The sequence below is a fragment of the Somniosus microcephalus genome, chromosome 4 (assembly GCF_052327205.1).
Source record: "Somniosus microcephalus isolate GS21.2 chromosome 4, FLI_Smic_1.0, whole genome shotgun sequence".
Taxonomy (NCBI): domain Eukaryota; kingdom Metazoa; phylum Chordata; class Chondrichthyes; order Squaliformes; family Somniosidae; genus Somniosus; species Somniosus microcephalus.
In genome coordinates this window covers 127,887,401-128,175,758 of record NC_140990.1, presented here as the reverse complement: position 1 = coordinate 128,175,758, position 288,358 = coordinate 127,887,401, and the positions used below count along the sequence as shown (strand labels likewise).

At 48.0% G+C, this 288,358-nt stretch overlaps 1 long non-coding RNA gene across 1 annotated transcript; it reads left to right on the top strand.

Moving 5' to 3' along the window:
* The first annotated feature begins 62,378 nt into the window (after nt 1-62,378).
* Nucleotides 62,379-80,599, top strand: LOC147119758 (uncharacterized). Its single transcript, XR_015078076.1, has 2 exons — nt 62,379-62,450; nt 80,373-80,599. It is a non-coding gene; the product is annotated as an uncharacterized LOC147119758 (long non-coding RNA).
* The last annotated feature ends 207,759 nt before the right edge of the window (nt 80,600-288,358 follow it).

Below are 288,358 nucleotides of genomic sequence, written 5' to 3'. Positions count from 1 at the left end.
ATCAGTGATCGGACCCCCCCCCGTGATCAGTGATCGGACCCCCCCGTGATCAGTGATCGGACCCCCCCGTGATCAGTGATCGGACTCCCCCGTGATCAGTGATCGGACCCCCACCCCGTGATCAGTGATCGGACCCTCCCCCGTGATCAGTGATCGGACCACCCTGTGATCATTGATCGGACCCCCCTGTGATCAGTGATCGGACCCCCCCGTGATCAGTGATCGGACCACCCTGTGATCAGTGATCGGACCCCCCGTGATCAGTGATCAGAACCCCCCGTGATCAGTGATCGGACCCCCCCATGATCAGTGATCGGACCCCACCGTGATCAGTGATCGGACCCCCCCGTGATCAGTGATCGGACCACCCTGTGATCAGTGATCGGACCCCCCCGTGATCAGTGATCGGACCACCCTGTGATCAGTGATCAGAACCCCCCGTGATCAGTGATCGGACCCCCCCATGATCAGTGATCAGACCCCTCCCCTGTGATCAGTGAACAGACCCCCCTGTGATCAGTGATCGGACCCCCCCGTGATCAGTGATCGGACCACCCTGTGATCAGTGATCAGAACCCCCCGTGATCAGTGATCGTACCCCCCCCGTGATCAGTGATCGGATCCCCCGTGATCAGTGATCGGACCCCCCCATGATCAGTGATCAGACCCCTCCCCTGTGATCAGTGAACAGACCCCCCCGTGATCAGTGATCGGACCCCCCCGTGATCAGTGATCGGACCCCCCCGTGATCAGTAATCGGACCCCACCGTGATCAGTGATCGGACCCCCCCGTGATCAGTGACCGGACCCCCCACCGTGATCAGTGATCGGACCCCCCCGTGATCAGTGATCGGACCCCCCCGTGATCAGTGATTGGACACCCCCTCGTGATCAGTGATCGGAACCCCCCCGTGATCAGTGATCGGACCCCACCGTGATCAGTGATTAGACCCCCCCCCGTGGTCAGTGAACGGACCCCCCCGTGATCAGTGATCGGACCCTCCCCCGTGATCAGTGATCGGACCCCCCCGTGATCAGTGATCGGACCCCCCCGTGATCAGTGATCGGACCCCCCCGTGATCAATGATCGGACCCTCCCCTGTGATCAGTGATCGGACCCCCCCGTGATCAGTGATCGGACCCCCCCCCGTGATCAGTAATCGGACCCCCCCCGTGATCAGTGATCGGACCCCACCGTGATCAGTGTTCGGACCCCACCGTGATCAGTGATCGGACCCCCTCCGATCAGTGGTCGGACGACCCGTGATCAGTGATCGGACCCCCCCCCCGTGATCAATGATCAGACCCCCCGTGATCAGTGATCGGACCCCACCCCATGTTCAGTGATCGGACCCCCCCGTGATCAGTGATCGGACCCCCCTGTGATCAGTGATCGGACCCCCCACCGTGATCAGTGATCGGACCCCACCGTGATCAGTGATCGGACCACCCCGTGATCAGTGATCGGACACCCCCCACACCGTGATCAGTGATCGGACCCCCCCGTGATCAGTGACCGGACCCCCCACCGTGATCAGTGATCGGACCTCCCCGTGATCAGTGATCGGATCCCACCGTGATCAGTGAACGGACCCCCACCCCGTGATCAGTGATGGGACCTCCTCCGTGATCGGACCCCCCCGTGATCAGTGATCGGACCCCCCCGTGATCAGTGATCGGACCCCCCCGTGATCAGTGATCGGACCCCCCCGTGATCAGTGACCGGACCCCCCACCCCGTGATCAGTGACGGACCCCCCCGTGATCAGTGATCGGACCCCCCCGTGATCAGTGATCGGACCCCCCCGTGATCAGTGATCGGACCCCCCCGTGATCAGTGAACGGACCCCCCCGTGATCAGTGATCGGACCCCCCCGTGATCAGTGATCGGACCCCCCCGTGATCAGTGATCGGACCCCCCCATGATCAGTGATCGGACCCCCCCCCGTGATCAGTGATCGGACCCCCCCCTGTGATCAGTGATCGGACCCCCCCCATGATCAGTGATCGGACCCCCCCATGATCAGTGATCGGACCCCCCCCGTGATCAGTGATCGGACCCCACCGTGATCAGTGATCGGACCCCCTCCGATCAGTGATCGGACCACCCGTGATCAGTGATCGGACCCCCCCCACCGTGGTCAATGATCAGACCCCCCCGGGATCAGTGATCGGATCCCACCCCATGTTCAGTGATCGGACCCCCCCGTGATCAGTGATCGGACCCCCCCGTGATCAGTGATCGGACCCCCCCGTGATCAGTGATCGGACCCTCCCCGTGATCAGTGATCGGACGCCCCCGTGATCAGTGTTCGGACCCCCCCGTGATCAGCGATCGGACCCCACCGTGATCAGTGATCGGACCCCCCCGTGATCAGTGATCGGACCCCCCCCGTGATCAGTGATCGGACCCCCCCCGTGATCAGTGATTGGAACCCCCCGTGATCAGTGATCGGACCCCCCCGTGATCAGTGATCGGACCCTCCCCCGTGATGAGTGATCGGACCCCCCCGTGATCAGTGATCGGACCCCCCCCCGTGAAGAGTGATCGGACCCCCCCGTGATCAGTGATCGGACCCTCCCCCGTGATGAGTGATCGGATCCCCCCGTGATCAGTGATCGGACCCCCCCGTGATGAGTGATCGGACCCCCCCGTGATCAGTGATCGGACCCCCCCGTGATGAGTGATCGGACCCCCCCGTGATCAGTGATCGGACCCCACCCCGTGATCAGTGATCGGACCCCCCCGTGATCAGTGATCGGACCCCCCGTGATCAGTGATCGGACCCCCCCCGTGATCAGTGATCGGACCCCCCCGTGATCAGTGATCGGACCCCCCCGTGATCAGTGATCGGACCCCCCCCGTGATTAGTGATCGGACCCCCTGTGATCAGTGATCGGACCTCCTCCGTGATCCATGATCGGACCCCCCCGTGATCAGTGATCGGACCCTCCCCCGTGATCAGTGATCGGACCCCCCCGTGATCAGTGATCGGACCCTCCCCCGTGATCAGTGATCGGACTCCCCCGTGATCAGTGATCGGACCCCACCATGATCAGTGATCGGACCCCCACCCCGTGATCAGTGATCGGACCCCCCCGTGATCAGTGATTGGACCCCCCGTGATCAGTGATCGGACCCCCCCGTGATCAGTGATCGGACCTCCTCCGTGATCAGTGATCGGACCCCACCATGATCAGTGATCGGACCCCCACCCCGTGATCAGTGATCGGACCCCCCCGTGATCAGTGATTGGACCCCCCGTGATCAGTGATCGGACCCCCCCGTGATCAGTGATCGGACCTCCTCCGTGATCAGTGATCGGACCCCCCCGTGATCAGTGATCGGACCCCCCCCGTGATTAGTGATCGGACCCCCTGTGATCAGTGATCGGACCTCCTCCGTGATCCGTGATCGGACCCCCCCCCGTGATCAGTGATCGGACCCTCCCCCGTGATCAGTGATCGGACCCTCCCCCGTGATCAGTGATCGGACCCCCCCGTGATCAGTGATCGGACCCTCCCCCGTGATCAGTGATCGGACTCCCCCGTGATCAGTGATCGGACCCCACCATGATCAGTGATCGGACCCCCACCCCGTGATCAGTGATCGGACCTCCTCCGTGATCAGTGATCGGACCCCCCCCCGTGATCAGTGATCGGACCCCCCCGTGATCAGTGATCGGACCCCACCGTGATCAGTGATCGGACCCCCCCGTGATCAGTGATCGGACCCACCCGTGATCAGTGATCGGACACCCCCGTGATCAGTGATCGGACCACCCCGTGATCAGTGATCGGACCCTCCCCCGTGATCAGTGATCGGACCCCCCCGTGATCAGTGATTGGACCCTCCCCGTGATCAGTGATCGGAACCCCCCCGGTATCAGTGATCGGACCCCACTGTGATCAGTGATCGGACCCCCCCATGATCATTGATTGGACACCGCCATGATCAGTGATCGGAACCTCCCCTGTGATCAGTGAACGGACCACCCCCGCGTGATCAGTGATCGGACCCCCCCAGTGATCAGTGATCGGACCCCCCCGTGATCAGTGATCGGACCCCCCCGTGATCAGTGATCGGACCCCCCCTCGTGATCAGTGATCGGACACCCCCCGTGATCAGTGATCGGACCCCACCGTGATCAGTGATCAGACCCCCCCCCGATCAGTGAACGGACCCCCCCGTGATCAGTGATCGGACCCCCCCGTGATCAGTGATCGGACCCCTCCGTGATCAGTGATCGGACCCCCCCGTGATCAGTGATCGGACCCCACCCGTAATCAGTGATCGGAACCCCCCCCCGTGATCAGTGATCGTACCCCCCGTGATCAGTGATCAGAACCCCCTGTGATCAGTGATCAGAACCCCCCCGTGATCAGTGATAGGACCCCCCCGTGATCAGAGATCGGACCCCCCCTGTGATCAGTGATCGGACCCCCCCGTGATCAGTGATCGGACACCACCGTGATCAGTGATCGGACCCCTCTCCGATCAGTGATCGGACCCACCCGTGATCAGTGAACGGACCCCCCCCATGATCAGTGATCGGACCCCCCCCGTGATCAGTGATCGGACCCCCCGTGATCAGTGATCGGACCCCCACCCCGTGATCAGTGATCGGACCCCCCCTGTGATCAGTGATCGGACCCCATCCGTGATCAGTGATCGGACCCCCCCGTGATCAGTGATCGGACCCCCCCCGTGATCAGTGATCGGACCCTCCCCCGTGATCAGTGACCGGACACCCCCCGTGATCAGTGATCGGACACCCCCGTGATCAGTGATCGGACCCCCCCGTGATCAGTGATCGAACCCCCCCGTGATCAGTGATCGGACCCCCCCGTGATCAGTGATCGGACCCTCCCCCGTGATCAGTGATCGGACTCCCCGTGATCAGTGATCGGACCCCACCATGATCAGTGATCGGACCCCCACCCCGTGATCAGTGATCGGACCTCCTCCGTGATCAGTGATCGGACCCCCCCCTGTGATCAGTGATCGGACCCCCCCGTGATCAGTGATCGGACCCCACCGTGATCAGTGATCGGACCCCCCCGTGATCAGTGATCGGACCCACCCGTGATCAGTGATCGGACCCCCCGTGATCAGTGATCGGACCCCACCGTGATCAGTGATCGGACCCCCCCCGTGATCAGTGATCGGACACCCCCGTGATCAGTGATCGGACCACCCCGTGATCAGTGATCGGACCCTCCCCCGTGATCAGTGATCGGACCCCCCCGTGATCAGTGATCGGACCCCACCGTGATCAGTGATCAGACCCCCCCCCCGATCAGTGAACGGACCCCCCCGTGATCAGTGATCGGACCCCCCCGTGATCAGTGATCGGACCCCCCCGTGATCAGTGATCGGACCCCTCCGTGATCAGTGATCGGACCCCCCCGTGATCAGTGATCGGACCCCACCCGTAATCAGTGATCGGAACCCCCCCCCGTGATCAGTGATCGTACCCCCCCGTGATCAGTGATCAGAACCCCCTGTGATCAGTGATCAGAACCCCCCCGTGATCAGTGATAGGACCCCCCCGTGATCAGAGATCGGACCCCCCCGTGATCAGTGATCGGACCCCCCCGTGATCAGTGATCGGACACCACCGTGATCAGTGATCGGACCCCCTCCGATCAGTGATCGGACCCACCCGTGATCAGTGAACGGACCCCCCCCGTGATCAGTGATCGGACCCCCCCCCGTGATCAGTGATCGGACCCCCATCCGTGATCAGTGATCGGACCCCCCCGTGATCAGTGATCGGACCCCCCCCCGTGATCAGTGATCGGACCCTCCCCCGTGATCAGTGATCGGACCCTCCCCCGTGATCAGTGATCGGACCCCCCCCGTGATCAGTGATCGGACACCCCCGTGATCAGTGACCGGACACCCCCCGTGATCAGTGATCGGACACCCCCGTGATCAGTGATCGGACCCCCCCGTGATCAGTGATCGGACCCCACCGTGATCAGTGATCGGACCCCCCGTGATCAGTGATCGGACTCCCAATTCACAATTCACAATTCAAATCGCTTTATTGGCATGATAAGTTACATCTTATGTTGCCAAAGCATCAAAATACATTTATGGTTTACCACATAAACGCAGTTCTATTCATACAGTGTATAAACAGGTATATCCCTGAGCGTATAAATATACATTCGCATTGTTTATATATATTCTTTTCTTAGTTTACTGGTTGGCTCTCTGTTCATGGCAAGCTGTAATATAGCGTGCCGCCAGTGTTATACAGCTTCTCTCCTCTCCCAGTAGGAATGGGAGTTTTTGGTTGTCATTCAGATTTCTGAAATCAGGGCATATTTGTGAGAATTTTTGGTAGAAATTCTCCCTGATGCCCTGATATTTTCCACAAGCTGTGAGGAAGTGCATCTCTGTCTCCACCACTCCCTGACTGCAGTGCGAGCATATCCTGTCCTCTCTTGGCAGCCTGGTCTGCCTGTGTCTGCCTTTTTCGATCGCTAGGCTATGTTCGCTAAGTCTGTACCTTGTCAAGGTTCTTCTCAGTTTGTTATCCTTTACCATGGTCAGGTAATCAGCTATGTTGTATTGTCTGTTTAGGGCCAAGTAGCAATTGAGTTTGCTTTGGGTTTTTGTTGTTTCTGCCCAATATGTCAGATATTTTTCCTTTTGCTTAGCGACGATTGTGTTGGGTCGAATTCTTTGTGTTACCCTGTCACTGTCCTGGGGCTGGTTATTGTTAGTATTGTTAGTAGTTACTTCACTGAGTCCCAGGACTAGTTGACTGAGGGTATTCTTCTTTATGGTCAGCTCTTGGCATTTCAGGGCGTCGTAGTGATAGCATTGGGGATTGCTCATTTGTAGGTGATTCCAAAATTTGGTGGCTCTTTTTTGGATAGTGATTATTAATGGATATTGGCCTAGTTCCGCCCTGCATGCATTGTTTACTGTTTTCCTTTGAGTCCGGAGGATACTTTTACAGAATTCTGCATGTAGGATCTCAATTGGGTGTTTGTCCCATTTTGCAAATTCTTGTTGAGTTAGCGGTCCCCATACCTCACTGCCATAGAGTGCAATTGGTTCAATTACTGATTTGAAAATTTTGAGCCAAATGCTAATTGGGATTTCTATTTGGATTGATTTTTTGATGGCATAGAAAGCCCTTCTTGCTTTCTCTTTCAGTTCATTCACAGCCAGTTTGAAGTTTCCCGTAGAACTGATTTTTAAGCCCAAGTATGTGTAGTTAGTGGTTTGTTCAATTTTGGTTGTTCCTACTGTGAAATTTATTTTGGGTCCCTGATGTTTGGATCTTTGCTGGAACACAAGGACTTTGGTTTTTTGGGGATTTATTGTCAGGGCCCAAGTCTGGCAGTACGACTCCAGCAGGTCCAGGTTTTGCTGTAGCCCCTCTTTAGTAGGTGACAGCAGAACCAGGTCGTCTGCATAGAGGAGGAATTTAACCTTGGATTCATATAGGGTGAGGCCGGGTGCTGTAGATTGTTCAAGTAGTTTTGCCAATCCATTTATGTAAATATTAAAGAGTGTCGGTGAGATTGGCGAGCCCTGCGTCACCCCCCGCCCCTGTGGGAAGTATTTTGTTTGTTTGTCTCCAATTTTAACTGCACATTTGTTGTTTGTATACATTGATTTAATTACATCATATGTTTTCCCTCCTACCCCACTTTCGATAAGTTTCAGGAATAAACCGTCATGCCAGATGGAGTCGAAAGCCTTCTGGAAATCTACAAAGCATGCGTAGATTTTGCTTTTGTTATGGTGAACGTGTTTGTCAATTAGGGTCTGTAGGGTGAAGATATGATCGGATGTTCTATAGTTTGGCAGGAATCCAATTTGGCTTTTACTCAAGACATTGTGCTCCTCAAGGAAGTTTATAAGTCTTTTGTTTATGATGCTACAGAATACCTTCCCCAGGTTACTGTTTACACAGATGCCTCGATAGTTGTTTGGGTCGATTTTGTCCCCACTTTTGTATATGGGCGTTATGAGTCCTTTGTTCCAGATATCAGGGAAATAACCGACACTCAGAACCAAGTTGAAGAGTTTTAGGATAGCCAGTTTCATTTTGTTGTCTGTGTGTTTAATCATCTCGTTTAGTATGCCGTCTGTCCCGCAGGCTTTTCCTGGTCACAGGTCCTTGAGTTTTTCAAGAAGTTCTTTTTCTGTTATTATGGCGTCCAGCGGGTTTTGGTTATCTTTTATGGCCATTTCTAGCTTTTCCAGTTTTTTGCATATTTGGTGTTGCTCTGGTCTTAGTGTGTTTTTCTGGTATAATTTTTCAAAGTGGTTTACCCATGTGTCCCCATTTTGAATGGCCAAATCGTCGTGTTGTTTTTTGTGTAGTGTTTTCAAGTTTTCCCAGAAACAATTGGAATCTATGGATTCCTCCATGGAGCTGAGTGTATTCTTAATATATTGCTCTTTTTTGGTTCTGAGTGTGTTTCTGTATTGTGTTAGTGTCTGACAATAAGTAAGGCGTAGTTCCTCGTTTTCTGGATGTCTGTGTTTTTGGTTTGATATTTTTCTAAGTTTTTTCCTCATGTTATGGCAATCTCGGTCAAACCATTTTTCATAGTTTTTTGTTTTGGGTTTGTTCTTGCGAGCTTTCAAGTTTGCATTTGTTGCCAAATTATCAAAAATATTGTTTAGTTTACTAACTGCCCGGTTTACGCCTTCTTTATTGTGAGTGTATATGTTATCCAGAAAGGTGTCTAAGAGAGCTTGAGTTGATGCATTGCTAATTGTTTTCTGGTATTTTTCCGTGTCGTTTTTGGCCCATCTGTACGATTTTTTGGTGTTGTACAGTTTACTGGGTTGTGTTTCTAAGTTTGTTTCTGTCTTTTTGAGGAACATAGTAATTTGACTGTGATCTGACAGTGTTGTTTGTGGTTTGACTGTGAATGCTCTGAAAGAGGATGGGTCTAAGTCTGTAATCATATAGTCTACTGTGCTGCAGCCAAGAGGTGAGCAATAGGTCGATCTTCCTAGGAGGTCTCCTATGAACCTACCATTGACAATGTACAGACCCAGGTTTCGACAGAGCTGTAGTAGCTGTTTTCCATTGGTATTTGACTGCTTGTCGCAGTTATGCCTGTATGGAAGGGAAGGGATGTCAAAGTGGTTATTCCCGAAAACGTAATTGTTTCCCTGATTATTGGTGAAGTCTGGTTCTTCGCCCGTTCTTGAATTGAGGTCCCCACAGATCAACACGTTCCCCTGGGCCTGGTATTGGATAATTTCCCCCTCCATGTTGGAGAAGGTGTCCTCTTTAAAGTACGGGGAATCGATTGGAGGGATATAAAGTGCGCAAATGTAAACATCTTGGGTGTTTGAGATAATCTCCCTCTCAAGTTTGAGCCACATATGGTTTTCGCCCTTTTTTATAAATTTGATGTAATTCTTAAGTTCTGTTTTAAACCAGATCAGTATGCCTCCGGAGTCTCTGCCTTGGGTTACACTTGGTAATTTATTGGAGGGGACCACCAGCTCAGTGTACCCTTGGGGACAGCCAGTGTGTCCTTTTCCTTTATACCAAGTTTCCTGTAAAATGATAATATCTAGGTCTTTAGTTTCATCTATGAACTCTGGGGTCCTACTTTTCACTTCTCGCAGTGAAGAGCGTAGACCTTGGATATTCCAGGTCGAAATATATAAGGATTTCATGTTAAGTTTGTTCTTTTACTATGATAGGTTAAAGAGTGGTACGTGTTTGTCGTGTCTAAGTGTGGGGAAAAAAAGATCACATCAGTTGTCTACAAAAGTTAATACAATTTGGTTACAGTTCTTTCTATTAATTAGTCCTTGATCCATAAGGCGGAAGTAGATGCTGCTGCACATCTGCTTATTGTCTCTTAATGGATTGTTTCTGTCTGAGGTATTGCGTACGTCCTGTGCATCTCTCCCTCTGTCTGGCTGGGAGCAGTCCTATTCCCCTGTGGGACAGGAGTGGTGCAGGTCTGATATTGTTGTTTTGCATGGGGATCCTCTCTGGTCTCGGTTGGTGTGTTGGTGGTCCTTGTAGTGTTCCTGATATGTACCCCGCTGATCTCTGGTGGTCGGGGGGGGGTCCTCTTGGAGTCTGGGTATGGACCCGGTTAAAAGCGACGTCCTTCAGGGCTTTAGCAAAGATCGATATTCTTTGCCTTTGGATGTGGACGTGGTCGTAAAGACATTCCTCATCGAGGGTGGGGTGTTGGGCCAGGTGTACGTTGTGGTTTGATTCGCAGTCTCTTGCTATGCTGGCATTTATCTCATGAATTGTGTTGTTGTTGAAGTCTGTTCTCGGCAATATTGTGGAAACAGTGATTCTAGTGTTTGGAAATGTACTGCTTGCCTTCCTAATCATTGCTCTGAGCGATGTTGCTACTTCTTTCTGTTGGGTCTTTAGGTCATTTGTGCCCGTGTGTATTATTATGTGTTGGGGGGAGCCTAATCTGGCTTTGGTCAGCCATCCCATGGCTCTGTTTGTTGTTGGGCACCAGATCTTTTCTACTTTACTTCTAGGGAATAGCTTTTTCTCCCATAGAAATTTCCCATTTGAGTCCATGAGTATTACGACGTCAGCCTTGTTTGTGTTTACTGTCTGGTGGCTTTCGCTTGGACTCATAGTGTGTGTGCTGGGCTGGGGTGTCTGGTGTGTGCGTACCTCTTGTGAGCGGCCCGCTTGTGGTTCCACGGTGGTGGGGGAAGATTGCGAATCAGTATGCTGGTCGGTCTGTGTGGCACCCCTTGTATTGTGTGTCTGTTGCTTTTGTTCCGTGTGGGAGTGCAGCCGTTCCGTCCGGCTCTGTCTTGTCTTATCTCTAGCCTCTGGTTGCTGGTCTAATGGTGTTATCTCTCCTCTATGGCTCTCTTCTTTTTCCTGCAGCTCTTTCACCTGATTCCTAAGTAGATTCACCTGGTTCTCAAGTAGCTTCAGCTCTCTCTTGTGTCTCTCCCTCTCCTGATTTTGATAGTCATTCATTTTGAGGAAGTCCTCTCTAAGTTTAACCACCTCTATCTCTAATTGATTAAATTTATCTTTTGGTTGTATCTGGCTGTGTGATCCCGGGGTATGTGCCTGGTCGGCCCTGGAAGGCTCACTCACTTCCTGGCTAGGCTGGTCGGCCCTGGAGGGCTCACTCACTTCCTGGCTATGCTGCTCTTCTCTTGGTGAGCTGGGAATGGTAGGGGGACTATGTGTGGCTTCCTCCCTGGTAGTTATGCTGGGGTTTGTCAGTTGTATCATGTGGCTGTGGTTCCCCGGGGTTGGTGTCTGGTTTGAACTGTGTGGCTCGTTCACCTCCTGACCAGGCAGATTTTCTCCTGGTAAGTTGTCAATGTTGGGGGGAGTGCGGGCCACTCTGGGGCTGTTCCTTCCCCCCTTAGTTAATTTTTTCAGTGTCCTGAAGGCTGTTGCAAATTTGTCGAGGTTGCCTTGCACTAATATTGTTCCGGTATTGTACGCGTTGACCGTCGTAGTTGAACTGTCTCCTGGTGTGTTAATTTTCATTATGGACCCATTTGCGGTATTTTCTAGCTTAACATTGGTATAGTGTGATTTTATTGCTGTGATCCAAGCCACTGGCTGATCTGAGTAGAAAATGAGGTTACTTTTTGTCCCATTGTTGTAACAGTCAGCAAAAAGTGTTTCTGGTTTTTCTCTCATCTGCTCATGCTTGATCGCTTTTATAGCTTTTTTTGCGGTGTTGGGGGGAATCTGGAAGCGGGGCTGTTGTGGATCTTCTGATTCGCTCATTTTTGGTAAAGTATTGTTGATCTTAGAATAAGCTTTTCTGGGGCCCCGGGTTTGGTGTTTCCCTCTCCCTGTTCGCGAACTTTCCCGGTCCCCCTCTCCGACCCCGTGGTCCCTGGGCCTCGGCTTCTGGGTTCACCCTTCTCAGGTCTGGGTCTGTGAGCCGCTGTTTCCCGGTGCCTTCGGGCTGTTCCCCTCCCCCTCAGAGGTCTCTGTGCCTCTGTCTCGGCCTGGCTCCTCGGGCCTTTCCCTGGCTTCAGTCTCCCTCCCTGGGCCCTGTACTCACAGTCTTGGTTTGCTTCTGGAAGCCTTCTGGTTGCTCCCCTTCGCCTCAGAGGTCTCTGGGCCTGGCTCCTCGGGCCTTTCCCGGGCTTTCTATCCCAGCCGCCGCTCGGGCTGTGCCTCGTTCGCCGTTCGGGTGCTGGACTGCGGTCGTCGCTCGGGTGCTGGACTGCGGCCGTCGCTCGGGTGCTGGACTGCGGTCGCCGCTCGGGTGCTGGACTGCGGCCGCCGATCGGGCCGTGTCTCGTTCGCCGCTCTGGCTCCCCGAGTCACCTCGTTCCGGCTGCCGCTGCGTCTCCGTGCGGCCTCCCCGATTCGCCTCGTTTCCCGAAGCGGCCTCCCCGAGTCTCCTTGCTCCGGCTGCCGCTGCGTTTCCGTGCGGCCTTCGCGCCTCGGTTCCCGATGCGGCCGAGTCACCTCTCTTCTGCTGCTGCTGTGGCCCCGTGCGGCCGCTGTTCTTTGGTTTGTATATTTTTTTTTTTTTTTTTCCCTTATTTCTTTTTTTTTTCTAATTTCCTCTGGTTTTTTTTTTTCTTTGGTGGTCTTTTCCTTCCTTACTTAATCTAGACTAAACTAAACTTAAACTTAACTAAACTAACTTAACCAGAACTAAATTTAACTTTAAAACCTTTTTAAACTTGAAATGAACCTTTTTTTCCCCCACTTTAAACACTAAAAACACTAAAAATTCAGCAGCCCATCTTCAGCGTGTGTATTCACTCTGTCTGGCTGCTTCTCTCTCTCTCGCTCTCTCCCTCTTCCCCCCAGTCGCTCTCTTTCTCTCTTCCCCCCAGTCACGCTCTCTTCCCCCCAGTCGCTCTCTCTCTCTCTTCCCCCCAGTCGCTCTCTCTCTCTCTTCCCACCAGTCAATCTCTCTCTCTCTTCCCCCCAGTCGCTCTCTCTCTCTCTTCCCCCAGTCGCTCTCACTCTCTCTCTTCCACACAGTCGCTCTCTCTCTCTCTTCTGCCCAGTCGCTCTCTCTCTCTTCCCCCCAGTCGCTCTCTCTCTCTCTTCCCCTGAGTCGCTCTCTCTCTCTCTTCCCCCCAGTCGCTCTCTCTCTCTCTTCCCCCAGTTGCTCTCTCTTTCTCTTCCCCCCCAGTCGCTCTCTCTCATCCCCCCATCGCTCATTCTCTCTCTTCCCCCCAGTCGCTCTCTCTCTCTTTTCCCCCCAGTCGTGCTCTCTCTCTCTTCCCTCCAGTCGCTCTCTCTCTCTTACCCCCAGTCGCTTTATCTCTCTCTTCCCCACAGTAGCTTTCTCTCTCTCTTCCAGCAGTCGCTCTCTCTCTCATCCCCCCAGTCGCTCTCTCTCTCTCTTCCCCGCCGTCGCTTTCTCTCTCTTCCCCCAGTCACTCTCTCTTTCCCCCATCGCTCTCTCTCTCTCTTCACCCCAGTCGCTCTTTCTCTCTCTTACCCCCAGTCGCTCATTCTCTCTTCCCCACAGTCGCTCTCTCTCTTTTCCCCAGTCACTCTCTCTCTCTCTTCCCCCAGTTGCTCTCTCTTTCTCTTCACCCCCAGTCGCTCTCTCTCTTCCCCCCCCAGTCGCTCATTCTCTCTCTTACCCCCAGTCGCTCTCTCTCTCTTTTCCCCCCAGTCGCTCTCTCTATCTTCCCCCCAGTCGCTCTCTCCCTCTTCCCCCCAGTCGCTCTCTTTCTCTCTTCCCCCCAGTCACTCTCTCTCTCTCTTCCCCCCCAGTCGCTCTCTCTCTTCCCCCCCAGTCACCCTCTCTTCCCCCCAGTCGCTCTCTCTCACTCTTCCCCCCAGTCGCTCGCTCTCTCTCTTTCCCCCAGTCACTCTCTCTCTCTCCTCCACCCAGTCGCTCTCTCTCTCTCTTCCCACCAGTCAATCTCTCTCTCTCTTCCCCCCAGTCGCTCTCTCTCTCTTCCCCCAGTCGCTCTCACTCTCTCTCTTCCACCCAGTCGCTCTCTCTCTCTCTTCTGCCCAGTCGTTCTCTCTCTCTTCCTCCCAGTCGCTCTCTCTCTCTCTTCCCCCCAGTCGCTCGCTCTCTCTCTTCCCCCCGGTCGCTCTCTCTCTCTCCTCCAGCCAGTCGCTCTCTCTCTCTCTTCCCACCAGTCGCTCTCCCTCTCTCTTCCCCCCAGTCGTTCTCTCTCTCTCTTCCCCTCAGTCACTCTCTCGCTCTTCCCCCCGTCGCTCTCTCCCTCTTCCCCCCAGTCGCTCTCTCTCTCTCTTCCCCCAGTCGCTCTCTCTCTCTCTTCCCCCCAGCCACTCTCTCTCTCTTCCCCCAGTAGCTCTCTCTCTCTCTTCCCCCCAGTCGCTCTCTAACTCTTCCCCCCAGTCGCTCTCTCTCTCTCTTCCCCCAGTCGCTCTCTCGCTCTCTTCCCCCGAGTCGATCGCTCTCTCTCTTCCCCCCAGTCGCTCTCTCTCTCTCCTCCACCCAGTCGCTCTCTTTATCTCTTCCCACCAGTCGCTCTCTCTCTCTCTTCCCCCCCAGTCACTCTCTATCTCTTCCCACCAGTCGCTCTCTCTCTCTCATCCCCCCAGTCGCTCTCTCTCTCTTCCCCCAGTCGCTCTCTCTCTCTCTTCCCCCCAGTCGCTCTCTCGCTCTTCCCCCCAGTCGCTCTCACCCTCTTCCCCCCAGTCGCTCTCTCTCTCTCTTCCCCCCAGTCGCTCTCTCTCTCTTCCCCCCAGTCGCTCTCTCTCTCTTCCCCACAGTCGCTCTCTCTCTCTCTTCCCCCCAGTCGCTCTCTCTCCCTCTTCCCCCCAGTCGCTCTCTCTCTCCTCCCCCCAGTCGCTCTCTCTCTCTTCCCCCCAGTCGCTCTCTCTCTCTCTTCCCCCCAGTCGCTGTCTCTCTCTCTTCACCTCAGTGGCTCTCACTCTCTCTTCCCCCCCAGTCGCTCTCTCTCTCTCTGTTCCCCCAGTCGCTCTCTCTCTCTCTTCCCCCCAGTCGCTCTCTCTCTCTCTTCCCCCCAGTCGCTCTCTCTCTCTCTTCCCCCCCAGTCGCTCTCTCTCTCTTCCCCCCAGTCGCTCTCTCTCTCTTCCCCCCAGTCGCTCTCTCCCTCTTCCCCCCAGTCGCTCTCTCTCTATCATCCCCCCAGTCGCTCGCTCGCTCTCTTCCCAACAGCCGCTCTCTCTCTCTTCCTCCCAGTCGCTCTCTCTCTCTCTTCCCCCAGTCGCTCTCTCTCTCTTCCCCCCAGTCGCTCTCTCTCTCCCCCCCGTCGCTCTCTCTCTCTCTTCCCCCCAGTCACTCTCTCTCTCTCTTCCCCCCAGTCGCTCTCTCTCTCTCCTGCCCCCAGTCGCTCTCTCTCTCATATCCCCCCAGTCGTGCTCTCTCTCTCTTCCCTTCAGTCGCTCTCTCTCTCTCTTCCCCCCAGTCGCTTTCTCTCTCTCTTCACCACAGTAGCTTTCTCTCTCTCTTCCCCCCAGTCACTCTCTCTCTCTTTCCCCCAGTCGCTCTCTCTCTCTTCCCCCCCAGTCGCTCTCTCGCTCTTCCCCCCCAGTCGCTCTCTCTTCCCCCAGTCGCTCTCTCTCTCTTTTCACCCCAGTCGCTCTCTCTCTCTCTTCCCCCCCACTCGCTCATTCTCTCTTCCCCCAGTCACTCTCTCTCTCTTTTCCCCCCAGTCGCTCTCTCTCTTCCCCCTAGTCGCTCTCTCTCTCTCTTCCCTCCAGTCGCTCTCAATCTCTCTTCCCCTCAGTCGCTTTCTCTCTCTCTTCCCCCCAGCCGCTTTCTCTCTCTCTTCCCCCAGACGCTCGCTCTCTCTCCCTTCCCCCAGTCACTCTCTCTCTTCCCCGCAGTCGCTCTCTCTCTCTTCCCCCAGTCGCTCTCTCTCTCTCTTCCCCCCAGTCGCTCGCTCTCTCTGTTCCCCCCAGTTGCTCTCTCTCTCTCCTCCACCCAGTCGCTCTCTCTCTCTCTTCCCACCAGTCGCTCTCTCTCTCTCTTCCCCCCAGTCGCTCTCTCTCTCTTCCCCCAGTCGCGCTCTCTCTCTTCCCCCCAGTCGCTCTCTCTCTCTTCCCCCCAGTTGCGCTCTCTCTCTCTTCCCCCCAGTCGCTCTCTCTCTCTCTTCCCCAAGTCGCTCTCTCTCTCTCTTCGCCCCAGTCGCTCTCTCTCTCTTCCCCCCAGTCGCTCTCTCCCTCTTCCCCCAGTCGCTCACTCTCTCTCTTCCCCCGTCGCTCTCTCTCTCTTGCCCCCAGCTGCTCTCTCTCTCTCTTCCCCCAGTCGTTCTCTCTCTCTCTTCCCCCAGTCGCTCTCTCTCTCTTCACCCCAGTCGCTCTCTGTCTCTTTTCCCCCCAGTCGCTCTCTCTCTCTTCCCCCCAGTCGCTCTCTCTCTCTTCTCCCCCCAGTCGCTCTCTCTCTCTTCCCCCCAGTCGCTCTCCTCTCTCTTCCCCCCAGTCGCTGTCTCTCTCTCTTCACCTCAGTGGCTCTCACTCTCTCTTCCCCCCCAGGCGCCCTCTCTCTCTGTGCCCCCAGTCGCTCTCTCTCTCTCTTCCCCCCAGTCGCTCTCTCTCTCTCTTCCCCCCCAGTCGCTATCTCTCTCTCTTCCCCCCAGTCGCTCTCTCTCTCTTCCCCCCCCAGTCGCTCTCTCTCTCTCTTCCCCCCAGTCACTGTCTCTCCCTCTTCACCTCAGTCGCTCTCACTCTCTCTTCTCCCCCCAGTCGCTCTCTCTCTCTCTTCCCCCCAGTCGCTCTCTCTCTCTCTACCCCCCAGTCGCTCTCTCTATCTCTTCTCCCCAGTCGCTCTCTCTCTCTCTTCCCCCCAGTCGCTCTCTCTCTCTCTTCCCCCCCAGTCGCTCTCTCTCTCTCTTCCTCCCAGTCGCTCTCTCTCTCTCTTCCCCCAGTTGCTGTCTCTTTCTCTTCCCCCCGTCGCACTCTCTATTCCCCCCCAGTCGCTCATTCTCTCTCTTCCCCTCAGTCGCTCTCTCTCTCTTTTCCCCCCAGTCGTGCTCTCTCTCTCTTCCCTCCAGTCCCTCTCTCTCTCTCTACCCCACAGTAGCTTTCTCTCTCTCTTCCCCCCAGTCGCTCTCTCTCTCTTTCCCCCAGTCGCTCTCTCTTCCCCCCAGTCACTCTTTCTCTCTTCCCCCCCAGTCGCTCTCTCTTTCCCCCGTCACTCTCTCTCTCTCTTCACCCCAGTCGCTCTCTCTTTCTCTTCCCCCCCAGTCGCTCATTCTCTCTTCCCCCCCAGTCACTCTCTCACTCTTTTCCCCCCAGTCGCTCTCTCTCTTCCCCCTAGTCGCTCTCTCTCTCTCTTCCCTCCCGTCGCTCTCTCTCTCTCTTCCCCCCGTCGCTTTCTCTATCTCTCCCCCCCAGTTGCTTTCTCTCTCTCTTCCCCCAGTCGCTCACTCTCTCTCTCTCTTCTCCCCAGTCACTCACTCTCTTCCCCGCAGTCGATCTCTCTCTCTTCCCCCCAGTCGCTCTGTCTCTCTCTTCCCCCCAGTCGCTCGTTCTCTCTCTTCCCCCCAGTCGCTCTCTCTGTCTTCCACCCAGTCGCTCTCTCTCTCTCTTCCCACCTGTCGCTCTCTCGCGCTCTTCCCCCCAGTCGCTCTCGGTCTCTCTTCCCTCAGTCGCTCTCTCTCTCTCTTCCCCAGTCACTCACTCTCTCTTCCCCCCCAGTCGCTCTGTCTCTCTCTTCCCCCCAGTCGCTCCCTCTCTCAATTCAATTCAATTCAATTCAAATCGCTTTATTGGCATGACAAGTTACATCTTATGTTACCAAAGCATCGAGAAACATTCATGTTTGTACACAAAAATACAGATTTATCCATACATTGTATAAACAGACATATCCCTGCATGTATAAATATACTTTCATATAATTTATATATACTCTTTTCTTATATTTAGTGGTTGTCCCTCTATTTATGGCAAGCTGTAACATAGTGTGCCGCTAGTGTTACACAATTTCTCTCTTCCCCTAGTAGGTATGGGAGTTTTTGGTCGTCATTCAAATTTCTGAATTCCGGGCATATTTTTGTGAATTTTGAGGTAGAAATTCTCCCTTATGCCCTGATATTTTCTTCAATCTGTGAGGAAGTGCATCTCTCTCTCCACCACTCCCTGACTGCAGTGAGAGCATATCCTGTCCTCTCTTGGTAGCTGGGTCTGCCTGTGTCTACCTTTTTCAATCGCCAGGCTATGTTCACTGAGTCTGTACATTTTCAAGGTTTTTCTCAGTTTGCTGTCCTTTACCATGGTCAGGTAATCAGCCATGTTGTATTGTCTGTTTAGGGCCAAGTAGCAATTGAGTTTGCTTTGGGTTTTTGTTGTTTCTGCCCAATATGACAGATATTTTTCCTTTTGCTTATCGACGATTGTGTTGGGTCGAATTCTTTGTGTTACACTGTCACTGTCCTGGGGCTGGTTATTGTTAGTAGTGTTAGTAATTACTTCACTGAGTCCCAGGACTAGTTGACTGAGGGTATTCTTTTTTATGGTCCTCTCTTGGCATTTCAGGGCTTCATAATGATAGCATTGGGGGTTGCTCATTTCAAGGTGTTTCCAAAATTTGGTGGCTCTTTTTTGGATAGTGATTATTAATGGATATTGGCCTAGTTCTGCCCTGCATGCATTGTTTACGGTTTTCCTTTGAGTCTGGAGGATACTTTTACAGAATTCTGCATGTAGAATTTCAATTGGGTGTTTGTCCCATTTTGCAAATTCTTGTTGTGTTAGCAGTCCCCACACCTCACTGCCATAGAGTGCAATTGGTTCAATTACTGATTTGAAAATTTTGAGCCAAATGCTAATTGGGATTTCTATTTGGATTGATTTTTTAATGGCATGGAAAGCCCTTCTTGCTTTCTGTTTCAGTTCATTCACAGCCAGTTTGAAATTTCCCGTAGAACTGATTTTTAAGCCCAAGTATGTGTAGTTAGTGGTTTGTTCAATTTTGGTTGTTCCTAGTGTGAAATTTATTTTTGGTCCCTGATGTCTGGATCTTTGCTGGAACACAAGGACTTTGGTTTTTTGGGGATTTATTGTCAGGGCCCAAGTCTGGCAGTACGACTCCAGCAGATCCAGGTTCTGCTGTAGACCCTCCTTAGTTGGTGACAGCAGAACCAGGTCGTCTGCATAGAGGAGGAATTTAACCTTGGATTCATATAGGGTGAGGCCCGGTGCTGTAGATTGTTCAAGTAGTTTTGCCAATTCATTTATGTAAATATTAAAGAGTGTCGGTGAGATTGGCGAGCCCTGCGTCACCCCTGCCCCTGTGGGAAGTATTTTGTTTGTTTGTCTCCAATTTTAACTGCACATTTGTTGTTTGTATACATTGATTTAATTACATCATATGCTTTTCCCCCTACCCCGCTTTCGATAAGTTTCAGGAATAAACCGTCGTGCCAGATGGAGTCGAAAGCCTTCTGGAAATCTATAAAGCATGTGTAGATTTTGCTTTTGTTTTGATGAACGTGTTTGTCAATTAGGGTCTGTAGGGTGAAGATATGATCTGATGTTCTATAGTTTGGCAGGAATCCAATTTGGCTTTTACACAAGACATTGTGCTCCTCAAGGAAGTTTATAAGTCTTTTGTTTATGATACTACAGAATACGTTCCCCAGGTTACTGTTTACACAGATGCCTCGATAGTTATTTGGGTCGGCATTGTCCCCACTTTTGTATATGGGCGTTATGAGTCCTTTGTTCCAGATATGAGGGAAGTAACCGGCACTCAGAACCAAGTTGAAGAGTTTTAGGATAGCCAGTCTCATTTATCGTCTGTGTGTTTTATCATCTCGCTTAGTATGCCATCTGCCCCGCAAGCTTTTCCTGGTCGCAGGTCCTTGAGTTTGTCAGAAAGTTATTTTTCTGTTATTATGGAGTCTAGCTGGTTTTGGTTATCATTTATGGCCATTTCCAGCTTTTCCAGTTTTTTGCATATTTGGTGTTGCTCTGGCCTTAGTGTGTTTTTCTGGTATAATTTTTCAAAGTGGTTTTCCCATGTGTCTCCATTTTGAATGGCCAATTCGTCATGTTGTTTTTTGTGTAATGTATTCCAGTTGTCCCAGAAACAATTGGAATCAATGGATTCCTCAATGGAGCTGAGTGTATTCTTAATATATTGCTCTTTTTTGGTTCTGAGTGTGTTTCTGTATTGTGTTAGTGTCTGACAATAAGTAAGGCGCAATTCCTCATTTTCTGGGTGTCTGTGTTTTTGGTTTGATATTTTTCTAAGTTTTTTCCTCATGTTATGGCAATCTGGGTCAAACCATTTTTCATAGTTTTTTGTTTTCAGTTTGTTCTTGCGAGCTTTCAAGTTTGACCTTGTTGCCAAATTATCAAAAATATTGTTCAGGTTATTCACTGCCTGGTTTACGCCTTCTTTATTGTGAGTGTATATGTTATCCAGAAAGGTGTCCAAGAGAGCTTGAGTTGATTCATTGCTAAATGCTTTCTGGTATTTTTCCGTGTCGTTTTTGGCCCATCTGTACGATTTTTTGGTGTTGTACAGTTTACTGGGTTGTGTTTCTGTTACATTCAGTGTGGACAGGTCCAGTTCAGCTGTTAACTTCAGAGAGGAGTGGACCAGCTCAGCAGAGTTACATTCAGTGTGGACAGGTCCAGTTCAGTAGAGTTACATTCAGTGTGGATATGTCCAGTTTAGCAGAGTTACATTCGGTGTGTATAGGTCTAATTCATCAGAGTTACATTCAGTGTGGACAGGTCCAGTTCAGCAGAGTTACAATCAGTGTGGACAGGTTCTGTTCAGCAGAGTTACATTCAGTGTGGAGTGGTACATTTCAGCCGATTTACATTCAGTGTGGACAGCTCCAGTTCAGCAGAGTTACATTCAGTGCAGAAAAGTACAGTTCAGCACAGTTACATTCATTGTGCAGAGGACCAGTTCGGCACAGGTACATACATTGTGGACAGGTCCAGCTCAGTACAGCTAAATTCAGTGTGGACAAGTCCAGCTCAGCAGAGTTACATTCAGTGTGGATAGACCCAGTTCAGCACAGTTACATTCAGTGTGGACAGGTCCTGTTCAGCAGAGTTACATTCAGTGTGGACAGGTCCAGTTTAGCAGAGTTACATTCAGTGTGGATAGGTCTAGTTCAGCAGAGTTATATTCAGTGTGGACAGGCCCAGTTCAGCCCAGTTTCATTTAATGTGTACATGTCCAGTTCAGCAGAGTAACATTCAGTGCGGTCTGGTCCAGTTCAGCAGAGTTAAATTCAGTGCAGAAACGTCCAGTTCAGCACTGTTACATTCAGTGTCGACAAGTCGAGCACAGCAGAGTTACCTTCATTGTGCTCAGATCCAGTTCTGCCTAGTTACATTCAGTGTGGACAGTTCCAGTTCAGCTCTGTTACATTCAGTTTGGACAGGTCCAGTTCAGCACGGTTACATTCAGTGTGGACAGGTCTAGTTCAGCACAGTTACATTCAGCGTGAACAGGTCCAGTTCAGCACGGTTAAGTTCAGTATTGGCAGTTCCGGTTCAAAAAGTTTACATTTAGGAGAGATACATTCGGTGTGGTCAGGGCCAGTTCAGCAGAGTTACATTCAGTGTGGAAAGGTCCAGTTCAGCACTTACCGTCAGAGTGGTGAGGACCAGTTCAACACAGTTACATTCAGTGAGGGCGGGTCTAGTTCAGCACAGTTACATTCAGTGTGGACAGGTCCAATTCAGCACAGTTACATTCAGTGTGGACAGTTCCAGTTCAGCTCTGTTACATTCAGTTTGGACAGGTCCAGTTCAGCACGGTTACATTCAGTGTGGACAGGTCTAGTTCAGCACAGTTACATTCAGCGTGAACAGGTCCAGTCCAGCACGGTTAAGTTCAGTATTGGCAGTTCCAGTTCAAAAAGTTTACATTTAGGAGAGATACATTCGGTGTGGTCAGGGCCAGTTCAGCAGAGTTACATTCATTATGGAAAGGTCCAGTTCAGCAGTTACCGTCAGAGTGGTGAGGACCAGTTCAACACAGTTACATTCAGTGAGGGCAGGTCTAGTTCAGCCCCGTTACATTCAGTGTGAACAGGTCCAGTTCAGCACGGTTAAGTTCAGTATTGGCAGTTCCAGTTCAAAAAGTTTATATTTAGGAGAGTTACATTCGGTGTGGTCAGGGCCAGTTCAGCAGTTGCCTTCGGAGAGGAGAGGACCAGTTCTGCACAGTTACATTCATTGTGGACAGGTCCAGTTCAGCAGAGTTACATTCAATGTGGACATGTCCAGTTTAGCAGAGTTACATTCGGTGTGGAAAGGTCCAATTCATCAGATTTACATTCAGTGTGGACATGTCCAGTTCAGCAGAGTTACATTCAGTGTGGACAGGTCCAGTTCAGCAGAGTTACATTCAGTGTGGAGAGGTCCAATTCAGCAGAGTTACATTCATGTGGAAAGGTCCAATTCAGTGCAGATACATTTAGTGTGGACAGGTCCCGTTAATCAGTTAGATTCAAAGTGGAGAGGACCGGTTCAGCACAGTTACATTCAGTGAATACAGGAACTGTTCAGCACAGTTGCATTCAATGTGGACAGGTACAGCTCAGTACAGCTATATTCCGTGAGTACAGGTCCAGTTCAACACAGTTACATTCATTTTGGACAGGTCCAGTACAGCACAGTTACATTCAATGAGGACAGGTGCAGTTCAGCACAGTTACTTTCATTTTGGACAGGTCTAGTTCAGCACAGTTACATTCATTGTGCACAGGCCCAGTTCAGCAGAGTTATATTCAGTGTGGAAAAGTCCAGTTCAGCACAGTGACATTCAGTGTGTACAGGTCCAAATAGCAAGGTTACATTCAGTGTGGACAGGTCCAGTTCAAAAAGGTTACATTCAGTGGGGACAGTTCCCGTTTAGCACAGGTACATTCAGTCTGGATAGGTCCAATTCAGCACAGTTACATTCAGTGAGGACAGGTCCCGTTTAGCACATTTACTTTTAGTGTGGTTAGTTCCAGTTCAGCACAAATACATTCAATGCGGACAGGTCCAGTTCAACACGGCTACATTCAGCGTGATCAGGTCCCATTCATCACAGTTACATTCAGTTTGGAGTTGACCAATTCAGCACAGTTACATTCAGTGTGGACAGGTATAGTTCAGCACAGTTACATTCAGTGTGGACAGATGCAGTTCAGCAGAGGTACATTCTGTGTTGACAGGACCAGATCAGCACAGTTGCATACAGTGTGGACAGGTCCAGTTCAGTATTCCTACATTCAGTGTGGACAGGTCCAGTACAGCACAGTTACATTCAATGAGGACAGATCCAGTTCAGCACAGTTACATTCAGTGTGGACATGTCCAGTTTAGCAGAGTTACATTCGGTGTGGACAGTTCCATTCCATCATACTTACATTCAGTGTGGACAGGTCCAGTTCAGCAGAGTTACATTCGGTGTGGACAGGTCCAGTTCATCAGAGTTACATTCAGGGTGGACAGCTCCAGTTTAGCAGAGTTACATTCAGTGTGGACAGGTCCATTTAGCACGGTTAAATTCAGTGTGGACTGGTCCCGTTTAGCAGTTACCTTCAGAGTGGAGAGGACCAGTTCAGCACGGATACATTCAGTGTGGACATGTTAATTCAGCACAGTTACATTCAGTGAGGACAGGTCCAGTTCAGAACAGTTACATTCAGTGTGGGCAGGTCCATTCTGCACATTTACTTTCATTTTGGTCGGGTCCAGTTCAGCAGAGTTACATTTATTGTGCACAGGCCCAGTTCAGCAGAGTTAAATTCAGTGTGGAAAAGTCCAGTTCAGCAGAGTGACATTCAGTGCTGAGTGGGACATTTCAGCACAGTTACATTCAGTGTCGACAAGTCCAGTTCAGCAGAGTTACATTCAGTGCGGAAAAGTACAGTTGAGCACAGTTACATTCATTGCACACAGAACCAGTTCAGCACAGGTCCATACAATGTGGACAGGTCCAGCTCAGTACAGCTACATTCAGTGTGGACAAGTCCAGCTCAGCAGAATTATTCAGTGTGGACAGGTCCAGTTCAGCACATTTACATTTAGTGTGGACAGGTCCTGTTCAGCAGAGTTGCATTCATTGTGGATAGGTCCAGTTCAGCACAGTTACCTTCAATGTGGACAGGTCCCGTTTAGCACATTCACTTTCATTGCGGATAGGTCCAGTTCAGCACAGATACATTCAGTGTGGACATGTCCAGCTCAGTACAGCTACATTCAGTTTGTACACGTCCAGTTCAGCACAGATATATTCAGTGTGGACAGGTCCAGCTCAGTACAGCTACATTCAATGTGGACAGGTCCAGTTCTGCACAGATACATTCAGTGTCAGCAGGTCCAGCTCAGTACAGCTACATACAGTTTGGACAGGTCGAGTTCAGCACAGTTAAATTCATTGTGGATAGGTCCACTTCAGCAGAGATACTTTCAGTGAGGACAGGCCCATTTCAGCAGAGTTACATTCAGTGTGTAGAGGTCCAGTTCATCACAGTTACATTCAGTGTGGACAGGTCCACTTCAGCACAGTTTCATTCAGTGTGGACAGGTCCATTTCAGCAGAGTTACACTCAGTGTGGACAGGACCATTTCAGCAGAGTTACATTCAGTTTGGACAGGTCCAGTTCAGCACAGTTACATTGAATGAGGACAGGTCCAGTTCAGCACAGTTACATTCAGTGTGGACAGGTCCATTTCAGCAGAGTTACATTCAGTGTGGGCAGGACCAGTTCAGCACAGTTACAATCAGTGTGGACAGGTCCTGCTCAGTACAGCTGCATTCAATGTGGACAGGTCCAGTTCAGCACAGATACATTCAGTGTGGACAGGTCCAGTTCAGCACAGTTACATATAGTGTGGACATGTCCAGTTCAGCAGAATTACATTCAGTGTGGACAGGTCCAGTTCAGCACAGTTACATATAGTGTGGACATGTCCAGTTCAGCAGAATTACATTCAGTGTGGACAGGTCCAGTTCAGCACAGTTACATTCAGTGTGGACATGCCCAGTTCAGCAGAGTTACATTCATCGTGGACTGGTCCATTTCAGCAGAGTTACATTCATAAAAACATAGAAGATAGGAGCAGGAGTAGGCCATTCGACCCTTCGAGCCTGCTCCACCATTCAATGAGAACATGGCTGATCATCCAAGTTCAGTACCCTGTCCTTGCCTTCTCCCCATATCCCTTGATCCCTTTCGCCTTAATAAATATATCCAACTCTTTCTTGAATATATTTAATGAACTGGCCTCCACTGCCCTCTGTGGCAGAGAATTCCACAGTTTCACCACTCTCTGGGTGAAGAAATTCCTCCTCATTTCAGTCCTAAATGGCTTACTCGTTATCCTTAGGCTATGACCGCTGGTTCTGGACTCCCCGGCCATCAGAAACATCCTTCCTGCATCTAGACTGTCCAGGCCTGACAGAATTTTAGCGGTTTTGATGAGATCCCCTCTCAATCTTCTAAACTCCAGTGACTATAAGCTCAATCAACACAATCTCTCCTCATACGTCATTCCTGCCATCCCAGTTATCAGCCTGGTGAATTTTTGCTGCACTCCTTCCATGGCAAGAACGTCCTTCTTCAGGTAAGGAGATCAAAACTGCACGCAATACTCAAGTTGCAGTCTCCCCAAGGCCTTGTACAAATTTAGCAAGACATCCTTGTTCCTGTACTCGAACCCTCTTGCTACGAAGGTCAACATACCATTTGCCGTCTTAACCGCCTGCTGCACCTGCATGCTTACCTTCAGCGACTGGTGCACAAGAACACCCAGGTGTCTTTGCACTTCCCCTTCTCCAAATCTATTGCCATTCAAATAATAATCTGCCTTCCTGTTTTTGCCACCAAAGTGGATAACCTCACATTTATCCACATTATAGTGCATTTGCCATGTTTTTGCCGAGTATCCCAACCTGTCCAAATAGTAGTGGAGTTTCACGACATCCTCCTCACAGCATACCCTCCCACACAGCTTTGTGTCATCTGCAAATTTGGAGATATTACATCCAATTCCCTCGTCCAGATCATTAATATATATTGTGAACAGCTGGGGTCCTAGGACGGATCCTTGCGGTACCCCACTAGTCAGTGCCTGCCACTCGGAAAATGACCCATTTATTCCAACTCTTTGCTTTCTGTCCGCCAACCTGTTCTCTATCCAAGTCAATACCTTGCCCCCAATCCCATGTGCCTTACTTTTGCATGCTAATCTCTTATGCGGGACCTTATCAAAAGCCTTCTGAAAGTCCAAATACGCCACATCCACTGATTCTCCCTTATCTATTTTACCAGTTACATCCTCAAAAAATTCCAGTAGATTAGTCAAGCATGATTTACCTTTTGTAAATCCATGTTGACTTTGTCCGATCCAGTCACTGCTTTCCAAGTGCTCTGCTATTACATCTTTTATAATGCACTCTAGCATTTACTCCACTACCGATGTCAGGCTTACCGGTCTATAATTCCCCGCTTTTTCTCTACCACCTTTTTTGAATCGTGGGATAACATTAGCTACCCTGCAATCCATGGATACTGGTCCAGAGTCTATCGAGTTCTGGAAGATGACCAGCAATGCATCTACTATTTCTAGGGCCACTTTCTTAAGTACCCTGGAATGTAGATTATCAGGCCCTGGGGATTTATCGGCTTTCAGTCCCATCAATTTTCTTAACACCATTTCCCTACAAATACTGATTTCATTCAGTTCCACCTTTTCATCAGACCCTATGTTCCTTGGCATCTCTGGGAGGTTATTTGTGTCTTCCTTTGTGAAGACAGAACCAATAAATGTATTTAGTTGGTCTACCATTTCTTTGTTCCCCATTATAAATTCCCCTGATTCTGACTGCAAGGGACCTACGCTTGACTTCACCAATCCTTTTCTCTTCACATATCTGTAAAAGCTTTTACAGTCAGTTTTTATGTTCCCTGCAAGCTTACTCTCATTCTATTTTCCCTTTCTTAATTACTCCCATTGTCCTCCTTTGTTGAATCCTAAACTGCTCCCAATCCTCAGGATTATTGCTTTTTCTGGCCAATTTATATGCCCTCTCCTTGGATATTATACAATCCCTAATTCGCTTGTTTGACACGTTTGAGTCACCTTTTTTGTTTTATTTTTATGCCAAACTGGGATGAACAAATTCTGTAGCTCATCCATTCGGTCTTTGAATGTTTGCCATTGCCTATCCACCATCAACCCTTTGAGTGCCATTCCCCAATCAATCCTACCCAACTCGCTCCTCAGACCATCATAGTTTCCTTTATTTAAATTGAGGACCCTAGTCTCTGAGTCAACTACTTCATTCTCGATCTTAATGAAGAATTCTCTCTTCTGCCCAGTCGCTCTCTCTCTCTTCCCCCCAGTCGCTCTCTCTCTCTCTTCCCCCCAGTCGCTCTCTCTCTCTTCCCCCCCAGTAACTCTCTCTTTCCCCCATCGCTCTCTCTCTCTCTTCACCCCAGTCGCTCTCTCTCTCTCTTACCCCCAGCCGCTCATTCTCTCTTCCCCCCAGTCACTCTCTCTCTCTCTTCCCCCAGTTGCTCTCTCTTTCTCTTCACCCCCAGTCGCTCTCTCTCTCTTTTCCCCCCAGTCGTGCTCTCTCTCTCTTCCCTCCAGTCGCTCTCTCTCTCTTCCCCCCAGTTGATCTCTCTCTCTCTTCACCCCCAGTCGCTCTCTCTCTCTTCCCCCCCAGTCACCCTCACTTCCCCCCAGTCGCTCTCTCTCTCTCTTCCCCCCAGTCGCTCGCTCTCTCTCTTTCCCCCAGTCACTCTCTCTCTCTCCTCCACCCAGTCGCTCTCTCTCTCTCTTCCCACCAGTCAATCTCTCTCTCTCTTCCCCCCAGTCGCTCTCTCTCTCTTCTCCCAGTCGCTCTCTCTCTCTCTCTTCCACCCACTCGCTCTCTCTCTCTCTTCTGCCCAGTCGCTCTCTCTCTCTTCCTCCCAGTCGCTCTCTCTCTCTCTTCCCCCCCAGTCGCTCGCTCTCTCTCTTCCCCCCGGTCGCTCTTTCTCTCTCCTCCACCCAGTCGCTCTCTCTCTCTCTTCCCACCAGTCGCTCTCCCTCTCTCTTCCCCCCAGTCGTTCTCTCTCTCTCTTCCCCTCAGTCGCTCTCTCGCTCTTCCCCCCGTCGCTCTCTCCCTCTTCCCCCCAGTCGCTCTCTCTCTCTCTTCCCCCCAGTCGCTCTCTCTCTCTCTTCCCCCAAGCCACTCTCTCTCTCTTCCCCTCAGTCGCTCTCTCTCTCTCTTCCCCCAAGCCACTCTCTCTCTCTTCCCCCAGTCGCTCTCTCTCTCTTCCCCCCAGTCGCTCTCTAACTCTTCCCCCCAGTCGCTCTCTCTCTCTCTTCCCCCAGTCGCTCTCTCTCTCTCTTCCCCCCAGTCACTCTCTCTCTCTCTTCCCCAACGTCGCTGTCTCTCCCTCTTCACCCCAGTCGCTCTCACTCTCTCTTCTCCCCCCAGTCGCTCTCCCTCTCTTCCCCCCAGTCGCTCTCTCTCTCTCTACCCCCCATTCGCTCTCTCTCTCTCTTCCCCCCAGTCGCTCTCTCTCTCTCTTCCCCCAGTCGCTCTCTCTCTCTCTTCCCCCCCCAGTCGCTCTATCTCTCTCTTCCTCCCAGCCGCTCTCTCTCCCTCTTCCCCCAGTTGCTCTCTCTTTCTCTTCCCCCCAGACGCTCTCTCTCTTCCCCCCCGCAGTTGCTCTCTCTCTCTTCCCCCCAGTCGCGCTCTCTCTCTTTTCCCCCAGTCGCTCTCTCTCTCTTCCCCCCAGTCGCTTTCTCTCTCTCTTCCCCACAGTAGCTTTCTCTCGCTCTTCCCCCCAGTCGCTCTCTCTCTCTTTCCCCCAGTCGCTCTCTCTCTCTCTTCCCCCCGTCGCTCTCTCTCTTCCCCCCCAGTCACTCTCTCTTCCCCCCAGTCGCTCTCTCTCTCTCTTCACCCCAGTCGCTCTCTCTCTCTCTTCCCCCCCAGTCACTCATTCTCTCTTCCCCCCAGTCACTCTCTCTCTCTTCCCCCCAGTCGCTCTCTCTCTCTTCCCCCCAGTCGCTCTCTCTCTCTCGACCCCTCATTCGCTCTCTCTCTCTCTTCTCCCCAGTCGCTCTCTCTCTCTCTTCCCCCCAGTCGCTCTCTCTCTCTTCCCCCCCCAGTCGCTCTATCTCTCTCTTCCTCCCAGTCGCTCTCTCTCCCTCTTCCCCCAGTTGCTCTCTCTTTCTCTTCCCCCCAGTCGTTCTCTCTCTTCCCCCCCCAGTCGCTCTCTCTCGCTTCCCCCCAGTCGTTCTCTCGCTCTCTTCCCCCGAGTCGCTCGCTCTCTCTCTTCCCCCCAGTCGCTTTCACTCTCTCCTCCACCCAGTCGCTCTGTCTATCTCTTCCCACCAGTCGCTCTCTCTCTCTCTTCCCCCCAGTCGCTCTCTCTCTCTTCCCCCAGTCGCTCTCTCTCTCTCTTCCCCCCAGTCGCTCTCTCTCTCTCTTCCCCCCAGTCGCTTTCTCTCTCTCTTCCCCCCAGTTGTTCTCTCTCTCTCTTCCCCCCAGTCGCTCTCTCGCTCTTCCCCCCAGTCGCTCTCACCCTCTTCCCCCCAGTCGCTCTCTTTCTCTCTTACCCCCAGTCGCTCTCTCTCTCCTCCCCCCAGCCGCTCTCTCTCTTCCCCCCAGCCGCTCTCTCTCTTCCCCCCAGTCGCTCTCTCTCTCTCTTCCCCCAGTCGTTCTCTCTCTCTCTTCCCCCCAGTCGCTCTCTCTCTCTCTTCCCCGCAGTCGCTCTCTCTCTCTCTTCCCCCCAGTCGCTCTCTCTCTCTTCCCCGCATCGCTCTTCCTCTCTTCCCCCCAGTCGCTCTCTCTCTCTCTTCCCCCCAGTCGCTCTCTCTCTCTCTTCTCCCCAGTCGCTCGCTCTCTCTCTTCCCCCCAGTCGCTCTATCTCTCTCGCCTCCCCAGTCGCTCGCTCTCTCTCTTCCCCCCAGTCGCTCAATCTCTCTCTTCCCCCCAGTCGCTCTCTCTCTCTCTTCCCCCAGTCGCTCTCTCTCTCTCTTCCCCAGTCGCTCAATCTCTCTCTTCCCCTCAGTCACTCTCTCTCTCTCTTCCCCCAGTCACTCTCTCGCTCTTCCCCCCAGTCGCTCTCTCTCTCTTCCCTCCAGTCGCTCTCTCTCTCTTCCCCCCAGTTGCTCTCTCTCTTCCCCCAGTCACTCTCTCTCTCTCTCTTCCCCCAGTCGCTCTCTCTCTCTTCCCCCCAGTCGCTCTCTCTCTCTCTTCAACCCAGTCGCTCTCTCTCTCTCTTCCCCCAGTTGCTCTCTCTCTCTCTGCCCCAGTCGCTCTCTCTCTCTCTTCCCCGCAGTCGCTCCCTCTCTCTCTTCCCCCCAGTCGCTCTCTCTCTCTCTTCCCCCCAGTCGCTCTCTCTCTCTCTTCCCCCCAGTCGCTCACTATCTCTCTTCCCCCCAGTCGCTCGCTCTGTCTCTTCCCCCCTGCCGCTCTCTCTCTATTCCCCCCAGTCGCTCTCTCTCTCTCTTCCCCCCAGCCGCTCTCTCTCTCTTCCCCCCAGTAGCTCTCTCTCTCACTTCCCCCCAGTCGCTCTCTCTCTCTCTTCACCCAGTCACTCTCTCTCTCTCTTCCCCCCAGTCGCTCTCTCTCTCTCCTCCCCCAAGTCGCTCACACTCTCTTCCCCCCAGTCGCTCTCTCGCTCTCTTCACCCCAGTCGCTCTCTCTCTCTCTTCCCCCCAGTCGCTCTCTCTCTCTCTTCCCCCCAGTCGCTCTCTCTCTCTCTTCCCCCCAGTCGCTCTCTCTCTCTCTTCCCCCAGTTGCTCTCTCTTTCTCTTCCCCCAGTCGCTCTCTCTCTGCCCCCCCATCGCTCATTCTCTCTCTTCCCCCCAGTCGCTCTCTCTCTCTTTTCCCCCAGTCGTGCTCTCTCTCTTCCCTCCAGTCGCTCTCTCTCTCTTCCCCCGTCTCTTTCTCTCTCTCTTCCCCACAGTAGCTTTCTCTCTCTCTTCCCCCAGTCGCTCTCTCTCTCTTCCCCCCAGTCGCTCTCTCTCTCTCTTCACCCCCAGTCCCTCTCTCTCTCTTCCCCCCCAGTCTCTCTGTCTTTCCCCCCATCGCTCTCTCTCTCTCTTCACCCCAGTCGCTCTCTCTCTCTCTTACCCCCAGTCGCTCATTCTCTCTTCCCCCCAGTCGCTCTCTCTCTTTCCCCCAGTCGCTCTCTCTCTCTCTTCCCCCCAGTCGTGCTCTCTCTCTCTTCCCTCCAGTCGCTCTCTCTCTCTTCCCCCAGTCGCTCACTCTCTCTCGTCCCCCCCAGTCGCTCTCTCTCTCTCTCCCCCCAGTCTCTCTCTCTTCCCCCCAGTCGCTCTCTCTCTCTTCCCCCCAGTCTCTCTCTCTTCCCCCCAGTCGCTCTCTCTCTCTCTTCCCCCAGTCGCTCGCTCTCTCTCTTCCCCCCAGTCGCTCTCTCTCTCTCCTCCACCCAGTCGCTCTCTCTCTCTCTTCCCACCAGTCATTCTCTCTCTCTCTTCCCCCAAGTCGCTCTCTCTCTCTTCCCCCAGTCGCTCTCACTCTCTCTCTCCACCCAGTCGCTCTCTCTCTCTCTTCTGCCCAGTCGCTCTCTCTCTCTTCCCCCCAGTCGCTCGCTCTCTCTCTTCCCCCCAGTCGCTCTCTCTCTCTCCTCCACCCAGTCGCTCTCTCTCTCTCTTCCCACCAGTCGCTCTCAGTTCAAATGCTTTATTGGCATGAAAGTTTACAGAGAACCATATTGCCAAAGCTTACATAGCAAAAAGGTACAGTTTTCCAACATTCTGTAGGTGTCAATCGATTTGACATTTGTTGGGTATATACAATATTACTTTTAAACAATATTAATTTTAAACAGTCTTTCTACTTCATTTGGTACGTTCAATATTAATTTTAAACAGTCTTACTTTTAAACAGTCCTCAGGTTGTGACATGTTGTTACATATTTAGCCCCAAGGTATGGTCTGTCTCCTTCTCCAAGGACTAATCTCAATTTTGACAGATCATCCAATTCCTTGAAATCTGGGGTTGTTTGGCTTAGCTTGTTGAATAATATGTTTCTTGATGTGTTGAATTTTTCGCATTTTAGGAGGAAATGCATTTCTGTTTCAACCTCGCCAGCCAGACATTGATCGCATATTCTATTCTCTCTAGGCTGCCAGGATTTCTTGTATCTGCCTTTTTCAATTTCCAGTTGGTGGTCGCTTAGTCTGTACCTGGTGAGGGTCTGTCTCTGTTTTGTGTCTCTGATGGTCTTGAGGTAGTCTGCCAGTTTATATTCTCTTTTTAGGGCCCGGTAACATTCTAATCTGCTTTGGCTTTCGGTTATTTTGTTCCAATGTTCCAGGTAGGTTTCTTTGCATTTTTTAATGATTTGGTTCACTCGGATTGGTGTTTGGACGGCTGTGTTGGTCTGGGGCTGGTCAGGGTCCGGCTGAGTACTTAGTTTCAGTAGCAGCTGACTCAGGGGACTCTTTTCTGGGTTTAGCTCTTGGGTCTGAAAGGCTTTGAAATGAAGGGTGTCTGGGGAGCTAGATTTGAGGTGATTTAGGAAGTTTAGTGCTCGTTTTTGGATGTTTATTATCAGTGGGTATCTGCCTAGTTCGGCTCTGCATGCATTTGTTGGCGTTTTTCTTTGGGTGCGAAGGATGCTTCGGCAGAATTCTGCATGTAGGGCTTCTATTGTGTGTTTTTCCCATTTAGTGTAGCTTTGGTGATTTAGCGGGCCCCATACTTCACTACCGTACAGTGCAATGGGCAGGATTATGCTGTCAAAAATTTTGAGCCAGATTTTGATTGGGATTTGGATGTTGTAGAATTTTCTTTTTATTGCATATAGGGCTCTTCGGGCTTTTTCTTTTAGTGCATTCACTGCTATGCTGAAGCTCCCTGATGCTGTAATAGTTAGACCAAGGTAGGTGTAGCTCATAGTGTGTCCTATAGTGGTATCACTGAGGGTAAACTGGTATTTGTTTTCCTGACATCTGGGTCTTTTCTGAAAAATCATGATGTTGGTTTTCTTTAGATTTACAGTTAGAGCCCAATTTTGGCTCTCTCTCTCTTCCCACCAGTCGCTCTCTCTCTCTCTTCCCTCTAGTCGCTCTCTCTCTCTCTTCCCCCCAGTCGCTCTCTCTCTCTCTTCCCCCAGTCACTCTCTCTCTCTTCCCCACAATTGCTCTCTCTCTCTCTTCCCCCCAGTCGCTCTCTCGCACTTCCCCCCAGTCGCTCTCTCCCTCTTCCCCCCAGTCACTCTCTCTCTCTCTTCCCCCCAGTCGCTCTCTCCCTCTTCCCCCCAGCCGCTTTCTCTCTTCCCCCCAGTCGCTCTCTCTCTCTCTTCCCCCAGTCGCTCTCTCTCTCTCTTCCCCCCAGTCGCTCTATCTCTCTCGTCTCCCCAGTCACTCGCTCTCTCTCCTCCCCCCAGTCGCTCTCACTCTCTTCCCCCCAGTCGCTCTCTCTCTCTCTTCCCCCCAGTCGCTGTCTCTCCCTCTTCACCCCAGTCGCTCTCTCTCTCTCTTCTCCCCAGTCGCTCGCTCTCTCTCTTCCCCCCAGTCGCTCTCTCTCTCTCTTCCCCCCAGTCGCTCTCTCTCTCTCTTCCCCCCAGTCGCTCTCTCTCTCTCTTCCCCCCAGTCGCTCTCTCTCTCTCTTTCCCCAGTTGCTCTCTCTTTCTCTTCCCCCCCAGTCGCTCTCTCTCATCCCCCCCATCGCTCATTCTCTCTCTTCCCCCCAGTCGCTCTCTCTCTCTTTTCCCCCCAGTCGTGCTCTCTCTCTCTTCCCCGCCGTCCCTCTCTCTCTCTTCCCCCCCAGTCACTCTCTCTTCCCCCCCAGTCGCCCTCTCTCTCTCCTCCCCCCAGCCGCTCTCACTCTCTTCCCCCAATCGCTCTCTCTGTCTCTTCCCCCCAGCCGCTCCCTCTCTCTCTTCCCTCCAGTCACTCTCTCTCTCTTCCCCCCCAGTCGCTCTCTCTCTCTCTTCCCCCCCAGTCGCTCTCTCTTCCCCCAGTCGCTCTCTCTCTCTCTTCCCCCCAGTCGCTCTCACTCTCTCTTCCCCCCAGTCGCTCACTATCTCTCTTTCCCCCAGTCGCTCGCTCTGTCTCTTCCCCCCTGCCGCTCTCTCTCTCTTCCCCCCAGTCGCTCTCTCTCTCTCTTCCCCCCAGTCGCTCTCTCTCTCTTACCCCCAGTCGCTCTCTCTCTCTCTTCCCCCCAGTCGCTCTCTCTCTCTCTTCCCCCCAGCCACTCTCTCTCTCTCGTCCCCCCAGTCACTCTCTCTCTCTCCTCCCCCAAGTCGCTCACACTCTCTTCCCCCCAGTCGCTCTCTCGCTCTCTTCACCCCAGTCGCTGTCTCTCCCTCTTCACCCCAGTCACTCTCACTCTCTCTTCCCCCCCCAGTTGCTCACTCTCTCTCTTCCCCCCAGTCGCTCTCTCTCTCTACCCCCCCAGTCGCTCTCTCTCTCTCTCTTCTCCCCAGTCGCTCTCGCTCTCTCTTCCCCCCAGTCGCTCTCTCTCTCTCTTCCCCCCAGCCGCTCTCTCTCTCTCTTCCCCCCAGTCGCTCTCTCTCTCTCTTCCCCCAGTTGCTCTCTCTTCCTCTTCCCCCAGTCGCTCTCTCTCTTCCCCCCGTCGCTCATTCTCTCTCTTCCCCCCAGTCGCTCTCTCTCTCTTTTCCCCCAGTCGTGCTCTCTCTCTTCCCTCCAGTCGCTCTCTCTCTCTTCCCCCAGTCTAAATTAACCAAAGCCTCTGACATCGCACTAACGCTGGACGCAGCCTTCCGGGGCATGGATGCCTACTCCTCTGCACCGTGGACGCCGCGGGGAACGACAACCTGGGACACGGTAGGACAGCCCCATAGCACCGTGCCACCCCAGCCACAGCCCAACGGCCCAACTACCGCAGCAGTGTCCCAAAGCCAGACAGCAGTATCCCAAGGCCAGAAATGCTACTTCTGTGGCCAGGCCAAACACCCCAGAGCGCGCTGCCCGGCGAAGAATGCAACCTGCTCGGGCTGCGGGAAAAAGGGACACTACGCCAGCGTCTGCAAGGCCAAAGCCACCCCGAACGCCAGCAGCGCCGCGTGTGGGCCGTGCGAGCCGCCATCTTGGGCCTCCCCAGCCATGTGCGAACCACCGCAGCAGCAGCCATCTTGGACGACTCCAGCCACATGGGAATCATGGGCGCCGCCATCTTGGACACCAGCCGGGACGCAGCAGACCGCCAACCCCCCCCCATCTGATACTCGCAGCGACACACCGACCCCTACGCTGGCCTCTGTGACGCTGGACCAAACGAGACCGCACCAGCTAGCTCGGTCCAAAATGGACGTTAAGGTAAACGGCCATGCAATAAACTGCCTTTTTGACTCCGGGAGCACAGAGAGCTTCATCCACCCCGACACGGTGCGGCGTTGCTCTCTCCCAGTCCTGCCTGCGCACCAGCGGATTTCTATGGCCTCCGAGTCCCAGTCAGCGGACATTGGCGGCTACTGCGTGGTGACACTAGTAGTAGACGGGACTGTGTTCAATAATTTTAAACTCCTGGTCCTGCCCGACCTCTGCGCTGCCGTTCTACTGGGGTTGGATTTCCAGTGCCACCTCAAAAGCGTTACGATGGCGTACGGTGGCCCCCTCCCCCCACTCACAGTCCGCAGCCAGCAGCCTCCAAATTGCCCGCCGCGCACTAGATGCAACCTCTCCACACTCAGAGTCCCACCCCCCCCACTGTTTGCTAACCTCACCCCCGACTGTAAGCCCATCGCCACAAAGAGCAGGCGATACAGTGCCGGGGACAGGGTTTTCATCAAAACCGAAGTGGAACGGCTCCTGAAGGAGGGGATTATTGAGGGCAGCTCCAGCCCCTGGCGAGCCCAGGTTGTGGTCGTTAAGACCGGCGAGAAACAACGCCTGGTCATCGACTACAGCCAAACAATAAACCGCTACACCCTGCTGGACGCCTACCCACTCCCCCGCATAGCTGACATGGTCAACCAGATCGCGCAGTACCGCGTCTTTTCGACCATTGACCTGAAATCAGCGTACCACCAGCTCCCCATCAGCCCTGAAGACCGCCAGTATACTGCTTTTGAGGCAAACGGCCGCCTCTATCACTTCCTTAGGGTTCCCTTCGGCGTTACCAACGGGGTCTCCGTCTTCCAAAGGGAGATGGACCGGATGGTCGATCAAAACGAGCTGCAGGCCACTTTCCCTTACCTAGATAATGTGACCATCTGCGGCCATGACTTGCAGGACCATGACGCAAACCTCGAGAAATTCCTCCGCACCGCCCAACTCCTGAACCTGACATATAACAAGGAGAAGTGCATATTCCGCACAGACCGCCTCGCCATCCTTGGCTGTGTTGTAGAACACGGGGTCATCGGTCCCGACCCGGACCGGATGCGTCCCCTTATGGAACTCCCACTGCCCCACTGCCTAAAAGCTCTGAAGAGGTGCCTAGGGTTTTTTTCCTACTACGCTCAGTGGGTCCCCTACTATGCAGACAAAGCCCGTCCGCTGATCAAGTCCACCTCTTTTCCCGTGACGGCAGAGGCCCGCTTAGCCTTCCACCGTATCAAGGAAGACATTGCCAAAGCCACCATGCACGCAGTGGACGAATCCATCCCCTTCCAGGTGGAAAGCGATGCGTCCGACTTCGCTCTGGCCGCCACCCTTAATCAGGCGGGGAGACCTGTGGCATTCTTCTCACGAACCCTCCAGGGCCCGGAGACCAGACACTCCGCGGTCGAGAAGGAGGCCCAGGCTATCGTGGAGGCTGTGCGTCATTGGAGGCACTACCTGGCCGGAAAACGATTTACCCTGCTCACTGACCAGCGTTCAGTTGCTTTTATGTTCAACAACAAGCAGAGGGGCAAAATCAAAAATGACAAGATCTTGAGGTGGAGAATCGAACTTTCCACCTACAATTACGAGATCTTGTACCGGCCTGGGAAGCTCAATGAACCCCCAGATGCCCTATCGCGTGGCACCTGCGCCAGCGCGCAGATCGATAGGCTGAGGGCCCTCCACAATGACCTCTGCCACCCGGGGGTCACCAGGTTCTTCCACTTCATCAAGGCCCGCAACCTGCCTTACTCCATTGAGGAGGTCAGGACCATGACCAAGAACTGCCAAGTCTGCGCTGAGTGCAAACCGCACTTTTATAGACCAGACAGAGCCCACCTGATAAAAGCCACTCGCCCTTTCGAACGCCTGAGCGTCGATTTTAAAGGGCCTCTCCCCTCCTCCGACCGCAATGTGTACTTCCTCAACATCATTGACGAGTACTCCCGGTTCCCGTTCGCTATCCCCTGCCCGGACATGACCAGTGCCACGGTCATTAAATGTCTGAACAGCCTCTTCACCCTGTTCGGTTTCCCCAGCTATATCCATAGCGACCGGGGCTCATCGTTTATGAGCGACGAACTCCGCCAGTACCTGCTCGCTAGGGGTATAGCCACAAGCAGGACCACCAGTTACAACCCCCGGGGGAACGGACAGGTGGAAAGAGAGAATGCAACTGTTTGGAAGGCTGCCCTACTAGCCTTAAAGTCTAGGGGCCTTCCGACCTCCCGCTGGCAGGAGGTGCTCCCCGATGCGCTCCACTCGATTCGGTCACTTCTCTGCACTGCCACCAATGCCACCCCTCACGAGAAAATGTTTGTCTTCCCAAGGAAGTCCACATCGGGGACATCGTTACCCGCCATGGCTGACGTCCCCAGGGCCGGTACTACTGAGAAGACACGTGAGGGCCAATAAAACGGACCCCCTGGTCGAGAGGGTCGACCTCCTCCACGCCAACCCCCAGTACGCTTACATTGCGTACCCGGACGGGCGGGAGGACACAGTCTCCATACGAGACCTCGCACCCTCGGGGACCGCTGTAACCCACTACCCATTACCACCCCCCCCCACGACCCGATATCCAACCCCAGCAGCCGGCTCGCCTTGGACCGTCACCCATGAGGACTACACTCCAGGGCCCCAGCCTACACGGGACGCGACGCCGGAAGCTCCACCACCCCTGCCGTCGCCACGTCGATCACAGCGGCAGACAAGACCTCCGGAGAGACTCCAATACACGAACTTTTAAATACACTTCAGCCCGCCGGACTCATTTTTAAACAAGGGGTGAATGTGGTAAACCACTGTCATACCTGTCTGTGTCTGTATGTGTATTCCACTAGGTACAGGTCTGGACATGCCTCGGCTGACTCCTCCCACTATTCCAGGTATATAAGTGACTACCTCCCAGTCCCTTAGTATTCTGGACGGGTCGACCACTCGAGACAAGACCTTCATTCTTTAGTTAATAAAAGCCTGATTGTTACTCGCTCAACTTCAGTCTTTTGAGTAATTGATGGCGCATCAATTTTATTAACTAAATTGGAATTAAATTAATTGGAATTGGAATTGGAAAATTGGAAAGCTTTCTCTCTCTCTTCCCCCAGTCGCTCTCTCTCTCTTCCCCCCAGTCGCTCTCTCTCTCTCTTCCCCCCCAGTCACTCTCTCTTTCCCCCATCGCTCTCTCTCTCTCTTCACCCCAGTCGCTCTCTCTCTCTCTTACCCCCAGTCGCTCATTCTCTCTTCCCCCCAGTCGCTCTCTCTGTTCCCCCCAGTCGCTCTCTCTCTCTCTTCCCCCAGTTGCTCTCTCTTTCTCTTCCCCCCAGTCGCTCTCTCTCTTCCCCCCCCGTCGCTCATTCTCTCTCTTATCCCCAGTCGCTCTCTCTCTCTTCCCTCCAGTCGCTCTCTCTCTCTTCCCCCCCAGTCGCTCACTCTCTCTCTTCCCCCCCAGTCGCTCTCTCTCTCTTCCCCCCCAGTCTCTCTCTCTTCCCCCCAGTCGCTCTCTCTCTCTCTTCCCCCCAGTCGCTCGCTCTCTCTCTTCCCCCCAGTCGCTCTCTCTCTCTCCTCCACCCAGTCGCTCTCTCTCTCTCTTCCCACCAGTCGTTCTCTCTCTCTCTTCCCCCAAGTCGCTCTCTCTCTCTTCCCCCAGTCGCTCTCACTCTCTCTCTTCCACCCAGTCGCTCTCTCTCTCTCTTCTGCCCAGTCGCTCTCTCTCTCTTCCCCCCAGTCGCTCTCTCTCTCTTCCCCCCAGTCGCTCGCTCTCTCTCTTCCCCCCAGTCGCTCTCTCTCTCTCCTCCACCCTGTCGCTCTCTCTCTCTCTTCCCACCAGTCACTCTCTCTCTCTTCCCCCCAGTCGCTCTCTCTCTCTCTTCCCTCCAGTCGCTCTCTCTCTCTCTTCCCCCCAGTCGCTCTCTCTCTCTCTTCCCCCCAGTCACTCTCTCTCTCTTCCCCCAGTCATTCTCTCTCTCTTCCTCCCAGTCGCTCTCTCTCTCTTCCCCCCAGTCGCTCTCACTCTCTTCCCCCCAGTCGCTCACTCTCTCTCTTCCCCCCAGTCGCTGTCTCTCCCTCTTCACCCCAGCCGCTTTCACTCTCTGTTCCCCCCCAGTCGCTCACTCTCTCTCTTCCCCCCAGTCGCTTTCTCTCTCTCTACCCCCCCAGTAGCTCTCTCTCTCTCTTCTCCCCAGTCGCTCTCTCTCTCTCTTCCCCCCAGTCGCTCTCTTTCTCTCTTCCCCCCAGTCGCTCTCTCTCTCTCTTCCCCCCAGTCGCTCTCTCTCTCCCCCCAATTGCTCTCTCTTTCTCTTCCCCCCCAGTCGCTCTCTCTCATCCCCCCCATCGCTCATTCTCTCTCTTCCCCCCAGTCGCTCTCTCTCTCTTTTCCCCCCAGTCGTGCTCTCTCTCTCTTCCCTCCAGTCGCTCTCTCTCTCTTACCCCCAGTCGCTTTATCTCTTTCTTCCCCACAGTAGCTTTCTCTCTCTCTTCCACCAGTCGCTCTGTCTCTCTTCCCCCCAGTCGCTCTCTCTCTCTCTTCCCCGCCATCGCTCTCTCTCTCTTACCCCCCAGTCACTCTCTCTTTCCCCCATCGCTCTCTCTCTCTCTTCACCCCAGTCGCTCTCTCTCTCTTACCCCCAGTCGCTCATTCTCTCTTCCCCCAGGTCGCTCTCTCTCTTCCCCCCAGTCACTCTCTCTCTCTCTTCCCCCAGTTGCTCTCTCTTTCTCTTCACCCCCAGTCGCTCTCTCTCTTCCCCCCCCAGTCGCTCACTCTCTCTCTTCCCCCCAGTCGCTCTCTCTCTCTTCCCCCCAGTCACGCTCTCTTCCCCCCAGTCGCTCTCTCTCTCTCTTCCCCCCAGTCGCTCGCTCTCTCTCTTTCCCCCATCACTCTCTCTCTCTCCTCCACCCAGTCGCTCTCTCTCTCTCTTCCCACCAGTCAATCTCTCTCTCTCTTCCCCCCAGTCGCTCTCTCTCTCTTCCCCCAGTCGCTCTCACCCTCTCTCTTCCACACAGTCGCTCTCTCTCTCTCTTCTGCCCAGTCGCTCTCTCTCTCTTCCCCCTAGTCGCTCTCTCTCTCTCTTCCCCCCAGTCGCTCTCTCTCTCTCTTCCCCCCAGTCGCTCTCTCTCTCTCTTCCCCCAGTTTATCTCTCTTTCTCTTCCCCCCCAGTCGCTCTCTCTCATCCCCCCATCGCTCATTCTCTCTCTTCCCCCCAGTCGCTCTCTCTCTCTTTTCCCCCCAGTCGTGCTCTCTCTCTCTTCCCCCCAGTCGCTCTCTCTGTTCCCCCCAGTCGCTCTCTCTCTCTCTTCCCCCAGTTGCTCTCTCTTTCTCTTCCCCCCAGTCGCTCTCTCTCTTCCCCCACGTCGCTCATTCTCTCTCTTATCCCCAGTCGCTCTCTCTCTCTTTTCCCCCCAGTCGTGCTCTCTCTCTCTTCCCTCCAGTCGCTCTCTCTCTCTTCCCCCCAGTCGCTCACTCTCTCTCTTCCCCCCCAGTCGCTCTCTCTCTCTTCCCCCCCAGTCTCTCTCTCTTCCCCCCCAGTCGCTCTCTCTCTCTCTTCCCCCCAGTCGCTCACTCTCTCTCTTCCCCCCAGTCGCTCTCTCTCTCTCCTCCACCCAGTCGCTCTCTCTCTCTCTTCCCACCAGTCGTTCTCTCTCTCTCTTCCCCCAAGTCGCTCTCTCTCTCTTCCCCCAGTCGCTCTCACTCTCTCTCTTCCACCCAGTCGCTCTCTCTCTCACTTCTGCCCAGTCGCTCTCTCTCTCTTCCCCCCAGTCGCTCTCTCTCTCTTCCCCCCAGTCGCTCGCTCTCTCTCTTCCCCCCAGTCGCTCTCTCTCTCTCCTCCACCCTGTCACTCTCTCTCTCTCTTCCCACCAGTCACTCTCTCTCTCTTCCCCCCAGTCGCTCTCTCTCTCTCTTCCCTCCAGTCGCTCTCTCTCTCTCTTCCCCCCAGTCGCTCTCTCTCTCTTCCCCCCAGTCACTCTCTCTCTCTTCCCCCCAGTCACTCTCTCTCTCTTCCCCCCAGTCGCTCTCTCTCTCTTCCCCCCAGTCGCTCTCTCTCTCTTCCCCCCAGTCGCTCTCACTCTCTTCTCCCCAGTCGCTCTCTCTCTCTCTTCCCCCCAGTCGCTCTCTTTCTCTCTTCCCCCCAGTCGCTCTCTCTCTCTCTTCCCCCCAGTCGCTCTCTCTCTCTCTTCCCCCAATTGCTCTCTCTTTCTCTTCCCCCCCAGTCGCTCTCTCTCATCCCCCCCATCGCTCATTCTCTCTCTTCCCCCCAGTCGCTCTCTCTCTCTTTTCCCCCCAGTCGTGCTCTCTCTCTCTTCCCTCCAGTCGCTCTCTCTCTCTTACCCCCAGTCGCTTTATCTCTTTCTTCCCCACAGTAGCTTTCTCTCTCTCTTCCATCAGTCGCTCTCTCTCTCTTCCCCCCAGTCGCTCTCTCTCTCTCTTCCCCGCCGTCGCTCTCTCTCTCTTCCCCCCCAGTCACTCTCTCTTTCCCCCATCGCTCTCTCTCTCTCTTCACCCCAGTCGCTCTCTCTCTCTCTTACCCCCAGTCGCTCATTCTCTCTTCCCCCAGTCGCTCTCTCTCTTCCCCCCAGTCACTCTCTCTCTCTCTTCCCCCAGTTGCTCTCTCTTTCTCTTCACCCCCAGTCGCTCTCTCTCTTCCCCCCCCAGTCGCTCATTCTCTCTCTTACCCCCAGTCGCTCTCTCTCTCTTTTCCCCCCAGTCGCTCTCTCTCTATTTTCCCCCCAGTCGCTCTCTCCCTCTTCCCCCCAGTCGCTCTCTTTCTCTCTTCCCCCAATTCACTCCCTCTCTCTCTTCCCCCCAGTCGCTCTCTCTCTCTTCCCCCCAGTCACGCTCTCTTCCCCCCAGTCGCTCTCTCTCTCTCTTCCCCCCAGTCGCTCGCTCTCTCTCTTTCCCCCGTCACTCTCTCTCTCTCCTCCACCCAGTCGCTCTCTCTCTCTCTTCCCACCAGTCAATCTCTCTCTCTCTTCCTCCCAGTCGCTCTCTCTCTCTTCCCCCAGTCGCTCTCACTCTCTCTCTTCCACACAGTCGCTCTCTCTCTCTCTTCTGCCCAGTCGCTCTCTCTCTCTTCCCCCCAGTCGCTCTCTCTCTCTCTTCCCCCCAGTCGCTCTCTCTCTCTCTTCCCCCCAGTCGCTCTCTCTCTCTCTTCCCCCAGTTGCTCTCTCTTTCTCTTCCCCCCCAGTCGCTCTCTCTCATCCCCCCATCGCTCATTCTCTCTCTTCCCCCCAGTCGCTCTCTCTCTTTTCCCCCCAGTCGTGCTCTCTCTCTCTTCCCTCCAGTCGCTCTCTCTCTCTTACCCCCAGTCGCTTTATCTCTCTCTTCCCCACAGTAGCTTTCTCTCTCTCTTCCAGCAGTCGCTCTCTCTCTCATCCCCCCAGTCGCTCTCTCTCTCTCTTCCCCGCCGTCGCTTTCTCTCTCTTCCCCCAGTCACTCTCTCTTTCCCCCATCGCTCTCTCTCTCTCTTCACCCCAGTCGCTCTTTCTCTCTCTTACCCCCAGTCGCTCATTCTCTCTTCCCCACAGTCGCTCTCTCTCTTTTCCCCAGTCACTCTCTCTCTCTCCTCCACCCAGTCGCTCTCTCTCTCTCTTCCCACCAGTCAATCTCTCTCTCTCTTCCCCCCAGTCGCTCTCTCTCTCTTCCCCCAGTCGCTCTCACTCTCTCTCTTCCACCCAGTCGCTCTCTCTCTCTCTTCTGCCCAGTCGTTCTCTCTCTCTTCCTCCCAGTCGCTCTCTCTCTCTTCCTCCCAGTCGCTCTCTCTCTCTCTTCCCCCCAGTCGCTCGCTCTCTCTCTTCTCCCCGGTCGCTCTCTCTCTCTCCTCCAGCCAGTCGCTCTCTCTCTCTCTTCCCACCAGTCGCTCTCCCTCTCTCTTCCCCCCAGTCGTTCTCTCTCTCTCTTCCCCTCAGTCACTCTCTCGCTCTTCCCCCCGTCGCTCTCTCCCTCTTCCCCCCAGTCGCTCTCTCTCTCTCTTCCCCCCAGTCGCTCTCTCTCTCTCTTCCCCCCAGCCACTCTCTCTCTCTTCCCCCAGTCGCTCTCTCTCTCTCCTCCCCCAGTCGCTCTCTCGCTCTCTTCCCCCGAGTCGCTCGCTCTCTCTCTTCCCCCCAGTCGCTCTCTCTCTCTCCTCCACCCAGTCGCTCTCTTTATCTCTTCCCACCAGTCGCTCTCTCTCTCTCTTCCCCCCAGTCACTCTCTATCTCTTCCCACCAGTCGCTCTCTCTCTCTCATCCCCCCAGTCGCTCTCTCTCTCTTCCCCCAGTCGCTCTCTCTCTCTCTTCCCCCCAGTCGCTCTCTCTCTCCCTTCCCCCCATTCGCACTCTCTCTCTCTTCCCCCAGTCGCTCTCTCTCTCTCTTCCCCCAGTCGCTCTCTCTCTCTCTTCCCCCCAGTCGCTCTCTCGCTCTTCCCCCCAGTCGCTCTCACCCTCTTCCCCCCAGTCGCTCTCTCTCTCTCTTCCCCCCAGTCGCTCTCTCTCTCTTCCCCCCAGTCGCTCTCTCTCTCTTCCCCACAGTCGCTCTCTCTCTCTCTTCCCCCCAGTCGCTCTCTCTCCCTCTTCCCCCCAGTCGCTCTCTCTCTCCTCCCCCCAGTCGCTCTCTCTCTCTTCCCCCCAGTCGCTCTCTCTCTCTCTTCCCCCCAGTCGCTGTCTCTCTCTCTTCACCTCAGTGGCTCTCACTCTCTCTTCCCCCCCAGTCGCTCTCTCTCTCTCTGTTCCCCCAGTCGCTCTCTCTCTCTCTTCCCCCCAGTCGCTCTCTCTCTCTCTTCCCCCCAGTCGCTCTCTCTCTCTTCCCCCCAGTCGCTCTCTCCCTCTTCCCCCCAGTCGCTCTCTCTCTATCATCCCCCCAGTCGCTCGCTCGCTCTCTTCCCAACAGCCGCTCTCTCTCTCTTCCTCCCAGTCGCTCTCTCTCTCTCTTCCCCCAGTCGCTCTCTCTCTCTTCCCCCCAGTCGCTCTCTCTCTCTCTTCCCCCCGTCGCTCTCTCTCTCTCTTCCCCCCAGTCACTCTCTCTCTCTCTTCCCTTCAGTCGCTCTCTCTCTCTCTTCCCCCCAGTCGCTTTCTCTCTCTCTTCACCACAGTAGCTTTCTCTCTCTCTTCCCCCCAGTCACTCTCTCTCTCTTTCCCCCAGTCACTCTCTCTCTCTTCCCCCCCAGTCGCTCTCTCGCTCTTCCTCCCCAGTCGCTCTCTCTTCCCCCAGTCGCTCTCTCTCTCTTTTCACCCCAGTCGCTCTCTCTCTCTCTTCCCCCCCACTCGCTCATTCTCTCTTCCCCCAGTCACTCTCTCTCTCTTTTCCCCCCAGTCGCTCTCTCTCTTCCCCCTAGTCGCTCTCTCTCTCTCTTCCCTCCAGTCGCTCTCAATCTCTCTTCCCCTCAGTCGCTTTCTCTCTCTCTTCCCCCCAGCCGCTTTCTCTCTCTCTTCCCCCAGACGCTCGCTCTCTCTCCCTTCCCCCAGTCACTCTCTCTCTTCCCCGCAGTCGCTCTCTCTCTCTTCCCCCAGTCGCTCTCTCTCTCTCTTCCCCCCAGTCGCTCACTCTCTCTGTTCCCCCCAGTTGCTCTCTCTCTCTCCTCCACCCAGTCGCTCTCTCTCTCTCTTCCCACCAGTCGCTCTCTCTCTCTCTTCCCCCCAGTCGCTCTCTCTCTCTTCCCCCCAGTCGCTCTCTCTCTCTTCCCCCCAGTTGCGCTCTCTCTCTCTTCCCCCCAGTCGCTCTCTCTCTCTCTTCCCCAAGTCGCTCTCTCTCTCTCTTCGGCGCAGTCGCTCTCTCGATCTTCCCCCCAGTCGCTCTCTCCCTCTTCCCCCAGTCGCTCACTCTCTCTCTTCCCCCGTCGCTCTCTCTCTCTTCCCCCCAGCTGCTCTCTCTCTCTCTTCCCCCAGTCGTTCTCTCTCTCTCTTCCCCCAGTCGCTCTCTCTCTCTTCACCCCAGTCGCTCTCTGTCTCTTTTCCCCCCAGTCGCTCTCTCTCTCTTCCCCCCAGTCGCTCTCTCTCTCTTCTCCCCCCAGTCGCTCTCTCTCTCTTCCCCCCAGTCGCTCTCCTCTCTCTTCCCCCCAGTCGCTGTCTCTCTCTCTTCACCTCAGTGGCTCTCACTCTCTCTTCCCCCCCAGGCGCCCTCTCTCTCTGTGCCCCCAGTCGCTCTCTCTCTCTCTTCCCCCCAGTCGCTCTCTCTCTCTCTTCCCCCCAGTCGCTATCTCTCTCTCTTCCCCCCAGTCGCTCTCTCTCTCTTCCCCCCCCAGTCGCTCTCTCTCTCTCTTCCCCCCAGTCACTGTCTCTCCCTCTTCACCTCAGTCGCTCTCACTCTCTCTTCTCCCCCCAGTCGCTCTCTCTCTCTCTTCCCCCAGTCGCTCTCTCTCTCTCTACCCCCCAGTCGCTCTCTCTATCTCTTCTCCCCAGTTGCTCTCTCTCTCTCTTCCCCCCAGTCGCTCTCTCTCTCTCTTCCCCCCCAGTCGCTCTCTCTCTCTCTTCCTCCCAGTCGCTCTCTCTCTCTCTTCCCCCAGTTGCTGTCTCTTTCTCTTCCCCCCGTCGCACTCTCTATTCCCCCCCAGTCGCTCATTCTCTCTCTTCCCCTCAGTCGCTCTCTCTCTCTTTTCCCCCCAGTCGTGCTCTCTCTCTCTTCCCTCCAGTCCCTCTCTCTCTCTCTACCCCACAGTAGCTTTCTCTCTCTCTTCCCCCCAGTCGCTCTCTCTCTCTTTCCCCCAGTCGCTCTCTCTTCCCCCCAGTCACTCTTTCTCTCTTCCCCCCCAGTCGCTCTCTCTTTCCCCCGTCACTCTCTCTCTCTCTTCACCCCAGTCGCTCTCTCTCTCTCTTCCCCCCCAGTCGCTCATTCTCTCTTCCCCCCAGTCACTCTCTCACTCTTTTCCCCCCAGTCGCTCTCTCTCTTCCCCCTAGTCGCTCTCTCTCTCTCTTCCCTCCCGTCGCTCTCTCTCTCTCTTCCCCCGTCGCTTTCTCTATCTCTCCCCCCCAGTTGCTTTCTCTCTCTCTTCCCCCAGTCGCTCACTCTCTCTCTCTTCTCCCCAGTCACTCACTCTCTTCCCCGCAGTCGCTCTCTCTCTCTTCCCCCCAGTCGCTCTGTCTCTCTCTTCCCCCCAGTCGCTCGTTCTCTCTCTTCCCCCCAGTCGCTCTCTCTGTCTTCCACCCAGTCGCTCTCTCTCTCTCTTCCCACCTGTCGCTCTCTCGCGCTCTTCCCCCCAGTCGCTTTTGGTCTCTCTTCCCCCAGTCGCTCTCTCTCTCTCTTCCCCAGTCACTCACTCTCTCTTCCCCCCAGTCGCGCTCTCTCTCTCTTCCCCCCAGTCGCTCTCTCTCTCTCTTCCCGCCCAGTCGCTCTGTCTCTCTCTTCCCCGCAGTCGCTCCCTCTCTCTCTTCCCCCCAGTCGCTCCCTCTCTCAATTCAATTCAATTCAATTCAAATCGCTTTATTGGCATGACAAGTTACATCTTATGTTACCAAAGCATCGAGAAACATTCATGTTTGTACACAAAAATACAGATTTATCCATACATTGTATAAACAGACATATCCCTGCATGTATAAATATACTTTCATATAATTTATATATACTCTTTTCTTATATTTAGTGGTTGTCCCTCTATTTATGGCAAGCTGTAACATAGTGTGCCGCTAGTGTTACACAATTTCTCTCTTCCCCTAGTAGGTATGGGAGTTTTTGGTCGTCATTCAAATTTCTGAATTCCGGGCATATTTTTGTGAATTTTGGGTAGAAATTCTCCCTTATGCCCTGATATTTTCTTCAATCTGTGAGGAAGTGCATCTCTCTCTCCACCACTCCCTGACTGCAGTGAGAGCATATCCTGTCCTCTCTTGGTAGCCGGGTCTGCCTGTGTCTACCTTTTTCAATCGCCAGGCTATGTTCACTGAGTCTGTACATTTTCAAGGTTTTTCTCAGTTTGCTGTCCTTTACCATGGTCAGGTAATCAGCCATGTTGTATTGTCTGTTTAGGGCCAAGTAGCAATTGAGTTTGCTTTGGGTTTTTGTTGTTTCTGCCCAATATGACAGATATTTTTCCTTTTGCTTATCGACGATTGTGTTGGGTCGAATTCTTTGTGTTACACTGTCACTGTCCTGGGGCTGGTTATTGTTAGTAGTGTTAGTAATTACTTCACTGAGTCCCAGGACTAGTTGACTGAGGGTATTCTTTTTTATGGTCCTCTCTTGGCATTTCAGGGCTTCATAATGATAGCATTGGGGGTTGCTCATTTCAAGGTGTTTCCAAAATTTGGTGGCTCTTTTTTGGATAGTGATTATTAATGGATATTGGCCTAGTTCTGCCCTGCATGCATTGTTTACGGTTTTCCTTTGAGTCTGGAGGATACTTTTACAGAATTCTGCATGTAGAATTTCAATTGGGTGTTTGTCCCATTTTGCAAATTCTTGTTGTGTTAGCGGTCCCCACACCTCACTGCCATAGAGTGCAATTGGTTCAATTACTGATTTGAAAATTTTGAGCCAAATGCTAATTGGGATTTCTATTTGGATTGATTTTTTAATGGCATGGAAAGCCCTTCTTGCTTTCTGTTTCAGTTCATTCACAGCCAGTTTGAAATTTCCCGTAGAACTGATTTTTAAGCCCAAGTATGTGTAGTTAGTGGTTTGTTCAATTTTGTTTGTTCCTAGTGTGAAATTTATTTTTGGTCCCTGATGTCTGGATCTTTGCTGGAACACAAGGACTTTGGTTTTTTGGGGATTTATTGTCAGGGCCCAAGTCTGGCAGTACGACTCCAGCAGATCCAGGTTCTGCTGTAGACCCTCCTTAGTTGGTGACAGCAGAACCAGGTCGTCTGCATAGAGGAGGAATTTAACCTTGGATTCATATAGGGTGAGGCCCGGTGCTGTAGATTGTTCAAGTAGTTTTGCCAATTCATTTATGTAAATATTAAAGAGTGTCGGTGAGATTGGCGAGCCCTGCGTCACCCCTGCCCCTGTGGGAAGTATTTTGTTTGTTTGTCTCCAATTTTAACTGCACATTTGTTGTTTGTATACATTGATTTAATTACATCATATGCTTTTCCCCCTACCCCGCTTTCGATAAGTTTCAGGAATAAACCGTCGTGCCAGATGGAGTCGAAAGCCTTCTGGAAATCTATAAAGCATGTGTAGATTTTGCTTTTGTTTTGATGAACGTGTTTGTCAATTAGGGTCTGTAGGGTGAAGATATGATCTGATGTTCTATAGTTTGGCAGGAATCCAATTTGGCTTTTACACAAGACATTGTGCTCCTCAAGGAAGTTTATAAGTCTTTTGTTTATGATACTACAGAATACGTTCCCCAGGTTACTGTTTACACAGATGCCTCGATAGTTATTTGGGTCGGCATTGTCCCCACTTTTGTATATGGGCGTTATGAGTCCTTTGTTCCAGATATGAGGGAAGTAACCGGCACTCAGAACCAAGTTGAAGAGTTTTAGGATAGCCAGTCTCATTTATCGTCTGTGTGTTTTATCATCTCGCTTAGTATGCCATCTGCCCCGCAAGCTTTTCCTGGTCGCAGGTCCTTGAGTTTGTCAGAAAGTTATTTTTCTGTTATTATGGAGTCTAGCTGGTTTTGGTTATCATTTATGGCCATTTCCAGCTTTTCCAGTTTTTTGCATATTTGGTGTTGCTCTGGCCTTAGTGTGTTTTTCTGGTATAATTTTTCAAAGTGGTTTTCCCATGTGTCTCCATTTTGAATGGCCAATTCGTCATGTTGTTTTTTGTGTAATGTATTCCAGTTGTCCCAGAAACAATTGGAATCAATGGATTCCTCAATGGAGCTGAGTGTATTCTTAATATATTGCTCTTTTTTGGTTCTGAGTGTGTTTCTGTATTGTGTTAGTGTCTGACAATAAGTAAGGCGCAATTCCTCATTTTCTGGGTGTCTGTGTTTTTGGTTTGATATTTTTCTAAGTTTTTTCCTCATGTTATGGCAATCTGGGTCAAACCATTTTTCATGGTTTTTGCTTTTCAGTTTGTTCTTGCGAGCTTTCAAGTTTGACCTTGTTGCCAAATTATCAAAAATATTGTTCAGGTTATTCACTGCCTGGTTTACGCCTTCTTTATTGTGAGTGTATATGTTATCCAGAAAGGTGTCCAAGAGAGCTTGAGTTGATTCATTGCTAAATGCTTTCTGGTATTTTTCCGTGTCGTTTTTGGCCCATCTGTACGATTTTTTGGTGTTGTACAGTTTACTGGGTTGTGTTTCTGTTACATTCAGTGTGGACAGGTCCAGTTCAGCTGTTAACTTCAGAGAGGAGTGGACCAGCTCAGCAGAGTTACATTCAGTGTGGACAGGTCCAGTTCAGCAGAGTTACATTCAGTGTGGATATGTCCAGTTTAGCAGAGTTACATTCGGTGTGTATAGGTCTAATTCATCAGAGTTACATTCAGTGTGGACAGGTCCAGTTCAGCAGAGTTACAATCAGTGTGGACAGGTTCTGTTCAGCAGAGTTACATTCAGTGTGGAGTGGTACATTTCAGCCGATTTACATTCAGTGTGGACAGCTCCAGTTCAGCAGAGTTACATTCAGTGCAGAAAAGTACAGTTCAGCACAGTTACATTCATTGTGCAGAGGACCAGTTCGGCACAGGTACATACATTGTGGACAGGTCCAGCTCAGTACAGCTAAATTCAGTGTGGACAAGTCCAGCTCAGCAGAGTTACATTCAGTGTGGATAGACCCAGTTCAGCACAGTTACATTCAGTGTGGACAGGTCCTGTTCAGCAGAGTTACATTCAGTGTGGACAGGTCCAGTTTAGCAGAGTTACATTCAGTGTGGATAGGTCTAGTTCAGCAGAGTTATATTCAGTGTGGACAGGCCCAGTTCAGCCCAGTTTCATTTAATGTGTACATGTCCAGTTCAGCAGAGTAACATTCAGTGCGGTCTGGTCCAGTTCAGCAGAGTTAAATTCAGTGCAGAAACGTCCAGTTCAGCACTGTTACATTCAGTGTCGACAAGTCGAGCACAGCAGAGTTACCTTCATTGTGCTCAGATCCAGTTCTGCCTAGTTACATTCAGTGTGGACAGTTCCAGTTCAGCTCTGTTACATTCAGTTTGGACAGGTCCAGTTCAGCACGGTTACATTCAGTGTGGACAGGTCTAGTTCAGCACAGTTACATTCAGCGTGAACAGGTCCAGTTCAGCACGGTTAAGTTCAGTATTGGCAGTTCCAGTTCAAAAAGTTTACATTTAGGAGAGATACATTCGGTGTGGTCAGGGCCAGTTCAGCAGAGTTACATTCAGTGTGGAAAGGTCCAGTTCAGCACTTACCGTCAGAGTGGTGAGGACCAGTTCAACACAGTTACATTCAGTGAGGGCAGGTCTAGTTCAGCACAGTTACATTCAGTGTGGACAGGTCCAATTCAGCACAGTTACATTCAGTGTGGACAGTTCCAGTTCAGCTCTGTTACATTCAGTTTGGACAGGTCCAGTTCAGCACGGTTACATTCAGTGTGGACAGGTCTAGTTCAGCACAGTTACATTCAGCGTGAACATGTCCAGTCCAGCACGGTTAAGTTCAGTATTGGCAGTTCCAGTTCAAAAAGTTTACATTTAGGAGAGTTACATTCGGTGTGGTCAGGGCCAGTTCAGCAGAGTTACATTCAGTGTGGACTGGTACAGTTCAGCAGTTGCCTTCGGAGAGGAGAGGACCAATTCTGCACAGTTACATTCATTGTGGACAGGTCCAGTTCAGCAGAGTTACATTCAATGTGGACATGTCCAGTTTAGCAGAGTTACATTCGGTGTGGAAAGGTCCAATTCATCAGATTTACATTCAGTGTGGACATGTCCAGTTCAGCAGAGTTACATTCAGTGTGGACAGGTCCAGTTCAGCAGAGTTACATTCAGTGTGGACATGTCCAGTTTAGCAGAGTTACATTCGGTGTGGAAAGGTCCAATTCATCAGATTTACATTCAGCGTGGACATGTCCAGTTCAGCAGAGTTACATTCAGTGTGGACAGGTCCAGTTCAGCAGAGTTACATTCAGTGTGGAGAGGTCCAATTCAGCAGAGTTACATTCATGTGGAAAGGTCCAATTCAGTGCAGATACATTTAGTGTGGACAGGTCCCGTTAATCAGTTAGATTCAAAGTGGAGAGGACCGGTTCAGCACAGTTACATTCAGTGAATACAGGAACTGTTCAGCACAGTTGCATTCAATGTGGACAGGTACAGCTCAGTACAGCTATATTCCGTGAGTACAGGTCCAGTTCAACACAGTTACATTCATTTTGGACAGGTCCAGTACAGCACAGTTACATTCAATGAGGACAGGTGCAGTTCAGCACAGTTACTTTCATTTTGGACAGGTCTAGTTCAGCACAGTTACATTCATTGTGCACAGGCCCAGTTCAGCAGAGTTATATTCAGTGTGGAAAAGTCCAGTTCAGCACAGTGACATTCAGTGTGTACAGGTCCAAATAGCAAGGTTACATTCAGTGTGGACAGGTCCAGTTCAAAAAGGTTACATTCAGTGGGGACAGTTCCCGTTTAGCACAGGTACATTCAGTCTGGATAGGTCCAATTCAGCACAGTTACATTCAGTGAGGACAGGTCCCGTTTAGCACATTTACTTTTAGTGTGGTTAGTTCCAGTTCAGCACAAATACATTCAATGCGGACAGGTCCAGTTCAGCACGGCTACATTCAGCGTGATCAGGTCCCGTTCATCACAGTTACATTCAGTTTGGAGTTGACCAGTTCAGCACAGTTACATTCAGTGTGGACAGGTATAGTTCAGCACAGTTACATTCAGTGTGGACAGATGCAGTTCAGCAGAGGTACATTCTGTGTTGACAGGACCAGATCAGCACAGTTGCATACAGTGTGGACAGGTCCAGTTCAGTATTCCTACATTCAGTGTGGACAGGTCCAGTACAGCACAGTTACATTCAATGAGGACAGATCCAGTTCAGCACAGTTACATTCAGTGTGGACATGTCCAGTTTAGCAGAGTTACATTCGGTGTGGACAGTTCCATTCCATCATACTTACATTCAGTGTGGACAGGTCCAGTTCAGCAGAGTTACATTCGGTGTGGACAGGTCCAGTTCATCAGAGTTACATTCAGGGTGGACAGCTCCAGTTTAGCAGAGTTACATTCAGTGTGGACAGGTCCATTTAGCACGGTTAAATTCAGTGTGGACTGGTCCCGTTTAGCAGTTACCTTCAGAGTGGAGAGGACCAGTTCAGCACGGATACATTCAGTGTGGACATGTTAATTCAGCACAGTTACATTCAGTGAGGACAGGTCCAGTTCAGAACAGTTACATTCAGTGTGGGCAGGTCCATTCTGCACATTTACTTTCATTTTGGTCGGGTCCAGTTCAGCAGAGTTACATTTATTGTGCACAGGCCCAGTTCAGCAGAGTTAAATTCAGTGTGGAAAAGTCCAGTTCAGCAGAGTGACATTCAGTGCTGAGTGGGACATTTCAGCACAGTTACATTCAGTGTCGACAAGTCCAGTTCAGCAGAGTTACATTCAGTGCGGAAAAGTACAGTTGAGCACAGTTACATTCATTGCACACAGAACCAGTTCAGCACAGGTCCATACAATGTGGACAGGTCCAGCTCAGTACAGCTACATTCAGTGTGGACAAGTCCAGCTCAGCAGAATTATTCAGTGTGGACAGGTCCAGTTCAGCACATTTACATTTAGTGTGGACAGGTCCTGTTCAGCAGAGTTGCATTCATTGTGGATAGGTCCAGTTCAGCACAGTTACCTTCAATGTGGACAGGTCCCGTTTAGCACATTCACTTTCATTGCGGATAGGTCCAGTTCAGCACAGATACATTCAGTGTGGACATGTCCAGCTCAGTACAGCTACATTCAGTTTGTACACGTCCAGTTCAGCACAGATATATTCAGTGTGGACAGGTCCAGCTCAGTACAGCTACATTCAATGTGGACAGGTCCAGTTCTGCACAGATACATTCAGTGTCAGCAGGTCCAGCTCAGTACAGCTACATACAGTTTGGACAGGTCGAGTTCAGCACAGTTAAATTCATTGTGTATAGGTCCACTTCAGCAGAGATACTTTCAGTGAGGACAGGCCCATTTCAGCAGAGTTACATTCAGTGTGTAGAGGTCCAGTTCATCACAGTTACATTCAGTGTGGACAGGTCCACTTCAGCACAGTTTCATTCAGTGTGGACAGGTCCATTTCAGCAGAGTTACACTCAGTGTGGACAGGACCATTTCAGCAGAGTTACATTCAGTTTGGACAGGTCCAGTTCAGCACAGTTACATTGAATGAGGACAGGTCCAGTTCAGCACAGTTACATTCAGTGTGGACAGGTCCATTTCAGCAGAGTTACATTCAGTGTGGGCAGGACCAGTTCAGCACAGTTACAATCAGTGTGGACAGGTCCTGCTCAGTACAGCTGCATTCAATGTGGACAGGTCCAGTTCAGCACAGATACATTCAGTGTGGACAGGTCCAGTTCAGCACAGTTACATATAGTGTGGACATGTCCAGTTCAGCAGAATTACATTCAGTGTGGACAGGTCCAGTTCAGCACAGTTACATTCAGTGTGGACATGCCCAGTTCAGCAGAGTTACATTCATCGTGGACTGGTCCATTTCAGCAGAGTTACATTCATAAAAACATAGAAGATAGGAGCAGGAGTAGGCCATTCGACCCTTCGAGCCTGCTCCACCATTCAATGAGAACATGGCTGATCATCCAAGTTCAGTACCCTGTCCTTGCCTTCTCCCCATATCCCTTGATCCCTTTCGCCTTAATAAATATATCCAACTCTTTCTTGAATATATTTAATGAACTGGCCTCCACTGCCCTCTGTGGCAGAGAATTCCACAGTTTCACCACTCTCTGGGTGAAGAAATTCCTCCTCATTTCAGTCCTAAATGGCTTACTCGTTATCCTTAGGCTATGACCGCTGGTTCTGGACTCCCCGGCCATCAGAAACATCCTTCCTGCATCTAGACTGTCCAGGCCTGACAGAATTTTAGCGGTTTTGATGAGATCCCCTCTCAATCTTCTAAACTCCAGTGACTATAAGCTCAAACAACACAATCTCTCCTCATACGTCATTCCTGCCATCCCAGTTATCAGCCTGGTGAATTTTCGCTGCACTCCTTCCATGGCAAGAACGTCCTTCTTCAGGTAAGGAGATCAAAACTGCACGCAATACTCAAGTTGCAGTCTCCCCAAGGCCTTGTCCAAATTTAGCAAGACATCCTTGTTCCTGTACTCGAACCCTCTTGCTACGAAGGTCAACATACCATTTGCCGTCTTAACCGCCTGCTGCACCTGCATGCTTACCTTCAGCGACTGGTGCACAAGAACACCCAGGTGTCTTTGCACTTCCCCTTCTCCAAATCTATTGCCATTCAAATAATAATCTGCCTTCCTGTTTTTGCCACCAAAGTGGATAACCTCACATTTATCCACATTATAGTGCATTTGCCATGTTTCTGCCGAGTATCCCAACCTGTCCAAATAGTAATGGAGTTTCACGACATCCTCCTCACAGCATACCCCCCCACACAGCTTTGTGTCATCTGCAAATTTGGAGATATTACATCCAATTCCCTCGTCCAGATCATTAATATATATTGTGAACAGCTGGGGTCCTAGGACGGATCCTTGCGGTACCCCACTAGTCAGTGCCTGCCACTCGGAAAATGACCCATTTATTCCAACTCTTTGCTTTCTGTCCGCCAACCTGTTCTCTATCCAAGTCAATACCTTGCCCCCAATCCCATGTGCCTTACTTTTGCACGCTAATCTCTTATGCGGGACCTTATCAAAAGCCTTCTGAAAGTCCAAATACGCCACATCCACTGATTCTCCCTTATCTATTTTACCAGTTACATCCTCAAAAAATTCCAGTAGATTAGTCAAGCATGATTTACCTTTTGTAAATCCATGTTGACTTTGTCCGATCCAGTCACTGCTTTCCAAGTGCTCTGCTATTACATCTTTTATAATGCACTCTAGCATTTTCTCCACTACCGATGTCAGGCTTACCGGTCTATAATTCCCCGCTTTTTCTCTACCACCTTTTTTGAATCGTGGGATAACATTAGCTACCCTGCAATCCATGGATACTGGTCCAGAGTCTATCGAGTTCTGGAAGATGACCAGCAATGCATCTACTATTTCTAGGGCCACTTTCTTAAGTACCCTGGAATGTAGATTATCAGGCCCTGGGGATTTATCGGCTTTCAGTCCCATCAATTTTCTTAACACCATTTCCCTACAAATACTGATTTCATTCAGTTCCACCTTTTCATCAGACCCTATGTTCCTTGGCATCTCTGGGAGGTTATTTGTGTCTTCCTTTGTGAAGACAGAACCAATAAATGTATTTAGTTGGTCTACCATTTCTTTGTTCCCCATTATAAATTCCCCTGATTCTGACTGCAAGGGACCTATGCTTGACTTCACCAATCCTTTTCTCTTCACATATCTGTAAAAGCTTTTACAGTCAGTTTTTATGTTCCCTGCAAGCTTACTCTCATTCTATTTTCCCTTTCTTAATTACTCCCATTGTCCTCCTTTGTTGAATCCTAAACTGCTCCCAATCCTCAGGATTATTGCTTTTTCTGGCCAATTTATATGCCCTCTCCTTGGATATTATACAATCCCTAATTCGCTTGTTTGTCACGTTTGAGTCACCTTTTTTGTTTTATTTTTATGCCAAACTGGGATGAACAAATTCTGTAGCTCATCCATTCGGTCTTTGAATGTTTGCCATTGCCTATCCACCATCAACCCTTTGAGTGCCATTCCCCAATCAATCCTACCCAACTCGCTCCTCAGACCATCATAGTTTCCTTTATTTAAATTGAGGACCCTAGTCTCTGAGTCAACTACTTCATTCTCGATCTTAATGAAGAATTCGATCATATTATGATCGCTCCGACCCAAGGGCCCTCATGCAACAAGATTGCTAATTAATCCTTTCTCGTTACATAATACCCAGTCTAAGATGGCCTGATCTCTGGGTGGTTCCTCGACATATTGGTCCAGGAAACCATCCTGTAAACACTCCAGGAATTCCTCCTCCGCAGTTTTGTTACTAATTTGGTTGGCCCAATCTATATGTAGATTAAAGTCACCCATGATGACTACTGTGCCCTTATTGCACGCTTCTTTAATTTCCCTTTTAATGCCATCCACAACCTCCGCCTTACTGTTTGGAGGTCTATATACCACTCCCACAAACGTTATTTCCCCTTAGCATTTCTCAGTTCTGCCCATACAGATTCCACATCATCAGAGCTAATATCCTTCATCACAATTGTGTTAATCCCTTCTTTAACCAGTAATGCTAACCCACCTCCCTTTCCTTTTCGCCTATATTTCCTGAATATCGAACACCCCTGCATATTGAGTTCCCAGTCTTGGCCATCCTTGAGCCACGTTTCTGTAATCCCAACCAAATCGTTTTTGTTTACCTCTATTTGCACAGCCAATTCATCCACCTTATTACAAATGCTCCTCGCATTAAGGCACAAAGCCTTCAGGCTTGTTTTTAACGCTCTTAGACCTATTAGAATTATTATTTACTGTGGCCACGTTTGATTCAAACCGTTGATTTCTTGGACTGCCACTTTTGTTTTTCTCCTTCCTACCTTTTGCTTTTATCCTTGTTTCCCTTTCCACTGTCTCCCTGCTCAGGTTCCCAACCCCCTGCCATTTTAGTTTAAACCCTCCTCCACAGCACAGTGTGGACATTTCCAGTTCATCAGAGTTACATTCAGTGTGGACAGTTGCAGTTCAGCAGAGTTACATTCAGTGTGGACAGGTCCAGTTCAGCAGAGTTACATTCAGTGTGTACTGGTCCAGTTCAGCATAGTTACATTCAGTGTGGACAGGTCCAGTTCAGCATAGTTACATTCAGTGTGGACAGGTCCAGTTCAGCACAGTTACATTCACTGTGGACAGGTCCAGTTCAGCAGTTACATTCTGTGTGGACAGGTCCATTTCAACACATTTACATTCATACAATCATAGAATCATAGAAATTTACAGCACGGAAGAAGTCCATTTCGGCCCGTTGTGTCCTTGCTGTCCGACGAAGAGCTATCCAGCCTAATCCCACTTTCGAGCTCTTGGCCCGTAGCCCTGTAATTTACCTCACTTCAAGTGCACATCCAAGCAATTTTTAAATGTGTTGAGGGTTTATGCCTCCACCACTCTTTCAGGCCGAGATGTCCAGATCACCACCATATTCTGATGAAGACATTTCCAGTCAAATCTCCACGAAATATCCTAACAATTACTTTAATTATATGCTTCCTGTTTGTTTACCCCTCTGCTAAGGGAAATAGGTCCTTCTTATCCACACTATCTTAGCTCCTCATTCATTTCTGTACCTCAATAAGGTCTCCCCTCAGCCTCCTCTGTTCTAAAGAAAACAAACCCAGCATATCCAGTCTTTCATCATAGCTAAAATTCTCCAGTCCAGGCTACAAACTCGTAAATCTCCTCTGTAACCTTTCCAGTGCTATCACATATTTCCTGTAATTTGCTGACCAGAACTGCAAACAGTATTTTAGCTTTGGCCAAACTATTCTTTTATACAGTTCAAGCATAACCTCCCTGCTCTTATATTCTATGCCTCGTCAAATAAAGTCAAGTATTCCATATGCCTTCTTGACCACCTTATCTACCTGGCTTGATACCGTCAGGGTTCTTTGGACCTGCACTACAAGGCCCTTTTGTTCCTCTTCATTCCTCAGTGTCCTACGATTCAGCGTGGACGAGGCTAATTCATCCCGCCTACCTTCAGTGTGGACAGGCCCAGTTCAGCACAGTTACATTCAGTGTGGACAGGACCAGTTTAGCAGAGTTAGATTCAGTGTGGACTTGTCTAATTCATCCCTGCTACATTTAGTGTGGATAGGTCCCGTTCAGAACAGTTAGACTCAGTGTGTAGAGGTCCAGTTCAGCACAGTTACACTCAGTGTGGACATGTCCAGTTCTGGAAGATTACATCGATTCTGGACAGGTCCATTACAGCACAGTTACATTCAGTGTGGACAGGTCCAGTTCTGCACATTTACACTCAGTGTGGGCAGGTCCAGTTTAGCACAGTTACATTCAGTGTGGACATGTCCAGTTCAGCACAGTTACATTCAGTGTGGACATATCCAGTTCTGGAAGGTTACATCGATTCTGGACAGGTACAGTTCAGCAAAGTTACATTCAGTGTGGACAGATCCAGTTCAGCACAGTTACATTCAGTCTGTACAGGTCCACTTCAGCACATTTACATTCAGTTTGGACAGGTCCAGTTCAGCACGGTTACAGCGAGTGTAGACTGGTCTAGTTCACCCCGGTTCCATTCAGTGTGGACAGGTCCAGTTCAGCGCAGTTACTTTCAGTGTGGACAGTTCCAGTTCAGCAGTTACATTCAATGTGGACAGGTTCAGTTTAGCGCAGTTACATTCAGTGTGGACAGGTCCAGTTCAGCACAGTTACATTCAGTGTGGACAGTTCCAGCTCAGCGCATTTACATTCAATGTGGAAAGCTCCAGTTCAAGACAGTTACACTCAGTGTGGCCAGGTCCAGTTCAGTACAGTTACATTCAGTGTTGACAGGTCCATTTCAGCATAGTTACATTCAGTGTGGACAGGTCCAGTTTACCACAATTACAATCAGTGTGGGCAGGTCCAATTCAACACACTGACATTCAGTTTGGACAGGTTCAGTTCAGCACAGTTATATTCAGTTTAGATAGATCCAGTTCTAAACGGTTACATCGAGTGTTGACTTGTCTAATTCATCCCGGCTACATTCAGTATTGTAGAGTTCTTTAGTGGATCGCTGTGGTAATAATGGCTGCGATAAAGCTACAGTTAAAATTGACAAAGTTTATCCGGGTTTAGCACGGTGTAGAAGGATGTCAGTACTGCCCAGGCAGCTGGCCTGACATGAGCAAGCAAGGGCACTCAAAGAAATGGCAATGTGCCCCGTGGGCTCCATGCTCACATAGTGGACAATTCGCTAGGCCTGGAATTATTCCGTGGACTGGTGAGAGGCCCATGTGTTTCCAAGACTTAATAAAGGAAATGTGAGTATCGGGAAATTACAGGCTCATTAGTTTCACTTCAGTTAAACGCATCATCAGTGAAACACTGTACGGTCACCTCGACAGAGAATGGGATATTGGAGAATCTCAAAAGGTTTCAGAAAAAGAAGGTTTGTTCTCACTAACTTGGTTGAACTTTTGAGGAAGTTACTAACTTCTTAGATGTTGTTTGCCTGGTTACCCTTCTGGATCTTGATTCCAAAATGTCCTTGACAAGGTGCCACATGGAAGGCAGCTGAATAAGGGTGAGTCCTGTTGGTTTAACAGGTAGATTTTGGGTTTACTGAGGAACCGGCTGTATTCTTGCAGAGAGAATATTGTTATTAATGGCAGTGGTTCCGTGTGTGGACCTGTGACTGATGGATTTAGTCAAGGAGCAGTGATGGGACTGTTGCTCTTCACCATCTTTATCAATAATCTGCATGAAGGCACCGGGGGAACTTCCCACAAACTCAGAGATGATACAAGGGATTGTTTGGGTGCTCGAACCTTAGATCAGAGAAACAAAATTACAGGCAGATCTAGCTGGAGTTGGGGAAAGGACGCACATTTGGTGGGTGTATGTAACTATCGATAAATGTAGCGTGAATCACGTGGGAAGGGCCAATGCCAGTTACATGTACACCAGGCAGGGTTGTGTGCTGAATGATAAGGTCCTGGGTATTACAGGGTCAGGGCTATTCACATGTACACTAGAGAGTATTGTTTACTGAAGGAGAACCCCCTGGGTATTATTGGTCCAGGGCTATTCACATGTACACTAGAAAGGATTGTTTACTGAAGGATAAGGCTCTTGGCCTTACAGGGCCAGGGATATTCATATGTCCACTAGAAAGGATTATGTACTGAAGGATAGGCCCTTGGTTTTACAGGGCCAGGGCTATTCACAAGTACACTAGAAAGGTTTGTGTGCTGAAGGATATGGCCCTGGGTATTATAGGGCCAGGGCTTTTTCTATTCATTTTTAGGTGATGTGGGAATCGATGGCAAGGCGAGCATTTATTGCCCATCCCTTGTTGCCCTTGAGAAGGTGGTGGTGAGCCGCCTTCTTGAACTGCTGCAGTCCATGTGGTGAAAGCACTCCCACAGTGCTGCTAGGGAGGGAGTTCCAGGATTTTGACCCAGTGACGATGAAGGATTGGTGATATACTTCTAAGTCAGGATGGTGTGTGACTCGGAGGGGAAATTGGAGGTGATGGTATTCCCATGCGCCTGTTGCCCTTGTCCTTCATGGTGGAAGAGGTTGCGGGTTTGGGAGGTGCTGCTGAAGAAGCCGTGGCGAGTTGCTGCAGGGCATCCAGTAGATGGTACACACTGCAGCCACGGTACACCGGTGGTGAATGCAGTGAACATTTAATTCTATTCACATGTCAATGAGAAAGGGTTGTGTTCTGAAGGATAAGGCCTTGGATATAATCGTCACGTGTACACCAGGCTGGGTTCTGCACTGAAGTACAAGTCCCCGGGTATTACAGGGCCAGTGCTATTCACATGTACACCAGGCAGGGTTCTGTGCTGAAGGACAAGGCCCTGGGTGCAACAGTGCCAGGGCTATTCACATGTATACCAGGCAGCGTTCTGTGGTGAACGATAAAGTCCTGGGTATTACAGGGCCAGTGGTATTCACATGTACATTAGGCAGGTTTCTGTGCTGAAAGCTAGGTCCCTGGGTAATACAGGGCCAGGGCTAATCACATGTGCACTAGGCTGGTTTGTGCACTCAAGGCTGCTGAACAGGACAATGGACAGTTTCCCCCACGTGTGCACCAAGCTTGGTTGTGTGTGCAAGGCTGTTGAATGGGACAAGGACCTGGGTAATGTAAGGGTAGTGCCAAGCACGTCTGTTGGATAATTATTTCCTCATCCTTTAAATAGGTTCGTTTAACTAGAGGTAGTGGCAGATGTTATAATTCACTTCATTGATTACTGACTAAGGATTTATCTTAAAGCTCGCTAACCAACCACACAGAACAGAGCAGGTCAGCCCTGTATCCCAAATTAATTTTGCATTGATTTAATAAACCATTGTGAAATGGCTTTGCCAAGCCTTTTCTCACCCCCGGGATTTCAAATGCAGCTCTATTTCCTTAATTCTTTCTTTCTAGCTAATAAAATCATGGCAACGGTCTTATATCCTTTAAGTTTATTGCCAAAGAGAGATGAGAAGGGGCATAAATGGAGTGCATTTTAAACAGAATTTAACGTGGGGAATTCAGTAAAAGTTGAAAAGTTAATTAATGGGTCTGAATCTGAAATTTCGTTTGGCTTTTTGAATTTAACTTAGAACTTTAAAACTGTTAGTCAAGCGTTAACAGAAACTGCCTGTAATGGCGGTTAACAGTTACCAGTCAGTCAGCTTTTATTGATTGCCTGAATAGGGGGTAATTACTGTGAGCAAGAAGCTGCATGAGCACTTGTAACTTGGGTGTGACTCGAAAACGTGTAGAAATGTATCATTTATCTGCTGAGGCAAAGAATGGACGTACAGAGTTGTCATAAACGGAGTGCATCACCAACAGAGTGTAAACGTGGGAATTTGGTGAGAGTGGGAGTTCGGAGCTGAGGAGGAAGGAGGGGCTGCTTTTCCCTCCAATACTTGTAGTGGTTGGTGTAACCGGTGACGATTAAATTTAAGTTACATATAACTTAAACTAGATCAAGTAATTAATGAAAATACTAAAAAGTATAAGTTAAGTTGATTAAATTCATAAAGTTGAATTAATTAAATAAATAAGACAAGGTTTGATAGGGATGGCAGTGCAGGAGGCGTGCCACAACTGCAGCATGTGGAAGCTTGTGGGAGCATCGTGATCACAGACAACCACACCTGCAATAAGTGTCTGCATCCCGAAGAACTCCAGCTCAGAGTTGTTGACCTGGACCTCGAGGTGCAGACATTGTGGGCCATCAGGGAGGGGGAGAGATACCAGGACACTTTGCGCCTCCTGTTTGCGCCTTGGGGCGGTAATGGGATGCTGAGTGGTTAGCAACTGGGCCCGGTGAATTCAGCAATGCCCACAAACTTCCCTGCCGGTATAGGTCTGGCACTAACACTTAGAACCTTGTCCTCCAGTGTCTTGCAGTTTGTGACGTCATAAAGTGCACAGTGCCCCGTTCCTGCTCCGGATGTGAAATTGCCTCCTGCCTACTCCTGTATTGCTGGGTGTCAGCAACGGCAGGAAGAGGAGGCGTTGTTACCTTGGCTGGCCGCTTGGGGAGCGTTAATTAAAGTCAGTGGTATTCTTTGCACCAGTCTGGTGCCTGCTGAAAGTTTTTGATAATTTATTGCTGCGAGATGTCCAAGCCCTCCACTCTCTGCGAGTATTTGGGGCTGTAATGGCAGTCGAGCAGGTCGCCTGGCAACACAGAACTGAGCAGAAGTATGTTGTGCAGCATCATTGGCCCTTCCCTTTAAGCGTGGGAAGCAGCCTCCGGTGCTGGTATCTTTGCACGCCACATTATTCAGTGGCCTGCCACTATCGCCCCGTACTCGCACTTTAGTGCCCGAAGAGATGTGGTTAGCGCTTTATTTAGCACTCCACTTCCCTCTTGCAGTGCTAAAGCTCAATATCCTGGGACCAGAACATGTTTATCGCCTGGCGATACTTTACCGAGATTTCAAATATTATCATCCCAAACATGGTGCTATGCAATTTCTAGCCCTTTGATCCAAGAGGCAGTCACACCCCTTAGGTAGGAAGGGGTACAGGTCCGGTCATAGAAAGGAGGGTGTGACTGTGACTCAGGCAGGTAAGGGGACCCCAGGTGCAGTGCTGAAGGAGCCTCGACCTTTGTCCCTTTCCAACAATTACGAGGGTCTTGCGACCAGAGTGGATGAAGGAAAATCGACAGAGTGTATGAGCAAACTGACCATGGCACCGTGGTACATAAGGGCGTTCAAATGGGGGTTTGGCATGAAAAAAACGTGGTGCTGGTAAGGGACAGTATAGGCAGGGGATAGATACAGTTCTCGGCAGCCGCGATGGGGACTTCCGAGGTTGTGTTGCCTGTCCGGTACCAGGGTTAAAGACTTCTCCACGTAGCTGTAGAAGTAGCTGAAGCGGGAGAGGGAGGATCCAGTTGTTGTCGTGGTCCACGTAGGATCCAATGACATAGGTAGAACTAGGAATGAGGTTCTGCTGAGGAAGTTTGAGGAGCTAGGATCCAAATTACAAAGTAGATTCTTGAAGGTAGTGATCTCTGGATTGTTACCTGAGTCACGTGCACATTGGCATAGGGTGAAACAGATTAGAGGTTTAAATGCGTGTCTCAAAGAGTGGTACGGGAGGAAGGGGTTTCCATTCATTGGGCACTCTCACCAGTACTGGGGAAAGAGGGCGCTGTTCCATTTGGACAGTCTCCACTTAAACGGCTGTGACCAATGTTCCAGTGAATTGAATAACTGAGGCTGTAGATAGGGCTTTACACTAAAAGGAGGAGGATTCAGATGAGGGGAAACGTACAAAATCTCAAAAGAAAATTCAAGTCCATAGAGCAGTGTAGCCATCTGGATAAAGATAAGCAGATTGTGACAGGGAGGGACTGAGAGTTTAACAGTAATAATGCATCAGTGAATACAGTCCAATCAGGGGAACAAGGTAAAAGCTTAACATTAAAAGTGCTTTATCTGAATGCACCCGGCATTCCTAACAAGATAGAGGAATTCGTGGCAAAAATATCGATAAATGGGTTTGATCCAATAGGCATTACAAAGACTTGATTGCAGGTTGACCAACGTTGTGAACTAAAGGGTACTTGATGTTCCGAAAAGACAGACAAAATGGAAAATGAAGGCGGGTAGCACTGATAATAAAGGATGACATAAGTACAGTAATGTGGAAGGATCTTGGCTCAGAAAACCAGGAAGTAGAATCAGTATGGGTGGAAATAAGAAGTAACAAGGGACAGAAAACATTGGAGGCTGTAGTTTGCAGGCTCCCCGAATAGCAGCTATAATTTTGGACAGAGTATTAATCAAGAAAGAAGAGAAACTTCTAACAAAGGTAATGCAATAACCGTGGGGTACATTAATCTTCATTTAGACTGGACAAATCAACTTAGCAAAAGTAGTTTCAAAGAAGAGTTCATGGAATGCACTCGAGACCCTTTCCTAGAACAAAACGACGTGGAACCAACCAGGGAAGAGGTTATTTTAGATCTTGTCCTGTGTAATGAGACGGGGCCTCACATACATGTTGCCCCTTGACGACATCATCCGAAAACACAGCATCAGATTCCACATGTAAGCTGATGACACCAGGCTCTACATCAGTACTTCTTCTCTCGACCTCTCCACTGTATCTAAATCGTCAGACTGCTTGTCTGACATACAGTACTGGATGAGCCAAAATGTTCTCCAATTAATTATTGGGAAGACCAAAGCCACCGTTTTCGGTCCCCACCACAAACTCTGTTCCCTAGCCACTGACTCCATCCCTCTCCCTAACATCTGTCTGAGGGTCAACCACACTGTTCACAACCTTGGTGTCATATTTGACCTGGAAATGGTCTTCCGACCACATTACCACAACATAACAAAGACCGCCTATTTGCACCTCCGTAACATCGCCGTCTCCGCCCTTGACTCAGCTCATCCACTGCTGAAGCACTCATCCAGGCCATTGTTACGTCTAGTCTTGGCTATCCCAACGCACCCCTGGCTGGTCTCCCACATTCTATCCTATCTAAACTTGAGGTCATCCAAAACTCAGCTGCCCATATCCTAACTCGCACCAGGTTCTGTTTGCCCATCTCCACTGTGCTTGCTGACCTACATTGTCTCCCTGTAAAGCAGCGCCTCGATTTCAAAATTCTCATCCTTGTTTTCAAATCCCCCATTGCCTCGTTCCTCCTTATCTCTGTAACCTCCTTCAGCCCCACAACCCGCTGAGCTATCTGCACACCTCTAATTTTGCCCTATTGAGCATCCCTGATTATAATCGCTCAACCATTGGTGGTCGTGCTTCTGGTGCCTAGGCCCTGAGCTCTGTAATTCCCCGTCTAAAGCTTTCTGAATCGCTACCTCTCTTTCTTTCTTTAAGACGCTCCTTAAAACCTACCTCTTTGACCAAACTTTTGGTCACCTGCCCTAATTTATATTTATGTGGCTCGGTTTAAATTTTCTTGTCTTATAATACTCCTGTGCAGCACCTTGGAACGTTTTGCTACGTTAAAGGCGCTATATAAATACAAGTTGTTGTTGTTGGTTAATTAATAATCTGATAGTAAGGGATCCTCTGCGGAAGAGTGATCATAATATAATATATTATCACATTGAGTTCAAGAGTGACATATTTAACTCGGAAACAATTGTCTTAAACTTAAATAAATTCAATTACAAAGGTATGACGGGCGAATTAACTAAGGTAGATTGTAACAATAGATTAAAAGGTAGAACAGTAGATAAGCAATGGTGAATATTTAAATAAACATTTCATAATTCTCAACGAATATACATTTCATTAAGATATATAAAAGATTACAGGAAAAGAGATTCATCCATGACTAACTAATGAGGATAAGGACAGTATTAGATTAAAAGAGGTTTATAATGTTGCCAAGAAGAGTAGTAAGCCTGAGGATTGTGCGAGTTTTAAAAACCAGCAAGGATGGTCATAAAATTGATAAAAGAGGGGGGAAATAGTAACAGATTGTAAGAGCTTCTACAAGTATATAAAAAGGAAGAGAGTAGCGAAAGTAAGCGTGGGTCCCTTAGAGGCTGAGACTGTAGAACTTATAATGGGGAATCAGGAAATGGCAGAGATTTTAAAAATATTTTTTATCTGTCTTCACCGTAACAGACACTAAAAATATACCAGAAATAGTGGGGAGCCAATTGTCTAATGAGAGTGAGGAACTTAAAGTAATTAATATTAGTAAAGAAAAAGTACTGGATAAATTATTGGGACTAAAATCCAACAAATCCCCTGTACTTGATGGCCCACATTCTAGAGTTTTATAACTGCAGAGATAGTGGATGCATTGGTAACAGTCTTCCAAAAGCCCCTAGATTCTGGAACGGTCCCAGTGAATTGCAAGATATAAAATATAACACTGCTACTCCAGAAAGGAGGGAGAGAGAATACAGGGAACTACCGGACATTTAGCCTGACCTCAGTCATCGAGAAAATGCTGGAATCCATTGTTAATGAAGAGGTATGAGGGCACATAGAAAATCATAACATGATTAGGTTGTTTCAACATTGCTTCAGGAAAGGCAAATCATGTTTGAAAAATGTATTAGATCCTTTTGAGGATATAATTAGCAGGGTAGATAATGCCTTCATCGATTCAATTCAATTCAATTCAACTTTGTTTGTCATATATGCAGCAGACATGTGTACTGCACAATGAAATGTTGATTTTTACGAGTCCTCCCATCATTGCAATAAATATGACATAACAATGATAATATACTAATAGAAATACAGTGATAATAAATAAACCAACAGCAATTAATAATAAATTATACGTTCATGAGTCTTATGGCCTGGGGGGTAGAAGCTGTTTTGAAACCTACTGGTATGAGACCGTATGCTTTGGTATCTCTTACCAGATGGGAGCAGGGCGAAGAGGTTGTGGCTGGGGTGGCTCACATCTTTAATGATTCTCAGGGCGTTCCCCCGGCACCTCTCGGGGTAGATATCCTGGACAGCAGGTAGTTTAATTCCTATAGTATCTTGTGCAGCTTTCACCACCATCTGTAGAGCCTTGTGGCCTGTGGTGGTGCAGTTGCCATACCAGGTAGTGATGCAGCCGCACAGGATACTCTCGATGGTGCACCGGAAGAAGTTAGTGAGAATCTGGGGGACCATTCCAAATTTCTTCAGTCTCCTGAGGAAGAACAGGCATTGGCATGCCTTCTTCATTACGACGTCGATGTGATGTGACCACGTTAAGTCCTGAGTAATAAACACACCCAGGAATTTGAAGCTGCTGACCCTCTCCACCTCAGCCCCTTCGATGTAGATTGGGGAGTGTCCCTCCCCCTGCCGCTTCCTTTAGACCACGATTTAATATCGGCGGCAGTGAGTGAGGAACGGCCCAACCAGAGCAGCCCTGTGTGGGAACACTGAGCATCGGCGGCAGTTTGAAATTGGCGGCAGTGAGTGAGGAGCGGATCAACCAGAGCGGACCTACGTAGGAACACTGAGCATCAGCGTCAATTTGAAATCGGCAGCAGTGAGTGAGGAGCGGCCCGACCAGAGTGGCCCTGCATGGGAACACTGAGCATCGGCGGCAGTTGAAATCGGCGGCAGTGAATGAGGAGCGGCCCGAACAGAGCGGACCTGTGTGGGAACACTGATCATCGGCGGCAGTTTGAAATCGGTGGCAGCGAGTGAGGAGCGGCCTGACAATTCAAGAGCCGGAGAGAGAAGTAAATAGTAATCCAAGTGTGACGTCACCAGGAAGCAGGTAAGTGATTGGTTGGTGAGTATTTCTTTTTCCTTTACATTACAAGCTTAAATTCTGCGGTTTATATTTTCTTGGGTCTCTGTGGTGTAGTGGGGACAGTTGGTAAATAAGCGCCCTAGTGTATATCTTTAACTGGTGGTATTGAATTAATTTAAATTAATTAAAGGGGTAAGTCATGCCAGGAGAGCCCAGCCCCGTGTTATGCTCCTCTTGCTCTATGTGGGAATTCAGGGACGCTGCCAGTGTCCCTGACGACCATGTGTGCCAGAAATGCATCCAGCTGCAGCTACTAACGGGCCGTATGGAGGCACTGGCGCTGCAGATGGATGGGTTGTGGAGCATTCACGATGCTGAGAGGGTCGTGGATTACAAGTTTGATGAGTTGGTCAATCCGCAGGGTAGGGCTGCACAAGCAGAAGGGAAATAGGTGACCACCAGGCGGAGCAATAGAAGCAGGCAGGTAGTGCAGGGGACCCCTATGGCCATCCCCCTTTCAAAAAGGTATACCATTTTGGATACTGTTGAGGGGGATGACTCACCAGAGGAAGGCAGCAGCAGCCAACTTCCTGGCACCAGGGGTGCTTCTGCTGCTCAGGAAGGGAGGAAAAACAGTGGGAGAGCATTAGTGGTAGGGGATTATAATGTAAGGGGAACAGATAGGCGTTTCTGTGGCCATAGGCATGAATCCAGGATGGTTTGTTGCTTCCCTGGTGCCAGGGTCAAGGATGTCACTGAACGGCTGCAGGGCATTCTGAAGGGGGAGGGTGAACAGGCAGAGGTCATGGTTCACATTGGGACCAACGACATAGGTAAGAAGAGGGATGAGGTCCTGCAGCAAGAATTTAGGGAGCTAGGTAGCAGATTAAAGAGTAGGACCTCAAAGGTTGTAATCTCTGGATTACTCCCAGTGCCACGTGCTAGTGAGTATAGGAATAGGAGGATAGAACAGATGAATGCGTGGCTAATGAGTTGGTGCAGGAGGGAGGGCTTTAGTTTCCTGGATCACTGGGCCTGCTTCTGGGGAAGGTGGGACTTGTACAATTCGGACAGATTGCACCGGAACCAGAGCGGGAGAAATATCCTTGCGGGGAGGTTTGCTAGCACTGTTCGGGGGGAGTTTAAACTAAAATGGCAGGGTGTTGGGAACCTGAGCAGGGCGACAGAGGATAGGAAAACAGGGGTAAAAGCAAAAGATAGGAAGGAGAAATACAAAAGTGGTAGTCAGAGAAATCAACGGTTTAAAGCAAACGTAGCCACAGTAAATAATAATTCTAATAGGTCTAAGAGCGTTAAAAAAACAAGCCTGAAGGCTTTGTGTCTTAATACGAGGAGCATTTGTAATAAGGTGGATGAATTGGCTGCGCAAATAGAGGTAAACGAATGTGATTTGGTTGGGAGTACGGAAACATGGCTCAGGGATGGCTAAGACTGGGAACTCAACATCCAGGGGTATTCGACATTCAGGAAAGATAGGCAAAAAGGAAAGGGAGGTGGTGTAGCATTACTGGTTAAAGAAGGGATTAATACAATTGCAATGAAGGATATTAGCTCTGATGATCTGGAATCTCTATGGGTAGAATTGAGAAATACTAAGGGGAAAAAAACATTAGTGGGAGTGGTATATAGACCTCCAAACAGTAAGGCAGAGGTTGGGGATGGCATTAAAAGGGACATTAAAGAAGCGTGCAATAAGGGCACAGTAGTCATCATGGGTGACTTTAATCTACATTTAGATTGGGCCAACCAAATTAGTAACAATACCGCGGAGGAGGAATTCCTGGAGTGTTTATGGGATGGTTTCCTGGACCAATATGTCGAGGAACCAACCAGAGATCAGGCCATGTTAGACTTGGTATTATGTAACGAGAAAGGATTAAATAGCAATCTTGTTGTACGAGGCCCCTTGGGTCGGAGCGATCATAATATGATCGAATTCTTCATTAAGATGGAGAATGAAATAGTTGACTCAGAGACAAGTGTCCTCAATTTAAATAAAGGAAACTACGATGGTCTGAGGAGCGAGTTGGGTAGGATTGATTGGGGAATGGCACTCAAAGGGTTGACGGTGGATAGGCAATGGCAAACTTTCAAAGACCGAAGGGATGAGCTGCAGAATTTGTTCATCCCAGTATGGCATAAGAATAAAACAAAAAAGGTGACTCAACCGTGGCTAAGAAGGGAAATTAGGGATAGCATAAGATCCAAGGAGAGGACATATAAATTGGCTAGAAAAAGCAATAATCCTGAGGATTGAGAGCAGCTTAGGATTCAACAAAGGAGGACAAAGGGATTAATTAAGAAAGGGAAAATAGAATATGAGAGTAAGCTAGCAAGTAACATAAAAACTGACTGTAAAAGCTTTTATAGATATGTGATGAGATAAAGATTGGTGAAGTCAATCATAGGTCCCTTACAGTCAGAATCAGAGGAATTTATAATGGGAAACAAGGAAATGGCAGGCCAACTAAATACATACTTTGGTTCTGTCTTCACAAAGGAGGACACAAATAACCTCCCAGAGATGCTGGGGAACATAGGTTCTGATGAGAGGGAGGAACTGAAGAAATCAGTATCTGTAGGGAAATGGTGTTAGGAAAATTGATGGGACTGAAGGCCGATAAAATGCCCAAGGCCTGATGTTCTACATCCCAGGGTACTTAAGGAAGTGGCCCTAGAGATAGTAGATGCATTGCAGTTCATGTTCCAGAACTCGATAGACTCTGGAACAGTACCCATGGATTGGAGTGTAGCTAATGTTACCCCCCTATTCAAAAAAGTTGGTCAAAAAAAAGCGGGGAGTTATAGACCAGTAAACCTGAAATCGGTAGTGGGAAAAATGCTAGAGTCTATCATAAAACATGTAATAGCAGAGCACTTGGAAAGCAGTGACAGGATCGGACAAAATCAACATGGATTTACAAAACGTAAATCATGCTTGACTAGTCTACTGGAATTTTTTGATGATGTAACTGGTAAAATAGATAAGGGAGAACCAGTGGATGTGGTGTATTTGGACTTTCAGAAGGCTTTCGATAAGGTCCCACATAAGAGATTATCGTGCAAAATTAAGGCACATGGGATTGGGGGCAAGGTATTGACTTGGATAGAGAACTGGTTGGTGGAAAGAAAGCAAAGAGTTGGAATAAACGGGTCATTTTCCGAGAGGCAGGCAGTGACTAGTGAGGTACCGCAAGGATCCGTCCTAGGACCCCAGCTGCTCACAATATATATTAATGATCTGGATGAGGGAATTGAATGTAATATCTCCAAATTTGCAGACGACACAAAGCTGGGTGGGAGGGTAAGCTGTGAGGAGGATGTCGTGAAGCTCCAGTACGGTTTGGACAGCTTTGTTGATTGGGCAGAAACATGGCAAGTGCACTATAATGTGGATAAATGTGAGGTTATCCACTTTGGTGGCAAAAACAGGAAGGCAGATAATTATTTTAATGGCAATAGATTGGGAGAAGGGGAAGTGCAAAGAGACCTGGGTGTTATTGTGCACCAGTCGCTGAAGGTAAGCATGCAGGTGCAGCAGGCGGTTTAGAAGCAAATGGTATGTTGGCCTTTGTAGCAAGAGGGTTTGAGTACAAGAACAAGGATGTCTTGCTGCAGTTGTACAGGGCCTTGTTGAGACCGCACCTTGAGTGTTTTGCGCAGTTTTGGTCACCTTACCAGAGGAAGGACTTTCTTGCCATGGAGGGAGTGCAGCGAAGATTCACCAGGCTGATACCTGGGATGGCAGGAATGACGTACGAGGAGAGATTGTGTCGATTGGGCTTATACTCACTGGTGTTTAGAAGTTTGAGAGGGGATCTCATCGAAACCTATAAAATTCTGTCAGGTCTGGACAGACCAGATGCAGAAAGGATGCTTCTGATGGACGGGGAGTCCAGAACCAGGGGTCATAGTCTAAGGATAAGGGGTAAGCCATTTAGGACTGAAATGAGGAGATATTTCTTCACCCAGAGAGTGGTGAACCTGTGGAATTCTCTGCCACAGAGGGCGGTGGAGGCCAATTCATTAAATATATTCAAGAAAGAGTTGGATATATTTCTTGAGGCTAAAGGGATCAAGGGTTTTGGGGAGAAGGCAGGCGCAGAGTACTGAATTTGGATGTTCAGCCATGATCTCATTGAATGGCAGAGTTTGCTCGAAGGACCGAATGGCCTACTCCTGCTCCTATCTTCTATGTTTCTATGTTTCTATCATCTCCTTTGTTTTAGCTGATGTTGAGGGAGAGTTTGTTGTACTTGCACCATTCTGCTAGAGTTCTTACCTCCTCCCTGTAGACTGTCTCATCTCCATCTGTGACCAGGCCTATAACGGTAGTGTCATCAGCAAACTTGATGATGGAGTTGGAATTGTGTGTGGCCACGCAATCGTGAGTCAACAGGGAGTACAGAAGGGGGCTGAGCACACAACCCTGGGGAGCTCGCTTGTTCAAGATCAGTGTTGAGGAGGTGTTACTGCCTATTTTCACCACCTGGGGTCTGCCTGTCAGGAAGTCCAGGATCCAGTTGCATCGGGAGGTGTTAATTCCTAGCTCACTGAGCTTGTTGACAAGCTTGGAGGAGATAATGGTGTTGAATACTGAACTATAATCAATGAACAACATTCTCACATAGGTGTTTCTCTTATCCAGGTGTGATAAGGCAGTGTGCAGTAGAGTGGCGATGGCATCATCCCTAGATCTTTTTGGGTGGTAACCAAATTAGATTGGGTCCAGTGTGTCAGTTAGAAAGGTGTTGATGCGGGTTTTGACCAGCCTCTCAAAGCACTTCATGATGACAGAAGTGAGTGCTATGGGGCGGTAGTCATTTAAACAGGTTACTTTTGTTTCTCTGGGGACTGGAATAACCGATGTCATCTTGAAGCAGGTGGGGACGACAGACTGGTACAGTGAATGGTTGAATATATCCGTAAACACAGCTGCCAGCTGGTCAGTGCATGCTCTAAGGACACGCCCAGGGATTCCATCTGGACCAGGTGCTTTGTGGGTGTTCACTCTCTTAAAGGTCTTGCTCACGTCAGCCACGGAGATTGAGAAGACCCGGTCGTCCTGAGTCGCAGGCGCCCTTGTAACACGCCAGTTGTTTTTGGCCTCAAACCGGACGTAAAAAGTGTTAAGCTCGTCTGGGAGAGAGGCATTGCTGGGCATGACACAGCTGGGTTTCCCTTTGTAGTCCATAATAGGTTGTAGTCCACTCCACATCCTCCGCGAATCTGAGCAATGATAGTGTGACTCCACTTGATCCATGTATTTTTTTTTTGCATTTTTGATGGTTTTTCTCAGCTCGTACTTTGATTTCTTGTACTCATCTATGTCCCAGAGTTGAATGCGATGGGCCATGCTTTTAGCATAGCACGGATATCGCCATTTACCCATGGTTTCTGGTTGGGAAATGTTCTTAAAGCAATCCTCGGAACAACATAATCTGTGCACTTGTTTATGAAACTAATGACTGAGTCTGTATATGTGTTGATATCATTGTCCGAGGCATTCCGGACCATATCCCAGTCAGTGGAATCAAAACAGTCTCATAACATAGCGTCTGATTGATCCGACCACCATTGTAGAGATCTCATCACAGGCTTTTCCTGTTTCAGTTTTTGCCTATAGGTGGGTAGCAGCAGGATGGAGTCGTGATCTGATTTGCCGAAGGGAGGGTGTGGGAGGGCCTTGTATCCATCCCGGAACGGAGTTTAAACATGATCTAGTGTGCTCTTGGCTCACGTTGGGCAGGTGATATGCTGATGGTATTTAGGCAGTACTTTTTTCAGATTGGCTTTGTTGAAATCGCCAGCCACGATGAATGCAGCCTCTGGATGGGAATTTCAAGCCTGCTAATGGTCCCATACAGCTCGTTTAGTGCCCTATTTGCGTCAGCCTGTGGTGGAATATACACCGCTGTAATGATCACGGATGAGAACTCTCTCAGGAGGTAGAAGGGTCGGCATTTGATCATTAGGTGTCAAGATCGGGTGAACAAGAAGATGTAAGTAGTTCCACGTCGGAACACCAAGAACTTTGAACATAAAGCATACTCCACCCCCTCTATTCTTCCCCGAGTCCCTTGCTCAGTCTAGCCAGTGAATGCTGAATTCCTCTGGTTGAATGGCCGAAGCCGGTATCGATGGATCAAACCAAGTCTCAGTGAAAATCAGAACGTTGCAGTTCTTAATGTCTCACTGGAAGGTGAGCCTCCCCCTGAGTTCGTCCAGCTTATTGTCCAGTGACTGCACATTCGCCAGGAGAATACTTGGAAGGGGGGGTGGTGGTATTCGCATCACCTCAGCTTCACTAATGCACCTGCTTGTCTGCCCCGCTTGCACCATCATTGCTTCCTGATCACAGGAATGAAGTCAGGTAAGCAGGTGGGAGGATAGATGGCAGTAGCAGCAGAATCCAAGTCCGAAAAATCGTGGGTAGGTCCTATATCTCCGGACGATCTTATGTCCAGATGTGATTGACGGTCGTAGCGGATAAGCGAAGAAACAGTACTTACAAAATTGTTTAATAATAACAATAAAATAATAAATGAAGTGGAAAGTTGTGGACGAGCTCGTAAAACAACGGCTACCCTCATGAGCCATACAGGTCAGTTAAACAGTAGATTATTTTTAAAAAAACAACTAAACTACTAATACTAAAACTAGAATGCTGAATACTAAACAGTATAATACTAAAAAACTAACAGTACAATATATTAAAATACAACATTAAATACATTAAATACAACGTTAAAATACCAGTTGGGGAGGAGATCGTACAACAGCAGCCATACAGGTCGGTTACAAAGTAGAATATTTTTTAAAAAACAACTAAATTACTAATACTAAAACAAGAGTGCTAAATACTCTACAGTAGAATACTAAAAACTAACAGTACGATATATTAAAATACTGTGGCAGAACCACTGAATGACTCTGGCTAACTGTATATAATTCTCTTTAACGATGTTCTAACACCAGCCTAAACCTGTGCCATTGTGTTAGGCATTACTGTGTTTTGTATATAGAGTTTGCATGTACAGGGCGTGGCCCCTTTAAGAGCGCGGGAAAACGTGGGCAAACACGATGACGTCACGCCGCAAACTACTGGGCTGCCCAGGCAGTCCTTGCAGCATCTCCATTGAGTAAAGACCTGTTTAATTGTTCTCTTGTGTCGATCTCCGTTATTCGTTGGAAGTTGTTAATTCCTACATTGGTAACCACGTTTTTGTGAACGTTTTCACAAAAGGAGAGCACAGCATGGAAGCAAACGCCGTTTCGCTAAGGCTACCGCCGTTCTGGGAGCAGCAAGCACCCTCCTGGTTTATTCAGGTCGAGGCCCAGTTCGCCCTGAGGAACATCGATGCAGATCAGACCAAGAACCTATATGTGGTCTCTGTACTCGACAGCTCTACCGCGTCTCAGATCGTCAGCCTCCTTGAAAACCCCCCAACGGAGCGCAAGTATGAAACCCTCAAAGCGCGGTTACTGCAGGTTTTCGGGCTCACGAAATCGGAGCGCGCCCATCAATTACTCGCTGTGCTCGGGCTCGGGGACACCAAGCCTTCAGAGTTGATAAGCCAAATGCTCACACTCCTGAACTCAGAACGGGAATGTTTCCTATTCTGCGAGATTTTCCTCAGCCAACTGCCTGAACATGTACAAGCTGCCCCGGCCAGATCTGAAATTGAAGACTGCACAACAGTCGCTGCAGAGACTGACAAACTTTTTGCTGTAACTCGGCAGTACTGCACCGCCACGAGGCACCCACCCCCACAGGCACCGCCCCAGCTCATCAGCCTGCTGGGCTGTGATTCTACCACGCGCAGTCCAGCGTGAAGGTGAAGCGTTGCCGCCCTCCCTGCAGTTTTCCCCAAAAAACCAGACAACTGACACTGCGATCACTGAGGAATGGGTCTAACGGGCACCGCGCGGCCGCGATGGCAATCGGTACCGCGGGAAAATTGCTGTTCATCACTGATACTCTCTCCAGTCATCGTTTTCTGTCCGACACCGGAGCGCAATGCAGCATTTCACCTGCGTCCGCCCTCAATGTGCAGACGGGGAATCACGGCCCCACACTTGAGGTGGCCAATGGCGGGACAATTCAGACCTTCGGCAAACGGCGAGTGGAGCTGTGCCTCGGGGGGCAATGTTTTCACTGGGAGTTTGTTACGGCCAAAGTTTCCCAGCCCCTCCTCCGCGGATTTCCTGTGCACCAACAGCCTCCTGGTCGAAGTTAGGAACCGATGGCTGATCAACGCAGCAACTTTTAATTATCTTCCGTGTTACTGCAGTAACACTACGTCACGCACCATCTCCTGTGCGTTTCCGACTCCTGATGACACCTGCTCGTCGAATTCCCCAACCTGACAGGACCCACGTTCTCCTCCACAGCCACGAAACATGGTGTGGAGCACCACATCACCACGAACAACCCCCCGGTCTATGCGCGGGCACGCTGCCTGGAACCAGGCAAGCTGGCGGTCGCAAAGGTGGAGTTCGCAACCATGGAATGGTTAGGGATTATTCGCCCGTCGAATGTTCCCTGGTCTTCACCTCTCCATATCATCCCGAAGCCTGGTGATGGATGGCGGCCATGTGGCAACTATCGATGCCTCAATGGTGCCACCACTCCTGATTGGTACCCGATCCCCCACATTCAGGATTTCTCTGCCCATTTTGCAGTGAACACCGTGTTCTCAAAAGTCGACCTCGTCCGGGGCTACCATCAGGTCCCAATTCATCCACATGACGACCAGAAGACCACAGTCATCTCCCCATTCGGCCTCTTCGAGTTCTTACGAATGCCATTTGGGTTATAGAACGCCGTCCAGGCTTTCCAACGCCTGATGGACTCCATGCTGTGGGACCTGAATTTCCTCTTCATCTACCTCGATGATATTCTAATTACCAGTCCAACTAAGGAAGAACATACCTGTCACCTACGCACCCTTTTTCGAAGCCCCAGCCAACACGGCCTGATTATCGACCCGGCCAAGTGTCGGTTTGGCCTGCACCAAATTGACTTCCAGGGGCATCGCATCACCCCAGAGGGAGCGGTTCCTTTACCTTCGAAAGTAGAGGCGGTGACATCCTTTCCATGCCCGCAGAACATAAAGGCCCTGCAGGAATTCCAAGGCATGGTAAACTTTTACCACCGTTTCGTGCCTAAGGCAGCACTACTGATTCAGCCCCTGTACGAGGCCCTCAAGTGCAAGACTGGCAAGAACCCGGTAGACTGGACAGATGAAATGGCCCGAGCATTCGCCGACACCAACGCGCCTTAGCCAACGTGACTCTGCTGGTGTACCCGCTGCCAGGAGCCACCATCGCCCTCACCACCGACGCGTCAGACTATGCAGTCGGTGCCATGCAACAGCAGTGGGTGAACGGGACATGGCAGCTGTTGGCATTCCTCAGCCGTCAACTACAGCAGAACGAGAGAGCATACAGCATGTTCGTCCGGGAGTTGCTCGCCCTTTTCCTGGCCATCCACCATTTTTGGTTCCTACTGGAAGGACGTCCTTTCACCGCCTTTGTGGACCATAAGCCACTAACCTTTTCAATGGCCAAGACCGCCGAACCGTGGTCAGCCCGACAGCAGCGTCAACTGACCTACATATCCGAATTCACCACGGATATACAGCACATGGCCGGTAACGACAACCTGGTGGCAGACTGCCTCTCCCACGCGATCATCAATACAGTTCATTTGGGCCTCGAATATGCCCTCATGGCAGCGGACCAAGCTTCAGACCCGGAAGTCCAAACTTACAGAATGGCCATCACTGGCCTCCAGTTGGCCGACGTCAAGTTCCATTCAGCAGGTACCATGCTGTTGTGTGACGTCTCCGTGCAGGATCCTCGCCCTGTCGTGCTGGTCATTTGGCATTGCAAATTCTTCGATGCCATACATGGGTTGTCACACCCAGGAATGAAGGCCTCTCGGAAACTAATGTCAGTGAAATTTGTATGGTATGGCATGCATAAAGATGTCCACGACTGGGCCAACACCTGCGTGGACTGCCAAAAGGCCAAGGTACAGTGCCACATCAAAGCTCCGTTGGCCACCTTCACAGTTCCGGAGCGATGTTTTGACCATGTCAACGTGGACCTGGTGGGACCACTCCCACCCTCCCATGGTTTTTCACACATCCTGGCCATGGTTGACCGCACCACCAGATGGCCGGAGGTGGTCCCCCCGTCATCCACGACTTTGGCGGACATGGCCAGTGCGTTCATTTACTCCTGGATCGCCCGTTTTGGAGTGCCCGCAGATATTTCATCAGACAGTGGACCGCAGTTTTTCTCTGAACTCTGGAATGCACTGGCCCAAGGACTCGGTGTCAAGTTACACTGCACCACAGCCTACTACCCACAAGGGAATGGACTCTGCAAATGCTTCCACCGGTCAATGAAAGCCGGCCTGAGGGCCAGCCTCCAGGATGCTGGATGGGCAGACAAGCTACCATGGGTCCTGTTGGGCCTTCGCACAGCCCCCAAAGTAGACTTTCACTCTTCATCAGCGGAGCTTGTGTATGGTCAGCCACTGCGAGTCCCAGGGGGCTTCCTACCAACATCGACGGAGCCATGGTCCGCGTCTGCCCAGCTTGCTAGTCACCAAGAGGCAGCCAGGTGTTTCGCACCGGTGCCCACTTCGCACCACGGGTTGCAGAGGACGCAAGTTCCCACGGATCTTGACAAGGCTGAATACGTTGTTATTCGCCATGACGCACATAGGGATCTGCTCAAGGCCCCATATACCGGTCCCTTCCACATGTTGGAAGCAGGGGACAAAACTTTCACGGTAGATGTCAGTGGTAAACCGGACCACATTTCGGTCGACCGCTTAAAGCCAGCACATTTAGACCTTGACCACCCCGTCGAGACAGCACAACCACCGAGATGGGGTCGGCCACCCATCGTCGTTACGGCAGACCAAATGCAACCACCCGCCAGACCACCAGCCACCCAGCAGCCTCCACCTCAAGATCACAGGATTCATTCTGACAGGCTCGTCAGGCCCCCTCACCGTTTGACTTTGTCTGTTAAAGCGAATTCTGGGGGGTGCATGTGGCAGAACCACTGAATGACTCTGGCTAACTGTATATAATTATCTTTAACGATGCTCTAACACCAGCCTAAAGCTGTACCATTGTGTTAGGCATTACTGTGTTTTGTATGTAGAGTTTGCATGTACGGGGCGTGGCCCCTTTAAAAGCGCGGGAAAATGCAGGCAAACACGATGACGTCACATCGCAAACCACGGGGCTGCCCAGGCAGTCGTCGTGGCATCTCCATTGAGTAAAGACCTGTTTAATTGTTCTCCTGTGTCGATCTCCATTATTCGTTGGAATTCGTTAATTCCTACAATACAATATTAAATACATTAAATACAACATTAAAATACCAGTTGGGGAGGAGCTCGTAAAACAGCAGCCATACAGGTCGGTGCTGATGTCACTGGAGGATGGTAGACACTGGTGTTCCCCAAGGCTCAGTGCTGGGGCCACTGCTTTTTTGATATATATAAATGACCTGGATATTGGAATACAAAGTAGAATTTCTAAATTTGCAGATGACACCAAACTTTGATTTGATAGAGGTGTACAAGATTATGACGGGTTAGGATAAGCTAGACAGGGAAAGTCTTTTCCCACTGGTTGATGATACAAGGACTAGGTGACACAAATTTAAGGTTTTGTGCAAGAGATACAGGGGGGATGTGAGCAAAAACTTTTTTATTCATCATGTGGTGAGGACCTGGAAATTGCTGCCGATGGAAGTGGTGGAAGCGAAGGCACTCAATGTTTTCAAGGGGAGATTGGATCGGCATTTGAGGGAAATAAACTTGCAGGGCTACGGGGATAGAGCAGGGGAATGGGACTCAATGGATTGCTCTATGGTGAGCTGGCACAGACTCTTTGGGCCGAATGGCCTCCTCTGTGCTGTGATTACTCTATAAAGGTGCTGACACTGGCTGGGTCCAGTTCTATACTCACTGGTTCCTCTCCCTCTCCTCCCCTGAAGGTGCGGACTCTGGCTGGGTTCAGTTCTACACTCACTGGTTCCCCTTCCTTGAAGGTTCTGACTCTGGCTGGGTTCAGTTCACTCACTGGTTCCCCTCCCTCTCCTCCCCTGAAGGTGCTGACTCTGGCTGGGTTCAGTTCACTCACTGGTTCACCTCTCTCTCCTCCCCTGAAGGTGCTCACTCTGGCTGGGTTCACTTGTACACTCACTGGTTCCCCTCCCTCTCCTCCCCTGAAGGTGTGGACTCTGGCTGGGTTCAGTTCTACACTCACTGGTTCCCCTTCCTTGAAGGTTCTGACTCTGGCTGGGTTCAGTTCACTCACTGGTTCCCCTCCCTCTCCTCCCCTGAAGGTGCTGACTCTGGCTGGGTTCAGTTCACTCACTGGTTCACCTCTCTCTCATCCCCTGAAGGTGCTCACTCTGGCTGGGTTCACTTGTACACTCACTGGTTCCCCTCCCTCTCCTCCCCTGAAGGTGCTGACTCTGTCTGGGTTCAGTTCACTCACTGGTTCACATCTCTCTCCTCCCATGAAGGTGCTGACTCTGGCTGGGTTCAGTTCACTCACTGGTTCTCCTCCCCTGAAGGTGCTGACACTGGCTGGGTTCAGCTCTACACTCAAGCACTCTGTCCCTAATAACAGATTCTAATAACTTCTCCACAACAGATCTTACAGTAATAGCCCTATAATTGCCGATTTTGTCTCCGCTAGCCTTCCTAACTAATGAAGTGACGTGGGCAATTTTCCAATCCATGGAGCACTTCGTGAGTCAAGAGAATTTTGGAAGAACATGGCTGGAACGTCTAAAATTTCCTGAAATACTTCTGTTAATATCCTATGGTGGCAACCATCAGGACCTGAAGATTTGTTTATCTTTATTCTCGTTATTTTCTCCATGACCAAATTTTGCACATATTAAATCTGCTAATCAATTCTAATTAATTAAAATTTTGACCTGGGCATTTATAACCTGTAAAAGGTGGCAGAAAAGTCTGACAAAAAACCTAACAACCCAGAGTAAGTTTTTATTGAAAGAATGTGTTTGCGTTTCTAAAAATGTTACCTGTCCATCTCCAATGACATGAAGCCAACATTGATTCACGAATTAAACCATTGCGCAGCAATGTTTGCAACTATTGTTAGCGGCCTGCATTTATCCACCTATTGAATTAATGGCATCCACACAGGGCAACGACCACAGATCCCAGCCTATTGTTAGTGGCCCGCATTGCTCCAACTATTCAACTAATGGAATTCACACAGGGCAAAGACCACTGATCTCAACATATTTTTTGCGGCCCGTATTGATCCACCTATTGAACTAATGGCATCCACACAGGGCAACGACCACGGATCCCAGCCTATTTTTAGCGGCCTGCATTGCTCATACTATTGAACTAATGACATCCACACAGGGCAATGACCACGGATCCCAGCCTATTGTTAGCGGCCTGCATTGATCCAACTATTGAACTAATGACATCCACACAGCGCAATGACCACGGATCTCAGCCTATTGTTAGCGGCCCACATTGCTCCACCTATTGAACCAATGGCATCCAGACAGGGCAACATCCATGGATCCCAGCCTATTGTTAGTGGCCCACATTGCTCCACCTATTGAACCAATGGCATCCAGACAGGGCAACAACCATGGATCCCAGCCTATTGTTAGCGGCCCACATTTCTCCACGTATTGAACTAATTAAAGCAAAGAGTTGGAATAAATGGGTCATTTTCCGAGTAGCAGGCAGTGACTAATAGAGTACCGCAAGGATCGGTCCTAGGACCCCAGCTGTTCACAATATATATTAATGATCTGGACGAAGGAATTGGATGTAATATCTCCAAATTTGCAGACGACACAAAGCTGGGTGTGAGGGTTTCCTGTGAGGAGGATGTTGTGAAACTCCAGTACGATTTGTACAGGTTGGGTGATTGGGCACAAACATGACAAATGCACTATAATGTGGATAAATGTGAGGTTATCCACTTTGGTGGCAAAAACAGGAAGGCAGATTATTATTTGAATGGCAGTAGACTGGGAGAAGGGGAAGTGCAAAGAGACCTGGGTGTTCTTGTGCATCAGTCGCTGAAGGTAAGCATGCAGGTGCAACAGGCGGTTAAGAAGCCAAATGGTATGTTGGCCTTCGTAGCAAGAGGGTCCGAGTACAGGAACAAGGATGTCTTGCTGCAGTTGTACAGGGCCTTGGTGAGACCGCACCTTGAGTATTGTGTGCAGTTTTGGTCGCCTTATCTGAGGAAGGGCGTTTTTGCCATAGAAGGAGTGCAGTGAAGATTCAACAGGCTAATTCCTGGGATGGCAGGAATGAAGTACGAGGAGAGATTGGGTCGATTGGGCTTGTACTCACTAGAGTTTAGAAGATTGAGAGGGGATCTCATCGAAACCTATAAGATTCTGTCAGGCTTGGACAGACTAGATGCAGGAACGATGTTCCCGATGGCCGGGGAGTCAAGAACTAGAGGTCATAGTCTAAGGATAAGGGGTAAGCCATTTAGGACTGAGATGAGGAAGAATTTCTTCACCCAGAGAGTGGTGAACCTGTGGAATTCTCTACTACAGAAGGCAGTGGAGGCCAATTCATTAAATATATTCAAGAAGGAGTTGGATATATTTCTTAAGGCTAAAGGGATCAAGGGATATGGGGAGAAGGCAGGAACGGGGTACTGAATTTGGATGATCAGCCATGATCTCATTGAATGGTGGAGCAGGCTTGAGGGGCCAAATGGCCTATCCTGCTCCTATCTTCTGTGTTTCTATGTTTCTATGTTAATGACATCCACACAGGACAAATACCTCGGATCCCAGCCTATTGTTAGCGGCCATATTTCTCCACCTATAGAACTAATGGCACCCACACAGGGCAACGAACACAGACCCCAGCCTATTGTTAGCGGCTCGCATTGCCCCATCTATTGAAATAATGACATCCACACAGGGCAACGACCACAGATCCCAGCAGATGGTAAATGGTCAACTGGGTGCTTCCTGTAAACGAGATCTTTCTCTGCGGCATTAATTGGCACAGTTCATGTAGATGGAGCACCATCAACATAAGAACGAAGAAAGCACAAGCAGATTGTCTTAACTATCAATGGGAAGGTTTTATGTTTGTCTTGTTTTATTAACATTTTAAAATGTTGGTAAACTTTATTAGTGCAATACCTGTGCAGCTGCTCATTTTATATCAAGTTTCTGCACTAAGTATAAAATGTTGCAAATACATTTAAATTAACACTGAATTAATAAGCGTTTCTGGGCTACGTTATAAATTAGGTTTAGTAATTCTGGCGGCAGGTGGACAGTTTTTATTTCTTCTCGTTGTTCTACATTAATTTAACAATTAAAGTGATGGGAAATTTCACCATAGTCTTCAACTCCTCTCTGAATTTAGTCCGGGTCACGGCATAAATACAGATATTTGTGCAAGAACTCAACATTTGAAACATGAATCCAATTTCTTGTAGGATATGCGAAGTGCTAATAGTCACGTTATTATACATTGCCATTATGCGCAAGTATATGGAGTTCACCAAAAACATCACCCATAACAGGATAAAATTCCAGGATATAGCAAACAGGAAAATAATGGATTTCTTTCGCTCCTCCATCTCTGGGTCACTGGGACTCTCCCCACTGCTGTGTGCCCGGAGTCTCCTGCGGGCTCTACTGGCCACTAAAATGTGTCTGACGGTTAAAGCATTGAGCAGCAGAATCAAAACAAATGGAATAAATGGGGTTAAAATGAATTGAAGTGTTTCTAATGCTCCCCATATGCCTGAAAGCAAAAAACTGTCCATTACATAACAATGGTATGGAGATGCCGGAGTTGGACTGGGGTGGACAAATGTAAGAAGTCACACAACACCAGGTTATAGTCCAAGAGCTTTATTTGAAATCACAAGCTTTCGGAGCGCTGCTCCTTCTTCAGGTGAAGTGGAGAAATGCATCTGACATGATTCTCTGACGATATAAGCTGTGTCTTTATGCATTTCTCCACTTCACCTGAAGAAGGAGCAGCGCTCCGAAAGCTTGTGATTTCAAATAAAGCTGTTGGACTATAACCTGGTGTTGTGTGACTTCTTACATTCAATTCATAACAAGACCAGGGAATGTTAAAAAGTAAATATTCACTTGTGTACATAAAGTACCAGAAAGTGTTCTTTACACAGAACAGCACACTCACTGTTACTAGAACCACAACCGCCGTTTTCTCAGTGCAGTATTTTATTTTTAGCTTCTGGCAACAAATGGCCACAAATCGATCAAAGGTGAAATTGACGATGAACCAGACAGTACAGTCTGTGACTGCGTAGAGCAGGATGGCATGGATATTACACACTTTAATATTACATACAAAAAGGAATTGTGCAGCTTGAGCAATGGGAATCTGCCTTAGTATCATGTCAATGATAATGACTAGAAGACCCTCCGCTGCCATGGATACCAGATAATGGGTGACACATTTGGAGAGGCTGCACCTTCCTCGAGACAGGATCACAATCGTCACTAAGTTCACTGTAATGAAGGTTACAAAACTAAAATTATACATCAGACTCCAACAGAAGCAGCAACCCTTGGAATTCGATCTCAAATTAGAAGCTTTGTAATTACATCCATTTATAGAGACTAATTTTTGATGGAGACTAACTTTCTGATGGAGACAGTGTTTACAGTAAAAGCAGCAACCAGTTGTCAAACAATTAACTGAACAGGATAAAACTAAACACAGTGGCCCAGAAATTTGGGTCGGAGGCTTCCCGTGGGTGCAAGCCTCCGACCTGCACTTACCTAGCGCGCCGGCCGTTGAGCTGTGGGCCCACATGGGATTCTGATCCTGGGCCTCCTCCAACTGCCTGCGTGCAGTGCTTGTGTATCCCAGGGGCGCAGTTAGTTCGAAGTGTCCCCTGGGATCACGTGGGCCATGGAGAGCCAATGGTAGCAGGGAATCTGTATTCATAGGTTTGACAGGAAAACATAACTAAAACTTCAAATAAATTACTAAAAAGTCACATTTTTAAAATAACTATAAATTACATAAAATAACTATTTTAAACAATAATTTATGTTTTTGAAAAAAGTAATTACAGTTTCTACCGGGGCTAAAAATAAACTTACCTTTCCTTAAAGTGTTTAAAAACAATAAACCTGTGGAAATTTTTTAAAATATTACTTAATTCACCATTTACCTTGTTGAAAGCAAGCCTTGCAGCTGCTTTTTAAAAGTGTAACTGCTGGGGACTTACCCTCCTGGAGAAAGCTGCAAAAAACAACGGAAGTTCCACTCAAACACGCTGCCTCTCCAGCGCACGCGTTCAACATGTCAACCCCTTCCTTTAACGTAACGGAAGTTCCAGTTTCCTGCGCATGCACAGTGCATGCACGAAACCGGCAGTTTCGTTGGGCCTACGCGTGAGTACACAGCATGTACTCACACGTGGGGACTCGAAGTTCTGGCCCAATAAATAACAGGATCTGCAGCAAACTATAAGGAAAATCATTCCTGTGATGGGAGATTACTGGTGGATCTTGTAGAAAGCAGCACCTTGTTGTAGCTGCAGGCAAACCTCACCCACAGTTCCCAGGTTTAGACGGAAGCCTGTATGGAATTGGCCATTCGCTACTTCAGGTGTCCCAGTGCTGTAGGATCGGGAGGAGCAGGGAGGTTCCTTCCTATCACTGGCCACCGACTCTTACTGTAAGGTGCACAGGTGTGGCAGTGAGATGAGAACAGCTTTCACTGGGTTCTGGTACCTACTATAGACTCTGTCTAGGTGCTCTCGGTGAAGGCGTTTGTACCCTCATAGCCCTGGGTCCAAAAGATCAGCGCTTTCAGAAAAGGGGAGAGAAAAGTGGGAGATAAAATATAAAAAACACACACACAGTAGGTGGGGAGACATTAAACTAACAGGGAGTTCCAGGGACACTAGAAGGTGGAGATGACCAAGGGCGAGATGAATGAGGCGGTCTCTTACAGCGGGACTGCGGGTGAGCAGCAGCAGAATGAAGCAGAGCAGAGGATGTGTAGGTCTGTGGTGACGATGTTAGACCTGCGCTTGGAACAGAGGAAGTGGAGGGAGAAGGAAGAAAAAATATTAAATATAAATCAGTATTACAAATAATTGTATTAAAAACTCAGTCATGGGATTCAGTCAGAGTCAGTTCGGCTCGTGTTGAGTGAGAAGCTCATGGGTTCAAACCCCAACTCCTGGCCTTGAACGGGTTAATACTCCTGTTAAATACTGATCAGAGGCGATCTCCTACCGGGGAGAGTGTGATCAGAGATCGCCTCGACCCGCTCTTCTCATTCATGGGATGTTAAAGTTGGGATTATTTCGAGAAGAACATGGAGCTCTCGGTGTCATTGCCAACATTCCCGCAACAGACAACATCAACCAAACTATTTACCAGCTGATGTGTGGAAAATTGCGGCTGATTTTGCTCCAAGTTCTCTCTACTTCATGTGTGTAAATGTGAAACACATATTACTTTTCGGACAGCTAAGATGATATAAAGGACATAGGCGATTATCCAAAGTTGCGCCTCACTGAGAGACTCCCTGAACTGTCCAAGACCCGCATGGCTTTACATTGCTGTGTCAGAGTAATGATTAATATTACGTTTGTGGAAATACGATTCATTGACTATATTACTGGAACCACATTTGCACTTGTAATCCTGTATTAAACATCTTCAACCATTGGGAGGAGGGTGGAGTGGGCGATGGTGGAAAGTCAAACAGTGAAGTGGAGCTGGTGGGTTTTCTCAAACGTTTCTGTGTATTTCTGGACTCTCTCTCAGATCGGTACTGCTCTACCTGTTGAACTGTACGCAGAATATGGAATATAAAATATTCCTGAAATCTTCTGATCTAATGGAAATGCACTATTCTGCCATCAGCCTGGGACAAAGAATAACATTGCTGCTGTTAAAGGATCAAAGTACAGTAAACTCTCAAACATTGTTAAACAGATGGTAGGAGTGAGGCCGCAATGTCAATTAAACTCAGGCCAGTGAACAGGCGACTGTGCAACCAACACTTCAAGACAGACACCTTCCAATACCGCACACCAAGAGGGATACACGGGACACAACCAACAGCGGGGAAATTCTCTAAATCACAACCACAGTAACAATGAATCAGACATGGTCTAGAGAATTACTACCTGCAGAGAAGAGTAGACATTACTGTTGGCGATGAAGTGGAAAACCCTTAACACTTCCATGTAGCATTTCTTGGCTCACTGTTTAAAAGGGGAGTTAACTGATTTCAGATCAGTGGGTGGGTACCTGCGTTAAAATATCTAACAGCGGCAGCTCTTTCAGGCGTGCTAAGCTTTTATGTCCCTTCATCATAAACAACAATACTGAAACTACAATAACATTCCAGAAACATGTAGGAATCGGGAACGCTCTAACTGAATAGGTGGTGGAAGCTATTCCAACAATAGTTTTAAGAGAGAGTTGGATAGGAACTTGAGGATGAGGAACTTACAGGATTACCGGTAAAAAGCAGGAATGTTGGACTAAGCAGGACTGCTCTTTCACAGAGCCAGGTACAGGTACGAGGGGTCAAATGGCCTCCTTCTGTACTGTAAGTTTCTATGATTCTTTGAACATCAGCGACCTGAGACTGTGGCAGGGAATGGGAGTCACAGAGGAACAATAACACATTTAAAATGTTGCACGGAGTTAATAGTTGGACTTCCCAGGAACATCAATGAGCTGAGACTGTGGAAGATAATGGGAAACACAGAACAACAGTTATACAGTTAAACATGGTTCATGAAGTTAATAGTTGGACTTACTGGGGAGACCAACGGCAGCGATGATGGGGTAGTAAATCTTCTGTACATCCCAGACTGCCCATAGCACCCAAAGAGTTAGTGGGAAATCCCGAAACATGGTTCCACTTTTGGCGGGAAAGGATGAAATTATCAGTGCTCGGTGCACCCCTCCCAGTGAAGCAATGGAATCGAGAATTCAATGGACCATCTTATTTATATGAGAGCCAAAATTCCAGAGTGACGAGCAGATTCCCTGGGAACTGACATTAGTTACAGTCGTTAAACAAACAGACCAAGTTAACCATTTCAGCCCAACAATACTAACATTACAAAATACAATTAAACAGGCATTGCACAAATGGAAAGTGACAACTTTCAACGATTAAAAATTTAGGAGAAAGATTGGATAGAAAATTAAGCATGAACCATGCAGTCTGAGGGCAGGGACATGAAGTGTGAGAGGATTAATTGGCAGAGTGCAGATTATGTATGCCTTTAAATTACACTAGACACTGTCTCTGTTTATATTACACTAGACCCAGTCTCTCTTTATATTACACTAGACCCTGCCTCTGTTTATATTACACTAGACCCTGTCTCTGTTTATATTACACTAGACCCTGTCTGTTTATATTACACTAGAGGCTGTTTCTGTTTATATTAAACTAGACACTGTCTCTGTTTTTATTACACTAGACCCTGTCTCTTTTTATATTACACTAGACCCTGTCTCTGTTTATATTACACTAGACCCTGTCTCTGTTTATATTACACTAGACCCTGTCTCTATTTATATTACACTAGACCCTGTCGCTGTTTACATTACATTAGATCCTCTCTCTGTTTATGTTACACAAGACCTTGTCTCTGTTTAAATTACACTAAACCCTGTTGCTCTATATTTTACACTAGACCCTGTCGCTGTTTATCTTACACTAGACCCTGTCTCTGTTTATATTACACTAGATATTGTCTTTGATTATATTACACTACACCCCGTCTCTGTTTATATTATACTAGACCTTGTCTCTGTTTATATTACACTAGAGCCTGTTGCTGTTTATATTACACTAGACACTGGCCTAGAAATTTGATTGGTATCGCCAGCGATTAGCACCTAAAGAGCCCAAGAATTGGGGCGTTTCCCAATGTTCGGGTGGGCGCAGTGAATATACCGCCACCTCCCATATTGAGTATCCTTTTAGCACCGGCGCTAACTCTTTGTACGCGCCCGCGGGCGCAGGCAGATCATGTCATCATTTCAGTGTGCAACACCTTTTTGGCGCACCGCACCGGATATTCGGTGGCGCCCGGAACCTTTGCGCCTAGCGCTGTTAGTGACAGTTCGATGGAACGTTACCAGGCCCTTCTCATAGTCGGGGGGCGCTATTTAAAACGGACAGCTCTAGTATAAAAGCTGCAGCCACTTGGCCTGTTCATTGTGATCGTTGCTGGAGAGAGTTGGTGAGCTACTGTGGAGCAGATTTTTTTGAATTTAGCCTTAGAATACTTGGGACCTTCAAACCTGTCCAGAGCTGTTGGAGCGCTACACCTAACAATGTTTTGACCGACTGGCATTGGAATGGGCGCTGTTTTGGATGGCAACGTCCTCATGGCCGGACACTGTGAAGGGGCAGAGAGCCGGTGGGAGAGAGGGCCGGGATTGGCCAGAAGGAGGAGTGGCAATGGAGGTCGGCCAATCCGAGTGTACGCTGCGAGGGTATTCAGGCAGCAAGTCTCATACCTTGCAATGTCGGAGTAGCAGTGTGTGCGAAGGCTCCGATTCAGGAAGGAGGTTGTAACTGAGCTGTGCCACATGCTTGCTCAGGATCTGCAGCCGCGTCTACGGTGCAGGACCTCTCTGTCGGTGTCTGTTAAAGTGACTATTGCCCTCACTTTCTATGCCACCAGATCCTTTCAGTCAGCCACTGGGGACATTGCTAATATCTCTCAGTTTGCAGTCCATTGCTGCATCCGGCAAATTACAGCTGCCCTTTATAGATGAAGGCATCAATTCATCACCTTCCCTCTGAGCCTGGAGAAGCAGGCGGAGCGCATGCAGGGCTTCGCTGCTATTGCAGACTTCCCCATGGTGCAGGGGGCGATTTATTGCACACACGTGGCTTTGCGGGCGCCATTACTCAATCCTGAGGACTTCCGCAACCGCAAGGGGTTCCACTCCCTCAATGTGCAGCTGGTCTGTGACCACCGCCAAATGATCATGGCAGTCAATGCCCAATTCCCAGGGAGCAGCCATGATGCCTTCATCCTGCGGCAGACCTCAGTTTGTGACCTTTTTGAGGGGCTGGCTCACCCACGAGGCTGGCTTCTTGGGGACAAGGGCTATCCTCTCTGCCCATGGCTCATGACACCACTCCGTTTGGCCACCACCCCAGCAGAAGAGCTGTACAACAGCAGCCATCAGGCGACCAGGAACATTGTAGAGCAAACTATTGGTGTGCTCAAACAGCGTTTCCGCTGTCTGGACCATTCGGGGGGAGCCCTGCAGTACTCGCCGGAGCAAGTGGGTCACATCGTCGTCGTCTGCTGCATGCTCCACAACTTGGCCATTCGACGCACCCAGCCAATGCCAGCTGTCCCTCAAGGTCCAGCAGAGCAGGCAGACGAGGAGGAGGAGGAGGAGGATGAGCAGGCGGACGAGGAGGAGGAGGAGGAGCATGCAGACGAGGTGGAGGAGGAGGAGCATGCGGACGAGGAGGAGGAGGAGGAGGAGGAAGATGGGAGGGCTCCTGAAATTGGAAGGGCCATCCGTCAGAGGCTCATCAGGACTCGGTTCCAGGCCCCTCTGGCAGAATGATGGGTGTCATTCGTCCTGCGCACTTCGGATCTTTGAAAGGCTCTGAAGGCCAGCATGACTGTAAATAGTTAAGTGTACCCTTGCAAATTAAAACTTTTCTTTATTGTCACAAAAGTCCTTCCTACCAGCATAACAACGTCATGTCAACAGAAACCATAACTAACAAAATAACAGTTAACTCTTCAGCAAAGCCGCTAAACTAAACAAACCATTTCCAACAATCACAACAGGTGAGGGAGTCCCTGAATTTGGCCAAAGAAACGTCTCTGCACCTCCCTCTACTGCTGGCCCCTTGATGGAGAACAACTTCTTTTTTGCGGTCGGCCCCTTCCCTCCCTGCTGGTCCTACGTAATTGAACCCCAGTGGTGGGGTCAAGGTTGTGGGACGCCTGCTGACTGTGTGGAAGCACAGAAGCCCCTGAGGGACGGCCTGGCCGACCTCTGGTCTTGGAGGGTGCGGACGCAGGCTGCTTGATCTGAGCATGGCTGGAAGCAGTGTGCCCTGCAGGTGGTGGCAGCTGCACTGCAGACGTACCAGCGGTGGCATGAGCAATGGTCACCTGCTGAGAGAGAACACCTGCACCATGGTCGGACGACACACTGGCTCTCTGAGGGGACTGGTTCGGCTCAACCACCACAATCGCCTGCTCCACTGATTCCTGGCCTTGTATGGTACTGGAAGGGCCCGGGGTGATCCTAGCTGATGCAGATAGGGTGGCTGCAGTGAGAGTTCGCGTTGCCTCAATCTGGGTGTGGCCGAGGCCAGCAAGTGACTGTGTGGTAGCAGGGAGGGCCTATGTGGCAGGTGCCAGTGCTTTGGAGAAGCCCTGGACAGTTCTTTCCATTGCTTCAGACAAGGCCGGAGCAGTCCATTCCACTGCCTCGGACAAGCCCTGGACAGACCTTTCCAGGGATTGCCGAAGCTCTGAACAGTCCTTTCCATAGCAGCCTCGAAGCCCTGGACAGTCCTCTCCATTGCTGCCCCGAAGCCCTGGACAGCCCTCTCCATTGCTGCTCCAAAGTCCAACACACTCTTTGCCAGTGTTTCTATCGACTGAGGCATCCTCCCCACTGCAGCCATCAGCTCAGTGTGCCTGAGCCGGGCCTGGGTGCCCATTTCAGCCAGGCTACGCACCTCCTCTGCACTCTGTGCAGCAGTCATCACTCCCTGCCTTGCCCTCCGGGGAGCCGGTGTCCGAACTTGCCTACCCCCCCCGCGTTGCTGCATTCCGCTTGTTCCGGCAACCGGCTCATCAGCAGAGCCCCCCACTCCCCTCCAGGGAACTACTATCCCCAGTCTGCAGATGTGTACGCTCCCCTGAAGTTGGAACAGATGCTTCGGCTTACTCCTGATTCTTGCCTACGGAGGCACTGACACTGGCAGCTTCAGGGCGCAGATCCCGAGTTGGTGATGCAGCATCTGAAAGCAGGGATGTGGAAGAGTGGCTTTAGCGAAAGGTTAGGTTGGCGGCAAGACATGCCAGTTTGCGGCAATGCTCTGACATGGCTGCACACTGAGAAAGCATGCTGGCGGGCGGACCAAGTGGAAGGAGACAGCTGAAAAAGGTGAGAGCCTTACCCTCGCTGTCGAGAATGGGGTCGGCAGCTGCAGTGGTAACAAGACCACTCAGATGTCCTCTAAGAATCTGGTGCACTCTCTCATCGAGATCAGTGAGAGTGACCACTTATGGAGGTCCATCACCGGTTCAACGCTGGTCCTTTCGGACCGTCGCCAGCTTGGACTGCAGGGGAAAGAAGGGGAAGTTCTGTTACATGATGCCTTGAGCGATCAGCTCATGCCCCCCATGGTGCAAGAGCCCTTACATGATGCCTTGAGAGATCACCTCATGCTCCCCATGGTGCAAGAGCCCTTACATGATGCCTTGAGAGATCATCTCATGCCCCGCATGGTGCAAGAGCCCTTACATGATGCCTTGAGAGAGCATCTCATGCCCCCCATGGTGCAAGAGCCCTTACATGATGCCTTGAGTCAAATGTACATGTGTGTGCCCAGAAAGGGCCATGGTTGCTTGCTAAACAGATGGCCATTGAGCCATCCATGGCAACAGGGTGCGCGAAGTCAAGTGCAGATGGAGGGAATCAGAAGGCTGCATAAACATAACTCACCCTAACGACCCGAGTGAGGTCGTTGAATTTCCTCCTGCACTGAACAGGGCTCCTGGTCGCCAAGCTGCTGGAGTTGACCCTCTGAGAATCATGCCTCCAAACTCGACGGTAATCCTTTTGATTCGGCCTCCTGCCATTGTCAGGATACAAAACATCTCGACGGCGCTCCACTGCGGACACCAACTCCTCCAGAGCCTCAGTGCTGAAGTGCTCTGCTCTCTGTCTCACCTTCTCCATCCTGACCAAGTTTTTTTGCGCCAGAGAAGGAAGAGCGCCGATTCTGAGGCCTACAGGGCATTGAGTGTGGAAGCTGAGGCTGACTGTCCCACCCCTTTAAGAGCCGGCCGGCGCCTGGAAGTCTCGTGGTTATCGGTAATTCAGATCACCTGCGCTGCGCCCGTCCGTGCCGATATTGGGTAGCGCCGGAAGTTTTGTGCCTGAGGAGGCCCATGCAACATATGAATTTGCGCCTCAATCCCCTTTGGGGGCGATGCAACCCAATATCGCGCCAGGCGGCGATAAGTTTTGTCTGGCAATAAACTTTGTGCAGCGCCAGTTCTAACGCCTCAAGCGGGGCGATACCCAATTTCTAGGCCATTGTCTCTGTTTATATTACACTAGGCCCTGTATCTGTTTATTATACACTAGACCCTGTGTCTGTTTATGTTACACTGGACCCAGTCCCTATTTATATTACACGAGACTCTGTTGCTCTTTATATTACACTAGACCCTGTCTTTGTTTATATTACACTAGTCCTTGTCTCTGTTTATATTACACTAGACACTGTCTCTGTTTATATTACACTAGACAGTGTCTCTGTTTATATTACACTAGGCTCTGTATCTGTTTATTTTACACTAGACCCTGTCTCTGTTTATAATACAGTAGACCCTGTCTCTGTTTATATTACACTAGACATTGTCTCACTTTATATTAGACTAGCTGGGGGGGCCCGGCGTTGCCAGGGCTTTTTTGGGCCGCGCGGTTTACGGCTGGGCGCTGCCGCTCCCGTGCTCTGTGTCACTCTTTCCCTCCCTGACCCTCTCTCTGTCCCTCCCCCTCTCTCTCCCTGCCCCTCTCTCTCCCTGCCCCCTCTGTCTCAACCCCCCCGTCTCTCCCTGCCCCTGTCTGTCCCCTCTCACTCTCTCTCCCTCTCCCCCTCTCCTTTCCCTCCCCCCCTCTTTTGGCACCCGAGGAAGGGCTTTGAAAATTGAGCCCGGCCGCGGTGGCCATGCGGGGCCTAGCGCTGAAGGCCCGGACGGGCTCTCGGGCCGAGACGGACCCCAGCTGAGCTCCCGGTGCGTGCGGCCGCCGCGCCGCGGGTGGCGCGGTTTACGGCCGGCCACTGACACTCCCCCGCCCACTCTGTGTCTTGGGCCGAGCGGTTGTGAGGCCCGGCCCGAGTGACTCCAACTCACCTCCCGCTCCCGGAGCTGCAATGTGGGGGTTTGTTTGGCTGGTGCTGTCGCTGTGGGGATGAAAAAAAAGGCGGCGAAGTTTCGGGAGGCTGCAGGATTAGGCCCGCCCACAGATAGAATGAAACGCCCCCCGTGACGCACCGATTGGTCAAGCATCAGGCCACTGAACTCTAGGATTGGTGAACCATCACATCAGTCAACGCTATCCCCTGTACGATTGGTCAACCATCACATCACTCAACGCTAATGAGCGGTAGGATTGGTCAACCGCTAATGAGCGGATTTTGTCCTTTTTTTTAAACGTTTTTTGTATAGTGTCCGAAAATTTTTTGTCTGACCAAAAAGTAAATACGCCTATGAGACTCCCCTAATGATAAGCTTTCTTTTGATATAACATGCGTGTAGGTACGCTCTATAACTTTTGAGTGTATAGCGGACAGACAGACAGACAAACCAACTGCTTTATTTATATAATAGCTGGGGAGCACCGCGTTGCGAGTGCAATTTTGGGACGCTTGGTCTCCCTGCCCCTGTGTGTCACCCCACTCCCTGTCATGTCCTCTCCCTGTCCTATCCCTCCCTCCCCTCCCCTCTCTCCCTCCCCTCCTCTCCCTCCCCTCCCCTCCTCTCCCTCCCTCCCCTCCCCTGTCTCCCTCCCTCCCTCCCCTCCCCACCCCCACAACTACCCACCCCCACCCCCTCCCCTCCTCTCGCCCACCCCCACCCCTCCCCTCCCCCACTCCCCCGCTTCCCCACTCCCCTCTGTCCCTCTCTCCGGCCCCTCCCCCTGCCTAGCGCCTGAGGTCCGGTGCCGTTGCGATAGCGGCCGTACGGGGCCTAGCGCTTAAGGCGCGGTTGGATTCTGAGGCCGGGACGGACCGGAGCTGAGGTCCCCCGCGTATCGCCTGGCTGATGGACAGCCGCTGCAGGCGGGCGGCGCATGCACGGTCAGTGCGGGCGGCGCATGTGCGGTCACTGCGGGCGGCGCATGCGCGGTCAGTGCGGGCGGCGCATGCGCGGTCAGTGCGGGCGGCGCGAGGCGGCCCGCGGGGAGCAGGCAAGGGCGGCTTGGCGGCCGTTAGCGAGCGGGAAACTTCGGGCGGCCCGCCCGCGCTCCGTCCGCGACACCGTGAAACCTGAGAGGGGGAAGTAAAGAGAGACAGAGAGGGAAGAGGAGAAGGAGAGTGAGGGAAGAGGAGAAGGAGAGAGAGGGAAGAGGAGAAGGACAGAGAGAGAGGAAAGAAAGAGAGAGAGAGAGAGAGAAATTTTTTGAGCTTCAGGCCCCGAGTCCCCTCTGCGCGAGGGTGAGGAGGAGGGGGGGGTTGCTAAACACAATATAAAACACAAATAAATTGTTAATTAATTCCCTAACACATAATTCAAATATTTACCTTACTTCCCTAACACACTGAAAGTGTGGGGAAAAAATCGTGAAAAATCAAGATGGCGGCCACTCACCTCGGTTCAGAAGGATAAGGCCCGCCCACACACGCACTGATTGGTCGACCGGTCAGGTCACCGAAGCACAGGATTGGTCAATCGTCGAGTCACTCGACACTCAACTGTAGGAAGAAACCCGCCGTCCGATTGGTCGACCTCGACGTCACACGGTCGCTAATGAGATGCTAATGAGTGGAAGGCTGAACGTTTTTCGGATACCGCGGGCGGGATTTTTGTGCGGCCGAAACGTAAATACGCCTATGACCAGTCCGGAATCGCAAGCTTTCTTTTGAGGTGACGCGCACGTCGGTACGCTCTGTAACTTTCAAACGTATAGAGAACGGACAGACAGACAGACAGAAGTGCCGCTTTATATATATAGACTAGACCATGTCTCTGTTTATCTTCCAATCGGGCCTGTCTCAGTTAATGATGCATTAGACCCTGTCTCTGTTCAGAGTACACTAGACCCTTTCCATGTTTTTAGTACACAAGTCCCTGTCTCTCTTATTACTGCACCAGACCCGGTCTCTGTTTATATTGCACTAGACCATGCTTCTGTTATTATTACTCTCGACCCTGCCTCTCTTTATATTACACTGGACCCTGTCTCAGTATATATTACACTAGATCCTGTCTCTGTATATATTATACTAGTCCGTAGCCTTGTATGCTAAGGCATTTCAAGTGCTCATCCAAATGCTTCTTGAATGTTGTGAGGGTTCCTGCCTCTACCATCCTTTCAGGCAGTGAGTTCCAGATTCCAACCACCCTCTGGGTGAAAAAGCTCTTCCTCAAATCCCCTCTAAACCTTCTGCCCCTTACCTTGAATCTATGCCCCCTTGTTATTGACCCCTCTACTAAGGGAAAATGTTCCTTTAGATCTACCCTATCTATGCCCCACATAATTATGTACACCTCAATCAGGTACCCCCTCAGCCTTCTCTGCTCCAAGGAAAACAACACCAGCTTGTCCAGTCTTTCTTCATAGCTGAAGCGCTCCAGCCCAGGTAACATCCTGGTGAATCTCCTTGATGCGCTATCAATTCCTCATAATAGACAGAGAGTTAATTAATAGGCTTTTATTAGCAAAGAACAGAGCATGCCTCTCGTGGTTGCCTGGTATCCAAAAGGGCAGGGGGCTGCAGAGCAGTCACCTTTATACCTGGGCATGTGGGTGGAGCCAGGGGCGGAGTCAGCTGAGGCTTGCATAGGCACAACAGTGTGCAACAACAACAACAACAACAATAACAAACAGTGGTTTACCACATTCACCCCTTGATTAAAATTCAGTCCGGCGGGGTGAAGTGTACTAAAAGTTCATGTAATTAAGTCTATCAGGTGGCCTTGTATGCTGTCCTGATCGTCGTAGCAGCGGCGGTGATGGTGCAGCATCCAACGCCGAACCTGACGTCTCGTTGAGAGGTTGTGTAGTCAATGGCGGGTCCTGGGGCTGCGGTATGCCTTCTACAGGGGTCGGGGTGTGGGTAGTGGTGGGTGGCGATGGTGGTGTCTCAGGGGCACCCAAAGGTGCGAGGTCTCGTGTGGAGACTGTGTCCTCCCGCCCGTCCGGGTACGCTACGTAAGCATACTGGGGGTAGGCGTGGGTAGTGCTGGGTGGTGAAGGGAGTGTTTCGGGAGCACCCGAAGGTGCGAGGTCTCGTATGGAGACTGTGTCCTCCCGCCCGTCCGGGTACACCACGTAAGCATACTGAGGGTTGGCATGGAGGAGGCTCACCCTCTCGACCAGGGGGTCCGTCTTATGGGACCTCACGTGCTTCCGCAGTAGGACGGGTCCTGGAGAAGTCAGCCAGGTCGGTAACGAGATCCCCGATGTGGACTTCCTGGGGAAGGAGAACATTCTCTCATGAGGGGTGGCATTGGTGGCTGTACAGAGCAGTGAACGAATGGAATGTAGCACCGCAGGGAGGACCTCCTGCCAGCGAGAGGTCGGAAGGCCCTTAGATTTCAAGTTTAAAAGGATTGCCTTCCAGACCGTCGCATTCTCTCTTTCCACCTGGCCATTCCCCCGGGGGTTGTAGCTGGTGGTCCTGCTTGTAGCAATACCTCTCACGAGCAGGTACTGATGAGGTTCGTCGCTCATAAAGGATGAGCCCCTGTCACTAGGGATATAGCTAGGGAAACCGTAGAAGGCGAAGAGGTCATTCAGACATTTAATGACCGTGGTACTGGTCATGTCTGAGCAAGTGATGGCAAACGGGAAATGGGAGTACTCGTCAATTATATTGAGGAAGTAAACATTGCGGTCAGAGGAGGGGAGGGGCCCTTTAAAATCGCCGCTCAGCCGCTCAAAGGGGCACGTGGCTTTGATCAGGCTCGCTCTGTCTGGCCTATAAAAATGCGGTTTGCACTCGGCACAGATTTGGCAGTTCCTGGTCAAGGTCCTGACCTCCTCGATGGAGTAGGGCAGGTTACGGGATTTGATGAAATGGAAGAACCTGGTGACCCCCGGGTGGCAGAGGTCAATGTGGAGGGTCTTCAGTCTATCAACCTGCGCGTTGGCGCATGTACCACGTGATAGGGCATCTGGGGGCTCATTGAGTTTCCCGGGCCAGTACAAGATATCGTAATTGTAGGTGGAGAGTTCGATTCTCCACCTCAAGATCTTGTCATTCTTGATTTTGCCCCTCTGCTTATTATTAAACATAAAAGCTACTGAACGCTGGTCAGTGAGCAGGGTAAATCGTTTTCCGGCCAGGTAATGCCTCCAATGTCGCACAGCTTCCACAATGGCTTGGGCCTCCTTTTCGACAGAGGAGTGTCGGATCTCGGGGCCCTGGAGGGTCCTCGAGAAAAAGGCCACGGGTCTCCCCGCCTGGTTAAGGGTTGCAGCCAAGGCAAAGTCGGATGCGTCGCTCTCCACTTGGAAAGGGATGGACTCATCCACTGCGTGCATTGTGGCCTTCGCAATATCTCTTTTTATGAGAGTGAAGGCTGCACATGCCTCTGCTGTCAGGGGGAAGGAGGCGGACTTGATGAGGGGTCTGGCTTTGTCCGCATAGTTGGGCACCCACTGAGCAAAGTAAGAGAAAAACCCTGGGCATTTCTTCAGTGCTTTTTGGCAGTGGGGGAGGGGGAGCTCCATAAGGGGGCGCATTCTGTCGGGGTCGGGGCCGATGACTCCATTCTCCACTATGCAGCCAAGAATGGCAAGGCGCGTGGTACGAAACATACATTTGTCCTTGTTGTATGTTAGATTTAGCCGCTGGGCCGTACGGAGGAATTTCTCTAGGTTAACATCATGGTCCTGCTGGTCGTGGCCGCAAATGGTGACGTTGTCTAGATAGGGGAAAGTGGCCTGGAGCGCGTTCTGGTCAACCATCCGGTCCATCTCCCATTGGAAGACTGAAACTCCGTTGGTGACGTCAAAGGGAACTCTGAGGAAGTGGTAGAGACGACCATCAGCTTCAAAAGCTGTGTACTGGCGGTCCTCAGCCCTGATGGGGAGCTGGTAGTATGCCGACTGCAGATCAATCGTCGAGAACACCCGGTATTGTGCTATCTGATTGACCATGTCAGATATGCGGGGGAGTGGGTATGCATCCAACTGGGTGTAGCGATTGATCGTCTGGCTGTAGTCAATAACTAGGCACTGTTTTCCACCAGTCTTCGCCACCAACACTTGTGCTCGCCATGGGCTGGTGCTACTCTCAATAATCCCTTCCTTCAGGAGTCTCGCTACCTCGGATTTAATGAAGCTCCTATCCCCGGCACTGTAACGCCTGCTTTTGGTAGCGATGGGCTTACAGTCACGGGTGAGGTTAGCGAACAAGGAGAGGGGGAGACTTTAAGGGTGGAGAGGCTGCAAATGGCGCGCGGCGGGCGATTTAAAAGCTGCTGGCTGCAGACTGTGAGTGGGGGGAGGGGTCCGTCGTACGCTAATGTGACACTTTTAAGGTGGCACTGAAAATCCAACCCCAGTAGAACGGCAGCGCAGAGATGGGGCAGGACCAGAAGTTTAAAATTTTTGTATTCTGTGCCCCGTACTGGAAGGATCACTACACAGTAGCCACCGACGTCTGCTGACTGGGCTTTGGAAGCCATAGAGATCCGATGGCGCGTCGGCAGGACTGGGAGAGAGTAACTGCGCACCGTGTCGGGGTGGATAAAGCTCTCCGTGCTCCCGCTGTCAAAAAGGCAGGTAGTGGCGTGGCCGTTTACCGTAATGTCCATCATGGACCTGGAGAGTTGATGAGGGAGAGATTGGTCCAGCGTCACGGAGGCCAGCGTATGGTCAAGCGAGTCAATGTAGTCGTCAGATGAGGCGGTGGTTGAGTCCGGGTCCCCCGTGATTGAAGTTGGAGGCGTCCAAGATGGCGGACAAAATGGTGGCGCCCATGATCCCGATCCCCACGCGGCTGGGGGAGCCCAAGATGGTGGACAAGATGGCTGCCCCCACGGTTCACACGCGGCGCTGCTGGCGTTAGCGGTTTTACCTTTGAAGGCGCTGACATAGTGTCCTTTCTTCCCGCAGCCGGAGCAGGTAGCATTTTTCGCCGGGCAGCGTGCTCTGGGGTGTTTTGCCTGGCCACAAAAATAACATTTCTGTGCCTTGGACATCGCTGCAGCAGTTGGAGGTGGCGGTCCCATGACCCAAGGTTGCGGCGTCCATGGTGCGGAGCAGTTAGGGGAGAAAGCGTCCATATTCCTGTGGGCCGCGTCGAGCGAAAGCGCGAGGGACACTGCCTTTTTCAGGTGTATTTCTCTCTTCTCCAACAGTCTCTGCCGGGAGTAGTCGGCCCTTAGACCCGCAACGAAAGCATCTCGGATCAGTCCCTCCGTGTGTGCTGCGGCTGATACTTCTTTGCAATCGCAGCCTCAGCCGAGTATCCGTAGTGCCCGTAGGAAAGCCTCCACCGATTCCCCGGGCTGCTGTCTGTGGGATCTTAAGAGGTGCCTGGCATAGACCGTATTTACCTGGCGTGCGTACTGCCCTTTAAGCAGATTGATAGCCGCCGCGTCGGTCATTGCGTCCTGGATTAGTGTATAAACTTGGTGGCTCACCTTTGAGGCCAGGATTTTCAGCTTGTTTTCGTCTAGTGTCACAGTTGAGGCTTCCAGGTAAGCCTCGAAGCAAGGCAGCCATTGTGCGAATTTGGTAGCCGAACCCGCTTCTTGGGGGTCTAGGTCCAGGCATGTTGGTCTGAGGGCTCGCAGCAGCGCCTGCTGCTCAGCGTTTGGCGCCGTCAGTTGATGCAGCTCCTGCTGTTCAGCATTTGGACTCGACATTTTGTTTTGCTAATAAAATTGATGCGCTATCAATTCCTCATAAAAGACAGAGAGTTAATTAATAGGCTTTCATTAGCAAAGAACAGAGCATGCCTCTCGTGGTTGCCTGGTATCCAAAAGGGCAGGGGGCTGCAGAGCAGTCACCTTTATACCCGGGCATGTGGGTGGAGCCAGGGGCGGAGTCAGCTGAGGCATGCATAGGCACAACAGTGTGCAACAACAACAACAACAATAACAAACAATGGTTTACCACACTCCTCTGCACCCTCTCCAAAGCAATCACATCCTTCCTATTGTGTCGCAACCAGAACTACACACAATATTCCAGCTGTGGCCTAACCAGCGTTTTGGACAGCTCCATCATAACCTCCCTGCTCTTATATTCTATGCCTCGGCTAATGAAGGCAAGTATCCCATATGCCTTTTTAACCACCTTATCCACCTGTTCTGCTGCCTTCAGGGATCGATGTACATGCACACCAAGATCCCTCTGATCCTCTGTCTTTCCTAGGGTCTTACCATTCATTGTGTATTCCCTTGCCTTGTTATTCCCTCCAAAATGCATCACCTCACACTTTTCAGGGTTAAATTATTTTTGCCACTGTTCCGCCCATCTGACCAACCCATCTATATCGTCCTGCAGACTGAGGCTACCCTCCTCGCTATTTACCACCCCACCAATTTTCGTGTCATCTGCGAAATTACTGATCATACCTTTTACATTCACATCCAAATCATTAATGTAGACCACAAACAGCAAGGACCCAGCACCGATCCCTGCGGTACCCCACTGGACACAGGCTTCCAGTCACAAAAACAACCTTCGACCATCATCCTCTGCGTTCTGCCTCTAAGACAGTTTTGGATCCTAATGTGCTACGGCACCCTGGATCCCATGGGCTCTTACCTACTTGACCAGTCTCCTGTGCGGGACTTTATCGAAAGCCTTACTGAAATCCATGTATATCACATCCACTGCACTACCCTCATCCACACACCTAGTCACACCCTCGAAATATTCAATCAAATTGGTCAGACACGATCTTCCCTTGACAAAGCCATGCTGACTATGCCTGATTAATCCTTGCCTCTCCAAGAGGAGACTAATTCTGTCCCTCAGAATTTTTCCAATAATTTCCCTACCACTGATGTTAGGCTCACTGGCCTGTAATTCCCTGGTTAATGCCTACTACCCTTCTTGAATAATGATACTACGTTAGCTGTTCTCCAGTCCTCTGGCACATCCCCTGTGGCCACAGAGGTTTTGAAAATTTGTGTCGGAGCCCCTGCAATCTCCTCCTTTGCCTCACACAGCAGCCTGGGATACACCTCGTCTGGGCCTGGGGATTTATCCACTTTTAAACCGCTAGTACCTCCTCCCTCTCGATGCTAATATGTTCAAGTATATCACAGTCCCCCTGCCCGATTTCAATGTCTACATCGTCCTTCTCCATAGTGAACAGAGATGCAAGAAATTCATTTAAAACCCCACCTACATCTTCTGGCACCACACACAGATTGCCATTTTGGTCCCTAATGCGCCCTACTCTTTCCCTAGTTATCCTCTTGCCCTTAATATACTTATAAATCACCTTAGGATTTCCTTTATTTTGCTCGCCAGTGTTATTTCATGGCCCTTCCTCGCTCTCCTAATTTCTTTTTTAAATATCCCCCTGCATTTTTTATACTCCCCTAGGGCTTCCTCTGTCTTTAGTCCTTTGTATCTGCCAAAAGCCCCCATTTTTTTTCCTAATCCATTCTCGTATATTCCTTGACATACAAGGTTCCCTGTGCTTGTTGGTCCCACCCTTGACCTTTACGGGAACATGTTGCCATTGTACTCTCTCAATTTCCTTTCCGAATGACTCCCATTGCTCCGATGTGGATTTTCCTATAAGTAGCTGATCCCACTCCACTTTGGCCAGATCCTGCCTTATCATGTTAAAATCGGCCTTCCCCCAATTTAGAAACTTTATTTCCAGTCCATCTCTGTCCTTTTCCATGACTACCTTAAATTTCACCGAATTATGGTCACTGTCACCAAAGTGCTCACCTACTAACACTTCTACCACGTGCCCGGCCACATTCCCTATAGTTAGGTCCAGTACCGCCCCCTCTTTTGGAGGACTTTCTACATGCTGGCTCAAAAGGCTCTCCTGGATGCACTTTAAGAATTCTGCACCCTCTTAGCATTTCACACTCTGACTATCCCAGTTAATATTGGGGAATTTGAAATCCCCCACTATTATTACCCTACTATTTGCACACTTCTCTGAGATTTGCCTACATATCTGTTCCTCTATCTCCCCCTGACTGTTTGGGGCTGATAGTACACTCCCAGCAAAGTGCTTGACCCCTTTTTGTAATTAAGTTCTACCCATATGGCCTCATTAGATGAACCTGTTAATATATCATCCCTCCTTACAGCAGTAATTGACTCCTTAATTAATATTGTGACACCCCTCCTCTTTTACCCCCCCTGTCTCGCCTGAAGATTTTATACCCCAGAATATTGAGCTGCCAGTCTTGCCCCTCTCTCAACCATGTCTCCGTAATAGCAACAATATCACACTCCCATGTGTTCATCAACAACTTCAGTTCATCCACCTTATTCGCAAGACTCCTTACATTAAAATAACTGCCATTCAGCCATGCCCTACTTCCTTGTGCCGTTACATATTTGCGCTGCCTTCCAAGTTGACTTGTTTCTTCCTCTATATTTGGCTGTACATCACACCCTATTATAGCTCCACTCTGTATCTCATCCCCCTGCCAAGTTAGTTTAACCCCCCCCCCCAACAGTGCTAGAAAACCTCCCCGCAAGGATATTTGTCTCGTTCTGGTTCAGGTGCAACCCATCCGACTTGTACAAGTCCCACCTTCCCCAGAAGCAGACCCAGTGATCCAGGAAACTAAAGCCCTTCCTCCTGCACCAACTCTTTAGCCACGCATTTATCTGCTCTATCCTCCTATTCCAATACTCACAAGCACGTGGCACCGGGAGTAATCCAGAGATTACAACCTTTGAGTTCCTGCTTTTTAATCTGCTACCTAGCTCGCTAAATTCTTTCTGCAGGATCTCATCCCTCTTCCTACCCATGTCGTTGGTCCCAATGTGAACCACGACCTCTGACTGTTCACCTTCCCCCTTCAGAATGCCCTGCAGCCGTTCAGTGTCAACCTTGACTCTGGCACCAGGGAGGCAACAAGCCATCCTGGAGTCATGTCTATGGCCACAGAAACGCCTATCTGTTCCCCTTATGATAGAATCCCCTACCACTATAGGTCTCCCACTCTTTTCCTCCCTTCCTGAGCAGCAGAAGCACCCTTGGTGCCAGGAAGTTGGCTGCTGCTGCCTTCCCCTGGTAAGTCATCCCCCTCAACAGTATCCAAATCGGTATATCTATTTGAGAGGGGGATGGCCACAGGGGTCCCCTGCACTACCTGCCTGCTTCTACTGCTCCACCTGATGGTCACCCATTTCCCTTCTGCCTGTGCAGCCCTTACCTGCGTTGTGACCAACTCACTAAACGTGTTATCCACGACCCTCTCGGCATCGTGAATGCTCCAAAACTCATCCGTCCACAGCTCCAGCGCCCCAATGCGGTCTGCTAGTAGCTGCAGCTGGATACATTTCTGGCACACATGGTCATCAGGGACACCGGCAGTGTCCCTGAATTCCCACATAGCGCAGGTGGAACATTACACGGGGTTGGGCTGTCCTGACATGACTTAACCTTTAATTAATTTAAATTAATTCAATACCACCAATTAAAGATATACTCTAGGGCAATTGTATGGCAGAAATCCCCGCTACACCAGAGAGACCCTAGAAAATATAAACCACAGAATTGAAATTACCTTACTGCTAAATGATATATTTAAGGGCTCTGGTTTACAAACAAAGTAGATGATGAATATCACACCTTAGAAACTATAAACCACAGAGTTTAAGTTGAAAAATTGAGAAATACTCATGAACCAATCACTTACCTGCTTTCTGGTGACGTCACACTTTGATTTCTTTTTACCTCTCCCCTTCCCTCTGAGTTCCGAGTTTGGCGCTTAGTACCTGGTCTCTGGAGCCTTTTATAGCCCCGCTGCTGCCGCTCGAGTTTCCCGCCGACGCTCTGAGGCCTTACCTGGTCTCTGGAGCCTGTTATAGCCCCGCTGCTGCCGCTGAAATTCCCGTCGACGCTCTGAGGCCTTGCCTGGTCTCTGGAGCCTTTTACAGCCCCGCTGCTGCTGCTGAATTCCCGCCCACGCTCTGAGGCCTTACCTGGTCTCTGGAGCATTTTATAGCCCCGCTGCCGCCGCTGACTTCCCGCCGACGCTCTGAGGCCTTACCTGGTCTCTCGAGCCTTTTATAGCCCCGCTGGCCGCTGAATTCCCGCCGTCGCTCTGAGGCCTTACCTCGTCTCTGCAGCCTTTTATTGCCCTGCTGCTGCCGCTGAATTCCCACCGACGCTCTGAGGCCTTACCTGGTCTCTGGAGCCTTTTATAGCCCCGCTGCTGCTGCTCGAGATTCCCGAGTTTGCACTAGATCCTGTCTCCGCTTATGTTACACTCAGCCTTTTCTCAGCTATCATTGCACTGCACCCTGTTTCTGTTTATATTATATTAGACCCTGACCCAGTTATTAGTACACTAAACGATGTTGTTGTGTACATTACATTAGACCGCATCTCTGTTTATAACATTATCTCCAGTCTCACTTATTATGCAGAAAACCTTGCAGCTGTTTATATTACGCTAGACCTCGACTCTCTTTATATGCACGGTGGCATAGTGGTTAGCACTGTTGCCTCACAGCGCCAGGGACCCGGGTTCGAATCCGGCCTCGGGCGACTGTCTGTGTGGAGTTTGCACATTCTCCCCGTGTTTGCGTGGGTTTCCTCCGGGTGCTCCGGTTTCCTCCCACAGTCCAAAGGTGTGCGGGTTAGGTTGATTGGCTATGATAAATTGACCCTTAGTGTTAGGGGGATTAAATGGGGATATGTGTTGGTGTAGGGGTTATGGGGATTGGGTGGGATGTGTGTCGGTGCAGGCTCGATGGGCCGAAATCGCCTCTATCTGCACTGTGGAGTTTCTGTGATTTCTGTGATTATACAAGATCATGTCTCATTCATTGCTGCAGTAGACACTATTTTTGTTTATATTGCACTGGACCCTGTCTCAGTTCTTACTGCACAAGATACTCTCTCTATTTATATTACACTGGTACCTGTTTCATTTAATATTGCACTGGTCCATATCTCTGTGCAAGCTTCACTCGGATCTGTCTTAATTATCACTGCACTTGATCATGGGTCAGTTTATATTCTACTATGCCCTGTCTCTTATTATTGCCCTGGACCATGCCTCTGTCATATCACTCCAGGCCCCTCTCAGTTATAACGGTATTGACCATGTTGCTGTGTATTTTATATTAGACGGCGTCTCTGTTTACTACACCAGCTCCAGTCTCACTTATTATGGCAGAGCACCCTGTCTCTATTTATTTTACTATCGAGTCTGTCTCAGCTATTACTGCACCAGACCTTTCTCTGTTTATATTACACCAGACCCTGTCTCAGTTATTACGGCACTAGACACAGTTTCTGCTTATATTACACTAGACCCTCTCCATGTTTATATTAAACTAGACCCTGTCACTGTTTATATTACACTTGACCCTGCCGCTGCTTATATTACACTAGAACCTGTCTCTCTTTATCTTACACTAGACCCTGCTTCTGGTTTTATTATATTCGACCCTGTCACTTTTTATATTACACTGGACCCTGTCGCTGTTTATTTTACACTATACCCTGTCTCTGTTTATATTATGCTAGACCCTGTCTCTGTTTATATTACACTAGACCCTGTCCATGTTTATATTGCACTAGGCCCTGTATCTGTTTATATTTCAATAGACCCATGTGCCCGTTTATACTACACCAGACTTTTTCTCACTTTATATTAGACTAGAACGTGTCAAAGTTTATCTTCCACTCGGGCCTGTTTCAGTTATTAATGCATTAGACCCTGTCTCTGTTTATAGTACACTAGACCCTTTCCCTGTTTGTTTACACTAGACCTTGTCTTTTTATTACTGCACTAGACCCTGTCTCTGTTTATATTGCACTATCCCTGCTCCTGTTTATATTACAGTCGACCCTGTCTATGTTCATATTTCACTGGATCCCGTCTCAGTATATATTACTCTAGATCCTGTCGCTGTATATATTACACTAGATCCTGTCTCTGTTTATATTACACTAGAAACTGTCTCTGTTTATATTTCACTAGACCCTGCTTCTCTTTATATTACACTCGACTCTGTCTCAATTTATTTTACACGAGACCCTGTCTCCATTTATATTACTCTAGCCAGTGTCTCTGTTTATAATACACTAGGCATGGTCTCTGTTTATATTACACTAGACCGTGTCTCAATTTATATTACACTAGACAGGGTCTCTGTTTATATTACACCAGACAGTCTCTCTGGTATATTACACACGTCCCTTTCTCAGGTTATATTACAGTGGACCCTCTCTCTGTTTATATTACACCAGACACGGTCTCTGTTTATATTACACTAGACCGTGTCTCAGTTTATATTACCTTAGACAGGGTCTCTGTTTATATTACACTAGACAATGTCTCTGTTTATATTACACACGTCCCTTTTCAGTTTACATTACACTGGACCCTCTCTCTGTGTATATTACACTAGACCTTGTCTCTGTTTATTTTGCACTAGTCCCTGTCTCTGTTTATTTTGCACTAGACGCTGTCTCTGTTCATATTACACTAGACCCTGTCTCTGTTTATATTACACAAGACCCTGTCTCCGTTTATATTACACTCGGCTTTTTTCCAGTTATTATTGCACTGCAGCCTGTCTCTGTTTATATTATGTTAGACACTGACCCAATTATTACTAGATGATGTTGTTGTGTACATTACATTAAACCACATCTCTGTTTCTCACATTATCTCCAGTCTCACTTATTATGGAGAAAACCTTGCTGCTGTTTATGTTACGCTAGACACAAACTCTCTTTATATTATACAAGATCATGTCTCATTCTGCGGCCGGCAGTTCCTCGTCGGGAGGCTCTGAGGTCGAACCGGTAGGAGGGAATACAGCCAGCATACCGAGGTTGGAAAAAGCTGGCCCTGGAAGGTTGGACACTGTGGGAGTCTCGGAGGTCAGACTGGGTGGAAGGAGAGCCAGGGAGAAGCAGGCCCCGGGACGTCGGTACCACGGCGGCTAAGATTGTTGGGCAGGAGTGCGGGAAATGCGGAGCAAGGCGAGAGCGGACCCTATTGTGATGGCACCGATGAAGATGGCTGCCGTCCTTGCGGGCTCCGTGCGTACCAGGCAGCTAAGTGTCCTTTGCTGATTGGTGCGCTCGGCTCGTTAAGAAAAAAGCATTTCACTGACTGGATTTCACTTGTTGTATTTGGTTATGTGACAAATATAATTGAATTGAAATTGAATTGAAAAATTCATTACTGCACTAGTCACTTTTTGTGTTTATATTGCACTGGACCCTGTCTCAGTTCTTACTGCACTAGATACTGTCTGTGTTTATATTACACTGGTACCTGTTTCATTTAATATTGCACTGGTCCATATCTCTGTGCAAGTTCCTCTCGGATCTGTCTTAATTATCACTGCACTTGGTCATGGGTCAGTTTATATTCTACTATGCCCTGTCTATTATTATTCCCCTGGACCATGCCTCTGTCATATCAATCGAGGCTCCCTCTCAGTTATAACGTTACTAGACCATCTCGCTGTGTATTTTATATTAGATGGCGTCTCTGTTAACTACACCAGGTCCAGTCTCACATATTATGGCAGAGCACCCTGTCTCTGTTTATCTTACACTAGAGTCTGTCTCAGCTATTACTGCACCAGACCTTTCTCTGTTTATATTACAGTAGAACCTGTCGATATTTATATTAAACTAGACCCTGTCACTGTTTATATTACACAAGACCCAGTTTCTGTTTATATTACAATTGACCCTGCCGCTGCTTATATTACACTAGGATCGGTCTCTCTTTATCTTACACTAGACCCTGCTTCTGTTGATATTACACTCGACACTGTCTCTTTTTATATTACACTGGATCCTGTCTCAGTTTATTTTACACTATTCCCTGTCTCTGTTTATATTACACTAGACCCTGTCTCTGTTTATATTACACAAGGCCCTGCGTCCGTTTATGTTACACTAGTCCCTTTCTCTGTTTATAATACACTAGACCCTGTCCCTGTTTATATTACACTTGGCACTGTATCTGTTTATATTGCACTAGACCCATGTCTCCGTTTATATTACACTAGACATTGTCTCAATTTATATTAGATTAGACCATGTCTCTGTTTATCTTCCACTCGGGCCTGTCTCAGTTATTAATGCATTAGATCCTGTCTCTGTTTATAGCAAAATAGACACTTTCCCTGTTTGTTTACACTAGACCTTGTCTTTTTTATTACTGCAATAGACCCTGTCACTGTTTATATTGCACTATCCCTGCTCCAGTTTATATTACAGTCGACCCTGTCTCTGTTTATATTTCACTGGATCCCGTCTAAGTATATATTACTCTAGACCCTGTCTCCGTTTATATTACACTCGGCCTTTTCTCAGTTGTCATTGCACTGCACCATATATCTGTCTATAATTCACTGGTAATTGTTTCATTTAATATTGCACTGGTCCATATCTCTGTGCAAGTTTTACTCGGATCTGCCTTATTTATCAGTGCACTTGATCATGGGACAGTTGATATTCTACTATGCCCTGTCTATTATTATTGTCCTGGACCATCCCTCTGTCATATCACTCCAGGCCCCCTCTCAGTTATAACGGTACTACAACATGTCGCTGAGTATTTTATATTAGACGGCATCTCTGATTACTACACCAGCTCCAGTCACAATTATTAAGGCAGATCACCCTGTCTCTGCTTATTTTACACTAGAGCCTGTCTCAGCTATTACTGCACCAGACCTTTTTCTGTTTATATTACACCAGACCCTGTCTCAGTTATTACTGCAGCAGACACAGTTTCTGCTTATATTACACTAGACCCTGTGTATGTTTATATTGCACTAGACATTGTCCCACGTTATATTAGACTAGACCCTGTCTCTGTTTATTTTAAACTAGACCCTGTCACTGTTTATATTACACTTGACCCTGTCGCTGCTTATAGTACACTAGAACCTGTCTCTCTTTATCTTACACTAGACCCTGCTTCTGTTTATATTACACTCGACCCTGTCTCTTTTTATATTACACTGGACCCTGTCTCAGTTTATTTTACACTATACCCTGTCTCTGTTTATATTACACTAGACCCTGTCTCTGTTTATATTACACTAGGCCCTGTGTCCGTTTATGTTATACTAGACCCTTTCTCCCTTTATATTACACTAGACACTGTCTATGTTTATATTTCACTAGGCCCTGTATCTGTTTATATTACACTTGATCCTGTCTCTGCTTATAGTACACAAGACCCTGTCTCTGTTTATATTACACTAAACCCTGTTACTGCTTATGTTACACTAGACCCCGTCTCTGTTTATATTACACTAGATGCTGTCGCTGTTTATATTACACTAGACCCTGTCACTGCTTATATTATACTAGACCCCATCTCTGTTTATATTACACTAGACCCTGTCTCTGTTTATATTACACTAGACCCTGTCTCTGTTTATATTATACGAGACCCAGTCTCTGTTTATATTGCACTAGACCCTGTCGCTCTTTATATTACACTAGACCCTGTCTTTGTTTATAAAACACAGTCCTTGTCTCCGTTTATATTACACTAGACCCTGTCTCTGTTTATATTACGCGAGATGCTGTCGCTGTTTATATTACACTAGACCCTGTCACTGCTTATATTATACTAGACCCCATCTCTGTTTATATTACACTAGAACCTGTCTCTGTTTATATTACACTAGACATTGTCTCCGTTTATATTACACTAGACCCTGTCTCTGTTTATATTACACTAGACACTGTCTCTGTTTATATTACATCAGGCCCAGTCGTTCTTTATATTACACTAGAACCTGTTACTGTTTATATTACACTAGATTCCGTCTCTGCTTATAATACACTAGATGCTGTTACTGTATATATTACATTAGACCCTGTCAATGCTTATATTATACTAGACACCGTTACTCTTTTTATTACACTAGACGTTGTCTCTGTTTATCTTACACTAGACCCTGTCTCTGTTTATATTACACTATACCCTGTCGCTGTTTATATTACACTAGAACCTGTCACTGCTTATATTATACTAGACCCCCTCTCTGTTTATATTACACTAGACCCTGTCTCTGTTCACATTACTCTAGACCCTGTCTCTGTTAATATTACACTAGGACCTGTCTCTGTTTATGTTAAACTAGGCCCTGTGCCTTCATGAATTACACTAGAACCTGACTCTGTATATATTACACAAGACCTTGTCTCTGTTTAAATTACAGTAGGTCCTGTTACTGTTTATATTATACTAGAACCTGTCACTGCTTATAATGCACCAGGCCCTGTCTCAGTTTATAATAAACTAGACTATGTCTCTGTTTATATTGCACTAGATCATGTACCTGTTAATATTACCCTAGACCCTGTATCGGTTTATATTACACTAGACATTGTCTCACCTTATATTAGACTAGACGATGTCTCTGTTTGTATTACACTAGACCCTGTATCTGTTTATATTACCCTAGACCCTGTCTCTGCTAATATTACACTCGACCCTGTCTCTGTTTATATTACACTAGACCCTGTCTCTGTTTATATTACACTAGACAATGTCTCTGTTTATATTACACAAGGCACTGCCTCTGCTTATATTGCACTCGACTCTGTCCTTTTTCATATTATATTAGACCCTTTCTCTGATTATATTACACAAGGCCCTGTTTCTATTTATATTACACTAGAACCTGTCTCCATTTACATTACTCTAGATATTTCTCACTTTATATTAAACTAGGCGATGTCTCTGTTTATACTACACTAGGGTCTGTATCTGTTTATATTACATTATTCACTGCCTCAGTCTATATTACACTAGGCATTGTCTCACTTTATATTAGGCTAGACCATATCTCTGTTTATCTTCCACTTGGGCCTGTCTCAGTTACTAATGCATTAGATAATGTCTCTGTTTATCGTACACTAGATCCTTTCTCTGTTTTTATTACACTTGACCCTGTCTCTTTCATTACTGCTCTGGGCCCTGTCTCTGTTTATACTGCACTAGACCCTGCTTCTGCTTATATTACACTCGACCCTGTCTCTGTTTATATTACACTGGACCCTGTCTCAGTATATTTTACTCTAGATCCTGCCTCTGTATAAAATACACCAGGACCTGTCTCTATTTATATTTCACTAGAATCTGTCTCTGTTTATATTACACTAGACCCAGCCTCTGTTTATATTACACTTGACCCTGTCTCTGTTTATATTACACTAGACCCTGTCTCAGTATATTTTACACTATACACTGTCTCTGTTAATATTACACTAGACCTTGTCTCTGTTTATATTTCACTTGACCCTGTCTCTGTTTATATTACACTAGACACTGTCTCTGTTTATATTACACTAGACATGGTCTCTGTTTACATTACACTAGACCCTGTCTCTGTTTATATTACACTACACACTGTCTCTATTTATATTACACTAGACAATGTCTCTGATTATATTACACTAGTCCCTTTCTCAGTTTATATTACACTAGACCCTCTCTCTTTATATATTACACTAGACCCTGTCTCTGTTTATGTTACACTAGACCCTGTCTCTGTTACTATTATACTGGACCCTGTATCTGTTTATATTACACTAGACCATGTCTCTGTTTATATTACACTTGACCATGTCTCTGTTTATATTACATTAGGGACTGTCTCTGCTTATATTACACTAGACTCTGTCTTTTTTAATATTACATTAGACCTTGTCTCTGTTTATATTACACTAAACCCTGTCTGTTTATACTAAACTCGACCATCTCTCTGTTTATATTACACTAGACCCTGTCGCTGTTTATATTACACTAGACACTGTCTCTGTTTATATTACACTAGACCCTGTCTTTGTTTATATTACACCAGACCCTGTCTATGCTTATATTACACTAGACACTGTCTCTGTTTATATTACACTAGACCCTGTCTCTGTTTGTATTACACTAGACCCTGTCTCTGTTTGAATTACACTAGACATTCATTGTCTCACTTTATATTAGACTAGACCATGTCTCTGCTTATCTTCCACTCTGGCCTGACTCTGTTATTAAAGCATTAGATCCTGTCTCTGTTTATAGTAGTTTAGATCCTTTCCCTGATTTTAATACACTTGACCCTGTCACTTTTAGAACTGCACTAGACCCTGTCTGTGTTTATGTTGCACTAGAACCTTTCTCTGTTTATATTACACTAGACCCTGCTTCTCTTAATATTACAATGTACCCTGTCTAAGTGTATTTTACTCTAGATCCTGTCTCTGTATAAAATACTCTAGACCCTGTCTCTGTTTATATTACACTAGACGCTATAACCTGTCTCTGTTTAAATTACACTAGACCCTGCTTCTGTTTATATTACACTCAACCTCTCTCTGTTTATATTACACACGATTCTGTCTCTATATATAATACACTGGACCCTGTCTTTGTTTAAATTACACTAGAACATGTCTCTGTTTATATTACACTAGACCATGTCTCTGTTTATATTACACTAGGCACTGTCTCTGCTTATATTACACTAGACTCTGTCTTTTTTCATATTACATTAGACCCTGTCTCTGTTTATATTACACTGAACCCTGTCTATGTTTATGTTAAACTCGGCCATTTCTCAGTTTATATTACACTAGACCCTGTCTCAGCATATATTACACTCGATCATGAATCTATATAAAATACACTAGACCCTGTCTCTGTATATATTAAACTAGAACCTGTCTCTGCTTATATTACACTAGTCCCTGCTTCTGTTTATATTATACTCGACTCTGTCTCTGTTTTTATGACACTAGACCCTGTCTCAATTTATATTACACTAGACCCTGTCTCTCTTTATAATATGCTAGACACTGTCTCTGTTTTTATTACAGTAGATAGAGTCTCTGTTTATATTACACTAGACAGGGTCTCTCTTTATATTACACTAGGCCATGTCTCAGTTTATATTACACTACACAATGTCTCTCTTTATATTACACAATCCCTTTCTCTTTTTATATTACACTGAACCTTGTCTCTGTTTATATTACACTAGACCCTGTCTCTGCTTATGTTACAGTAGACTCTGCCTCTTTTCATATTACACTAGACCCTCTCTCCGTTTATTTTACACTAGACCAAGTCTCAGTTTATATTACACTATCCAGTGTCTCTGTTTATATTACACTAGACAATGTCTCTGTTTATATTACAGGTGTCCCTTTCTCAGTTTGTTTTACACTAGACCCTGTCTCTGTTTATATTACACTAGACCATGTACCAGTTTATATTACACTACTCAGTGTCTCTGTTTATATTACACTTGACCCAGTCTCTGTTTATATTACACTAGACCATGTATCAGTTTACACTACACAGTGTCTTTGTTTATATTACACTAGACAATGTCTCTGTTTATATTACACTATCCAGTGTCTCTGTTTATATTACACTAGACAATGTCTCTGTTTATATTACAGGTGTTCCTTTCTCAGTTTGTTTTACACTAGACCCTGTCTCTGTTTATATTACACTAGACCATGTACCAGTTTATATTACACTACTCAGTGTCTCTGTTTATATTACACTTGACCCAGTCTCTGTTTATATTACACTAGACCATGTATCAGTTTACACTACACAGTGTCTTTGTTTATATTACACTAGACAATGTCTCTGTTTATATTACACTAGACCCTTTCTCAGTTTATATTACACTAGACCCTGTCTCTGTTTATATTACACTAGACCATGTATCAATTTATATTACTGTACACAGTGTCTCTGTTTATATTACACTAGACAATGTCTCTGTTTATATTACACTTCTCCCTTTCTCTGTTTATATTACACTAGACCGTGTCTGTTTATATTGCACTCGATCCTGTCTCAGTTTATTTTACACTAGGCCCTGTGTCTGTTTACATTACACTAGAACCTGTTACTGTTTATATTACAGTAGACCCTGCCTCCGTTTTTATTACACTAGACCCTGTCTCTGTTTATATTACACTAGACCCTGTCTCTGTTTATATTACACTGCACTGTGTCTCCGTTTATATTACACTAGACAATGTCTCTGTTTATATTACAATAGACCCTGTGTCTTTTCATATTACACTTGACCTGTCTCTGTTTATTTTACACTAGACCCTGTCTCTGTTAATATTACACTAGACCATGTCTCTGTTTATAGTCCACTAGACCCTGTCTCTGTTTATATTACACTAGGCACTGTCTCTGCTTATATTACACTAGACTCTGTCTCTTTCCATATTACACTACACCCTGTTTCTGATTATATTACACTAAACCCTCTCTCTGTTTATATTAAACTCGACCCTCTCTCAGTTTATATTACACTAGATCCTGTCTCTGTTTATATTACACTAGACCCTGCCTCTGTTTACATTACACTAGACATTGTGACAGGGTCCTTCGAAGTCCAGCATAATGACTTGTAGGAGACATTTAATAAAATCATAATGCTGATATATGAAATAAGTCCAAGTAAAAGCTTAAAGGAAAATTTTCAAAATTTTATTTATATGTAATTTCAATATTTCTGTGGGGGTGGCTTCATTTTGACAGATTTTGTTGGCGTCTCCTCCGACGTGACGAGGCAGTACGCTGCCCTCCTGGCCTTCCTGATGTCATACACTGTGCAGATCTCTGCTGCACGGAGGAACCCATCTCAATTCTGGGCCTCGCACAGGCTGAGTATCCTTTTGTAGATCAGCGGCATACTCCGTATCGACACTGCCCGACCTCAATTTCTGGGCCATTGTCCTCAGTCCTCCCACAGATTCCATTCCCTACCAACCAAATCCGTCTCTCTCCCTGGCTTCTGTCTGAGGATTAAAGTAGAATGTTGAAAACCTTGCCCTCCTATTTGAACCTGAGATGAGTTACCAATCACCTCTCTGCTCCATCACCAAGACCACCTATTTCCACCTGCGGAACATCACCCAACTCCGCCCCTGTCTCATCTCTCATATTTGCCTTCGCAGCCTCAATACTTGATGATCCAATGGTCTTCTGGCCGGCCTCACAACTTGCATCTTCTGTGAGCTTGAGCTCATCCAAAACTCTAATGCCAACATCCTAACGCACACCAAGCCTCATTAACCCATCATCCTAACTCACACTAAGATCCATTCACCCATCATCCTAATTCACACTAAGACCCATTCACACAACATCCTAACTCACACTAAGCCCCATTCACCCATCATCCTAACTCACGCCAATCCCCTTTCACCCACCATCCTAGCTCACACCAAGACCAATTCGCCCAGCACCCTAACTCACACCAAGCCCCATTCACACATCATTCTATTTCATACCAATCCCCATTCACCCATCATCCTAACTCACACCAAGACCCATACACCCATCATCATAACTCACACCAAGACCCATTCACCCATCATCCTAACTCACACCAAGACCCATACACCCATCATCATAACTCACAGCAAGACCCAATCACCCATCATCCTAACTCACACTAAGCCCCATTCACCCACCATTCTAATTCACACTAAGACCCATTCACCCATCATCCTAGCTCACACAAAGCGCCATTCACCATCATCCTAACTCACACCAAGCTCACTCACCCATCATCCTAACTCACACCAAGACCCATTCATCCATCATCCTAACTCACACCAAGTCCCATTCACCCATCATCCTAACTCACACCAGGCCCCATTCACCCATCATCCTAACTCACACCAAGCCCCATTCACCTAAAATCCTCTGCTCGCTGATGTACATTGGCTCCCAGTCCAGTAACGCTTTGATTTTCAAATTCTCGCCCATGATTTGAAATCCCTGAATGGCTTTGCCCATCCCTATCTCTGTTATCTCCTCCAGCCCTACAACTCTCCACGGTCTGTGCACTGCTCCAATTCTGCCCTCTTGCGCATCCCCAATTGTCATCGCTCCACCATTGGTGGTCGTGCCTTCAGATGCCAAGGCCCTAAGCTTTGCAATTCCCTCACTTCTCTGTCTCTCTACCGCTCTCCTCCTTTAAGACGCTCCTCAGATCTTATCTCTTTGACTGAGATTTTCAATCACCTCTCCTAATATCTCCTTACACAGCTTTGTGTCGAATCTTGTTTTACTTACGCTCCTGTGAACTGTCTTGGGAGGCTTTACGAGGTTGTTGTTGGTGTTTAATGCATTTTAATTTTATCCATTGTTAAACCTAGGCTTCACCTACCCCTTCACGGCCGATATGAAGCACCCATCATTTCAGCTGAAACGAGGTTCAGTCTACATCTGAAACCGCGGTTTTTCTGTTTGTAGGTGTCGAAATGTTGGTTTAGTAGGGGTCTGAATAATAACAGTCGTGAATTACATGGGTCGCATAATTTTAAACTGGGGAGGATGTGTATCAGAAACGCAGACTGTGAGATTAGCGACAAGCTGAGAAGGGTCCCTCTCACTGAACAACACAGAAATTACAGCACGGGGAACAGGCCCTTCGGCCCTTCTTGTCCGTGCTAGCCCTACACAACAGCAATATTTCTAATCCCTATTTCCCGCCCTGTGTCCATATGCCTTTATCCTCCTTTCTTCAACCACATATCCAACCAATTCTTTAATGTTGGTACAGTCTCTGCTCCAATCAGTAGGAAAGGACTGCATTGATACGGGACCTTTATTACCTGCAGTCATTCCAAAGCGCTTCACTGCCAATTAATTACTTAAGAAGTGTGGGCACTCTCGCCCCTTGAGTCAGAAGGTCAAGAGTTCGGGCCCCGCACTCCAGAGACTCGAGCCCCATAATCCAGGGCCCACAATGCCGGAGCCAATACTTGATTCGATTGGGTGTGAAGAAAGGGTGGGGAATCATTGCTAGATCTAGAAACGTCAAACGATTTGGAGTGATAAAAGTGTTGGGAATAATTGAAAGGTTGAGAAACATTAATCGATTGCAAGCTGTCCATTGTTTCAGAAAGTCGATCATTGGGGACCGATCAATAGATTGAAAACATCACTGGAGGGAAAAGATCTATTGTTTGGAAAACTCAATGAAGGACGAAAGTATTGCGTAATAACACTTGTTCGTAATATGCTGACCATGAAAATCTCAGTGTGTCTGGAAATCTCTCTCTGTTCATCTGTCGCAATTTCTGTCAGTTGGCGCAGAGACAGTTTGTTACTCCTGACAGTGAAAATGGGAACTGCACACAATCCACATTAATAATCTCTAGTTTATGGAAGAGAGCCTCTTATACAAAGGGAGGGGGCCAATCAGGAATCAATCAAATCAGAACCATTCACCGGAAAGCACATCGCCAATAACACTTCAATATTAATTCCATTTGTGAAGCGCTTTGGGACATTAGGAAATGCTTTGAAGCTTTGAAGCTTTAAATTAAGCCTGGAAAGTGGCATCTTATTTCAGTCTTTATATCCCTATACCAGATCTCCACGACCCTAAAGCATTGCACAACAAAAATACAACCTTCTGAGAAATAGGATTCTTTTCATTTCATGTCATAGAGCACTGACCCTATAATCTTGTCAAAATTATGATTCAAATCACCATGTAAAGCAACTGCACAGACTCAGCTCTGTCTGTATGATGTACCATGTCCACTCTAACCATATATCTCCATCGTGGTGACCCCTCAACACCAACCTGAGCACATCTCAGTGAAGTACTGACCTCTCCCACCCAACTGGTGAGCAATTCATTCAGAGAATGAATGGTCTGAATTGCACGGCTCTGTGGGGATTGGTTAAAGGGGTTAAGGCCATTTTAATTAGCGACCACAATGTGCAAAACACACAGATGTGGAAAAGACTTACAATGAATATATCGTGGTAAATAAAGTAACAGTTCATGCTCCTTTTATCCACGCCATAAACGGATATGATTTGGTTGGGATTACAGAAACATGGCTCAAGGATGGCCAAGACTGGGAACTCAACATCCAGGGGTATTCAATATTCAGGAAAGATAGGCAAAAAGGAAAGGAAGGTGGGGTAGCATTACTGGTTAAAGAAGGGATTAATACAATTGTAATGAAGGATATTAGCTCTGATGACATGGAATCTGTATGGGTAGAATTGAGAAATACTAAGGGGAAAAAACATGAGTGGGAGTGGTATATAGACGTCCAAACAGTAAGGCGGAGGTTGGGGATCGCATTAAAATGGAAATTAAAGAAGCGTGCAATAAGGGCACAGTAGTCATCATGGGTGACTTTATTCTACACATAGATTGGGCCAACCAAATTAGTAACAATACGGTGGAGCAGGAATTCCTGAAGTGTTTACGGGATGGTTTCCTGGACCAATATGTCGAGGAACCAACCAGAGATCAGGCCATCTTAGACTGGGTATTATGTAACGAGAAAGGATTAATTAGCAATCTTCTTGTACGAGGCCCCTTGGGTCGGAGCGATCATAATATGATCGAATTCTTCATTAAGATGGAGAATGAAGCAGTTAACTCAGAGACAAGTGTCCTCAATTTAAATAAAGGAAACTACGATGGTCTGAGGAGCGAGTTGGGTAGGATTGATTGGGGAATGGCACTCAAAGGGTTGATGGTGGATAGGCAATGGCAAACATTCAAAGACCGAATGGATGAGCTACAGAATTTGTTCATCCCAGTTTGGCATAAAAATCAAACAAATAAGTTGACTCAACCGTGGCTAGCAAGGGAAATTAGGGAAAGCATAAGATCCAAGGAGAGGACATGTAAATTGGCTAGAAAAAGCAATAATCCTGAGGATTGGGAGCAGTTTAGGAGTCAACAAAGGAGGACAAAGGGATTAATTAATAAAGGGAAAATAGAATATGAGAGTATTCTTTCAGGGAACATAAAAACTGACTGTAAAAGCTTTTATAGATATGTGAAGAGAAAACGATTGGTGAAGTCAAGCGTAGGTCCCTTACAGTCAGAATCAGGGGAATTTATAATGGGAAGCAAGGAAATGGCGAACCAACTAAATACATACTTTGGTTCTGTCTTCACAAAGGAGGACACAAATAACCTCCCAGAGATGTCGGAGAACATAGGGTCTGATGAATGGGAGGAACTGAAAGAAATCAGTATTTGTAGGGAAATGGTGTTAGGAAAATTGATGGGACTAAAGGCCGATAAATCCCCATGGCCAGATGGTCTGCATCCCAGGGTACTTAAGGAAGTGGCCCTAGAAATAGTAGATGCATTGCTGGTCACCTTCCAGAACTCGATAGACTCTGGAACAGTACCCATGGATTGGAGGGTAGCTAATGTTACCCCACTATTCAAAAAAGGTGGTAGAGAAAAAGCGGGGAATTATAGACCGGTAAGACTGACATCGGTAGTGGGGAAAATGCTGGAGTCTATTATAAAAGATGTAATAGCAGAGCAATTGGAAAGCAGTGACAGGATCGGACAAAGTCAACATGGATTTACAAAAGGTAAATCATGCTTGACTAATCTACTGGAATTTTTTGAGGAGGTAACTGGTAAAATAGATAAGGGAGAACCAGTGGATGTGGTGTATTTGGACTTTCAGAAGGCTTTCGATAAGGTCCCACATAAGAGATTAGCGTGCAGAATTAAGGCACATGGGATTGGGGGCACGGTATTGACTTGGATAGAGAACTGGTTGGCGGACAGAAAGCAAAGAGTTGGAATAAATGGGTCATTTTCCATGTGGCAGGCAGTGACTAGTGGGGTACCGCAAGGATCGGTCCTAGGACCCCAGCTGTTCACAATATATATTAATGATCCGTGTTGTATACGGATATGTTGTATCCGTGTATTAATGGAGACACGGAATGCAGGAGTTGGTTTAACAGGTGTTTACTGAACAAAGTCTGGAGGTGAACTAAAAGATACAAGACGCTATACAGGCTTATATACCCGAGTGGTCACTACCGGTATTACAGTACACAGGGGCTCTTAAAGGTACATACACTACAATTCCTCCCCTTTTAGATAATTAGTACATAACATTTTAAGTAATCATTAATTAACATGTTTACAAGAACAATAATCTACACATTTGCTGCAGTTAATCAATTGTAAGTCAGTCTCTCTGGAGGCTTCCTGACTCGGTCCGGAAAACGCCTCGGTGGTGTAGTAGTTTTCGGTGGTGTAGTAGGTTCTTTTGGCAAGGTCGATTCGGCTTGAATGCCAGTGTCGGGTTCATCTGGTTTCAGTATCACCGGATTGGAGGTAGATACTATGGCTATCTCTGCTTCATCATTAGGCGTATAGAGTTGTGGTGTAGGTTGTCCCTTTTCGGATGACTCTATGATCTGGTCAGCATGGCGCATTATTATGCTTTCTCCAATGTCCACGGTATACATCAGAGGTCCTAGTCGTGTGCAAATAGTTCCAGGCTGCCATTTCTCGGTACGGAAGTCCCGGGCCAAAACTTGTTGACCTATCTGGAAGGTTCTAGTTGGCCTTTCATTCATGCCTTGAAATTGCTGGTTCTCTACGTCCCTTCTGATGTTTGGCTTGATCAAATCCAGCCGGCATCTTAGTCTTCTATTGAAAAACATCATGGCGGGAGTTTGGTTTGCAACCACATGTGTTGCATTCCTGTACGCAAACAAGAAGTTATGTACCTTATGTTGTAGATTTATGTCTTCATTACCCATGGCCTTTATGGCCTTCTTGAAGGTCTGGACAAACCTTTCAGCTAATCCATTGGTGGCGGGATTTTATGAGGCGAACGTGTAGTGCTTAACCCCATTTTTTTTTAAGAACTTCCTGAATTCTTCGGACACAAATTGCGGTCCATTATCAGAACAGATCTGTTCAGGCAGCCCATTCCTGGCAAATATGGTCCTTAATACTGTGATGGTTTTTTCCGTGGTGGTGGAGGACATCTTTATTACCTCCGGCCACTTCGAGTGTGCATCAACCGCGATTAAGAACATTGAGTCCATAAATGGACCAGCAAAATCGATATGTACCCTTTGCCATGGAGATGAGGATCACTCCCATGGATGTAGAGGGGCTTGTGGTGGGGCGTTTTGGACCTTCTGGCATCCTAGACAGCTCTTGGTCATTTCTTCGATGTCTCCATCGATACCTGGCCACCACACAAACGCTCTGGCTAGGTTCCTCGTTTTCACTCCACCCAGATGCCCCTCGTGAAGATCCTTTAGCACTTTATCCTGGAGTTTGGGTGGAATCACCACTCTGGATCCACACATCATAGTTCCTCGGCACACTGACAGCTGTTCTCTTCCTTGCGGGATTGCTGGCAACATTGGTTCACCATGTGCTGGCCATCACTTCACCGTTAAATCGTAGACTCGTCAGAGAGTCGGGTCATTTCTCGTTTCCTTTTCAATGGTAGAATTTGTTACTGGTAGACATTCCACTATGGTTGAGTGGAACATCTCCAATGGGTCCACTGTAGGTGCCTCTTCTACCGTTGGCAACGGTAGGCACGATAAACCATCAGCATTCCATGCTGTTTTGATCCTTTGTATTCTGTCATATTGGTGTGCCCCTAGGAAAAGGGACCACCTCTGTAGCCTATGCGCTGTCATAATGGGAATGCCCTTTTTAGGGTTGAATATGGAGACGAGGGGTTGATGGTCAGTCAACAAGGTAAATTTTTGTCCGTGTAGGTAATGGTTGAATTTCATCACTCCCCACACCAGGCTGAGTGCTTCCCTGTCGATCTGGGCGTAGTTACGCTCAGCTGAGTTCAATGAGCGTGACGCAAAAGCTATCGGCCACTCCGAGCCTTCAGGGAATCCATGTGATAATACCGCTCCTACGCCGTAAGGGGATGCATCGCACGCCAGTCTGATTGGCAGTGATGGGTTTTAATTAGCCAACACTTCCTTGGACGTGATCAAGCCTTTGCATTTATGGAAGGCACGTTTACAGTCTTCGCTCCATTTCCAAATTACTCCCGTTTGTAGCAGTGCGTTAAGAGGGTGCAGAACAGTTGACAAGTTCGGTAAAAATTTATGATAGTAATTTATCAATCCCAGGAACGACCTTAATTGCGAGACATTTTCAGTTGCTGGGGCTTTCATGACCGCTTCAATTTTTTCAGGTGACTTATGCAACCCTTCCTCGGTAATTATATGGCCACAATATGATATTTGTTTCTGGAAAAATTCGCACTTGGGGCGATTTGCTCGTAGGCCCCGTTCTCTCAGTCTAGTGAGCACCTGCTCCAAATTGGCAAAGTGCACGTTGTTGTTTTCTCCTGTTACAAGGATGTCGTCTAGGTAGCATTGAGTCCCCGGAATCCCTTGGAGGACTTGCTCCATAGCTCTTTGCCAAATAGCTGGAGCTGATGCTACTCCGAAAACCAGTCGATTGTACTGGTACAGGCTTTTGTGTGTATTTATCGTGAGATACTTTTTAGAGGCCTCTTGAACCTCCATCTGTATATATGCCTGTGCCAAGTCAATTTAGGTGAAACGTTTCCCTCCGGATAGTGAGGCAAAACTCTCTTCTATCCTCGGAAGAGGATACTGTACCGTGTGAAGGACTGGGTTTACAGTCACCTTGAAGTCCCCACAGATGTGAATTTTTCTCTGTTCTTCAGATTTATCATTTTTCAACGTTTTCTTCATGACTGGGACGATGGGTTTTGCCCACTCGCTCCAATCTACCTTGGATAACACGCCTGCCTTTTCCAAATTCTCCAGCTCTGCCTCGACTGCTGGACGAATTGCGTATGGCACCGGCCTTGCCTTAAAAAACTTGGGAATTGCCGCATCTTCCACTTTTATTGAGGCGGTGACGCCTTTCAAGTTTCCTAGTTCCTGGTGAAAAACTTCTTTCGCGTTGGCCAAGATGTCTTTTAATCGTTCAGGTATGATGACATCATCATTTTTTTTCTTTCTGGTCACCGTCAGTGCCTGAATGGAGTGCCAGTCTAAACGTATCTTCCTGATCCATTCACGTCCCAACAGCGGTGGACCACCATCTTGCAGAATGTATAAATACAACTTCTGTATTTCCTTGCCGTTGTAGACAACAGGCACCCTTATTTTCCCTCTGGGGTATACTTTCTGCCCTGTATATGTCTTCAAGATAATGGATGTGTCTTTCAAAGGTATATGCAGAAATAGCCGTTCGTAATCCCGTCGACTTATGACGGTCAGAGCTGATCCTGTATCTATCTCCATTTTAACTGGGGACCCCGCTATCGTGAGGCTAACACAAATGGTCTGGTAATCTTCTTTGGCAATTACATTATGTAATTTGCGACAGCTTAGTCTCTTGTTTCCGGAGTCGGTATCGCTCTTCTGGTCTTCGGAGCGACTGTCCGTCATCATTTGTACCTTTCTGTACTTTCACTTATTGATTTTTTTTCTGTCAGTGGATTTTTTGTTTCCAGATCGGCATACACGTGCAATGTGTCCCATCTTTCCGCATTGCCTGAATGCTTTTTCCTTGAACCAGCAGTCCCTCTGGTCATGGGTGGATCTGCCGCAGCGATAACATCTCTCGAAACCCCGTGTTATTTCATTGGTGCGGAAGTCCTGTGGATTTTGCTGTATCTCTGCAGCTCCTCTTGCTGCTGCTTCGTATGATACAGCCACACTGAAAGCCTTGTCCAGTGACAAATCTTTCTCAGAAAGTAGCCTTCTCTGTGTCCCTTCACTTAGGAGACCGCAGACGAATTTGTCTCGTAGAAAATCTGCCAGTCCTGCCCCGAATTGGCAGTGCTTTGACAGCTTTCTTAATTCGGTGAGGTAATCAGCATTACTTTCATTCTTGTGCTGATTCCTCCTGAAGAATTTGAATCGTTCCGCTATCAGCAGCGGTGTTGGGTTTAAGTGCTCCTGTAGGGTATCAACAATCTCCTTAAAATTCTTGTCCATCGGTTTGGCTGAAGTGATTAAGTTTCGTAACAGCCCGTATGTCCTTGCGCCCATCAGATTTAGAAGTACCGATGCCTTTTTATCATCCTCTGCTTCATTCGCTGTGCAATATACCTCCACTCTTTCCACATATGTGGTCCAATCCTCGATATTACTATCGAAAGCAGTAATATTGGCAGTCTTAGGCATCCTGAAAATCAAAAATGGCGCCTCCCGCGCTTTCCTTTTTCCCTGCCGAGAATAAATGACGCCTCCCGCGCTTTCCCGCTGCTGCCGCTGCTGACAACGCTGTTCTCCGCGGTTTTTATTTGCACAGTTATTTTTAATAGTTGGAGACTCATTCCCGCCGGACTCTCTGGGATTTTTCCCTCCCTCTGCTTGGTCCGAATGCCAACCTGCTTTGCAGCGCCAGCCGTCTCCTGAGTGCTCCACCCTCCATCTCTGTTTGCCTCTGCCTTCCGACTCACTGCTCGGCCCCACTGCGGAGCCACCCGATCGAGCCCCAGCGTGCCGCCCAGGGAGGATTAGTGCAGTACCTGCCAGCAGCCCGGCTAGCTGGTGAAACCACAGCTTTTTTTTTTCTTCGACCTTCGCCTGAGGAATCAATCTCCTTGAGGTGCTGCCGAATTGCAGGTCAGTCCGTTTCCAATTCGTCACCACTGTTGTATCCGTGTATTAATGGAGACACGGATTGCAGGAGTTGGTTTAACAGTTGTTTACTGAACAAAGTCTGGAGGTGAACTAAAAGATACAAGACACTATACAGGCTTATATACCCGAGTGGTCACTACCGGTAATACAGTACACAGGGGCTCTTAAAAGGTACATACACTACAATCTGGACGAGGGAATTGGATGTAATATCTCCAAATTTGCAGACGGCACAAAGCTGGGTGGGAGGGTAAGCTGTGAGGAGGATGTCGTGAAACTCCAGTACGATTTGGACAGGTTGGGTGATTGGGCAGAAACATGGCAAATGCACTATAATGTGGATAAATGTGAGGATATCCACTTTGGTGGCAAAAACAGGAAGGCAGATTATTATTTGAATGGCAATAGATTGGGAGATGGGGAAGTGCAAAGAGACCTGGGTGTTATTGTGCACCAGTCGCTGAAGGTAAGCATGCAGGTGCAGCAGGTGGTTAAGAAGGCAAATGGCATGTTGGCCTTCGTAGCAAGAGGGTTCGAGTACAGGAACAAGGATGTCTTGCTACAGTTGTAGAGGGCCTTGGTGAGACCGCACCTTGAGTATTGTGTGCAGTTTTGGTCACCTTTCCTGAGGAAGGACGTTCTTGCCATGGAGGGAGTGCAGCGAAGATTCACCAGGCTGATACCTGGGTTGGCAGGAATGACGTATGAGGAGAGATTGTGTCGATTGGGCTTATACTCACTGGAGTTTACAAGATTGAGAGGAGATCTCATCGAAACCTATAAAATTCTGTCAGGTCTGGACAGACTAGATGCAGGAAGGATGTTACTGATGGCCGGGGAGTCCAGAACCAGGGGTCAGAGTCTAAGGATAAGGGGTAAGCCATTTAGGACTGAAATGAGGAGGAACCTCTTCATCCAGAGAGTGGTGAACCTGTGGAAGTCTCTGCCACAGAGGGCGGTGGAGGCCAGTTCATTAAATATATTCAATAAATATTTGGATATATTTCTTGAGGCTAAAGGGATCAAGGGATATGGGGAGAAGGCAGGGATAGGGTACTGAATTTGCATGATCAGCCATGATCTCATTGAATGGTGGAGCAGGCTCAAAGGGCCGAATGGCCTACTCCTGCTCCTATCTTCTATGTTTCTATGTTTCAGGATGGTCTGACCGCATCAGTCTGACAGGAGCAAGTATTTCAGTGGGGAAGTAGAAAAATGATGTACCCGCTGATTTGCTACGTTCCTGATGTGGTTGAAGTAATTCGGGTGAGGATATGTTGAGTTTTTTGTTGTATATGAAAGGACGACATGTTACAAATATTATTCTTATCTCTTCTCACCCCAGTATTGTGCTCACTTTATATCTTTGAGATGAAGGTTCCCTATCATCTCTCTGGTTATCGATGCCATAGTGATTGAAATGATGTAGAAAATCAGGAAGGACTGAAGGCACCAGACTTATACAAATGGAAAGAGTCTGCTTCATGTCAGATAGCAGACCAGCACAAAGATCAGAATGTTGTACCGCATCATTCATGGCTATCTATCAATTTTTCCATGCATCCATCCAGCACTCTGCTCATCCAACCATATATCTCCCTCTCTATCCTTCCATCCTCTCTCTATCTCTCTATCTCTCCATCTATCTATCTATCTATCTATCTCCCTATCTATCTATCTCTCTATCTATCTATCGCTCGATATATCTATCTCTCTCTCTATCTCTCTATCTATCTCTCTATCTCTATCTCTCTATCTCTCTATCTATCTATCTATCTCTCGATATATCTATCTATCTCTCTATCTCTCGATATATCTATCTATCTCTCTATCTATCTATCTATCTCTCTATCTCACTATCTATCTCTCTCTCTAAAAATCTATCTCTCTATCTATCTATCTCTCTATCTATCTATCTCTCTATCTATCTATCTCTATCTATCTCTCTCTATATCTATCTATCTATCTCTCTCTCTCTAGCTCTCTATCTGTTTATCTATCTATCTATCTATCTATCTCTCTCTCTCTCTCTGTCTATCTATCTATCTATCTCTCTATCTCTCTATCTATCTATCTCTCAATATATCTATCTATCTCTCGATATATCTATCTATCTCTCTATCTATCTATCTCTCTATCTATCTCTCTATCTCTCTATCTCACTATCTATCTCTCTCTCTAATTATCTATCTCTCTATCTATCTATCTCTCTCTCTATCTATCGATCTCTCTCTCTCTATCTCTCTGTCTATCTATCTAGCTATCTAGCTATCTATCTCTCTATCTCTCTATCTATCTCTCTATCTATCTAACTATCTAACTATCTATCTCTCTGTCTCTCACTGTCTAATACAGCGTTATGATGTGCTTGTTCAGATCCTCCAGCTGACTGTTGTGATTAGCTTGATATCCCAGACGTTGGTTATATTTCCTTTCCTGAGTGATGGGAAGAGTTTCACACAGTTACAGAACTGAAAAAATAAATTGACTCCAGTACTGTTGCTGGGTAGATTTGTATATAAACGGGCCTTACTCACAATGTAAACGGTTTGAAGCTGGCTTTCCGCCAAACGCTCAGTCGTGAGGAAACTGATCTCTGATTTACTGCACAGAACCCCGAGATGCTTCCTGTAAATGACACTGGGTGTTCGAGCCTCACTAACGGCAGTCGGCTGGGTTGCTGCCAAATACTGTGTGGGGCAGATTAGCGTGAACATAAATGGGAAACAAGAGGGGTTTTAACGATTTGAACATTAAATTATTCAGTAGCGCTCTAACAAGAAAGAATCATTTCACATGGTACAACAGCTAAAGAATGATTTTCGGTATATTTCACGCTCATGATATTATAAAATAGGATCAGAAAATAATTAATTCATCCACACGCCATTTAATTAAACTGTTGTCAAATAAAGATAATTTTAGATAATTCTGACCATTTATTCAGCACTACCTGAAGTGCTGGAGAGGGATTATAATGACTCCATACACACACTGTAATAAGATGAGTGGGAATCGCAAAGTAAATAAAACAGAGATGGAAATGCCTTGAACCCGCTGCACTTCCTTGAATATTCTCAGAGTTCTGTGCCTGATTTGAATTAAAGGCTCCCTTATTACTCATTAGCAGCCGCGCTCTGACCAGTTTAATTTGTGCTGATTTGGATTCCTGAACAAGCCCCCTCATAGCCTAGCTACCAACTGCTAGAGAGATGCTCAATTTGTTGTCTGTTTCAGAGGGAGATAAAGCATTTATTCTTGTGCTATTCTGTAACATACCGCTATGTTCTCATATACTTTGTGATTTTCAAATATATTACCGTGCCCAAAATAAGCAATGTATACACTGTAAATGCCATTTCCAATATGTTCGACACATGATAAACGCACAAATCATCAGGTTATGGATGTATTTCAGGTACAGTCTCAGAAACCGTGTTACATTCTGATCAGGGCTCGAAATGCTCCCGCGTGTCTGACAATACTCGGCTCACTAGACAGAGCCCACCCACGGCCACAGTTACCCCAGAAACAGCGGCACATGTTAGAGCTCTCACAGGATGAGGTGTCAGTATAAGTTTCCCGTGTTTCACCTTATTCTGCAATGCTTCTGCCGAATGGACTGGTATTGTATCTTCAAGATGCTTTAAGCTGGTTGGGACGCTGAGCTTGTAAACTATTCAATTCATCAGGGGTGAATAAAATCGAAGCTCCGAGCACAAAGTCTAAATTGGCCATTTATTGGTGAAACTTCTGTTGGTTCATCTTGATTAAAGTGCACCCACTCTTCATGAGTGTTGTGAATTTAGCTCGTGGGTGAGGGAGGATTTATAGCACAAATCTCCCCGCAGAACGTGATCTCAATTAGTGAGCGAAGGTCTCATCCCATTGGCTCCTTCCTACCCTCTTGGTATTGAGCGCAGATGTAGGTGCACTTTACAAAGTCGCTGTAAAATAGAAATTAATTAATTTACACTGAGCATAAACCCTCCCAGGAATGTTTGAGCACCGTCAGCTGGTTTGAACTAACTCCAGAGTTCAATTAAATGCTTGTGGATTGAATGAAATGAAAGGCTTTGAGTGTCCCTGGACAAACACGGCCCGCTACCGACCTCCTCTTCACCCACTACCTCCACTTCTCTCCTCTTCCAATCTCATCCCCACTCCTCTTCCTCCTCCCTAACCCTCCTCCTCTACCTCCTCCTGATTTCTTCCCTCCTCCTTCGCTGCTCTTCCCCTCTCCACTTCCCATTTCTCCTCCCCCCTCGTCGTCCCACTCTCCTCATTTCCCTTAACCTCCACGCCCTCACCCATCCCCCTCCCTAATCTCCACCTTTTCACTGTTTCTCTACCACTTCTTCTCATCTATCTTCCCCTTCCCTCATCCCTATCCATGCTGCTCCTCCCTTTCATTGTTCATTATTCTCTCCCTCTCTCTCCAATCTGATATTACACACTGCTCGACCTTTCCTCTCCTCTGCCTCTTTCCCCGCCTCCTCTCTCCTCCTCTCCTCCCATTCCGCTACTCTTCGACTCGCCTTCCCCTTTGGTCATTCGACATAAATCACCTCCTCTGCAGCCCAGCATCCCTGGAACTCCCACCCGCCCTTCCGAGACAGGTGGGTTGAATCACAACGTTCGAATTTTAATTAGGCAGTTCCCATGAGAAATATGGACATAGTAATGCAATATTGAAATATCTGCCCTGTCAAACCCTCTCAGAATCTTTTATATTTCAAGGAGATCACCTCTCATTCATCTAATCTCCAGGGAGCATCGGCCGCTTCTACTCAATCTCTCCTCATAGGACAACCCTCTGAACCCATAAATCAATCTAATGAACCTTCTTTGCCTCACCTCTAAGGCAAGAATATCCTTTCTTCGGTGTAGAGACCAAAACTGTACACAATACCAAGGCCAAGAAATTAGTTTCGGGCGGTGGCACAAAATGGATGGTAACAGACCGGCCGCCTGGCATTCAGGGCATTGTATAATGGGAGGTCGCCCGTTTTGCATTACCGCCCAAAACGAATTTCCAAGCCCTGGAGTACTAGGAGCATGTTTAGGCCTTTGTGTCCTCATAGCTAACTTTCGCACATTTAGCTTTTTATCATTAGCAAACTAGTATATATTACACTCTGTCCCTTCATCTAAGTCATTAATATAGATTGTAAATATCTGAGGCCTCAGCACTAATCCTAACGGCACCTAACTATTAATAGCCTGTCAATCCGAAAATGCACCGTTTATTCCTACTCTCTGTTTTCTGTCCTTTAATCAGTCTTCTACCCTTGTAAATACATTACCCACAACCCTAAGTGCCCTTAACTTGTGCAACAACCTTTCGTGTGGCACCTTATTGAATGCCTTTTAGAAATCGAAATGTACTAAATCCACTGGTTCCCCTTTATCCACCCTACAAGTGACATCCTCAAAAAACGCTAATAGATTTGTGAAACACGATTTCACTTTCAGGCTATGAGGCCTGTAGTTCCCTGTTTTCACGCTCCCTCCTTTTTTTGTTAGCAGTGTTACATTTGCGCAACTGCCCGAGCCGAATTTCTAGGCCAAAATATTTGTTGTACATCACTGCCTTTTCCATCTTCACCAATATAATTGCTAATCTCTCAGCCTCCACGTTTACTTTCGCTAGTTAAATGTTAAATACGCTGGAATATTTAGATCCCTCCTTGGTCACCTGCAACCACATTTATGTAATGGCTATTAGATCAAGCGTATTTACCTCTATTTGTGCCATGACTGTCTCTATCTTGTTGCGAATTCTTCATGCATTCAGATAAAGGGGCTTAATTATAACTTTTTACCATTTTTCCCTGATTTGGCCTTATTCATTGATGCACTATTACCATTAATCTTTCTGTCGCTTCCCGTCTCCCGCTGCCTATCATTACCCAAATCATTAGACTACTCTATGGCTTTGAATATATCTTGAGATTCAAACATATCCTTTCACATGAACCCTCATCCCATTCTTTAGGTTAAAGCCATTTTTGCAGCCCTAGTTATTTGATTCACCAGGACAGTGATCCCAGCCTGGTTTACATGGAGTCCCTTACAACTGAACAGTTCCCTCTTTCCCAGTAATGGTACTAGTGCCCCATGAATCGAAACGCCTGACTCATACACCACTCTTTGAGCCACGCATTCAACTTTCTGATATGTTTGACACTATGCAAAATTGCGAGTGGCTCAGGTAGTAATCCAGAGATGATTACTTTTGAGTTGTTGCTGATTAATTTGGACCCCACCTCGTCAAAATTGCTCAGCAGAAATGCATTCCTAGTTCTACCTACATCCTTTGTTCCTACGTGAGCCACGACAACTGGATCCTCCTCCTCATGCTCCAAGTTATTTTCTAGCCATGAGGGGATATCCTTAACCTTGGCACTGGACAGGCAACACAGCATTCGGGACAGTGATGTATTGATCCCTCTGACTATACTAAAACCTACCACTAATACATTCCGTTATATTCCCCCACTTGAATGATTTCCTGTACCATGGTGCCATGATCAAATTGTCCATTCCATGTGCATTCTTTGTTCTCAGCCATACAGGAAGGAAGTACCTGTTATCTGTTGGACAAGGTCCAAGGCTGAGGCACCTACATTACTACATCCTGTGTACCCACACCTGCCTGGCCTCGCAGTCACATCATCCTGTTCCTGACCACTGACCAAACCTAAATAACTGTATGTAGATACATTTCTGAGAAGTGTAAAAACTATAGGGCAGTAATAGTAGGGGAGTTAAACTACCCCAATATTAACTAGGAAAAAATGAGTGTGAAGGGTATAGAGCGTGCAGAATTCCTAAAATGAATCCAGGAGAACCATTTTAGCCAGTATGTAGCAAGCTCAACCAGGGATGGGGTGGTTCTGGGCTTAGTTTTAGGGAATGAATCTGGGCAGGTAGAAGGTGTATCAGTGGGGGAGCATTTTCATGCTGGTGATCATAATTCAGTTAGATTTCAGGTAGTTATGGAAAAGGACTAGGATAGACAAGGAATACAAATTCTAAATTGGGGAAAAGCAAATTTTGCTAAGCTCAGAGGGTATTTCGCCATAGTGGACTGGAGACTGCTACTTGAAGGTAAATCAGTGTCAGAGCAGTAGGGCATTAAAGGAGGAGATCTGGAGGGTTCAGATCAAATATATGCCCTTAAAGAAAAAAGGAGGGACTAAAAAATCTGGTGCCCCCTGGATGTCTAGGGACATATAGGGTAGGATAAAGAAAAAATGGGAGGTGTATGACAGATACCCGAGGGCTAAACACTGCAGAATCTTTGGAGGAGCACAGAAAGTGCAGGGTTGCAATTAAAAAGGATATTAGGAAAGCAAAAACAGAGCATGAAAACTTCTTGGCAAGTAAAATCAAGGAAAACCCAAAGATGTTTTATAAATATATTAAGAGTAAGAGGAGAACTAAAGAAAGGGTAGGGCCTATTTGAGATCATGAGGGTAATTTGTGTATGGAGTCGGGAAACGTCGGTAGGATTCTTAATGAATACTTTGTGTCTGTTTTCACAAAGGAGAGGGGCAAAGCCGACATTGTTATCAGGGAGGAGGAGTGTGCAATATTAGATGAAATAAACATAGTGAGAGAGGAGGCATTAAGGGATTTTGCAGCTTTAAAAGTGGATAAATCCCCAGGCGCGGATGAAATGTATCCCAGGCTGTTAAGCGAAGCAAAAGAGGAAACAACAGAGGCCCTGACCATCATTTTCCAATCCTCTCGGGCTTCAGGTGTGGTGCCGGAGTACTGGAGGACTGCTAATGTGGTGCCCTTGTTTAAAAAGGGAGAAAAGGATAGACCGAGTAATTACAGGCCAGACAGCCTAACCGTGGTGGTGGGAAAACTATTGGAAAGAATTCTGAAGGACAGGATAAATCTTCATTTAGAAAGACACGGATTAATCAAGGATATCAAAACGCATGTTATAAGGGAAGGTCGTGTCTGACAAATTTGATTGAATTTTTTGAGGAGCTATCAAGGAAGGTCGATGAGGGTAGTGCATTTAATGCAGTACATATGGACTTTAGCAAGGCTTTTGATAACGTTCCACATGGCAGACTAGACAGGAAGTTAAAAGCCCATGGGATCCAGGGCAAAGTGTCAAGTTGGATTCAAAACTGGCTCGGAGGCAGGAAGCAGAGGGTTATGATTGATGGGTGTTTTTGTGACTGGAAGGCTGTTTCCAGTGGGGTTCCGCAGGGCTCAGTACTAGGTCCCTTGCTTTTTGTGGTATATATCAATGATCTAGACTTGAATATAGGGGGTCTGATTAAGAAGTTTGCAGATGATACTAAAATCGGCTGTGTGATTGATACTGAAGAAGGAAGCTGTAGACTGCAGGAAGATATCAATAAATTGGATAGGTGGACATAACAGCGGAAAATGGAATTCAACCTGGATAATGCATTTGGGGGGGGGTTAACAAGGAAAGCGAATACACATTAAATGGTAGGACACTGAGTAGCGTAGAGGAACAAGGGCCCTTGGAGTGCTGGTCCACAGGTCCCTGAATGTAGCAGGCCAGGTAGATAAGGTGTTTAAGAAGGCATACGGAATGCCTGCCTTTATTAGCCATGTCATAGAATACAAGAGCAGGGGGGTTATGATTCAACTGTATAAAACAGTAGTTAGGCCTCAGCTAGAGAACTGCATGAAGTTCTATTCACCACATTACAGGAAAGATGTGATTGCACTAGAGAGAGTACAGAAGAGATTTACTAGGAATTTGCTGGGAGTAGAGAATCTTAGCTATGAGGAAAGATTGGATAGGCTGGGTTTGTTTACCTTGAAACAGAGGAGGCTGAGGGTAGACCTTATTGAGGTGTATAAAATTACGAGGAGCCTAGATAAAGTGGATATAAGGGACCTATTTCCCTTAGCAGAGGGGTCAAAAACCAGGGGGCACAGATTTATAGTAATTGATGAAAGTTTAAAGGGGATTTGAGGGAAAATTTCTTCCCCCAGAGGGTTGTGGGTGTCTGGAGCTCACTGCCTGAAAGGGTGGTAGAGGCAGAATCCCTAAAAACATTTAAAAAGTACTTGGATGTGCACTTGTGATGCTGTAAACTGCAGGGCTACGGACCAAGAGCTGGGCAGTGGGATTAGGCTGGATAGCTCTTTGTTGGCCGACACGGACCTGGTGGGCTGAAAAGGTCTCCTTCGGTGCTGTAACTTTCTCTGATTCTGTGATTCTATGAACTGCCTAACCTAAGCGGTATCACTGACTCATGGATCAAACTGTCTAGACAACTCTCCCCCTCGCTGATGCATCGTAATGTTTGCAGCTCGGACTACAGCTCAACAACTCTGAGCCAAATTCCCTGAGTTGCAGACACTTACTGCAGATGTGGTTTCCCGGGATCTCATTGGACTCCTCCAATCCCAGAGGCTGTAGTTGCGATACACCACCTGCTCTGCCATCCCAATCTAAACTTGTTTTACAAATTTAATTAGTTAAGCTTCTTGTTCATTCAAAGTGTTTAGTTGTATCAACTAACTAGTTAATCTTGTTTAATTTATTGATTTAATAAAGTTATAGTTATAATTTCCCTGCTTATAGTGTAAACCCACTTCTCGAGATAAAAAGAAGCAAAAAACTGATATTACTCACCGAGCTGCTGTCCTGTGAAGTCTCTCCATTTCTCTCCGCCGCTCTCAGTCACTGGCCCCACTCACACTGGTTCCCCACCCTCTCCTCTCCTGAAGCTGCTGACTCTGGCCGGCTTGGTTCTATACACACTGGTTCCTCTCCCTCTCCTCCCCAAATGTTGCTGACTCTGGCTGGTTTCAGTTCTACAGTCACTAGTTCCCCTCCCTCTCCTCCCCTGAAGTTGCTGACTCTAGCTGGTATCAGTTCTACACTCACTGTTTCCCCTCCCTCTCCCGCCCTGAAGGTGATGACTGTGGCTGGTTTCAGTTTTACACTCACTTGGTCCCCTCCCTTTACTCCCCTGAAGATACTGACTCTGGTTGTGTTTCAATCAACACTCAGTGTTTCCTTTCCATCGCCTCCCCTAATAGTGCTGTCTCTGGGGGTGTTCCGTTCTACACTCACTGGTTCCCCTCCCTCTAATCCCCTGAAGGTGCTGACTCTGGCTGGGTACACTTCCACATTCACTGGTTCGACTGTTTTTCCTCCCCTGAAGGATTTGTTTCTAACTGGGTTCAGTTCCACACTCACTGGTTCCCCTTCCACTCCTCCCCTGAAGGAGCTGATTCTGGTTGGTTTCAGTTCTACAGTTATTGGTTCCCGTGCCTCTCCTCCCCTGAAGGTGCTGACTCTGGCTGGGTTCAGTTCTAAACTCACTGATTCCCCTCCTCTCCTCCCCTTGAAGTTGCGGACTCTGGCTGGGTTCACTTCCACACTTATTGATTCCCCTCCCTCTCCTCCCCTAAAGTCGTACACTCTGGCTGGGTACAGTTCTACACCCACTGGTTTATCTCCCTCTCTTTCCAAGAAGGTGCTGTCTGGCTGGGTTGAGTTCTACACTCAGTGATTCTCTTACCACTCCTCCCCTGAAAGTGCTGACTCTGGCTGGGTTTAGTTCTACACTCACTGCTTCCCCTCCCTCTCCTCCCCTGAAGGTGCTCTCTGGCTGGGTCCAGTTCACTCACTGGTTCCGCTCCCTCTGCTCCGCTGAACGTGCCGACTCTGGCTTGGTTCAGTTCTACAATCAATGGTTCCCCTCCCTCTCCTTCCCTGAATGTGCTGACTCTGTCTGGGTTCAGTTCCACACTCACTGGTTCCCCTCCCTTTCCTTCCCTGAATGTGCTGGCTCTGGCTGGCTTATTTCTATATGCACTGCTTCCTCGCTGTTGGTCCCACTGAAGGTGCTGACCCTGGCTTGGTTCAGTTCTACACTCACTGGTTCCACTGGCTCTCCTCCCCTGAATGATTTGGCTCTGGCTGGGTTCAGTTTCACATCACTGGTTCCCCTCCCTCTCCTCACCTGAAGGTGCTGACTGTGGCTGGGTTCATTTCTCCCCTCACTTCTTGCCCAGCCTCTGCTCCCCTGAAGGTGCTGACTCTGGTTGTGTTCTGTTCTACACTCACTGATTCCCCTCCCTCTCCTCCCCTGAATGTGCTCACTCAGGCTTGGTTCAATTGTACACTCACTGGTTCCCATCCCTCTCTTCCCCTGAAAGTGCTGACTGTGGCTGATTTCAGTTCCACACTCAGTGGCTCCCCTCTCTCTCTTACACTGAAGGTGCTGACTCTGGCTGGGTTCAGTTCTACAGTCACTGGTTCCCTCCCTCTCCTCCCCTGAAGGTGTTGACTCTGGCTGGGTTCAGTTGCACACTCACTGGTTCCCCTCCTGCTCCTCCCCTGAAGGTGCTGACTCTGGCTGGATTCAATTCTACATTCACAATCTGGACCTCCATCTACAGAGTGATAGCAATCTCATAATTCGGACAAGAAAGAGTTTACAAGCAGATAGAATGTGTTTACAGCAAGGATAATATCATAGCCTGAAACTTCAATGCTTGGCATCATTAAACACCGCCTGAAACACGCAGGACCCCGGGAGAGAGACAATTGTGTAAAGCCCTGAATAACATAATACACTGGGACATATGTACATTGTGGAATTCATCAAGTACTGGACCAGTTACTTATTCTTGTTGGATCCACCTTATCTGTAGCAAACTCTGGTAATTCAGTGTGTAAGTACATGGCAAAACTGTAACATTATGTGACCTGACAGGAGAATCTCCAGTCTAGTTGCAGTGGGACTGTGGATGCTACAACAATCCCCAGCCAGCCCAGCAGTGGAAATATTGATAAAATAACTTGGCCTGGGTATGTGGGGCACAAGATCAAAATCTCCAGATGAGACCCAAATAGGGAGCGTGGGAACTGTGAAGAGGACTGTAAGTGACTTCAGTGTGAATACACAGGTTAGTAAATGGGGCGGGTAGATTATAGATGAAAATTTATCGTGGAGAAATGTGAGGAGATAACGCTTGGGATGAACCAAAGGGAGATGAAATGTACACTAAATGCTGAACCTTTAAAGGAGTAGAGGAGCAGAGAGACTTAGACAGAAAAGATTCTAACTGATGCCTTGTCTTATTAATTGGCAGGATCGAGAGTCTAGTGTCAGCAACTTTAATATTATATTTAGAAATATAAGATGAGCAGATTCTCTGTCCTCCACCGTGCCTTACATTGATCCAGCAATCAGAGTAAACTTAAATTCCCACGTGTCCACAGTAACTTACACGAGGTCAGCCCGCTGGATGGAACCTCGGGCGCACTGAGCATGATCTCTGGTGTCTCCAGTCCCGACTGCCCCCTTACATCAGGATCCCCTCACTTTTATACCCTGTAGTCATCCATCTCAGGCACCTGACTCTTATTTGTCTCATTTGCTGGGTTTTGGCAGGAAGCGAGGGAAAGACCGCTGGAACGTCTCTAATCTGTGGTTTATAAGGGCATTTTCCCTTGTTCCTGGCAGTTACCTTTGTTCAGTACCTTTCTCATTATCCCTAAACTACCCTGCCTACAATTAACTATGTCATTTTTATAGTTTAACAATTATAGGTATAAAGATGACATCTTATAATCTAATCTATTCTATTACACACTCTGGATTAAGGTTGTGTTGTGGTTAATAGCAGACACACGCTGATCTTTCCCCTGATCTGATTAGAGATTCCACCCAGTGGATTCTGTGGAATGGAATGTCTTATCAGTGTTACCATGGCGACCAGTCTGCAGTGAAACGCCTGTTTGAGTTTCTAACTCAGACTAAACTTATCTCTCCCACAATGCATATTCTGTAAGACATTTAATTCAATATATTTTAGCCAGGTTGTTAATATCTCTAATACCAACAAGGGGTTCAGATACACAAAGTGGAAGGAGAAGTTGAGAATTCTGTTACCAAAGCAGACAGAATCTCTGGCTTTATAAGGAGAGGTGTAGAGTACGGAAGCAAATAAATTATCCTAATCGTTTATAAATCATTGGTAAGGCATCAGCTGGATTATTGTGTTCAGTTCTGGGCACCAGACATTAGGAAGGATGTCAAGGACTTGGAGACGGTAAAAAGTAGATTTCAGTATCAGGGATGAGTGACTTCAGATATTTAGAGAGATGAAGAAAAGCTAGTAGAGCTAGAGCAGAGCATATTAAGTGGAAATATATTAGAGGTATACAAATCGTAAATGGTTTTTGTGCAGTAAATAAATGGGGCATTCTCAGCACCTCGTGTCTGCTTGATGCATTCTCCAGTCAGGTACAGCACAAGTTACAAATAGAGTTAAGCTCCCTCTACACTGTCCCATCAAACACTCCAAGGGCAGGTTCAGCACGGGTTAGATACAGAGTAAAACTCTCTCTACACTGTCCCATCAAACACTCCCAGGGCAGGTAATCACGGGTTAGATACAGAGTAAAACTCTCTCTACACTGTCCCATCAAACATTTCCAGGGCAGTTAATGCACGGGTTAGATACAGAGTAAAGCTCCCTCTACACTGTCCCATCAAACACTCCCAGGGCAGGTACAGCACCGGTTAGATACAGATTAAAACTCCCTCTAAACTGTCTCATCAAAGACTCCCAGGGCAGGTACAGCACGGGTTAGATTCAGAGTAAATCTCACTCTACACTGTCCCATCAAACACTCCAAGGGCAGGTACAGCACCGGTTAGATACAGATTAAAGCTCCCTCTACATTGTCCCATCAAATACACCCAGGGCAGTTACAGCACGGGTTAGATACAGAGTGAAGCTCCCTCTATACTGTCCTATCAAAACTTTTAGGGCAGGTACAGCATGGGTTAGATACAACGTAAAGCTCCCTCTGCACTGTCCCATCAAACACTCCAAGGGCAGGTACAGCACCGGTTAGATACAGAGTAAAGCTCCCTCTACACTGTCCCATCAAACACTCCCAGGGCAGTTACTGCATGGGTTAGATACAGAGTAAATCTCCCTCTACACTGTCCCATCAAACACTCCAAGGGCAGGTACAGCACCGGTTAGATACAGATTAAAGCTCCCTCTATACTGTCCTATCAAACACTTTTAGGGCAGGTACAGCATGGGTTAGATACAACGTAAAGCTCCCTCTACACTGTCCCATCAAACACTCCCAGGGCAAGTCGAGCACGGGTTAGATACAGAGTGAAGCTCCCTCTGCACTGTCCATTCAAACACACCCAGGGAGTGTACAGCACGGGCTAGATACAGATCAAATACTTTCAGGGCACATACAGCATGGGTTAGATACGGAGTAAAGCTCTCTCTGCACTGTCCCATCAAACACTCAGAGGACAGGTATAGCATGGGTCAGATACAGAAAAATGCTCCCTCTACATTGTCCCATCTAACACTCTCAGGGCAGGTATAGCATGGGTTAGATACGGAGAAAATCTCCCTCTACTCTGACCCATCAAGCAGACTCAGGGCAGGTACAGCATGGATTAGATACAGAGTAAAGTTCCCTCTACACTGTCCAATCAAACACTCTCAGGGCAGGTGCAGCATGGGTTAGATACAGTATAAAGCTCCCTCCGCACTGTTCCATCAAAAACTCAAGAGGACAGGTGCAGCATGGGTTAGATACAGAAAAAAGCTCCCTCTATATTGTCCCATCATACACTCCCAGGGCAGATACAGCACGGGTCAGTTACAGTGTAAATCTTCCTCTAAACTATCGCATCAAACACACCCAGGGCAGGCACAGCACGGGTTAGATACAGGGTAAAGGTCCCTCTACACTGTCCCATCAAACACTCCCAGTGCAGGTACAGAATGGGTTAGATACAGAGTAAAGCCCCGTCTACACTATTCCATCAAACACTCGCCGGTCAGCTACAGCATGGGTCAGTTAAAGAGTAAAGCTCTCTCTACACTGTCCCATCAAACACACCCAGGACAGGTACAGCACGGGTTAGACTCAGAGTAAAGCTCTCCTTACACTGTCCCATTATACACTCCCAGGGCAGATTCAGCAGGGGTTAGATACATGGTGTTGCTCCCTCTAAAAATCCCATCAAACACTCCCAGGGCAGGAATAGCATGGGTTAGACACAGAGTAACCCTCCGTTCCCGGGAAACCGACTGACACTATGGCCCCTGTCTGAGGCTGAACCAGTAAGTTCGCAAACTCGGCAATCACTTTGACCCTGAGCTGTGTATTCGGTCACCTCGATAACCCGGGTCTGTTACCAGAGAGAAAGCCCCGCAGCTGCGGCCCCGCTGGATATCCACCCATTCTGGAGGCTGTTATTCGGTCCTGAGGCCGCACACCGTGTTTATAATATCTGCCTCGGGTTTTATTACCCCAATGCACCCCGTCCTCTCCTACCTGTCCCGCTTCCGCCTCCTATTTTCCGTCTGCTGTCTTCTTCCAGAGAGCAGCTGGCGGCCGGCACTGCGCATCCTCAGGACAGACACTGTCCAGGAATGAGCATCTATTGTGCCAGTGTACTATATTAGACAGGGCGTATTCTATAACGTGGAGCATTCGGGGAAAGTATAAGCGCCATTGAGTTTCTGAAGAGTAGATTGGTTGTTTTTAATTTATCTACAGCCTATAATGCAAATAATACAATGGGTCTAAGCTCCCCATAATTTCCAGAGTGCCTCTCCTAACCTTTGTATCCCAAACCAAAGCCCCTAAATGGAATACGTTAAACCCAACCACTGACCTCCAAACTGTAACCCTAACCCCGTAACACCACCCCTAACTCTACCATCCTAACCATAACACCCTAACCCCAACCGTTAACCTAAACTAAATTCTAACTGTAAACTATTCACTAACCTGCTACTGTCTCATTATTGACTGTGACATCATCGTGAGCACCGGAAGGCGGCGGTGTCAACAGTCTCTTCATTTTAATACTATCCCCTCCCCTCACTTCCTGGTCCAAATGCGCCTCTCTGAGCTTTAGCCGCTCCATTCAACTTAGACCTATAATACTATCTCCATTAAAGGCTGCTGATATCTAAAAGCATCATGAAAGAATGGTCTCCTCCTGGGCTGTATCATTCTCTGATTCTATGGTTGGAGCTCCAATGGCATCTGGCCATGCGCAGAATACACCAGGCAGCACATTTCTCCCTCTCGATACCAATGGAGGTCTGGAGCGAGCGGGTTAATAAACCCCATGATCACAGGTTTTACAAACACCGAGTGCGACCCCAGGACCGAATATAAAACAGTGAGCATTATCCCCGCTGCCCACCGGTATCTGCTGTATCACTCTGGCCGGAAACTTTGATCTAAACAAATGGCAAACCCCAGGACAGGTAGTGTGGATTCTGAACCCCGCTATTGCTAGTAATCCGGCGGCCATTTGTGATCGTTTATAGATTAGTCTTTGAAGGAGGCGATCAGAGATCAGATTCAGCATCACTAAATAGACTGTCAGTGGCAAGGGACGCTGGAGGAAGAGGATCCAAACCCCACTTAGTGGCGAGGGGTCCGGTCCGAACAGGGGGCCAGGAGTTCAACTCCCATTGGGGCCGGGGATCCAGTCCCCACAGGGGCCGCGGGATCCAATCCATACAGTGGCCGGTGGTTCAGTTCCTACAGGGGCCGGTGGTTCAGTTCCTACAGGGGCCGGTGATTCACTTGGTACAGTGCCGGGGTCCTGTCCATGCAATGCCTGGGGATTAATTCCCTACAGGAGCCGGGTTCCTGTCCCTACAGTGGCCTGTGGTTCACACCTCACAGGGCCGCAGTCCAGTCCCCACAGGGGCCAAGATATGGTCCGATTAGGGGCCTGGGGTTGAGTTCCCATAGTGGCCAGTGGTCCAGTCCCCACAGGGGCCGGGTGTTCATTCCGCACAAGGGTGGGGTGTTCGGTGCCCACAGTGCCCAGTGGTTCACTGTGGGCACCAGTATCTGGTGTTTCACTCCCTAAAGGGGCCGGGGTCTTGACCCTACAGTGGCCGGTTGTTCACTCACCACAGGGCCGGGGATTCAGTCCCCACAGGAGCTGCAGTCAAGTCCCCACAGGGGCCAGGATAGTGGTCCCTATAGGGGCCGTGGTTTCAGTTCCCACAGTGGCCAGGGGTTCAGTCACCACAGGGGCCGGGTGTTCATTCCCAACACGGGCGGGGAATCCGGTCCCGACAGGGCCGGGATCCTGTCCCTACAGTGGCCGGTGTTTTCCTCCCGAGGGGCCGGGGTCCTGTCCCTACAATGGCCGGAGTTTCACTAACGAGGGGCCTGGATCCTGCCGCTACAGTGGCCGGGGTTTCACTCCCGAGGGGCAGGGGTCCTGTCACTACAGTGGCGGAGTTTCACTCCCGTGGGGCCGTGGTCCTGTCCCTACAGTGGCCGGGGTTTCACTCCCGAGGGGCCGGAGTCCTGTCCCTACAGTGGCCGGGGTTTCACTCCCGAGGGGCCGGAGTCCTGTCCCTACAGTGGCCGGGGTTTCACTCCCGAGGGGCAGGGGTCCTGTCACTACAGTGGCGGAGTTTCACTCCCGAGGGGCCGGGGCCCTGACCCTACAGTTGCCGGGGTTTCACTCCCGAGGGTCCAGGGTCCTGTCCCCTACAGGGGCCGGGGTTTCACTCCCGAGGGGCCGGGGTACTGTCGCCTACAGGGGCCGGGGTTTCACTCCCGAGGGGCCGGGGTACTGTCGCCTACAGGGGCGGGGGTCCTGTCCGTACAGTGGCCGGGGTATCATTCCCGAGGGGCGGGGTCCTGTCCCTACAGTGGTCGGGGACTCACTCCCGAGGGGCCAGGGTCCAGTTCCTGCAGTGGCCGGTGTTTCACTCCCGAGGGGTCGGGTTCCTGTCCCTACAATGGCCGGGGTCTCACTCCCTAGGGACCTGATACTCACAGCAACACACACCCTTGAGTTTAGAATGTTGAGGGATAATTTAACCGATGTTTACAATAATAAAGGAATTTGATAGGATAGATGTGGAGAAACTATTTCATCTGATGGAGGAATCAAGAACAAGGGGTCAAAATATTAATATACGATCTAGGCCGGTCCGGAGTGAAATCTGGAAGCACTTTTCACACAAAGCGTATTGGAAATCTGGAACTTACACCCCGAAAACCCTGTGGATGCTGGGGGGCAATTGGAACTTTCAGAACTGAGCGCGACACTGTTTTATTAAAGAGAGAAAGACTTGCATTTCTACAGCGCCTTTCAGGATATCAGGACGGCCCAAAGCGCTTTAAGACAATGAAGTACTTTTGAAGTGTAGTCACTGTTGAAATGTAGGAAACGCGGCAAGCAATTTGCGTACAGTAAGCTCCCACAAACAGCAATGTGATAATGACTGGATAATCTTTTCTTAGTGATGTTGATTGGGGTATAAATATTGGCCAGAACACCGGGGATAATTCCCCTGCTTTTCTTCAGAATAGTGCCATGGGATCTTTTCCATCCACACGAGAGAGCAGACGGGTCTTCTCATCCGAGAGACAGCACCTCCGACAGTGCAGCAATCCCTTAGCATTGTACTGGATTGTCAGCCTTGGTCTGCTGTGTTTAAGTCTCTGGAGTGTGACTTGAACCTACAACCTTCTCACATCAGAGGCGAGAGTGCTACCCACTGAGCCACAGCTGACACATTACTCGGTAAGCGTATGAAGGGATATTGAGCAAAGTCTGCTAGTTGGACTTGAACTACTGATCGGCCCGCATCTAATTGAATGATGGAATAGACTGGAGTGGCTGAATGACCTCCTCCTGTTACTATGACTCAGCAGCACTGGGCAGTGCCACTAACCACTGGGCCATTGCGAGGAGGGTCCAGTGACCCGACTGGAAAGGGCGCATGTGAGGCCTCAGGTGAGGACTGTGGAATATCGCTCAGAATTTCTCTGTTGTAAGAAACATTCATGGCCTAAAGAAAGTTGCAAGTTGTAAGGTGATTAATGATTCTACAGGAAATAGATCTGCTAACCAGCAAGTAAGGCAGACTGATCAGCCAGAAAGAATTCCAATCTCATCAGATGAGAACAGAGAGAGGCCTTAGGCCAACATAGGTACAAGCAGGCCTCCCAAACAGACATAGCAAGACTAATGAGGGAGACAGCAGGGAACCAGCCAGCTGAATGAGCAAAACATTCTTAACCATAATAAAATATTTAACACAAAGATAAGAAGTAACTGCGCTCCAGCTCAGGAAATAAGATGGTCAGAGGGTACCATTGCCCTGGCAATAAAAGTCTTGAGGTGGATGAAAAATGATGGACACCTGTGATCCCAGCCCACCGAAATAAGATATAAAATGGGGAACAGAGAGAGAGAAGCTAGCTGTTAGGGCAGGGCTTCCTCGGCTGGCTTCGGCTTAACACTCTGATCAGGCTCGACCTTTCAGGTGGTCCCATGCTGGCTGACAGCCTAACACCTCCAACAGCTCGTGGAGAGACCCAACAGAAGTGACAGTTGTTGCAGACAAAGACATCCGTCAACATTCATCGACGTCCGCCGTCCATCCGACATCTGTCCATCCGTCCGGGCGTTTCGTTCAGTCCGTTCTGTCACGGGGCTCTCATCTGTCAAACCTTGTATGCCCACTATATCAATTTCAATCCCATGTAGTGTCTGATTATGATTAAACTGTAGCTCTCTAATAAAAATATTTACAACTAAATATTTACCTTTTCGGTAATCAGTGTGTGACCTGTGATCTAAAACATACACTGTCGAGGATCACACGTGTAGCGTGGACACATGGGTTACACATTGGAGAGAAACTGGCGAGTGTAGAACTGAACGCAGCCACAGTCAACACCTTCAGGGGAGGAGAGGGAGGGGAACTAGTGAGTGTAGAACTGAACCCAGCCAGAGTCAGCAGCTTCAGGGTGGTAAGGGAGGGGAACCAGTGAGTGTAGACTGAACCCAGCCAGAGTCAGCACCTTCAGGGGAGGAGAGGGAGGGGAACCAGTGAGGTAACAACTGAACCCAGCCAGAGTCAGCACCTTCAGGGGAGGGAGAGGGAGCGGATCCAGTGACTGTACAACTGAACCCAGCAGGAGCCGGCACCTTCAGGGGAGGAGAGGGAGTTGAGCCAGTGACTGATGTGAAACCAGCCAGAGTCAGCATCATCAGGGGAGGAGTGGGAGGGCAAACAGTGAATGTGGAACTGAATCTAGCCAGAGTCAGCACCTTCAGGGGAGGAGAGGGAGGGGAACCAGTGAGTGCAGAACTGAACCCAGCCAGAGTCAGCACCTTCAGGTGAGGAGAGGGAGGGGAACCAGTGAGTGTGGAACTGAACCCAGCCAGGCATTTCGAAGTGTTGGTTCTTCTGCACATTTTGAATTCATGGCTCCTACGTACAGATCAATAATATATATCAAAAAGTGCAGTGGACACCTGGGGACACCACTCTATACATTCCTCTAGTCTGAAAAATACCCGTTCACCACTACTCTCTGCTTTCATGTCCCTTACCAATGTTGTATCCATGTTGGCACTGCCTCATTAATCCCATGGACTTCCACTTTCCTAAAACATCTATTACATGGCACTTTATGAAACACCTTTTGAAAATCCATATATACATTCATGTCAGTACCTCCATCAATGCTCTGTTATTTCATCGAAGTATTCAATCAAGTTTGTCAGCTACGATGTGCCTTTTTCAAATCCATGTTGGCTGTCATTTATTAACTGATCAACTTCCAAGTGACAATTAAGGTGCCATATTTTGCTCACCAGAACTTTTCCTGCGACCGATTTTAGGCTGACTGGCCTGTAGTTACCAGATTCATCCCTCTCCCCTGTTTTGAACTGAGGGATCTCCTGCAGCGATGTCCTGAAGCTGTGATGATTGACCTGCAATCACCACAACTATCTTCCTTTGTGCTAGGTCTGACTCCAACGAGTGGAGCCATTCCCCCTGATTCCCATTGACTTCAGTTTTACTAGGGCTCGTTGATGCCACACTCGGGCAAATACTGCCTTGATGTCAAGGGCAGTCACTCTCACCTCACCTCTGGAATTCTGCTCCGTTGTCCATGTTGTGACCAAAGTTGTAATGAGGTCTGGAGTCGAGTGGTCCTGGCGGACACCAAACTGGGCATCAGAGAGCAGGTTATTGGTGAGTAAATGCCGCTTGATAGCACAGTCGATGACACATTCCATCACTTTGCTGATGATTGAGGGTAGACTGATGGGGCGGTAATCGGCCGGGTTGGATTTATCCTGCTTTTTGTGAACAGGACATGCCTGGGCAGTTTTCCACATTGTCGGATAGATGCCAGTGTTGTAGCTGTACTGGAACAGCTTGGCTAGAGGCACGGCTAGTTCTAGAGCACAAATCTTCAGCACGGCAGTCGGGATGTTGTCGGGGCCCATAGCCTTTGTTTTATCCAGTGCGCTCAGCCGTTTCTTGATATCACGTAGAGTCAATCTAATTGGCTGAAGAATGGCTTCTGTGATGGTGGGGACCTCTGGTGTAGGCCGATATGGATCATCCACTTGGCACTTCTGGCTGAAGATGGTTGCACACGCTTCAGCCTTGTCTTTTGCACTCAAGTGCTGTGCTCCACCATCATTGAGGATGGAGATATTCATGGAGCCACCTCCTCCCATTAGTTGTTTAATGGTCCACCACCATTCACGACTGGATGTGGCAGGACTGCAGTGCTTTGATCTGATCCATTGATTGTGGGATCGCTTAGCACTGTCTATAGCATGCTGCATCCGCTTTTTAACATGCATGTCATCTTGTGTTGTCACCTCATTTTTAGGTACGCCTGGTGCTGCTCCCAGCTTGCTGTTCTACACTCCTAATTGAACCAGGGTTGGTCCCCTGGCTTAATGGTAATGGTAGAGTGAGTGATATGCATAGACTTGAGGATACAGGTTGTGGAGGAATACAATTCTGCTGCTGCTGATGGCCAACAGCGCCTCATGGATGCCAGGTTTTGAGCTACTAGATCTGTACTGAATCTATCCCATTTAGCACAGTGGTAGTGCCACACAACACCATGGAGTGGTGCTACCGAGCCACTCTTGGTGATGGGCATTGATGTCCCCCACCCAGAGTACATTCTGTGCCCTTGCTTCTTCCAAGTATTGTTCAACATGGAGTAGTACTGATTCATCCACTGAGAGAGGGTGGTAGGTGGTATCAGCAGGATGTTTCCTTGTCCATGCTTGACCTGATGCCATGAAAGTTCATGGGGTCTGGATTCAATGTTAAGGACTCTCAGCGCCATTCCCTCCTGACTGTATAACACAGTGCCACCACCCCTAGTGGGCCTGTCCTGCTGGTGGGACAGGACATACCCAGGGATGGTTGTTGTGGTGAAAATTGTTGTGTATGTAATATGTATGTTACTTTAAACCTATGGCCAGGGCAGCACTACTTTGTAGGGCGCAGTGATACAGTAGTACCACTCCTGGCCATAGGGGTATAAATAGTACTGTGGGTACTGATCTCCCCTCAGTTCCCGCCTGTTGGTATGAAGTAAAGACTTACGTCGAACCTTCTAAGCTGTCTCTTCCTTATTGTATATTAAGTATATTCGCATACTTTACACTGGCGACGAGTAACGTTCGAACTCACCAGTACAAGGTGCAACAAAGGATCGGTAGCAGTACGGGGAGAGAAGCTTCTTACCAGCCTGCAGAGTCCAGCGTCGACCGAAGGAGGCCGCCCAGTTCAGGAGGAGCGGCAGCAACGGAGAGAGAGAGAGAGGTTTCCAGCGGAGGCTGCGGCAGCTGAGAGAAGAGGCTGAACGGGCGTTCCAGACATGGGGCAAAAGTCCACCCAGGGCCAGGTAAACTGCAATCCTTCCCGGGGAATGCGAGCTGCAAGGGCCAGAACGGGCAGGTGATCTGGGGAACAAACGGAGCCACGAGGACTAGCGGGCCACGAGAGGGGAAGGTCGTTGTAATAGTGGCGGTGGCAATAACGGGAGCTGCAAGGGCCAAAAATAACGAACCTGGAGAGACGTCGTTGACAGCAGAGGGTGAAAAGGCGGGAAAAGCGCCATCTAGTGGACAGAGGGGAAAAGTTTTTCTCTTCAGCAGTTTAAAATAAAAACAACAGCGCCATCTAGTGGAAAAAGGCGGGAAAACCTCTTCAGCATTTTTAAAAATGGCTAAAGGAGCTCGGTTGTCAGAATTTGTTGCCGACATAGAAGAATGGGACGCATATGTAGAAAGGCATGAACTTTATTGCATAGTAAACAAGGTGAAAGATGACGAAAAGGCAGCAACCTTATTAAATTCTATGGGGGCAAAAACATACGGGCTGCTGAGGAATCTTCTTACTCCAGAAAAGCCAGCAGGCAAAACGTATGCCCAAATTGTTGATACGTTAAAGGAACATTTAAACCCTAAGCCACCATTTATAGCGGAAAGGTACCGCTTTTACAGACGCGACCAAAGGAATGATGAGACGCAGGCAGCCTATTTGGCTGAGCTCAGACGGTTGTCCAAACATTGCCAGTTTGGAGCCTTTTTGGTGGAAGCGATCAGAGACAGATTTGTCTGTGGCATGTTAAATAAGAGTACACGAAAACGGTTGCTAGCCAAGAAACAGCTCAGCCTAGATCAGGCGATGGAAATAGCATTGCTCCATAAAGCAGCAGCACAGGGTGCTGCTCAAATACGACAAAATACAACCAGCTATGACACCCATGAGGTGACATTTCACAAAGGTAAATGCTACCGTTGTGGCAAAACCACCCATGACCAAAGTAATTGTTGGTTTCACGATAAAATATGCCGGCAGTGTGGGAAAAAGGGGCATACAGCGAAAGTTTGTCGGTCGGGTACGAAACCCAATAGTGGGGGCAATCCGAGCAGTACCAAGGCAAGGACAAAAATACATAAGATATCTGACAGTAGCTCAGACGAGTCACAGGAAGGCACAAAAGCAGAGCCTAAAGGTCTGGGATGTCTCAAGTTATATGGTGTAGACAAAACGGAGGACCACAGCACAATGTGGGTTAAAATGAAGGTAGCAGGCGTCGAAGTTAATATGGAGCTGGACACAGGTTCAGCCCTATCAGTAATTAATGAACAAGATTATAACAGGCTGTTCAAACGCATCCCCTTAAAGGATACCGAAATCAAATTAAAAACATATACGGGACAAAAAGTTTACCCGAAGGGAAAAATGCAAGTAACAGTTAAATACAACGGCAGAAAAGTGCCAGGACTTTATTTATACGTCCTACCAAACGGTGGACCACCACTTTTGGGTAGGGAATGGATAAGAAAAATCCATTTCGACTGGAAGTCGATACACGAGATAAAAGTAGAGACCACCAAGGATGATACAACCATTACAAACAGGCTGTCGAAAATATTGGCAAAAACGCCAGAGGTGTTCCAACAAGGGCTGGGGACCTTAAAGGACATTAGAGCAAAAATAACTATTGCTCAAGACGCAAACCCCAAGTTTTGTAAGGCCAGACCGGTGCCTTACGCCATTCGGCCAGCTGTGGAAGCAGAACTGGATGCCTTAGAGAGTGCAGCTGTCCTTACAAAGATTGAGTGGAGTGAGTGGGCCACGCCCATCGTCCCAGTTATAAAGAAATCTGCAAATAACACGCCGGGGGAACCAAAGAAGGTTCACATTTGCGGGGATTTTAAAATAACTATTAACCCAGTCCTGCACACGGTACAGTATCCGCTGCCGCGGATAGAAGACATATTCGCATCGTTAGCTGGGGGTAGACACTTTACGAAGATTGACCTTTGTCAAGCTTATTTACAGATGGAGGTGGAGCTGGACTCGAAAAAGCTCCTAACGATTAACACACACAAGGGATTGTACCAGTACAATCGCCTGGTATTTGGTGTGGCGTCCGCCCCAGCCATATGGCAGAGGACCATGGAACAGGTCCGACAGGGCATTCCAGGAACGCAGTGCTACCTGGATGACATCCTGGTGACAGGACAAATGGATAACGACCACCTCGCTAACCTGGAGCGAGTACTTCTGCGGTTGCAACAATACGGACTCAGGGCGAACAAACAGAAATGTGAGTTTTTCCAGGAACGTATCTCATACTGTGGTCACATTATAGATAAGGAAGGCCTGCATAAGTCCCTGGAAAAGATCGAGGCAGTAGTGAAGGCCCCGCCCCCTGAGAATGTATCTCAGTTATGATCATTCTTAGGCCTTATAAACTATTACCATAAGTTCCTCCCGAACTTATCGTCCATTTTACATCCACTAAATTCATTGCTGCAAAAGGGAGTCTCCTGGAATTGGGACGAAGCGTGTGAGGCTGCTTTTAAAAAGGGTAAACAACTCATTACATCAAAGGAAGTGCTCGCACACTTTGACCCAAAAATGCCAATGGGGTTGGCATGTGACGCCTCTCCGTATGGTATAGGGGCAGTGTTGTCACACAAATTTCCCAATGGGACGGAGAGGCCAATAGCATTTGCCTCAAGGTCGTTAACTACAGCCGAAAGAAACTATGCACAAATCGACAGGGAGGCCCTCAGTCTGGTGTGGGGTGTAATAAAATTCCACCACTATCTACATGGGCAACGTTTCACACTACTGACGGATCATCAACCGTTGGTGTCCATATTTAATCCAACAAAAGGGGTGCCCCTGATGACGGCCCAAAGGCTACAGAGATGGTCACTGTTCTTAGGAGCACACCAGTACCTTATCGAATATAAGGGTACCAAACAGCATGGCAATGCGGATGGCCTGTCGCGGCTACCTTTGCCTACCGAGATCGAAGAGATAGTACAGGACCCCGTGGAAATATATCATACGGCGCTTATGGAACACTTGCCCATCACCAGCCAATGTATCAAGCAGGAAACACAGAACGACCCAACACTGGCAAGGGTTTACAAATTGACCATGAATGGCTGGCCGGCGCAGGGTGACGCATCATTGCCAGCGTTTTCAGCAAGGAAGGACCAGTTGTCCGTATGCCGGGGCACATTGATGTGCGGAGCCAGGGTGGTGGTCCCTCAAAAATTACAACATAAAGTGTTGCGGGACTTACACGAAGGACATCTGGTGGGTGTCAAAATGAAAAGCCTCGCCAGAGCCTACGTCTGGTGGCCCGGCATTGACAGGGACATCGAGGAAGTAGCAAAAGCATGCCAAGGGTGCCAGATGGTACAGAACGTACCACCCCAAGCCCCACTACATCCGTGGGAGTGGCCCTCAACGCCGTGGCAAAGGATCCACGTGGACTTCGCTGGGCCCTTCATGGATGCGATGTTCCTTATTGTAGTGGACGCCCACTCAAAATGGCCGGAGGTCATAAAGATGTCATCAACGACAGCCGAAAAGACGGTCGCAGCCTTAAGGACCATTTTTGCCCGAAACGGGGTGCCCGAGCAAGTCTGTTCGGACAATGGGCCACAATTTGTGGCAGAAGAATTTCAAGCATTCCTAAAAAGGAATGGAGTGCGACATTATACGTCCGCACCATACCATCCGGCTACAAATGGGCTGGCAGAGCGATTTGTACAGACTTTTAAAAAGGCCATCAAGGCGCTGGGGGAGGAAAGGTTGCCACTACAACACAAGGTGGACAATTTCCTATTCGCGTACCGTAATGCTGCACATACGGTGACCAACCAGGCCCCCGCCGTCATGTTCTTTAATAGAAGGTTAAGGTCTCGCCTCGAATTGCTCAGACCAAACATCCGGAGAGATGTGGAAAACCGAGTATTTCGTAGGGCTCCTGACAGACAGACATGGAGATTCGACGTGGGGCAGCAAGTGTTGGCCCGTGATTATAGAAATGAAAAGTGGCGGTCTGGTATGATAAAGGCCCGCCAGGGACCTTTGATGTACACAGTGGATACTGGAGACGGCATAATCAGACGACATGCTGATCAACTTGTGGAGTCCAGAAACCCAACTGATTCACTACCTGAAACGTCTCAGCACATTGTTCCAGCGGAATCACGGCCCAGCTCGTCGCTACAGAAGTCTCAGGATTGCGAGGAGTTCATCACTCCAGTGAGCTCCACGGCACAGGATGTGCCATCAGACACCGACGACTCCAGCGATGAAGTGGTGACGGAAGTACCGCCGCCTACACCGAGACTGACTAGAGAAAGACGTTATCCTCGTCGAGACAGGAGGCCTCCTCAGAGACTGAATCTATAACATGTTTCTTTTTATATATATATAGGTAGACAACTCTAATGTAAATATGTTATGTATGTTGTGTTACCAAATGTTATTAGCCCTAGTTATGGGGCATCTATTGACTTAATTGCACGGGTACGTTTTAATTAAAAGGGGAGGAATGTTGTGCATGTAATATGTATGTTACTTTAAACCTATGGCCAGGGCAGCACTACTATGTAAGGCGCAGTGATACAGTAGTACCACTCCTGGCCATAGGGGTATAAATAGTACTGTGTGTACTGATCTCCCCTCAGTTCCCGCCTGTTGGTATGAAGTAAAGACTTACGTCGAACCTTCTAAGCTGTCTCTTCCTTATTGTATATTAAGTATATTCACACACTTTACAAAAATAAATTCACATTTAAACCGTGTAAAAGTACAAAGATGCAGTTTATTATCAGAGCTCTGTGAGAAGCGTCTTAGACCCCGCGGTCTATGTGAGCACCTTCTCGTTCTCTCTTGGTTGCTACAGCTTTTTATTCGATTTTCATCCATTCATATTGTATTACAATAATCACCTGATCACATTGTATTACAATAATCACCTGATCACATATGGATTCTTTTCAGTATTAGTAAAGGTTAGTTACATCTTACTATGCCTTTCGTCACAGGTCAAATTCCCATGACCCCTATGTTCTGCTGTGTCTACAATTTTTAGCTGAAGCAGCATATTCCTTATTGCTTACGCAAAACGCACATAATCTGTCTGGTCCGAAGACTGCGTTCTTGGTTTTTCGAAGCTTCTCACGTTGTTCTTTGTTTAGTTTCGCCTCTTTACGTAAGTCAATTTTTATTGTGCTATTTCTTATCTTATTCACTTTCACATGACCCCACTCCTTTGTTCTGAGTTTAATTTTGCTGGCATCACTTAATTAGTGGTCACCTCGGCTGTCCGAAATCTGAGAGGGTTCAATTTAACCCCTTCAATACAATAGCTAACTAATCCTCCCCTGCAATGATTCTGGCGGTTAGGCCCTCGTGACCCTTCTTGGTCTGCAGTACTGGGCTGCAGGTCATAGGTTACAGTATCAACAACTCGTTTGTAACTGAGCCCATTCATTCTGTTCTGTTTCTTATCTCTGCCACCTGGATTATGACATCTGGTTCTACAGGCTGCCAGATCATATTTGCTAGGCTGAGGCTTCATTAATAATCTATGCAAGCCATTTTGTTTCTTTATGTTACTACTTTAATTTTAGCTGATTTTATTAAATCTTTCTCACAGTTTAGCATTAGCTGTGTGTAGCTTGGTGGCTATGCCTTATCTTATTCTTGTAAGGCTCCATTGTATAAAGTCCTTGAGCTGGGCAACATTTTTTCTAGCCACCTGGCTTCTCCTCAGCACTTAGTGATTTCGCACATAACCCCCTTCTCTACAGTAATTTGTTTGCTCTGCATTTTAAACACTGAGAGGATTTGCTTTTAACGCTTTCAATCCCTCCTGTTGGTCCCACACCAAATTTAAACTTTGGCTAGGGATACCAACTTCTCTTCCACTTTTATCATCCCCGGGATTACTCCTATACTGATGGCTTAAACATAGTACCTAAGTTTGTCTTTCCCCTCTGTCTATCTTGTTGTTCTAGGCGTGGTAGTCTGTGAAAATGAACAAAGAACTTTACATGTATGTTCCTATCTCTATCAGTTCATTATCCCGCATTAACTGTTCGGTTTCTGGCTCAATATTGATTAATTCAACTGTAGCAACCGGCACTAGTCGGGACACAGCTGCCCTACAGCATGCTTTCAGAACCGTCATTATAACACAAAATAATACTACAACTATAATGACAATTTTAAGTCCTTATCATTTCTATTTGACTTTTGATGCTTGATATTCAACCTTGCTGGCATTTATGCTATCTTTTTCCGCTTGCCTGTTGTCAGTCCCTGGTCTAAGAATTAAAACCCATCTTTGAATCTAATAGCTATTTGTTTATTGACTTCTCACAATCCGCTCTTGACTAATCTAGCCAGCTCTTATTGCTCTCTCAATTTGGGCGTTAATTAGAAGGGAGTCTTGAAGATTTCGCCCTTCCTTACAGTCCATTCCTTTGAGGAGAAGGAGCAACCTCTGACCCCTTACTCAAATTCAATTCACTGTTCCTGTGTTCCAATTCTGCACCGCCTGGTAATCCTCTGTTTCTTTTATCTTTCCTGATGTTACCCCGCCTGGGGCCTCCTCTACATTGTTTCGGATCTTCTCTTTTGGTGTGCTGAATTAATTTGTTAGTGCTTGTCAGCCATGGGCATGAGTACCCAATTTGCTTATGTATCAAAGTCTTACTACACACGTTACATATATCAAATACACTATCATTATAAGTTGGGTAACTACCAGAGCATGTGAAATAATACAAACCTAAGGGTGTGCTGATGTATTAAGACCAATATCCCATCAATGTGAGTTGTCCCCTATGCTGTCAATTTCAATATCTATTCTCGAGTTGTCTTGCTCCAAAACATAAAAATGCTTTAGGGAGGAGTTCAGTCGCATCATGAGCTCACTGAAACCCACAAACAACGAGGGAATGTCATATCCGAGTATCCGAATTGTGCCACATAATTGTGTAGCTCATACTTTAAAACGTGTTGGTTGATGGGACAGGTCCTGTTAGACCCGTAAAGCATGGTAATTGCAGTAGTAGTGACACAGGAGGCACCACTAAAATCACCTAATACTGGATTTGTACTGGTTTTTCCCACGCTCTTTTACCTACAAAACACAATTATTACAGTCACAGTTAAATTCAGTCTTACAATCATATCAAATACATTACAGTTCAACATCTAATCAACAAATCATGGATTTAAAAGATTCTCCAGATCTCTCTTTTGCTCGTATCCATCTTGTGGATAATTCTTACTAAACATGATTTCTCCTTGGCCCTCAATTGTCCCAATCCAGATTCCCTGTAACTCTCCACTTCAACTTCAATTTTAATCCCTCTAACAGGTACCCGTGTGTTTAACTCTATTCTGATTGTTTCATTAATTAGATAGTTTCTCGATGGAGTATGCTTTAAAAGTTGTCTCGCTCTCCTGAGCCACATTAACCATTTCATGTTTTGCTGTTGTCAAGGAACTGAGCATGTCTGAGACCCGTTCTTCATTGCAAATTCAACATGCATTCCCGGATGGCAATGACCTCATATGTAACAAATCACATTTGCACACTCATACCGGTATCTCAATATCATGCCACCCATGCCATCCGATATAAGCCGTTCTCGGGCTTTCAGGCATCTTATCGAAAGATTGTAGTCGTCTAATGGCTGAATACTTCTTCAAGGTCTTACTTGCTGCTATTTAAGCTTTGCCCTGAGCTCTTGGCCCTCTGCCTGTAATCTGGCCACTTCAGCCTGCTTGATTTCAAGCTGATTATTAGCAGTAACTAGCCCGACATTAATCTCTTCCATTTGTTTCTCCTGAAGTGCTCTTTCCTGTAGTTGTGCTTTCACTAATGCAGTTTTCTCAGCTATTAGGCTCTCTAAAAGCATAATCTGTTGCTTAAAGTTATTCTCAAGATTCAACTTTTCTTTTTCCACGGTCTCTATTGTTGCCTGACTTGTCTCAATGTTTTCCGAAAACTGCTTTATCCTTTCAACTTTTTCAAATAAAGCATCTTCCTTCTCAGCTAGAAGGGAGGCAAGAGAATTTTCGTTCTGCTTTGACTTCATTAATTTATTCTCCAAGTCTGAAACCAGTTCTTCCTTGGTCTGGCAATCTACCTGAAGATTTAGTAAGCAGTCGTTCAAATTATTTTCTTCTTGTTTCAGATCATCGAGTTCAGACTGACTTTTTTTTCCAGTTTTGTTTCTGCTCTTTTAAACTGCCTGAGAGCATTTTGCAAGTTCTCATTCAGTAGTGTAATTCTCCTGTTTCAATCTTACACTCTCAATCACTTTCCTTTAATTACCATTCATATCTCATTCATGAGTCCTGGAAAAACTTTACTGTCCAGTAATATATTTAAGATAGAAAACATAGATCAAGCGTTCTCCCTTGATCCAAGTTATTAACACATTTTATCATCATTATTTTTAGAGGATCTTTTATTTTCCCAAAAGTAACCAAATATATAGTGCCTGAGTCCATTTTGTCATTTCAAAATTATCCCAAAATCCAAATAGCAGTACAGTTGAACTGACAGGTTTTGTCAATGTTCAATTTCATCTCTATCAATTTATCTTCCATTTCCAATTGCAGAAACAAGTGATTCTCAGGCTAGGTAGCTTTCACAGCGTTTTTAACATAGAGACAGAAGTGCTGCAATTAATTCACAAGGTAACTTCCATATAACAGAAGAAAGAAGGGAATCCATTGTGACTCTGCTTAGAGCCCAAGGGGTTAATTTATCAAATCTTAATTTTTCCCTGTCACTGTGGTGAAATAATAACTTAAAATTAAGAAACTTAAATTTAATAATGTCCAATATCTTTAGATTTCATACTGAAGTTGTTGCTTGGTGAAAAAAACAGCTGTCAGTGGAAAGGGTTAACTCCTTTGCAGGTTTTTAAGAAGGTGGAGCAAAACATTATCAAATGCACGCAACTGCGTCAATTCACGTAAATCAAAAAAGACACTTTCCTGATCGAAAGACAGTTTTCACACTTTAACTAAACACGAACACGGAGGTAATATAGACAGTGAAGAAAGACGGGATTGAGCAAAGTTCACAAGCTAAGTAAGTCTCTGTAACGAATTCTGCAACTATCGGATGTTTTTGCGGAGCGGAGTTATCTTATTCAATGCGGTCTACACAAATTTACACCAACCAAAATTTCACCGTGGCCACAATGAAAGTCTGGTTTTAATAGGTTAATTAACCTCATAACTCCAATTTAATCCAGATCTTGTAAACATTCAAATTAATTTTCTTCCAAGCACATTGGCAACTGTAACTTTAAGGCAGAAGCTTATCTTTTGTAAAACTATGGACAGACAAACAAAACAAAATAGCACATTCTTGTAGAAAACAGTAAATTACGTCATATTTTCTTATCAAATCAAACTGCTTTCGAATATTTCACCATAGCAACCGTGACCCCAAGGTTAAATCTTAGACTGAAACTTAATCTTTTATTAAACAAACTTTTTGTTGCTCTTCTCAGTTTTTACACACCAGCTTAACTTAAATTAGTTCAAAGGTTTTTTTTTAATTTTTGGGGCACAATCTTATTCGCACATGCTTCCAAAATCAAAGACAAGACAAAAGTTTTTAAACGCTTTTAACACAGAGAAGGGGGTGGAGCTAAAACAAACATAACACAATCTTTATTTTAAAGACAGACTTTCAGACAAAAGAAATAGTGTAACTTCTTAAACATTCATAGTCAGGAAAACTTTCACACAAACTGAAATTCCAGCATTTTTTTAAGGTTCCTTTCACTCAGATAATCTTGTGTTTTATTTGTCTCAGCACAAATAACTTCCATGTCAGTAGAACTTTAAGTTTCTCTTTTTCCATCAGTGTCCCCATCATCTTTCTCCTTGTTTATCCTTTAGTTTTGCCAATTTTTTTTTTATCCAATCTTGTCACCTGCTCCTGTAGATTTTCGTTTTAATTCCCTCGGTCTTTTGAATGACCGTTACTAATTGGTGTACCAATATAACTCCCGCTTTCTTTGTCTTACTTCCCTTTTGTGTCTCCCACCATTCTCGTTGGTACACTGGTACCTTAGACGGGTCCCATCCATCCTTTTCATCTTATCTATCAAATCTATCTGATTGTCAGCATAGAGCCAACGCAATGACCCCGGCGGTCCCCAATCTGGGCCTCGGCCTTCTGTCATAATGTATTATTTTTGATACTAGTCTACCGCGTTCCGGTCCTCCCTAGTAACTCGTTCTCAGAGGTCTACCTATCATCCACCACTAGTGATGGCGGTCCTGACTTGTAACTATCTCGCTCTCAGAGGTGATTATATCACTTGTAGCTGTTAATACATTATTGCCATACATCGCGTCATGCAACACAACAGAGACTTTTAGTCAGTCTCGGATTCCGAACTAACTCTGGCCTTCACGTGGGGCACAATTGCCCTCTTAATTTCGGCTCAGTATGGGTCTTCGAGACATTTACATTCCGAAATAATACATCAGACATCAATCAACGTAACCACTTATTTAGACTTATCCACTATTTGAACTGCATCACTCACCCGTCACGGATTCCAGATTCTCTTGGTAGTGCATCGCTGTCACACCGCCCTTCCGAGTGATCCAATTTCTGGATGGTCAAGATTTGACTACTCACCCCATACACTGGGGCAGGCGGTCATCCAGCTCTGAAGTATCCTGCTCGCAGCGCCAATTTGTTGTGGTGAAAATAAATTCACATCTAAACCGTGCAAAAGTAAAACGATGCAGTTTATTATCAGAGCTCTGGGAGAAGCGTCTTACACCCCGTGGTCTGTGTGAGCACCTTCTCTTTCCCTCTTGGTTGGTACAGCTTTTAATTCCATTTTCATCCAATCACATTGTAGTACAATAATCACCTGATCACATTGTATTACAATAATCACCTGATCACATATGGATTCTTTTCAGTATTAGTAAATGTTAGTTACATCTTACTATGCCTTTGGTCACGGGTCAAATTCCCATGACCCCTATATTCTGCTGTGTCTACAATATTTAGCAAAAGCAGCATATTCCTTATTGCTTACGCAAAACGCACATATTCTGTCTGGTCCCACGACTGCATCTTATCTTGGTTTTTCGAAGCTTCTCACGTTGTTCTTTGTTTAGTTTTGCCTCTTTACGTCAGTCAATTTTTATTGTGTTATTTCTTATCTTATTCACTTTCACATGACCCCACTCCTTTGTGCTGAGTTTAATTTTGCTGGCATCACTTAATTAGTGGTCACCTCGGCTGTCCGAATTCTGAGAGGGTTCAATTTAACCCCTTCAATACAATAGCTAATTAATCCTCCCCTGCAATGATTCTGGCGGTTAGGCTCTCGTGACACTTCTTGGTCTGCAATACTGGGCTGCAGGTCATAGGTTACAGTATCAACAACTCGTTTGTAACTGAGCCCATTCTTTCTGTTCTGTTTCTTATCTCTGCCACCTGGATTATGACGTCTGGTTCTACAGGCTGCCAGACCATATTTGCTAGGCTGAGGCTTCTTTAATAATCTACGCAAGCCATTTTGTTTCTTTATGTTACTACTTTAAGTTTAGCTGATTTTATTAAATCTTTCTCACAGTTCAGCATTAGCTGTGTGTAGCTTGGTGGCTATGCCTTATCTTATTCTTGTAAGGCTCCATTGCATAAATTCCTTGAGCTGGGAAGACATTTTATCTAGCCACCTGGCATCTCCTCAGCTCTTAGTGATTTTGCACATAACCCCCTTCTCTACAGTAATTTGTTTGCTCTGCATTTTAAACACTGAGAGGATTTGCTTTTAACCCTTTCAATTGTGATGGAGGAGTTTGGGACATTTCCTGAAAGGTATGATTCTGTGAGTTTGACTATGTCCGGCTGTTGCTTGACTAGTCTTTGGGACAGCTCTCCCAATTTTGGCATAAGCCCCCAGATGTTGGTGAGGAGGACATTGCTGCATCGACTGGGCTGGGAGTGCTGTTGCTGTGTCCATAGCTGGTGCCGAGGTCAATGCTGGGTGTTCTGTCCGGTTTCCTTCTTATTATGTTTCGTAGTTGCTAGTTACAAATGAGTGACTTGCTAAGCCATTTCAGAGGGCAGTTATGTGTCAACCACATTGCTCTGGGCCTGGAGTCACCTAAAGGCCAGAGCAGGTAAGAATGGCAGATTTCCTTCCGAAAAAGGACATTAGTGAACCAGATGTGCTTTTATGAAAATCCGATAGTTTCATGGTTACAATTACTGAAACTATCTTATTATTCCAGATTTATTAAATTAACTGATTTCAAATTCCCCAGCTGCGGTGGTGGGATTGTTGGTGAAAAATAGATTCACTCGAGTCTGTCTCAAAGTAGAAGCTCACAGTTTATTGTTCAGAGCGCTCTGGGAGAAGAGCCATAGACCCCGCAGTCCAGTGATCACCTTCTCGCCATTACAGTGGTATCGAAACTTCTTTTATACAAATACTACCCACAAATGTGTTCACCCAATCATGTTCCCCCAGCAACAAGGTTTTGAGCTAAATATTACACACAGGTGTCTTCAACCAAACATGCTCCCTTAGCAACAAGGTATTGAAACTTCTTTTATATATGATAGCAAAATATTACACACAGGTGTCTTCAACCAATCATGCTCCCCCAGCAACAACTCCCCTGTCCTCACAGGATACTAATCTGGCAACATAAAATATATGGAACCTTCCAGAACTTTGGGCACTTTTTAATAGTTAATTGCAAAATGGGTAGTTAATGTTATAAAGCCAAAGGGGGGAATTACAGTTTATGACCCAAGCTGAGACTGCCCAGTCTTAAGCTGAGTTTGTTTCGTCTTGTACCTGTGGTGACACGCCACCACGGGACATAATCCACTCACGGCGGCACGGACAGTTTAAGCAGGCGCCCCCAGCCGGGGGCCCTTTCCTCCAGCAACTTGTTTCCCGCAGGGACAGGCTGCCGGTAGCACTTCCTGTCTGGGGAGTATTTAAGTGGTTGCGCGGGCATTTCCAGTTTCTCTTTTGCCATGAGGTTGATTAAAGCAGTTGTGTTTCACCAACTCTGGTCTCGACTCCCACGTTTGCCGCGGTATCTCAACATACCCATGTTTCTTATTTACAAGTTCAATTCTTACGATACATTCTTTAACTCTTTATGTTGCTGCTTTAAGCAATATAATTTTCACCCTAACAGTCCCTTCTGTTGGTCCCTGATCAAAATTCCTTTTGTGACAGGGAACCAGCATAAGGATTTCTGGCAATGTATGTAGGTCTTTGATACAGCCTTTGGCAATACTTCTTGTAGTGGCTCTTCAGGTCTCACTCGGTTAATTTCCATGACAGTTACAGCAGGCCATGACATTTGAGTGCAACAACATTTTAACAATTGGACCAAGCCATACATCACTACTATTACAACAAAGAACAAAATCAATCTTTCTACTATCGATGTCCCGAGTGACCCCAACCATCCAGTTGCCCAGCCCCAAAGGGTGGATGCTGGAGGTTGTTTTAACTTTTTTACTTCTTCCTCTATATGTTCTGCCAAATTAGTTATTTCTTCCGAGCTGTCTGGTATTTAGGTACAACATTCTGCACTATTGAGGGCACAGGTGCCTCCTGTTTCTGCCAACCCATAGTTAAGGGCCATCCGATTTTGTAGAGATACTGTGTGGAGGGCTACCATCTCTGTTTTAACCTTAACTAGGGCTTCAGCTGTAACGTTGGCCATCTGTTCCAGGACGGAGGCTATGTTAATGGATTCCCTTGCCAATTTACCCGCCCCATACCAGTGAAATGCAATGGCCCAGAATCTTTCAGTCTCCGTGATGGCTCGTCTGGCTCTCCAGTGGAGTTCCTTCAGTGAACCCAGGTGATATATGTAGGGTATGTTATAATCCAGATAACAAGAACCCGTCCATTCTCGGGGCAACCAGGTGTAGGCCCTGCGACCGCACACAAAATAAGTTTCGTTGTAGGGCATATACTCATTTATCGCTGGGGGGTCCCATTGTACCGAAAAGTCACCGTTTCCGTTTAATGACAGGAGTTTCACACTACCCCCTCCAACAGGAAAGGTAATGCTATATGTGCAGTTAATGTAGCCCACAATAGGATCTGCCGGTCGTCCCTTCTTTGTGAATCATAGCCCCCCTCCTTGTCCCTTCTTACTCCTCGTTCTCAGGAACGGTGGCAGATAGGAATTGTTATATGTTGCCCGCATCCACCCACTACACTTTTCTAGATCATACCCATGACTTTGGAGCTTTGTTATGGTGCTGCCATCTGCCTCGGTGGTATAACATTCCACACGTGTGCATCCTGTTCTAACTCCAAACATCCAACTGACCGTCTCATCATCACTAAGTGGGATTGGTTGTAGAGGACTTCCTTCCTCCGAGTGCGTGGGGACATGGGTGCAGACCCAACAGATGGCAACGTTAACTCTCTTGGCATAGGTGTATGACATGTATAAAAAGGTGTTCACATGTAACTCTCTTTTGGCCCGTGGGGGCACTCCAGCCTAAGTCCTCCTGAGGCTACATATTATAATTACTCAAACAAGCAAACTACACATGATATCCCGTAACTCATTCATCTTATCAGTTTATGTTAACAACGTTCCAAAGGCTATATCAGCAACCTAACTGTTTGTTGCTTGTAGATGCTATTCTCCTCTGGGGGTGGATAGAATACCATCATTAGGTTGGTTCCTCAATCATAACCATTTTGATTTCCTCCTCCTGCTCGACCGGTTGGGGTTGAAGGGAATGTTCCCATACATACTTCAGGTTAAATCCTAAGGTGTATCCCATTAAGATAATACATTTGTCCATAGAAACGTTCGTACCAGCATCCATTCCCACTCTTTATATTGTCTGGCATATTCTTTACTTTTTTACAAAAGGTACTTATTCTGGTGTAGCCATCATTTGGCTGATGAAGGGTCATAGACTTTCAACTGTGTCTAGTGCTTCCATCGTCCCATGCCCTTCATATCAATGCAAGCACACGTATCTCCGCTAATTAGAACTTGATGTGGTCCTGACCATTTTGGGGCAAACCCTGGTAAATGTTTAACCATTACCTTAGTCCCTGCTGGAGGGATATATGGGAACGGGGTCAATTCTAAATCTTTATCTTTTTCTTCCTGTCTATCCCGAGTTTGCTGCCTCATTTCTTTTAATTTATCGTGTAATTCCAGGACATACCTGCGGAGTTTTTCCTTTAGAGGACCCACATCCTCTCCTCCAGTTATTATGCCATGGGGGAGTTGCATTGCCCTCCCCGTCATTAGCACATATGGCGAAAAGCCCGTTGTTCGGTTTGGGGTGGCTCTTAGTTTCATTAATACTGCTGGTAACACATCCACCCACCATTGATGTTTTTCCCCTAATGACTTGGATAAGGCTGTTTTCACAGTTCGGTTCATTCGTTCCACCATTCCAGAACTTTGGGGATGGTACTGAATGTGGAATTTTTGTTATATGCCCATTCAATTGTATATATTCTTTATGACTGCTCCTGTAAAATGAGTTCCCTGATCAGAGTCAATTTGGATCGCTATTCCCCATCTGGGAATTATTTCCTCTGCCATTATTCGTGCCACGGTGGTGGCAGTACAGTTCCGGGTGGGGAATGCCTCGACCCACCTGGTAAACTGGTCTATTATTACCAGGCAATGCTTCTTACCCCATGACGTGGTGAGGGGTCCAGTGAAGTCTATTTGTATATTTTCCCATGGGCCCCTTGGCCGTGGTTGGTGGGCCATCCGTATCTTAATGGGTCATCCTGGGTTGTTCTGTGCACACGCGATACAGCGTTGGCAATGTTTTGCCACATCTCTTCCTAGCCCAGGCCACCAGCATTCTTTACTTATTAGTTCAATCATTGGCCCCCTTCCTGTATGGGTGCTTCCATGGTGTAGTTCAAAGAGCGTTTGTCTGATATATGCGGGGGCTATCACCTTCCCATCTTTATGCCATATGGCCTCTTTGTCTGGTCTACCTCCTACTCTGTACCATTCCTGTCTTTCTCCTTCTGAGGTATCTTTATGTAATTTACTAATATCTATCTCTTCCAAATGTGCACTGGCTACGTTTTCTTCAACCATTTCTTGTTCAAGAGCTTGCTGTGCTGCTTGTGCTGGGGCCTTTGCAGCTTCCAAGAGGGCCTCTATTCGCTGCTGGTGTTTTATACGATCTCCTCCTGTTGTTACAAACCCCCTTCTTCCCCAGGCTGTCATATAATCTTGCACAACTCCTAACGCATATCTACTATCAGTGTAGATATTTGCCGTTTGTCCCTTTGCTAATTTCTGTATGGGTTCTGCTATGGCGGCAAAATTTGGAATATAACTTCGGCTGTAGTTAAAGAGTCCTAATACTTTCCTAAATCCCCTCACTGAGACGGGTCTTGTCATCTCTTGGATCGCCTTCGGTCGGTCTTGTGGCATGGTCCTTACACCCTGGGACAATTGTTGTCCCAAGTATGTGACCGTAGTTTGCCCAATTTGTGCCTTTTTCGGGTTTAATTTGAATCCTCCTGTTTCCAGAGCTTGCAAAACCACCACCAGGGCGGCGGCATGCCCTCTGCTGTCTTCTGATGCTATCAAAAGATCATCTACATATTGCAATATAGTACTTCGATATGGGGTTAGGTCTACCGGTTCCAATAATGAACTCAGAACTCGATGGAGTATTGCTGGGCTATTATGAAAGCCCTGGGGCAACCGGGGCCATGTATACTGCTTATGGGGTTTATGTTCGGGTCCAGGGACACATATGGGTTTTGTGGTGACCAATAAAATGTCCTGTTTTGAGGACGCCAATACTGATTTTATTGCCTCGCATATGATCCCATAGTCTCCGTCCTCCTTCCAGTCCCGGGCCACGAGTTTCTCACTTCCTACTGTTGCCAAATAGCAGAGTAGTTGTCCCCAATTTGCCTTATTTCCATCTTCCTCTACCCCGGTTAACTTTCCTTGTCTTGAATCTACTAGCAAAGTAAATTCTTTTAACAAATCTATTCCTAAGGTAGTCCCTTCACTAATTGGACATACATAAAATTGTGCGGGTAGTAATCATATCGCTAACTCCAATACTTGTACCTCACTTCTAAATGCATGTAAACATTCCCCTCCCAAACCCACTATATCTATCCTGTGTTTGGTGAGGGGAAGGGGTAAATCGGTGATGGATACAGAAGCTCCCATTTCTATTAACATATCACACTGCCGGCCCCCTAACAGTGCCGGTACATAGACACTGGGATCTTCCTTTTCCCTTTTACTGGGGGCCGCTGCAAGTCAGTAGCCGCCACCTTGTTCCTTTACGTACTGCAGGAACTTTTGATACATATCGGGGGTCTCGATCGGGTTTGGGTTCTCCCTTTTTGTCCAACACCTATCGGTCGGGTGTCCTAGTTTTCCACAGTTACCGCAGACTGGTCGGTTTTGTTTCCGACCTCTACATGCTTTAGCCATATGACCCAGTTGTCCACAATTAAAACTAGCCACCCTCTTCTTTGGGACAGTTCCCGAGTTAGTGTTGGCAGCCCCCTCTCTTTCTTATTTTATTGCCGGGGCTCGTTCCGCCTCTTTGGCATCTACCTGGCACGCCCATTGGACCACTGCATCATATGTATTAGCGGCCACCAATCCCATTTTTAATATTGCTTGGTGGGATTGGGGTAGCCCTGCTTGGTGGGATTGGGGTAGCCCGTCCTTAAACATTTGGATAAATGGCTGATCGGTCATTTGTGGGTTTGCCTGCCCCGATGATTCCCAATAAGCGACAAACAATCATTCGCCGTAATCAATACTGCTTTCCCCCTTTCTCTGTTTTATCATCATTATGCGTCCCCATTTTGGTGAGGATCCCCCTAGGGCCGCCTGGACCGCCCCTTTGAACTGGTTGTAACCCACGAGTTGGGCTGCCCTGTCTGTAGTTAGGGCTATGTGATCGGTCCAACCACCGACTCGGTGCCCTTGTTCATTGTCCACCTCCCTCCATTTGACAGCCGGGCATTTAGCCCGTAATAACTGGTGGATGTCCCGAGGGTGGAGATCGTGGATGTCCCACATCTCCTCAAGATTTCTCCAAAGTTCCCCATTTTTACTATGGGGCTTCAATGTTCCCAAATCTTTTAATATTGTTTGTTTTTCTAAGGGGCTGGAAGCCTGATATTTTGATGTGGGCGCTAGTACCATCCCTCCTCTTCTCAAGGGGGCGGCCATTACTACCTTGGGTTTTTCCTGTGTTTTACCTAAATCCTCATCATCACTATCTTCTAGGTCCAGTGGTGGTGCCGATGCTGCCGTGGCATAGGGAGGTGGTTTTTCACCTTTTGATTCAGGGGTGCAAAGCTGCGCCTGTTGTTCATTCCAATATTCGGATTTATCTGTTCGATATCCGTTGGTAAATGTTTTTCCTGTTCTTAAAAACTCTACATCCTGTTCTAGCTCAAGGATCCTTTCATTTTTACTTGCAAGTCTAGTGTGAAGTTGCTGTACCTTATTAGTTAATGCGACTAACTGGTGCACTAAAAGCACCCCCGCCTTTTGTGTCTTTTTCTGTTTCTGATCACTCTCTTTGTGCCTTCAGATTCTGGAGCGGGTCCCACCCCTCCTTTCTCATCTTATCAACTAAACCCTTCTGGTCATCTGCATAGCACCTAGTAAGGGTCCACGCTGGTCCCCATTCTATTTCTTTCCCTGACGCCATTTTGTAGTCCAACTAACATTCTTACCAAATGCTGCGTTCCTCTACTCGGGTTTGTTCTTTCCCCGACGTAGTCCAACTTACAGTCTTACCAAATGCTGAGTTCCTCTACTCGTGTTTGTACTTGATACCTTAAAAGACTTTAAGCTGTTAATTAGTCACAACACACATATATTTATTGACTTCACGATCCCAAGTGCTTTGGAGCCTCTATGCCTACTTGATCCTGGCCATCACGTGGGGCCCAATCGCACTCTTAATTGCGGCTCAGGCTAGGTGCATGAGACAGGCGCCCTCCTTGTCCGTGTCGATCAGTCAATCACTCATTCCTTTGCGGCCGTTATCGCTACACAGTGTTCCCTTAGCACTCATGATCCACACTCTCACAACTGTGTTCCCCTACCTCTCACAGACTTTCATTGATTCGTGATGCTATGGCACTGTCATTCCGCCTTTCCAAGTGTATCAATTTCTGGATGGTCGATATTGACTTCTCGTCCGGGTTCACTGGTACGGGCGGTCTTTCAGTTCTGGAGCATCCTGCCGACCATGCCAATTGCTGGTGCAAAATAGATTCACTCGAGTCTGTCTCAAAGTAGAAGCTCACAGTTTATTGTTCAGAGCGCTCTGGGAGAAGAACAATAGACCCCGTGGTCTAGTGATCACCTTCTCGCCGTTACAGTGGTATCGAAACTTCTTTTGTACAAACACTACACACAAATGTGTTCACCTAATCATGTTCCATCAGCAACAAGTTATTGAGCAAAATATTACACACAGGTGTCTTCAACCAATCAAGCTACCTTAGCAACAAGGTATTGAAACTTCTTTTATACATTTAGCAAAATATTACACACAGGTGTCGTCAACCAATCACGCTCCCCCAGCAACAACTCCCCTGTCCCCACAGGATATTGTTTGGAACATAAAATGATATGGAACCTTCTAGAACTTTGGGCACTTTTTAATAGTTAATTACAAAATGGGCAGTTAATGTTATAAAGCCTAAGGGCGGAATTACACTTTGTGTCCCAAGCTGAGCCTGCCCCATCTTAAGCTGAGTTTGTTTTGTCTTGTGTCCATGTTTCTTATTTACAAGTTCACTTCTTACAATACATTCTTTAACTCTGTATGTTGCTGCTTTAAGCTATATAATTTTCACCCTAACAGGATCATTAGTCCAGGCCTCTGGAATACTGGCCCAGTGACATTACCGCTATACTGCAGTTCTCTGGTGAAGACAGGTTCAAATCAATCACATATTTTCTGAATTTAATGTAAGCAATTAATGAATTTACATTATAAGTCAATGAGTGGTTGACAAAATAGTTTAATCATTTATACAATTGTCCAGTATTATTAATGAAATTGTGTTTCCACCAACAAATATACTCACCTCCCTAGTGACTGCACCGTCATGTGCTGGAAGGGCTTGCGGGCTACACTGACCCTGAAATCTATGCAGGCATGAGTACAAAGAAAGAAATAAATCATTTAAAGTCATGAAAGAAATTAGCACAGAATTAAGGTGGATTCAATACAACAAGGCATCCCTGGAGATGAAGGACTAGAGAGCCGAATTTGCAAGATTACTGATGACACTGTTAGATGGCACAGTAAGGAGTGTAGATGAATTCAATACTAAACGTATGCCTGGAGTGTAAAAAGTGCATAAAGATGACAAAGAAAAATTTCGATTTGAATATAAGAACCGAAGCCAAGGTCAAGAATGCGTTTGTTTTATAAGTTGCATTAAGAGAAAAATTGAAACGATGGATGAAGTGGCGGTACTGGAAGTTTGATCTGGTGAGCGCCTGATAACTGATGCTACATAAACGTGATAACTGATTCTACACAGACAGCAAAGGGGCTAAATAAATTTTCTGCCTCAATTTTTACAAACGACGGATAAGGTAATTTATTTCAACTGGAAATGGGAACTAGAGGGTGTTTCAGATGTATGCTGTGGCACTATTCACATTACCACCGGCATGGTTGCCGAACAGCTGTAATATCTTAAGACGAATCAATCTCAGGGGCCAGGGAAGCTTCATCCGAGGATACTTGTAGAGATAAGAGAGAAAATTGCAGGAACTCGGGCATAAATCTGGGAGGAATTATTGAATGCAGAGTTGCCTGGGTCTGGAGAAAGGCAGATGCTCAGCCTATATTCTAAAAAGAAGGTGGCAAGAGTGACCCAGTAAAATGCAGACCAGAGAGTTAGAGATTCATTGTGGGTAAAGTCATGGAAACCCTGATTCAAGATAAGATCATGGAGCATTTGGATTGAAACATCATCTTACAATGTGACCGGGGAGGCCTTGCCAATCTAGTTCACTAGTTCTCTTTGAGGGTGTGACAAAGGATCTGGACAGGGGTAAGGCAGTGGGTGAGCTGTACTTGGCGTCAGTCTGGAAAGGCTGGTACTGAAATAAAAGATCGTGATAATCAGTGGAAATATTTTACAACGGATGTGTAATTAGTACATCGATAGAGCCCAGAGGGTGGCGATACAGGGATTGTCATCGGATTGGAGAATGTTACCAGTGGGGTCCCACAGAGATCTGTTTGGACCTCTTTCGGTTAATATCTTTATAAATCATCTGGAACGGGGAGTCACAACACTTTCAGATGAGTAAAAGCTGGTGAAGGTGGTAGACAGCAAAGCTGAAGAGGATAAGCTACAGGAGGATTTAAATACTTGGGAATTGGGCTGACAGGCGACAGATGTCATTCAATGTAGAGAAAGGCAAAGTGTGTCACATAGAGACAAGAAATCCAGGAAGGAACAATCACTTCAATGAAAATAAATTATTCTCCACGGAAAATGAAAGTGTTATGTGGGTCTTATTGCCAATAAATTGAAGCTATGGCAACAATGAGTAAAGCAAATCCAGCGTTGGGCTGTATTAAAAGTTCAATATTGAGCCGAGATAGCGAGGTAATCCTGCTACTTAATAAATCATTGGTGCAACTGGACTCAGACTATTGTGTACAGCTCTGGACACCACAGGGTATTGCAGCTATTGAACGGACACGGAAGAGAGTGACCAGAATCACTGGAGGATGGAGGGATTGGATTGTGAGGAGCGATTCTGTAAATTGAGCAAGTTCTCACTGGAAAACTGAATGTTGAGAGGTGATATATTTGCTGTTTTTAGGATTCTAAAGGGACCAGATAATGTAGAGAACGACAATTTATTTCTGCTTGTCCAGACAGTGGAACCAGAGGACACGGCCTGCGCTTGAAGGGGGTAAATCCAAACCCAATCGGCTGAAACAGTATTTCAGTGAGTGAGTGGTCAATCTATGGACAGGCTGCCGAGGGAGACGGTAGAAGCAGTTAGTGTCGATTCATTAAAATGCAAATTAGATAGTGATTATTGTTTGTGCCCCTTTACAAAGGGTGCACGTTCGTTACATTAAATTTATTTTGTTTCATGACACTGGGGGTTACGTCCCAATTGGCCAGTGGAAAGAATAGAAAGTGACCTGGATGGTCGTTTGTCTTTATCCTCCAGCAGTTTCTCTGTTCCTCTGCTTATGGACACAGGAGTGCGGCTGTGGGGCGGGGCCCAGTGAGCAGAGAAAAATACGTGGGGACAGTGCGTGCTGCCATTTGGGAGCCTATCCGGCCCACAAGATCCAAACCAGTCCCAGGAGGGATATTGGGTCTCTTTGTTAAACAGATAAACTTGATATCCAATCACAGATCAGAGGTCGGACTCCACATGAATGTAGCGATACTCCACGGCCCTCGGGGCTGGTGGGAATGTACCAGGCCTGACTCAGCACTGACAAGAGAACTGGAAACTAACTGAGAACTGGTTACAACATTGAATTGTGCGCTGATGCAATATTCCTCATACATTCTTAAATTCACATTGGGTAAGGATCTTAGAGTGAGTGACTGTGTATCTGGGAGGGGAGGCCGTGTCTGACACGGACAAAAAGAGCACAGCATCGAATATAAGGTAAAATTCAAGCTATACTTTATTTTTTCATCATTTAAATAATTTAACAATTAGACTCAGTGGATATTTCACCCCATTCTTTAACTCCTCTCTGAATTTACTCTGGGTCCCTGCATAGATAAACGGGTTGATGCAGGAACTCAAAAGCTGAAGCATATATCCACTTTCCTCCAGAATAACTTTTGATTCCTTCACATTTGAACCTGTGAAATAACTAATTTTCGCAATCTGGACAGCGAGGAAAGTTCTCAGTATTAACACATGTAACAGGATGAAATTGCCTGAGACGGCGAAGAGTAAGACGATGGACTTTCTCCGGCTCTCCATCTCTGGGTCACTCTGATTCTCTCCATTGCTGTGGGCCCGGAGTCTCCTGCGGGCTCTACTGGCCGCTAGAATGTGTCTGACGGTCAGAGCATTGAACAGCAAAATCAGAATGAATGGGAGACACGGGGTTAAAATGTGATGAATCCAGTCATATGCAATCCATGCAGGTGAGGTATAAAATATTATTTTTATGCTGCAGAACCAGGCAATGTTGTTAATTATGTACAAAGGCTCATAGATAAAATATAAGAAGGTATTCTTGAAGCAGCTTATGGCACAGACCGTTCCTAAAACCACCGCCGCCGTTTTCTCGGTGCAATATTTTGTTTTCAGCTTCTGACAACAAATGGCCAGAAATCGATCAAAGGTGAAAGTGACCGTTAACCAGACAGCACTATCTATGGCTGCATAGATTAGGGCAACACGGAGACTACAGAACGGAGTGAGGGACAGGAAACTGAACGGGAAATAAATACCACCAATCCGGTTAAATATCACAGCGGTGATAATGACCAGCAGATCCGTCACTGCCATGAACACCAGGTATAGAGTGATACATCTGGAGAGACCGCACATTCCTCTGGGGAGTATCACAATCACTGCCAAGTTAGCTGTAAAAGAGAGAGAGAGAGAATGTGAAAGAGGCAGATAGAGCGAATGAGTGTGAGAGTGAGTACAGGAATATTACTGATCCGTTTTTCAAAAAAAATATCCGTATGACAGGATTCTGTGTGAAATTTACAGCTTTCACAAGTGATCCTGAGTTGAAAACAGATCGCTTACGTAATGGGCACCTGTTTCTGTGTTTAACATAATACTCCAGGTTAAACATAAGACAGGCCATTGACATCGGAAGGTAAAATAATATAATGAATCATAATGGAGAACACAAAAGCATCGGAAACACCTCGAAATGAAATAGACAAAAAAATTGCATATCAGCAACGCAGTAGATAAGTTTTTTAAGAGGGTAAAAAATAAAACCGACAATGAAAGTGGAAATTAACAAGAAAATAGGACAAAGTGCATTTAAAACAGATTAGGTCCTGCGGAGGATTCAATACGCCCTCATCCGATGATTGACTGTAAAATTATTTACTTTTGCAAGTTAACTTGCTCCAAAAGATTCGCAAACAGCAAGGGGCGGACGGACAATTGACATTTCTGTCTTTGCGGTGGGAATGCTGCGAGGACACAGTGAAAACACCGAGCTCATCTTCTGATAGTCACCTGGGATCTTCGGTGTCCATCGGAACCACCGGAAATGGCAGGGGATGAGGTCTCAGTCGGTGAAAGGCACCTCCTACAATGCAACACTTGCTCAGTACTGCACAGCGCTATCGGGATAAATGATCGGCTGAGTCTTAGAGTAGATAGCGAGCTTAAAACTTTGTGACTCAGATACAATGTCATACTCAATGTCAATAACAAAATAGAACTCCATGTACACAGTGATAACAGTGTGATAATTCACCAACAGTGACAGTGTTAGTAAAACTTAAGAACTCCATGTACACATTGATAAGAGTGTGATAATTCACCCACAGTGAAAGTATCAGTAACACAATAGAACTCCATGTACACAGTGATAACAATGTGATAACTCACACACAGTGACAGTGTCAGTAACACAGTAGAACTCCATGTACACAGTGATAACAATGTGATAACTCACCCACAGTGACAGCGTCAGTAACACAATAGAACTCCATGTACACAGTGATAACAGTGTGATAAGTCACCCACAGTGACAGTGTCAGTAACACAATAGAGCTCCATGTACACAGTGATAACAATTTGATAATTCACCCACAGTGACAGTGACAGTAACACAATAGAACTCCATGTACACGGTGATAAGAACATAAGAAAGAAGGAGCAGGACCTTCGAGCCTGCTCCGCCATTCAATGAGATCATGCTGATGTAGGGCTCAAAGCAACTTCCCCACACGCTCCCCATAACCCTTCAGTCCCCTATCTTGCAAAAATCTGTCTATCTACACCTTAAATATATTTAGTGACTCAGCCTGCACAGCTCTCTGGGGCAGAGAATTCCACAGATTTACACCCTCAAAGAGAAGAAATTCCTCCTCATCTCAGTTTCAAAAGGGCGACCCTTTATTCTAAAACTATGCCCTCGAGTTCTAGATTTCGCCACGAGGGGAAACATTCTCTCTGCACCTACCCTGTCGTGCCCCGTTAGTCTTTTATACGTCTCACTAAGTTCACCTCTCATTCTTCAAATTCCAGTGAGCATAGGCCCAGCCTGCTCAACCTATCCTCATAAGTCAACCCCCTCACCTCAGGAATCAGTCGAGTGAATTTTCTCTGAACTGACTCCAATGCAGGTATATCCTTCCTTAAATAAGGAGATCAAAACTGTTCGCAGTACTCAAGGTGTGGTCTCACCAGTACACTGTACAGTTGTAGCAGGACTTCCCTGATTTTATACTCCAACCCCCTTGCAATAAAGACCAACATTCCATTTGCTTTTTTTTTATTATTTGCTGTACCTGCATGCTAACTTTTAGTGTTTCATGCAGAAGAACCCCCATGTCCCTCTGAACAGTAGCATTTTGTAATCTCTCTCCATTTAAATAATAATTTGCTTTTTTATTTTTCCTGCCAAAGTAGATAACCATGCACTTTACACATTATACGCTATTTGCCAATTTTATACCCACTCATGTAGCCTGTCTATATCCCTTTGCAGATTCTTTGAGTCCTCTGCACAACTTGCTTTCCCACCCATCTTTGTATCATCTGCAAACTTGGCTACATTACACTCCGTCCCTTCATCCAAGTCATTAATGTAGATTGTAAATAGTTGAGGCCCCAGCACAGAGCCCTTTGTCACCCCAATAGTTGCCATCTGCCAACCGGAAAATGAGCCATTATTCCCGACTCTCTGCTTTCTGTTAGTTAACCAATTTTCCAGACCATGCTAATATATTATGCCCAATTCCGTGAGCACTTACCTTATGCAGTACGCTTTTATGTGGCACCTTATCGAGTGCATTCTGGAAATCCAAATACACCTCATCCACTGGCTCACCTGTGTCCACCCAACTCGTTACCTCCTCAAAGAATTCCAGCAAATTTGTTAAACATGATTTCCCTTTCATAAAACCATGCTGACTCTGCTTGATTGCATTATGATTTTCCAAATGCTCTGCTACTGCTTCCTTTGGAAGGACTCCAGCATTTTCCCAACGACAGATGTTAGGCTAATTGGTCTATAGTTTCCTGCTTTCTGACTCACTCTTTTCTTAAATAGGCGTGTTACATCTGCCGCTTTCCAATCCGCTGGGAACTCTCCAGAGTCCAGTGAATGTTGGTATATTGCAACCAATGCATTCACTATCTCTGCAGCCGCTTCTTTTAAGCCCCTGGGCTGCAGGTCATCTGGTCCAGGGGAATTGTCATCTTTTTGTCCCATTATATTTATCAAATACTATTTTCTTAGTGATAGTGCTTGTCTTTAGTTCCCCCCTCCCCGTGCTCCCTTGATGATCCATTATTGAAATGTAATTAGTATCTTCTACCGTGAAGCCAGATACAAAATATTTGTTCTGAGTCCCTGCCATTTCCCCGTTCCCCATTGTTAATTCCCCAGTTTCTTTCTCTAAGGGACCAACGTTTACTTTAGCTACTATCTTCCTTTTTATATACCTGTAGAAGCTCTTACTATCTGTTTTAATATTTCTTGCCAGTTTACACTCATAATTCATCTTCTCTCTCTTTATTATTTTTTCAGTCATCCTTTGCTGGTTTTTAAAAATGTCCCAAGCTTCTGGCTTCCCACCAATCTTGGCAAAATTGTATGCCTTCGCTTTCAATTTGATACAATCCTTTAATTCCTTAGTTAGCCACGGATGGTGCTCCCTTCTCTAAAAATCTTTGTTTCTCACTAGAATATATTTAAGTTGTGAGTTATGAAATATCTCCTTAAATGTCTGCCACTCCAATTCAACTGTCTTACCCTTTAATTTATTTTCCCAGTCCACTTTAGACAGTGTGATAATTCACCCACACTGGCAGTGTTGGTAACACATTAGAACTCCATGTACACAGCGATAACAGTATGATAATTCATCCACAGTGACAGTGTCAGTAACACAATATAACTCCATGTCCACAGTGATAACAATGCGATAATTCACCCAAAGTGACAGTGTCAGTAACACAATATAACTCCATGTCCACAGTGATAGCAGCGTCATAATTCACCCACAGTGACAGTATCAGTAACACAATAGAACTCCATGTACTCAGTGATAACAATGTGATAATTCACCCAGAGTGACAGTGTCAGTAACACATTATAACTCCATGTACACAGTGATAACAGTGATAATTCACCCACAGTGATAGTGTCAATACCACAATAGAACTCCATGTACACAGTGATAACAGTGTCATAATTCACCCACAGTAAAATACCAATAATACAATAGGAAATATTTGCTCACCGTTGTTGTGGCGCTGTAACAGCTCTTATCAAAATCACAAATGACATCCTATGTGTCTGCGAGCGTGGTAAACTATCCTTCTGCATCCTTCTCGACCTGTCTGCAACGTTTGACATGGGTGACCACACCATCCTTTTCCAATCCTCCCTTCCGTCTTCCAGCTGGATGGAACTGTCCTCATAGCCACAGAATCATCTGAATTTGCTTCTCTACCTGCTCCCATACCCTTACCTCTGCAATTCCTGTTGGATCTATCCTTGGCCCCCTCATATTTCTCAGCATGCTGCCCCTCGGCAACATCATCCGAAAACACAGTGCCACGTTCCACGTATACGCTGACATCACTCAGCTCTACCTCATTATGACCTCTCTCGACCTTTCCACTGTTTCCGATTCGTCACACTGCATGTCCGATATCCAGCATTGGATAAGCAGAAATGTTCTCCAACTAAATTTTGGGTAGACCAAAGCCATTGGCTTCGTTTCCTCCACCAACTCCATTCCTTAGTCACCGACACCGTCATTTCCCTGGCAACAGTCTGAGGTTGGACCAGACTGTTTGCAACCTTGACCTCCAATTGACCCTGAATTGAGCTTCCAACCACATATTCGCTCCATCACCAAGACCACCTACTTCCACCTCCGTAACATCATTCGTCTCTGCCCCTGCCTATCAGCTGTTGAAGCCTTCACCCATGTTTTTGTTACTATTCCAACACACTCCTGGCCGTCCTCCAATTCTCCTCACTCCGTAAACTTGAACTCATCCAAAGCTCGACTGCCCATATCCGAACTCGCACCAAATCCCTTTCAAGCATCAACCCTGTGCTCGCTGACGTACATTGGCTCCCGGTTAACAACGCCCCGATCTTAATATTCTCATCCTTGATTGCAAATCTCTCCAGAGCTTCGCTCCTCCCTATCACTGTAACCTCCCCAACTCTACATCATTCCGAGAGCTTTGACTATCTCATGCTTTAAGACTCTCCTTGAATCTTACCTATTTGCCCCATCATTTGTTGTGTTAATGTCTCCTTACATGGCTCGGTGATAAATTTTGATTGATTACGCTCCTGTGAAACATTTTACTATGTCAAGGGCGCTTTATAAATGCAGGTTGTTGTTGTTGATAATATGACACACGATACATCACAAATAACACAATTGGAAATATATGTACACAGTTATAATAGTGTGATAATGGCATACTCACAGTCAAAAATCAAAAACACAATCGGAAATATATGTACAAAATCAAAAAACGACAAATGCTGAAAATCAGAAATAAAAACAAAAAATGCCTAGAACACAGCAGGTCAGGCAGCATCAGTGGAGTGAGAAGCGTAGTTAACGTTTCAGGTCGATGACTTTCGTCGCACATGGAAAACGCTAGGGATATAACAGGTTTTAAGCAACTACAGAGGCAGGGAAAGTGGGGAGGGGAGGAAAGAAGAAAAGGAAAGGTCTGTGATAGGGAGGAAGCCAGGAGTGGTTAAATGACAAAAGGGAGGGTGGTGCAAGGCAAAATGGGATGAGAACGGAACAAGTAAAGAAACAAAAGATGGGTCTAGAGGAGGTGCAAAATTCAATGGCAGAATCATTACCAACAGCTGCTGTCCGAAAAAAATGGGAGGGGTGGTTATGACCTGAAATTGTTGAACTCAGTGTTGAGTCCTGAATGTTGTAATGTGCCAAATCGAAAGATGAGGTGCTGTTCCTTGAGCTTACGTTGAATTTCATTAGAACAGAGCAGGAGGCCGACGACAGAGAGCGAGAGGGATGACAAACGACGAGAAGAACAGTGTCACGTTTGTGGACTGAACGGAGGTGTTCAGCAAAGCGATCACCAATCTGCTTTCGGTCTCCCCAATGTAGAGGAAACAGCACCGTGAGCAGCAAATATATATTACTAACTTGAAAGAAGGAAAAGTAATAAAATACACACAGTAATACTAGTGTGATAATAACACTCACCTTGAAATACTAATAACACAATAGGAAATATATGTACACAATTATAATAGTGTGATAATACCAGTCACAGTGAAATACCAAGAACACAATAGGAAATATATGTACACAGTAATAATAGTGTGATAATACCACTCACAGTGCAGCGTCATATACTGTGGAAATTCTATAAAACATCACTCGGAGCAAATAGACTGGTACCGCGGAAGTGGCGGCTCTATGTAAAAACATTAAAACACATATTGGAGTACCAAGTACTCAAAATAGGTAGTGATTATCCGTTAACGGTGAGAAATGATGCCGAGAAAGGGAAGAAATGATTGCACTCAAGGGGAGGAATTATACCGTCAAAGAGGAGAAATGATTGCATTAAAGTGAATAAAATATACCATGAAACGCCGGAAATGACACAGTTAAAGGGGAGAAGCGGTCCCGGTAAATAGGAGCAGTGATACAGTTAAACAATGATACCCATAGCTAGCAACTAACTCCAGTACTTTACCTGGAACGCCGATAGCTGCAATGACGGGATAGTAAATGGCAAACACCTGGCCTTTTGGTATCCCGTGCATTTCTCTCAGAAGCTCTGAGCACGCTCTGCACTCCACTTACAGTTTCTCACATTTATACCTGATGTCAGGCTCCAGGGAGATAATCAGGTGGCTTGATCTCTTATATAAGTTACACTAATTGAAACAAACAGATTAGTGCCGCCGCTGCCAGGATCGTGCTTATGTTTTGGTGGAATGAAATGTCTTTGAAAATCTCTGACCCGGCTTTAAAGTGAAATACACATGAGATTCCAGTATGATCACGGTTAGATTTCTTCATAAGTTACAGTAAAACACCGAATAAGAGGCTGCCAGGGTGAAAGTGAGCCTTCTACAGGAGGAATTCACAGGTTTAAACCCTTCAATGCTGAGTTTCGAGGTCTCAGCACAATCTAAAATTGACGAGAGAAACTCTCGTCCTGCAGCCGGAAAACGCGGCCAAAATCTCGCTCCTGGTCATTATCCAGCTCCATCCGGTTAAGCACGGGTCACGTGCAGCTGTCTCCAAATTCCTCTGAGATTGTACACCCACTTTAACCAACTTGTCTGTGTATTTAGTGTGGACCAGTTCAGTACAGCACAGTTACATTCAGTGTCGACAGGTCCAGTTCAGCACAGTTACATTCAGTGTGGACAGATCCAATTCAGCACGGTTACATTCAGTGTGGACAGGTCCAGTTCAGCAAAGTCACATTCAGTGTGGACAGATCCAATTCAGCACAGTTACATTCAGTATGCACAGGTCCAGGTCACAAGGTTATATTCAGTGTGGTCAGGTTAAGTTCAGCACAATTATATTAGTGTGGGCAGGTCCAGTTCATCACAGTTACATTCAGTGTGGACATGTTTAGTTCATCACAGTAACATTCAGTGTGGACAGGTCCAGTTCAGGACTGTTACATTCAGTGTGGACAGGTCCAGATCGGCACAGTTACAGTCAGTGTGATCAGGTCCTGCTCAGCACAGTTACATTCAGTGTGGACAGGTCCAGTTCGGCACAGTTACATTCAGTGTGGACAGATCCATTACAGCACAGTTACATTCAGTGTGGACAGGTCCAGTTCAGCACGGTTACATTCAGTGTGGACAGGTTCAGTTCAGCACAGTTACATTCAGCGTGGACAGGTCCAGTTCAGCACAGTTACATTCAGTGTGGACAGGTTCAGTAAAGCACGGTTACATTCAGTGTGGACAGGTCCAGCTCAGCAAGGTTACATTCAGTGGGGTTAGGTTCAGTTTAGCACAGTTACATTCAGTGTGGACAGGTAGAGTTCAGCAAAGTCACATTCAGTGTGGACAGATCCAATTCAGCACAATTACATTCAGTATGGACAGGTCCAGGTCACAAGGTTATATTCAGTGTGGTCAGGTTAAGTTCAGCACAATTATATTAGTGTGGGCAGGTCCAGTTCAGCAAGTGTACATTCAGTGTGGGCAGATTAAGTTCAGCACAGTTTAATTAGTGTGGACATGTCCATTTCGGCACAATTATATTCAGTGTGGACAGGTCCACTTCAGCCCGAGACATTTGACACATCTCTACCTCCATTACCTGTGTGTGGTCCCGCTGTCTGTCCGACACTCTTGGATTTCCACTATTTAAATGACAGGTAGACTTATGCCATTTTTTTCGGCCCTCCACAATATCTGTATCCTCGCCACCATCTCCATCCCCGGCTGCTGCTTCACGCTTTATAGAGCCTTGCTCAGGCCCTGAATGGAGCTGGCAGCTCAGGCAGCCTGTGTTCAGTTCTCAATGTGACGCTCAATTATTATATTCACGTTTTGTTACCTTTTTAAATCGCTCTCTGTAAATCGTTCTCTGTGAATTTGTTAATAGATCTAGAATGACAAATTGATTAACTTAGATTTTGCTGATTTCCTTTCTCTGAGGTCCTCCACAGCGCTCCATTGTCCCTATCACATTTTTTTTATTTCCACGACAGGTATTCCACCCACCCCGCCCCCCCCCCCCCCCCCGTCCTGTCTTGGTTGTCATTGAACTCAAGTCCCTTCGGTTAAGGAGCCACTGCGCCACCAAGTGTCCCATCAGAGAAAATACACCTTTACCCAGGCCGTTTTATGTCAAGCCCGAGATTTAGAATGACTGGACAGTGACCAGGCGCAGCATGCAGTCGCCTCTAATATTAAGGTCTGTAGAGTCACATGTCAGGTTATATTGCAGAGTAGGGCTCTGTTCCATCACTGCCTGATACAGTGCAGTACATGGCAGAGTAAATCTTCCAATAAGACCCCATCAAACAATCCCAGGGCAGGTACACCACTGGTTAGATGCAGAGAAATGCTCCCTCTACAACGTCCAATTAAACACTCCCAGGGCGGGTACAGCACGGGTTAGATACAGAGTAAAGCTCCCTCTACACTGTCCCATCAAACCTCCCAGGGCAGGAATAGCACGGGTTAGATAGAGAGTAAAGCTCCCTCTACACTTTCTGATCAAACACTCCCAGTGCAGGTACAGCAAGGGTTAGATACAGTGTAAAGCTCCCTCTACACTTTCCCATCAAACAGTCCCAGGGCGGATACAGCTTGGGTTTGATACAGAGTATATCTTCCTCTACATTGTCCCATCAAACACTCCCAGGGAAGGTACAGCACGGGTTAGATACAGAGTAAAGCTCCCTCCACAATGTCCAATCAAGCACTCCTAGGACAGGTTCAGCACGGGTTAGATACAGAGTAACGCTCTCTCTAAACTGTCCCATCAAACACTCCCAGGACAAGAACAGCACGGCTTAGATACAGAGTAAAGCTCCCTCTAAACTGTCCCATCAAACACTCCCAGGGCAGGTACAGCGGGGGTTAGATACAGAGTAAAGCTCCCTCTACACTGCCCCATCAAACACTCCCAGGGCAGGTACAGCACGGGTTACATACAGAGCAAATCTCCCTCTATACTGTACCATCTAATACTCCCAGGTCAGATACGTCAATGTTTAGATTCAGAGTAAAGCTTCCTCTACATTTTCGCATCAAAGGCTCCAGGGGCAGGTACAGCACTGTCGGGTTCTCAAAATTTCCACATTCCCCAAAATTTGCTAAGAAAGTTACCCTGATCTTGGACAAGTTATTAAAAAGTGTACCCAAAATAAAATGTCTTCTGAAACCTCGTGACGGAAGCATGCAGAATTTTAAAAAGAAAGGCCTTGCAAAAGCAGGCCCATTCAAAGCTTTGAAAAGAAACCTGGCATAGATGGACCTGTGAAAGACTTTGTCATTTCTAAAGCCAGACAGCTAGATAAACACAGAATATGCATTCTTCATCGTGAAACAGATCAACTCAGGATAGACCTAATCTTGAAGCCATTAACTTTCTGCATAAATAATCAGTAACAGCTCAAAGTAGCTACCAAGCCAGGTAAACGCCAATTAAACTTCATAAATGACAAACAGCCAGGATATTGAAGCCGTTAAGCAAGGAGACAACCACCCCAAAAGCAGTTAAAGTGAATGACTATAATCACTTTAGATGAGCACACCAAAATTAAACAAAGAACTCGACCTGATTTGGCGTGCAGATAAGCGATGAAGAACCTGCATCATTGTAGGCCCACCAGAAGCCACGGTCTCTCTTCTCTACTCTTCTCGTCTGGAGCTGGCACCGAGGATGCCCACCATAACACCGGTGGCCAAACGCATGGCAGAAGAGGGCCAGCCATCGGGGCACGACGAAGAACAGAGCAAAACAGCAAGATCGAGGTAACAGAACAGCGGGGCATGATCGACTGAGGAGAACTAGGCTGCAACCGCTGCCTTACACGGCCAAGCCGACACCGAAGGCCACCAACCGAGCCCAGCCGCAACGAAACTCGATGACCAAACCACCACAAGAAGTACAAATGTAAGAAGTCACACAACACCAGGTTATAGTCCAACAGCTTTATTTGAAATCACAAGCCTTCGGAGCGCTGCTCCTTCTTCAGGTGTTGGACTATAACCTGGTGTTGTGTGACTTCTTACATTTGTCCACCCCAGTCCAACTCCGGCATCTCCACACCAAGAAGAACAAAACCCGAGTTTTCCACTCAACAACCTAAGGTATCCAACAAAGGACTTTACTATCCCTATTTCTGCCAAAAGAAAAGGCTACATACTAGACAATCCCATAACCGCGCCCTTACCGAATCAGCGGACTCAACTCAACTGAGGGGCCTTCTCAGTTCCCAAGACTGAGACCACGTGGTGATGGCAGGCCCCAAAGGGCACAAAGAGTGAACCCCAGCACCGCAACCGGCTTAATCGACAGGTTTGGAACTGTCAAGGAAACCACATTGTTGAGCATAAATCCCTGGCCCCTCTTTGCTCAATCTAGTTAGGTATTGGGGGTTGGACAAGGGTAGGGGGATTATTAAAGTGATTCTTGTGCCATTGTTCCATGTGTTCCCCATTCCCAACTAAGTGTACATATATATATGCCTGTAATTATTCTAGTAATTTCCAGTGTTATCTTATTGTGCCTTTAATAAAATTATGGTTTTTTGTACCAAACCAGTTCTCTGCTCGCCTCCATTCCCTCTGATACCATCTCCCCAAACTCACTGAACATCACCCCACGTATCCTTTCTGCCTGCTCTCCTCCATTTCCTCTGATACCATCTGTCATAAATCGCAACTTCAACAAGAAGAAACTCAGGAAGTACTACTGGACGGCCAGCTGAGGGCGCCGTCCAAGGATTATAAATACCCGGGCGTGGGCCCAACTTGGTCAGAGAAAATCTGGAAACAGGAAGCTCGTGACTACTAACTAGACCTACATCTTTTGTTACAAGTCGATTAAAGCCTTGCTTTATGTTCAACCAAGTGCGTAGTGAGTCTTTATTACGTCAATTTAATCGACTTGTTATCGTCTCCATGCTTTGGATGATTCGGAACAACCAGCTGCAACTCGAACTGCAGAAAGGAACTTGGATAAGAAACTCATCCATTATGGAAAAACTCCTTAGACCCGCTCGTCTCGACCTGGCCCCAAATGCACCTGCGGCAGCGAAGGTATGGAAGCATTGGTTTCTTATCTTTAGCAACTTTCTTGAAGAGTGTGGGGCGGATGCCCCTAATAAGTTATGAATGCTTATTAACTATGTATCCCCTCATGTGTATTATTATATTGAGGAATGTATAGACTACGACGCAGCTATCCAAATTTTACAGCAGCTGTATGTCAAGTCCCCGAATGAAATCTTTGCTTGACACCTACTGGCCACAACTCGGCAGCAGCCTGGGGAATCACTCGATGAATTCCTCCAGAAACTTCGCAGGCTCAGCAAAGATCATAACTTTAAAGCGGTTACAGCTGAACAGTATCAAGAGGAACTAATCCGCAATTCCTTTATCAATGGGATTGCGTCCCCTTTTATACGTCAGCGCCTGCTAGAAAATTGAACCCTCAATTTACGGGCTGCTTATGACCAGGCGTGTTCCCTGGACTTGGCCAAGAAGAATGCAGACACTGCTCTCCCACCACGTGCACAGGCGGCGTTTATCACCTTTAATGTGTCTTTCGATAGTTCTTGTGCAGATGCCCCCACTGATGATGACTGTAGTCTAATGGGCGACGACCCTACCCTAGAGGCCTTTGCTGGTGATGTCGCCGCCCTAGCAGCATCCTGGCAATAAGGAAGAAAGTGTTTCTTATGTGGAGGTGCGTTCCATTACAGAAAATTTTGCCCGGCTCGTAATGCAACCTGCAATCATTGCAGCAAGAAAGGAAACTTTTCCAAGGTATGCCAGTCACAGGCCTCTGCTAACAAGAAAGGCTGCTGCTCTAAAGTATACCAGTCGAGAGCTCCTGTTAGCATCACAGCTGCTATCTATGGAGCTGCTCCTCCCCCAAGAACCACTGCTAAGGCTACAGCTGCCGAAGGAAAAATTGCCCCTCCTCCCACCACAGCTGTTTTTCACCAAAGTTTGTCCCATGCAGCCACGAAGGTTTTAGTAAATGGGCACACTCAAAGCGTGCTAATCGACTCCTGCATCTCTGACAGCTTCATTAGTAACTGGGCTGTCAGCAGGTTAAAACTGCGCATTTATCCCTCGGACAGGGAGATTGCAATGGCCCTGATGGCTCTGACCACCAATTCTTCTGGCTTCTGCCTTGTCAACCTCATCCTCCATGGCCACACTTATCTCTCCACCCGGCTCGGAGTACTCGAAAACCTATGCATCAATCTGCTTCTGGGACAGGACTTCCAGAAGCAGCACAAACGACTCACTTTTGAGTTGGAAGGTCGAAGACGGAGCTTACCATTTCTAAGGTGCCATTGTGTGCATTCTCGGCGGCCTTACTCGGTGAGCCCTCCCTGTTTGCCAATCTCTCCCCCCGCTGTAAACCCATAGCCACCAAATCGTGGCACTTTAGCTAAGATGACCGAGCATTTATCGAGGCAGAAATCGCTCGCCTTTTAGCTGACGGTATTATCGAGCCATGTTCATCTCCCTGGCGGGCTCAAGTCATCGTGGTGAAAAACGCTTTAAAACAACATAAGAAAAGTCTGTGTATTGATTATTCACAGACTATTAATCAATATACTGATCTGGTTGCCTACCCGCTACCACGCTCGGATGACATGGTCAACAACCTTGCCAAATATAAGGTATTTTCAACCTTCGATTTAAAGGGTGCATACCATCAGGTACCGCTGAAAGACTCTGACAAAAAGTTTGCGGACTTTGAGGCAAATGGTCGGCTTTATCAGTTTCGTTGCCTTAAATTTGGCATCACCAATGTGGTGGCAGTCTTCCAACAGGCAATGGATGGCCTAGTCCGGCAAGAGAACTTGACGGATACCTTTCCGTATTTAGACAATATCACTATTGCCAGCCATGATCAAAAGGAGCATGACACCAATCTTCAGAGATTTTTTGACATTCTCCGTCGTCGCCACTTAACGTTCAACAAATCCAAATCAGTGAAATCGTTGCCATCACTGAACATTCCTGGCGACTGGGTGGGCAATGGTGTTATTAAACCGGATCCAGAGCGACCTCGTCCACTTCTGGAGCTCCCTCCCCCTACAAATCTCGGCTCTCTTCGTTGGGCACTTGGCATGGTTGCTTATTACGCAAAGTGGATACCTCACTTCTCCGATAAAATACAGCCCCAGCTTCATGCAAAGTCTTTTCCATTGGAAGCAACGGCTATATCTGCCCTCAACCTCCTCAAACGACAGCTGGAGAAAGCCACACTTCGCTCCAATGAAGAAAACCTTCCGTTTGTGGTCGACTGCGATGCATCAGAGTTGGCGATATTGGCTACCTTGAATCAAAGTGGTCGACCTGTGGCATTCCTATCCAGAACCTTGCAGGGTAGCGAGCTCCATTAACGCCCCCCCACCCCCCACCGTTGAGAAGGAGGCTACAGCCAGCATCGAGGCTGTACGCCAATGGAGTCATTTTCTTGCTCAGCGTCATTTCACGCTCATAACTGACCAGCGCTCCATGGGCTTCATGTTGGATAACCGGAAGTGCACGAAATTCAAAAATAATGAAATTCAACTCTGAAGGATGGAGCTGGCCACCTTTGGATATACTATACGTTACCGACCCAGCAAACAGAATGTGGCCCCAGATATCTTCACACGGGCATTTTGCTCTTCAATTCAACGTCGACTCTGGCGGATCTGCATATGGACTTATGCCATCCTGGAGTTACCCGTATGTTGCACTTTGTGCGCTCCAAAAATCAACCATTCTCAATGGAGGATGTAAAGAAAACATGCTCCTCCTGTAGGATTGTGCAGAATTGAAACCACAATTCTTCTGCCCATCAGATAAGTTACTCATACATGCAATGTAGCATATGCAGAGGTCAGCATAGGCTTTAAAGGGTCATTGCCTTCATCGACACGGCACACCTACCTACTTACGATGGTAGACGAGTATTCATGCTTTCCCTTTGCCTTCCCCTGTCCTAATATGCTTACCTCTATGGTAATTAAATGCCTCGATCAGGTCTATTCCCTTTGCGGGACGGCCAATTTAATCCACATGGATCGGGTTCCCTCCTTTATGTCGAGTGAACTTAAAGGTTATCTCTCCCAATGGGGAATCACCTGGAGTAAGATGACACCATATCACCCATTTGGCAACAGACAGGTTGAATGATACAATGCCAACATCTGGAACGCTGTCCATCTGGCAATGAGATCACGCAACCTACCAGGCCAGCAGTGGGAAGCCGTGCTGCCCGACGTGTTACCCTCTATCAGTTCTCTTCTCTCCACATCCACTAATGGCATGCCTCATGAGCGATTCTTCAAGTTCCGGCATCGCTCTACATATGGGACACCTCTACCATCATCGTTGGTGGCTCCAGGCCCTGTGCTACTCCACAGGTTCATCCGGTCTGCCAAGAACGACACTCTCGTTGATGAGGTGGAGTTAATTGAGGTAAACCCCACGTATGTGCAGGTGCGGTACCCTGATGGCCGGGAATCCACCATCTCGCTCAGAGATCTGGCTCCCTGCCCAACTGGTCACACGGGCCCGAATGATGAAGAATCCCTCGATGATGATCTCAACACTCCGCACCCCTATGAAGATGATGCCCTACCTGGACATCGAGGGATCTGCCGGCAGTGCTATCGGATCAACTCAGGGAGCTGACAGCTCCCCATATGATGGCTGCCCGAAACCAGGACGCCGGACAATCTCTGGCTATGACCCAGGATGAGGCCAGCTCTGCGCCTGTTGGGACCCACACTCAGAGTCATGATATTCCCAGTCCTCCACAGGGCGATCAAGAAGATGCAGAATCTACTGACTTACTGGTATGAGCCAAGCGACCCAGGGACTATGACACGGTCCGGGGAGACATGCCTTCCGGTCACAAGCAGAAAGCTAAATGACTGCGGCTATTTTTGGTCTGCCTAGTCCGTTAAAGGAAGACTGGATTTCCAAACCTTTCAGGGGGGAAGAATGTCATAAATCGCAACTTCTACAAGAAGTAACTCAGGAAGTACTACTGGAAGGCACCGTCCGAGGAGTATAAATACTCGGGCGTGGGCCTAACTTGGCCAGAGACAATCTGGAAACAGGAAGCTAGTGACTAATCATTAGACCTCCATGTTTTGTTACAAGTCGATTAAAGCCTTGCTTTATGTTCAACCAAGTGCGTAGTGAGGCTTTCTTACATCACCATCTCCCTGAACTCACTGAACATGAACCCAGAGATCATTTCTCCCTGCTCTCCTCCATTACCACTGATACAACCTCCCTGAACTCTGATACCATTGCACGGAACTCACTGAATATCACCCCAGGGTTCCTTTCTCCCTGCTCTCCTCCATTCCCACAGATACCATCTAACTCAACTCACGGAATATCACCCCAGGGATCATTGCTCCCTGCTCTTCTCCATTCTCTCTGACACCATCTACCTGAACTCACTGATCATCACCCCAGGGATCCTTTCGACCGGAGCTGCTCCATTCCCTCTGATACCATCTCCTTGAACTCATTGCTCATCTCCACAGAGATCACTTCTCCCTGCTCTCCTCCATTCCCTCTGATAGCATCTCACTGAACTAACTTAATACCACTCCAGGGATCCTTTCTACCTTATGTCCTGCAATCACCCTGATGCCATCTCCCTGAACTCGCTGATCATCACGACAGGGACACTTACTCCCTGTTCTCCACCATTTTCTCTGCTACCATCTCCCTGAACTTACTGAACATCACACTTGGTATCCTTTCTCCCTGCATTCCTCCATTCCCGCTGATACCAGCTCCCTGAACTCACGGAAATTCATCCCAGGGATCATTTCTTCCTGCTCTCCTCCATTCCCTCTGATACCATCACTTTGAAATGACTGAACATCACCCCAGGTATCCTTTCTCCCTCCTCTCCTCTATTCCATCTGATATCATCTACATGAACACACTGAACATCAACCCAGAGATACTTTCTCCCTGCTCTCCTCCATTCCCTCTGATAGCATCTCCCCGAACTGACTGAACATCACCCCAGGGATCCTTTCTCCCTGCTGTCCTCCATTCCCTCTGATGCCATCTCCATGAACTCACTGAACATCAGCCTAGGGATCCTTTCTCCCTGCTCTGCACCATTCCCTCTGACACAATCAGCATGATCTGAGTGATATTACCCCAGGGATCCTTCACCACTGCTCTGCTCCATTCCCTATGATAGCATCTCCCTTAACTCATTGAACATCACCAAATGGATCGTTTCGCCCTGCTCTCCTCCATTCCCACTGATACAATCTCAATGATATCACTGAACATTACACAGGGATCTTTTCTCCCTGCTCTGCTCCATTCCCTCTGATACCATCTCCACAACCTCACTGTGCATCACCCAAGGATCCTTTCTCCCTGCTCTCCTCCAATCCCTCTGATACCATCTCTTTGAACTGACTGAACATCACCCTAGGGATCCTGTCTCCTGGCTCTCCTCCATTCCCTCTGATAGCATCTCCCTGAACTCACTGAATATCATCCCAGGGTACATTTCTCCCTGCTCTCCTCCAATCCCTCTGATACCATCTCTTTGAACTGACTGAACATCACCCTAGGGATCCTGTCTCCTGGCTCTCCTCCATTCCCTCTGATAGCATCTCCCTGAACTCACTGAATATCACCCCAGGATTCGTTTCTCCCTGCTCTCCTCCAATCCCTCTGATACCATCTCTTTGAACTGACTGAACATCACCCTAGGGATCCTGCCTCCCGGCTCTCCTCCATTCCCTCTGATAGCATCTCCCTGAACTCATTGAACATCACCCCAGGGTACATTTCTCCCTGCTCTCCTACAATCCCCCTTATACCATCTCTTTGAACTGTCTGAACATCACCCTAGGGATCCTGTCTCCTGGCTCTCCTCCATTCCTTCTGATAACATCTCCCTGAACTCACTGATCATCAGCCCAGGGATCCTTTCTCCAGCTCTCCTCCATTCCCTCTGAAATCATCTCCCTGAACTCACTGAACATCACACCAGGGATCCTTTCTCCCTGCTCTCCTCTATTCTATCTGATATCATCTCCCTGAATTCACTGATCATCACCCCAAGGATGCTTTCAACTGCTCTCCTACATTCCCTCTGACACCAGCACTTTGAAATGACTGAACATCACCCCAGGCATCCTTTTTCGCTGCTCTCCTCTATTCCATCTGATATCATCTACATGAACTCACTGATCATCACCCCAGGGATCCTTTCTCCCTGCTCTCCTCCATTCCCTCTGATACCATCTCACCGAAATGAATGAACATCACCCCAGGGATCCTTTCTCCCTGCTGTCCTCCATTCCCCCTGATGCCATCTCCATGAACTCACTGAACTTCACCACAGGGATCCTTTCTCCCTGCTCTCCTGCGTTCCCACTGACAGCATCTCCCTGAACTCATTGAACATCATCTCATGGGTCCTTTCTGCCTGTCTCCTGCATTCCCACTGAAATCATCTTCCTGAACTCAATGAACATCACCCTAGGGATCCTTTCACCCTGCTCTGCTCCATTCCCTCTGATACAACCTCCATGATCTCACATATATTCCCCCAGGAATCCTTCCTCACTGCTCTGCCCAATTCCTTCTGAAACCATCTCCCTGAACTCATTGAACATCAACCCAGGTATCGTTTCTCACTGCTCTCCTCCATTCCCACTGATACCTTCTCGCTGAGCTCACTGAACATCACCCCAGGAATCCTTTCTCCCTGCTCTCCTCCATTCCCACTGATACCATTTCCCAACCTCACTGAGCATCACCCAGGGATCCTTTCTCCCTGCTCTCCTCCATTCCCTCTGATATCATCTCCCTGAACTCACTGAATATCACCCCAGGGTAACTTTCTCCCGGTGCACCTCCATTCCTTCTGATACCATCTCCCTGAACACACTGATCATCACCCCAGGGAACCTTTCTCCTGTTCTCCTTCATTCCCTCTGATATCATCTCCCTGAATTCAGTGATCATCACCCCACAGATGCTTTCTCCAGCTCTCGTCCAATCCCTCTGATACCATCTCCCCGAACTGACTGAACAACACCCCAGGGATCCTGTCTCCTGGCTCTCCTCCATTCGCTCTGATATCATCTCCATGAATACACTGAACATCATCCCAGGGATCCTTTCTCCCTGATCTCCTCCATTCCCACGGATTCCATCTCCCTGAACTCACTGAACTTTATCCCAGTTATCCTATCTCCCTGCTCTCCTCCATTCCCTCTAATACCATCTCCTTTAACTCACTGAACATCACTCCAGTGATCCTTTCTCCCTGCTCCGATCCATTCCCTCTGCTAGCATCTCCATGAACTCACTGATATTACCCCAGGGATCATTCCTCTCTGCTCTCCTCCATTCCCTCTGATACCGTCTCCCTGAACTCACTGAACATCACCCCAGGGATACTTTCTTACTGATCTCTTTCATTCCCACTGATATCATCTCCCTGAACTCACTCAACATCACCCCAGGGATCATTTATCCCTGTTCACCTCCATTCCTTCTGATACCATCGCCCTGAACTCACTGAATATCACCCCGGGGATTCTTTCTCCATGCTCTCCTCTATTCCCTCTGATACCATCTCGCTGAACTCACTGATCATAACCCCAGGGATCATTTCTACCTGCTCTCCTCCATTCCCTCTGATACCATCTCCCTGAACACACTGATCATCACCCCAGGGAACCTTTCTCCTGTTCTCCTTCATTCCCTCTGATATCATCTCCCTGAATTCAATGATCATCACCCCACAGATGCTTTCTCCAGCTCTCCTCCAATCCCTCTGATACCATCTCCCCGAACTGACTGAACAACACCCCAGGGATCCTGTCTCCTGGCTCTCCTCCATTCGCTCTGATATCATCTCCATGAATACACTGAACATCATCCCAGGGATCCTTTCTCCCTGATCTCCTCCATTCCCACGGATTCCATCTCCCTGAACTCACTGAACTTTATCCCAGTTATCCTATCTCCCTGCTCTCCTCCATTCCCTCTAATACCATCTCCTTTAACTCACTGAACATCACTCCAGTGATCCTTTCTCCCTGCTCCGATCCATTCCCTCTGCTAGCATCTCCATGAACTCACTGATATTACCCCAGGGATCATTCCTCTCTGCTCTCCTCCATTCCCTCTGATACCATCTCCCTGAACTCACTGAACATCACCCCACGGATGCTTTCTCCTGCTCTCCTCCATTCCCTCTGATATCATCTACATGAACTCACTGAACATCAACCCAGATATCCTGTATCCCTGCTGTTCTCCATTTCCTCTAATGCCATCTCCCTGAACTCATTGAATATCACTCCAGGGATCCAATCTCCCTGCTCTCCTCCATTCCCACTGACAGCATCACCCTCAAATCAATGAACTTCACCCCAGGGATACTTTCTCCCTGCTCTCCTCCATTCCCTCTGATATCATCTACATGAACTCCCTGGCCATCAAAACAGAGATACTTTCAACCGGCTCTCCTCCATTCCCTCTGATATCATCTGTATGATCTCACTGCACATCAACCCAGAGATCCTTTCTCCCTGCTCTCCTCCATTCCCTCTGATACCATCTCCCCGAACTGACTGAACATCACTCCAAGGATTCTTTCTCCCTGCCCTCCCTCATCCCCTCTGATGCCGTTTCCCTGAACTCACTGAATATCACCCCAGGGATCATTCCTCCCGGCTCTCCTTCATTCCCACTGATAACCTCTCGCTGAGCTCTTTGAACATCACCCCAGGAATCCATTCTCACTGATCTCCTCCATTCCCACTGATATCTTCTCGCTGAGCTCTCTGAACATCACCCCAGGAATCCTTTCTCCCTGCATTCTTCCATTCCCGCTGATACCATGTACCAGAACTCACTGGACATCACCCCAGGGATCCTTTCTCCTGGCTCTCCTCCATTCCCTCTGATACCATCCACATGAACACAGTGAACATCACCCCAGGAATCATTTATCACTGCTTTCCTCCATTGATGCTGATATCAACTCTCTGAACTCGCTGCACATCACCCCAGGGATCATTTCTTCCTGCTCTCCACCATTCCGTCTGATACCATCTCACTGAACTCCCTGAATATCACCACAGGGATCCTTTCTCCCTGCTCTCCGCCATTCCCACTGTTACCATCACCCTGTATTCACTGATCATCACCCCACGGATCCTTTCTCCTGGCTCTCCTCCATTCGAGCTGAAATCATCTCCCTGAAGTCACTTAAAATCAACCCATGGTTCCTTTCTCCCTCCTCTCCTCCATTCCCACTGAAAACATCTCACTGAACTGACTGAACATCATCCCAGGGATCCTTTCTCCATGCTCTGCTACATTCGCTCTCACACCATCTACCTGAACTCACTGAACATTACCACAGGGATGCTTTCTCCCTGCTCTCCTCCATTCCCTCTGATACCATCTCCCTGAACTCACTGAGCATCACACCAGTGATCCTTTCTCCCTCATCTCCTCCATTCCCACTGACAACATCTCACTGAACTGACTGAACCATTCCCTCTGATAGCAACTCCATGAACTCACTGATATTACCCCAGGGTCATTCATCAGTGCTCTCCTCCATTCCCTCTGATACCTTCTCTCTGAACACATTGAACATCAACCCAGAAATCCTTGCTCCCATCTCACCTCCATTCCCTCTGATACCATCTCCCTGCACTCACTGAACATCACCCCACGGATCCTTGCTCCCGTCTCACCTCCATTCCTTCTGATCCCATCTCCCTGAACTCACTGATCATCACCCCAGGGATCCTTTCTCCTGGCTCTCCCCCATTCGCGCTGATATCATCTCCCTTAATTCACTGAATATCAACCCAGTGTTCCTTTCTCCCTGCTCACCTCCATTCCCTCTGAAGCAATCTCCATGAACTCACTGATCATCACCCCAGGGATCCTATCTCCCTGCTCTCCTCCATTCCCTCTGATTCCATGTCCTTGACTCACTGAGCATCACTCCAGGGATCCTTTCTCCCTGCTCTCCTCCATTTGCGCTGATATCATCTCCCTGAATTCACTGAATATCAACCCAGGGATCCTTGCTCCCTGCTCTCCTCCATTCCCTATGATTCCATCTCCCTGATCTGACTGACCAAGACTCCATGGATCCTTTCTCCCTGCTCTCCTCCATTCCCAGTTATACCATCTACCTGAACTCACTGAGCATCCTCCCAGGGATCCTTTCTCCCTGCTCGGCTCTATTTCCTCTGGTATAATCTCACTGAATTCACTGATCATCACCCGAAGGATCCTTTCTCCCTGTTCTCCGCCATTCCCTCTGATACAATCTAGATGAACACACTCAACATCACCCCTGGTACACTTTATCCCTGCTCTCCTCCATTCCCACTGATACCATCTCCATGAATTCAATGAACATCACTCCAGGTATCCATTTTGAAACATAGAAACATAGAAGATAGGAGCAGGAGTAGGCCATTCGGCCCTTCGAGCCTGCTCCGCCATTCAATGAGATCATGGCTGAGCATCCAAATTCAGTACCCTGTCCCTGCCTTCTCCCCATATCCCTTGATCCCTTTAGCCTCAAAAATATATCCAACTCTATCTTGAATATATTTAATGAACTGGCCTCCACCGCCCTCTGTGGCAGAGAATTCCACAGGTTCGCCACTCTCTGGGTGAAGAAATTCCTCCTCATTTCAGTCCTATATGGCTTACCCCTTATCGTTAGACTATGACCCCTGGTTCTGGACTTCCCGGCCATCAGAAACATCCTTTCTACATCTAGTCTGTCCAGACCTGACAGAATTTTATAGGTTTCGATGAGATCCCCTCTCAATCTTCTAAACTCCAGTGAGTATAATCCTAATTGACACAATCTCTCCTCGTACGTCATTCCTGCCATCCCAGTTATCAGCCTGGTGAATCTTCGCTGCTCTCCCTCCATGGCAAGAACGTTCTTCCTCAGCTAAGGTGACCAAAACTGCACACAATACTCCAGGTGCGGTCTTACCAAGGCCCTGTACAACTGCAGCAAGACATCCTTGTTCTTGTACTCGAACCCTCTTGCTACGAAGGCCAAAATACCATTTGCCTTCTTAACCGTCTGCTGCACCTGCATGCTTACCTTCAGCGACTGGTGCACAAGAACACCCAGGTCTCTTTGCACTTCCCCTTCTCCCAATCTATTGTCATTCAAATAATAATCTGCCTTCCTGTTTTTGCAACCAAAGTGGATAACCTCACATTTATCCACATTATAGTGCATTTGTCATGTTTCTGCCCAATCACCCAACCTGTCCAAATCATACTGGAGTTTCATGACATCCTCCTCACAGCATACCCTCCCCCCCAGCTTTGTGTAATCTGTAAATTTGGAGATATTACATTCAAATCCCTCGTCCAGATCATTAATATATATTGTGAACAGCTGGGGTCCTAGGACAGATCCTTGCGGTACCCCACTAGTCACTGCCTGCCACCCAGAAAACGACCCGTTTATTCCAACGCTTTGCTTACTGTCCGCCAACGAGTTCTCTATCCAAGTCAATACCTTGCCACCAATCCCATGTGCCTTAATTCTGCAGGCTAACCTCTTATGCGGGACCTTATCGAAAGCCTTCTGAAAGTCCAAATACACCACATCCACTGGTTCTCCCTTATCTATTTTACCAGTTACATCCTCAAAAAATTCCAGTAAATTAGTCAAGCATGATTTACCTTTTGTAAATCCATGTTGACTTTGTCCGATCCTGTCACTGCTTTCCAAGTGCTCTGCTATTACATCTATTATAATGGACTCTAGCATTTTCCCCACTACCGATGTCAGGCTTGCCGGTCTATAATTCCCCACTTTCCCTCTGCCATCTTTTTTGAATAGTGGGGTAACATTAGCTACCCTCCAATCCATGGGTACTGTGCCAGAGTCTATCGAGTTCTGGAAGATGACCAGCAATGCATCTACTATTTCCAGGGCCACTTCCTTAAGTACCCTGGGATGTAGATTATCAGGCCCTGGTGATTTATCGGCCTTCAGTCTCATCAATTTTCCTAACACCATTTCCCGACAAATACTGATTTCTTTCAGTTCCACCCTTTCATCAGACCCTATGTTCCGCGATATTTCTGGGACGTTAATTGTGTCCTCCTTTGTGAAGACAGCACCAAAATATGTATTTAGTTGGTCTGCCATTTCTTTGCTCCCCATTATAAATTCCCCCGATTCTGACTGCAAGGGACCTACGCTTGACTTCACCAATCTTTTTCTCTTTACATATCTATAAAAGCTTTTACAGTCAATTTTTATGTTACCTGCTAGCTTACTCACATATTCTATTTTCCCTTTCTTAATTAATCCCTTTGTCCTCCTTTGTTGAATCCTAAACTGCTCCCAATCCTCAGGATTATTGCTTTTTCTGGCCAATTTGTATGTGCTCTCCTTGGATCTTATGCTATCCCTAATTTCCCTTGTTAGCCACGGTTGAGTCACATTCTTTGTTTTATTTATATGTCAAACTGGGATGAACAACTTCTGTAGTTCATCCATTCGGTCTTTGAATGTTTGCCATTGCCGATCCACCGTCAACCATTTGAGTGCCATTCCCCATTCAATCCTACCCAACTCGCTCCTCAGACCATCGTAGTTTACTTTATTTAAATTGAGGACACTAGTTTCTGAGTCAACTACTTCATTCTCCATCTTAATGAAGAATTCGATCATATTATGAATGCTCCGACCCAAGGGGCCTCGTACAACAAGATTGCTAATTAATCCTTTCTCGTTACATAATACCCAGTCTAAGATGGCCTGATCTCTGGTTGGTTTCTCGAAATATTGGTCCAGGAAACCATCCCGTAAACACTCCAGGAATTGCTCCTCCACAGTATTGTTACTAATTTGGTTAGCCCAATCTATATGTAGATTAAAGTCACCCATGATGACTGCTGTGCCCTTATTGCACGCTTCTTTAATTTCCCTTTTAATGCTATCCCCAACCTCCGCCTTACTGTTTGGAGGTATATATACCACTCCCACTAATGTTTTTTTCACCTTAGTATTTCTCAATTCTACCCATACAGGTTCCACCTCATCAGAGCTAATATCCTTCATTACAATTGTGTTAATCCCTTCTTTAACCAGTAATGCTACCCCTCCTCCCTTTCCTTTTTGCCTATCTTTCCTGAATATCGAGTACCGCTGGATGTTGAGTTCCCAGTCTTGGCCATCCTTGAGCCACGTTTCCGTAATCCCAACCAAATCATGTTCGTTTACCTCTATTTGCACAGCCAAATCATCCACCATATTACAAATGCTCCTCGCATTAAGACACAAAGCCTTCAGGCTTGTTTTTATAACACTGTTAGACCTATTAGAATTATTATTTACTGTGGCCACGTTTGATTTAAACCATTGATTTCTCTGACTGCCACTTTTGTTTTTCTCCTTCCTATCTTTTGCTTTTATCGTTGTTTCCCTTTCCTCTGTCTCCCCGCTCAGGTTCCCAACCCCCTTCCATTTTAGTTTAAACCCTCCCCCAGAGCACTAGCAAACACTCCCCCTAGGACATCGGTTCCAGCCCTGCCCTGGTGCAGACCGTCCGGTTTGAACTGGTCCCACCTCCCCCAGAACCAGTTCCAATATCCCAGGAACTTGAATCCCTCCCCCTGGCACCATTCCTCTAGCCACTTATTCATCTGAATTATCCTTCTATTTCTACTCTTACTAGCACGTGGCACTGGTAGCAATCCTGAGATTACTACCTTTGAGGGCCTGTTTTTTAATTTACCTCTTAACTCCCTATATTCCGCTTTTAGGACCTCATCCCGCGTTTTACCTATATCGTTGGTGGCGATATGCACCACGACAAATGGCTGTTCACCCTCCCCTTCCAAGATGTTCTGCAGCCGCTTGGAGACATCCTTGACCCTTGCACCAGGGAGGCAACACAACATCCTGGAGTCTCATTTGCGGCCGCAGAAACGCCTATCTATTTCCAGGTTACCCACCATTCCCGCCGACACCATCTCCCTGAAGTTATTGAACATCACCCCAGGGATGCTTTCTCCCTGCTCCCCTCCATTCCCACTGATACCATCTCCCTGAACTCACTGAGCATCACCCCAGGGGTCCTTTCTCCCTGCTCTCCTCCATTCACCCTCATACCATATCAGTGAACTCACTGAGCATTACCCCAGGGATCCATTCCACCTGCTCTCCTCCATTCCCTCTGATACCATCTCCCTGAACTCGCTGAACATCACTCCTTTCTCCCTGCTCTCATCCATTCGCTCCAAAAGCATCTACCAGATCCCATTGAACATCACCTAAAGGATCCTTTCTACCTGATCTCCTCCATTCCCTCGGATAGCATCTCCATGAGTTCACTGATATTACTCCACGGGTCATTCCTCACTGCTCTCCTCCATTCCCTCTTATACCATATTACTGAATTCACTGAGCATCACCCTAGGGTTCCTTTATCCCTGCTCTCCTCCATTCCCTCTGATGCCATCGCCCCAAACTCACTGATCTTCAACCCGGAGATCCTATCTCCCTGCTCTCCTCTATTCTCTCTGATACCATTTCCCAGAACTCACTGAATATCACCCCAGGGATCCTTTCTCCCTGCTCTCCTCCATTCCCACTGATACCATCTCACTGAACTCGCTGATCATCAACCCAGGGACCCTTTCGCACTGCTCGCCCCCATTCCCTCTGAAAACATCTACATAAACTCACTGAACCTCCCCCCCGCCACCCCCGGGATCGTTTCTCCCTGCTCTCCTCTATTCCCTCTGATACCATTTCCCGGAAATCACTGAATATCACCCCAGGGATACTTTCTCCCTCCCTGCTTTCCTCCATTCGCGCTGAAATCATCTCCCTGAATTCACTGAATATCAACCCAGGGATCCTTCCTCCCTGCTCTCCTCCATTCCCCATGATACCATCTCCCTGAACTGACTGATCAAGATTCCATGGAACTTTCTCCCTGCTCTCCTCCATTCCCACTTATACCATCTACCTGAAATCACTGTACATCATCCCAGGGATCCTTTCTCCCTGCTCGGCCCTATATCATCTGATATCATCTCCCTGAATTCACTGATCATCACCCGAAGGATCTTTTCTCCCTGCTCTCCGCCATTCCCTCTGATACAATTTAAATGAACTCACTCAACATCACTCCAGGTATAATTTATCCCTGCTCTCCTCCATTCCCGCTGATACCATCTCCCTGAATTCACTGAACATCAATCCAGGTATCCATTTCCCAGGCTCTCCACCTTTCCCTCCGACAACATCTCCCTGAACTCACTGAGCATCACCCCAGGGATCCTTTCTCCCTGCTCTTCTCCATTCACCCTCATACAATCTCCGTGAAGTCACTGAGCATTACCCCAGGGATCCTTTCCACCTGCTCTCCTCCATTCCCTCTGATACCATCTCCCTGAACTCGCTGAACATCACTGCTTTCTCCCTGCTCTCATCCATTCGCTCCTAAAGCTTCTACCTGATCCCAATGAACATCACCTAAAGGATCCATTCTAACTGATCTCCTCCATTCCCTCTGATAGCATCTCCATGAGCTCACTGATATTACCCCAGGGATCATTCCTCACTGCTTTCCTCCATTCCCTCTTATACCATATTGCTGAACGCACTGAGCATCACTCCAGGCTTCCTTCATCCCTGCTCTCCTCCATTCCCTCTGATGCCATCGCCCCGAACTCCCTGATCTTCAACCCGGAGATCCTATCTCCCTGCACTCCTCTATTCTCTCTGATACCATTTCCGACAACTCACTGAATATCACCCCAGGGATCCTTTCTCCCTGCTCTCCTCCTTTCCCTCTGATACCATCTCACTGAACTCGCTGAACATCACTCCTTTCTCCCTGCTCTCATCCATTCGCTCCTAAAGCATCAACCTGATCCCATTGAACATCACCTAAAGGATCCTTTCTACCTGATCTCCTCCATTCCCTCTGATAGCATCTCCATGAGCTCGCTGATATTACTCCACGGGTCATTCCTCACTGCTCTCCATTCCCTCTTATACCATATTACTGAATTCACTGAGCATCACCCTAGGGTTCCTTTATCCCTGCTCTCCTCCATTCCCTCTGATGCCATCGCCCCGAACTCACTGATCTTCAACCCGGAGATCCTATCTCCCTGCTCTCCTCTATTCTCTCTGATACCATTTCCCAGAACTCACTGAATATCACCCCAGGGATCCTTTCTCCCTGCTCTCCTCCATTCCCACTGATACCATCTCACTGAACTCGCTGATCATCAACCCAGGGACCCTTTCGCACTGCTCGCCCCCATTCCCTCTGAAACAATCTACACAAACTCACTGAACCTCCCCCCCGCCACCCCCGGGATCGTTTCTCCCTGCTCTCCTCTATTCCCTCTGATACCATTTCCCAGAACTCACTGAATATCACCCCAGGGATCCTTTCTCCCTGCTCTCCTCCATTCGCGCTGATATCATCTCCCTGAATTCACTGAATCTCTACCCAGGGATCCTTCCTCCCTGCTCACCTCCATTGCCTATGATACCATCTCCCTGAAATGATTGATCAAGATTCCATGGATCCTTTCTCCCTGCTCTCCTCCATTCCCAATTATACCATCTACCTGAACTCACTGTACATCATCCCAGGGATCCTTTCTCCCTGCTCAGCTCTATTTCCTCTGATATCATCTCACTGAATTCAGTGATCATCACCCAAAGGATTCTTTCTCCCTGCACTCCGCCATTCCCTCTGATACAATGTAGATGAACTCACTCAACATCACCCCAGGTACACTTTGTCCCTGCTCTCCTCCATTCCTGCTGATACCATCTCCCTGAATTCATTGAACACCACTCCAGGTATCCATTTTCCAGGATCTCCATTTTTCCCTCCGACACCATCTCCCTGAACTCACTGAGAATCACCCCAGGGATCCTTTCTACCTGCTCTCCTCCATTCACTCTCATACTATCTCCGTGAACTCACTGAGCATTACCCCAGGGATCCTTTCCACCTGCTCTCCTCCATTCCCTCTGATACCATCTCCCTGAACTCACTGAACATCACTCCAGGGATCCTTTCTCCCTGCTCACATCCATTCGCTCCTAAAGCATCTACCTGATCCCATTGAACATCACCTAAGGGATCCTTTCTACCTGATCTCCTCCATTCCCTCTGATAACATCTCCATGAGCTCACTGATATTACCCCAGTGATCATTCCTCACTGCTCTCCTCCATTCCCTCTTAAACCATATTGCTGAACTCACTGAGCATCACTTAAGGTTCCTTTCACCCTGCTCTCCTGCATTCCCTCTGGTGCCATCGCCCTGCAATCACTGATCTTCAACCCGGGGATCGTATCTCACTGCTCTCCTCTATTCTCTCTGATAACTTTTGCCAGAACTCACTGAATATCAACCCAGGGATCCTTTCTCCCTGCTCTCCTCCATTTCCACTGATACCATCTCCCTGAGCTCACTGAACATCACTCCAAGGATCCTTGCTCCCTGCTCTCCTCCATTCCCTCTGATAGCATCTACCTGATCTCATTGAACACCACCCCAGGGATCATTTCTCCCTGCTCTCCTCCATGCCCACTGATAGCATTTCCATGAACTCACTGATAATACCCGAGGCATCATTCCTCACTGCACTCCTCCATTCCCTCTGATAGCACCTGTGAACTCACTGAACATCAACCCATGAATCCTTTATGCCTGCTCACCTCCATTCCTTTTGATACCATCTCCCTGGACTCACTGTGCATCACCCCAGGGATCCTTTCTCCCACCTCTCCTCCATTCCTGTTGATATCAGCTCCATGAACTCACTGAACATCACCCCAGGGATCCTTTCTCCCTGCTCTCATCCTTTCCCACTGATACCATCTCCTTGAGCTCACTGATCATCACCCCAGGGAACCTTTCACACTGCTCTCCTCCATTCCCTCTGATACCATCTTCCTGAAATCAAGGAACATCACCCCAGGTATCCTTTCTCTCTGCACTCCACCATTCCTGCTGATACCATTCCTCTGACCTCACTGAACATCACCCCAGGGATCCTTTCTCCCTGTTCTCCACCATTCCCTCTGTTACCATCTCCCTGAATTCACTGATCATCACCCCAGGGATCCTTTCTCCCTGCTCTCCTCCATTCCCTCTGATGCAATCTACCTAAGCTCACTGAACATCATCCCAGGGATCCTTTCTCCCTGCTGTCCTCCATTCCCTCTGATGCCATCTCCCTGAACTCACCGATCATCACCCTAGGATTCCTTTCTCCCTGCTCTCCACCTTCCCTCGGATACCATCTACCTAGGCTCACTGAACTTCATCCCAGGGATCCTTTCTCCCTGCTGTCCTCCATTCCCTCTGATGCCATCTCCCTGAACACACGGAACATCACTCCAGGAATTCTTTCTCACTGCTCACCTCCATTCCCTCTGATACCATCCCCCTGAACTCGCTGCACATCACTCCAGGGATCCTTTCTCTCTGCTCTCATTCATTCGCTCCTAAAGCATCTACCTGATCCCATTGAACATCACCGAAAGGATCCTTTCTACCTGATCTCCTCCATTCCCTCAGATAGCATCTCCATGAGCTCACTGATATTACCCCAGGGATCATTCCCCACTGCTCTCCTCCATTCCCTCTTATACCATATTGCTGAACTCACTGAGCATCACACCAGGGTTCCTTTATCCCTGCTCTCCTCCATTCCCTCTGATGCCATCGCCCCGAACTCACTGATCATCAACCAGGAGATTCTATCTCCCTGCTCTCCTCTATTCTCTCTGATACCATTTCCCAGAACTCACTGAATGTCACCCCAGGGATCCTTTCTCCCTGCTCTCCTCCATTCCCACTTATACCATCTACCTAAACTCACTGAACATCACCCCAGCGATCCTTTCGGCCTGCTCTCCTCCATTCCATCTGATACCATCTCCCTGAATTCACTGAATATCACTCCAGCGATCCTTTCTCCATGCTCTCCTCCATTCCCACATACAACATCTCCCTAAACTCACTGAACATCACCCCAGGGATCCTTTCTCTCTGCTCTCCTCCATTCCCACTGATATCATCTCCGTGAACTCAATGAACATCACTCCAGGGATCCGTTCTCCCTGCTCTCCTCCATACCCACTGATACCATCTCCCTGAACTCACTGAACATCAATCCAGGGATCCTTTCTCCCTGCTCTCCTCCATTCCCACTGACACCATCTCCGTGAACTCAATGGACATCACTCCAGGGATCCGTTCTCCCTGCTCTCCTCCATTCCCACTGATAGCATCTTCCTGAACTCACTGAACATCACTCCAGGGATCATTTCTCCTTGCTCTCCACCATTTCCACTGACACCATCTCCGTGAAATCACTGAACTTCACCAAAGTGTTCCTTTCTCCCTGATCTCCTCCATTCGTGCTGATATCATCTCCCTGAATTCACTGATCATCACCACAGGGATCGTTTCTCGCTGATCTCCTCCATTCCCTCTGATACCATCTACATGAACTGACTGAACATCACTCCAGGGATCCTTTCTCCCTGCTCTCCTCCATTCCCTCTGATGCCATCTCCCTGCACTCACTGATCATCACCCCAGTGATCCTTTCTCCCTGCTCTCCTCCATTTCCCGCTGATACGAGCTCCCTGAACACACAGTTCATCACCCCAGGTATCCTTTCTCCCTGTACTCATCCATTCCCTATGATACCATCTCCCTGAACTGACTGATCAAGACACCATGGATCCTTTCTCCCTGCTCTCCTCGATTCCCACTTATACCATCTACCTGAACTCACTGAACATCATCCCAGGGATCCTTTCTCCCTGCTCGGCTCTATATCCTCTGATATCATCTCACTGAGTTCACTGATCATCACCCAAAGGAACCTTTCTCCCTGCTCTCCGCTATTCCCTCAGATACAATCTAGATGAATTCACTCAACATCACCCCAGGTACACTTTATCTCTGCTCTCCTACATTCCCGCTGATACCATCTCCCTAAATTCACTGAACATCACACCAGGTATCCATTTTCCAGGCTCTCCACCTTTCCTTCCCACACCATGTCCCTGAACTCAATGAGCATCACGCCAGGGATCCTTTCTCCCTGCTCTCCGCCATTCACTCTCATACCATCTCCTTGAACTCACTGAGCATTACCCCAGGGATCCTTTCCACCTGCTCTCCTCCATTCCCTCTGACACCATCTCCCTGAACTCATTGAACTTCACTCCAGGGATCCTTTCTCCCTGCTCTCATCCATCCGCTCCTAAAGCGTTTACCTGATCCCATTGAACATCACCTAAGGGATCCTTTCAACCTGATCTCCTCCATTCCCTCTGACACCATCTCCCTGAACTCATTGAACATCACTCCAGGGTTCCTTTCACCCTGCTCTCCTCCATTCCCTCTGATGCCATCGCCCTGAATTCACAGATCTTTAACCCGGAGATCGTATCTCCCTGCTCTCCTCTATTCTCTCTGACACTATTTCCCAGAACTCACTGAATATCACCCCAGGGATCCTTTCTCCCTGCTCTCCTCCATTCCCACTGATAGCATCTCCCTGAACTCACTGAACATCACTCCAGGGATCCTTTCTCCCTGTTCTCCTCCATTTCCACTGACACCATCTCTGTGAACTCACTGAACTTCACCTGCTCTTCTCCAATCCCTCTGATACCATCTCCCTGAGCTCACTGAACATCACTCCAAGGAACCTTGCTCCCTGCTCTCCTCCATTCCCTCTGATCGTATCTACATGATCTTAATGAACATCACCCCAAGGATGCTTTCTCCCTGCTCTCCTCCATGCCCTCTGATAGCATTTCCATCAACTCACTGATGTTACCCGAGGCATCATTCCTCACTGCACTGCTCCATTCCCTCTGCTACCACCTGTGAACTCACTGAACATCACCCCAGGAATCCTTTATCCATGCTCTCCTCCATTCCTTTTGATACCATCTCCCTGAACTCACTGAGCATCACCCCAGGGATCCTTTCTCCCAACTCTCCTCCATTCCTGTTGATATCAGCGACCTGAACTCACTGAACATCACCCCAAGGATCATTTCTCCCTGCACTCCTCCTTTCCCACTGATACCATTTACTTGAGCTCACTGTTGACCACCCCAGGGATGCTTTCACCCTGCTCTCCTCCATTCTCTGTGATACCACCTCCCTGAAATCACTGAACAACACCCCAGGAATTCTTTCACCCTGCCCTCCTCCATTCCCCCTGATACCATCTTCCTGAAATCAATGATCATCACCCCAGGAATCCTTTCTTCCTGCTCTGCACAATTCCTGCTGATACCATTTCACTGACCTTACTGAACATCACCCCAGGGATCCTTTCTCCCTGTCCTCCACCATTCCCTCTGTACCATCTCTCTGAATTCACGGATCATCACCCCAGGGATCCTTTCTCAACTGCTCTCCTCCATTCCCTCTGATGTCATCGCCCCGAACTCACCGATCATCAACCCGGAGATCTACCTCCTTGCACTCCTCTATTCCCTCTGATAACATTTCCCTGAACTCACTGAACATCACCCTAGGATTCATTTCTCCCTGCTCTCCACCTTCCCTCGGATACCATCTACCTAAGCTCAATGAACATCATCCCAGGGATCCTTTCTCCTTGCTGTCCTCCATTCCCTCTGATGCCATCCCCCTGAACTCACGGAACATCATTCCAGGGATTCTTTCTCCCTGCTTTCCTCCATTCCCTCTGATACCATCTCCCTGAAATCACTGAACATCACCCCAGGGATCCTTTCTCCCCGCTCTCCTCCATTCCCACTGATATCATACCCCTGAACTCATTGAACATCACTCCAGGGATCCTATCACCCGGCTCTCCTCCATTCCTGCTGATACCATTAAGCTGACCTCACTTAACATCACCCCAGGGATCCTTTCTCCCTGATCTCCTCCATTCCCGCTGAGAACATTTGACTGAATTCACTGAACATCACTCCAGGTATCCATTCTCCCGGCTCTCCTCCATCCCATCTGATAGCATTTCCCGGAACTCACTGAAATCACCCCAGGGATCCTTTCTCAATACTCTCCTCCACTCCCTCTGATGCCATCTCCCTGAACTCACGGAGCATCACTCCAGGTATCCTTTCTCCCTGCTCTCCTCCATTCCCTCTGATACCATCTCGTTGAACCCACTGAACATCACCCCAGGGATCATTTCTCCCTGCTCTCCTCCATTCCCTCTGATACCATCTAAATGAACTCACTGAACATCAGTCCAGGGTTCCTTTATCACTACTCTCCTCTATTCCCGCTGAGAACATCTACCTGAACTCACTGAACATCACCCCAGGTATACATTTTCCCTGCTCTACTCCATTCCTGCTTATACCAATTCCTTGAACACACTGAACAGCATACCAGGGATGCTTTCCACCTGCTCTCCTCGATCCCCTCTGATAGCATCTACATGAATTCGCTTTACTTCATCCCAGGGATCATTTCTCCCAGCTCTCCTCCATTCTCTCTGATACCATATCTCTGAAATCACAGAACATCACCCCAGTGAACCTATCTCCCTGCTCTCCTCCATTCCTGCTGATACCATTTCTCTGAAGTCGCTGAACATCAACCCAGGGATCCTTTCTCCCTGCTCTCCACCATTCCTGTTGATATCATCTCTCAGAACTCACTGAACATCACCCCATGGATCCTATCTCCCTGCTCTCCTCCATTCCTGCTGATACCATTTCTGTGTACTCTCTGAACATCAACCGAGGGTTCCTTTCTCCGTCCTCTCCTCTATTCACTCTGATACCAGCTCCCTGAACTCACTGAACCTCACTCCAATGATCCTTTCTCACTGCTGTTCTCCATTCCTTCTGATGCCATCTCCCTGAAATCACTGAACATCACCCCAGGGATCCGTTCACTCTGCTCTCCTCCATTCGCTTTCATACCATCTACCTGAACTCACTGAACATTACCTCAGGGATGCTTTCTCCCTGCTCTCCACCATTTCCTCTGACACCATCTCCCTGAACTCACGGAGCATCACTCCACGTATCCTTTCTCGCTGCTCATCTCCATTCCCTCTGATACCATCTGCATGAATTCATTGAACATCAATCCAGGGATCCTTTCTCCCTTCTCTCGTCCATTCCCTGTGATACCACCTCCCTGAACTCATTGAACATCACTCCAGTGATCAATTCTCCCTGCTCTCCTCCATTCCCACTGATAGCATCTCCCTGAACTCACTGAACATCACCCCAGGGATCCTTTCTCCCTGCTCTCCTCCATTCCCTCTGATAGCATCTATATGAACTCACTGAACTTCACCCCAGGATTCCTTTCTCCCCGCTCTCCTCCATTCCCTCTGATACCAGCTCCATGAACTCACTGAACATCACCCTAGGAATTCTTTCTAACTGCTCTGCTCCATTCCCTTTGATACAATCTCCATGAACTCAATGATATTACCCCAGGGATCATTCCTCACTGCTCTCCTCCATTCCCTCTGATACCATCACCCTGAACTCACTGAACATCAACCCAGGGATCCTTTCTCCCTGATCTCCTCCATTCCCTCTGATACCATCTACATTATCTCATTGAACATCACCCCAGGGATCCTTTCTCCCTGCTCTCCTCCATTCCCGCTGATAACATCTACTTGAACTCACTAGACACCACCCCAGGAATCCCTTCTACCTGCTCTCCTCTATAGTGTATGTGCCTTTAAGAGCCCCAGGTCTGCTGTAATGCTGGTAATGGCCACTCGGGCTATATAAACCTGTATATTGTGTTATATCCGTTAGAACCAACCACCAGACTTTGCTTAGTAAAAACCTATGAACCAACTCCTGTCTTCAGTGTCTCTATCAAAACACGGACACTGCAGTGGCGACGAAGTGGAAACGGACTTAACTGCAATTCGGCAGCACCTCAAGGACATCGATTCCTCGGGCGACCAGAAGACTCAAGAAAGTAAAAAAAGCTGTGGTTTCAGCAGCTGGCCAAGCTCGTGGCAGGTACTGCACTAATCCTTCCTGGGCATCAGGCTGGGGCTCCAGCGGCTGGCTCTACAGCTGAAACAAGCAGCGAAATCGGAGGCAAGCAATAACAGACGGGGAGGGAGCACTCGGGAGACGGCTGGCGCTGCAAGCAGGTCGGCGTTCTGACCTAGAGAGAAAGTCCGGCGGGAACGAGTCTCCAACTGTAAATAAAAAGAAGAAAAAAGAACGGGAACCACGGGAAACAGCGTTGTCATCGGCAGCAGTGGCGGGAAAGCGCGGGAAGTACCATATCTTTTCTGCAGAAAAGAAAGTAAAGCGTGGGAAGTGCCATTTCTTTTCTAAGATGCCTAAGTCTGGCAATATTGATGCTTTTGATAGCGAAATAGAGGATTGGACCACATATGTGGAAAGGGTAGAGGTATATTTCACTGCAAATGGAATAGAAGATGAAAAAAAAGCTTCAGTACTGCTGAACCAAATGGGCGCAAAGGCATACAGGCTGTTACGAAATTTAATCACTCCAGCCAAACCAAAGGACAAGAATTTTAAAGAAATTGTTGATACTCTGCAGGAGCACTTAAACCCAACAGCGCTGCTGATAGCGGAACTATTCAAATTCTTCAAGAGAAATCAACACAAGAATGAAAGTAACGCTGATTACCTCACCGAATTAAGAAAGCTATCAAAGTACTGCCAATTCAGGGCAGGACTAGCAGATTATCTTCGAGACAAATTCGTCTGCAGTCTCTTAAGTGAAGGAACACAAAAAAGGCTGCTTTCTGAAAAGATTTAACACTGGACAAGGCTTTCAGTATGGCTGTATCATACGAAGTAGCAGCAAGAGGAGCTGCAGAAATACAACAAAAGACACAGGACTTCGGCACCCATGAAATAACACAGGGTTTCGAAAGATGTTATCACTGCAGCAGATCCACCCATAAACAGAGGGGCTGCTGCTTCAAGGACAAAGCATGCAGTCAATGCAGAAATATTGGACACATTGCACGGGTATGCTGATCTGGACAAAATAAATCCAGAGACAGGAAAAAAAAAGTCAATAAGGAAAAGTACAGAAAGGTACAAATGATGACGGACAGTAGCTCCGAAGACCAGAAGAGCAATAGTGACTCCGAAAACAAGAGACTAAGCTGTCTCAAATTACATAATGTACTTGCCAAAGATGATTACCAAACCATTTGGGTTACCCTCACGATAGCAGGGTCCCCAGTTAAAATGGAGCTAGATGCAGGATCAGCTCCAACCATAATAAATCGAAGGGATTACGAGAGGCTATTTCCACATATACCTTTAAAAGACACATCCATTATCTTAAAAACATATACGGGGCAGAAAGTATACCCCAAAGGAAAAATAAGGGTGCCTGTTGTATACAACGGCAAATAAATACAAAAGTTGTATTTATACATTCTACAAGCTGATGGTCCACCGTTGTTGGGACATGAATGGATCAGAAAGATACGTTTAGACTGGCACTCCATTCAGGCACTGACGGTGACCAGCAAGGAAAAAAACGATGATGACATCATACCTGAACGATTAAAAGACATCTTGGCCAACGCCAAAGAAGTGTTTCAAGAGAAACTAGGAAACTTGAAAGGCATCACCGCCTCAATAAAAGTGGAAGATGCAGCAATTCCCAAGTTTTTTAAGGCAAGGTCGGTGCCATACGCAATTCGTCCAGCAGTCGATGCAGAGCTGGAGAATTTGGAAAAGGCAAGCTTATTATCCAAAATAGATTGGAGCGAGTGGACAACTCCTATCGTTCCAGTCATGTAGAAAGCATTGAATAAAGATAAATCTGAAGAACAGAGAAAAATTCGCATCTGTGGAGGCTTTAAGGTGACTGTAAACCCGGTCCTTCACACAGTACAGTATCCTCTTCCGAGGATAGAAGATATTTTCGCCTCACTATCCGGAGGGAAACGTTTCACCAAAATTGACTTGGCACAGGCATATCTACAGATGGAGCTTGAAGAGGCCTCTAAAAATTATCTCACGATAAATACACACAAAGGTCTATACCAGTACAATCGACTGGTTTTCGGAGTAGCATCCGCTCCAGCTATTTGGCAAAGAGCTATGGAGCATGTCCTCCAAGGGATTCCGGGTACTCAATGCTACCTAGACGACATCCTTGTAACAGGAGAAAACGACAACGATCACCTTCACAATTTGGAGCAGGTGCTCACTAGGCTGAGAGAACGGGGCCTACGAGCAAATCGCCCCAAGTGCGAATTTTTCCAAAATCAAATATCATATTGTGGCCACATAATTAATAAGGAAGGGTTGCATAAGTCACCTGAAAAAATTGAAGCGGTAATAAAAGCCCCAGTACCTGAAAATGTTTCACAATTAAGGTCGTTCCTGGGATTAGTAAATTACTATCAAAAATTTTTAACGAAATTATCAACTCTTCTACACCCTCTTAATGAACTGCTACAAACAGGAGTAATTTGGAAATGGAACGAAGAATGTAAACATACCTTCCATAAATGTAAAGACTTAATCACATCCGAAGAAGTTTTGGCTCATTACAACCCATCACTGCCAGTCAGACTGGTGTGCGATGCATCCCCTTACGGCATAGGAGCAGTATTATCGCATAAATTCCCTGATGGCTCAGAACGGCCGATAGCTTTTGCGTCACGCTCTTTAAACTCAGCTGAGCGTAACTATGCCCAAATCGACAGGGAAGCACTCAGCCTGGTATGGGGAGTGAAGAAATTCAACCATTACCTACACGGACAAAAAATTACCTTGTTGACTGACCATCAACCCCTCATCTCCATATTCAACCCTAAAAAGGGTGTTCCCATTATGACAGCACAAAGTCTAAAGAGGTGGTCCCTTTTTCAAGGGGCACAACAATACAACATAGAATAAAAAGGATCAGAACAGCATGGGAATGCTGACGGTTTATCGTGCCTACCGTTGCCAGCGGTAGAAGAGGCACCTACAGTAGACCCAGTGGAGATGTTCCACTCTACCATAGTGGAATGTCTACCAGTAACAAATTCCGCCATTGAAAGGGAGACGAGAAATGACCCGACTCTCTCACGGGTCTATGATTTAACAGTGAAGGGATGGCCAGCACATGGCGAACCACTGTTGCCAGCATTCTCGCAAAGAAGAGAACAGCTGTCAGTGTCCCGAGGAGCCTTGATGTGTGGATCCAGAGTGGTGATTCCACCCAAACTCCAGGATAAAGTGCTAAATGAGCTTCACGAGGGGCATCTGGGTGGAGTGAAAATGAACAACCTAGCCAGGGCGTTTGTGAGGTGGCCAGGTATCGATGGAGACATCGAAGAAATGAACAAGAGCTGCCTAGGATGCCAGAAGGTCCAAAACGCTCCACCGCAAGCCCCTCTACATCCATGGGAGTGGCCGTCATCGCCCTGGCAAAGGGTACACATCGACTTTGCTGGTCCATTTATGGACTCAATGTCTTTAATCACGGTTGATGCACACTCCAAGTGGCCGGAGGTAATAAAGATGTCCTCCACCACCACGGAGAAAAACATCACAGTATTAAGGACCATATTTGCCAGGAATGGGCTGCCGGAACAGATATGTTCTGATAATGGATCGCAATTGGTGTCTGAAATATTCAGGAATTTCTTATAATAACAATGGGTTTAAGCACTACACGACCGCCCCATACCATCCCGCCACCAATGGATTGGCTGAAAGGTTTGTCCAGAGTTTCAAGAAGGCCATAAAGGCCATGGGTAATGAAAACATAAAACTTCAGCACAAGCTGGATAATTTCGTATTTGCATACAGGAATGCAACGCATATGGTTACCAACCAAACTCCCGCCATGATGTTCTTCAAATGAAACCTAAGATGCCAGCTGGATTTGGTCAAGGCCAACATCAGAAGGGACGTGGAGAACCGACAGTTTCAAGGCATGAATGAAAGGCCAACGAGAACCTTCCAGATAGGTCAACAAGTTTTGGCCCGGGATTACTGTACCGAGAAATGGCAGCCTGGAACTATCTGCACACGACTAGGACCACTGATGTATACAGTGGACATCGCAGAAAGCATAATAAGGCGCCATGCTGACCAAATCATAGAGTCATCCGAAAAGGGACAAACTACACCACAACTCTATACGCTTAACGATGAAGTACACATACCCATATCGACCTCCGATCCGGTGATACTAGAACCCGATGAACCCGACACTGGCATTCAAGCCGAATCAGCCTTGCCAAAAGAACTTACTACACCACCAGAAACTACTACACCACCGAGGCGTTATCCGGACCGAGTGAGGAAGCCTCCTGGGAGACTGACTTACAATTAATTAACTACAGCAATGTGTATATTATTTTTCTTATAACATGTAATTGATAATTACTTAAAATATGATGTACTGGTTGGCTAAAAGGGGAGGAATTGTAGTGTATGTGCCTTTAAGAGCCCCAGGTGTGCTATAATGCCGGTAATGGCCACTCGGGCTATATAAGCCTGTATATTGTTTTATATCCGTTAGAACCCCCCCCCCCCCAGACTTTGCTTAGTAAACACCTATGAACCAACTCCTGTCTTCAGTGTCTCTATCAACACACGGACACTACATCCTCCATTCCCGCTGATAACATCTACTTGAACTCACTGAACATCACACCAGGTATCCATTCTCCCGGCTTTCCTCGATTCCCTCTGAATCCATCTCCCGGAACTAACTGAACATCACCACAGGGATCCTTTCTCCCCAATCTCCTCCATTCCCTCTGATACCAATTTCCTGAAATCACTGAATATCACCCCAGGGATCCTTTCACCCTGCTGTCTTCCATTCCCTCTGATACCATCGTCCTGAAATCACTGAACATTGCCCCAGGTATGTTTTCTCCCTGCTCTCCTCCATTCCCTCTGATACCATCTAAATGAACTCACTGTACATCAGCCCAGGGATCCTTTCTCACTGCACTCCTCTATTCCCTCTGATACCATCTACATGAAATCACTGAACATCACTCCAGTTATCCTTTCTCCTGGCTCTCCTCCATTCTCTCTGATACCTTCTCCCTGATATCACTGAACATCACCGCAGGGATCTTTTCTCACTGCTCGTCTCCATTCCATCTGATGCCATCTTCCTGAAATCACTGAACATCACCCCAGGGATCCTTTCTCCCTGCTCTCCTCCATTCCTGCTGATACCATTTCTCTGAACTCACTGAACATCACCAAAGTGATCCTTTCACCCCGCTCTGCTCTATTCCCTCTGATACCATTTCCCGGACTTCATTGAGTATCACCCCAGGGCTCCTTTCTCCTGGCTCTCGTCCATTCGCTCTGATATCGTCTCCTTGGACTCCCTGAATATTAAGCCAGGGTTCCTTTCTCCCTGCTCTACTCCCTTCCCACTGATACCATCTCCCTGCACCCACTGAACATGACCCCAGGGATTCATTCTCACTGCACTCCTCTATTCCCTCTGATATCATCTCCCTGAATTCACTGATCATCAGCCCAGGGATCCTTTCTCCCTGCTCTCCTCCAGTCCTTCTGATACCCTCTACCTGAACTCACTGAACATCAACCCAGGGGTCCTTTCTCCCTGCTATCCTCCATTCCCTCTGATACCATCTAAATGAACTCACTGAACATCACCCCAGAGATCCTTCCCTCTTCTCTCCTCCCTTCCCTCCGATGCCATCTCCCTGAAGTTACTGATCTTCACACCAGGGATCCTTTCTCCCTGCTCTTCTCCATTCCCTCTGATGCCTTCGCCCTGAACTCACCGATCATCAACAGAGAGATCTATCGCTCTGCACTCCTGTATTTCCTCTGAAAACATTTCCCTGAACTCACTGAACATCACCCTAGGTTTCTTTCTCGCTGATCTCCACCTTCCCTCGGATACCATCTACCTAATCTCACTGAACATCATCCCATGGATCCTTTTCTCCCTGCTGTCCTCCATTCCCTCTGATGCCATCTCCCTGAACTCACTGAACTCACCTCAGGGATCCTTTTTCTCTGCTGTTCTCTATTCCCTCTCATGCCCTCACCCTGAACTCACGGAACATCACTCCAGGGATCCTTTCTACCTGCTGTCCTACATTCCCTCCGACACCATCTCCCTGAACTCTCTGAGCAGCACCCCAGGGATCCTTTCTCCCTATCTCCTCCATTGCCAGTGATACCATCTCCCTGAACTCACTGAACATCACCCCAGGGATCCTTTTTCCCGGCATTCATCCATCCCCACTTATATCATCTACCTAAACCCACTGAACATCACACAAATGATCCTTTCACTTGCTAATCTCCGTACCTCTGATACCAACTCCCTGAACTCACAGAAAATCACCCCAGGGATCCTTTCTCCCGCATCTCCTCCATTCCCTCTGAAACGATCTCTCTGATCTCACTGAACATCACCGCAGATATACATTCTCCCTATTCTACTCCATTCCCTCTGATATCATCTTCCTGAAATCACTGAACATCACCCCAGGAATCATTTCCACCTGCTCTCCTCCATTCCCTCTGATACCATCTCCCTGAACCTCCTGAACATCACCTCAGAGATCCTTTCCCCCTCTTCTCCTTTTTGCCCTCAGATACAATCTCCCTGAACTTAACCAACATCACCCAAGGGATCCTTTCTCCCTGCTCTCCTTCATTCCTGCTGATACAATTTCTCTGAACTCACTGCACATCACCCCAGGGATCCTTTCTCCCTCCTCTCCTCTATTCCACTTATACCATCTAGCTGAACTCACTGGACATCAACCGAAGGAACCTTTCTCCTGCTAACCTCCATTCCTTCTGATACCATCTCCCTAAACTCACTGAACATCACACCAGGGATTGTTTCTCCCTGCTCTCCTCTATTCCCTCTGATATATCTCCCTGAATTCACTGATCATCACCCGAATTATCCTTTCTCCCGGTTCTCCTCCATTCCATCTGAATCCATCTAACTGACCTCACTGAACATCAACCCATGGATACTTTCTCCCTGCTCTCCTCCATTCCCTCTGATACCAGCTCCCTGAACTCACTGAACTTCACCCCAGAGTTCCATTTCCATGCTCTCCTCCATTCCATCGGATACCATCTCCCTGAACTCACTGTACATCACCCCAGGGATCCTTTCTCCCTGCTAACCTCCATTCCCTCTGATGTCTTCTACCTGAACTCACTGAACATCACCCTAGGGATACTTTCTCCCTGATCTGCTCCATTCCCTCTGATATAATCTCCATGAACTCAATGACATTAACCCAGGGATCATTCCTCACTGCTCTCCTCCATTCCCTCTGAAACTATCTCCCTGAACTCACTGAACATCACCCCAGGGAACATTTTACAGTGCTCTCCTCCATTCTCTCTGATACCATCTTACCAAATAACTGAACATCACCCCAGGGATCCATTCTCCCTGCTCTCCTCCATTCCTGCTGATAACATCTACCAGGACTCACAGATCACCACTCCAGCTATCATTTCTCATGGCTTTCGTACATTCTCTCTGACACGATCTCCCTTAACTAAGTGAACATCACCACAGGGAGCCGTTCTCCCCAATCTCCTCTATTCCCTCGGACACCATTTCCCAGAACTCACTGAATATCACCCCAGGGATCATTTCTCCCTGCTGTCCTCCAGTCCCTCTGACACCATCTCCCTGTGAACTCACTGAGCGTCACCCCAGGAATCCTTTCTCCCTGCTGTCCTCCATTCCCTCTGATACCATCGTCCTGAACTCACTGAACGCCACCCCAGGGATCCTTTCTCCCTGCTCTCCATCATTCCTGCTGATAGCTTTTCTCTGAACTCACTGAACATCACCCCGGGGATGCTTTCTCCCTGCCCTCCTGCATTCCCGCTGATTCCATTTCCCAGACATCACTGAATATCACCCCAGTGATCCTTTCTCCTGGCTCTCCTCCATTCACTCTAATATCATCTCCTTGAACTCACTGAATATTAACACAGGGTTCCTTTCTCCCTGCTCTACTCCATGCCTACTGATACCATCTCCCTGCACTCACTGAACATCACCACAGGGATCATTTCTCCCATCTCTCCTCCATTTCCTCTGAGAACATCTCCCTGAACTCACTGATCATCACTCCATGGATCCCTTCTCCCAGCTCTTCTCCATTCCGACTATTACCATCTACCTAAACTCACTGAAAATCACCCAAAAGATCATTTCCCCTGCTAACCTCCATTCCCTCTGATACCATCTACTTGAACTCACTGAACATCAACCCAGGGATACTTTCGCCCTGCTCTGCTCCATTCCCACTGATACCATCTCCCTGAACTCACTGATCTTCACCCCATGTATACATTCTCGCTGCTCTACTCCATACCCACTGATACCATTTCCCTCAACTCACTGAGCATCACAGCAGGGATCCTTTTAACCTGCTCTCCTCCATTCCCTCCGACACCATCGCCCTGAACTCACTGAACATCACCCCAGGGATCCTTTATCCCTGCTCTCCTCTATTCCCTCTGATACCATCTCCTTGAACTCAGTGATTATCAACCCAGGAATCCTTTCTCCTGGCTCATCTGCATTCCCTCTGATACCATCTCCATGAACTCACTGATATTACCACAGGGTCCATTCCTCACTGCTCTCCTCCATTCCCTCTGATACCAGCTCCCCGAATTCTCTGATCATCACGCCAGGGATCCTATCGCCATGCTTTCCTCTTATCCCTCTTATTCCATCTAGATGAACTCACTGAGCATCACCCCAGGCTTCCTTTCTCCCTGCTCTCCTCCATTTCCTATGAGAACATCTCCCTTAAATGACTGATTATCACTCCATGGATACTTTCGCCCTGCTCTCCTCCATTTCCAATTATACCATCTGCCTAAACTCACTGAAAATCACCCAAAGGAGCTTTTCTCCTGGTAACCTCCATTCCCTCTGATACCCTCTACCTGAACTCGGTGATCATCAACCCAGTGATCCATTCTCCCTGCTATCCTCCATTCCCTCTGAGACCATCTCCCCGAACTGACTGAACATTACTCCAGGGATCCTGTCTCCTGGCTCTCCTCCATTCTCTCTTATATCATCACCATGAAAACACTGAACATCACCACAGGGATCCTTTCTCCCTGCTGTCCTCTATTCCCTCTGATGCCATCTCCATGAACTCACTGAACATCCACCCAGGGATCCTATCACCCAGCCCTCCTCTATTCCCTCTGAAGCAATCTATCTGAACTCACTGAAAATCACCCCAGCTATACATTCTCCCAGCTCTACCCCATTCCCGCTGATACCATTTCCCTGAACTCACTGAGCATCACCCCAGGGAACCTTTATCCTGCTCTTCTCTATTCCCTCTGATATTATCTCCCTGAATACACTGATCATCACCAGAAGGATCCTTTCTCCATGCTCTCCTCCATTCCCTCTGATACCATCTCCCTGAACTCAGTGATCATCAACCCAGGAATCCATTCTCACGGCTCTCTTCCATTTCCTCTGATACCATCTCCATGAATTCACTGACATTATCCCAGAGATCATTCCTCACTGCTTTCCTCCATTCCCTCTGATACCAGCTCCCTGAACTCACTGAACTTCAACCCATGGTTCCTTTCTCCCTGCCTTCCTCCATTTCCTCTAATACAATCTCCATGAACTCATTGATATTACCCCAGGTGTCCTTCCTCACTGCTCTCTTCCATTCGCTCTGATACCAGCTCCCCGAAATCTCTGATCATCACGCCAGGGATCCTTTCGCCCTGGTCTCCTCTATTCCCTCTGATTCCATCTAGAAGAACACTCTGAACATCACCACAGGTGTCCTTTCTCCTTGCACTCCTCTACTCCCTCTGAGACCATCACTCTGAACTCACTGAGCATCACCTCAGGCTTCCTTTCTCCCTGCTCCCCTCCATTCCCGCTGACACAATTTCACTGAACTCACTGAACATCACCCCAGGGATCCATTCACCCTGCTGTCCTCCATTTCCTCTGATGCCATCACCCTGAACTCACTGAACTTCACCCCAGGTTTCCTTTCCCCCTGCTCTCCTCCATTCCCTCTGATACCATCTCCCTGAACTCAATGAACATCACCCCAGGGTTCCTTTCTCCCTGCTCTCCTCCATTCCCCCTGATACCATCTCCCTGAACTCAATGAACATCACTCCAGGGATTCTTCCTCACGTCTCTCCTCCATTCCCTCAGATACCATCTCCCTGAACTCACTGAACATCACCCAGGGTTCCTTTCTCCCTGCTCTCCTCCATTCCCCCTGATACCATCTCCCTGAACTCAATGAACATCACTACAGGGATCCTTCCTCACTTCTCTCCTCCATTCCCACTGATACCGTCTCCCTGAACTCACTGAGCATCACCCCAAGAATCCTTTCCCCCTGCTCTCCTCCATTCCACTTTCCATCTACCTAAACTCACTGAACATCACCCAAAGGATCATTTCCCCTGCTCTCCTCCATTCCCTCTGATATTATTTAACTGAACTCACTGAGTATCAACACAGGGATCCTTTCTCCCTGCTCTCCTCCATTCCCTCTGATAACAGATCCCTGACCTCACGGATCATCACGCCAGGGAACTTTATGCCCTGCTCTCCTCCATTCCCTCTGACACCATCTAAATGAACTGATCGAACTTCACGCCAGGGACACTTTCTCCCTGCTCTCCTGTATACCCTCTGAAGCCATCACTCTTAACTCACTGAGCATCACCCCAGATATACATTCTCGCTGCTCTACTCCATTCCCGCTGATACCATTTCCCTGAACACACTGAACATCACCCCAGGCACTCTGTCCACCTGCTCCCCTCCATTCCCTCTGATACAATTTACCAGAACTCACTGAACATCCCCAAAGAGATCCTTTCTCCTGCCTCTCCTCCATTCCCTCTGATATCATCTCCCTGAACTCACTGAAAATCTCCCCAGGGATCCTTTCTCACTGCTGTACTCCATTCCCTCTGATGCCATCTTCCTGAACTCACAGAAAATCACTCCAGGTATCCTTTCTCCCTGCTCTCCTCCATTCACACTGATTGCATCTCCCTGAACTCACTGAACTTCTCCCCAGGTATCCTTTCTCACTGCTGCAATCCATTCCCTCTGATGCCATCTTCTTGAACTCACAGAAAATCACTCCAGGGATCCTTTCTCCCTGCTCTCCTCCATTTCCACTGATACCATCTCCCTGAACTCATGAACATCACTCCAGGGCTCCTTTCTCCCTGCTCTCCTCCATTCCCTCTGATAGCATCTACATGAACTCACTCAACTTCACTTCAGGGTTCCTTTCTCCCTGCCCAGTACCATTCCCAATGATACCATCTACATGAACTAACTCATATTACCCCAGGGATCATTCCTCACTGCTCTACTCCATTCCCTCTGAGGCCATCTCTCTGAACTCACTGAACTTCAACCCAGGGATCTTTATCTCTGCTCTCCACCATTCCCTCTGATATCATCTCCCTGGCCTCACTGAGCATCACCCCAGGGATCATTTCACACTGCTCCCCTCCATTCCTGTTGATATCATCTCTCTGAACTCTCTGATCATCACCCCAAGGGTCCTTTCTCCATGCTCTCCTCCATTCCCACTGATACCGTTTCCATGAACTCACTGAACATCAAACCAGGGATCCTATCCACCTGCTCTCATCCATTCCCTGTGAAACCCTCTCGCTGAACTCACTGAACATCACCCCAGGGATCCTTTCACCCTGATGTCCTCCATTTCCTCTGATAGCATCTACCTGAACTCATTGAACATCGCCCCAGGGATACTTTCTCCCTGCTCTCCTCCATTCCCGCTGATAACATCTACTTGAACTCACTAAACATCACCAAAGGTATCCTTTCTACCTGCTCTCCTCTGTAGTGTATATGCCTTTAAGAGCCCCAGGTGTGCTCTAATGCCAGTAATGGCCACTCGGGTTATATAAACCTGTATATTGTGTTATATCCGTTAGAACCCCCCCCCCCCAGACTTTGCTTAGTAAACACCGATGAACCAACTCCTGTCTTCAGTGTCTATATCAACACACGGACACTGCAGTGGCGACGAAGTTGAAACGGACTTAACTGCAATTCGGCAGCACCTCAAGGACATCGATTCCTCGGGCGTCCAGAAGACTCAAGTAAGTAAAAAAAAGCTGTGGTTTCACCAGCTGGCAAAGCTGGTGGCAGGTACTGCGCTAATCCATCCTGGGCGTCAGGCTGGGGCTCCAGCGGCTGGCTCTACAGCTGAAACAAGCAGCGAAATCGGAGGCAAGCAATAACAGACGGGGAGGGAGTACTCGGGAGACGGCTGGCGCTGCAAGCAGGTCGGCGTTCAGAACTAGACAGAAAGTCCAGCGGGAACGAGTCTCCAACTGTAAATAAAAAAAACGAAAAAAAAGAACGGGAACCGCGGGAAACAGCGTTGTCCTCGGCAGCAGCAGCGGGAAAGCGCGGGAAGCATCATATCTTTTCTGCAGAAAAGAAAGAAAAGCGCGGGAAGCACTATATCACTTCTAAGTTGCCTAAGTCTGGCAATATTGATGCTTTTGTTAGCGAAATAGAGGATTGGACCACATATGTGGAAAGAGTAGAGGTATATTTCACTGCAAATGGAATAGAAGATGAAAAAAAAGCTTCAGTACTGCTGAACCTAATGGGCGCAAAGGCATACGGGCTGTTACAAAATTTAATCACTCCAGCCAAACAAAAGGACAAGAATTTTAAAGAAATTGTTGATGCCCTGCAGGACCACTTAAACCCAACACCGCTGCTGATAGCGGAACGATTCAAATTCTTCAAGAGAAATCAACACAAGAATGAATGTAACGCTGATTACCTCACCGAATTAAGAAAGCTATCAAAGTACTGCCAATTCGGGGCAGGACTAGCAGATTATCTTCGAGACAAATTCGTCCGCGGTCTCTTAAGTGAAAGAACACAAAAAAGGCTGCTTTCTGAAAAAGATTTAACACTGGACAAGGCTTTCAGTATGGCTGTATCATACGAAGCAGCAGCAAGAGGAGCTGCAGAAATACAACAAAAGACACAGGACTGCGGCACCCATGAAATGACACAGGGTTTCGAAAGATGTTATCTTAAAAACATATACGGGGCAGAAAGTATACCCCAAAGGATAAATAAGGGTGCCTGTTGTATACAACTGCAAAGAAATACAAAAGTTTTATTTATACATTCTACAAGCTGGTGCTCCACCGTTGTTGGGACGTGAATGGATCAGAAAGATACGTTTAGACTGGCACTCCATTCAGGCACTGACGGTGACCAGTAAGGAAAAAAACGATGATGACATCATACCTGAACGATTAAAAGACATCTTGGCCAACGCCAAAGAAGTGTTTCAAGAGAAACTAGGAACCTTGAAAGGAATCACCGCCTCAATAAAAGTGGAAGATGCAGCAATTCCCAAGTTTTTTAAGGCAAGGTCGGTGCCATACGCAATTCGTCCAGCAGTCGATGCAGAGCTGGAGAATTTGGAAAAGGCAAGCGTATTATCCAAAATAGATTGAGCGAGTGGACAACACCCATCGTTCCAGTCATGAAGAAAGCATTGAATAAAGATAAATCTGAAGAACAGAGAAAAGTTCGCATCTATGGAGACTTCAAGGTGACTGTAAACCCGGTTCTTCACACAGTACAGTACCCTCTTCCGAGGATAGAAGATATTTTCGCCTCACTTTCCGGAGGGAAACGTTTCACCAAAATTGACTTGGCACAGGCATATCTACAGATGGAGGTTGAAGAGGCCTCTAAAAGATATTTCACGATAAATACACACAATGGTCTATACCAGTACAATCGACTGGTTTTCGGAGTATCATCCGATGCAGCTATTTGGCAAAGAGCTATGGAGCAAGTCCTCCAAGGGATTCCGGGTACTCAATGCTACCTAGACGACATCCTTGTAACAGGAGAAAATGACAACGAGCACCTTGCCAATTTGGAGCAGGTGCTCACTAGGCTGAGAGAACGGGGCCTACGAGCAAATCGCCCCAAGTGTGAATTTTTCCAAAATCAAATATCATATTGTGCCCACATAATTAATAAGGAAGGGTTGCATAAGTCACCTGAAAAGATTGAAGCGGTCATAAAAGCCCCAGCACCTGAAAATGTTTCACAATTAAGGTCGTTCCTGGGATTAATAAATTACTATCATAAATTTTTACCGAAATTATCAACTCTTCTACACCCTCTTAATGAACTGATACAAACAGGAGTAATTTGGAAATGGAACGAAGAATGTAAACATGCCTTCCATAAATGCAAAGACTTAATCACATCCGAAGAAGATTTGGCTCATAACAACCCATCACTGCCAATCAGACTGGCGTAGGAGCAGTATTATCGCATAAATTCCCTGATCGCTCAGAACGGCCGATTGCTTTTGCGTCATGCTCTTTAAACTCAGCTGAGGGTAACTATGCCCAAATCGATAGGGAAGCACTCAGCCTGGTATGGGGAGTGAAGAAATTAAACCATTAACTACACGGACAAAAAATGACTTTGTTGACTGACCATCAACGCCTCATCTTCTTATTCAACTCTAAAAAGGGTGTTCCCATTATGACAGCGCAAAGGCTACAGAGGTGGTCCCTTTTTCTAGGGGCACACCAATACAACATAGAATAAAAAAGGATCAAAACAGCATGGGAATGCTGACGGTTTATCGCACCTACCGTTGCCAATGGTAGAAGAGGCACCTACAGTAGACCCAGTGCTGATGTTCCACTCTACCATAGTGGAATGTCTACCAGTAACAAATTCTGCCATTGAAAGGGAGACGAGAAATGACCCGGCTCTCTCACGGGTCTACGATTTAACAGTGAAGGGATGGCCAGCACATGGCAAACCAGTGTTGCCAGCTTTCTCAAAAAGGAGAGAACAGCTGTCAGTGTGCCGAGGAACCTTGATGTGTGGATCCAGAGTGGTGATTCCACACAAACTCCAGGATAAAGTGCTAAAGGAGCTTCACGAGGGGCATCTGGGTGGAGTGAAAATGAAGAACCTAGCCAGGGAGTTTGTGTGGTGGCCAGGTATCGAAGGAGACATCGAAGAAATGACCAAGAGCTGCCTAGGATGCCAGAAGGTCCAAAATGCTCCACCACAAGCCCCTCAACAACCATGGGAGTGGCCCTCATCGCACTGGCAAAGGGTACACATCGACTTTGCTGGTCCATTTTTGGACTCAATATTTTTAATCGCAGTTGATGCACACTCCAAGTGGCTGGAGGTCATAAAGATGTCCTCCACCACCACGGAAAAAAACATCACAGTATTAAGGACCATATTTGCCAGGAATGGGCTGCCGGAACAGATATGTTCTGATAATGGACCGCAATTTGTGTCCAAAGAATTCAGGAAGTTCTTAAAAAAACAATGGGGTTAAGCACTACACGACCGCCCCATACCATCCCGCCACCAAAGGACTGGCTGAAAGGTTTGTCCAGACCATCAAGAAGGCCATAAAGGCCATGGGTAATGAAGACATAAAACTTCAGCACAATGTGGATAACTTCGTATTCACATACAGGAATGCAACACATATGGTTACCTACCAAACTCCCGCCATGATGTTCTTCAATAGAAACCTAAGATGTGGGCTGGACTTGGTCAAGACCAACATCAGAAGGGACGTGGAGAACCGGCAGTTTCAAGGCATGAATGAAAGGCCAACTAGAACCTTCCAGATAGGTCAACAAGTTTTGGCCCGGGACTACCGTACCGAGAAATGGCAGCCTGGAACTATCTGCAAACGACTAGGACCACTGATGTATACCGTGGACATCGGAGAAAGCATAATAAGGCGCCATGCTGACCAAATCATAGAGTCATCCGAAAAGGGACAACCTACACCACAACTCTATACGCCTAACGAAGAAGTAGACATACCCATATCTACCTCCAATCCGGTGATACTAGAACCCGATGAACCCGACACTGGCATTCAAGCCGAATCAGCCTTGGCAAAAGGACCTACTAAACCACCAGAAACTACTACACCACCGAGGCGTTATCTGGACCGAGTCAGGAAGCCTCCTGAGATACTGACTTACAATTAATTCACTACAGCAATGTGTATATTATTTATCTTATAACATTTAAGTAATAATTACTTAAAATATGATGTGCTGGTTGGCTAAAATGGGAGGAATTGTAGAGTATGTGCCTTTAAGAGCCCCAGGTGTGCTGTAATGCCGGTAATGGCCACTCGGGATATAGAAGTCTGTATATTGTGTTATATCCGTTAGAACCCCCCCCCCCAAGACTTTGCTTAGTAAACACCTATGAACCAACTCCTGTCTTCAGTGTCTCTATCAACACACGGACACTACATCCTACATTCCCGCTGATAACATCTATTTGAACTCACTGAACATCACCCCAGAGATCCTTCCCTCTGCTCTCCTCCCTTCCCTCTGATGCCATCTCCCTGAACTTACTGATCTTCACACCAGGGATCCTTTCTCCCTGCTCTCGTCCATTCCCTCTGATACCATCTCCCTGAACTTACTGAACATCACCCCAGGGATCCTTTCTCCCTGTTCTCAACATTCCCTCTGTTACCATCTCCCTGAAGTCACTGATCATCACCCCAGGGATCCTTTCTCCCTGCTCTCCTCCGTTCGGTCTGATACCATCTAGCTGAACCCACTGAACATCACCCCAGGTATCATTTGGTCCTTATCTCCTCCATTCCCTCTGATACCATCTAGCTGAACTCACTGATCATCAACACAGGTATCATTTCTCACTGCTGTCCTTCTTTCCCTCTGACAACATCTCCCTGAACACACAGAACCTCACTCAAGGGATCCTTTATCCCTGCTGTCCTCCATTCCCTCTGATACCATCGTCCTGAAATCACTGAACATCACTCCAGGTCTCTTTTCTCCCGGTTCTCCTCTATTCTCTCTGATACCTCCTCCCTGAAATCACTGAACATCACCCCAGGGATCTCTTCTCCCTGCTCGTCTCCATTCCCTCTGATAGCACCTTCCTGAAATCACTGAACATCACCCCAGGGATCCTTTCTCCCTGCTCTCCTCCAGTCCTTCTGATACCCTCTACCTGAACTCACTGAACATCAACCCAGGGGTCCTTTCTCCCTTCTCTCCTCCATTCCCTCTGATACCATCTAAATGAACTCACTGAACATCACCCCAGAGTTCCTTCCCTCTGCTCTCCTCCCTTCCCTCTGATGCCATCTTCCTGAACTTACTGATCTTCACACCAGGGATCCTTTCTCCCTGCTCTCCTCCATTCCCTCTGATACCATCTCCCTGAACTTACTGAACATCACCCCAGGGATACTTTCTCCCTGGTCTCCACCACTCCCTCTGTTACCGTCTCCATGAATTCACTGATCATCACCCCAGGGATCCTTTCTCCCTGCTCTCCTCCGATCCCTCTGATGCCATCGCCCTGAGCTTACCGATCATTAACCCGGAGATCTATCACCCTGCACTCCTCTATTTCCTTTGATAACATTTCCCTGAACTCACTGAACATCACCCAAAGTTTCCTTTCTCTCTGCTCTCCACCTTCCCTCGGATACCATCTACCTAAGCTCACTGAACATCATCCCAGGGATCCTTTTCTACCTGCTGTCCTCCATTCCCTCTGATGCCATCTCCCTGAACTCACGGAACATCACTCCAGGGACAATCTCTCACAGCTCTCCTCCGTTCCCTCTGATACCATCTCCATGAACTCACTGAACTCACCTCAGGGATCCTTTCTCTCTGCTGTTCTCTATTCCCTCTCATGCCCTCACCCTGAACTCATGGAACATCACTTCAGGGATCCTTTCTACCTGCTCTCCTACATACCCTCCGACACCATCTCCCTGAACTCTCTGAACAGCACCCCAGGGATCCTTTCTCCCTACTCTCCTCCATTCCCAGTGATACCATCTCCCAGAACTCACTGGATATCACCCCATGGATCCTTTTTCAAGGCATTCCTCCATCCCCACTTATACCATCTACCTAAACTCACTGAACATCACACAAATGATCCTTTCAACTGCTAATCTCCGTTCCCTCTGATACCAACTCCCTGAACTCCAAGAAAAAAACCCCAGGGATCCTTTCTCCTGCGCCTCCTCCATTCCCTCTAATACCATCTAAAATAACTCACTGAACATCAATCCAGGGATCCTTTCTCCCTGATCTCCTCTATTCACTCTGAAACGATCTTTCTGATCTCACTGAACATCACCCCAGGTATACATTCTCCCTGTTCTACTCCATTCCCTCTGATATCATCTTCCTGAAATCACTGAACATCAGCCCAGGAATCCTTTCCACCTGCTCTCCTCCATTCCATCTGATAACATCTCCCTGAACTTCCTGTACATCACCCCAGAGATCCTTTCCCCCTATTCTCCTGTATTCCCTCGGATGCAATCTCCCAGATCTTAATGAAAATCACCCAAGGGATTCTATCTCCCTGCTCTCCTCTATTCCCTCTGATATATCTCCCTGAATTCACTCATCATCACCCGAATTATCCTTTCTCCCTGCTCTCCTCCATTCCCTCTGATACCAGATCCCTGAACTCACTGAACTTCACCCCAGAGTTCCATCTCCATGCTCTCCTCCATTCCATCGGATAACATCTCCCTGAACTCACTGAACATCCACCCAGGGTTCCTTTCTCCCTACTGACCTCCATTCCCTCTGATATCTTCTACCTGAACTCACTGAACATCACCCTAGGGATACTTTCTCCCTGCTCTGCTCCATTCCCCCTGATATAACATCCATGAACTCATTGATATTAATCAGGGGATCATTCCTCACTGCTCTTCTCCATTCCCTCTGAAACTATCTCCCTGAACTCACTGAACATCACCCCAGGGAACATTTTTAAGTGCTCTCCTCCATTCTCTCTGGTACCATCTTCCCAAATAACTGAACATCACCCCAGGGATCATTTCTCCCTGCTCTCCTCCATTCCCACTGATAACATCTGCCAGAACTCACAGAACATCACTCCAGGGATCATTGCTCTCGGCTTTCGTACATTTTCTCTGACACGATCTCCCTTAACTAAGTGAACATCACCACAGGGAGCCGTTCTCCCCAGTCTCCTCTATTCCCTCGGATACCATTTCCCAGAGCTCACTGAATATCACGCCAGGGATCATTTCTCCCTGCTGTCCTCCATTCCCTCTGACACCATCTCCCTGGGAACTCACTGAGCATCACACCAGGAATCCTTTCTCCCTGCTGTCCTCCATTCCCTCTGATACCATCGTCCTGAACTCACTGAACACCACCCCAGGGATCCTTTCTCCCTGTTCTCCTTCATTCCTGCTGATACCATTTCTCTGAACTCACTGAACATCACCCCGGGGATGCTTTCTCCCTGCCCTCCTCCATTCCCGCTGATTCCATTTCCCAGGCATCACTGAATATCACCCCAGTGATCCTTTCTCCTGGTTCTGCTCCATTCACTCTGATATCATCTCCTTGAACTCACTGAACATTAACCCAGGGTTCCTTTCTCCCTGCTCTACTCCATGCCTACTGATACCATCTCCCTGCACCCACTGAACATCACCCCAGGGATCATTTCTCCCATCTCCCCTCCATTTCCTCTGACAACATCTCCCTGAATTCACTGATCATCACTCCATGGATCCTTTCTCCCAGCTCTACTCCATTCCGACTATTACCATCTACCTAATATCACCCAAAAGATAATTTCACCTGCTAACCTCCATTCCCTCTGATACCATCTACCTGAACTCACTGAATATCAACCCAGGTATACTTTCGCCCTGCTCTGCTCCATTCCCACTGATACCATCTCCCTGAACTCAGTGATCATCACCCCATGTATACATTCTCGCTGCTCTACTCCATTCCCTCCGACACCATCGCCCTGAACTCACTGAACATCACCCCAGGGATCCTTTATCCCTGCTCTCCTCTATTCCCTCTGATACCATCTCCCTAAACTCAGTTATTATCAACCCAGAAATCATTTCTTCCGGCTCATCTCCATTCCCTCTGATACCATCTCCATGAACTCACTGAGCATCACCCCAGGCTTCTTTTCTCCCTGCTCCCCTCCATTCCCGCTGACACAATTTCACTGAACTCACTGAACATCACCCCAGGGATCCATTCACCCTGCTGTCCTCCATTTCCTCTGATGCCATCACCGTGAACTCACTGAACTTCACCCCAGGTTTCCTTTCCCCCTGCTCTCCTCCATTCCCTCTGATACCATCTCCCTGAACTCAATGAACATCACTCCAGGGTTCCTTCCTCCCTGCTCTCCTCCATTCCCCCTGATATCATCTCCCTGAACTCAATGAACATCACTCCAGGGATTCTTCCTCACTTCTCTCCTCCATTCCCTCTGATACCATCTCCCTGAACTCACTGAACTTCACCCAGGGATCCTTTCTCCCTGCTCTCCGCCATTCCCCCTGATACCATCTCCCTGAACTCAATGAACATCACTCCAGGGATCCTTTCTCCCTGCTCTCCTCCATTCCCCCTGATACCATCTCCCTGAACTCAATGAACATCACTCCAGAGATTCTTCCTCACTTCTCTCCTCCATTCCCTCTGATACCATCTCCCTGAACTCACTGAACATCACCCAGGGATCCTTTCTCCCTGCTCTCCTCCATTCCCCCTGATACCATCTCCCTGAACTCAATGAACATCACTACAGGGATCCTTCCTCACTTCTCTCCTCCATTCCCTCTGATACCGTCTCCCTGAACTCACTGAGCATCACCCAGGGATCCTTTCTCCCTGCTCTCCTCCATTCCACTTTCCATCTACCTGAGCTCACTGAACATCACCCAAAGGATTCTTTCCACTGCTCTCCTCCATTCCCTCTGATATTATCTAACTGAACTCACTGAGTATCAACACAGGGATCCTTTCTCCCTGCTCTCCTCCATTCCTTCTGATAACAGATCCCTGACCTCACGGATCATCACGCCAGGGATCTTTACGCCCTGCTCTCCTCCATTCCCTCTGACACCATCTAAATGAACTGATCGAACATCACGCCAGGGACACTTTCTCCCTGCTCTCCTGTATACCCTCTGAAACCATCACTCTTAACTCACTGAGCATCACCCCAGATATACATTCTCCCTGCTCTACTCCATTCCCGCTGATACCATTTCCCTGAACACACTGAACATCACCCCAGGGATGCTTTCTCCCTGCTGTCCTCTGATGCCATGTCCCTGAACTCACTGAAATTCACCCCAGGCTTCTTTTCACCCTGCTCTCCTCCATTCCCTCTGATACAATCTCTATGAACTCACTGACATAACCCCAGGGATCCTTCCCCACTGCCCTCCTCCACTCCCTCTGATACCATCTCCCTGAAATAACTGAGCAGCACCCCATGGATCCTTTCTCCCTGCTCTGCTCCATTCCCACTTATACCATCTACCTAAACACACTGAACATCACCCAAAGAATAATTTCACCTGCACTCCCCTGTTCCCTCTGATATCATCTCCCCGAATTACTGATCATCACCCCAGGGATCCTTTCTCGCTGCTCTCCTCCATTCCCTCTGATACCATCTTCCAGAACTCACTGAGCATCACCCCAGGCACTCTTTCCACCTGCTCTCCTCCATTCCCTCTGATACCATTTACCAGAACTCACTGAACATCCCCAAAGGGATCCTTTCTCCTGCCTCTCCTCCATTCCCTCTGATATCATCTCCCTGAACTCACTGGACATCTCCCCAGGGATCCTTTCTCACTGCTGTACTCCATTCCCTCTGATGCCATCTTCCTGAACTCACAGAAAATCACTCCAGGTATCCTTTCTCCCTGCTCTCCTCCATTCACACTGATACCATCTCCCTGAACACACTGAACTAAACCCCAGGGTTCCTTTCTCCCGGCTCTCCTCCATTCCCTCTGATAGCATCTCCCTGAACTCACTGAACTTCTCCCCAGGGATCCTTTCTCACTGCTGCAATCCATTCCCTCTAATGCCATCTTCTTGAACTCACAGAAAATCACTCCAGGGATCCTTTCTCCCTGCTCTCCTCCATTTCCACTGATACCATCTCCCTGAACTCATGAACATCACTCCAGGGCTCCTTTCTCCCTGCTCTCCTCCATTCCCTCTGATAGCATCTGCATGAACTCACTGAACTTCACTTCAGGGTTCCTTTTTTCCTGCCCAGTACCATTCCCAATGATACCATCTACATGAACTAACTGATATTACCCCAGGGATCATTCCTCACTGCTCTACTCCATTCCCTCTGAGGCCATCTCTCTGAAGTCACTGAACTTCAACCCAGGGATCTTTTATCTCTGCTCTCCAGCATTCCCTCTGATATCGTCTCCCTGGCCTCACTGAGCATCACCCCAGGGATCATTTCACGCTGCTCCCCTCCATTCCTGTTGATATCATCTCTCTGAACTCTCTGATCATCACCCCAAGGATCCTTTCTCCATGCTCTCCTCCATTCCCACTGATACCATTTCCCTGAACTCACTGAACATCAAACCAGGGATCCTTTCCACCTGCTCTCATCCATTCCCTGTCACACCGTCTCGCTGAACTCACTGAACATCACCCCAGGGGTCCTTTCGCCCTGATGTCCTCCATTTCCTCTGATGCCATCTACCTGAACTCATTGAACATCGCCCCAGGGATACTTTCTCCCTGCTCTCCTCCATTCCCGCTGATAACATCTACTTGAACTCACTAAACATCACCCCAGGTATCCTTTCTACCTGCTCTCCTCTGTAGTGTATGTGCCTTTTAGAGCCCCAGGTGTGCTGTAATGCCGGTAATGGCCACTCGGGCTATATAAACCTGCATATTGTGTTGTATCCGTTAGAACCCCCCCCCAGACTTTGCTTAGAAAACACCGATGAACCAACTCCTGTCTTCAGTGTCTCTATCAGCACACGGACACTGCAGTGGCAACGAAGTTGATACGGACTTAACTGCAATTCGGCAGCACCTCAAGGACATCGATTCCTCGGGCGTCCAGAAGACTCAAGAAAGTAAAAAAAAGCTGTGGTTTCACCAGCTGGCCAAGCTGGGGGCAGGTACTGCACTAATCCTTCCTGGGCATCAGGCTGGGGCTCCAGCGGCTGGCTCTACAGGTGAAACAAGCAGCGAAATCGGAGGCAAGCAATAACAGACGGGGAGGGAGTACTCGGGAGACAGCTGGCGCTGCAAGCAGGTTGGCGTTCAGACCTAGACAGAAAGTCCAGCGGGAACGAGTCTCCAACTGTAAATAAAAAAAACGAAATAAAAGAACGGGAACCGCGGGAAACAGCCTTGTCATCGGCAGCAGCAGCGGGAAAGCGCGGGAAGCACCATATCTTTTCTGCAGAAAAGAAAGAAAAGCGGCGCGGGAAGCGCCATATCTCTTCTAAGTTGCCTAAGTCTGGCAATATTGATGCTTTTGATAGCGAAATAGAGGATTGGACCACATATGTGAAAGGGTAGAGGTATGTTTCACTGAAAATGGAATAGAAGACGAAAAAAAAGCTTCAGTACTGCTGAACCTAATGGGCGCAAAGGCATACGGGCTGTTACGAAATTTAATCACTCCAGCCAAACAAAAGGACAAGAATTTTAAAGAAATTGTTGATGCCCTGCAGGAGCACTTAAACCCAACACCGCTGCTGATAGCGGAACGATTCAAATTCTTCAAGAGAAATCAACACAAGAATGAATGTAATGCTGATTACCTCACCGAATTAAGAAAGCTATCAAAGTACTGCCAATTCGGGGCAGGACTAGCAGATTATCTTCGAGACAAATTCGGCTGTGGTCTCTTAAGTGAAGGAACACAAAAAAGGCTGCTTTCTGAACAAGATTTAACACTGGACAAGGCTTTCAGTATGGCTGTATCATACGAAGCAGCAGCAAGAGGAGCTGCAGAAATACAACAAAAGACACAAGACTGCGGCACCCATGAAATGACACAGGGTTTCGAAAGATGTTATCACTGCGGCAGATCCAACCATAACCAGAGGTACTGCTGGTTCAAGGACAAAGCATGCAGGCAATGCAGAAAGACTAGACACATTGCACGGGTATGCCGATCTGGACAAAATAAATCCACAGACAGGAAAAAGAAAATCACTCAGGAAAGTGCAGAAAGGTACAAATGATGACGGACAGTAGCTCCGAAGACCAGAAGAATGATAGCGACTCCGAAAACAAGAGACTAAGCTGTCTCAAATTACATAATGTACTTGCCAAAGATGATTACCAAACCATTTGGGTTACACTCACGATAGCAGGGTCCCCAGTTAAAATGGAGCTAGATGCAGGATCAGCTCTAACCGTAATAAATCGACGGGATTACGAGAGGCTATTTCCGCATATACCTTTAAAAGACACATCCATTATTTTAAAAATATATACGGGGCAGAAAGTATACACCAAAGGAAAATTAAGGGTGCCTGTTGTGTACAACGGCAAAGAAATACAAAAGTTGTATTTATACATTCTACAAGCTGGTGCTCCACCGTTGTTGGGACGTGAATGGATCAGAAAGATACGTTTCGACTGGCACTCTATTCAGGCACTGACGGTGACTAGTAAGTAAAAAAACGATGATGACATCATACGTGAACGATTAAAAGACATCTTGGCCAACGCCAAAGAAGTGTTTCAAGAGAAACTAGGAACCTTGAAAGGAATCACCGCCTCAATAAAAGTGGAAGATGCAGCAATTCCCAAGTTTTTTAAGGCAAGGTCGGTGCCATACACAATTCGTCCAGCAGTCGATGCAGAGCTGGAGAATTTGGAAAAGGCAAGCGTATTATTCAAAATAGATTGAGCGAGTGGACAACACCCATCGTTCCAGTCATGAAGAAAGCATTGAATAAAGATAAATCTGAAGAACAGAGAAAAATTCGCATCTGTGGAGACTTCAAGGTGACTGTAAACCCGGTCCTTCACACAGTACAGTATCCTCTTCCGAGGATAGAAGATATTTTCGCCTCACTATCCGGAGGGAAACGTTTCACCAAAATTGACTTGGCACAGGCATATCTACAGATGGAGGTTGAAGAGGCCTCTAAAAGATATTTCACGATAAATACACACAATGGTCTATACCAGTACAATCGACCGATTTTCGGAGTAGCATCCGCTGCAGCTATTTGGCTAAGAGCTATGGAGCAAGTCCTCCAAGGGGTTCCGGGTACTCAATGCTACCTAGACGACATCCTTGTAACAGGAGAAAATGACAACGAGCACCTTGCCAATTTGGAGCAGGTGCTCACTAGGCTGAGAGAACGGGGCCTACGAGCAAATCGCCCCAAGTGCGAATTTTTCCAAAATCAGATATCATATTGTGGCCACATAATTAATAAGGAAGGGTTGCACAAGTCACCTGAAAAGATTGAAGCGGTCATAAAAGCCCCAGCACCTGAAAATGTTTCACAATTAAGGTCGTTCCTGGGATTAATAAATTACTATCATAAATTTTTACCGAAATTATCAACTCTTCTACACCCTCTTAATGAACTGATACAAACAGGAGTAATTTGGAAATGGAACGAAGAATGTAAACATGCCTTCCATAAATGCAAAGACTTAATCACATCCGAAGAAGTTTTGGCTCATAACAACCCATCACTGCCAATCAGATTGGCGTAGGAGCAGTATTATCGCATAAATTCCCTGATGGCTCAGAACGGTCGATAGCTTTTGCGTCACGCTCTTTAAACTCAGCTAAGCGTAACTATGCCCAAATCGATAGGGAAGCACTTAGCCTGGTAAGGGGAGTGAAGAAATTAAACCATTAACTACACGGACAAAAAATGACCTTGTTGACTGACCATCAACCCCTCATCTCCATATTCAACCCTAAAAAGGGTGTTCCCATTATGACAGCGCAAAGGCTACAGAGGTGGTCCCTTTTTCTAGGGGAACACCAATACAACATAGAATACAAAAGGATCAAAACAGCATGGGAATGCTGACGGTTTATCGCACCTACCGTTGCCAATGGTAGAAGAGGCACCTACAGTAGACCCAGTGGTGATGTTCCACTCTACCATAGTGGAATGTCTACCAGTAACAAATTCTGCCATTGAAAGGGAGACGAGAAATGACCCGGCTCTCTCACGGGTCTACGATTTAACAGTGAAGGGTTGGCCAGCACATGGAATACCACTGTTGCCAGTATTCTCAAAAAGAAGAGAACAGCTGTCAGTGTGCCGAGGAACCTAGATGTGTGGATCCAGAGTGATGATTCCACCCAAACTCCAGGATAAAGTGCTAAAGGAGCTTCAGGAGGGGCATCTGGGTGGAGTGAAAATGAAGAACCTAGCCAGGGAGTTTGTGTGGTGGCCAGGTATCGATGGAGACATCGAAGAAATGACCAAGAGCTGCCTAGGATGCCAGAAGGCCCAAAACGCTCCACCACAAGCCCCTCTACATCCATGGGAGTGGCCCTCATCGCACTGGCAAAGGGTACACATCGACTTTGCTGGTTCATTTTTGGACTCAATGTTTTTAATCGCAGTTGATGCACACTCCAAGTGGCTGGAGGTAATAAAGATGTCCTCCACTACCACGGAAAAAAACATCACAGTATTAAGGACCATATTTGCCAGGAATGGGCTGCCGGAACAGATATGTTCTGATAATGGACCGCAATTTGTGTCCAAAGAATTCAGGAAGTTCTTATAAAAACAATGAGGTTAGGCACTACACGACCGCCCCATACCATCCCGCCACCAATGGACTGGCTGAAAGGTTTGTCCAGACCTTCAAGAAGGCCATAAAGGCCATGGGTAATGAAGACATAAAACTTCAGCACAATGTGGATAACTTCGTATTCGCATACAGGAATGCAACACATATGGTTACCAACCAAACTCCCGCCATGATGTTCTTCAATAGAAACCTAAGATGTGGGCTGGATTTGGTCAAGACCAACATCAGAAGGGACGTGGAGAACCGGCAGTTTCAAGCCATGAATGAAAGGCCAACTAGAACCTTCCAGATAGATCAACAAGTTTTGGCCTGGGACTACCGTACCGAGAAATGGCAGCCTGGAACTATCTGCACATGACTAGGACCACTGATGTATACCGTGGACATCGGAGAAAGCATAATAAGGCGTCATGCTGACCAAATCATAGAGTCATCCGAAAAGGGACAACCTACACCACAACTCTATACGCCTAACGATGGAGTAGACATACACATATCTACCTCCGATCCGGTGATACTAGAACCCGATGAACCCGACACTGGCATTCAAGCCGAATCAGCCTTGGCAAAAGAACCTACTAAACCACCAGAAACTACTACACCACCGAGGCGTTATCCGGACCGAGTCAGGAAGCCTCCTGAGAGACTGACTTACAATTAATTCACTACAGCAATGTGTATATTATTTTTCTTATAACATTTAAGTAATAATTACTTAAAATATGAAGTACTGGTTGGCTAAAATGGGAGGAATTGTAGAGTATGTGCCTTTAAGAGCCCCAGGTGCGCTGTAATGCCGGTAATGGCCACTCGGGCTATATAAGCCTGTATATTGTGTTATATCCGTTAGAACCCCCCCCCAAAGACTTTGCTTAGTAAACACCTATGAACCAACTCCTGTCTTCAGTGTCTCTATCAACACACGGACACTACATCCTCCATTCCCGCTGATAACATCTACTTGAACTCACTGAACATCACCCCAGAGATCCTTCCCTCTGCTCTCCTCCCTTCACTCTGATGCCATCTCCCTGAACTTACTGATCTTCACACACAGAACCTCACTCAAGGGATCCTTTATCCCTGCTGTCCTCCAATCCCTCTGATACCATCGTCCTGAAATGACTGAACATCACTCCAGGTCCCCTTTCTCCCGGCTCTCCTCTATTCTCTCTGATACCTTCTCCCTGAAATCACTGAACATCACCCCAGGGATCTCTTCTCCCTGCTCGTCTCCATTCCCTCTGATAGCATCTTCCTGAAATCACTGAACATCACCCCAGGGATCCTTTCTCCCTGCTCTCATCCAGTCCTTCTGATATCCTCTACCTGAACTCACTGAACATCAACCCAGGGGTCCTTTCTCCCTTCTCTCCTCCATTCCCTCTGATACCATCTAAATGAACTCACTGAACATCACCCCAGAGTTCCTTCCCTCTGCTCTCCTCCCTTCACTCTGATGCCATCTCCCTGAACTTACTGATCTTCACACCAGGGATCCTTTCTCCCTGCTCTCCTCCATTCCCTCTGATACCATCTCCCTGAACTTACTGAACATCACCCCAGGGATACTTTCTCCCTGTTCTCCACAATTCCCTCTGTTACCATCTCCATGAATTCACTGATCATCACCCCAGGGATCCTTTCTCCCTGCTCTCCTCCGTTCCCTCTGAGACCATCTCCCTGAACTCACCTCAGGGATCCTTTCTCTCTGCTGTTCTCTATTCCCTCTCATGCCCTCACCCTGAACTCACGGAACATCACTCCAGGGATCCTTTCTACCTGCTCTCCTACATTCCCTCCGACACCATCTCCCTGAACTCTCTGAACAGCACCCCAGGGATCCTTTCTCCCTACTCTCCTCCATTCCCAGTGATACCATCTCCCAGAACTCACTGGATATCAACACATGGATCCTTTTTCCCGGCATTCCTCCATCCCCACTTATACCATCTACCTAAACTCACTGAACATCACACAAATGATCCTTTCACCTGCTAATCTCCGTTCCCTCTGATACCAACTCCCTGAACTCCAAGAAAATCACCCCAGGGATCTTTCTCCCGCGTCTCCTCCATTCCCTCTGATACCATCTAAAATAACTCACTGAACATCAATCCAGGGATCCTTTCTCCTGATCTCCTCTGTTCCCTCTGAAACGATCTTTCTGATCTCACTGAACATCACCCCAGGTATACATTCTCCCTGTTCTACTCCATTCCCTCTGATATCATCTTCCTGAAATCACTGAACATCACCTCTGGAATCCTTTCCACCTGCTCTCCTCCATTCCCTCTGATAACATCTCCCTGAACTTCCTGTACATCACCCCAGAAGTCCTTTCCCCCTATTATCCTGTATTCCCTCAGATGCAATCTCCCAGAACTTAATGAACATCACCCAAGGGGTCCTTTCTCCCTGCTCTCCTCTATTCCCTCTGATATATCTCCCTGAATTCACTGATCATCACACGAATTATCCTATCTCCCTGCTCTCCTCCATTCCCTCTGATACCAGCTCCCTGAATTCACTGAACTTCACCCCAGAGTTCCATCTCCATGCTCTGCTCCATTTCATCGGATACCATCTCCCTCAACTCACTGAACATCACCCCAGGGATCCTTTCTCCCTGCTGACCTCCATTCCCTCTGATATCTTCTACCTGAACTCACTGAACATCACCCTAGGGATACTTTCTCCCTGCTCTGCTCCATTCCCTCTGATATAACATCCATGAACTCAATGATATTAATCAGGGGATCATTCCTCACTGCACTCCTCCATTCCCTCTGAAACTATCTCCCTGAACTCACTGAACATCACCCCAGGGAACATTTTTAAGTGCTCTCCTCCATTCTCTCTGATACCATCTTCCCAAATAACTGTACATCACCCCAGGGATCCTTTCTCCCTGCTCTCCTTCATTCCCTCTGATGCCATCTGCCTGAACTCACTGAGCATCACCCCAGGGATCCTTTCTCCCTCTCTCCTCCATTCCTTCAGTTACCACCTCCCTGAACTCACTGAACATCACCCCAGGGATTCTTTATCCCTGATGTCCTCCATTTCTCTGATGCCATCTACCTGAACTCATTGAACATCGCCCCAGGGATACTTTCTCCCTGCACTCCTCCATTTCCTCTGATGCCATCGGCCTGAACTCACTGAGCATCACCCCAGGGATCCTTTCTCCCCGCTCTCCTCCATTCCTTCTGATACCACCTCCCTGAACTCACTGAACATCACCCCAGGGATCCTTTCTCCCTGATGTCCTCCATTTCCTCTGATGCCATCTACCTGAACTCATTGAACATCGCCTCAGGGATACTTTCTCCCTGCTCTCCTCCATTCCCTCTGATACCATCTCCCTGAACTCACTGAACATCACACCAGGGATCCTTTCACTCTGCTCTCCTCTATTCGCTCTGATACCATATCCCTGAACTCCCTCAACCTCACCCCAGGGATCCATCCTCCCTACTCTCCTCCATTTACTCTGATACCATCACTCTGAACTCCCTCAACCTCACCCCAGGGTTCCATTCTCCCTGATCTACTCCATTCGCTCTGTAAACATCTACCTGAACTCACTGAGCATCAACCCAGGGATCCTTTCTCCCTGCTCTACTCCATATCCTCCGACACCATCTCTCTGAATTGAGTGAATATCAACCCAGGGATACTTTCTCCCGGCACTCCACCATTCGCTCTCATACCTTCTCCCTGAACTCACATAACATTACCCCAGGTTTTTTTTCAACCTGCTCTCCTCCATTCCTTCTGATGCCATCTGCCTGATCTCACTGATGATCACCCTAGGGATCCTTTCTCTCTGCCCTCATTCATTCCCAATGCTACCATCTCCCTGAACTCACTGAACATCACCCCTGGGATTTTTTATCACTGCTCTCTTCCATTCCCTCTTATACCATCTGCCTGAACTAACTGAATATCAGGCCAGGGATCCTTTCTCCCAGCTCTCCTCTCTTCCCTCTGATACCATCTCATTGAATTCGCTGATCATCACCCGAAGGATGCTTTCTCCCGGCTCTCCTCCATTCCATCTGAAACCATCTACCTGAACTCACTGAACATCAACCATGGATCCTTTCTCCCTGCTCCCCTCCATTCCCTCTGATAACTTCTAGATGAACTCACTGAACATGAATCCAGGGATCCTTTCTCCCTGCTCAGCTCTATTCCCTCTGAAACCATCACTCTGAACTCTCTGAGCATCACCCCAGGTATACTTTCTCCCTGCTCCCCTTTATTCCCACTGATACCATTTCCCTGAACTCACTGAACACACACCAGGGATCCTTTCCACCTGCTTTCCTCCATTCCCTCTGACACCGTCTCGCTGAACTCACTGAACATCACCACAGGGATCCTTTCTCCCTGATGTCCTCCGTTTCATCTGATGCCATCGACCTGAACTCATGGAACATCGCCCCAGGGATCCTTTCTCCCTGCTCTGCTCCATTCCCTCTGATAGCATCAACCTGAATTCAGTGCACTTCACCCCAGGTTCCGTACTCCCTGCTCTACTCCATTCCCTCTTATGCCATCAGCCTGAACTCACTGATCATCACCCCAGAAATTATTTATCCCACCTCTCCTCCACTTCCTCTGATACCATTTCCCTGAATTCACTGAGCATCACCCCAGGTATACTTTCTCCCTGCTCTCCTGCATTCCCTCTGATACCATCTACCTGAACTCACTGAACATCACCCCAGGGATCCTTTCTCCCTGCTCTCTTCCATTCCCTCTGATAGCCTCTCCCTGAACTCACTGACAGGGATCCTTTCTCACTGCTGTACTCCATTCCCTCTGTTGCCATCTCCCTGAACTAATGAACATCACTCCAGGGCTCCTTTCTCCCTGCTCTCCTCCATTCCCTCTTACAGCATCTACATGAACTCACTGAACTTCACTGCAGGGTTCCTTTCTCCCTGATCACCACCATTCCCAATGATACCATCTACTTGAACTAACTGATATTACCCAGGGATCATTCCTCACTGCTCTACTTCATTCCATCTGAGGCCATCTCTCTGAACTCAATGAACATCACCCCAGGGATCTTTTAACCCTGCTCTCCACCATTGCCTCTGAAACCATCTCCCTGGCCTCACTGAGCATCACCCCAGGGATCATTTTACACTGCTCCCCTCCATTCCTGTTGATATCATCTCTCTGAACTCTCTGATCATCACCCCAACGAACCTTTCTCCCTGCTCTCCTCCATTCCCACTGATACCATTTCCCTGAACACAGTGAACATCAAACCAGGGATCCTTTCCACCTGCTCTCCTCCATTCCCTGTGACACCGTCTCGCTGAACTCACTGAACATCACCCCAGGGATCCTTTCTCCCTGATGTCCTCCATTTCCTCTGATCCCATCGACCTGAACTCATTGAACATCGCCCCAGGGATACTTTCTCCCTGCTCTCCTCCATTCCCTCTGATGCCATCTGCCTGAACTCATTGAGCATCACCTCAGGGATCCTTTCTCCCTCTCTCCTCCATTCCTTCAGAAACCACCCCCCTGAACTCACTGAACATCACCCCAGGGATCCTTTCTCCCTGATGTCCTCCATTTCTCTGATGCCATCTACGTGAACTCATTGAACATCGCCCCAGCGATACTTTCTCACTGCTCTCCTCCATTCCCTCTGATGCCATCTGCCTGAACTCACTGAGCATCAACCCAAGGATTTTTTCTCCCTCTCTCCTCCATTCCTTCAGATACCACCTCCCTGAACTCACTGAACATCACCCCAGGGATACTTTCTCCCTGAGGTCCACCATTACCTCTGATGCCATCTACCTGAACTCATTGAAGATCGCCCCAGGGATACTTTCTCCCTGCTCTCCTCCATTCCCTCTGATACCATCTCCCTGAACTCACTGAACATCACCCCAGGGATCCTTTCACTCTGCTCTCCTCTATTCGCTCTGATACCATATCCCTGAACTCCCTCAACCTCACCCCAGGAATCCATCCTCCCTGCTCTCCTCCATTTGCTCTGATACCATCTCTCTGAACTCCCTCAACCTCACCCCAGGGTTCGTTTCTCCCTGATCTCCTCCATTCGCTCTGAAAACATCTACCTGAACTCACTGAGCATCAACCCAGGGATCCTTTCTCCCTGCTCTCCACCATATCCTCCGAAACCATCTCTCTGAATTCAGTGAATATCACCCCAGGGATACTTTCTCCCGGCACTCCACCATTCGCTCTCATACCTTCTACCTGAACTCACTTAACATTACCCCAGGTTTTTTTTCACCCTGCTCTCCTGCATTGCTTCCGATACCATCTGCCTGAACTCACTGATGATTACCCTAGGGATCCTTTCTCTCTGCCCTCATTCAATCCCAATGCTACTATCTCCCTGATCTCACTGAACATCACCCCAGGGAATCTTTATCACTGCTCTCTTCCATTCCCTCTTATACCATCTCCCTGATCTCACTGAACATCAGGCCAGGAATCCTTTCTGCCAGCTCCCCTCTATTCCCTCTGATACATCTCATTGAATTCTCTGATCATCACCCGAAGGATGCTTTCTCACGGCTCTCCTCCATTCCATCTGAAACCATCTACCTGAACTCACTGAACATCAACCAAGGATCCTTTGTCCCTGCTCTCCTCCATTCCCTCGGATACCTTCTAGATGAACTCACTGAACATAAATCCAGGGATCCTTTCTCCCTGCTCAGCTCTATTCCCTCTGAAACCATCACTCTGAACTCTCTGAGCATCACCCCAGGTATAATTTCACCCTGCTCTCCTTAATTCCCACTGATACCATTTCTCTGAACTCACTGAACACACACCAGGGATCCTTTCCACCTGCTCTCCTCCATTCCCTCTGACACCGTCTCGCTGAACTCACTGAACATCACCACAGGGATCCTTTCTCGCTGATGTCCTCCGTTTCATCTGATGCAATCTGCCTTAACTCATTGAACATCGCCCCAGGGATCCTTTCTCCCTGCTCTCCTACATTCCCTCTGATAGCATCAACCTGAACTCTCTGCACTTCACCCCAGGTTCCTTACTCCCTGCTCTACTCCATTCCCTCTTATACCATCAGCCTGAACTCACTGATCATCACCCCAGGAATTCTTTATCCCTCCTCTCCTCCATTTCCTCTGATACCATTTCCCTGAACACACTGAGCATCACCCCAGGTATACTTTCTCCCTGCTCTCATGCATTCCCTCTGATACCATCTACCTGAACTCACTGAACATCACCCCAGGGATACTTTCTCCCTGCTATCCTCCATTCCCTCTGATACCATCTACATAAACTCATTGAACATCGGCCCAGGGATCCTTTCTCCCTTCTCTCCTCTATTCCATCTGATACCACCTCCCTGAACTGACTGAACATCGCCCCATGGATCCTTTCTCCCTGCTCTCCTCCATTCACGATGATAACATCTAAGTGAACTCTCTGAACATCACCAAAGGGATCCTTTCTCCCTACTCTCCTCCATTCCGTCTGATACCATCTACCTGATATCACTGAACCTCACCCCAGGGATCCTTTCTACCTGCTCTCCACCATTCACTCTGACCCCATCTCCCTGAACTCACTGATCATCACTCCAGGTATCCTTTCTCCCTGTTCTCCTCCATTCCGACTTATACCATCTACCTAATCTCAATGAACATCACCCAGGGATCCATTCTCGCTGCTCTCCTCCATTTGCTCTGATACCATCTCTCTGAATTCCCTTAACCTCACCCAGGGATCCTCTCTCCCCGATCTCCTCCATTCCCTCCGAAAACATCTCTCTGAATTCACTGATTATCAACCCAGGGATACTTTCTCCCAGCACTCCACCATTCCCTCTTATACCTTCTCCCTGAACTCACTTAACATTACCCCAGGGTTCCTTTCTCCCTGCTCTCCTCCATTCCTTCTGATACCATGTACCTGAAATCACTGATGATCACCCTAGGGATCCTTTCTCCCTGATCTCTTTCATTCCCAATGCTACCATCTCCCTGAACTCACTGAACATCACCGCAGGGATCCTTTATTCCTGCTCTCCTCCATTCCCTCTTATACCATCTCCCTGAACTCACTGAACATCAGGCCAGGGATCCTTTCTCCCGGCTCTCCTCTATTCCCTCTGATACCATCTCACTGAATTCACTGATCATTGCCCGAAGGATGCTTTCTCCCGGCTCTCATCCATTTCTTCTGAAACCATCTACCTGAACTCACTGAACATCAACCAGGGATCCTTTCTCCCTGCTCAGCTCTATTCCCTCTGAAACCATCACTCTGAACTCACTGAGCACCTCCCCAGGTATACTTTCTCACTGCTCTCCCCCATTCCCACTGATACCATTTCCCTGAACTCACTGAACATCACACCAGGGATTCTTTCCACCTGCTCTCCTCCATTCCCTCTGACATCGTCTCGCTGAACTCACTGAACATCACCCCAGGGATCCTTTCTCCCTGATGTCCTCCATTTCCTCTAATGCCATCTACCTGAACTCATTGAACATCGCCCCAGGGATCCTTTCTCCCTGCTCTACTCCATTCCCTCTGATGCCATCTGCCTGAACTCACTGAACATCACCACAGGAATTCTTTTTCGCTGCTCTCCTCCACTTCCTCTGATACCATTTCCCCGAACTCACTGAACATCGCCCCAGGGATCCTTTCTCCCTGCTCTCCTGCATTCCCTCTGATACCATCTAGCTAAACTCACTGAACATCAACCCAGGGATCCTTTCTCCCTGCTCTGCTCCATTCCCTCTGATACCATCTACATAAACTCATTGAACATCAGCCCAGGAATTCTTTTTCCCTGTTCTCCTGCACTTCCTCTGATACCATTTCCCTGAACTCACTGAACATCGCCCCAGGGATCCTTTCTCCCTTCTCTCCTCCATTCCCTCTGATACCACCTCCCTGAACTAACTGAACATCACCCCAGGGATCCTTTCTCCCTGCTCCCCTCCATTCCCGATGATAACATCTAAGTGAACTCTCTGAACATCACCAAATGGATCCTTTCTCCCCGCACTCATCCATTCCCTCTGATACCATCTCTCTGAACTCACTGAATATCCCCCCAGGGTTCGTTTCTCTATGCACTCCTCCATTCCCTCTGATACCATCTCCCTGAAGTCACTGATCGTCACCCCAGGGATCCTTTCTCTCTGCTGCCTCCATTCCACCTGATACCATCTACCTGATATCACTGAACATCACCCCAGGGTTGCTTTCTACCTGCTCTCCACCATTCCCTCTGATCCCATCTCCCTGAACACTCTGATCATCACTGCAGGGATCCATTCTACCTGCTCTCCACCATTCCCTGTGACCCCATCTCCCTGAACTCACTGATCATCACCCCAGGGATCCTTTCTCCCTGCTCAGCTCTATTCCCTCTGAAACCATCACTCTGAACTCTCTGAGCATCACCCCAGGTATAATTTCACCCTGCTCTCCTTAATTCCCACTGATACCATTTCTCTGAACTCACTGAACACACACCAGGGATCCTTTCCACCTGCTCTCCTCCATTCCCTCTGACACCGTCTCGCTGAACTCACTGAACATCACCACAGGGATCCTTTCTCGCTGATGTCCTCCGTTTCATCTGATGCAATCTGCCTTAACTCATTGAACATCGCCCCAGGGATCCTTTCTCCCTGCTCTCCTACATTCCCTCTGATAGCATCAACCTGAACTCTCTGCACTTCACCCCAGGTTCCTTACTCCCTGCTCTACTCCATTCCCTCTTATACCATCAGCCTGAACTCACTGATCATCACCCCAGGAATTCTTTATCCCTCCTCTCCTCCATTTCCTCTGATACCATTTCCCTGAACACACTGAGCATCACCCCAGGTATACTTTCTCCCTGCTCTCATGCATTCCCTCTGATACCATCTACCTGAACTCACTGAACATCACCCCAGGGATACTTTCTCCCTGCTATCCTCCATTCCCTCTGATACCATCTACATAAACTCATTGAACATCGGCCCAGGGATCCTTTCTCCCTTCTCTCCTCTATTCCATCTGATACCACCTCCCTGAACTGACTGAACATCGCCCCATGGATCCTTTCTCCCTGCTCTCCTCCATTCACGATGATAACATCTAAGTGAACTCTCTGAACATCACCAAAGGGATCCTTTCTCCCTACTCTCCTCCATTCCATCTGATACCATCTACCTGATATCACTGAACCTCACCCCAGGGATCCTTTCTACCTGCTCTCCACCATTCACTCTGACCCCATCTCCCTGAACTCACTGATCATCACTCCAGGTATCCTTTCTCCCTGTTCTCCTCCATTCCGACTTATACCATCTACCTAATCTCAATGAACATCACCCAGGGATCCATTCTCGCTGCTCTCCTCCATTTGCTCTGATACCATCTCTCTGAATTCCCTTAACCTCACCCAGGGATCCTCTCTCCCCGATCTCCTCCATTCCCTCCGAAAACATCTCTCTGAATTCACTGATTATCAACCCAGGGATACTTTCTCCCAGCACTCCACCATTCCCTCTTATACCTTCTCCCTGAACTCACTTAACATTACCCCAGGGTTCCTTTCTCCCTGCTCTCCTCCATTCCTTCTGATACCATGTACCTGAAATCACTGATGATCACCCTAGGGATCCTTTCTCCCTGATCTCTTTCATTCCCAATGCTACCATCTCCCTGAACTCACTGAACATCACCGCAGGGATCCTTTATTCCTGCTCTCCTCCATTCCCTCTTATACCATCTCCCTGAACTCACTGAACATCAGGCCAGGGATCCTTTCTCCCGGCTCTCCTCTATTCCCTCTGATACCATCTCACTGAATTCACTGATCATTGCCCGAAGGATGCTTTCTCCCGGCTCTCATCCATTTCTTCTGAAACCATCTACCTGAACTCACTGAACATCAACCAGGGATCCTTTCTCCCTGCTCAGCTCTATTCCCTCTGAAACCATCACTCTGAACTCACTGAGCACCTCCCCAGGTATACTTTCTCACTGCTCTCCCCCATTCCCACTGATACCATTTCCCTGAACTCACTGAACATCACACCAGGGATTCTTTCCACCTGCTCTCCTCCATTCCCTCTGACATCGTCTCGCTGAACTCACTGAACATCACCCCAGGGATCCTTTCTCCCTGATGTCCTCCATTTCCTCTAATGCCATCTACCTGAACTCATTGAACATCGCCCCAGGGATCCTTTCTCCCTGCTCTACTCCATTCCCTCTGATGCCATCTGCCTGAACTCACTGAACATCACCACAGGAATTCTTTTTCGCTGCTCTCCTCCACTTCCTCTGATACCATTTCCCCGAACTCACTGAACATCGCCCCAGGGATCCTTTCTCCCTGCTCTCCTGCATTCCCTCTGATACCATCTAGCTAAACTCACTGAACATCAACCCAGGGATCCTTTCTCCCTGCTCTCCTCCATTCCCTCTGATACCATCTACATAAACTCATTGAACATCAGCCCAGGAATTCTTTTTCCCTGTTCTCCTGCACTTCCTCTGATACCATTTCCCTGAACTCACTGAACATCGCCCCAGGGATCCTTTCTCCCTTCTCTCCTCCATTCCCTCTGATACCACCTCCCTGAACTAACTGAACATCACCCCAGGGATCCTTTCTCCCTGCTCCCCTCCATTCCCGATGATAACATCTAAGTGAACTCTCTGAACATCACCAAATGGATCCTTTCTCCCCGCACTCATCCATTCCCTCTGATACCATCTCTCTGAACTCACTGAATATCCCCCCAGGGTTCGTTTCTCTATGCACTCCTCCATTCCCTCTGATACCATCTCCCTGAAGTCACTGATCGTCACCCCAGGGATCCTTTCTCTCTGCTGCCTCCATTCCACCTGATACCATCTACCTGATATCACTGAACATCACCCCAGGGTTGCTTTCTACCTGCTCTCCACCATTCCCTCTGATCCCATCTCCCTGAACACTCTGATCATCACTGCAGGGATCCATTCTACCTGCTCTCCACCATTCCCTGTGACCCCATCTCCCTGAACTCACTGATCATCACCCCAGGGATCCATTCTCCCTGATCTCCTCCATTTGCTCTCATACCAACTCTCTGAACTCCCTCAACCTCACCCCAGGGATCCTTTCTGCCTGATCTCCTCCATTCGCTCTGAAACCATCTACCTGAACTCGCTGAGCATCAAACCAGGCATCATTTCTCCCTGCTCTCCTCCATTCCCTCCGATACCATCTCTCTGAATTCACTGAATATCACCCCAGGGATACTTTGTCCCGCCACTCCACCATTCGCTCTCATACCTTCTCCCTGAACTCACTTAATATTACCCCAGGGTTCCTTTCTCCCTGCTCTCCTCCATTCCTTCAGATGCCATCTACCTGAACTCACTGATGATCACCCTAGGGATCCTTCCTCCCTGCTCTCATTCATTCCCAATGCTACCATCTCCGTGAACACAGTGAACATCACTCCAGGGATCCTTTCTCCCTGCTCTCCTCCATTCCCTCTAATACCAGCTCCCCGAACTCACTGAATATCACCCCAGGGATCCTTTCTGCCAGATCTCCTCCATTCGCTCTGTCATTATCTAACTGAACACATTGAACATCTCCACAGGGATCCTTGCTCCCCGCTCTCCTCCATTCCCTCTGATACCGTTCCCCGGAACTCACTGAATATCACCCCAGGGATCCTTTCTGCCAGATCTCCTCCATTCGCTCTGTCATTATCTAACTGAACACATTGAACATCTCCACAGGGATCCTTGCTCCCCGCTCTCCTCCATTCCCTCTGATACCGTTCCCCGGAACTCACTGAATATCACCCCAGGGATCCTTTGTCCTGGCACTCCTCCATTCGCAATAATGCCATCTTCATAAGCGCACTGAACATCAACCCAGGGATCCTTTCTACCTGCTCTCCTCTATTCCCTCTGAAATCAACTCCCTGAATTCACTGAACAACAGCCAAAGTATACATTCTGCTGGCTCTCCTCCATTCCCTTCGACACTATCTCCCCGAATTTGCTGAATATCACCCCAGGGATCCTTTCTCACGGCACTCCTCCATTCACTCTCATACCTTCTCCCTGAACTCACTGAACATTAACCCACGGTTCCTTACTCCCTGCTCTCCTCCATTGACTCTGTTACCATCTACCTGAACTCATTAATCCTCACCCCAGGGGTCCTTTCTCCCTGCTCTCTTCCTTTCCCTCTGATACCATCTCCCTGAACTCAGTGAATAACAGTCCAGGGATCCTTTCTCCCTACTCTCCGCCATTCCCACTAATACCATCTCATTGAATTTACTGATCCTCACCCCAGCGATCCTTTCGCACTGCTCTCTTTCATTCCCTCTGATACCATCTCCCTGAACTCATAAAACATCACCCCAGAGATCCATTCTCCCTGCTCTCCTCCGTTCCCTCTGATACAACCAACATAAACTCAGTGAACATCACCCCAGGGATGCTTTCTCCCTGCTTTCCTCCATTCCTGCTGATACCATCTCTCTGAAATCACTGAACATCACCACAGGTATCCTTTATCCCGACTCTCCTCCATTCCCTCTGAAACCATCTCCCTGAACTCGATGGACATCACCCCACGGATCATTTCTCCTGGCTCTCCTCCATTCGCTCTCATACCTTCTCCCTGAGCTCACTGATCATCACCCCAGGGAACCATTCTCCCCGCTTTCCAACATTGCCTCTGATACCTTCTACATTTACTCACTGAATATCACCCCAGGGATCCTTTCTCCCTGCTCTCCTCCATTACCACTGCTGCCATCTCCCTGAACTCACTGATCATCACCCCAGGGATCCTTTCTCCCTGATCTCCTCCATTCCCTCTGATGCCAACTCTCTGAACTCACTGATCATCACCCCGGGGATCCTTTCTCCCTGCTCTGCTCCATTCCCTCTGATACAATCTCGCTGAACTCACTAAATATCACCCCAGCGATTCTTTCTGCAGACTCTCCTCCATTCCCTCTGATACCATCTCCCTGAACTCACTGAACTTCCCCCCAGGGAACCTCTCTCCCTGCTCTCCTTCCTTCCCCCTGATATCTTCTCCCCGAACTCACTGAACATTACCCCAGGGATCCTTTCTGCCTGACCTCCTCCATTCACTCTGATACCATCTACCTGAACTCACTTAACATCACCACAAGGATCCTTGCTCCCCGCTCTCTTCCATTCCCTCTGATATCATTTCCCGGAACTCACTGAATATCACACCAGGGATCCTTTCTCGCTGCTTTCCTCCTTTCCCTCTGATCCAAACTACCTGAACTCACTGATCAACACCCCAGGGATCATTACTCCCTGCTCTCCTCCATTCCCTCTGATACCAGCTCCCTGAACTCACTGATAATCGCCCCAGGGATTCCTTCACCCTGCTCTCCTCCATTCCCGCTGATACCATCCACATGAACTCGTTGAACATCAATCCAGGAATCCTTTCTACCTGCTCTCCTCTGTAGTGTATGTGCCTTCAAGAGCCCCAGGTGTGCTGTAATGCCGGTAATGGCCACTCGGGCTATATAAGCCTGTATATTGTGTTATATCCTTTAGAACCCCTCCCCCAGACTTTGCTTAGTAAACACCTATGAACCAACACCTGTCTTCAGTGTCTCTATCAACACACGGACACTGCATTTGCGATGAAGTGGAAACGTACTTACCTGCAATTTGGCAGCACCTCAAGGACATCGATTCCTCGGGCGTCCAGAAGACTCAAGAAAGTAAAAATAGCTGTGGTTTCATCAGCTGGCCAAGCTGGTGGCAGGTACTGTGCTAATCCCTCCTGGGCGTCAGGCTGGGGCTCCAGCGGCTGGCTCTACAGCTGAAACAAGCAGCGAAATCGGAGGCAAGCAATAACAGACGGGGAGGGAGCACTCGGGAGACGGCCGGCGCTGCAAGCAGGTCGGCGTTCAGACCTAGAGAGAAAGTCCGGCGGGAACGAGTCTCCAACTGTAAATAAAAAAAATAAAAAAGAACAGAAACCACGGGAAACAGCGTTGTCATCGGCAGCAGCAGCGGGAAAGCACGGGAAGCGCCATATCTTTTCTGCAGAAAAGAAAGAAAAGCCCGGGAAGCGCCATATCTTTTCTAAGATGCCTAAGTCTGGCAATATTGATGCTATTGATAGCGAAATAGAGGATTGGTCCACATATGTGGAAAGAGTAGAGGTATATTTCACTTCAAATGGAATAGAAGATGAAAAAAAAGCTTCAGTACTGCTGAACCTAATGGGCGCAAAGGCATACGGGCTGTTACGAAATTTAATCACTCCAGCCAAACCAAAGGACAAAAATTTTAAAGAAATTGTTGACACCCTGCAGGAGCACTTAAACCCAACACCGCTGCTGATAGTGGAACGATTCAAATTCTTCAAGAGAAATCAACACAAGAATGAAAGTAACGCTGATTACCTCACCGAATTAAGAAAGCTATCAAAGTACTGCCAATTCGGGGCAGGACTAGCAGATTATCTTCGAGGCAAATTCGTCTGTGGTCTCTTAAGTGAAGGAACACAAAAAAGGCTGCTTTCTGAACAAGATGTAACACTGGACAAGGCTTTCAGTATGGCTGTATCATACGAAGCAGCAGCACGAGGAGCTGCAGATATACAACAAAAGACACAGAACTTCGGCACCCATGAAATGACACAGGGTTTCGAAAGATGTTATCGCTGTGGCAGATCCACCCATAACCAGAGGGACTGCTGTTTCAAGGACAAAGCATGCAGGCAATGCAGAAAGATTGGACACATTGCACGGGTATGCCGATCTGGACAAAATAAATCCACAGACAGGAAAAAAAAATCAATAAGGAAAAGTACAGAAAGGTACAAATGATGACGGACAGTAGCTCCGAAGACCAGAAGAGCGATAGCGACTCCGAAATCAAGAGACTAAGCTGTCTCGAATTACATAAAGTACTTGCCAAAGATGATTACCAAACCATTTGGGTTACCCTCACGATAGCAGGGTCCCCAGTTAAAATGGAGTTGATACAGGATCAGCTCTAACCATAATATATCGACGGGATTACGAGAGGCTATTTCCGCATATACCTTTAAAAGTCACATCCATTATCTTAAAAACATATATGGGGCAGAAAGTATATCCCAAATAAAAATAAGGTTGCCTATTGTATACAACGGCAAAGAAATACATAAGTTGTATTTATACATTCTAAAAGATGGTGGTCCACCGTTGTTGGGACGTGAATGGATCAGAAAGTTACGTTTAGACTGGCACTCCATTCAGGCACTGACGGTGACCAGTAAGGAAAAAAACGATGATGACATCATACCTGAACGATTAAAAGATTTCTTGGCCAACGCCAAAGAAGTGTTTCAAGAGAAAATAGGAACCTTGAAAGGCATCACCATCTCAATAAAACTGGAAGATGGAGCAATTCCCAAGTTTTTTAAGGCAAGACCGGTGCCATACGCAATTCGTCCAGCGGTCGATGCAGAGCTGGAGAATTTGAAAAAGGCAAGCGTATTATCCAAAATAGATTGGAGCGAGTGGGCAACACCCATCGTTTCAGTCATGAAGAAAGCATTGAAGAAAGATAAATATGAAGAACAGAGAAAAATTCGCATCTGTGGCGACTTCAAGGTGACTGTAAACCCGGTCCTTCACACAGTACAGCATCCTCTTCCGAGGATAGAAGATATTTTCGCCTCACTATCCGGAGGGAAATGTTTCACCAAAATTGACTTGGCACAGACATATCTAAAGATGGAGGTTGAAGAGGCCCCTAAAAAAATCTCACGATAAATACACACAGAGGTCTATACCAGTAGAATCGACTGGCTTTCGGAGTAGCATCCGCTCCAGCAATTTGGCGAAGAGCTATGGGGCAAGTCCTCCAAGGGATTCCGGGTACTCAATGCTACCTAGACGACATCCTTGTAACAGGAGAAAACGAAAACGAGCACCTTGCCAATTTGGAGCAGGTTCTCACTAGGCTGAGAGAACGGGGCCTACGAGCAAACCGCCCCAAGTGGGAATTTTTCCAAAATCAAATATCATATTGTTGCCACATAATTAATAAGGAAGGGTTGCATAAGTCACCTGAAAAAATTGAAGCGGTCATAAAAGCCCCAGCACCTGAAAATATTTCACAATTAAGGTCGTTCCTGGGATTAATAAATTACTATCATAAATTTTTACCGAACTTATCAACTCTTCTACACCCCCTTAATGAACTGCTGCAAACAGGAGTGATTTGGAAATGGAACGAAGAATGTAAACATGCCTTCCATAAATGGAAAGACTTAATCACATCCGAAGAAGTTTTGGCTCATTATAACCCATCACTGCCAATCAGACTGGCGTGCGATGCATCCCCTTATGGCATAGGAGCAGTATTATCGCATAAATTCCCTGATGGCTCAGAACGGCCGATAGCTTTTGCGTCACACTCTTTATACTCAGCTGAGCGTAACTATGCCCAAATCGACAGGGAAACACTCGGTCTGGTATGGGGAGTGAAGAAATTCAACCATTACCTACACGGACAAAAATTTACCTTGTTGACTGACCATCAACCCCTCATCTCCATGTTCAACCCTAAAAAGGGTGTTCCCATTATGACAGCGCATAGGCTACAGAGGTGGTCCTTTTTCTAGGGGCACACCAATACAACATAGAATACAAAGGATCAAAACAGCATGGGAATGCTGACGGTTTATCCTGCCTACCGTTGCCAACGGTAGAAGAGGCACCTACATTAGACCCAGTGTAGATGTTCCACTCTACCATAGTGGAATGTCTACCAGTAACAAATTCTGCCATTGAAAGGGAGACGAGAAATGACCCGACTCTCTCACGGGTCTACGATTTAACAGTGAAGGGATAGCTAGGACATGGTGAACCACTGTTGCCAGCATTCTCGCAAAGAAGAGAACAGCTGTCAGTGTGCTGAGGAACCTTGATGTGTGGATCCAGAGTGGTGATTCCACCCAAACTCCAGGATAAAGTGCTAAAGGAGCTTCACGAGGGGCATCTGGGTGGAGTGAAAATGAAGAACCTAGCCAGGGCGTTTGTGTGGTGGCCAGGTATCGATGGAGACATCGAAGAAATGACCAAGAGCTGCCTAGGATGCCAGAAGGTCCAAAACGCTCCACCACAAGCCCCTCTACATCCATGGGAGTGGCCCTCATCTCCCTGGCAAAGGGTACACATCGACTTTGCTGGTCCATTTATGGACTCAATGTTTTTAATTGCGGTTGATGCACACTCCAAGTGGCCGGAGGTAATAAAGATTTCCTCCAGCACCACGGAAAAAAACATCACAGTATTAAGGACCATATTTGCCATGAATGGGCTGCCGGAACAGATCTGTTCTGAAAATGGACCGGAATTTGTGTCCGAAGAATTCAGGAAGTTCTTAAAAATACAATGGTGTTAAGCACTACACGTCCGCCCCATACCATCCCGCCACCAATGGATCGGCTGAAAGGTTTGTCATGACCTTCAAGAAGGCCATAAAGGCCATGGGTAATGAAGACATAAAACTTCAGCACAAGCTGGATAACTTCGTATTCGCATACAGGAATGCAACACATATGGTTACCAACCAAACTTCTGCCATGATGTTCTTCAATAGAAACCTAAGATGCCGGCTGGATTTGGTCAAGCCCAACATCAGAAGGGACGTGGAGAACCGACAGTTTCAAGGCATGAATGAAAGGCCAACTGGAACCTTCCAGATAGGTCAACAAGTTTTGGCCCGGGACTACCGTACCGAGAAATGGCAGCCTGGAACTGTCTGCAAACGACTAGGACCACTGATGTATAACCTGGACATCAGAGAAAGCATAATAAGGCACCATGCTGACCAAATCATAGAGTCATCCGAAAAGGGACAATGTACACCACAACTCTATATGCCTAACGATGAAGTAGACATACCCATATCTACCTCCGATCCGGTGATACTCGAACCCGATGAACCCGACACTGGCATTCAAGCCGAATCTGCCTTGCCAAAAGAACCTACTACACCACCAGAAACTACTACACCACCAAGTCAGGAATCCTGCTGAGAGACTGACTAATAATTAATTAACTACAGCAATGAGTATATTATTTTTCTTATAAAATGTAATTAATAATGACTTAAAATTTGATGTACTGGTTGGCTAACAGGGGAGGAATTGTAGTGTATGTGCCTTTAAGAGCCCCAGGTGTGCTGTAATGCCGTTAATGGCCACTCGGGCTATATAAGTCTGTATATTGTGTTATATCCGTTAGAAGCCCCCCTAGACTTTGCTTAGTAAACACCTATGAACCAACTAATGTCTTCAGTGTCTCTATCAACACACGGACACTACTTCCTCCATTCCCGCTGATAACATCTACTTGAACTCACTGAACATCACACCAGATATCCATTCTCCCGGCTTTCCTCAATTCCCTCTGAAACCATCTCCCGGAACTCACTGTACATCAGCCCAGGGATACTTTCTCACTGCACTCCTCTATTCCCTCTGATACCATCTACATGAACTCATTGAGCATCACCCCAGGTGTCCCTTGTCCCTGCTCTCCACCATTCCGTCTGATACCATCTACCTGAACCCACAGAACATCACCCCAGGTATCATTTCGTCCTTATCTCCTCCATTCCCTCTGATACCATCTAGATGAACTCACTGAACATCAACACAGGGATCATTTCTCCCTGCTGTCCTCCTTTCCCTCTGACACCATCTCACTGAACTCACTGAACATCACCTCAGGGATCATTTCTCACTGCTGTCCTCCATTCCCTCTGATACCTTCACCCTGAAATCACTGAACATCACTCCAGGTATCCTTTCTCCCGGCTCTCCCCCATTCTCTCTGATACCTTTTCCCTGAAAACACTGAACATCACCCCAGGGATCCTTTCTCCCTGCTCTCCTCCATTCCTGCTGATACCATTACTCTGAACACACTGAACATCACCCCTTTCACCCCGCTCTGCTCTATTCCCTCTGATACCATTTCCCGGACCTCAATGAATATCACCCCAGGGATCCTTTCTCCTGGCTTTCGTCCATTCGCTCTGATATCATCTCCTTGGTCTCACTGAATATTAACCCAGGGTTCCTTTCTCCCTGCTCTACTCCCTTCCCACTGATACCATCTACCTGCTCTCACTGAACATCCCCCAAGGAATCCTTTCTCACTGCACTCCTCTATTCCCTCTGATATCATCTCCCTGTATTCATTGATCATCAGCCCAGGGATCCTTTCTCCCTGCTCTCCTCCAGTCCTTCTGATACCCTCTACCTGAACTCACTGAACATCACCCCAGTGGTCCTTTCTCCCTGCTCTCCTCCATTCCCTCTGATACCATCTAAATGAACTCACTGAACATCAACCCAAGGATTCTTCTCCCTGCTCTCCTCTGCTCCCTCTGAAACCATCTCTCTGAACTTACGGAACATCACTCCAGAGATCCTTCCCTCTGCTCTCCTCCCTTCCCTCTGATGCCATCTCCCTGAACTTACTGATCACACCAGGGATCCTTTCTCCCTACTCTCCTCCATTCTCTCTGATGCTATCGCCCTGAACTCACTGATCATCAACCGGGAGATCTATCGCCCTGGACTCCTCTATTCCCTCTGATAACATTTCCCTGAACTCACTGAACATCACCCTAGGTTTCCTTTCTCCCTGCTCTCCACCTTCCCTCGGATACCATCTACGTAAGCTCACTGAACATCATCCCAGGGATCCTTTTCTCCCTGATGTCCTCCATTCCCGCTGATGCCATCTCCCTGAACTCACGGAACATCACTCCAGGGATTCTTTCTCCCTGCTCGCCACCATTCCCTCTGATACCATCTCCCTGAACTCACTGAACTCACCTCAGGGATCCTTTCTCTTTGCTGTTCTCTATTCCCTCTCATGCCCTCACCCTGAAATCACGGAACATCACTCCAGGTATCCTTTCTCCCTGCTCTCCTCCATTCCCAGTGATACTATCTCCCTGAAATCACTGAACATCACCCCAGGGGTCCCTTTTCCCGGCATTCCTCCATCCCCACTTATATCATCTACCTAATCTCACTGAATATCACACCAATGATCCTTTCACCTGCTAATCTCCGCTCCCTCTGATAACAACTCCCTGAACTCACAGAAATTCACCCCAGGGATCCTTTCTCCCGCATCTCCTCCATTCCCTCTGATACCATCTAAATGAACTCACTGAACATCAATCCAGGGATCCTTTCTCCCTGATCTCCTCTATTCCCTCTGAAACGATCTCTCTGATCTCACTGAATATCACCCCAGGTAGACATTCTCCCTCTTCTACTCCATTCCCTCTGATATCATCTTCCTGAAATCAGTGATCATTACCCAGGAATCCTTTCCACCTGCTCTCCTCCATTCCCTCTGATCCCATCTCCCTGAACATCCTGAACATCACCCCAGAGATCCTTTCCTCCTGTTCTCCTCTATTCCCACTTCAACCATCTCCCTGAACTTAATGAACATCACCCAAGGGATCCTTTCTCCCTGCTCTCCTTCATTCCTGCTGATACCATTTCTCTGAACTCACTGAACATCACCCCAGGGATCCTTTCTCCCTCCTCTCCTCTATTCCCACTTATACCATCTAGCTGAACTCACTGGACATCAACCGAAGGAACCTTTCTCCTGCTAACCTCCATTCCCTCTGATACCATCTCCCTGAACTCACTGTAGATCACCCCAGGGATTGTTTCTCCCTGCTCTCCTCTATTCCCTCTGATATATCTCCCTGAATTCACTGATCATCACCCGAATTATCCTTTCTGCCGGTTCTCCTACATTCCATCTGATTCCATCTAACTGAACTCACTGAACATCAACCCATGGATACTTTCTCCCTGCTCTCCTCCATTCCCTCTGATACCAGCTCACTGAACTCACTGATCATCACCTCAGAGTTCCTTCTCCATGCTCTCCTCCATTCCATCGGATACCATCTCCCTGAACTCACTGAACATCACCCCAGGGATCCTTCCTCCCTGCTAACCTCCATTCCCTCTGAGAGCTTCTACCTGAACTCACTGAACATCACCCTGGGGATACTTTCTCCCTGCTCTGCTCCATTCCCTCTCATATAATCGCCATGAACTCAATGATATTAACCCAGGGATCATTCCTCACTGCTCTCCTCCATTCCCTCTGAAACTATCTCCCTGACTCACTGAACATCACCCCAGGGAACATTTTTCAGTGCTCTCCTCCATTCTCTCTGATACCATCTTCCCAAATAACTGAACATCACCCCAGGGATCCAATCTCCCTGCTCTCCTCGATTCCCGCTGATAACATCTACCAGAACTCACAGAACATCACTCCAGCTATCATTTCTCCTGGCTTTCGTACATTCTCTCTGACACCATCTCCCTTAACTGACTGAACATTACCACAGGGAGCCGTTCTCCACATTCTCCTCTATTCCCTCGGGTACCACTTCCCAGAAATCACTGAATATCACCCCAGGGATAATTTCTCCCTGCTGTCCTCCATTCCCTCTGACACCATCTCCCTGTGAACTCACTGAACATCACCCCAGGAATCCTTTCTCCCTGCTGTCCTCCATTCCCTCTGATACCATCGTCCTGAACTCACTGAACATCACCCCAGGGATCTTTTCTCCCTGCTCGCCTCCATTCCCTCTGATATCATCTTGCTGAAATCACTGAACACCACCCCAGGGATCCTTTCTCCCTGCTTTCCATCATTCCTTCTGATACCATTTCTCTGAACTCACTGAACATCACCCCGGGGATGCTTTCTCCCTGCCCTCCTCCATTCCTGCTGATTCCACTTCCCGGACATCACTGAATATCACCCCAGTGATCCTTTCTCCTGGCTCTCCTCCATTCTCTCTGATAGCATCTCCTTGACCTCACTGAACATCACCCCAGGGATCCTTTCACCCGTCTCTCCTCCATTTCCTCTGAGAACAACTCCCTGAACTCACTGATCATCACTCCATGGATCCTTTCTCCCAGCTCTTCTCCATTCCGACTATTACCATCTACCTAATCTCACTGAAAATCACTCAAAATATCATTTCACCTGCTAACCTCCATTCCCTCTGATACCATTTCCCTGAACTCACTGAACATCACAGCAGGGATCCTTTCAACATGCTCTCCTCCATTCCCTCCGACACCATCGCCCTGAAATCACTGATCGTCACCCCAGGGATCCTTTATCCCTGCTCTCCTCTATTCCCTCTGATATCTCCCTGAATACACTGATCATCACTCGAAGGATCCTTTCTCCCTGCTCTCCTCCATTCCCTCTGATACCATCTCCCTGAACTCAGTGATTATCAACCCAGGAATCCTTTCTCCCAGCTCATCTTCATTCCGTCTGACACCATCTTCATGAACTCACTGATATTACCCCAGGGTTCTTTCCTCACTGCTGTCCTCCATTCCCTCTAAAACCAGCTCCCTGAATTCTCTGATCATCACGCCAGGGATCCTATCGCCCTGCTTTCCTCTTTTCCCTCTGATTACATCTAGATGAACTCACTGAGCATCACCCCAGGCTTCCTTTCTCCCTGCTCTCCTCCATTCCCGCTGATACCATTTCACTGAACTCACTGAACATCACCCCAGGGATCCTTTCTCCCTGCTGTCCGCCATTTCCTCTGATGCCTTCACCCTGAACTCACTGAACTTCACCCCAGGCATCCTTTCTCCCTGCTCTCCTCCATTCCCTCTGATAGCGTCTACATTAACTCACTGAACATCACCCCAGGGATGCTTTCACCCTGCTCTCCTCCACTCACTCTCATACCATCTACCTGGTCTCACTGAACATTACCCCAGGTATATTTTCGAACTGCTCTCCTCCATTCCCTGTGATACCATCTACATGAACTCACTGTACTTCTCCCCAGGGATCCTTTCTCCCTGATCTCCTCCATTCCCTCTGATACCATCGACTTGAACACATTAAACATCACCCCACGTGTCCTTTCTCCCTGCACTCCTCCATTGCGTCTGATACCATCGTCCTGAACTCACTGAACATCACCCCAGTTATCCTTTCATCCTGCTCTCCTCAATTTTCTCTGATACCAGCTCCCTGAAATCACTGAAATCACCCCAGGCATCCTTTCTTCCTGCTCTCCTCCATTCCCGCTGATAACATCTCCCTGAACTCACTGACCATCACCAAAGTGATCCTTTCACCCCTCTCTGGTCTATTCCCTCTGATACCATTTCCTAGACCTCACTGAATATCACCCCAGGGATCCTTTCTCCTGGCTCTCCTCCATTTGCTCTGACATCATCTCCTTGAACTCACTGAACATCACCCCAGGGATCCTTTCTCCAGGCTCTCCTTCATTTCCTCTGAGAACATCTCCCTTAACTGACTGATTAACACTCCATGGATACTTTCGCCCTGCTCTCCTCCATCCCCAATTATACCATCTACCTATACTCACTGAAAATCACCCAAATGATCTTTTCTCCTGCTAACCTCCATTCCCTCTGATACCCTCGACCTGAACTCAGTGAACATCAACCCAGTGATCCATTCTGCCTGCTCTCCTCCATTCCGTCTGATACCATCTACCTGATATCACTGTACCTCACCCCAGGGATCATCTCTACCTGCTCTCCACCATTCCCTCTGATCCCATCTCCCTGAACTCACTGATCATCACTCCAGGGATCCTTTCTCGCTGTTCTCCTCCATTCCGACTTATACCATCTACCTAATCTCACTGAACATCACCCCAGGGATCCATTCTCCCTGCTCTCCTCCATTTGCTCTGGTACCATCTCTCTGAACTCCCTTAACCTCACCCCAGGGATCCTTTCCCCCTGATCTCCTCCATTCGCTCTGAAACCATCTACCTGAACTCACTGAGCATCAACCCAGTGATCCTTTCTCCCTGCTCTCCTCCATTCCCTCCGACACCATCTCTCTGAATTCACTGAATATCACCCCAGGGATACTTTCTCCCGGCACTCCACCATTCCCTCTCATACCTTCTCCCTGAACTCACTTAACATTACCCCAGGGTTCCTTTCTCCCGGCACTCCTCCATTCCTTCGGATACCATCTACCTGAACTCACTGATGATCACCCGAGGGATCCTTTCTCCCTCCTCTCATTCATTCCCAATGCTACCTTCTCCCGGAACTCACTGAACATCAGGCCAGGGATCCCTTCTCCCGGCTCTCCTCTATTTCCTCTGATACCATCTCACTGAGTTCACTGATCATCACCCGAAGGATGCTTTCTTCCGGCCCTCCTCCATTCCATCTGAAACCACCTACCTGAACTCACGGAACATCAACCAGTGATCTTTTCTCCCTGCTCACCTCTATTCCCTCTGAAACCATCACTCTGATATCACTGAGCATCACCCCAGATATACTTTCTCCATGCTCTCCTCCGTTCCCACTGATACCATTACCCTGAACACACTGAACATCACCCCAGGGATCCTTTCTCCCTGATGTCCTCCATTTCCTCTGATGCCAGCTAACTGAACTCATTGAACATCGCCCCAGGGATCCTTTCTCCCTGCTCTCCTCCATTCCCACCGTTGGGATCTTCCTGATCTCACTGCACTTCACCCCAGGTTCCGTTCTCCCTGCTCTACTCCATTCCCTCTGATGCCATCTGCCTGAACTCACTGAACATAACCTCAGGAATGCTTTTCACCTGCTCTCCTCCACTTCCTATGATACCATTTCCCTGAACTCACAGAGCATCACCCCAAGGTATACTTTCTCCCTGCTCTCCTGCATTCCCTCTGATACCATCTAGCTGAACTCACTGAACATCACCCCAGGGAACCTTTCTCCCTGCTCTCCTCCATTCCCTCTGATACCATCTACATAAACTCATTGAACATCAGCCCAGGGATCCTTTCTCCCTTCTCTCCTCCATTCCCTCTGATACAACCTCCCTGAACTCACTGAACATCACCCCAGGGATCCTTTCTCCCTGCTCTCCTCCATTCCCGATGATAACATCTAAGTGAACTCTCTGAACATCACCAAAGGGATCCTTTCTCCCCACTCTCCTCTATTCCCTCTGATACCATCTCCCTGAACTCACTGATCGTCACCCCAGGGATCCTTTCTCCCTGCTCTCCTCCATTCCACCTGATACCATCTACCTGATATCACTGAATATCACCCCAGGCATCCTTTCTACCTGCTCTCCACCATTCCCTCTGATCCCATCTCCCTGAAATCACTGATCATCAGTCCAGGGATCCTATCTCCCTGTTCTCCTCCATTCCGACTTATACCATCTACCTAATCTCACTGCCCATCACCCCAGGGATCCATTCTCCCTGCTCTCCTGCATTTGCTCTGACACCATCTCTCTGAACTCCCTCAACCTCACCCCAGGGATCCTTTCTCCCTGATCTCCTCCATTCGCTCTGAAACCATCTACCTGAACTCACTGAGCATCAACCCAGGGATCCTTTCTCCCTGCTCTCCTCCATTCCCTCCGACACCATCTCTCTGAATTCACTGAATATCACCCCAGGGATACATTCTCCCGGCACTCCACCATTCGCTCTCATACCTACTCCCTGAACTCACTTAATATTACCCCAGGGTTCCTTTCTCCCTGCTCTCATTCATTCCCAATGCTACCATCTCCGTGAACACAGTGAACATCACTCCAGGGATCATTTCTCCCTGCTCTCCTCCATTCCCTCTTATAGCAGCTCCCTGAACTCACAGATAATCACCCCCAGGGTTCCTTTCGCACTGCTCTCCCCATTCACTCTGATACCACCTACTGGAATTCACTGAACATCACCCCAGGGATCCTTTCTCGCTGAGCTCCTGCATCCCCCTTGATACCTTCTCCCCGAAGTTACTGTATATCACCCCAGGGATCCTTTCTGCCAGATCTCCTAAAGCGCTCTGAGATTATCTACCTGAACATGTTGAAGATCTCCACAGGGATCCTTGCTCCCCGCTCTCCTCCATTCCCTCTGATATCATTCCCGGCAACTCACTGAATATCACCCCAGGGATCCTTTGTCCTAGCACTCCTCCATTCACAATAATGCCATCTACCTAAGCTCACTGAACATCAACCCAGGGATCCTTTCTACCTGTTCTCCTCTATTCCCTCTGAAATCATCTCCCTGAATTCACTGAACAACAGCCAAAGTATACATTCTGCCGGCTCTCCTCCATTCCCTCCGACACTATCTCCCCGAATTCACTGAATATCACCCCAGGGATCCTTTCTCACGGCACTCCTCCATTCACTCTCATACCTTCTCCCTGAACTCACTGAACATTAACCCACGGTTCCTTTCTCCCTGCTCTCCTCCATTGCCTCTGATACCATCTACCTGAACTCATTAATCCTCACCCCAGGGGTCCTTTCTCCCTGTTCCCCTCCATTCCCTCTGATACGATCTCCCTGAACTCAGTGAATAACACTCCAGGGATCCTTTCTCCCTGCTCTCCGCCATTCCCACTAATACCATCTCATTGAATTTACTGATTCTCACCCCAGCGATCCTTTCGCACTGCTCTCTTCCATTCCCTCTGATACCATCTCCCTGAACTCATCGAAAATCACCCCAGGGATCCATTCTCCCTGCTCTCCTCCATTCCCTCTGATACCATCAACAGAAACTCAGTGAACATCACCCCAGGGATGCTTTCTCCCTGCATTCCTCCATTCCTGCTGATACTATCTCTCTGAAATCACTGAACATCACCCCAGGTATCCTTTCTCCCGACTCTCCTCCATTCCCTCTGAAATCATCTCCCTGAACTCGCTGAACATCACCCCACGGATCCTTTATCCTGGCTCTCCTCCATTCGCTCTCATACCTTCTCCCTGAACTCGCTGATCATCACCCCAGGGAACCATTCTCCCCGCTCTCCAACATTGCCTCTGATACCATCTACATGTACTCACTGAATATCACCCCAGGGATCCTTTCTACCTGATCTCCTCCATTCCCTCTGATGCCAACTCCCTGAACTCACTGATCATCACCCCGGTGATCCTTTCTCCCTTCTCTGCTCCATTCCCTCTGATACAATCTCCCTGAACTCACTAAACATAACCCCAGGGAATCTTTCTGCATACTCTCCTCCATTCCCTCTGATACCATCTCCCTGAACTCACTGAACTTCCCCCCCCAGGGAACCTCTCTCCCTTCTCTCCTCCATTCCCCCTAATATCTTCTCCCCGAACTCACTAAACATTACCCCAGGGATCCTTTCTGCCTGACCTCCTCCATTCGCTCTGATGCCATCTACCTGAACTCACTTAACATCACCACAAGGTTCCTTGCTCACGGTTCTCCTCCATTCCCTCTGAGATCATTTCCCGGAACTCACTGAATATCACACCAGGGATCCTTTCTCGCTGCTTTCCTCCGTTCCCTCTGATCCCATCTCCCTGAACTCACTGATCAACACCCCAGGGATCCTTTCTCCCTGCTCTCCTCCATTCCCTCTGATACCAGCTCCCTGAACTCACTGATAATCACCCCAGGGATCCTTTCTCCCTGCTCTCCTCTATTCCTTCTGAAGCCATCTCCCTGAATTCACTGAATATCACCCTAGCTATCCATTCTCCCGGCTCTCCTCCATTCCCTCCGACACCATCTCCCTGAACTTACTGAACATCACCCCAGGTATCATTTCTCCCGGCACTCCTCCATTCGCTCTCATAACTTGTCCCCGAACTCACTGAATATCGCTTCATGTATCCTTTGTCCCTGCCCTCCTCCATTCCCTCTGATACCATTTCCTTGAAGTCACTGAACATCACCCCAGGGATCCCTTCACCCTGCTGCCCTCCATAAGAACATAAGAACATAAGAAATACGAGCAGGATTAGGCCAATTGGCCCCTCGAGCCTGCTCCGCCATTCAATAAGATCATGGCTGATCTGATCCTAACCGCCAATCCACTATGACAGGACTATCTCCTGAATCTAACAGAATTAGACACACGAAACAGGAGCAGGATCAGGCTCCACGGCCCCTGGGCCCGCTCCGCTACCCACAGGGCCATTACCTCAAAACAAAACAATTCAAATCAAATCAAATCAACTTTTATTGTCATTGTTAGTGCACAAGTGCAGTACAACGAAATGTAGGATTGTGGATCCCGAGAGTTTACATTCGGATTAAGATATTTAAACATTCAACATACATTTGGCGCCATCTGACGCCATCTCCCTGAACTCAGTCAACATCACTCCACGGTTCCTTTCTCCCTGCTCCCGTCCATTCCCTCTGATACCTTCTCCCAGAACACACTGAACATCACACCAGGAATCCTTTCTCCCTGCTCTCCTCCGTTTCCTCTGATACCACCTACCGGTATTCACTGAACATCACCCCAGGGAACCCTTCTCCCTGCTCTCCTCCATTCCCTCTGATACAATTTCCCTGAACTCAACGAACATCACCCCAGGGATCCTTTCTCTCTGATCTGCACCATTCCCTCTGATATCATCTACATGAACTCATTGAACATCCTTTCTCCCTGCTCACCTCCATTCCCTCTGATCCGAAAATGATTGGTGAAGCCAAGCGTTGGTCCCTTCCAGCCAGAATCAGGGAGAATTTCTAATTGGGTGCAAAGAAATGGCAGGCCAATTAATACATATTTTGGTTCTGTCTTCACAAAGGAGGGCACAATTAACCTCCCAGAGATACCGGGGAGCATAGTGTCTAATGAAAGTGAAGAACTAAAAGTAATCAGTATTTGTAGGGAAATGGTGTTAGGGAAATTGATGGGATTGGAGGCCCATTAATTCCCATGGCCTGATAATCTACATCCTAGGGTACTTAAGGAAGTGGCCCTAGAAATAGTAGATGCATTGTTGATCATCTTCCAACATTCGATGGGATCTGGAACAGTACCCATGGATTGGAGGGTTGCTAATGTTACACGAATGGCCTACTCCTGCGCCTATCTTCTATGTTTCTATGATACCATCTCTCTGAAAACACTGATCATCACCCCAGGTATCATTTCTACCGTCTCTCCTCCATTCCATCTGACACTATCTCCCTGAATTCACTGAACATCACCCCAGGGATCCTTTCTCCCGGCTCTCCTCCATTCGCACTCATACCTTCTCCCTGAAATCACTGAACATCACCCCAGGGATTCTTTCTCCCGGCTCTCCTCCATTCCCTCTGATACCATCTCCCTGAACTCACTGCACATCACCCCAGTGATCGTTTCTCCCCGCTCTCCACAATTCCCTCTGATACCATCTCTCTGAACACACTAAACATCACCGCAGGGATCCATTCTCCCTGCTCTCCTCCATTCCCTCTGATACAATCTCTTTGAACTCACTGATCATCACACCAGGGATTCCTTCTCCATGCTCTCCTGCAACCCCTCTGATACAATCTGCCTGATATCACTGATCATCAGCCCAGCGATCCTTTCTCCACGCTCTCCTCCATTACTGCTGATAACATCTCTCTGAACTCACTGAACATCACCCCAGGTATATTCTCTCCGTTTTCTCCTCCATTCTCGCTGATACAATCTCACTGAACATCACCCCAGGTATATTCTCTCCGTGTTCTCCTCCATTCTCGCTGATACCATCTCACTGAACATCACCCCAGGTATATTCTCTCCGTGTTCCATTCCATTCTCGCTGATACCATCTCACTGAACATCACCCCAGGCATATTCTCTCCGTGTTCTCCTCCATCCTCGCTGATACCATCTCACTGAACATCACCCCAGGTATATTCTCTCCGGGTTCTCCTCCATTACTGCTGATAGCTTCTCCCTGAACTCACTGAACGTCACCCCAGGTATCATTTCAGAATCACAGAATCACAGAATCACAGAAACCCCACAGTGCAGATAGAGGCCATTTCGGCCCATCGAGCCTGCACCGACATATATCCCACCCGATCCCCGTAACCCCCACACCAACACATATCCCACCCCACCCCCGTAACCCCACGTATTTAATCCCCCTAACACTAAGGGTCAATTTATCATAGCCAATCAACCTAACCCGCACATCTTTGGATTGTGGGAGGAAACCGGAGCACCCGGAGAAAACCCACGCAAACACAGGGAGAATGTGCAAACTCCACACAGACAGTCACCCGAGGCTGGATTCGAACCCGGGTCCCTGGCGCTGTGAGGCAACAGTGCTAACCACTATGCCACCGTGCTGCCTGGAATGGAGGAGAGCAGGGAGATGGGATCCCTGGGGTGGTGATCAGTGAGTTCAGGGAGAAGGTATGAGAGTGAATGGAGCAGAGCGGGGAGAAAGATTCCCTGGAGTGATATCCAGTGAGTCCAGGGAGATGGTGTCAGAGGGAATGGAGGAGAGCAGGGAGAAAGGCTCCCTGTCGTAATGTTCAGTGAGTTCATGTAAATGGTATCAGAGGCAATGGAGGTGAGAAACCGTCACCCAGAATTCACTGAACATCACACCAGGGATCCTATCTCCCTGATCACCTCCATTGCCTCTGATACCATTTACATGAACTCACTGAACATTACGACAGGGAGCCTTTCTCCCGGCTCTCCTCCATTCCCTCTGACACCATCTCCCTGGACTCACTGGACATCACTCCAGGGAATCTTTCTCCCCGCTCTGCTCCATTCACTCTCATACCTTCTCCCTGAACTCACTGATCACCACCCCAGGGATCCCATCTCCCTGCTCTCCTCCATTCCTGCTGATATCATCTCTCTGGATTCAATCAACATCACCCGAGAGATCCCTCCTCACTGCTCTCCTTCATTCCCTCTGATACAATTTCCCTGAACTCTCTGATCATCACCCCAGGGATCCTTTCTCCCTGCTCGCCTCCATTCCTGCTGATATCATCCCTCTGGAGACACTGAACATAACACCAGGGATTCTTTCTTCCTGCTCTCCTCCATTCCATCTGATACATTCTCCCTGAACTCACTGAAAATCTCCCCAGGGATCCCATCACCCTGCTCTCCTCTATTCCCTCTGATACCATTACCCTGAACTCACTGAACATCAAACCAGACATCATTTCTCCCAGCTCTGCGCCATTCCCTCTGATACCGTCACCCAGAATTCACTGAACATCACACCAGGGATCCTATCTCCCTGATCACCTCCATTGCCTCTGATACCATTTACATGAACTCACTGAACATTACGACAGGGAGCCTTTCTCCCTGCTCTCCTCCATTCCCTCTGATAGCAGCTCCCTGAAGTCACTGATCATCACCCGATTGATCCTTTCTCCTGGCTCTCCTCCATTCCCTCCGATACCATCTCCCTGAACTCACTGATCATCACCCCAGGGGTCCATTCTCCCTGTTATCCTCTATTTCCAGGGATACCATCTCACTGAACTCACTGAACGTCACCGCAGTATTCCACTCTCCCTGCTCTCCTCCATTCCTATTGATACTTCTCCCTGAAGTCACTGAACATCACCCCAGCGTTCCCTTCTCCCTGCTCACATCAATTCCCTCTGATAGCATCTAGCTGATCTCTGTGATCATCACCCCAGGGTCCTTTCTCCCTGCTCTCCACCATTCCCACAGATACCATATCACTGAGCTCACAGAACATCAAACCAGGGATACTTTCTCTCTTCTCTCCGCCAATCCATCTGATACCATCTCCCGGAACTCACTGAACATCACCCCACGGATCCTTTCACTCGGCTCTCCTCCTTTCCATCTGATACCATCTCCCTGAACTCACTGATCATCACCCCAGGGATTCTTTCTCCTGGTCTCCTCCAATCCCACTGATACCACCTCCCTGAACTCTGAGCATCACTCCAGGGAACATTTATCCCTGATCTCCTCCATTCCCTCTGATACCATCTCCCTGAACTCACTGATCAACACCCCAGGGATCCTTTCTCCCTGCTCTCCTCCATTCCCTCTGATACTAGCTCCCTGAACTCACTGATAATCACCCCAGGGATCCTTTCTCCCTGCTCTCCTCTATTCCTTCTGAAACCATCTCCCTGAATTCACTGAATATCACCCTAGCTATCCATTCTCCCGGCTCTCCTCCATTCCCTCCGACACCATCTCCCTGAACTTACTGAACATCACCCCAGGTATCATTTCTCCCGGCACTCCTCCATTCGCTCTCATAACTTGTCCCTGAACTCACTGAATATCGCTTCATGTATCCTTTGTCCCTGCCCTCCTCCATTCCCTCTGATACCATTTCCTTGAAGTCACTGAACATCACCCCAGGGATCCCTTCACCCTGCTGCCCTCCATAAGAACATAAGAACATAAGAAATACAAGCAGGAGTAGGCCAATTGGCCCCTCGAGCCTGCTCCGCCATTCAATAAGATCATGGCTGATCTGATCCTAACCGCCAATCCACTATGACAGGACTATCTCCTGAATCTAACAGAATTAGACACACAAAACAGGAGCAGGATCAGGCTCCACGGCCCCTGGGCCCGCTCCGCTACCCACAGGGCCATTACCTCAAAACAAATCAAATTAGATCAAATCAAATCAACTTTTATTGTCATTGTTAGTGCACAAGTGCAGTACAACGAAATGTAGGATTGTGGATCCCGAGAGTTTACATTCGGATTAAGATATTTAAACATTCAACATACACTTGGCGCCATCTGACGCCATCTCCCTGAATTCAGTCAACATCACTCCACGGTTCCTTTCTCCCTGCTCCCCTCCATTCCCTCTGATACCTTCTCCCAGAACACACTGAACATCACACCAGGAATCCTTTCTCCCTGCTCTCCTCCGTTTCCTCTGATACCATCTACCGGTATTCACTGAACATCACCCCAGGGAACCCTTCTCCCTGCTCTCCTCCATTCCCTCTGATACAATTTCCCTGAACTCAACGAACATCACCCCAGGGATCCTTTCTCTCTGATCTCCACCATTCCCTCTGATATCACCTACATGAACTCATTGAACATCCTTTCTCCCTGCTCACCTCCATTCCCTCTGATCCGAAAATGATTGGTGAAGCCAAGCGTTGGTCCCTTCCAGCCAGAATCAGGGGAATTTCTAATTGGGTGCAAAGAAATGGCAGGCCAATTAATACATATTTTGGTTCTGTCTTCACAAAGGAGGACACAATTAACCTCCCAGAGATACCGGGGAGCATAGTGTCTAATGAAAGTGAGGAACTAAAAGTAATCAGTATTTGTAGGGAAATGGTGTTAGGGAAATTGATGGGATTGGAGGCCCATTAATTCCCATGGCCTGATAATCTACATCCTAGGGTACTTAAGGACGTGGCCCTACAAATAGTAGATGCATTGTTGATCATCTTCCAACATTCGATGGGATCTGAAACAGTACCCATGGATTGGAGGGTTGCTAATGTTACACGAATGGCCGACTCCTGCGCCTATCTTCTATGTTTCTATGATACCATCTCTCTGAAAACACTGATCATCACCCCAGGTATCATTTCTACCGTCTCTCCTCCATTCCATCTGACACCATCTCCCTGAATTCACTGAACATCACCCCAGGGATCCTTTCGCCCGGCTCTCCTCCATTCGCACTCATACCTTCTCCCTGAAATCACTGAACATCACCCCAGGGATTCTTTCTCCCGGCTCTCCTCCATTCCCTCTGATACCATCTCCCTGAACTCACTGCACATCACCCCAGTGATCGTTTCTCCCCGCTCTCCACAATTCCCTCTGATACCATCTCTCTGAACACACCAAACATCACCGCAGGGATCCATTCTCCCTGCTCTCCTCCATTCCCTCTGATACAATCTCTTTGAACTCACTGATCATCACACCAGGGATTCCTTCTCCATGCTCTCCTGCAACCCCTCTGATACAATCTGCCTGATATCACTGATCATCAGCCCAGCGATCCTTTCTCCACGCTCTCCTCCATTACTGCTGATAACATCTCTCTGAACTCACTGAACATCACCCCAGGTATATTCTCTCCGTGTTCTCCTCCATTCTCGCTGATACAATCTCACTGAACATCACCCCAGGTATATTCTCTCCGTGTTCTCCTCCATTCTCGCTGATACCATCTCACTGAACATCACCCCAGCTATATTCTCTCCGTGTTCCATTCTATTCTCGCTGATACCATCTCACTGAACATCACCCCAGGCATATTCTCTCCGTGTTCTCCTCCATCCTCGCTGATACCATCTCACTGAACATCACCCCAGGTATATTCTCTCCGGGTTCTCCTCCATTACTGCTGATAGCTTCTCCCTGAACTCACTGAACGTCACCCCAGGTATCATTTCTCCCGGCTCTCCTCCATTCCCTCTGACACCATCTCCCTGGACTCACTGGACATCACTCCAGGGAATCTTTCTCCCCGCTCTGCTCCATTCACTCTCATACCTTCTCCCTGAACTCACTGATCACCACCCCAGGGATCCCATCTCCCTGCTCTCCTCCATTCCTGCTGATATCATCTCTCTGGATTCAATCAACATCACCCGAGAGATCCCTCCTCACTGCTCTCCTTCATTCCCTCTGATACAATTTCCCTGAACTCACTGATCATCACCCCAGGGATCCTTTCTCCCTGCTCGCCTCCATTCCTGCTGATATCATCCCTCTGGACACACTGAACATAACACCAGGGATTCTTTCTTCCTGCTCTCCTCCATTCCATCTGATACATTCTCCCTGAACTCACTGAAAATCTCCCCAGGGATCCCATCACCCTGCTCTCCTCTATTCCCTCTGATACCATTACCCTGAACTCACTGAACATCAAACCAGAGATCATTTCTCCCAGCTCTGCGCCATTCCCTCTGATACCGTCACCCAGAATTCACTGAACATCACACCAGGGATCCTATCTCCCTGATCACCTCCATTGCCTCTGATACCATTTACATGAACTCACTGAACATTACGACAGGGAGCCTTTCTCCCTGCTCTCCTCCATTCCCTCTGATAGCAGCTCCCTGAAGTCACTGATCATCACCCGATTGATCCTTTCTCCTGGCTCTCCTCCATTCCCTCCGATACCATCTCCCTGAACTCACTGATCATCACCCCAGGGGTCCATTCTCCCTGTTATCCTCTATTTCCAGGGATACCATCTCACTGAACTCACTGAACGTCACCGCAGTATTCCACTCTCCCTGCTCTCCTCCATTCCTATTGATACTTCTCCCTGAAGTCACTGAACATCACCCCAGCGTTCCCTTCTCCCTGCTCACATCAATTCCCTCTGATAGCATCTAGCTGATCTCTGTGATCATCACCCCAGGGTCCTTTCTCCCTGCTCTCCACCATTCCCACAGATACCATATCACTGAGCTCACAGAACATCAAACCAGGGATACTTTCTCTCTTCTCTCCGCCAATCCATCTGATACCATCTCCCGGAACTCACTGAACATCACCCCACGGATCCTTTCACTCGGCTCTCCTCCTTTCCATCTGATACCATCTCCCTGAACTCACTGATCATCACCCCAGGGATTCTTTCTCCTGGTCTCCTCCAATCCCACTGATACCACCTCCCTGAACTCTGAGCATCACTCCAGGGAACATTTCTCCCTGATCTCCTCCATTCCCTCTGATACCATCTCCCTGAACTCACTGATCAACACCCCAGGGATCCTTTCTCCCTGCTCTCCTCCATTCCCTCTGATACTAGCTCCCTGAACTCACTGATAATCACCCCAGGGATCCTTTCTCCCTGCTCTCCTCTATTCCTTCTGAAACCATCTCCCTGAATTCACTGAATATCACCCTAGCTATCCATTCTCCCGGCTCTCCTCCATTCCCTCCGACACCATCTCCCTGAACTTACTGAACATCACCCCAGGTATCATTTCTCCCGGCACTCCTCCATTCGCTCTCATAACTTGTCCCTGAACTCACTGAATATCGCTTCATGTATCCTTTGTCCCTGCCCTCCTCCATTCCCTCTGATACCATTTCCTTGAAGTCACTGAACATCACCCCAGGGATCCCTTCACCCTGCTGCCCTCCATAAGAACATAAGAACATAAGAAATACAAGCAGGAGTAGGCCAATTGGCCCCTCGAGCCTGCTCCGCCATTCAATAAGATCATGGCTGATCTGATCCTAACCGCCAATCCACTATGACAGGACTATCTCCTGAATCTAACAGAATTAGACACACAAAACAGGAGCAGGATCAGGCTCCACGGCCCCTGGGCCCGCTCCGCTACCCACAGGGCCATTACCTCAAAACAAATCAAATCAAATCAAATCAAATCAACTTTTATTGTCATTGTTAGTGCACAAGTGCAGTACAACGAAATGTAGGATTGTGGATCCCGAGAGTTTACATTCGGATTAAGATATTTAAACATTCAACATACACTTGGCGCCATCTGACGCCATCTCCCTGAACTCAGTCAACATCACTCCACGGTTCCTTTCTCCCTGCTCCCCTCCATTCCCTCTGATACCTTCTCCCAGAACACACTGAACATCACACCAGGAATCCTTTCTCCCTGCTCTCCTCCGTTTCCTCTGATACCATCTACCGGTATTCACTGAACATCACCCCAGGGAACCCTTCTCCCTGCTCTCCTCCATTCCCTCTGATACAATTTCCCTGAACTCAACGAACATCACTCCAGGGATCCTTTCTCTCTGATCTCCACCATTCCCTCTGATATCACCTACATGAACTCATTGAACATCCTTTCTCCCTGCTCACCTCCATTCCCTCTGATCCGAAAATGATTGGTGAAGCCAAGCGTTGGTCCCTTCCAGCCAGAATCAGGGGAATTTCTAATTGGGTGCAAAGAAATGGCAGGCCAATTAATACATATTTTGGTTCTGTCTTCACAAAGGAGGACACAATTAACCTCCCAGAGATACCGGGGAGCATAGTGTCTAATGAAAGTGAGGAACTAAAAGTAATCAGTATTTGTAGGGAAATGGTGTTAGGGAAATTGATGGGATTGGAGGCCCATTAATTCCCATGGCCTGATAATCTACATCCTAGGGTACTTAAGGACGTGGCCCTACAAATAGTAGATGCATTGTTGATCATCTTCCAACATTCGATGGGATCTGAAACAGTACCCATGGATTGGAGGGTTGCTAATGTTACACGAATGGCCGACTCCTGCGCCTATCTTCTATGTTTCTATGATACCATCTCTCTGAAAACACTGATCATCACCCCAGGTATCATTTCTACCGTCTCTCCTCCATTCCATCTGACACCATCTCCCTGAATTCACTGAACATCACCCCAGGGATCCTTTCGCCCGGCTCTCCTCCATTCGCACTCATACCTTCTCCCTGAAATCACTGAACATCACCCCAGGGATTCTTTCTCCCGGCTCTCCTCCATTCCCTCTGATACCATCTCCCTGAACTCACTGCACATCACCCCAGTGATCGTTTCTCCCCGCTCTCCACAATTCCCTCTGATACCATCTCTCTGAACACACCAAACATCACCGCAGGGATCCATTCTCCCTGCTCTCCTCCATTCCCTCTGATACAATCTCTTTGAACTCACTGATCATCACACCAGGGATTCCTTCTCCATGCTCTCCTGCAACCCCTCTGATACAATCTGCCTGATATCACTGATCATCAGCCCAGCGATCCTTTCTCCACGCTCTCCTCCATTACTGCTGATAACATCTCTCTGAACTCACTGAACATCACCCCAGGTATATTCTCTCCGTGTTCTCCTCCATTCTCGTGATACCATCTCACTGAACATCACCCCAGGTATATTCTCTCCGTGTTCTCCTCCATTCTCGCTGATACCATCTCACTGAACATCACCCCAGGTATATTCTCTCCGTGTTCCATTCCATTCTCGCTGATACCATCTCACTGAACATCACCCCAGGCATATTCTCTCCGTGTTCTCCTCCATCCTCGCTGATACCATCTCACTGAACATCACCCCAGGTATATTCTCTCCGTGTTCTCCTCCATTACTGCTGATAGCTTCTCCCTGAACTCACTGAACGTCACCCCAGGTATCATTTCTCCCGGCTCTCCTCCATTCCCTCTGACACCATCTCCCTGGACTCACTGGACATCACTCCAGGGAACCTTTCTCCCCCCTCTGCTCCATTCACTCTCATACCTTCTCCCTGAACTCACTGATCACCACCCCAGGGATCCCATCTCCCTGCTCTCCTCCATTCCTGCTGATATCATCTCTCTGGATTCAGTCAACATCACCCGAGAGATCCCTCCTCACTGCTCTCCTCCATTCCCTCTGATACAATTTCCCTGAACTCACTGATCATCACCCCAGGGATCCTTTCTCCCTGCTCGCCTCCATTCCTGCTGATATCATCCCTCTGGACACACTGAACATAACACCAGGGATTCTTTCTTCCTGCTCTCCTCCATTCCATCTGATACATTCTCCCTGAACTCACTGAAAATCTCCCCAGGGATCCCATCACCCTGTTCTCCTCTATTCCCTCAGATACCATTACCCTGAACTCACTGAACATCACCCCAGAGATCATTTCTCCCAGCTCTGCGCCATTCCCTCTGATACCGTCACCCAGAATTCACTGACCATCACACCAGGGATCCTATCTCCCTGATCACCTCCATTGCCTCTGATACCATTTACATGAACTCACTGAACATTACGACAGGGACCCTTTCTCCCTGCTCTCCTCCATTCCCTCTGATACCAGCTCCCTGAAGTCACTGATCATCACCCGATTGATCCTTTCTCCCGGCTCTGCTCCATTCCCTCCGATACCATCTCCCTGAACTCACTGTTCATCACCCCAGGGGTCCATTCTCCCTGTTATCCTCTATTCCCAGGGATACCATCTCACTGAACTCACTGAACGTCACCGCAGTATTCCACTCTCCCTGCTCTCCTCCATTCCTATTGATACTTCTCCCTGAAGTCACTGAACATCACCCCAGCGTTCCCTTCTCCCTGCTCACATCAATTCCCTCTGATAGCATCTAGCTGATCTCTGTGATCATCACCCCAGGGTCCTTTCTCCCTGCTCTCCACCATTCCCACAGATACCATATCACTCAGCTCACAGAACATCAAACCAGGGATACTTTCTCTCTTCTCTCCGCCAATCCATCTGATACCATCTCCCGGAACTCACTGAACATCACCCCACGGATCCTTTCACTCGGCTCTCCTCCTTTCCATCTGATACCATCTCCCTGAACTCACTGATCATCACCCCAGGGATTCTTTCTCCTGGTCTCCTCCAATCCCACTGATACCATCTCCCTGAACTCTGAACATCACTCCAGGGAACATTTCTCCCTGATCTCCTCCATTCCCTCTGATACCATCTCCCTGAACTCACTGAACTTCACCGCAGGGTTCCTTTCTCCCTGCTCTCCTCCATTCCTACTGATACTTCTCCCTGAAGTCACCGAACATCACTCCAGCGTTCCCTTCTCCCTGCTCACATCCATTCCCTCTGATAGCATCTAGCTGATCTCTGTGATCATCACCCCAGGGTCCTTTCTCCCTGCTCTCCTCCATTCCTGCTGCTACTATCTCCCTGAACTCACTGAACATCACCCCAGCGATCTTTTCTCCCTGCTCTCCTACATTCCCTCTGACACCATCTCCCTGAACTCACTGAACATCACTCCAGGGATCGTTTCACTCTGTTCTCCTCCAATCCCACTGATAACAACTTATTGAACTTACTGAATATAATCCCAGGTTTCCTTTCTGCCTACTCTGCTCCATTCCCTCTGATACCAACTCCCTGAACTGACTACATCACCCCAGGGATTCTTTCTCCCTGCACTCCTCCATTCCATCTGATACCAACTCCCTGAACTGACTGTACATCACCCCAGGGATTCTTTATCCCTGCACCAGTCCATTCCCTCTGATACCATCTCCCTGAACCTACTGTGCATCACCCCAACGATGCTTTCTCCTGCACTCCTCCATTCCCTCTTATACTATCTACCAGAAATCACTGAGCGTCTCCCCAGAGATCCTTTCTCCCAGTTCTGCTCCATTCCCTCTGATACCATCTCCCTGAAATCACGGAACACCACCCCAGTGATCCATCCACCCTGCTCTCCTCCTATCCCTCTGATACCATCTCCCTCAACTCACTGAATATCACCCCAGGGATCCTTCCTCCCTGCTCTCCTCCAATCCCTCTGACAGCATCTCATTGAACTCACTGAACATCACTGCAGGGACCTTTTCTCCCTGATCTCCACCATTCCCTCAGATACCATCTCACTGAACTCACTGAACATCACCCCAGGGACCTTTTCTCCCTGCTCTCCTCCATTCCCTCTGATACCATCTAGCTGAACTCACTGAACATCACCCCAGGGAATCTTTCTCCCTGCACTCCTCCACTTCCACTGATAACATCTCCCTGAACTCACTGAATAGCACCCCTAGGGAGTCTTTCACCCTGCTCTCCACCATTCCCACTGATACCATATCCCTGAACACACAGAACATCAAACCAGGGATATTTTCTCACTTCTCTCCGGCATTCCCACTGATACCATCTCCCTGTACTCACTGATCATCACCCCAGCTATCCGTTATCTCTGCTCTCCTCTATTCCCTCTGATAACATCGCCCTGAATTAACTGATCATCACCACATGGATCCTTTCTCTCGGCTCTCCTCCTTTCCATCTGATACCATCTCCCGGACTAACTGAACATCAACCCAGGGATCCTTTCTCCCTGCTCTCCTCTATTCCCTCTGATATCATCTCCCTGAATTGACTGATCATCACCCCAGGGATTCCTTCTTCCTGCTCTCCTCTATTCCCTCAGATACCATTACCCTGAACTCACTGAACATCACCCCAGATATCATTTCTCCCAGCTCTGCGCCATTCCCTCTGATACCGTCACCCAGAATTCACTGACCATCACACCAGGGATCCTATCTCCCTGATCACCTCCATTGCCTCTGATACCATTTACATGAACTCACTGAACATTACGACAGGGACCCTTTCTCCCTGCTCTCCTCCATTCCCTCTGATACCAGCTCCCTGAAGTCACTGATCATCACCCGATTGATCCTTTCTCCCGGCTCTGCTCCATTCCCTCCGATACCATCTCCCTGAACTCACTGTTCATCACCCCAGGGGTCCATTCTCCCTGTTATCCTCTATTCCCAGGGATACCATCTCACTGAACTCACTGAACGTCACCGCAGTATTCCACTCTCCCTGCTCTCCTCCATTCCTATTGATACTTCTCCCTGAAGTCACTGAACATCACCCCAGCGTTCCCTTCTCCCTGCTCACATCAATTCCCTCTGATAGCATCTAGCTGATCTCTGTGATCATCACCCCAGGGTCCTTTCTCCCTGCTCTCCACCATTCCCACAGATACCATATCACTCAGCTCACAGAACATCAAACCAGGGATACTTTCTCTCTTCTCTCCGCCAATCCATCTGATACCATCTCCCGGAACTCACTGAACATCACCCCACGGATCCTTTCACTCGGCTCTCCTCCTTTCCATCTGATACCATCTCCCTGAACTCACTGATCATCACCCCAGGGATTCTTTCTCCTGGTCTCCTCCAATCCCACTGATACCATCTCCCTGAACTCTGAACATCACTCCAGGGAACATTTCTCCCTGATCTCCTCCATTCCCTCTGATACCATCTCCCTGAACTCACTGAACTTCACCGCAGGGTTCCTTTCTCCCTGCTCTCCTCCATTCCTACTGATACTTCTCCCTGAAGTCACCGAACATCACTCCAGCGTTCCCTTCTCCCTGCTCACATCCATTCCCTCTGATAGCATCTAGCTGATCTCTGTGATCATCACCCCAGGGTCCTTTCTCCCTGCTCTCCTCCATTCCTGCTGCTACTATCTCCCTGAACTCACTGAACATCACCCCAGCGATCTTTTCTCCCTGCTCTCCTACATTCCCTCTGACACCATCTCCCTGAACTCACTGAACATCACTCCAGGGATCGTTTCACTCTGTTCTCCTCCAATCCCACTGATAACAACTTATTGAACTTACTGAATATAATCCCAGGTTTCCTTTCTGCCTACTCTGCTCCATTCCCTCTGATACCAACTCCCTGAACTGACTACATCACCCCAGGGATTCTTTCTCCCTGCACTCCTCCATTCCATCTGATACCAACTCCCTGAACTGACTGTACATCACCCCAGGGATTCTTTATCCCTGCACCAGTCCATTCCCTCTGATACCATCTCCCTGAACCTACTGTGCATCACCCCAACGATGCTTTCTCCTGCACTCCTCCATTCCCTCTTATACTATCTACCAGAAATCACTGAGCGTCTCCCCAGAGATCCTTTCTCCCAGTTCTGCTCCATTCCCTCTGATACCATCTCCCTGAAATCACGGAACACCACCCCAGTGATCCATCCACCCTGCTCTCCTCCTATCCCTCTGATACCATCTCCCTCAACTCACTGAATATCACCCCAGGGATCCTTCCTCCCTGCTCTCCTCCAATCCCTCTGACAGCATCTCATTGAACTCACTGAACATCACTGCAGGGACCTTTTCTCCCTGATCTCCACCATTCCCTCAGATACCATCTCACTGAACTCACTGAACATCACCCCAGGGACCTTTTCTCCCTGCTCTCCTCCATTCCCTCTGATACCATCTAGCTGAACTCACTGAACATCACCCCAGGGAATCTTTCTCCCTGCACTCCTCCACTTCCACTGATAACATCTCCCTGAACTCACTGAATAGCACCCCTAGGGAGTCTTTCACCCTGCTCTCCACCATTCCCACTGATACCATATCCCTGAACACACAGAACATCAAACCAGGGATATTTTCTCACTTCTCTCCGGCATTCCCAGTGATACCATCTCCCTGTACTCACTGATCATCACCCCAGCTATCCGTTATCTCTGCTCTCCTCTATTCCCTCTGATAACATCGCCCTGAATTAACTGATCATCACCACATGGATCCTTTCTCTCGGCTCTCCTCCTTTCCATCTGATACCATCTCCCGGACTAACTGAACATCAACCCAGGGATACTTTCTCCCTGCTCTCCTCTATTCCCTCTGATATCATCTCCCTGAATTGACTGATCATCACCCCAGGGATTCCTTCTTCCTGCTCTCCTCTATTCCCTCTGATACCATTACCCTGAACTCACAGAACATCAACCCAGGGATCCTTTCTCCCTGCTCTCCTCCATTCCCTCTGATAGCATCTATCTGAACCCACTGCACTTCACCCCAGGTTCTGTTCTCCCTGCTCCACTCCATTCCTTCTGATGCCATCTGCCTGAACTCACTGAACATCACCCCAGGGATCCTTCCTCCCTGCTCTCCAGCATTCCCTCCGATACCATCTACTTGAACTCACTGAACATCACCCCAGGGATCCTTTCTCCCTTCTCTCCTTCATTCCCGATGATAACATCTAAGTGAACTTTCTGAACATCACCAAAGGGATTCTATCTCCCCGCTGTCCTCCATTCCCTCTGATACCACTTCCCTGAACTCACTGAACATCACACCAGGGATCCCTTCTCCCTGTTCTCCTGCATTCCCGATGATAACATCTAAGTGAACTCTCTGAGCATCACCCCAGGGATCCTTCTTCCCTGCTCTCCTTCATTCCCGCTGATACCATCTACCAGTTATCACTGAACACCACCCCAGGGATCCTTTCTACCTGCTCTCCACCATTCCCTCTGATCCCATCTCCCTGAACTCACTGATCATCACTCCCGGGATCCTTTCTCCCTGTTCTCCTCCATTCCGACTTATACCATCTACCTAATCTCACTGCACATCACCCCAGGGATCCATTCTCCCTGCTCTCCTCCACTCCCTCTGAAACCATCTACCTGAACTCACTGATCATCGACCCAGGGATCCTTTCTCCCTGCTCTCCTCCATTCCCTCCGACACCATCTCTCTGAATTCACTGAATATCACCCCAGGGATACTATCTCGTGGCACTCCACCATTCGCTCTCATACTTTCTCCCTGAACTCACTTAACATTACCCCAGGGTTCCTTTCTCCCTGCTCTCCTCAATTCCTACTGATACTTCTCCCTGAAGTCACCGAACATCACCCCAGCGTTCCCTTCTCCCTGCTCACATCCATTCCCTCTGATAGCATCTAGCTGATCTCTGTGATCATCACCCCAGGGTCCTTTCTCCCTGCTCTCCTCCATTCCTGCTGCTACTATCTCCCTGAACTCACTGAACATCACCCCAGGGATCTTTTCTCCCTGCTCTCCTACATTCCCTCTGACACCATCTCCCTGAACTCACTGAACATCACTCCAGGAATCGTTTCACTCTGTTCTCCTCCAATCCCACTGATAACAACTTATTGAACTTACTGAATCTAATCCCAGGTTTCCTTTCTGCCTACTCTGCTCCATTCCCTCTGATACCAACTCCCTGAACTGACTACATCACCCCAGGGATTCTTTCTCCCTGCACTCCTCCATTCCATCTGATACCAACTCCCTGAACTGACTGTACATCACCCCAGGGATTCTTTCTCCCTGCACTCCTCCATTCCTCTGATACCATCTCCCTGAACCTACTGTACATCACCCCAAGGATGCTTTCTCCTGCACTCCTCCATTCCCTCTTATACTATCTACCAGAAATCACTGAGCGTCTCCCCAGAGATCCTTTCTCCCAGTTCTGCTCCATTCCCTCTGATACCATCTCCCTGAAATCACGGAAAACCACCCCAGTGATCCATCCACCCTGCTCTCCACCTATCCCTCTGATACCATCTCCCTCAACTCACTGAATATCACCCCAGGGATCCTTCCTCCCTGCTCTCCTCCAATCCCTCTGACAGCATCTCATTGAACTCACTGAACATCACCGCAGGGACCTTTTCTCCCTGATCTCCACCATTCCCTCAGATACCATCTCACTGAACTCACTGAACATCACCCCAGGGACCTTTTCTCCCTGCTCTCCTCCATTCCCTCTGATACCATCGAGCTGAACTCACTGAACATCACCCCAGGGAATCTTTCTCCCTGCACTCCTCCACTTCCACTGATAACATCTCCCTGAACTCACTGAACAGCACCCCTAGGGAGTCTTTCTCCCTGCTCTCCACCATTCCCACTGATACCATATCCCTGAACACACAGAACATCAAACCAGGGATATTTTCTCACTTCTCTCCGGCATTCCCACTGATACCATCTCCCTGTACTCACTGATCATCACCCCAGCTATCCGTTATCTCTGCTCTCCTCTATTCCCTCTGATAACATCGCCCTGAATTAACTGATCATCACCACATGGATCCTTTCTCTCGGCTCTCCTCCTTTCCATCTGATACCATCTCCCGGACTCACTGAACATCAACCCAGGGATCCTTTCTCCCTGCTCTCCTCTATTCCCTCTGATATCATCTCCAAGAATTGACTGATCATCACCCCAGGGATTCTTTCTTCCTGCTCTCCTCTATTCCCTCTGATACCATTACCCTGAACTCACTGAACATCGCCCCAGGGATCCTTTCTCCCTGCTCTCCTCCATTCCCTCTGATAGCATCTATCTGAACCCACTGCACTTCACCCCAGGTTCTGTTCTCCCTGCTCCACTCCATTCCTTCTGATGCCATCTGCCTGAACTCACTGAACATCACCCCAGGGATCCTTCCTCCCTGCTCTCCAGCATTCCCTCCGATACCATCTACTTGAATTCACTGAACATCACCCCAGGGATCCTTTCTCCCTTCTCTCCTTCATTCCCGATGATAACATCTAAGTGAACTTTCTGAACATCACCAAAGGGATTCTTTCTCCCCGCTGTCCTCCATTCCCTCTGATACCACTTCCCTGAACTCACTGAACATCACACCAGGGATCCCTTCTCCCTTTTCTCCTGCATTCCCGATGATAACATCTAAGTGAACTCTCTGAGCATTACCCCAGGGATCCTTCTTCCCTGCTCTCCTTCATTCCCGCTGATACCATCTACCAGTTATCACTGAACACCACCCCAGGGATCCTTTCTACCTGCTCTCCACCATTCCCTCTGATCCCATCTCCCTGAACTCACTGATCATCACTCCCGGGATCCTTTCTCCCTGTTCTCCTCCATTCCGACTTATACCATCTACCTAATTTCACTGCACATCACCCCAGGGATCCATTCTCCCTGCTCTCCTCCATTCGCTCTGAAACCATCTACCTGAACTCACTGATCATCGACCCAGGTATCCTTTCTCCCTGCTCTCCTCCATTCCCTCCGACACCATCTCTCTGAATTCACTGAATATCACCCCAGGGATACTATCTCGTGGCACTCCACCATTCGCTCTCATACTTTCTCCCTGAACTCACTTAACATTACCCCAGGGTTCCTTTCTCCCTGCTCTCCTCCATTCCTACTGATACTTCTCCCTGAAATCACCGAACATCACCCCAGCGTTCCCTTCTCCCTGCTCACATCCATTCCCTCTGATAGCATCTAGCTGATCTCTGTGATCATCACCCCAGGGTCCTTTCTCCCTGCACTCCTCCATTCCTGCTGCTACTATCTCCCTGAACTCACTGAACATCACCCCAGGGATCTTTTCTCCCTGCTCTCCTACATTCCCTCTGACACCATCTCCCTGAACTCACTGAACATCACTCCAGGGATCGTTTCACTCTGTTCTCCTCCAATCCCACTGATAACAACTTATTGAACTTACTGAATCTAATCCCAGGTTTCCTTTCTGCCTACTCTGCTCCATTCCCTCTGATACCAACTCCCTGAACTGACGACATCATCCCAGGGATTCTTTCTCCCTGCATTCCTCCATTCCATCTGATACCAACTCCCTGAACTGACTGTACATCACCCCAGGGATTCTTTCTCCCTGCGCTCCTCCATTCCCTCTGATACCATCTCCCTGAACCTACTGTACATCACCCCAAGGATGCTTTCTCCTGCACTCCTCCATTCCCTCTTATACTATCTACCAGAAATCACTGAGCGTCTCCCCAGAGATCCTTTCTCCCAGTTCTGCTCCTTTCCCTCTGATACCATCTCCCTGAAATCACGGAAAACCACCCCAGTGATCCATCCACCCTGCTCTCCTCCTATCCCTCTGATACCATCTCCCTCAACTCACTGAATATCACCCCAGGGATCCTTCCTCCCTGCTCTCCTCCAATCCCTCTGACAGCATCTCATTGAACTCACTGAACATCACCACCGGGACCTTTTCTCCCTGATCTCCACCATTCCCTCAGATACCATCTCACTGAACTCACTGAACATCACCCCAGGGACCTTTTCTCCCTGCTCTCCTCCATTCCCTCTGATCCCATCTCCCTGAACTCACTGATCATCACTCCCGGGATCCTTTCTCCCTGGTCTCCTCCATTCCGACTTATACCATCTACCTAATTTCACTGCACATCACCCCAGGGATCCATTCTCCCTGCTCTCCTCCATTCGCTCTGAAACCATCTACCTGAACTCACTGAATATCACCCCAGGGATACTATCTCGTGGCACTCCACCATTCGCTCTCATACTTTCTCCCTGAACTCACTTAACATTACCCCAGGGTTCCTTTCTCCCTGCTCTCTTCCATTCCTTCTGATAACATCTACCTCAACTCACTGATGATCACTCTAGGGATCCTTTCTCCCTGCTCTCCTCCATTCCCTCCGACACCATCTCTCTGAATTCACTGAATATCACCCCAGGGATACATTCTCCTGGCACTCCACCATTCGCTCTCATACCTACTCCCTGAACTCACTTAATATTACCCCAGGGTTCCTTTCTCCCTGCTCTCATTCATTCCCAATGCTACCATCTCCGTGAACACAGTGAACATCACTCCAGGGATCCTTTCTCCCTGCTCTCCTCCATTCCCTCTTATAGCAGCTCCCTGAACTCACAGATAATCACCCCAGGGTTCCTTTCGCACTGCTCTCCCCATTCCCTCTGATACCACCTACTGGAATTCACTGAACATCACCCCAGGGATCCTTGTTCCCTGCGCTCCTCCATTCCCCTTGATACCTTCTCCCCGAACTCACTGAAAATCACCCCAGTGATCCTTTCTGCCGGATCTCCTCCATTCGCTCTGACATTAACTACCTGAACTCATTGAACATATCCACAGGGATCCTTGCTCCCCGCTCTCCTCCATTCCCTCTGATACCATTTCCCGGAACTCATTGACTATCACCCAAGGTATCCTTTGTCCTGGCACTCCTCCATTCGCAATAATGCCATCTACCTAAGCGCAGTGATCATTAACCCAGGGATCGTTTCTACCTGCTCTCCTCTATTCCCTCTGAAATCATCTCCCTGAATTCACTGAACAACACCCAAGGTATACATTCTGCCGGCTCTCCTCCATTCCCTCCAACATTATCTCCCCAAATTCACTGAATATCACCCCAGTGATCCTTTCTCATGGCACTCCTCCATTCACTCTCATACCTCCTCCCTGAACTCACTGAACATTAACACACGGTTCCTTTCTCCCTGCTCTCCTCAATTGCCTCTGATACCATCTACCTGAACTCACTAATCCTCACCCCAGGAGTCCTTTCTCCCTGCTCTCCTCCATTCCCTCTGAAACCATCTCCCGGAACTCAGTGAATAACACTCCAGGGATCCTTTCTCCCTGCTCTCCGCCATTTCCTCTAATACCATCTCATTGAATTTACTGATCATCACCCCAGCGATCCTTTCACACTGCTCTCTTCCATTCCCTCTGATACCATCTCCCTGAACTCATTGAACATCACCCCAGGGATCCATACTCCCTGCTCTCCTCCATTCCCTCTGATACCATCTCCCTGAGCTCACTGCACATCACCCGAAGGATCTTTTCTCCCTGCTCTCCTCCATTCCCTCTGATACCATCTACATAAATTCAGTGAACATCACCCCAGGGATGCTGTCTCCCTGCTGTCCTTCATTCCTGCTGATACCTTCTCCCTGAAATCACTGAACATCACCCCAGGTATCCTTTCTGCCGACTCTCCTCCACTCCCTCTTAAACCATCTCCCTGAACTCTCTGAACATCACCCCACGAATCTTTTCTCCTGGCTCTCCATCATGCGCTCTCAAACCTTCTCCCTGAACTCACAGATCGTCACCCCAGGGAACCATTTTTCCCACTCTCATACATTGCCTGTGATACCATCTATATATACTCACTGAATATCACCCCAGGGATCCTTTCTCCCTGATCTCCTCCATTCCCCCTGATGCCAACTCCCTGAACTCACTGATCATCACCCCGGGGATCCTTTCTCCCTGCTCTGCTCCATTCCCTCTGATACAATCTCCCTGATCTCACTCATAATCACCCCAGGGATCCCTTCACCCTGCTCTCCTCCATTCCCTCTGATACCATCTACATGAACTCATTGAACATCAACCCAGGGATCATTTCTCCCAGCTCTCCTCGATTCCTGCTGAAACCATCTCCCTGAATTCACTGAAAATCACCCCAGCTATCCATTCTCCTGGCTCTCCTCCATTCCCTCCGACACCATCTCCCTGAACTTACTGAACATCACCCCAGGTATCATTTCTCCCGGCACTGCTCCTTTCGCTCTCATACCTTGTCCCTGAACACACTGAATATCGCTTCAGGTATCCTTTGTCCCTCGTCTCCTCCATTCCCTCTGATACCATCTCCTTGAAGTCACTGAACATCACCCCAGGGAAACCTTCACCCTGCTGCCCTCCATTACCTCTGGCGCCATCTCCCTGAACTCAGTGAACATCACACCAGGGTTCCTTTCTCCCTGCTCCCCTCCATTCCCTCTGATACCTTCTCCCAGAACACACTGAACATCACCACAGGGATCCTTTCTCCCTGCTCTCCTCTGTTCCCTCTGATACCATCTACCGGTATTCACTGAACATCACCCCAGGGAACACTTCTCCCTGCTCTCCTCCATTCCCTCTGATACCATTTCCCTGAACTCAACGAACATCACCCCAGGGATCCTTTCTCCCTGCTCTCCTCCATTCCCTCTGATCCGAAAATGATTGGTGAAGTCAAGCGTAGGTGCCTTCCAGCCAGAATCAGGGGAATTTCTAATGGGGAACAAAGATATGGCACGCCAATTAATACATATTTTGGTTCAGTCTTCACAACGGAGGACACAATTAACCTCCCAGAGATGCCGGGGAGCATAGTGTCTGATGAAAGGGAGGAACTAAAAGTAATCAGTATTTGTAGGGAAATGGGGTTATGGAAATTGATGGGATTGGAGGCCGATTAATTCCCATGGCCTGATAATCTATATCCTAGGGTACTTAAGGAAGTGGCCCTAGAAATAGTAGATGCATTGCTGATCATCTTCCAACTTCCGATGGAGTCTGGAACACTACCCATGGATTGGAGGGTTGCTAATGTAACCCCACTGATCAAAGAAGGTGGTATAGAGAAAACGGGGAATTACAGACTGGTAAGCCTGACATCGGTAGTGGGGAAAATGCTAGAGTCCATTGTAAAAATGTAATAGAAGAGCACTTGGAAAACAGTGACAGGATCGGTCAAATTCAACATGGATTCACGAAAGGTAAATCGTGCTTGACTAATCCACTGGAAATTTTTGAGGATGTAACTAGTAAAATAGATAAGGGAGAACAAATGGATGTGGTGTATCTGGACTTTCAGAAGGCCTTCGATAAGGTCCGCATAAGAGATTAGCACATGCGATTGGGGGCAAGGTATTGACTTGCATAGAGAACTGGTTGGCAGACAGAAAGCAAAGAGTTGGAATAAATGGCTCTTTTTCCAAGTGGCAGGCAGTGAATAGTGGGGTACCACTGGGTTCGGTCCTTGGACCCCAGCTATTCACAATATATATTAATGATCTAGAAAAGGGAACTAGATGTAGTATCTCCAAATTTGCAGACGACACAAAGCTGTGTGTGCGAGTGTGCTTTGAGGAGACTGTCAAGAAACTCCAGGATGATTTGGACATGTTGGGTGATTGGGCAGAAACATGGCAGATGCAATATAACGTGGATAAATGTGAGGTTGTCCACTTTGGTGGCAAAACAGTAAGGCCTTTTATTATCTGAATGGCAATAGATAGGGAGAAGGGGAAGTGCAACGAGACCTGGGTGTGCTTGTGCACCAGTCGCTGAAGTTAAGCATGCAGGTGCAGCAGGCAGTTAAGAAGGCAAATGCTATGTTGGCCTCCATAGTGAGAGGGTTGAGTACAGGAACAAGGATGTCTTGCTGCAGTTGTACAGGGCCTTGGTGAGACCACATCTTGAGTATTGTGTGCAGTTTTGGTCGCCTTATCTGAGTAAGGATGTCCTTGCCATGGAAGTAGTTCAGCAAAGATTCACCAGACTGATAGCTGGGATGGCAGGAATGACGTATGAGGAGAGATTGGGCCGATGGGGCTTGTACTCGCTGGAGTTTAGAAGAATGAGAGGTGATCTCATTGAATCTTATAAAATCCTGACAGGACTGGACAAACTAGATGCAGGAAGGTTGTTCCCGATTGTCGGGGAGTCCAGAACCAGGGGAGACAGTCTAAGGAAAAAGGGTAGGCCATTTAAGACAGAAATGAGGAGGAATTTCTTCACCCAGAGAGTGGTGAACCTGTGGCACTCTCTACCACAGAAGGCGGTGGAGGCCAGTTCATTAATTATGTTGAAGGAGTTAGATATATTTCTTTAGGCTAAAGGGATCAAGGGATATGGAGAGAAGGCAGGAACAGGGTGCTGAATTTGGATGATCAGCCATGATCTCGTTGAATGGCGGAGCAGGCTCGTGTGGCCGAATGGCTTACTCCTGCGCCTATCTTCTATGTTTCTATGATACCATCTCTCTGAAAACACTGATCATCACACCAGGGACCCTTTCTCCCGGCTCTCCTCCATTCGCACTCATACCTTCTCCCTGAAATCACTGAATACCACCCAGGGATTCTTTCTCCCTGCTCTCCTCCATTCCCTCTTAAACCATCTCCCTGAACTCACTGCACATCACACCAGGGATCCCTTCACCCTGCTCTCCTCCATTCCCTCTGATACCATCTACATGAACTCATTGAGCATCACCCCAGGGATCCATTCTCCCTGCTCTCCTCCATTCTCTCTGATACAATCTCTTTGAACTCGCTGATCATCACCCCAGGGATTCCTTCTCCATGCTTTCCTGCAATCCCTCTGATACAATCTGCCTGACATCACTGATCATCAGCCCAGCGATCCTTTCTCCATGCTCTCCTCCACTACTGCTGATAGCATCTCTCTGAACTCACTGAACTTCCCCCCAGGGAACCTCTCTCCCTGCTCTCCTTCATTCCCCCTGATATCTTCTCCCCGAACTCACTGAGCATTACCCCAGGGATCCTTTCTGCCTGACTGCCCCCATTCACTCTGATACCATCTACCTGAACTCACTTAACATCACCACAAGGATCCTTGTTCCCCGCTCACCTCCATTCCATCTGATATCATTTCCCGGAACTCACTGATCAACACCGTAGGGATCATTTCTCCCTGCTCTCCTCCATTCCCTCTGATACCAGCTCCCTGAACTCACTGATAATCACACCAGGTATCCCTTCACCCTGCTCTCCTCCATTCCCTCTGATACCATCTACATGAACTCATTGAGCATCACACCAGGTATCATTTCTCCCGGCACTCCTCCATTTGCTCTCATAACTTGACCCTGAACTCACTGAATATCGCTTCACGGATACGTTCTCCCTGCTCTCCCCCGTTCGGGGCGCGTGGTATAAAAGTCCCCAGAGACCAGGTAAGGCCTCACAGCGTCGGCGGGAAACCTGAGCTGCAGAGCGGGGTATAAAAGTCCCCAGAGACCAGGTAAGGCCTCACAGCGTCGGCGGGAAACCTGAGCGGCAGAGCGGTGTATAAAAGTCCCCAGAGACCAGGTAAGGCATCACAGCGTCGGCGGGAAATCTGAGCGGCAGAGCGGGGTATAAAAGTCCCAGAGACCAGGTAAGGCCTCACAGCATCGGCGGGATACCTGAGCGGCAGCGCGGGGTATAAAAGTCCCAGAGACCAGGTAAGGACTCACAGCTTCTGCGGGAAACCTGGGCGGCAGAGCGGGGTATAAAAGCCCCCAGAGACCAGGTAAGGACTCACAGCTTCTGCGGGAATCCTGGGCGGCAGAGCGGGGTAAAAATGTCCCCAGAGACCAGGTAAGGCCTCACAGCGTCGGCGGGAAACCTGAGCGGCAGAGCGGTGTATAAAAGTCCCCAAAGACCAGGTAAGGCCTCACAGCGTCGGCGGGAAACCTGAGCAGCAGAGCGGGGTATAAAAGTCCCAGAGACCAGGTAAGGCCTCACAGCGTTGGCGGGAAACCTGAGCGGCAGAGCGGGGTATAAAAGTCGCCGGGGACCAGGTAAGGCCTCACAGCGTCGGCGGGAAAACTGTGTGGCAGAGCGGGGTATAAAAGTCCCCAGAGACCAGGTAAGGCCTCACAGCGTCGGCGGGAAACCTGAGCTGCAGAGCGGTGTATAAAAGTCCCCAGAGACCAGGTAAGG